The sequence below is a fragment of the Grampus griseus genome (genome assembly GCF_964374135.1).
Source record: "Grampus griseus genome assembly, chromosome: X".
Classification (NCBI taxonomy): Eukaryota; Metazoa; Chordata; class Mammalia; order Artiodactyla; family Delphinidae; genus Grampus; species Grampus griseus.
Genome location: NC_138999.1, coordinates 10,878,994 through 11,099,481, shown reverse-complemented (window position 1 = coordinate 11,099,481; position 220,488 = coordinate 10,878,994). Strand labels below are relative to the sequence as shown.

Genomic DNA, 220,488 nt, shown 5'->3' with positions numbered 1-220,488 from the left:
GGATAAATGAAGGTAAGACAAAACGTTTCTTTTTTTTTTTTTTTTCATTTCATAGTTGGGTTATTTTGATGCAGTTTCGTCGTTTAAGGTGGTATGGCTATGTTAAGTGGTTCATTTCCATCCTGAAGAAGACACTAACAGCCTCTATCTTATGTAATTTTGTCAAATTCAAACATGACTCTTTGGCCAGTTTTTTTTTAATATTTTTTTTACATATCTTGATAAGATTTTATTTTTCTGGAACTTTTTTTTTTTAATGTTCATGGATCATTTTTTAAGCCTTCAAGTAGTTTGGAAACATTTGCCCATTTGCTCATTCCTCTGGCTAGAACCTGTCAGAGCATTTATCCCACCTGTACTGAAAATCTCTGTTCTCCCAGCTGGGGGTAGGACAGCTTGATGGAGGTGATCAGGGAGAAATGAGGAGTGAGCAAGCTTTATAAACTGCTTCTAATTCTCTTATTCAGTAGGCTCTGATCCACCCCCAGCTTCTACAAAATCAGACCTGAAAATACTTGGCCAAAAAGCAGGATTCTAACTAATACCAAAATAAATTTTAAATAAAATAGAATCTCTGTAGGAAAGAAAATTAGATTATGCTTCCCATTCCCACTCTTGCTTTAAGATATCTATATATTTAAGTCCAAGGGGGACTTAGAAAGCTGTTCTGCCCCAAGTAAAAATTCGGAATGTCTGAGTACATTTATTTTGCAAAGTTACAGGGAAGTTTCTTTGGGAAATGCTGCAGCACGTCCCCCCAAAATGGTTGGTGATTAGCGATACAGTTGGTGTGCAAACAAGCGACTTGTAAGACATGTAGGTCAAAGAGGATGAGGCCTAATCATGGGCTAAAAAACAATTCTGAAATGTGATCATTTGACAACTTGAGCTGATTATAAAGCATCATCATTTAACAGCATGTCTTGTTAAGCTATCCAGCTACCTCTTTTGCAAGTTGAATTCCAACATGGATCTTACTTAGAATTTTCTTTTTACTTTTTATTTTACTTAAAATTTCTAAAAATTTTTAATTGCGATGTAGTTGATATATAACATGGTATTCATTTTTGGCGTACAACATAATAATTTGATGTATGTAAAGATTGCAAAATGGTGACCACAGTAAGTAGTTAACATCCATCACCTCACCTAGTTACATTCTTTTTCCTTATGATGAAAACTTAAGATTTATTCTCTTAGCATATTTCAAATATACATATATTATTAATATTATTAATATTACAATTAGTAAATGGTTAACTACAGTCACCATGCTGTACATTACATCCCCAGGGCTTATGTATCTTATAACTGGAAGTTTGTCCCTTTTGACCCCCTTCACCCATTTTTCCCAACCCCCATTCCCTGCCTCTGGCAAACACCAATCATTTCTCTGTATCTGTTAGTTCATGGGTTTTTTAGATTCCCCATATAAGTGAGATCGTACGGTATTTGTCTTTGTCTGACTTATTTCACTTAGCATAATGCCCTCTAGGTCCATCTATGTTGTTGAAAATGGCAGGATTTCCTTTTCATGGCTGAATAATATTCCATTGTATATTTATACATTTTCTTATCCATTCATCTGTCATCACGTAGGTTGTTTCCATGTTATAGGTATCATGAATGATGCTGCAATGAACATTAGTGTGCAGATGTCTCTTCAAGATAATGATTTCATTTCCTTTGGATATATCCCCAAAAGTGGGATCCTTAGATTATATGGTAGTTCTGTCTTTAATTTGAGGGGGGAACCACCATACTGTTCTCCATAGTGGCTGCACCAATTTACATTCCCACCAGTAGTGCACAAAGTTCCTTTTCTCTGCATCCTTGCCAACAGTTGTTATTTCTTGTCTTTTTGATAGTAGCCATTCTAAAAGATGTGAGGTGATATCTCATTGTGGTTTTGATTTGCATTTCCCTGATGATTAGTGACATGGAGCAGCTTTTCATGTGCCTGTTGGCCATTTGTATGTCTTCTTTGGAAAAATGTCTATTCAGATCCTCTGCCCATTTTTAAGTCAGATTGTTTGTTTTCTGAGTTGTATGAGTTCTTTATATATTTTGGATATTAATCCCTTTTCAGGTATGTGATTTGCAAATATTTTCTCCTATTCAGTAGGTTGCTTTTTCATTTTGTTGATAGCTTCCTTTGCTATACAGAAGCTTTAGAGTTTGATGTAGTCCCACTTGTTGATTTTTACTTTTGTTGCCTTTTGGTGTCAAGTCCAACAAATTATTGCCAACACCTATGTCAGGAAGCTTACCCCCCCCATGTTATCTTCTACAAGGTTTGTAGTTTCAGGTCTTACATCCAAGTCTTTAATACATTTTCAGTTGATTTTTGTGTATGGTGTAAGATTATTTTACCTTTTACTTTTATTTTTTACTTTTACTTTTTATTTTTCTTATTCTTAATTGATCTAAGAGATAACAGTTCAAAATAAGAGCAACGATGTATTCAATTACATATGTCTGTGTGTGTATATATATATCGTGTGTGTGTGTGTGTATGCTTATGTATGCTCACATATGAGTGAAATGAATGACAGCAATGATACTAGGGATGAGAGGGAGGAATTAGGATTATTTTGTTATTACAAGGTATTCACACTACCTGTAAAGTGGTATAGTGTTATTTTAAAATGGATTTGGAGTAGTTGTAAAATATTGTGAACTCTAGGGCAAACACTGAAAAAAGTAAAAAACAAAAAAAAAGTGGTATAGCTGATAGGAGAAAGTAGAGAAATTGGAATCCTAGAAAATGCTTCATTAAAGTCACAAAGGTCAGAAAATAGGTAGAAGATAAAAATTGGAACAAAGAACTCTAAGAAAGAGAGGCACAAATTACTAATACCAGTAATGAAAGAAGGCGCATCACTCCAGATCCTATGGAAATTAAAAGGATAATAAAGGAATACTATGAACAGCTCTCTGCCCACAAATATGACAACCTAGATAAAATGGACCAATTCCCTGAAAGACACAATCTTCCAAAACGCTTAGAAGAAGAAACAGGTGATCTGAATAGGCCTATCTATTTAAAAATTGAATCAATAATTAATAACCTTCCAAAACAGAAAGGACCAGGCCCGGATGGGTTCACTGATGAACACTATCAAACATTTAAGGAAGAAATTTACCAAGTCTTTACCATCTCTTTCAGAGGATAGAAGCACAGGCCATACTCCCTAACTCATCCTGTGAGGCCAGCATTATCTTAAGGCCCAAACCAGACAAAGACACTACAAGAGAAAAGAACTACAGAGCATTATCTCATGAATGTAGATGCAAAAATCCTCAACAGAGAAGATACACAGATGGCAAATAAGCATATGAAAAGATGTTCTACATCATATGTCATCACATAAATATACACATCAGAAAAATGCAGATTAAAACAGTAATGAGATACCACTTCACATCTGTTAGAGAATGGCCACAGCCTAGGCCACTCACAACACCACCTGCTGATAAGGACGCAGAGCGAAAGGAACTCTCATTCATTGCTGTTGGGAACGCAAAATCGTACAGCTACTTTGAAACACAGTTTGGTGGTTTCTTACAAGACTAAATGTACTCTTACCATACAGTCAGTCCAGCAATATATTGGTATTTACCCAAAGGAGTTGAAAAGTTATGTCCACACAAAAACCTGCCCATGGATGTTTGTAGCAGCTTGATTCATAATTGCCCAAAGTTGGAAGCAGCCACCATGTCCTTCAGTAGGTGAATGGATAAACTGTGGTACATCCAGACAACACAGTATTATTCAGCACTAAAAAGAAACGATCCAGTGGTCCAGGAAAAGACATGGGGGAACCTTAAATGCACATTACTAAGTGAAAGAAGCCAATCCGAAAAGGCATGTACTGTGCGATTCCAACTATGTGACATTCTGGAAAAGGCAAAATTTTGGACACAGTTAAAAGATCAGTGTTTGCTGGTGGGAGTGGTGGGGGCAATGACTAGATACAGCACAGAGAAATTTTAGTGCAGTGAAAATACTCTGTGATATTACAGTGATGGATAGATGTCATCATACATTTGTCCAAACCCATAGAATGTCCAACACCAAGACTGAACCCTAAGGAAAGCTGTGGACTTTGGATGACAGTATGTGTCAGTGTAGGTTTATCCTTGGTAACAAAGGTACCACTCTAGTGAGAGAGGTTGTTAATGGGGAGGCTGTGCATATGTGGAGGCACGGGCTGTAAGGAGATCTGTACCTTCCTCTCAATTTTACTGTAAACCTAAAACTGCTCGGAAAAAAAAAAAGCTAAGTCTTTTGAAAACCTGCCAGAGAATGGATACCTCTAAGGACCTCTGGTTCTAGCAGAAGCTGGAAAAGGGACAGTTCCACCACTATGGCACCGCTCTGGCTATCGTGAGCTCAGGTATTGAGTGCCGTGACAACAAGGAAGGAGCAGCAGCCTGGAGGCTCAGTGAATGTCAGTCTTCACGCTTACAAAACTGTGAGAAAAAGAGCTTAGCCAAATGGGGGATGTCCATACCCATCGAACTGTAGAAATGGAAGAAAGGGATGCACGCAATTGGTTGGACATCTGAAGGGGTGTGTGCCTCATCAGTGCCGTGCACAGCTATTTCCAGTCCTCCTTCCACGCAGCGTAAGACTGGAGGGTAGCCAAGCCACGTGATTGCTTTGGCCAATGAAATGCAAGCAGAAGCTTTTCAGAGCCTGTGCACAATGATTCCTTTTTCCTTGGCCCCAGCAATGCTAGTGCTTGGATGACGTGAGGCCCTGGACGGTGAGCCCCGTCAGTCTGCGTGCGTGAGGCTGTGGAGTTCAGCCTGCAGCCGCCCACATGGTAGTGCAGTCCCACAAGGGCCATGGAGAGTGAGCAGGAAATAAACCTTTGCTGTTTAAAGCCATGACCTTTTAGAGTGACTCGCACAGCCCAACCTAACTTCTCCTGACTGGTGCAGAAAGGGACGGCTGAAGAGGGAGATGCAGCTTCCGAAAGGCTCAATAGGATGCGGCTTAGTAAACGGTCAGAGCAGTGCCATCTCCTCTACCTGGAAATCATAACTCAAATTTATAGGATGCACACTCTTGCTGAAGGGCTGCAAGTAGCCCACAGATACGCTTTGTTTGGCCAGGTTAGTATGATATTAGTTTAAAGATTTAGATCTGGGAGATGGGATGTAAGTGTGATTTATTTCCTTCTTAACTATATTACTTACAGCATCCTCGCTTGACTCAAGTACTTGCCTACGTAGCCCCTGAAGGCATTTGGGTTTGCAACCCCTGGCGGTCCATGCATCAAACCCGTTGAGAGAGACTAGGATAGGCGTGACCATGTTCACGTAATAGACATGAAAACAGAGGCTCTGAGAGGTCCAGAGGCTTCAACAGTGACCCAGCAAGTCAGTGGCAGAGCTCAAGCCTGAACCCGGGACTCCCGATGCCTCTGTGCAGGGCAGGCTGCAGATGCCCGACCCCGGAGACTGCTGCTGCTGCTGCTGCAGTCATCCCAGGAGGTTAATCCATTGATTGCATCCTCCACTGCCTCATCAGCCCACACACTGCCTGAGTTTATCACCAAGCAAATTCCCATTTGTTTTTAACGGGAAAATCACGCCATCCTGAAATGCCTTGAACGAAGCTCTGCAGTCTCAACAAACAGCTTGCCTTCTAAATCCATAAGCTAAACACAAATCTCTTTGCATTCTTTCAGCCAAGCCATTGCAGCTCTTTTTCTCTTTAAGTCCGAACTTTTTCGTGATGAAGACAGCCAAGCGGAGGAAATTAAGGAAATGACTACAAGGAAATATCTCCAGGATACACTGTACTATTAAGTGCAAAAAGCAAAGTGCAGAAGAGTATGTATGGAATGGTCCCATCTGTATAAATGAAAAAAAACCAAACATGTTTTTACATATATGTACTTCTATTTATAGATGCAGAAGTGTCCTTAAGGATATGCGTGAAATATTACAGTAGTATCTGGAGAGCACACTCGGGTCAGGAGTGGCAGAGGCAGGCAGTGTCCATGCCCCAAGCACTCAGGCCTTGGCAACCCTAACCACTGCCCTGCATGACCCGACCGGAAGGCTCCCTCTGGCTACAGAGCCTTCTGAGTCCACGCCCTGAGCAGGTGGAAGTGCCCAGGAATGAACACCCCTCAATCAATGCTCAGTCAATGACTGATGGGATTTGGTGGAGAAACACACTGACTCCTTTACCTCTCCGGCGGGGTGATTCTGAGATAATCGGTGTGTGCTCTACACTGGCTCCCAGAGTGCGGACATGCCTTCCTTTCCTGTCTCACCTTCCCACTCCCTTATCCTTCCAAATCCATGCCAAACCCTGTGTGAGGGCTGCTTTCTGAAGGAACAATGCCGTCTAATAGAACTGTCTTCGATGATGGAAGTGTTCAGTGTCGGCACTGTCCAGTCCAGCGGCCAGGAGCCAAGTGTGGCATCTAACTTTAAATTGCTTAAAATTGAAAATGCAGTTCCTCAGTCACATGGGCCACATTTCAGGTGCTCCACTGCAACGTGGACAGCACAGAGTGGAACACTTCCAGCATCACACGAGGTTCTATTGGACAGTACTGGTTGGCAGTCATCATTGGGGGAAATGAGTATAGATCTGTACCATATGCACCGAGAAGCAAACAGATGTTTTTAAAGGGGGAAAAGGTATGATCTCACCTCTGTGAGGCCCTCTGACATCTATGTGTGGGGTCTTTTGGTGAAGCCTGATTCTGACCCAAGCATTCTCCTGTCTACTGCCTAAACCTAAACCCTTTCCATTCTCAGCTAAGGGAAGGGCTGCTGCCAGCCCATATGGCAGCTTTATGCACAGAAGACCAAAGCGCCCCTCCCTCCCGGTGGATGCGGGCCCATGCCAGTGCACGCCGGACCTCAGCAGTGCCACCAAACAGGGCAATGAAGAGGTTCTTCATCGTTCTTCTTTCTGCATTTCAAGCCTTCCCTTGGTAATGAGAACAGGCAGAATGGCAGGGCTTGCGTGTACAAATTGGCAGGAGGAAATACCAAGAACAACAATTTTTAAAAAGCAACACTAAGGGCTTCCCTGGTGGCGCAGTGGTTGAGAGTCCGCCTGCCGATGCAGGGGACACGGGTTCGTGCCCCGGTCCGGGAAGATCCCACATGCCACGGAGCGGCTGGGCCCGTGAGCCATGGCCGCTGAGCCTGTGCGTCCGGAGCCTGTGCTCCACAACGGGAGAGGCCACAACAGTGAGAGGCCCGCGTACCACAAAAAAAAAAAAAGAAAGAAAAAGCAACACTAATAATACTACAAGTAAAAAATATGATCTTGGGACTTCCCTGGCGGTCCAGTGGTTAGGAGCCTGTGCTTCCACTGCCACGTGCCTGGGTTCGATCCCTGGTCGGGGAACTAAGATCCCACAAGATATGTGGCACGGCCAAAAAAAATTTTTTTAATAAAATTTAAAAAATATATATGATCTTATCATACTACTATTAATTTTCAAATAGCTCAGATATTCTACTAAAGGAATTAATGCTTGTCTCAACTTTTTTCATATATGCCTTGACAATGGCCTGGTTATGTGATTGTGCCCATTTAGTGACAAATGTGGCTCTCTCTAGTCTGTGTAACTGTAGCAATAGTACTTATGAGGATGATGAAATTCATGGCCACTTACAGTATCTGACTATTATGTAATCCATCCATATGCAATGTCCAGAATAGGCAGATCCCATACAGACAGAAAGTAGATTGGCGTTTGCCAGGGGCTAAGGAGATTGAGGGGGAAAGGGAATGGTAATGAGTGTGGGGTTTCTTTGGAGGGGGGTGATGAAAATGTTCAAAAATTGATCGTGGCGATGGTTGCACAGCTCTGAATATACTAAAAGCCATTAAATGGTACATTTTAGATCGCTGAGTCATATGGTATGTGAGTTATATCTCTATAAAGCTGTTATAAAAATGCTAAAAATATATATAAAGAAGGTCTTATCTACAGTGAGAAGGAAATTTTGCACTAAATCTCTATAACTCCAGTCTTTGAACATCTCAACATTTTGCTAAGTTTCTACCGAATATAGTCAATAGCTTCCCTATCCTCTGTGTTACGAGCTTTGTTCTTAGTAAATAAGCTTTACCTCTCAAGCTGCTCTTAACTCGGAGTGTAACAGTTGGCACAAATTCAAGGGATTCTGTAACCCAGTTCTACCACCTTTCTGTAGGGCGTCATAGCACTGGAGATGGTCCCTCCCATCTTGAACACTTTTCAACTCTAACACTTTCTTTCCATGCCCTTCATGTGTGAAACAGGCATGACTTATTACTCCTGTAGTGACTCAGATCATATTCTAGTTATCTTGGCTTAAGCTGGTACACCTCATCTCTCTGATCTAGATATTCCCTTTCAGGAAAATCAGAAAGTTCGGGGGACCTAAAATGTCATCTCACTTGACTTGTGAATGCACAGGTTAGTGTTCAAATCTGTTGACTTATTTGACAGCTCCCTTTCCTGCCCCTGAGAGGTCTGTATTGCTTGAGTTTTCACTGACAGTCACATGCTAGGGGTACAAAACCAAGCTTCTGCCCTCAAGGAGCTGCAGGCTATCCTGGGGACACAGATGAGTATGACGAAAAAATATTCTCCCCTGTCACCCTACCCTACCCAGTCATTCATTAACTCAGGGAAGGGATGAGGACCTGAAATAGAGAAGCTGAGTCATCTATGGGTTTTTGAGTTCCAAAAGCCTCACACTCAGAAGGGATAAATGGAACTCGTGTGTGCAAATACCATTGATGGTGGAGAATATGAGATAAATTAAAGCAGTGCTTTGTCACCCTCTCTCAGCCACTCTGCCCCACTAGATAATTCCCAGGAGGGAGGGAATTGGCTGAGGGGCAGTTATGCGTGCAGAGATACATTTTGGGTTTTACACCCCCTCCCTCAGAAGAGCCTGGAGCAGACAGAGGACAGACAGAAGCTGTGGCAGACACCATTGGTTGATGCTGTAACAAGGTGCTGAGCCCCAGGGAATGAATCACGCTTGTTCTAAACCAGCCAAGGTAATCCTGCTCTTTGCCAGTCGGCGGTTTTGGGGGTGCCCTGTGTCCCAGTTCTGCCCAGTGAGTTGTTAAGGAGCAGGGTTCCAGAAAGGTTTTTCCTCCTCGAGAGAAAGCAGAGGACCACTGCTTCCTGCTTTGGATGCAGTCACGGAAGAATGTGATACTTAGCGCCGCAGCAAGTATTTTAGGACGAAGAGAGGGAAGCCAAGAGAATGGCAGAGAATTAGCCTGTCTACTTCCAACCTTCTTGTCATGTGAGATGATTCAGTCCATACTTCCTGCCTCTCGACATGCCGCCAAAAGCCTTCTAACTAATACCAATCCCACACAGGATTCCTAGAGGAGGCGGGAACAAGACCCCAGAAAAATATGGCCTCATGGTCTCTGGCAGAGGGGTCTCGGGCAGCCAGTCATAGGCACCACCGGCTGTTCCCCATGTGTCTGAGGGTGGCAGAAGGGGACGGTGTCTCAGGGAGCTCCACAGAAGTTCCCATGGACAGTCGCTTTTTAAAAAGACTATTAAAAAATCACCACATTGCACAAACTTGCTTACATTTCAGCAGAGCCCAGTGAACACTTCGCTGTGGGTTGGCACTGGTTCTAAGGACCAGCATTTGGGAACAACACATGGAGGACACATCCCACTGATCAATTTCTGTCTCACTGTGGCAGAGACTGCCAGTTGTACCACAATATGCAACCTTTTTTTTTTTTTTTAATTTTATTTATTTATTTTTGCGGTACGTGGGCCTCTCACTGTTGTGGCCTCTCCCGTTGCGGAGCACAGGCTCCAGATGAGCAGGCTCATCGGCCATGGCTCACGGGCCCAGCCACTCCGCGGTGGGTGGGATCTTCCCGGTACCGGGGCACGAACCCGTGTTCCCTGCATCGGCAGGTGGACTCTCAACCACTGCGCCACCAGGGAAGCCCCTGCAACCTTCTTTCTTCCATAGTAATAGAAACCCTGATTTTTAGCTGGATGCATGGAAAGACTACATTTCCCAGCATACCTTGCGATTGGGTGTGGCCATGTGACTGTGTCCTGGCTAATGAGGTCCCATGGTTGCTGCCAGATACCTCCTTTAAAATACAGCTGGCACATGCCATTGTGCAGCTTCCTTCTTCATCCCTTCACTCTCCTACTGCCCAGAGTTCCAGTGTGGTGGCTGGTGTCCTGACCTTCATGTTAGACCGTAGGTGGAAGGTCACAACACCCTGGGGGTTGGGGAGCAGTGAGATGAAAGGAGTCTGGATCAGCTCTGGACCACCCTGTCTTGACTTTTACGTGACAGAAGTAAATTTCTATCTCCTTGACCTCTTCTGATTTAGGGTCTTTGCTACCTACAGCTACACCTAATCCTTTCTGATACATGCACCCTTCAGCCATACTGTGAGAAAGCCCTATGTCAGGACAGTCAGGATCTGGGCTGTTCAAGATGGAGAGCAGCCATGGTAACTTCCTCCCATCATCAGCGCACATCCTCTGCTCCCCTTAATCACGTTTATAGTAACTTACTTTGTCTGACTTTTCTATTTCCCTACACATAGTTACTTTCTGTTTTCTGTTAGAACCATTTCGTGAGATGATTCAAGCTGTTTTTTTTTTTAAGTACAGTAGAAATGGAAGTAGTTACCAAATAGAAGCAACACAAGTAGCAGAGAATCTCGTTGTAACCATGCATGCAGTGAAAAGCAAAGGCGTATAAAAATCAAGTTTCTAAAAAGAAACCATAAAAGGCATTACTGTTCTCTCATCTGTGATTCCTTCTGCTTTCCCTGGGGTAAATGGCACTCCCTGTGCAAGTCTCTCTTGATGGTGGACATGCACATCTGTTATTTCTGTTTTAGAATATGATATGTCTCTTTGGCTCACAAAAGGCGATTGTTGCCCAAGTGATGAAAAGAAGAATATTAATCCATCATGAGCATTTTCCAGCACATAGAACTTTTCTGTCATGTTTCCAGCAAAACAGTTTTGTGTACTAATTAGAAAAACAGATTTTTGATACAACATTCTATATTCTGTACTTAGTCTTGTTTCATATAAGGAAATAAATGTACTGAATAACTATAGCCGCAAGACACCCGTTCCACAAATTGGGCATTGTTTCAGTCTTTCACAGTAATTTGTTAGGTTGTGTTAAGAACCTAAGGAAGTAAGTTAGTGCATAGAAATAATAATTATCTGTCGTGTTTAAGAGCCTGATCAATTGCCACCCTCTTTCCACCCAAGTTCAGAACCAAGTGAGAAATAAATTTAGGAGTCCAACCGATGGAGATGGAAATATCAACTTTGTTACTGAAGAGATGATTGAAGAATGTGGCCTTAAATCCAGGGGCAAGTGGACTTCCCAATACATTCCCACTGATTTGAACTCTGGGCTCCACTCTTTCTGGGGCAACGCTCACCCCATAAGCAGCTCCTCTCGTAGTGGAGAGCAGACCTACTCTATGGACCCTCTATGTGGGCAAGCAAATCTGAAAGAGAAATAACTCAAGAAACCCTGAGCCAAGCATGTTCATCTTCTTCTTCCAAATTCACCAAACGGATGTGCCACTCCTTCTCTGGGGAGAGATGATTAGTCAGGTGGGGGCGTGGAGAGAAGCTGGACTTGTCCACATGTCCTTTTCCCTCCTGTAGCAGACCCTGTTCCTGCCCTGCCTCTATCCATCAGGATTTACCACTCAAGGCTGACTTCCAACTGCCTGTATTGCTATCTTTTTGCTCAAGGGATTTCTCCAAAGTGAGGGAAGCAGCAGCCCACAACCAGTAACTGATGGGAGTTGAATACCCTTGCTCCCTTGCCCATCACATAGATAACTCTGTGGTACATGTTCTCTGATGCTTCACAGAGCTTTCTGGTGGGATTAAATCCCAGTCACCCGCAATGATAGTCGGTCGACTCAATAACATACTCTTCTTTTTTTAATTGAACTATAGTGGGTTAACAATATTGTGTTAGTTTCAGGTGTACAGCAAAGTGATTCTCACACACACATATTTATAAAACATAGTTCCCTGTGCTATACGGTAAATCCTTGTTATCTGTTTTATATATAGTGGTGTGTATCTGTTAGTCCCATACTCCTAACTGATCCCTCCCCTCCCTCTCCCCTTTGGTAACCATCAGTTTGCTTTCTATGTCTATGAGCCTGTTTCTGTTTTCTAAATAAGTTCATTTGTATTATTTTTTAGATTCCACATATAAATGATATCATATAATATTTGTCTTTCTTGGTCTGAATTACTTCACTTAGTCTGATAATCTCTAGTTCCATCCTTGTTGCTGCAAATGGCAATATTTCATTCTTTTTTATGGCTGAGTAATATTCCATTGTATATATACGCCACATCTTCTTTATCCATTCATCTGTCGATGGACACTTAGTTTGCATCCATGTCTTGGCTATTGTAAATAGTGCTGCTATAAACACTGGGGTGCATGTATCTTTTCAAATTAGAGTTTTCATCTTTTCTGGGTATATGCCCAGGAGTGGGATTGCTGGATCCTATGGTAACATTTTTTTTAGTTTTTTAAGGAACCTCCATACTATTTTCCATAGTGACTGCACCAATTTGCATTCCCACCAACAGTGTACAAGGGTTCCCGTTTATCCACACCCTCTTCAGCATTTATTATTTGTAGGTTTTTTGATGATAGCCATTTTGACTGGTGTGAGGTGATACCTCTTTGTGGTTTTGATTTGCATTTCTCTAATAGTTTGCGATGTGGAGCATCTTTTCATGTGTCTATTGGCCATCTGTATGTCTTCTTTGGAGAAAAGTCTGTTTAGGTCTTCTGACCGTTTTTTGATTGGGTGTTTTGTTTTTTTGATATTGAGTTGTATGAGATGTGTGTATATTTTAAAAATTAAGCCCTTGTTGGTCGCATCATTTGCAAATATTTTCTCCCGGTCCATGGGTTGTCTTTTCATTTTCTTTATGGCTTCCTTTGCTGTGCAAAAGCTTATACGTTTGATTAGGTCCCATTTGTATGTTTTTGCTTTCATTTCTTTTGCCTTGGGAGACTGACCTAAGAAAACATTGCTACGATTTATGTCAGAGAATGTTTTGCCTGTGTTCTCTTTTAGGAGTTTTATGGGGTCATGTCTTATATTTAAGTCTTTAAGCCATTTTGAGTTTATTTTTGTGTATGGTGTAAGGGAGTGTTCTAAATTCATTGATTTACATGCAGCTGTCCAGCTTTCCCATTACCACTTGCTGAAGAGACTGTCTTTTCCCAATTGTATATTCCTGCCTCTTTTGTTAAAGATTAATCGACTGTAGTTGTGTGCATTTATTTCTAGATTCTCTATTCTGTTCCATTGATACATATGTCTGTCTTTGGTGCCAGTACCACACTATTTTGATTACTGTAGCTTTGTACTATTGTCTGAAGTCTGGGAGGGTTATGCCTTCAGCTTTATTCTTTTTTCTCAGGATTGCTTTGGCAATTCTGGGTCTTTTGTGGTGACATGTAAATTTTAAGGTTATTTGTTCTAGTTCTGTGAAAAATGTCATGGGTAATTTGATAGGGATCGCATTAAGTCTGTAAATTGCTTTGGGTAATATGGCCATTTTAACAATATTTATTCTTCCAATTAAGAGCATGGGATATCTTTTCATTTCTTTGAATCACCTTCAGTTTCCTTTATCAATGTTTCATAGTCCTCAATCTTTCACCTCCTTGGTTAGGTTTATTCCTAGGTTGGTTTTGTTTTGTTTTGTTTTTGAAATAATTTTAAATGGGATTTTTGAAAATATTCTCTTTCTGATATTTCATTGTTAGTATAAAGAAATGCAACAGATTTCTATATATTGATCTTGTATCCTGCTACCTTGCTGAATTCATTTAATTAGTTCTAAAAGTTTTTGTGTGGAGTCTTTAGGGTTTTCTATATAGAGTTTCATGTCATTTGCATATAATGACAATTTTACCTCTTCCCTTCCAACTTGGATACGTTTTATTTCTTTTTCTTGTCTGATTGCTGTGACTAGGATTTCCAATACTATGTTGAATAGACGTGGTGAGAGTGGGCATCCTTGTCTTATTCCAGAATTTAGCAGGAAGGCTTTCAGTTTTTCACCATTGAGTATTTTATTGGCTGTGGGTTTGTCATAAATGACTTTTATTATTGTTGAGCTGTGTTACCTTTATACCCACTTTGGTGAGAGTTTTTATCATGAATGGATGTTGAATTTTATAAAATGCTTTTTCTACATCGATTGAGATGATCATGTGGTTTTTGTCTTTTCTTTTGTTGATGTACCCACTTTGGTGAGAGTTTTTATCATGAATGGATGTTGAATTTTATAAAATGCTTTTTCTACATCTATTGAGATGATCATGTGGTTTTTGTCTTTTCTTTTGTTGATGTGGTGTATCACACTGATAGGTTTGCATATGTTGAACCCTCCTTGTGACCCAGGAATAAATCCAACTTGATCATGGTGTATGATGCTTTTTATGTGTTGTTGGATTCAGTTTGATAATATTTTGTTGAGTATCTTTGCATCTATATTCATCAAAGATATTGGCCTGTAATTTTCTTTTTTGGTAGTGTCTTTTTCTGGTTTTGGTATCAGCGTGATGGTGGCTTCATAGAATGACCTTGGGAGTGTTCCTTCCTCTTCAGTCTTTTGGAAGAGTTTGAGAAGGAGCGGTATAAGTTCTTCTTTGTATGTCTGGTAGAATTCTCCAGTGAAGCCATCCAGTCCTGGACTTTTGTTTTCAGCGAGTTTTTTAAATTACAAATTCTATTTCACTTCTAGTGATTAGTCTGTTAAATTGTCTGTTTCTTCTTGATTCAGTTTTGGCAGGCTGTATGTTTCTAGAAACTTGTCCTTTTCTTCTAGGTTGTCCATTTTGTTGGCATAAAACTGTTCATAGTATTTTCTTATGATTTTTTTTATTTCTGCAGTATCAATTGTTATTTCTCCTCTTTCATTTTTTATTTTGTTTATTTGCGTCCTCTCTGTTTTCTTCTTGGTGAGCCTGGCTAGAGGTTTGTCGATTTTGTTTATCCTTTAAAAAAGACAGCTCTTGGTTTTACTGATTTTTTTTCTGTCATTTTTATCTCTGTTTTATTTATTTCCTGTTTGATCTTTAGTATTTCCTTCCTTCTGCTGACTTTAGGCTTTGTTTGTTCTTCTTTTTCTAATTCCTTTAAGTTGTAGGTTAGGTTGTTTATTTGTGATTTTTCTTGTTTTTTGAGGAAGGCCTTTATTACTGTGAACTTCCCTCTTAGGACTGCTTTGGTACATCCCATAGATTTTGTAGGGTTGTGTTTTTGTTGTCATTTATCTCAAGGTATTTTTTTATTTCCTCTTTGATTTCATCGTTGACCCATTGGTTTCTTAGTAGCATGTTGTTTAGTCTCCATGTAATCATTTTTTTCTCATTTTTCTTTCTGTGGTTGATTTCTAGTTTCATGCCATTGTGGTCAGAAAAGATGCTTGAAATAACTTCTATCCTCTTAAATTTGTTGAGGTGTGTTTTGTGTCCTAGTATGTGGTCTATCCTAGAGAATGTTCCATGTGTACCTGAAAAGAATGTGTATTCTGGTTTTTTTGAATGTAGTGTCCTGTAGATATCAATTAAGTCTAACTGTTCTATTGTGTCATTTAGGATCTCTGTTGCCTTATTGATGTTCCTTCTGGAAGATCTGTCCATTGATGCCAATGGGTTGTTAAAGTCTCCTATTATTGTATTTCCATCAGTTTCTCACTTTATGTGTCTTAGTGTTTGTTTTATTTATTTAGATGCTCCTATATTGGGTGCATATATGTTAATGAGTATTGATTGTTTTATCATTGTATAGTGTCCTGCTTTGTCTTTTTTTGTAGCCCTTGTTTTAAAGTCTATTTTGTCTGATATGAGTATTGCTACCCCTGCTTTTTGTCATGACCATTTGCATGAAATATCTTTTACAATCCTCTTACTTTCAACCTATGTGTGTCTTTCTCCCTAAAGTGGGTCTCTTGTAGGCAGCATATTGTAGGCTCTTGTTTTATTATACAGTCTTCCACTCTTTGTCTTTTGATTGGAGCATTTAGTCCATTGGCTTTTAAAGTCATTATTGATATGTATGTATTGATTGCCATTTTAAACCTTGTTTTCTAGTTGATTTTGTATTTCTTCTTTGTTCTTTTCATTTTTCCTTTTGTGGTTTGATGGTTTTCTTTTGTATTATGCTTGAATTCCTTTCTTTTTGGTTTTTGTGAATCTATTGTATGTTTTCAATTTGTGGTTGCCCTGTTTTTCAAGTATGTTAACGCATAACTATATATACTTGCTTTAAACTGATAGTCATATAAGTTCAAACACATTCTAAAAAATCTACATTCTCTTACTCCCCTCCCCACATTTGGTGATTTTGATGTTCTCTTTTACATCTTCATGTTTATCCTTTGCTGTTCATTGTGTTTATAATCACCTTTACAAAATTTCTTGATTGTTTTTTAATTTATGTACTGGCTTGCTTAAGTGATCTTCAGTCTTTTTCTATATTTGCCTTTCCTACTGTGATTTTCCCTTTCCTATAGATTCTTACTTCTTTTCTATTTAGAGAAGACCTTTCAATATTTCTTTTAGGATAGGTTTAGTACTGCTGTATTCTTTTAGTTTTTGCTTGTCTGAGATTCTTTGTCTCTCCTATTCTAAATGATAATCTTGCTGAGTAGAGTATTCTAGGTTGCAGGCTTTTCCCGTTCAGGATTTTGAATATATTTTGCCACTCTCTTCTGTCTTGCAAAGTTTTCGTGGAGAAATCAGCTGAAAGCCTTATGGGGATTCCCTTGTAACTGACTCTTTGAAAAATACACTCTTTATTGGCTGTCTTCCTTACCCATCTCACTCCCCACTCTCTAGTGTTTCTAGCTATTGCCACCCAAGTAAGCTACTTGTTCTCAAGTATTTATCCAAGGTCTTCTTCTAGAGTAGGGGTCAGCAAACTTTTTCTATAAAGAACCAGATAGTTAACATATTAGGCATTGCAACTACTCAACTCTAGTGCAAAAGCAGACATAGATACATAGACCATATGTAAACAAATGGGCATGGCTATGTGCCAATGAAACTTTTTATTTACAAAATCAGGTGGTGGCCAAAGTTCCCTAGCCCCACCAGGGAGAGGAGGAAGCCAAGGACAAATAACGTTCTAAAGGGGTTTGGAAGCCACATTCTCATTTTGTGGAAGTAATTTAGTGAAGAGCTGATTATTTGACTAAACACTTATTAAATTTCCAGAAGTTATCATAGATGCCTTAGAGATTTTCTTTGGAAGATCACTGCCTGTGCAGTTACTTTTTTGTGTGGCATAAATAATATGTTAACCTGTTACAACTGACAACATTGGTTTTCTGTAGCTAGGGAGTCTTGAGTTGGCAGCCTGCTCAGCTTAATGACTTAATGTCCTTTTTTGGCAGATGTGTTGCTGTTACCATGACATACCTGTATGCTATACCCAGGGGGAGGGTTGGGCCGAAACTGCAGGCACACATTTAGGTTGATCACCTTGGCTTCCAAGCCGTTCCGGGTGGTGCTCAGTGTGGGGCGAGAGCATCATATAGGACCATGGCGCTTAGCAGCATTGTTTCTTTGGAGTCCGTGTAATGGAATATATTTTTCAAATATTGATATTTGCATTTTCTGTAACAATTCCTTATAAATAAAATGAGGTAAAATTGTACATTTAAAGTGGAAACCTTAATAACACATTTGTAGTTCCTTTTAATGCAAAAAGTACCAGTAAGCATTAAAAACAAACAAACAAAACATCAGGTGGTGGGCTGGATTTGGCATATGGGTGAGGCCATAGTTGGCTGACCCCTGATCCTGAGGAATCAAGCTATATCATCCCCTGTATTAGTTCTCTAGAGCTATGTAACAAATTACCGCAAACTAAGCAGTTTAATACAACAAAAATTTATTATGGGCCAGGACTCTGGGCACAGTGTTACTGGGTTCTCTGCTCAGGGTCTCACAGGGTTGAAATCAAAGTTTTCGCTGGCCTGCATCCTCATCACAGGCTTGGAATGCTCTTCCCTGCTCACTAGTTGTTGGTAGAATTCAGTTCCTTGCAGTTACAGAACTGAAGTCTTAGTTTTCTTGCTGTCTGTCATCCAGGAACCATTTTCTCCTCCTAGAGGCTGTCCACAACTCCCTGCCATGTGACCCTCTCCACAATAGTGCAGTTTTCTTTAAGTCCAGAAAGAGAATTCTTATTTTAAAGAGCTCCATTAATTAGGTCGGCCTTCCCAGGATAATCTCTGTTTTTATTTACTCAAAGTCAACTGATCAGGGACCTTAATTACATCTGCAAAATTCCTTTACCTTTGCCATATAATGCAACCTAATCACAGAAGAGATATTCTGTCATATTCATAAGGTCTGCCTGAACTTGAGGGGAGGGGATTATACAACATGTGTTCACTAGGAGGCAGACATATTGGAATTCTGCCTACTACACTTTTTGAAAATGGAATGGAAATTCTCTCCCCTTATGGAAATATGCGGAGGGCAGAACAAGTGCCCCCCACTCCATAAAACAAACACCTGTTGAGTACCCACTATGCGTCAGGTGCTGCACTAAGCAGTTTGCCTGCATCAACGCTTTTCAGCCTCACAGCAACTTTATGCAGCACGTCCTATTTTTATCCCATTTATAGGTGGGTAAGTTCTGCAGAGTGACAGAGCTAGAATGGAGTGATCAAAGAGTAAAACCCAGAATCCTGACTCCACAGCTTATGTTCTTACCCACTTTTTCATACTGCCTTGCCTCTGAGAATTTACATATAATTCTCCACACCCCCAACATAACCCATCTAATGCAGACAGTGTCATACTGCATCAATTTCAAAAATAAAATTCAAAAAACTTTTTGGGACTTCCCTGGTGGTCCAGTGGTTAAGACCTGTGCTTCCACTGCAAGGGGTGCTGGTTCAATCCCTGACTGGGGAACTAAGATTCCGTGTGCCATGTGGTGTGGCCAAAAATTTTTTTTAAATAAAAATTTTGAAAACAAATTCGAACAATATTCACACAAAGAGTGTTGCAGACAAACCTTTTCTTTAACTAGAATTAATCACTTGTGCTGAATATAAATGAAAACTCAAGACTCAGGTTGGAAAAATGATATAACCAATATTGCATTCTTCTTGCTTACTTTCTCAGATGAAACAATGACAGTGAAAGTCAATAAGGAAAGGGGAAAGGAAGGAATCAAGTGTCAATAAAGCACCTACTATGTGCAACGCATTACAGCCTTTATTTCTTTTAAGCCTGACCTCAGCCCTGAAACACTTGTTATTAGTCTTCTTTTGCAAATGAAACTGTACTTAGAGAGTTTGAAAAGCCTGCAAATTATCACCTAATATCTGTTCTCCCCTTTTTCCTGAATAACAGAACACTGGATTCCTTCAGGGTAAAACTATGATCAACTAAAAGACCACATTTCCCAGTCTTCCTTGCAGCTAGGTGTGGTCATGTGACCATGTTTTGGCCAGTAAGAGCTAAGCAGAAGTGTTATGTGGGACTTCTTGTGAGGCTGCTTAAAGAAAGCTAAATCAATCAAGAGTTACACTTTTTGACCTTTCTTTCTTACACCTTCCTGCTATTTGGAATTCTAGCATGATGGCAGGAGCTCCAGGTGCCACCGTAAATCACGAGGTAACCTTGAGATGGAAGCCACTTGCTAGGAGGATGGAGCAGGAAGGTGCAAGGGCTTAGGTCCCTGATGATCATGGAGCCGCCATGCCAGCCCTGCAGTGCACAACTCTGGAATTATTTTTTTTTTTTGGAATTACCTTTTGTGAGAGGGAAAAATACTCTCTTTTAAACCACTGTTATTTAGGGTTTGCCTCATATATAGCTTAATAACTATAAGCTATATATAGCTTATAGATGGAGAGGGATTAAGTAACTTTCCTAGGTCACCCTGTAGTAATAGATTGAGAATGCAAACCTGGCTGTCACAGTCTACAGTATGCTTGGGGCTAATCATTTATGTCTTTTTTTTTTTTTTTTAATTTTTGGCTGCATTGGGTCTTCGTTGCTGCGTGCGGGCTTTCTCTAGTTGCAGCGAGCAGGGGCCACTCTTCGTTGCAGTGCACGGGCTTCTCATTGTGGTGGCTTCTCTTGTTGCGGAGCAAGGGCTGTAGGTGCGCTGGCTTAGTAGTTGTGGCTCACAGGCTCTAGAGCGCAGGCCAGTAGTTGTGGCGCACGGACTTAGCTGCTCCGCAGCATGTGGGATCTTCCCAGACCAGGGCTCCAACCCGTGTCCCCCGCATTGGCAGGCAGATTCTTAACCACTGCACCACCAGGGAAGTCCCTCTATGTGTTTTGATTGGAAAGTGGGGATGTTACTTTAGTTGGGAGATGAAGATATCCTCATATGACCTCGTGGACTTTGATCTTTATTTCATGGATTCTCTTTTGATTCCAGCTTCCAGCCTCTGCAAAGCTCTTTTTGTTATTACTAACAAAGATAATATGAGTGAGGAGTAAACTGTCTTCCATAGTTGAACTTCAGTCCTCTACAATTAGGACAATTTTTAGAGTGTAATTTAACTGCTTTTTTTTTATTGTTATAATACATGTAACACATGCACATTGTAAGAAATGAGGACCAGAAAGGGGCTATAAAATGAGAGGCAAAGTTTTCTCTCCCCCAAGATAGACCCAACTCCCACTACCCAGAAGTAACATTATGGATCTTTCCAGAAAGTTTTTTATACATGTACAATAATATATACGGATATATATTCTATTACAAATGGAAATACACTACACATGTTGTTTGCATTTACTATATCTTACATCACATAATTGCATATAAGATCCCAGGTCATTTATTGAATGGCTATAGAGTATTCCATTGTATGGATGCAGAATAGTTTATTTAATCAGTGTTTCCTTATTGGACAATTAGATTTTTATTTTTTTAATGCAAACAGTGCTACAGTGTATATCCTTGAATATACATCTTTTTTCACTTGTCTCTATAGTACAGATTCCTAGATGTGGAAGTGCTGGATCAAAGAGCATGTCTAGCTTTAATTTTCACAGAAGTTGCCAAAGTGCTCTGCAAAGAGGTCGCTTGAAATTACCCTCCCCCAACAGTGGGTGAGAGCACGGACTTCTCTTCCTTGCCTGTAGCAACTATTAGCAAATTGCTGGATCTTTGCCCATCTGATATTGAAAAAATGTATTTTCTTGATATTTGAATTTGCATTTTTAAAGTCGTAAATGAAAGTAAGCATTTTGTCACTATTTATTGGCCATTGAGATTTCTTGTTCTGAGAACTGCTGCTTCATGTCCTGTCTCATTTTTCTGTTAGTGTCTTTACCTTTTTCTTATTGATTTATAAGAGCTTTTTGTAACTTTAGGAAATTAGTCGTAAGTCATATAGCTTGCAAAATTTTCAATAGTATGTGTTGTCTTTTTACTCTGTTTTTGGCAATTTTTCCTGCAGGGGTTTTGTTATTTTTAGTGAAATATATTAATCCTTTCTTACATATCTTAATTTCGTGTCTTGCATAGAAAGGCTGTCCCCATGATTACAAATTAATTCCCCCCAATTTTAGTGTTGGATTTTTTGTGATTTATTTTTTACGTGTATATCTTTGGTCCATCTGATGTAAGAGACATAGAGATTTCATCTTATTTTGTCCAAGTGACTAGACAGGTATTACTATTCTTGAGTAATCGATCTTTTTTTCTTATTTTGATTTCATATGTGACTTTCATTATATTTTAAATTTTCATATGGATTTAGATCTGTTTCTGAACTCTGTTCTGTTCTTCTGCTCAATCTGTTCTTCATCCAGAGACCAAACTGTTTTCATTATTGTTGCTTTATAGCGTTTTACTATTTAGTAAGCTAATAACACCTTTTACCCTTTAATCATTCCCCCCACCAGAGTTCTCCTAGCCATTCTCACATGTTTATTTAAACCAATAAATGTTGAATGAGCACTCACTATGGGTCAGGCTGTGATCTAAGCACTGGGGATGCAGCAGTGAACGAGAACAGGGAAAATCTCTGCCCACATTATGCTTCCATTCTAGCTGTGAGAGAGAGAGAGACCAATTAGTCAAATACAAACAGGGTCAAAGTGTGGTAAATGAGTTGGACAGAGACAAGATAAAGAAGGAAGATAGGAAGTGGGGAGAGTGCAAAACCAGGTGGTCAGGGCAGGGCTCATTGAGCACATGGCGGTTGAAGTGAAGGAACAAACCATGCAGATGCGTAGGAGCAACGTGTACAAAGGCCCTGAAGTCGGCAGCCAGTATGCCTGGAACAAAGTGAATGAGAGAATGAGAAGGAGATGAGGCCAGAGGAGTAACAGGGCATGATCAAGGAGGGCCTTGTGGGCAAATGAAAAGATTTGGGCTGTTTCTCTGGGCAAGGCAGGGAGCCACTGGGGCAGATGGAGCAAAGGGGCATCCTGAGCTGACTTGATGCTCTGAGTATTTTGGTTGGGCTCACTTTGAAATACTACATTAATTTATGGAGGATAATATCTTTATAACCCTGTGTCCTCATATCCAAAGATATGTGGCAATATTATCCATGCACAGGGTGACAAATTGGTGTGCTTCAGGGAACGTATTCTACAGATACAATCGCATGTACAAAATGACTCATGTACAAGCGTTGTTTATGATGGCAAAAGACTGGAAACAGTGCAGACATTCAGCCATCCACCAATATGGGACTGGCTAAGTATACTTTGATGCATGTACACAGTGGAATAATATGCCACTTTGAAAAGAATAGGAGACTCTTTATGTACTAATTCAGAATGATCGCCTAGATATACTAAGAATAAAAGCAAGGTATGGAGTGGTGTGTGTAGTATGCTACCATTTGGGTTAAAAAGGAAAGTGTATATTATGTATGAATCTGCTTTGCTAAGGATAAAATATCTCTAAAAGAATACATAAGAAACTGCTAACAGTAGTTGTCTCTAGGGAAGGGCACTAAATAATTGGAAGATAGGGATATAAATGAAGTTTTTCACTGTATCCCCCTTTCTATCTTTGGACTATTGAGCCCTGTGAATATACTATCCATTCAAAAAACAACTAACTATAAATTTTAATGAAATAAAGTATATCTTTCTATTAGGGCCATGTTGGTAATGTATTCGACAATGACAAACAGAATTAGTAGAGACCTAAGTCATATACGGTGACCTGTATGATGGATCTTTTCATGTCCAGTTGTAATAAATACACAAATAGACAAATGTTAGGCCAGATACACAATGTGCTCATCTCTCTGCTCCCCGCCCCAGATTTGCACATTGTCGCAGTATTAGTGTGCTAGAGAGTTCAATCTCCTGACCTGCCAATTACAGGTTAAGGCCCATGATGAATAAGTGGAGCGTGTAGTGTGTTAACAGATGATATGTCCTGTTAAAAGCAAAAATGGTATCTAGTAGGAGGGATCAGGAATGCGGGGTGGATGTCTGAGATGAGAATGTCTGAGAGAAGAGCCTTCCAAGCAGGGGAAAAGCCAGTGCAAAGGCCCTGAGGCAAGGACAGGGCGGAGGCCTGAGTGGCTGGAGAGAGGGAGCGTGGGTAGTAAGGAGGCAGCAGATGCCACGGGGCTTTGTCAGCTCTGCTAAAGACCCCACCTTAATGAGGTGGGAAACCACTGGAGAACATTGAGTTGAAGAGTGAAATTTGCTCTCTGATTTTAAGAGCATCCCTCTGGCTGCGGTGTGGAGAACAGGCTGTAGGGAATCAAGGGTCGAAGCAAGGAGGCCAGTGCCAGAACGATTCCATTACTCCTCGCTTCACTCCCGGAAACATATCCTTAGAGCTGATATTCACAGTAGATATTTGTGAACTTATATTCAGCACAGAAACAGAGTCTTGAAACGCCCATTTCTTTCTGATTTATAAGAATCACACATACTCATTGCAGAAGAGTTGAGAAAAGCAGAAAAATATACATGGGAGAAAAAATTTACCTATATGCTACTTCCCAGATACAGCTCCTCTTGACATTTTGGCGTGTCTCCATCGCATCTACGTGGTTTTACGTAGCTAGGTTCGTAATACGCACATGCATTCGTGTTCCACTTGATCTCTTAACCTAATATAATAAGTATTTTACCACTAAAAGAATTATTTATTCTAATGGAAGCATAATATTCTATTTTATAGCTGTCTAAAATTGAACTCAACCAGTCCACTAAATAATGTATCAGTGAAAATTTTTATGCAGAAAATTTGATCTGCGTTTTAGATTTGCTTTCCCTAAGACAGATTCCAGAGGAAAAACTAGCAAGTCAAACAGAGAATGTATTTTAGGTTTTCGATACCCATTGTCAAACTGTTCCTCGAAAGGGTTGTACCTGTATAAATTCCCATAGGTTTACTAAAGCCATAAACAACCTTTAAGGAAAAAAATATCCTTTGTTAGCATCATCCTCTTAAAGAAAAAAGAAGTCTTTAAGGAGAAAGTGTCAGAATTTCACACATCATATGCATAGCAGAGAGGGTGAAAAATCAGATTCTGAGTATGAAAGAATCATTAGCGTTTTTAGACCAAAGCTGCAGTTAAATTATGATCCAGCTCGAGGAGTACATATGAAACCAAGTGCGTGTGGGGTGTGCTTTATAGGCAGAGAAGTAGTCATCACTAAATATATGTGGTTGCTAAGAGACTAAATTGGGGACTAGGAATTAAATTTAACACACGCTCCTCAAATTGAGTTATTCCAGGACTAGCCTCCTCTTCTTTCTAGATGGTATGACATGGAGACATTTGTGACAAATTGGTATTCAGCCAGAAGGAAAGAAACATGTAGAGATGAGATAATGAGTAGGAAGGTGTGAGTTCTAGAACAATTCATTACTTCCTTACTCCAGGTCCATCACTTGGCCCTTTGGGTCAAGTGGGAATAATATTGCCTGTCTTGTCTCGTCTACCTCACAAAGCTTTTATGAAGATCAAATACGCTAATAACCGTAAATTGTAAATAGTCAACACATAACTGTATCGTATGCAAATCTGTGACTGTTGGCAGTGTCATCTCAGAAGAACAAATAAAGTTTACTTACTATATTAAAAAAATGCTAATAAATGGCAAAGTGATATACAACCATAGGGTGTTATTACCATGTTGAAGTCTCAGGCACTCTGTTTTGGAAACTTATATATAATGAGGTGCTTTAATTCCTCTCGCTGGGTTTGTCTTGTATTCAATTATAGCAGATTCAACAATCTGCTTTTGGGGAAATCCATTCAAAAAGGAAAGCATGGTGATCCAGGTCATCGTTCTGAGCCCCCGATGAGGCTGAAATTTCCTAAAGAGTAAGGATTGTGTCTCACTCACCCATGTGATGTGTCCAGACCTCCTGTGTGAGGAGGAAACAGGATTATACACCCCTGTTTTATCTTGTTTCTTAATGGTATATTAGAGATGAGGGCAAGATGGAGGCCCAGGGAGTGATTTCTTTCTTTCCTGCCTCTGAGCCTACCCTACCCCCATCTTGCTATTCCATCTCCACCCTGAGCTGCCAGACAAGCTACTCCTCAGCCCTCAAGTCTCAGGAAAGTCATCTCTTCTAGCACTTCCCTGTTGCCGTCGTCTAGTCCCAAACCTCCATTTGCACCCAGGACACCTCGTTACACCATCTCATTGGATGCGACTATGCCCTAGTCCCCCACAGCCTGGCTGGGCTCCACGGGCTTACCATGTTTTCTTATCTTCTGTGGACCTACTTCAGCACCCAGGACAGTCTTAACACATGTTCCCTGAATAAAGGAAAGGATGAGTTTTCAAGGGCCCATGTCACAAAAGGAGGCAAATGCCTCTGTGATAGAGATGAAGCCATTATGTACTTTGGTTCTAGAAACATAGTGATAAACCAATCTCTTTGCACAGATACATGACTATATACTATATACTTAAATGTGTTCATGCATACGTAGAACCAGTAATTCTCTTGGTAATGCAAAATGTTGAGAAGAGCAAGAAGTTGAGGTCGGGACTTCCCTGGTGGCACAGTGGTTGAGACTCCGCGCTCCCAACGCGGGAGGCCCGGGTTCAATCCCTGGTCAGGGAACTAGATCCCACATGCATGCTGCAACTAACAGTTCGCATGCCACAATTAAGGAGCCCGCATGCCGCAACTAAGGAGCCCGCCTGCTGCAGCTAAGACCTGGTGCAACCAAATAATAAATAAATAAATAAATAAAATCAAAAAAAAAAAAAGAAGTTGAGGTCACTGAGCCTGATACTGCTCATGCCAAGGTTTTATAGCTCAATAGAATTGGAGTCTACTCAGAAGAGCGGGGCTTTTTCAACCTGGTCCTCCAAAATCCTCTACCAGAAATCGAATTCAGTGGTTCTCAGTTGTCTGCTGATTCTGTAGCAATGGGAAATCTAATAAATACTGATGTCTGTGAACCAGCCCCAGAGATTCAGATTTCATTAGTCTGTGGTAGGCCTTGGGCATCTGTACTTTTTTAAAAGCTCCCCGGGGGGTTCTAATGTGCAGCCAGGCTGAGAACCGCTGCTCTGACGTGTCTGGGGTTGAGGTGACGGATCTGACTAATTAAACCTCAAGGCTGAACACACGGGGCTTCCTGGACATCTGCATAGAGTGTCTTGCTCTCTCCCACGTTCTCACTCTCTTGTTCCCTTGCTCTCTCCCTCTTTCTTATATTTATCCAATAAATTGGTTTGGAGTGACTCTGCTGCTTTTCAGCCAGCTGGGTAAGAATTCAGATCCTGACGGTTCACATTGAAGCATCCTGAGATCTTTAAAACCCAGGCCATCGTGGGGTGAATCACGGACTGTGAAAGGAGGGGACAAGCCATTGGGTTCCCTTTCCTACTTCAGCTTGTGTTATGCCGGTGGCCTCGTTAATGGGAGGGGACAGAAGAAACCTGGAGAAAACACTCCCATACCGGGATTTGCCAAACCTTCGTAAAGTTTCACTCTCGGAATCGGGTATGGACCCAGTGCAATACCATCTGACTCCCATGTGATTGATGCCACAGAGCCAATAACCATCCTAAGGTGCTCTGAACCAGGCAGTTCCTGCTTTTTTATTACGAGTCCCAGGATCCTAAAGAGCTGTGACTCTTGGACTGAGGTGTCTCGGTGTCAGTGACACGAAAGCGCTCTTTACATAAGATCATCCTTGCATGAGGTGAGTCAGTCGAGGTACTTTTTCAAAAGCCAACCTCTGATTGTAAGTTCCCGGATGGCTGGGTTCCTGTTTCCTGACGCTCACTGCCTTTCACAGCGAGATGGCCATCTGGCTGAAGATCAGTGAGTATAGAAGAGATGCCCTCCAGCTCCTCAGTATTTCAATAAGCCACTGAAGCCCCCTGATTGGCTTCTTTGCAGCATCAGAAATTGTTAATCTAGAGACAGACAAGCCCTGAGGTTTCTTCCACTGGCCTTCTTAGAGCTGTAAGGTATGACACACAAGAACACAAGAGTCAAGACTGAAATAACATGGGTGCCTCCCTGGCCAGGAGTCACAGCATCCCCACACCGATCATCTCCCTGACAACCAGCACGTCGGCCTGATTCTGATGCAGATTACTTTGAAAGCTCTGAGCTCCACAGTTCTCCTAGAGCTGCGTTATCCCGGGAGCTGATTCAACTGTTACTCCACTCGACTTTGATTGCTACAATCAGGGCCTCAACCATCATGAGGATGAAAAGAAGTAAAAAGCCGGTCAGATCATGATACTTTTCAGAAAACATCAAATAGAAAAATTGTGCCATGCCTTTTATCTCAGCGTCTTGGGTCCATTTTTTCCCCCCTGTTGTTTCTTTTATCATTGTTACATCGTCTAACCAAGACTTTTATGCTAAAAAAAAAAAAAAGTTCTAAGAGAATGCTGTTTCCACTCTATGAAAATGGAAGAAGCTAATTGTAAGGCTTCTGCTGGAAGGAAGCCCTATTTCTATTTTCATTGGAAGGTTCTCAAAGCAAGATAATGAGGATTTCTCAGGGCCATGATGTTCCTTTCCCCCACTTGCCCTCTGTAAAATCAGCAGATTCTCACACTGATACATTTCATACATTTCATGAAATAGATACATTTCATGGAAACTTTTGCTACAGCATCATTTCTTTTTTTTTTTTAAGCTTTTTTTTAAATTAATTAATTTATTTTTTGTCTGTGTTGGATCTTCGTTTCTGTGTGAGGGCTTTCTCTAGTTGCGGCAAGCGGGGGCCACTCTTCATCGCGGTGCGCGGGCCTCTCACTGTTGCAGCCTCTCTTGTTGCGGAGCACAGGCTCCAGATGCACAGGCTCAGTAGTTGTGGCTCACGGGCCTAGTTGCTCCGTGGCATGTGGGATCTTCCCAGACCAGGGCTCGAACCCGTGTCCCCTGCATCGGCAGGCAGATTCTCAACCACTGCGCCACCAGGGAAGCCCTACAGCATCATTTCTTGCTAATTCTGAAACATGCCATTTCCCCCAAGAGATAACATAGATAACACGGCTGTTGATAACACCGGATGGCCGGACTCAAAGCCCCGTGAGCCAGGGCTAAACCACAAGAGTGCCAGTGGAGACTCCTTGATATCCACACTCATTTCTGGATTTGATATCACACCAGCCTTATGGCTCCCAATTTCTGTTTTTGAGTTGGATTTTGGTTTTCATCGTCTGCCAGAAATGAAGCCAGCATTTTTGCAGGGTAGGAGTCTGTAGCGTTTTAGGAAACTCTGCCCTGATGAGTGTTAGGAAAACTGTCAGACAGAGCAACGCATTGGTTTCCTTCTGTCTGATAGTGAATTTAATTCTGAGATTTTAGACTATTGAATCAGCCTAAGTTAAACAGAGCCCTATATAGATTTGCAGACATTGCTAATTGTGATAATAATAATAACATTTCTCAAACATCCCTTCATTATGAACTAGGCATTCATATGTGCAAAAATCTACCATCTACAGTTCTAAGTAGATACAAATTTTCCAAACCTCACTTGGCCAAATTTTACAAAACGAAAAGAAGAAAAGACAAAAGAAAGAAAAGATGAAAAGGAACCAAACCAATAATTCGGGCCTTTCTCCCTTTTGCTATTCTTTGAGTTCTGTGACTGTCATTTTTCTTCTTATCATTAAGTGGGAAGGATAGCGAATTAAAAAAAAATAAAAAAAGACACAAATGGAAAGCAGAGGCACAGGAAGGGAAGAGGCAGATAGGAAGAGCCAAGTAGTGAGGCGACAGAAGCAGCGGCCCCCGGGCCTGCTGTTCCCCTCCTCTGCCAGCAGCCCTGCCAGCCGTGGCCACACGCAACCATATGAGATGCTTTGAGCTGACCCAGCGGCATTGCCTCCTCTTCCGGACCATAATGTAACTCAGTTTAACAAACACTTACAGATGTCCTCCTTTGTGTATAAGGAACGACAGCTTCAGGCCTTAGGAACTTGCAGGGAGATGGGGAGACAAGTGTTAACAGAGAGAACAGTCTGAGGAAGCAGAGAGTTAAGTCCAGAGTTGTGTGGGAGGCCAGGATGCTGTGGAGGCGGTTAGGGTTAGGGTTAGAGCAAGGCCATGTATGTAGGCTGATGAGGGTCTGGGGAGGATGCAGGAGAGAGGTGAGACTTGACCGTACTTGAGGGTTGGGTGGCAGGGATGTGTGCAGACAGGGAAGAAGGGGAAGGGCCTTCTAGATCCATCTCTCTCCTGACACTGCTCTGTTATATGGCAAGGGCCTTTGGGGGACAGCATCTGCACTTTTCTTCAGATGCTCAGCTATCATTTTAAATCAACCTTCATACATGTGTCATTAGTAAAAAAAAAACATCGGCACTTTTATTCAGAAAGGACCATTTGTCCAACACATGGAACATTCCTATTTCCTGTCAATGTGGGACTAATTTCCTGACACATTTTATTATTTTTTTTCCATTAAGAACTTATTCTGCAGTAGATTTCACCAGGCTCAGTTGATGGACTCATCCTCCCATTTGGGGTATTACGTTGTTGTTTGCAAGATCATCCTGCTAAAATGTGGAGGATTTATTACTTCTTTTTGCCATTCCTCCATTTCTGGAGAGCTGTGTTTAGGTAGGAAGGCTAAGGGGGCACAGGAGGGAGAAAATAAATTCTCATTTGTGGTGTTGCTTCCGTTTCACTCACTGTAAGAATCAGACCGTCCTAATCAGACAAACAGGTCAGACAGGTCTTCTTCTGCTCTGGGACTCCATTTTAAAATGCTGCTTAATGTCTGGATTTAACACACACACGCACACACATGTGTGCGTGCACACCAGAAATTTATGGTTGAAAGAAAACCAAAAGCAAATTTCTAAATGCTATAGCTTCTTTTATGTGTAGACTAAAAAACGTGTACCAGTGAAGACAACCCACAGAATAGGAGGGAAATAATAATAGAGGATGTGACATCATAGGATGTGAAGAGACATTTCTTCAAAGAAGGTAGACAAATGGCTAATAAATAATGAAAGAGGTTCAACACCATTAACCGTGAGGGAAGTGCAAACCAAAATCACAGTCAAGTACTACTTCGCACCTACTAGGATGGCTGTAATATAAAAGACAGACAGTAACAAGTGTTGGTGAAGATGGGGGGGAAATGGAACCCTCATACACTGCCGGTGGGAAAATAGTGCAGCTGCTTTGGAAAACAGTCTGGCAGTTCCTCAAAAAGTTAAACAAAGAGTTACCATACCACCCAGCAATTGTACTCCTGGATATCTACCCAAGAGAAATGCAGACATACGTCTGCACAGAAACTTACACATGGATGTTCATAGCAGCATTGCTCATAATAGCCCAAAACTGGAAACAACCCAAATGTCCACCCACGGATGAATGGATAAACAAAGCCGGTCTCTCTATACACTGAAATATTATTCAGCCATAAAAAGAATGAAATCTGACACATGCTAACACATGGATGAACCTTAAAAACATTATGCTAAGTGAAAGAAACCAGTCACAAAAGGTCACATATTGTATGATTCAATTTTTAAGAAATATCCAGAATAGGTTACTCTCTAGAGACAAAAAGTCCATTAGTGATTGTCTGGGGGATGAAGATGGGGGAGGCTTGAGGGACAATTGGAAGTGACTGCTGTTTGGTCCAGGGAATTTTTAGAGGTGATGCAAATGTTATAAAATTGATTGTGGTGATGGTTGTTATTTAAAACTATTGAAACTGTACACTTTAAAAAAGGGGGCACCAGGGCTTCCCTGGTGGTGCAGTGGTTGAGAGTCCACCTGCCGATGCAGGGGACACGGATTCGTGCCCCGGTCCGGGAAGATCCCACATGCCGCGGAGCAGCTGGGCCCGTGAGCCATGGCCGCTGAGCCTGCGCGTCCGGAGCCTGTGCTCTGCAACGGGAGAGGCCACAACAGTGAGAGGCCCGCATACTGCAAAAAACAAAAATAAAAAAGGGGGCACCAGAAAAAACCCAAATCTTTGTCCCACTTTTGCTTTCTGACAGGTGTGAAAAATGAAGGGACATATATAAAATAGATAACCAACAAGGACCTACTGTATAGCACAGGGAAGTATACTCAGTGTTTTGTAATAACCTATAAGGGAAAAGAATCTGAAAAAGATATATATGCATAACTGAATCACTGTGCTGTACACCGGAAACTAACACAACATTGTAAATCAACTATACGTCAATTTAAAAAAAATGAAGGGACAAAAATCAAATGATGATGACTTAACCACTGCTACTTTCTAGTATGATCCATCAAAACAGTTAAAAATGGTACCCATCTATTTCCATGGACCAGTCCTGTTGGCGTAAACGATCAATGGGGCAAGCACACCTTATAACCCACTTTGTTGTGGAATAACGCTGACAGCCGAGGACGCTGTCTTAGAAAACAAGAATCCCAGGTTGGGAGCGAGTGGTTCCTCACAGCAGTGTCACCAGGCATCGCCTAGAGCCAGAATCATTTTCACAGGCTGAACCCAGGCCAAGTTGTTCAAGAGACAGAGGTGAGATATTATCACTCTGTTGCAGAGTCTAGATGAAAAAGATTACATTTCTGTGCTCCCCAAACAAGTTCCTGGTTTACACACGCACACACGCACACACACACACACTCAAACACTCAAACAATGTACTGCTGATTTCTTAAAGTGTGCTTTTTTTGAAGTGTTTATTACCAAGGACCCATTAATTCCACTTTTGGAAATCCACTCTAAAGAAATAATCTTCAATTTAGACAAAAGCTATATATGTGCACAAAGACGTTTATCACAATATTCCTTAGATTAGTGAAAAATTGCCCCAAATTGGGGAATGGTGAAATAAATCATTCCACTCTCATAAAGCCATTGAAGTAATGGTGGTAAAATTGTGGTTTTCAGACTGTGATCAGTGAAAAAAACCTTTCAAAAGAATGAAGAGTGTCGGGGGCTTCCCTGGTGGCACAGTGGTTAAGAATCCGCCTGCCAATGCAGGGGATACGGGTTCGAACCCTGGTCCCGGAAGATCCCACATGCCGCGGAGCAATTAAGCCCGTGTGCCACAACTACTGAGCCCACGCGCCTAGAACCCGAGCTCCGCAACGAGAGAAGACACCACGATGAGATGCCTGTGCACTGCAACGAAGTGTAGCCACCGCTCGACGCAACTAGAGAAAGCCCGTGCACAGCAACGAAGACCCAATGCAGCCAAAAATAAATAAGTAAGTAAATAAAATTTTTTAAAAAAAGAATGAAGAGTGTGATGTGGAGATACAATGTATGTGTGTGGAAATGTACACAGATAAAAATAGCAGTGACATTAGGATGTTGGGAGAGCAGGTGGTTTTTTCTTTTTCCCCATTTTTCCGAAATGAGCTTTTAATACTTTTAAGATAAAATAATTAAAAGTTTTTTAATCATTACAAGAATTAAAATGGTGCTTTTTGCTTATAGAAAAGAATTATGACTATGGTCTACTGCCTGTATCTTCTGTTGCGTGCAGATCACACGAGATCTTGTCCAAATGTGGGATCTCAGTCAACAGGTCTGGGCTGGGTCTGAGGCTCTGCATTTCTAACAAGCTTGCACGTGATGCTGATGCTGGTGGTCTGTGCACCACACTTTGAGTGGCAAAGGGTCTAAGAGTTTCTTGAGAGAGACTGGCTAAAAGTCAAAACCAAAAGCAGACAAAAACACGGATTGAAGATTGTTAAAGTCAGGAAGAGGTTCCTATAAATTGGTACCACGGAGGGCCACGTAGCCAAACTTCCCCTGGGGTTTTCTTTTCTCCCAAAGATGCTGTTATTCAAGTACATAAGCTTGAGGATATGTCAGTTTTCTATATCATTACATACTTCACCACATTTAAATTTAAAAAAATTTTGGCGAGAATACTTAGAGTGAATAGAATGGCCTCTTTATTGTCCCTGTTAAGTGACTTGAGTTCAGCTCACGTATCCCTGGAACCAGTCAGTGATTCCTTCCCTTTCTACACATTGCCACTTAGCTATTGGTTTTCACAGAATAAAGCAATCAAGAGTCAGGAGCCCTTTTCTGTGAAATATACCGTACTTCCTCCCTCTCTCCCAAGGGCTTTCATCAGGCAATAACTCACCTGAACTTTCTGAAGTCTGTCTCCGACACTAAAATGTGGAGAGGCTTTTCTTCTCAGCATCCCTCAGGTTGCTCATGGCCTTTGTATGCTGCTTGTGGAATTGCCACGCTGTTCGCAGAGCGGTTGTACTAGTTTCCTGTCACTACCGTAACAAAGTACCATGAATGCAGTGGCTTAAAACTACACGAGTTTATTCTCTTACAGTCTGGAGGTCAGAAGTCTAAAGTCAAGGTGCTGCGTTCCTTCTAAAGGCTTCAGGGGCGCATCCTTCCTGCCTTGTCTAAGAGCATCACTCCCACCTCTGCTTCTGTCCGCACGTCTCCTTTGTCTGACTCTGACCCTGCTGTCAACATAGTCACAGGCTCTGGGGATGAGACTGTGGACATCTTTGGGGCTGGCCATTATTCATGTTATCACAGTGGTCTATTCACAGCCCACAGCTACTTGCACCTTGTTGAGTTTTTTCCTTTCTATTAGTAGCTTTATTGACATGCAGAGTTAGCTATAGTCAAAGTTATCAACCAGAGAGTGGTGTTTTGTTGGTTCCTGTGAGTATTCCGTGTCAGTTTTCTATTGCTACATAACTAATGACCATAAACTTAGTGGCTTAAAACAATGCAATTGTGTTATCTCATAGTTTCTGTACATCAGGAGTCCAGGATCCTCTGGCCAGGATCTGACTGGCTGAAATCAAAACATTGGCAGGGCCTTCCCTGGTGGCGCAGTGGATAAGAATCCGCCTGCCGATGCAGGGGACACGGGTTCGGCCCTGGTCCGGGAAGATCCCACGTGCCGCGGAGCAACTAAGCCCGTGCGCCACAACTACCGAGCCTACACTCTAGAGCCCGCGAGCCACAACTACTGAGCCCACGTGCCGCAACTACTGAAGCCTGCGCGCCTAGAGCCCGTGCTCTGCAACAAGAGAAGCCACTGCAATGAGAAGCCCGCACACCACAACGAAGAGTAGCCCCCACTCGCCGCAGCTAGAGAAAGCCCGCGTAGCTACAAAGACGCAGCATAGCCAAAAATAAATTAATTAAAAAAAAAAAAAACATTGGCAGGCCTACATTCCTTTTTGGAGGCTCTGGGGAAGAACATGCTTTGAAGTTCATTCATTGGTTGTTGGCTGAATTCAGTTCTTGTGGATTTAGGACGGAGGTTCCCATTCCTCGTTGGGTGTCAGCCGGGAGCCTCTGTCTCAGCGTTGTAAGGCGGCCCACGTTCATTCTCACCTGGCCCCCACCATCTTCCAGCCAGCAATGGCAAGGTGAGTTCTTCTCAGGCCTCCAGTCTCTCCACCTTCCTCTTCTCTCACCAGCCGGAGAGAGCTCTGCTTTTTTTTCTCTTAATTTTTCTTTTATATTGGAGTATAGTTGATTAACAATGTTGTGTTAGTTTCATGTGTACAGCATCTTGATTCAGTTATACATATACATGTATCTATTCTTGTTTGGATTCTTTTCCCGTGTATATTATTACAGAGTATTTAGGAGAGTTCCCTGCACTACACAGTAGGTCCTTATTGATTATCTATTATATATATAGTAGTGTGTACATGTCAATCCCAATCTCCCAATTTATTCCTCCCCCACCTTCCCCCTTTGGTAACCATGTTTGTTTTTGAAGTCTGTGAGTCCATTTCTGTTTTGTAAATAAGTTCATTTGTATAGATTCCACATATAAGTGATATCATATGATATTTGTCTTTCTCTGTCTGACTTATTTCACTTAGTATGATCATCTCTAGGTCCATCCATGTTGCTGCAAATGGCATTATTTCGCTCTTTTTCATGTCTGAGTAATATTCCATATTATATACATGCCGTATCTTCTTTCTCCATTCGTCTGTTGATGGACACTTAGGATGCTTCCATGTCTTGGCTATTGTAAACAGCATTTACAGCTTATGAGAATACAGATTCATGGACCCCACCCCAGACCGGCTGAATCAGAAGCCTATGGTTTCACTAGGCCTCCAGGTGATTCTGATGTACACTACAATGTGAGAAGCACTGTTCCGATTGGAATAAAAAGGCTCCATCCATGGACCACAGCAAAGTCATCCCCTACGTGGCTTTAGTGAGAATGGCTGCCTCACACGGCCCTCATCTTGTGTCAGCTCTGTGAGTGTGGGCGAGTCATTTATGTGCCCAGTGCCCTGGTATCCTCAACCGATTTCCTCAAGTGACCGTGTAATAGGAATGATCTAACAACCCTTCCGGCTCACGGGATTGCCTGAGGAATCAACAGGACAACCCATGTGAAGTGCCCAGACAGTGAAGCACTTATTCAGCGGGACCCTCAGGGAGGCCCTCACTCGCCTCTGGAACTGCAGGGGTTAATAGGATGCGTAAGCGTAATAGGACCATAAACACTGGTGCACTGGTTGTCAGGTAACAATTACACATTGACAAGGACTTCGTTAGATACTGCCTGTGGAAGGCTGAATAATGCCCCTCCCCAATATGTCCACGACCTAATCCTTGGGAAGCTATGAATGTTACCTTATATGGCAAAAGGGACTTTGCAGACGTGATTAAATTAATGGTCTTGAGCTGGGGGATTATCCTGGATTATCCTGGTGGGCTCAATGTAATCACAAGGGTTCTTATAAAAGGGAGGCAGGAAGATGGGAGAGAAGTGACGTGATATCAGAAGCAGAGGCTGGAGTGATAGACTGACGAAGGAGGAAGGGGCCACAAGCCAAGAAATGGACAGGCAGCCATGAGAAGCCGAAACAGGCAAGGAAGTGGATTCTCTCCTGGAGCCTCTAGAATGAACGCAGCCTTGCCAGCTCCTTGACTTTATCTCAGTGAAACTGATTTCAGACTTCTAAGCTCCAGAACTGTAAGACAATAGATTTGTGTCATTTTAAGCCACTAAGCTTGTGATGATTTGTGACAGCAGCAAGAGGAAACTAGCACACGACCTTACCCAGCCTATCATTCGCAGGCATCAGATCACCGAGAGCCCCAGGCTCTGCCTCCGAAGTGTCTGATCCGTGAGGTCCAGGATGAAGCTGTGAATTTGCGTTTCTAACAAGCTCCCTGATGAGGCCGATGTTGCTAAATTCCAGGTCCGCTGTCTGAGTAGCAGGGGCTCAAGAAACTTGTTAAGATCCATATTCCCTGGCAGATACCTTCTGATTCAGGAGGTCAGGAGCCTACCCTTCCACAAGAATCCCCAGATGATTGTACCGAGTGGCTGCCAGTCTCACTCAGGCACAGACTTACCCTAAGTGGCCCCGAGAGTGGGAACTCCTTCCTGTCTAGCAGGTCAGGGGCAGAGAAAGACTTTGCGGCCCCCTTGTACGTACTAATTCATCAATTCATGGCATCACTCACTGTCCTGAGTCGGTTAACCCGAATGACCATCAGATTGGTCGCTGGGGCCACCAGGGCTTTGCCCACTGGCTACGCAGAGGAGATGTTCACGCAGAGCATGGACTGCCTCTCCTCAGGACCACTGGACACACACCATCACTTAGACTCATCCCCCAGAAAAGCAGAAAGGGCTTGGAAGAGTCCACCCGTGGCAACGCTACCGCAGGCTCCATCCCACCGACGAGCCTGAGAGGGCCGCCCAGCTCTCTCTGCAGTATTGGCCTGGTTGGCATGGAGGGAGCGTGGCAGGAGACGGGGAAACTTGCCAAGCGAAGCATGTCATCAGCCTGGGACTGGTGGGAATCAGGGGAGCAAATGGAAGTAAAAAAAAAAAAAAAAAATTGAGGAGGTAGAGGAATAAGAAAAGGAAAATCAGAAAAAGACAGATTGAGAACAGTCAGTGATAATGAGTAAGATGTGGGAGCAGCAATGCAGACAACTGCCATGTGGTCCGAGCCAAGGACAGGGTGGGCGTGGGAGAGCTGGTCTGTGCAGCCAGTGGCTTCTGTCAAAGCCACCAGGCTGCATCAGGGCACTCATCCCCCATCTCAAATGCCCCTTTCTACATGCAAGGACATGCCTGCTCCCTTCCCCCACTGTGGGCAGCCGTAAGCTGCTGGATGGTTTGACCTAGAAGAGAGACAAAGCTCTCCAAAAGAAAATTGAAATTAATGCTGGCTTTAGAACTTCGCTCTAGAAATAAATCGCTGCTACTTGTGATAAATGCTTAACGAAATGAGACAACCAAGAGAAACACCATTGGATGCTAACAAAAGGGAAGAGTTGTCGATATACGTGGAAGTGCGTACACTTGTACCCATCCCTACATAATCTCCATGTACACGGGGCAGAAGTGGGAGGGCGCTGTCCCGCAGGAAGGTGTCCTTGTTCCACACAAACACACCCCCACACACAAACTAAAGTGCACCAATAAACAAAGCCTTCTGAAGATGCCAGGCATAAGGAGTGAAGATGAGGCAGGATTCACCTGCGCTGGGTCCGCCCAGGGCCACTCCGGCTGCTGTGGAGATGTAGTCAGTGTTTATGGAGCACTTACTGAAAGCGAGGCTGTGCACTACGCTCTCTAAGTGCGTTAACTCACTGCATCTTCACAACAAATCTTCCAGGAGAGGCATGATTCCCCTCCCATTCTGCGGGGGAGGAAGGCCACTCAAAGTGGGTTGTCACTCATCTGAAGTCCCCGCAGCTTTAATGAACTGGATTTGTACCCAAGTCTACTTGACTTCAAACCCATGCTGTCGGCTGAATCACCAGGTCTCATCTCTCAGCTGTGCATGTTTTCACCAGCACCCCGTCACCACTTGCCCTTCTTACTAAGGTGTGACATTTAACTTCTCCAAGGAGGGAGCCGGGCTCCACTGGACCAGCAGAGAGGTGAGACAATGCAACAGGCACCAGGAAGAGGTGGGGAGATGCATCTACAAGGACCTGGCCCCAAAGACAGACCCAGGGGAGGCAAAGAAACCGTGTGCACAGCTGCTGTGGAGGGGAAAAGGAGGCTGGCTTTTTAAAACGGCCAATCTGCTCCCACAGCAGACTCCTTAACAAAGTGGAAACCAAATGCAGAGAGAGGATTAATCGTACCTCAACAGCCCACGCCTACATATTTTTTTCCTGGCCCTTTGCTGTGGCACAGAGACATACACACTGAAAGGTCGATTAGCAAATTGGCTCCTCGATGGCATTTTGCTTGATAGGTTTAAATCACAAAACCACTGTTTTCAAATGCCAGCAGGGCAGGCAAACACAGGGAACTATGAGGGCTAATGGGCGTGCTATTCAGTTGTAAAAAAGAATGCATTGCTGTATAATTGCTTCAGAATCAGTCATTTGACTATACAAAGAAAAAAATTAACTGAGATGAAGTTCCCTTTCGGGGAGGTAATTATGATTATTCTAAAGCCATCATTATTCATTTTACATATTGGGAAATTGCTCCCCAAATGTGACCTGTTTGGAGATAAAGAGAGACTTCAATGTAATTCTGCTAAAGGATTTTGATTCTTTATCTCAAATTCAGTGGCATTTTAAGAAATCAAAGGAAATGTAACAGTTTTTAGAATTCGAATTAAGGTTTTTGATTGCCTTGTTAAAAAAAAAAGGACATTATGTAGGTGGACTGATATGCTAATATTTTAGCCTTGTGTGCGCTCTGCTTTTATTTGTGACCCACAAAGCACAAAGGGTATTTTTCAACTCCTGACTAGACAAAGAAGGGACAGACTGGAGAGAAGTCCGGTTTGGGGCAGATCTGATGGCAGAGAGAAGGCAGAATATCTACCTCCTAGTTTGTTTCTGCCTTTGACAAGGAGCAAAAATTGAAAAGAAAGAACAAAATGTAAAGCAGATACCATTGTGAAAAGGGAAACTGAGGGTAAATTGAATGTAAAAAAGAGAAGGATACCAAGCAGCTGATTGAAATTCTCCTCCCAACCCTGCAAGGAGTGGATCGTCTTCCATTTGCAGATTGGGAAACTGAGGCTCAGCTAATAAAGGCCCAGGGTGAGGTTTGATCCCAGGTGTGTCTGCTCTTTATATTTCTTCATTCACTCATTACTTCATTCAACAAACATCAGTGAAGTATCGAGGACACAGAGAAGAGCCGGAAGAGTCCAGCTGGTCTTTAGAGCATCTGCAGGTGAGCTGGGAATGAACACCTCCTGTTCCTTTATCATGAGTCCTGATTTCGAGCCTGTCAGTTTACATCCCTGGTCTCTTCAGGGCTTTGTAGATATAATCACAGACCCTTTGGGTCACGTGAAGATGCACCAGAAGATGAAACTGGATTGAAGCAGGAGTCTCCATCTTGAATAAAGAGAGAGAGAGAGAGAGAGATTGACTTGACCAATCATGACAAAAACAAGAAAAATATAAGCCTGGAGGCAGTGCTTTATCTTAAACCATGTGTTTTCAAATACTTTCTGATGAGCCTCCTCAGAATTCCACAAGTTTGGGACTTCTGTTAGACCTGCGCGGTCTCCTAGGAGTTTCGACTCGCCCAGGAAACAACAAGAGTCGGAAGTCGATGCAAAACGCAAGAGGTTTATTGAAGGCCGGTGCACCGGGGTTCCTTGGTCCTCACGCAGGAGGTCGAAGAAGGAACCCCTTTTGGGCGCGAATATGTCAGTTTTATAGGTTCCCACTTCCCCGTATGTAAATTATAGATTTGGTTGTGTTTTCCTGCTGATTGGTCCCAGCTTAGGCTCGGACCAGAGAGGGAACTTGTCCCCAGCTTCCTGATTGGTCTTTGACAGATACCTTTTTTACATTTTGTTTATCTCCCTCCTTCTCGGAAGGGGGCCGGACATCCTGGAAATTCACCCATTGTCTAAGAAGCCCCTATTGTCTGGAGAGTTCTTAATCATTAGCTGGAACAATGTCCCTCGAGTCCCACACTTCCCTGATGGTCCAGTGGTTCAGACTCCACGCCCCCAATGCAGGGGGCCCGGGTTCGATCCCTGGTCAGGGAACTAGATCCCACATGCGTGCCACACCTAAGAGCCCACATTCCGCAAGGAAGATCCTGCACTTGGCAACGAAGATCCCGCGTGCTGCAACTAAGACCCAGCGCAGCCAAATAAATAAATAAATATTTAAAAAAAAAAGAGTTCCACACAAGGTAGCATGGGCCAGTAGTATTCCTATCTGCCTCTCAAGCATGAGGAAACAGTTTCAAAGGAGTTAGGTCACTTGTTCCAAAGAAAACAGCAGGTCGCCTAGTTACAGTGTCACACTTCTACCCGGAAGCTGATAGTGGTAGGTGGAAGAGGAAATTGCCAAGGAGTCATCATGTGCTCCAGTCAACAAGTTCTGCTTCTAATCATCCACAAGTCTTATATGCCTGGCTGAGGTGCTCCAGCAGTCCCATTCTCAATGATCTCTTCTGCAGAAATTTGATAATGCTTACCCTGCCTACCTCTATTTCATGAATCCATTGGGGGAATATTTGGCAACATGGACAGTGCATCTACAAATGTAGAGTTACACTTAGTATGATGATCTCTAGGCCCATCCATGTTGTGCAAATGGCATTATTCTTTTTTACGCCCGAGTAGTATTCCATTGTATATATATACCACATCTTCTTTATCCATTCATCTGTGGATGGACATTTAGGTTGCTTTCATTTCTTGTAAATACAGTGCTGCAATGAATGTTGGGGTGCATTATCCTTTTGAATTATGGTTTTCTCTGGAAATATGCCCAACAGTGGGATTCCTGGGTCACATGGTAGCTCTATGTTTCGTTTTTTAAGGAACTTCCATACTGTTCTCCATAGTGGCTGTATCAATTTACATTACCACCAAGAGTGCAAGAAGGTTCCCTTTTCTCCACACCCTCTCCAGCATTTATTGTTTGTAGACTTTTTGATGATGGCCATTCTGACCAGTGGGAGCTGATACCTCATTGCAGTTTTGATTTGCATTTCTCTAATAATTAGCAATGTTGACCATCTTTTCATATGCCTGTTGGTCATCTGTATATCTTCTTTGGAGAAATGTCTATTTAGCTCTTCTGCCCATTTTTTGATTGGGTTGTTTGCTTTTTGATATTGAGCTCCGTGAGCTGCTTGAATATTTTGGAGATTAATCTCTTGTCAGTTGCATCGTTTGCAAATATTTTCTCCAGTTTCTATAATTAGGATCTCTGATCATTTTTAAAAGAAATGGTCATAGGGCTTCCCTGGTGGCGCAGTGGTTGAGAGTCCGCCTGCCGAGGCAGGGGACACGGGTTCGTGCCCCGGTCCGGGAGGATCCCACATGCCGCGGAGTGGCTGGGCCCGTGAGCCATGGCCGCTGAGCCTGCGCGTCCGGAGCCTGTGCTCCGCAACGAGAGAGACCACAGCAGTGAGAGGCCCGCGTACCGCAAAAAAAAAAAAAAAAAAAAAAAGAAATGGTCATAGAGAACCAGCATGTATTACGGCATGGTAGTTACTGCCCCCCCGCCCCCCGCTTTCCCCGCCACTTCCAACTTCATTGCTTTCCTGGATAAAGCTTCTAGATGGGCGAATAGGGACATGTTCCACACCGTCTTTGGATTTCAGGAAAAGCTGAAGCAGAGGGCTAGCCATTCCCAGGAGAGGAGAGAAGGAGAGCCCTGAAAACATACTGTTTGGGCTCATGAGAGGAGCAGAAACAGTTGCACTGTGGGTACCCGTGACCTTGATGTCAGTATGGCACGAGAACTGGTTCCTTCCCCCTGAGGCAGTTTGTGGTCATTGAAATATGCAGGGTCTGCATAATTGCTACTTCTCCTTCTGGGATTTTTTAAAAATAAATTTATTTATTTATTTTTTTGGCTGCGTTGAGTCTTTGTTGCTGCACGCGGGCTTTCTCTAGTTGCGGCGAGAGGGCCTACTCTTGGTTGCAGTGCACGGGCTTCCCATTGCGGTGGCTTCACTTGTTGCAGAGCACGGGCTCTAGGTGCGTGGGCTCAGTAGTTGTGGCACGTGAGCTCAGTAGTTGTGGCTCGTGGGCTCTAGAGCACAGGCTCAGTAGTTGTGGCACACGGGCTTAGTTGCTCCACGGCATGTGGGATCTTCCCAGACCAGGGCTCGAACCCGTGTCCACTGCATTGGCAGGTGGATTCTTAACCACTGTGCCACCAGGGAAGTCCTCTTTCTGGGATTTAAATGGGCCTTGTTCACATTGCATTTTGGAAATCACCTTATTAACAGATGTCTGCCCCAACTGACTCAACCTAGAACTTTGTGTGTGCAAAACTCATAATGGCCTTTTTCCACAACAGAACTTGTTATTTCCTTGTGGACAACATAGAGAAACGTGTGCTGGGTGTCAACACAATCAAGGATTACCCTGCTGGCTGAAAACAGTCATGCTCAGAGAATACTGATCAATGAGTCGAGGTCAACCTGAAGGAAGAAAGAGTGCCAGAATCAGTATTTTTATCCCCAAGATGGAGGAAATTGAGAGAGGGTTGGGGTAGCTAATATATTAGGTAGAAGAATCGAAACTCAGAACGATACATACAAGATGTCAGAATATTTTTTATACAAAGAAGAAGTTTAAAGATCCTCAGGATCAAAATTATATAAGTTCAAATGGAGAAGATATTCATTCATTTAATAAAAACTTGAGCATCTGATACGTTCTATGCATGGAGGTTAAGCGGTGGTCAAGATAAACACGGTTCCTGGCCACCTGGAGTATCCAATCTACAGGGTAAAACTGAAAATAAGAAATAAACATAATCATGACAAGATAATTTTCAGTACTAACAAAGGAGACTGAGAAGTTGCATGCAGTGAAGGAGAAAGAAAACCGGAAACGTGTGGCTTCATGGAAGCTGAGATAACATGTTTCCAGGAGAATGGAGGCATCCACTGGAAGAGTGGCAATGATGTGTGTCCTTGACAAGAACAGTTTCAGCAGGATGATGGGGACACAAGGCTTATCAGAGCAGGCTTCAGACAGTGAGAAGTGAGGAAGTACAGGCAAGTATGGACGGCTCTCCCAAGAGGTCTTGCTAAGAAGGGGAGCAAAAAAATAAGGCAGTGGCTAGAACATGTGTGTGAACCAGCGGGAATGATCTGGGTCAAAGGGAGATATTGATGATGCAGGAGAGACATTGTTGGAATAGTGTCCTGGGAAGGAGGAGATGGGACATGAGTTTTAACACTTTATGTTCAAAAGACTTTCAGACTTTAGTTAGCCGTAAGTTCAAAGTCTCCCAAGGTTCCTCAAAAAGTTTTTCATTCATTAATCAGCACATTTAATTTACTCCCGCTGTAGTCATGGCCCAACAGAGGAGAAAAATATATTCATATAATCCAGAGTAAATTGCAACTGTAGTAGGTCCTAGGAAGGGGAGGTGGATGGTGCCTTGAGACTGTCATTTGGGGCATTTGACCGAATGGGGAGATCAGAGAGGGCTTCCTTGAGGAGGTGATGCTCAGCTTTTGAGCCAAATGGTGAGTGGCTGTAGCCAGGCAAAGAGGCTGCGGAAACAGCATGTGCAAAGGCCCTGCATTGGGAGGGAGGGCCTGTGAGAGCAGTGAGGCTGGAGAGGGAGAATGGGGGCATGCAGTGGGAGATTAGGGTGGGCCTAGACAGGGCCTCAGAGGCCATGTCAAGGAAGTCTTATAAACTAGATTTCTTAGAATACCACTTCATTCCCAGTAGGACAGTTATAATTTTTTAAAAATTCAATTAAATTTTAAAAAGTTTTAATGGAAAATAAGTATTGGCAAGGATGCAGAGAAATTGGAACCCTCAAACACTGGTGTCGGGAATGTCAAATGGTACGGCTGCTATGGGAGACACTATGGTGGTTCCTCAGAAAGTTAAACATGGAATTCCCACATGACCCAGCAATTCTACTTGGTATATACACCCAAAAGAATTTAAAGCAAGGACTAGAGCAGATACTTGTACACCAGTGTTTATAGCAAGATTATTCACAATAGCCAAAAGGTGGAAGCAACTCACATGACGGATGGATGAATGGATAAACAAATTGTGGTCTATCCAGACAAGGGATATTTTTGGATATTCTATCTCTACAGTGGATATTCTATTCATACAATAGAACATTAATCAGCTATTTAAAAAAGGAATGAAATACTGGAACGTGCTACAACCTCATGCTAAGAGAAAGAAGCCAAGGTACAAAGGCCACCTACTGTATGATTCCATTTATAATGAAATGTTCAGAATAGACAAATCCCGAGAGACAGAAAGTAGATGAGTGGTTACCTAGGGGGATGGGGAGTGACTGCATAATGAGCGCAGAGTTTCCCTTTGGGCTGGAGAAAATGTTTTGGAGCTAGATAGTGATATTTGCACCACGTTGGTAATGTACTAAATACCAGTGAACTCTCCACTTTAAAATGGTTAATTTGATGTTGTGTGTATTTTACCTCAACAAACAAAATGCCTGTTACTTAGAATGTTTTCAACTCGAGAAGAAACAGTTCCAACCTAAGCAGCTGGAGATGTACATCTTACTCAGAGCCCACTACTTGAAGAGGAACTTTGCAAAACTAGAGAATGTCACCCATAGGACAACCAGGATGGCGAGAGATTTTTCAAACTTTTCTGATGCAGAACAGTGAAAGGAGCGGGACCCAACTTGGAATGAAAGGAGCCTCTCTCACGGATAGGCGATGGAGGTTGAGAGGCACACAGTAACTTGGAGTGGAAAACATTTTAACAGTCACATTTGTTGAGAAATAATAGTAGTGAGCTTCCTGTCCTGAGAAGTATTGAAATATACCTGAAGGGCTGACAGCCACAGACAGGGCACAAGGGATTCCTGAATGTGGATGACTAGACTGACGGACTTATAAAATTCCCTTTAACTTAGAGATTCTATGACACATTTACAAGAATCAGTCAGGAGGAGAGAGAGGAAAATTCTAGCCCAAAGCAACATTATGTTTTCCAAGAGGCTACCCAAAATGTTGTTACCAGGCAAGTGGGAAGTGTGGGATGGTTCAGAGAAATCATTGTCAGCTAATGAAAATGACAGGCTAGTTAAACAATTTTGAGCTGGGTACATTGTTGCATTTTAAATTTCGTCTGCAAAAGCAAGGACATGCTATCAGATTAGCTATATTCTTTGGTGTTCGCTGATGCCACCCTGTGAACTCTGATCTTGATTCATATGTGTGGGGAGCTCAGCCACAGTCCGAAAGCAGAGTGTCCTGTGAAAGACAGAGGTGGACATAACCCAGGTTTATGGATCGAACTGCTCAGTACAAGCCAAAGGAAAACCACCTGCCTTTCGCTCTGCCTCATAAAAGGACAGAAGGGAGTGAACTGTGTATTAAAGGCAGGATCTGTTTTCAGCCAGCTTGGAAATCCAGGGCCCCCTGGGATGCTGCTGTTTTTCTGTTCTACCTGCATCTTCATCACGTTCAGCTGCGACTCCATAAGACACACGGCAGGGTGTAGCCGTTTCCCCCATTCTCTAAGCCACAGCTGAATTGGAGACTGATTCTGAAAGAAGGCCCCAGAAGGGAGCCCTGCTGAGGTCTTGCACTTGTTCCTCGTAGCCCAGACCAGCAATCTGACAATCCAGGAACATTTTCTATGGATGGTAACGACGTGGAGGGGACGGATTTTCCGTGTACTCAGTGTGCGACCTGGGACACATGACCTAATATCTCTAAGACCCCGTTTCTTTCTTTTTTTCTTTTTTCTTTTTTTTCCGTTTCTTCATCAAAGGAAAACTGAGGAAAGGTCAGGACACCATAGATAACCAGGAAAGTGTGAGAGGGAATCTCGGGGCCTTGCCCTGGGTGCTGAGGAAGAGGACCTCGGGAGAGGACCAGGGGCACAGAGAGCTGGGACCCCTCCGTCTGTCACCTGCAGGTGACCAGAAGACCCACTGGAAGAGTCACACAGGCTCTGTTTTCTCCCACCCTGGGGGTGATTAGCCCCTTAAAAATCAGGCAGGCACGGCTCCCCTGGTGGCGCAGTGGTTGAGAGTCCGCCTGCTGATGCAGGGGACGCGGGTTCGTGCCCCGGTCCGGGAAGATCCCACATGCCGCGGAGCGGCTGGGCCCGTGAGCCATGGCCGCTGAGCCTGCGTGTCCGGAGCCTGTGCTCCGCAACGGGAGAGGCCACAGCAGTGAGAGGCCCGCGTACCGGAAAAAAAAAAAAAAAAATCAGGCAGGCAAAAATCACATCTTCTCTTCCATCCCAAAGTTGAGTGTGGTAAAATGTAGGCGGGGAAGGCAAAGTTGAACATCCTGGGAGTGCTTTTATCTTTATCTCAGCTTTGTCTCCAAGATCTGGGCAGCTTTTCCTTGTGGGTCTTCCTCGCGGGCTGCAAAAGGCCCCCCAGCCCCGCCCCTGCTGCCCCCAGGCTGGGTGCTGAGGGTCCCTGCCTTTAGAGTGCTATGCTTTTCACTGTACTTCTTGTCTGCCCTTCTTCCATTCAACCTGCCTGCTCTCAGGATGGCTGATCACACGTAGGGCAGTCAGAAAACCATCTAGAGTCACACTCAAGGTTCTGAGTGATCTTTAGTCTTTGGGGGCATTTGGAGTCTTAAAAGATGTGCATTTAAGCTCATTTTTTCCCTCATGAAATGATGAACTGTCCAACTACATAGGAAAGTTAATTTTTGTTAATTTCCTGTTGCTTCTTGCTACATTGGGCTACATTTGCTTACTACTCAAGGCCACCTGACCCCCATCCCTCACCAATTAGTAAATAAACATCCAAATAAAACACAGCGTAATAGAAGAATGGAAATCAGTAACGTCCCTCCACCCTCTAGCACAGATGTGGAGCCAACTGAGGGTTCCCCTGCCTGCCTAAGAGAAAATAAGGAAAAAATTTGGACCAATACTTCCAATGCCTTTTGGCACTGCAGGATCTCGGAATGCCCTCGCCTTAAAGCTGCTTTCTGGCTACCTCAGGGACCCATCAGCCTCCCCAGGGTAAAAGGCAGAGATAACAATGCTAACTTCACCAGCAACAACGTCTGCATCAATACCTACCACTTATTGAGCCTCCTTTAATCCCTACAACAACTATATGAGGTAGGGACCATGAATATACCCATTTTACACATGGGTATGTCTGGAAATAAGGTCTCAGGAGCCCAGAAATCATAGAACTAAACATCCAATGGATATAGGTGCTTTACTTAATTATATATCTATATTTATATCTATCTATAAATAATACGTAACATACCTGTGATAACAATTAAACAGAATGGTAGGGCTTGATGAAAAACAGCCTCACGGCCCTTCTCTCCAAACTGATGGCCTCGCTCCAAGAAGCAATCTCTCTTAACTCTTTCTTGTTTGAGTTCCTCTGGAGGTGCTTCTGCAATCTAGATGCAGGGAGGTGAGACAGTTTGGATACTGGTGTGGGCATTTGGGGTTGTCACTGTGATGGGGAGGGGGCGCTACTGGTATTTACTGGGTTCAGGATGGGCTGACGGGCGTGCAAGGCACAGGAGAGCCTTGTACAATGAGGACATGTCCCCATTTCTTCATCAATTTTTTAGTGTCCTCTGGACATTGATATAGCTGAAAAATCTGCTTCTAGTTGTCAGCACCTAAGAAATAAGTCCATCTGACGTATAAACACAAGATACTTTGGGGTGGTTTTAAGAAATGTAGATTTTTTTTTTCAGGACTGCAATTGCCGTGTCAATTGAGGGAAGACTGCACTTTGTTTCGCTTGAAACCTTACCAAGTTGTTCGCCATTTTGGAATGTCACGACACTGATGGCAAGACCACCCTTGGTATGTGGATGACCAATACTATACATCTCTGTAGGGCTGGCGTCTTAGCTGTCCCACTCATGGGGATTCTACAACTCAGTTGCTCATCGGATGACTTCATTCCGTCTTCCGGTTGAGTGTTTACACATCGAGAAAACACTATTCATTTTAAATTACTTTCAGTTCTTCTTTATATTATAATCGAGGTGTTGTATTGATCTTTTCTTTCATTTGGATTTCATTTGTGGAGTGCCAAAGGGGCATTATAAATGTTCGTTTATAAATGACATCAGATCTGATGGGGTTGGGAACCAATGGCTCTGATCTTGATAATGTGCTGAATTCTCTCTTTCTTGACTTATCAACTTTAGACAATACCTACTGACTCCTTGACGTGAATGACGAGGATCTACGTCAGTTACATCATCCCTCCTCACAAATCTCTATTTCTTTCTCCATCGAAGTTTGACTGTATCCTCTGATCCCCGCTTGAGCAGCTGAGGATATCAATAGTGCTGCTTTTTCATTCATATTCTCCCATGCCCCCCTTTGTGTCATCTATGCTTTCATTGGCATAGTCAAACATTGTCAAGGTTTGCTAACATTTTCATTTAGTTCTGCAAACAGAACTCAGTCTTTTTTTTTTTTTTGCTTTGTCATAAGGTGACTATAAAAGTTGAAAACCAATTCATGGACTTCCTATTAGTTTGAGAAAGCAGCTGTTTTTCTGAGTGACAGGAGAAAAGGCTAGAAAGGCTAGAAATTATGCCTGATGTGCTGAGAAAGTAACTAGAGAAGCAAGAAGCTGAGAGGAGATTTTAAGAATCAAACGTCAAGGAAGATTCTGCCCATTAAGGAGACTTTTGCTGGAGAGACAAGCCTCATGAGTAATTATGAAACAGGAAGCAGTGATGTGCACACATGTGATTAAATGCCCCCCAGAAGATTAGGGCACACAAAATGTGTCCTTACAGTTTGTAATTAGTTGTACTCCTAGACGAGGCATTGAGGGTCAGTAAGAGCTCAAATTGAATAAAATCAGTTGGAAATACGATTTCATTGATAGTCTAAAATTAATAGGAGACTGTCTCTACTGTGGAGTAAGATACAGCTATATACTTTTCCCCCCGATTATAAAAGTAATATTGCTCTTTGTAGAAGTCTGGGAAAACACAAAAGGGTATTAAAATATAACTAAAAACTCCATTAATCCCAGAGATAAACCCTGTCAGTATTTTGGTATATGTTAATATATTAATATATTAGTAAGGGTAGGGCCACTGCTATAACAAATAGGCCCCTGAATACATAATGGTTCAAACATCACAGCAGTTTATTTCTGGTTCACATAAGTGTCCAGGTCAGTTCTGGGCTGTCAGTGTATATTGGGGAGGAGTGAGCCTCTGCTGCACAGAGTCATTCAGTCACCCAGGCTGGCAGAGGCAATTCCATCTTCGCCTGTGGTTTTCGAAGGCACCCTGGGTGTCAATGTCACGTTTCAGCTGAGAGGAGGGGAAGGCATGTAGAAGCACATGCTCTGGAGATTCTGTGGCTAAGGCCTGGAAGTGGTGGACATCACTTCTGACTTCACTGGCTAGAACTCAATCACTTAGCACCTAACTGCTAAGAAGTCTGGGAAATGTAGTCCAGCTGTGTGGCCAGATAGATGATAGATGTTTGGTGAATAAGTAGTAATCTCTACCCTAGTGTATTTTCTTTCAGTCTTTTCCAGTACATATATATATATATGTACATATGAATATGACTAGGATTATATTGCACATTCAGCTTTTTACTCTGCTTTAAAAATAATAAAACAATCTCGAGCACTTTCCCACATAATTCTTTGCAAACATGGCTGCATGATATCTGATCATATAGAAACAGCAGGGTTTCTCAACCTCAGCACTATTTTTTTTTTAATTTTTTTATTGGAGTAGAGCTGATTTACAATGTTGTGTTAGCTTCTGCTGTACAGCAAAGTGAATCAGTTATACATATATCCACTCTAGTTTATTTTATTATTTATTTATTTGGCTGCACCAGGTCTTAGTTCTTTAGTTGCGGCATGCGGGATCTAGTTCCCTGACCAGGGATGGAAACTGGGCCCCCTGCATTTGGGAGCATGGTGTCTTAACCACTGGAGCACCAGGGAAGCCCCTATCCACTCTTTTTTAGATTCTTTTCCCATATAGGACATTACAGAGTATTGAGTAGAGTTCCCTGTGCTATGCAGTAGGTCCTTATTAGTTATTTATTTTATATACAGTAGTGGGTATATGTCACTGTTTTCTGACATTTGGGGCTGGATCGTTCTTTGTTGTGGCGAGGGCTGTCCTGAGCATGGTAGGGTGTTTAGCGGCATCCGTGACCAACACCGACCACATGCCAGTAGCACCCCCTCCCCAGGTGTAACAACTAAAACCGTCTCCAGACATTGCTAAGTATCTCCAGGGGGGCAAAGTCATCCACAGCTGAGAACCAGGGAGCTAGATCAATGATAATTTATGCAACGGCGTACCTTCTATCGAACAGTTGTTGCTTCCTTTCTTGTTTTTATTGTTTGATCTGCTATTACATCTTGCTCTGTGCTAAACATCTTTTTACGTTAATTTTGACTGAAACAGTCATTATTTACTCAGGAGAGAGTCCCAGAAGCAGATTATTAGGCCAGAGGCTATGAATATTTTTAAGTCTGTTGATACATCCTGCCAAATATCTTTTCAGAAAGGCTCTACCAATTTACTCATCCACTTGCAACGTAGTCTTGCTTTAATTTTTAAAGGTTTTAGTTATATGAGAAAAATTGGTTATTATTTTAAAATAGCACTTCTTAGACTGATAGTCAAATATGTACATTAGCTCTCTTCTGCACCAGGTCAGTAGTAGCCTTGCTAATTTCCCAACTGCTGTTTTGTTTTTCTTAAGGGTTTTAGGGACAACTGCTTGTTGAAACCGGTCCATGACATTTCCAAAGTGAGTAAAAGTTTCTATTAAAATGTGGCTTTCCTTTGACAGTGTGTACACAATGGCTATAACTTGGTTTTCAATCACAGTATCCCATTGTGACTGGCTCCAGTATTTGGACAGCTGTTATTTCTTTTCTTTGGTTAAAAAAAAAAATTCAAGACTTCTAGGGAATGACGGAAAGTGGACCAAAGGGTTTACTTTCATCTCAGTGCACACAATCTTAGAGTTCTTGCTTCCAGAGTGGCTGAGGGAGGTCATATCTTGCCAAAAGACTATTTCAGATTGTGCGCCCAAGTCCCGTTCTGTTGTTTTCACTGTCTCCTAGGAGCCTCCCAAGATGTAGGAACGAACCAAACCGAACGCTGTTCCCTAAACCAGGACTTAAATGAACTCTTCGTGGCCGTCACCCTCTTGCAGGTGATCCCAGTTATTGTCAACTGCAGTTGGATTCCTGCATGCAGGTGCTTTCAGGTCTCTTTCAAATGGATTACTTTTCTGTAACAGGAGGACAAAAAGTTAAACCTGTGAGCTCCCTGCTGTTTTATTACTGCATGAAGATTGGTTAGGAATGAGTGTTCCCCGTGGGATTGTGAAAATGAGCCAGTGATCTGCCTAGCACAAATCTCTGTCCTTTACTGCAAAATATTATTAGGATTTCTAGAGCTTTGCCTTGATAAAATCTTTCCTAATCCAATAAATTTCATTAGATGAAATGTTTGCCTGCTGCACCCTTTCTCAGTCCTAAAGCCTCCTTCTTCTGGCTTAAATGTCCCTTAAGTGTACTATCTACTGTTACTGTTTATGTAACCCTCTGTTCAAGTAACACTATGTATTTTCAGAACAATGAAAAAGCACAACATAAACTATGGGGGGGGGAGGTTGGGCTCAGAAATGTCTCAGAAAAGCATTAACCAGAGTAAAACTGCAGGGATCTCACAGCTTTGCTAATACCTTTGGAGACAGGAAAATTCTTGTCTAAGGAGACAGAAGGAATTTAAGACCTGGACACTGTTAAACCATTAATTCACTTACAGGCTCAAGCAGGAGGCCTCAGCCGCAGGAGAAGGGGTGCTTTGGCCGGGTCTGCAGAGTCTCCCGGAGCCTGCCAGGGGTGGGCTTCCAGGGATCAAGCAGGCGGATTATGGACACCACCAAATCTGTCACCACCCCAGATGGGAGAGTGCCGTCTGTGCCCTTCTAAGCCATTTGTTACCCACAAGTCAGTGTTGACGACCTTGGCCGCACATTGGAATCACCTGGGCACCTTCTGGGGCACGAATGCCTCGATCCCGCCCGCTGAGGCCCAGATGAAATCGGGTTTCAAAAGCTCCCCAGCTGATTCTAATGTACAACCAGGGTGGAGACCCACCGAATTAAGTAGCCCCCGCGTGAACAAAAGGTTCCGGGACTGTGGGTTGGGTCAAGGCTGCTCAAACACAGGGAGTCCTTGGAGCAGTGCCTCCGGCCTCGGTTTCTTTATCTGCACAATGGGTGATGACTAGGACGGCAAAGGCCCCTCCAGCTGTAATAGTTCTCTTCTGGGACGCGGATCGGCGCCTCCGAGATCCTGGCAGCCCGCTCCCCTCTCTCCCCATCCCCCCGCTGGCTTTTCCGGTTTCCGCGCCCCTTGGCCCTCGCTCGGGGGTCCCAGAGGAAGCCGCAAGCTTCGCCGCCGCCTCGGCGCGCGCGCTGCCCGGTTGGGGCCCCGGCTGCGGGCGCACAAAGCCCCCGGCGCTGACGTCAGGGCCCCTCTCGGCGCGGCCGGCCCCCAGTGCAGGCGGAGCCGCGCCGCGCTCCCACCCCGGCCCGGAGCGAGGACCAGCAGCCAGCCCGGCAGCCCAGCGCAGCCCGCCCGCCCGCGCACGTGCCCGCCGGACCTGCAAACTTGTGCCACCGGCTCTGCCCGTCCCCGGGGAGCCCGAGCGCCCGCAGCCCGCGCCTCCCGCCCGTCTCCAGCCATGGGTAAGCCAACGCGCTGGCCCCGCGCCACCGCCACTAACACGGCCACGGCCTCGCGCCCCCGCCCCGCCCCCGCTCAGGTGGGGCCTCCTGCGGGCACCTCCGCGACCCGGCCCGGGTGGGAGGGTGGGGTGCGGAGGTGGGAGGGGCGCGGCGCAGGTGTCCCGAACGCCCAGGTGCGCGTCCCCGCCCTATCTCGGGGGCGTCCCCACCCCGGCGGCGCTCGGCTGCGCCCGAGGGCGTGCGGCTCGCGGGAGAGGAAGAGAGGGAACCCCGGGAGGGGGAGCCCAGGGCGCGGACGGAGCGTCCCGGGCTGCGGCTCCGGTTTTATTTTCAGGGGGTGGGAGAGAGTAGCTTCTTGCCCTTTTCCCGGGACGCCCTCCTGTCGTCCGAGCTCCGAGTCCGATCCGGTCCCACCGTGCCGGGGTCCTGTTCGCCTTAAACCCACCTGAAGCCAACGCCCAGTTCCCCAACCCTGGGGTCTTCCGAGAGCTCGTTTGGGCACCATGACCCTTGAGACCAGGAAGGTGGGAGGGAGAGGGACAGGATGGGACTGAGGGTGAGCCTCTTTGTCTCCCGTTTCAACTATCAAAATAATGACCTGGGAGCAGGTGGAGACGATGTGCCCCGCGGGTTTCGATGCAGTTGGGGGATCGACTACTCAGGGTGAAAAAGCCGAGCTCTGGGGGTTGAAAACCTCCCACCTGGCCCGGGGCAGATAACAGGCGGCTGTAGGATTCTGTCTGTCACCTCCTGATACCCCCGAAATCCTGCTGTCAGCAACATGTCGTTAAATGGGGACGCTGTATCGCTCGGAAAACTCGTAAAGAGTGCGTTGGAAATCAAGCTTTTTCCGCTGCACCCCTGGAAATGTGCCTGGGAAAGGGTTTTCTTTCCCTGCTCTGTTATCCTTCTCTAGTGGCAGACAGACTCCAGCCACAAGCGCCACAAAAGCTACAAGACTCAGGAGCCCCTCGGAAGTATTCCTAATGAGGGAGTCAGTGCGTTTAACCATTGCGGCCCCTGGGGAGGGCTCGGGAATTCCTTGCGGAGCCCCCGGCCCCCTACCCGCCTCCTACATTCCCTGTGCTATTGATTGTGTAGGTGGTAATTTTGTATCGATTAACATTTCGGTGAGGGTTAGTAAGGAGGGCACATTATTTCGCATTTAAAAGAAAGCTCAAAGAATTTTAGAGTTAAACCTTTTTTTTTTTTGGTTTGTTTTTAAAAATTTACTAGGTGATCAAAATCAGAAAGGAAATAAGGCCCCCCAAATCCAACAGGACAATTTCTTACCAAAAAGTTAGGTATGAGATAGGTTAAGATCCTTCTAGAAAGGGCAGAATTGCATGACCTGTATCTCTGGTTCCTATTTAATGCCCGCACTGAGTGGTCACAGCCTGTAACTGTTTGGGCAGTGCTTGGCACAGACATGTTGAAGTTACACAGAAGTGCAGGCTTGAGGAAAGCATTAACTAATTTTCCTGAAATAAGTTAACTCTGGGGTTTTTTTTGTTGCTGTTTTTTGTTTATTAAAGCTAGGCATTCGGATTCGTTCGGGTTAGAAATTGAGCGTCGAATTACCACTTGGGGACCTTCTTGGGAACGGCTTTCTCAATACCCTGGTCTTCATTGGGGCGGGCTTTATTTTTAAGTAGGTGTGGAAGTTCCATGCGGTACTCATGAAGCAAATGCCCAAACCAGAGGCCTGTTCTCAAGGAAGTACCTTGTGTCTGAGACAATTATCGCTTCTACACTTCAATTACCAATTTATGTTAATTTGTGCATACCTCACTGGTTCTGGCAGTCTCCTTGGCTTTAGTTCTTAGTTTTTACATTAAAAAAAACACAAAAGGTCCCCTCACGTCAGAAGAGAAACATACTGATTTCCTTTGGTAGGTTCTTAGTAAATACACCACAGGGCCGTGAACTGGTTTTATTTTTCCAGATGTATTTAATTACCGAACATACCCTGATGAATCGAACATACCCTGATGAATGTTGTAATTGAAATGATTTAACGCTGGGAAAACTCTGACCATTTGTCCACTGGCGGGGACTTTGGTTCTTACACAAGTCACTTCCTTAATGTGGTATCAGTTAATTTACTGGTAAAATGGGTGAGGTTTGTGGAAATAACTGATAAAAGTCCCTTTGGACTCAAATTTTAAGGTATTCAAAACCTTTAAGTTGACAAAGAAAATAATGAGCAGTGGTGGTGCATGCAGATTTATCTTTCAATGCATCTTAAAAGAAAACATGTTTTTCAAAAATTGTTGAGCCAGTTGACTTTTTTTTATGGCTTTGTTGAGATAGAATTCACATACCATGTAATTCACACATTTAAGTGCGCAAAGTCAGTGATTTTTTAGTATATTCGAGTTGTGCAACCACTGCCACTAGCTATCATTGTCATCACCCCAAAAAGAAACCCTGTACCCATTAGAAGTCCCTCCCCGTTCTCCCCACCCCCCAACCCCTAGCAACCACAAATCTACTTTCCGTCTCTATGCACTTGTCTATTCTGGACATTTCATGTAAATGCAATGAGCCAATTGATGTTTGAAGTGTGTTTGACTATTCAGTGCCGTTGGTTGTTTTGCACAATGGGAAGATGTCGATGTACTTTTTGTATGCTGTACAACACCTAAATGAATCAGTTGAAGCTAATGATTTCACTGGCTGAAGAGTTCCACATTTGCCCATTGTGCACGTGTGTGCTCCCACTTGCCCCGAGCTCGCACTCGAGCGCGCTTGCTCGCTCTCTCTGTCTCTCTCTGTCTCTCTCTCTCTCTGTCTCTGTCTGTCTGTCTCTCTCTCTCTCTGTCTCTGTCTCTGTCTCTCTGTCTCTCTGTCTCTGTCACTGTTACTCTGATGGGAACTCAGGTTGCCTAATAGAATTTTGAGTCTGTTACTTCTTCATCGGCCTGGAGACATACCAACTAATTGGATTCCCTGCAGTAACCTCTTAAGAGGCATTTGTAGACTATCCACCCAGCTTTGATATGGATCGTGTATCCAGAGAGAAGTGCCGAGTTTGTTTCCTTAGTTGCCTGTAATTTTAAATGAAAATTATATGTGAAATGATCAGATACAGCAAAACAGCTAAATAGTTGTTTTGATCCGTGGTTGTGATAGGGAAGTTTTTATGAGGATTATGAATTTAAACACAGTCAATCATTTCACTAAATAGCATTAAAAAAAACTGGTTGAGAGCAGTTCTTTAACTGTAACGTGCATACAAGTCATCTGGTGATCTTCTGCAGAAAGCAGTGTCTGGTACTCTGGGCCTGGGTGGGGTCTAGCAATTGCTTGGGTGGCGCTGGTGCTGGCGGTCCCCAGGGCCAGGAAATAGAGGGAAAGCAGACCAAGTCCGAGGCCCGGGTGCCTGGCCCAGCAATTCCACGAACTTACCATGTGATTTTGGGTAAATCATTTTGTCTTCTTAAGCTCGGTTTACTGCACAATAAAAGGGTTTGATGAAATCATTTCTTTGGGCCCTTACAGATCTAAAAGGATGTAACTTAGAAAAAAGAAATGAGAGGGTCATGTTAGGCTTGAAAAACATGAGAAAACAGCTCCCTAATTATTTAAACACTTTGTTTTCATGAAGCCAGCATCACAGGCATCACTGGTAGTTGCGTTGAATGCTGGCATCTTGACGTGCCCGCCAATAGGACAGCTGGCCCTCCTCCAAGGAGACTGGTGGAGGAAGTGTTCACCCTCTTTAGGGCCTCCAGCTTTGACTTTTCCTGCCCTCTTTTTAGAGCTGACCGCTCCAGAGAGCCGTTCTTTTTTTTAATTTTTTATATATATTTTTAACATCTTTATTGGAGTACAGTTGCTTTACAATGGTTAGTTTCTGCTTTATAACGAAGTGAATCAGCTATACATATTCATATATCCGCATATCTCCTCCCTCTTGCGTCTCCCTCCCAGCGTCCCTATCCCACCCCTCCAGGCGGTCACAGAGCACCGAGCTGATCTCCCCGTGCTATGCGGCTGCTTCCCACTAGCTGTCTATTTTGGTAGTATGTGTAAGTCCATGCCACTGGAGAGCCTTTCTTGATTCTGCACACAGGGCCCAGGCCATCTTCAGAGGCCAGAGTCAGAAGGAAGCACGTACACTGAGGACCCACACATACAACATTTGCTTCTGGAAGTTTGCTCAGGAATTCAGATGCAGCTGGAGACGAAGGAATGGTACCTTAAGGAATAGCTGGGCAGGAAGTAGTCCCAGAATGGGCTAGCCTCCCTCCCTCGGAGTGTTAAGACCTAGTAACAGCCCACCTTCGGGTCCAGGAGAGAGCGCCCTTCAAGTCTTGGGATGTGGACTGAAATTTTGAATAAACCTCTAGTCCAATAGCACAGAGTACTGTTTGTGACAAACAGGAAGTAATTAATTACTTGGAAATTATTTTTTTGCTCCAGCAAAACACTTGCCCAAACCACTTGACCTCTCTAAGGGGTTCTTAGAGGACATCCTTATCTGCTGCATCCGAGGTCAACCAGTTAGATGGTTTATTGAAAATGCCAAAGTGGTGAATCATTAAAAGTACCATATATGTGTCTTACACATTTCATTTAATTTTAAACATTAATTCACCGGAATTTTGTTGGAAAGTCAAGGTCTTTGAGTGTGAGCCCTCAAAGTCTTCGTTGTGTATAAATCACAGCCAGAATTCAATGGCTTTTGATTTCCAGTTCGATGCTTTTAGAGTGAGAGCCAATCTCTGCAGCATCCTTTTAGGTCACCAACCCCACTCCCCTTAAACCTTTAAAATTGCCCATACTTATTCTAGCGACTGTTTTTCCAAGTGAGTCATCTTTTAAGGCATTTCAAAGCCATTCAACTTGGTTTTCAGAGAAGTAAAAACTCTTTCTTTTGGCACTCATTTTATTAGTTTGTGTAACACCTAATTAAATTTCATAATTCTAGTAACAAGTACAACTGGCGTAAACAGATTTGAGAGTAAATAGACTCTTCTGAGGTACACAGTTCAGCTGGTGGATGAAGTAGTACATAGATGTCTTGGAGAATAGCCTAGAAACCAAGTTCTGTGGGCGATGGTCATTATGGTTTACAAAAAGAATAGAGAGTATGGGGTAATTGGGTGGGTCCATTAGGTGAACATTGGTAAGAGAGCTCTTACTGTATCTTCAGCCAATGTCATCCATTTAATAACTTTAACATGGTTTTTCTGGTTACTATTAGCTGGCTTGTTAGTGTTTATAATATGGCTTTTCTGTTCAAATGTCAAATTTGTCAAGAACAAAGATTGCTTTACCCGTTGTTTTATCCCAGTGTTCATTCAAATAATTGACGTATTGTAGCTACTCCACAAATATTTGTTGAAGGGATAAGGGTTTTATCATATAAAATGCATTTTATTAAGGTTTGTCTACATTATAAGTGTACAGATTTCAAAGTATATAAAATTATGTATGGCAAACTGTGATAAACTAGACAATTAAATAGGGCAAATCACATTAATTATTCTTTAATAACATTAATACGTTGAGCACAGATTTGCACAGAGTAACAGAATTTCAGAGCTTGAAGTCACTTTAGAAGTAAATTGGGGACTTCCCTGGTGGTGCAGTGGTTAAGAATCTGCCTGCCAATGCAGGGGACACGGGTTCAATCCCTGGTCTGGGAAGATCCCACATGCCGCGGAGCAGCTAAGCCCGTGCGCCACAACTGCTGAAGCCTGTGTGCCTAGAGCGTGCGTTCCGCAACGAGAAGCCACTGCAATGAGAAGCCCGCGCACCACAATGAAGAGTAGACCCCGCTCGCTGCAACTAGAGAAAAGCCCGTGTGCAGCAACAAGACCCAGTGCAGTCAAAAATAAGTAATTTTATTTTTAAAAAAAGCAAATTGATTGCTGTAGGCATATACAGACACAGAAACAATTTAAAGAACAGTGTGAATGTTATTTCATTACTGAATTTTGCCTTTAGCTTTTTTCTTTTAATGTTATAAAATATTTTTCTCTGGTGACAAGTACTTCCTTGTCAAGATTTTTGAAGTGCAAAAAAGCTTGGAGTGAAACATTTTGGTTCAGTGAAATTCATTATTGCCCTGAGGATTGAAAGGCAACAACGGTCTTGAGTTTTCATTCTCAGCTTGTGTAATTGGGTTAAATGAATACCTACCACAGTGCCACGCAACAAGCATGTACCAGTCTCTGAGTGTTTGAGTTCCTGTCACATGGCCATCACCGTGAAGGCTTTTGGGAATATAAGACATCTGCTCACTCAACAAGTGTTCAGAGCCCTACTCAGATGAGCGAGGTACTGTGCTAAGTCTTGAAGCAAAAATAAAAAAACAAAACCCAGTCCTGTCCTCAGATCACCGCAGTTATTTTGCAGATGCAGATAAACAGTTATAATAGAAGTACAAGGTCCTGTCGAATAATTTCCTCTGTCTGAGGGAGAAAAAAAGGGTGGGGTGGTATTTCTGAGAGGGATTTTCTGGGGAGGGTGGTTATCCTTGATCTGAGTCTTGAAGGATGAATGGGATGACAAGAGTCAGTGTCCGGGAGAGGACATCCCAGGCCCTGGCTACAGATGTGCAAGAGCAGGAGGTGTGGCAGAGACCCCTGCATGGGTAAGTTGAGGTGGTGGGCATGGCCTGAACGTGGGCGAGTGGGGAGAGCTGAGGCTAGAGGAGAGGCCAGGCCAGATAGTGAAAAGCTAGGAAAGAATTTGATCGTTACCCTGTTGGTCACAGAGAATCACAAAGGGATTTTAAGCAGGGAAGTGACAGCTGGAGAGAAGTGACAATCTACCCGAGGAGATAAAAGAAACCCAGACTCGGGTAGCTTGTAGGAAGCTTCTGGGGGAGACTTGTATTTGAGTTGTGTTGAGAAGGGTGGAAAGGATTAGGGTACGCGTGGAAGAGAGGTAGGAGTGAGCAAGGTTTACTGGTGGGATCCTGAAGAGACTGGCCTGGCCGTAGCAGAGACTGGGTGTGGGGAAAAGTAGGAAAGGAAAAAAAAAAAGATGGGGGGAGGGGCACTGGAAGACTGGATGAAGAGTAATGCTTTAATTGATTACACATGGGCACACATAGGTGCATCTTGGAGGAATATTTATAATGTATTGCCTCCTACCTTTCAAAAGATAAAGTGGAGAAGGAAGGAAGTGTGAGCCTTTTGGGGATGGAAAGAGTCTCTTTGGTGCGACTCCAGAGGGGTTAGGCATTGAAAGGAAACCCAGTTCTTGCCTGTTTATACATTTGATTATTTTGAAAGTGTCATTATTTCTTCCTTAAATATTTGAAAGAATTCACCAGTGAAGCTATCTAGGTCTGGAGTTTTCTTTGTGGAAATGTTTTAAACGATGAATTATATTTCTTTAACAGAGAGAGTACTGTTCAGATTTCCTGTTTCTCTTTGTTTCAGTTTTGATAAGTTGTGTTTTTCAAGGACTTCTTCATTTTATCTAAGTTATTAGCTCTATTGATATAAAGTTGTTCATAATATTTTTGTATTATCTACCTAATCCTGTTGTCTGTAGGATCTGTAGTGATGTTCCCCTGTTCATTCCTAGTGATGTAGGTAATTTGTATTCTGTTTGTTTTTCTTGATCAGTCTTGGTCATTTATTTTAAAATTTATTTTAGTAGGTTGCTATTACATCTGATACCTACATCTGATAGATGAGCTGATCACTTAATTAAAAAGGAGTACTTTTCTTGTAATGAAAAAATAGGATTTTACTGTCTAGAAGTAAACATTGCTTGGTTAAAAACAGAATCTGCTGAAGGACAAAGCATCTAAACCTGATCTTTTGAACTTTTAATGGCTCTATAACTCGTGTATTTGAACTTGGTTTGACAAGATCTGTTGTAAATGATCTTGCATGAGAGTTATTGCTTAGTATCTGCTTGTGCGTTTGTTTTGTGTAGGACTGTTAAATTCTGTTTTCCTCTTCGGAGCAACTGGAGACAGATACTGAGACAAAAGAAGTCTTCTTTCCTTCCCTTTCAAGTGTACTTTTAGCTCAGCGTTTCTCAGCCTCAGCACTTTTGACATTTCGAGCTGGACGATTCTTTGTTGTGAGGGACTGTCCTGTGCAGTGTAGGACATTTAGCAGCATTCCTGGCCTCTACCCACTACATGCCAGTAACGCTCCCCAAGTTGTGACAACCAAAACTGTCTCCAGGCGTTGCCAAATAACAACTCCTGGGGGGCAAAATCACCCCATAGTGAGAGCCACTGCTTTCAAGTAAGAGGAATTGAAAACCTTTTGTGTTTCACAATATTATAAAATCTGAGTAATGGCATCGTTGAAAACACACCTACAGAATAGAAAAATCTCTGGTTCAAAAGATGTTATCCTTCCGAAAGGGATACTTGATTTTTCAAGTTAAAGGAAGTTGTTTTTTTTTTTTTTTAAACCTTTTTTCAACATCATCAGAGAATCTGGAGATACAGTGGGGAGCCTTGCAGACCACCTAATTCACTCTTTGGAGTAAAATGGTACCTAAACCATCTCGACAGTGAGAGCAAACACAGAGTGTCTGGCTTTCCTTGGTAAATTGTTCTGATGTTCAGGATGCTTTATCTCTGAAAGAACTGAATCTATGTGAAGTTCGTTTTGCTTGCTAAAGTTGGTTTCATTATCCTTTGTTCTCTTCATTAAGTAGAAAGATCTCAAGGATCTAGTCACCTTTCTTAACATCCTTAATTACCTTGATGGCCTTTCCAAATTTAGAATTCATCTCCTTAGCTATAATCAAATCTGCCCAGATTAAACCTTTAAGGCAACCTCCTGAACACTCTGTTTCATCCTTAGGGTCTGTAGTAATGACTTCTTTACATTTTTCCGTGTGTTTGAGAAACGCAGGAGTTAAAGGGACTGATTTCCCCCTTCTTGCTCACAGAGATCCTTTTTGAACAGCCATTGATCTCCCTGCCCTCAGATGGAGACGTTAAATTGGTGTTTTCTGAGGGATCTGAGCACCCTTGCAAAATAGTTCTAGTGTACAAAGAGCAGGAACCTTGGAAGTGAAAGTCAGAAGCAGGCTACAAAATCTGCTATTTTGTGTGTGTATCAGGTCACCCTTTTAGGTTTCGGACTGTGGTGTTTCACGACTCCCTGAAAAGAATGTTTAAATGGAGGCTTTTAAAATGGCAGCTTAAATTCAGGCGTCTGTTCCTTCACACAATGAGCGAAGAATGGAGATGTAATTAGCAAAGAAACTCACACCCTTAGGATGACCTTATTTGATGCAGCTGTCTATGTTACATTTTCTTCTTAGTTTTCTCCTGTGGAATAGTCTGACAGTATCCACAGTTAAGTAAAGCAGAATTCAGAACATTAAAGAGATGAGTTTTCACTCCACGAATTACTGTCATTTTGCAAAGCCACTGCCCTGGATTACCAAAAACTGTTTTGAGCTCTATTATATAATGATATTTTGTCACAGATAATTTTAGATGTTTTGCAAGAGGCACAAATATTATAAAAATCACTTTCGGTATTGAAGTATAATATACGCATAAAAAGTGGGCAGATCGTAAGCATACAGCTTGATAAATGTTTGCAAACTTAACCAGTATATAAATGAAGAAGCAGAATATTACCAGCCCCTCAGAAATCCCCTGCAAGCTGCACTTCAGGTAGCCGCAAGCAAGGGTAATCATTCCTAATTTCTGCCAGCATACTTTGGCCAGTTTGTGCTCTTTATATAAATGGAATCATACAGGATGAACTCTTAGGTCTGGCAGCTTTTGATCAACATGAATAACATTATTTAAAAACTCAGTGATGTTTTCTGTCTGGAAAATAGACCTGTTTCTAAATCATTATGGTTAAAAGCATTTATTAAATGCCTTCATGTGTAGAGCTGTGCTAGGGAATACATCAACCACTGGTTCCTACCCTCTGTTTTAAGTAGAAAACATTGACACAGGGGGCTTCCCTGGTGGCGCATTGGTTGAGAGTCCGCCTGCCGATGCAGGGGACGCGGGTTCGTGCCCCGGTCCGGGAAGATCCCACATGCCGCGGAGCGGCTGGGCCCGTGAGCCATGGCCAATGAGCCTGCACGTCCGGAGCCTGTGCTCCGCAACGGGAGGGGCCACAGCGGTGAGAGGCCCGCGTACCGCAAAAACAAAACAAAACAAAACATTGACACAGCAGGTGTGAGGACTTTGAAAATAATTGATGGGAGATGAGATGGGTACATGAAAAAGCTTACAGATGACGGGATTATAAAGATAAGGTACCCTCACTAGCCACCTCGGAAATGGAAAAATACATCATGAGGGTTTGTGAATAAAGAGGAAGTTATTGATGTGTATTTGTTCAGGATACGATCATTACGAATAATTTCTGGCTTCAGGGTGTAAGGATGTAACATGTTAAGACCTCCTCCCAGTTTCTTGAAGAAGATAGAGTTTTAGGAATTGTCTGAATTAACAGTAGTTAGTGAACTGTTAGTTAAGTGGGTGTTCCAGGTGTAGTGCAGGTTTGGAAAAAGGGTTGAAGGCCTAGGATGATTTCTGGTTATCCTCCTGAAAACTCTTAGAAATAGATACAAAACTGTTTTTGCTAAATTACCTTTTCTTCTTGCATTGTTGGGACTTAGTAATAATCTGCCTTCATTCCTTCAATGAGGATTTTTGTTATCTTACTGACTGAAGTCATGATATAGTTGTTACCGAAGCAAACTTGGGTCCTCTCGCCTGCGCACGATAAAGCCAATCTACTGGCCCTGGGTTGTGGTGAAGGAAAGTGCAGCATTTATTGCAGAGCAGCAGGCAAGGAGTCTGGGACAGCTAGAGCTCAAAAGACCCGAACTCTCCAGTGGGTTTCAGTGAAGCATTTTTAAAAGGCAAGGTGAGGGAGGGGAGTCCCAGGGTATGTGATCAGCTCTTGCACAGTTCTCTGACTGATGATGAGGGAACAGGGCGGTGTCACAGGGGTTAATATTACCGGTCCTTAGGCTACAGGAGGCCTGGGGGCTATGTGCTCATGGGCATCAAGCAGTTAACGTCTTTCTTTTAGTGGGAGGTTTACACATCTGTAAAATAACTCAGGAAATGTATATCAGGTACTGTTATCTAGGTTACTTCCGAGAGGAGCCAAAGCAGAGGACTTGGGGGGAGGGGTCTGTCCCAGGAAGGCCCCATAGGGTCCTGCTCGGTTACATAGCAGAATGAATGCTTTGTCATCACGTGGAGCTGGCTTTAAATTGTGTAGTGTCACCACTGCTTCCCAAGTTGTGGTGACAACTTACACTCCCCCCAGGAGTGTCTGAGCATTCTAGTTTCTCCAAATCTTCTCCAGCATCTGGTGTTCTCACCGTTTTTAATTTTTTCAAGAACCTGATAGGTATGAAGTGGTATTTCATTGTTTTTTATATGAATTTCCCTGGAGAGGTTGAAACTTTTTGGTAGGTTATTGGCCATTTGGGTTTTCTCTTTCATTTATATCCTTATTTATTTTTTTCTATTGATTTGTAGCAATTCTTTATACATTCTAGATAATAACCCTTAGTTAAATGTGTTGTCAGTATCATCTTTCTCTCTGTGGTTTATCTTTTAATTTTGTTGAGCACATCTTTTGTTGTGCTGAATATTTTTTATTATAATAAAGCTCTAATTATCAGTCTTTTCCTTTATTCGTGTATGATTTGTGCCTTTTATTGTAGCCTTGTTTTAAAATTGTTCCTATCTCCAAGGTCATGAAGATGTTCTTCTATATATTCTCTTTTAAAGCATGCTTTTCAGAGACCTACTGTATAGCACAGGGAACTATACTCAAAATTTTGTAGTAACCTATAAGGGAAAAGAATCTGAAAAAGAATATATATACACACACACACACACACATACAGATACATATATATATATAACTGAATCACTGTGCTGTACACCTGAAACTAACACAACACTGTAAATCAGCTATACTTCAATTTTAAAAAAGTGTTGCATAAAAAAAAGAAGAAAACCTATGCTTTTCAGTTTTCAGTCTTTATTCCATTGGGATTTTAGTTTTTTGGTATAGTATGACGTAGAAACCTATTTATGTTTTACATTTCCTATACAGAAACCACCACATACTTAATATTTCCTCCTTTCCCCACTGATTTTTATATATGATCTCTTGTGTATTACATTTCTCTACTGTACCTATGCACACATCTCTGGACTCCATTCTGTTCTCTTTCTCTATTTTGCCATCCATCTGCTAAGATTGTGCTGTCGTAATTAGTATAGATTTAAAATAAGCTGGGATATCTCCTGGAAGTTTTCTCCTCTTGTTCTTCTTTCAAAGTGTCAGAGATATTCTTCGTTTTGTGATTTTGGAATCAGCCTTTGATGTTCCACAAACGTCCCTGTTAGGATGTTGAGTGGGATTACAGTGAATTTATAGAATAATTTTCATGGTAGTGTGTTCACTGTATTGAACCGTCCATTTGCATACATGGTGCATCTTTTCACACAATCAGATCTTCTTTTTCATCCCCCAGTAATGTTTTTGCACACCTTAAAAAAAAAAAAATCTAGTGAAGGTCCCTCATAGTTTTCTATGGCTTTTCTAAAGAGAAAAAGTAAATCAGTCCGGGTCAGAACTAATTCCATGGAATGTCATGTTTTCCTTCCACAGACCTGTGGCAAATTGCATCTGAATGTACAAAATGGTTCACATTAATAGAGGCTGTAGGGAAAGCTGATTCTGAATTATCATCTACCAGCCTGGTCATAAGAAGTGAAGTGAGGTACTCTTACTTAAACCAACCCTTGATATATTATAATAAGTTAAGAAAATATAACCCTCAATATGTTAAAATGCAGATTTCTCCTAAAAGAAAAATATGGCCCTATTTGCTCCACTGCAAAGACCAAGTTTACATTCAAGATGCAAACTCTCAGTTCAAAGAGAAAGAAAGCAAGCCAGGCTTCTACTCATATCTTACGGCGATGCAGCTAAGGTTACCCTAGAGTGATTTAACCACGCCTCTTCTGTAGGAGTGTCACTTCCACGTTTGGCAGTGTCACTCATGAAAATGAACTTTGCTTGGTCGATTCAAGATTACCTGGTTTCCCAAAGTGCTTTAATGGAAAACTTTTCCTGGAATGTTTTTACGTAGCTGCTCACCCTGCTGAGAGGAGACCAACATCAGGCTGGGGTGCAAGCTTGATTTATTCCGGAAAGCGATTTATTCAGCTGTCAAATGAGATTACATGTGTGGCTGTTACCCATCACTTGACAGAAATATTCTTAGTCCTCCACAAGGCCTCAAACTTTTATTTATTTATTTGGAGGCAACAGAAATCACAAATGTAAATTCTCCTAGAACACATCTTTGGAAATGCAGTTTTTAATAGAGTGCAGTTACCCCCTTACTATTAATGATGATGATGGCCAGAACGAGACTGGACAATTTCCACACATGCCTGCTGTCCCAGGACACCATCCCCTGCCAACCCTCTCCCCTGCCCCCGCGATGCACACACAGACTTCCATACGTTTAGATTTGAGTAATCCTGAAACGCCCCAGTCATAAGAATCCGTTCTTAAAATTCACTTCTTTTTGTTACATGTTTTTGTCTTTGAGTGGTCTCTCATTGTAGAAACTCTGGAATTTAAAATTGAAGTCTAATAGAAAACAAACTTATGGTTACCAAAGGGGAAAGGGGATGGGGGAGGGATAAATTAGGAGTTTCGGGTTAGCAGATACTAATTACTGTGTATAAAACAGATACACCACAAGGTCCTACTGTATAGCACAGAGAACCATTCAGTATCCTGTAAGAAACCATAATGGACAAGAATATTAAAAAAAGAATATATATGTGTAACTGAATCACTTTGCTGTACAGCAGAAACTAACACAACATTGTAAATCAACTATACTTCAATAAAAAATATTTTAAAAATTTTTAAAAATTGAAGTCTATATTTAGACATGAAAGTTAAGTTCTTGTTACTTTTTTTTTCCGGTATGCGGGCCTCTCACTGTCGTGGCCTCTCCCGTTGCAGAGCACAGGCTCCAGACGCGCAGGCTCAGCGGCCATGGCTCACGGGCCCAGCCGCTCCGCGGCATGTGGGGTCTTCCCGGACCGGGGCACGAACCCGCGTCCCCTGTATCAGCAGGCGGACTCTCAACCATTGCGCTACCAGGGAAGCCCAAGGCCTTCTTTATGATAAGAAGGAAACAAACAATGATAGTGTGTATGATCTAAAACCAAATCATAATCAGCTTCAGAAAATTCTTTTTGCCTGAACGGTTTTGTTTATTATTTCAGCCTCTGTCTAGCAAACTTGCAAATATTCCTGTAACAAAAGAAGACAGCATGGAACATTGCAGTGAACAATTAGTTTTTCATTCACCATTCAGTTTCAAGCAGTAGATTTAACCATTTTATTTTCTTCTAAGAGCTGCTAATGAATAGTACAGTGGCCGGGTTAAGTAGCGTATTTCCCCAACCTTGGTGAAGATACTAAGTTGAGACACTTGAAATGGAAAATATTTGGCCATTTGGGGGCATACAGTATGGCATTTTCATATGGTTCAGTCTAATATAGCCCAGGAAGCTAAAAAGAAGGTAGTGGCCTAAATATTTCCTCCCAAGGGACTTTTTCTAGCCTGGAATTGCAGTGAGAAAAAAAGTGCCCGTTTATTTTTTCTCTGAAACTTTGCAGATGCCACTAAAACCTCATTCTGATGAGTCTTCCGTGGACTGTGGCTTTAAGTGTCTCAGCCCCAAACCTGGGGTTTCCCTCACAGACACCTAAAAACCAAATACTGCCGTCCTTCAGCAGCTCATTCGGCAAAGCAAAGAATCGTCCCCCAGTTTATCTACCCTGTAAATGTGGATTTGTGTGCTGCGTTCCCTTTAGGTGTGTGATACACCTGTCTGGGTAATTGTTAAGCAGGAGATGTATGAAGCTCTTGAGTTATGTTTGGTCCGTTATTTCACTTAAATTTAATGAATGCTTCTCGGTGGTTTAATATTGGCGCAGCAAATTCACAATAGCTGATATTTGTAGGAACGTTTGTCCTCCATATTTTTAGCTGAAACTGCTAAAAATGTGGTCATTTCCAGGTAAGGGTCAGGTTTTTATGTCCATACAGTTGAGTTATTCCTAGACATATTTATATCTCTTACTGTGCGTTTGCAACCCGTGCACCTTTGATATGTTCATGAGAAAAGTCCAGTATAATTCCTCATACTGAGGCTTCTCCACAGGTTGTTGGAAAGTCTTATTCTTTTGTAATTTTTCCCTGCTCAGCATTCCCGAACATTACTTGAAATATAAAATTGCTCTTTGAGGATGAAGTGAACAATGGGGAAATCTCTATCTTAGTTTCCTAGCATTGAGAATTTATCCTAATATGAAACAGCAAGCCATCCGAACCCTGTTTATTATAGTCCTTATCCTTGTATTTGGAAGCAGGTGTTTCATCATGAAAATATTATCGAACAGAAACCCTAGAGCCACATGTCGGCCAATGAAGAAACTCTCTCCTTCCTGCCTTCCGCCCCCGCCTCCAGTCCATTGGCCTGATCCCCGTTTGTGCTGTCCGCCATACTGGTGTACTATTATTTGAAATCTCTGTGATAAAAGGTTTGGCCTCTCTTGGCCCTTCCCCGAAATTGAAGCGTTGAGACGGCTTCTCCAAGTAAGTAAATCAAGGGAGGAAAGAAAGATTTGCCCCACTGTAGCTCATCTGCCCAGGTAACTGGGAGTTGTGTGTGCTTCCATTCTCATGAGGAAACGTCTCTATAATGTTACAGAGAAGGGCTACCGTTCGGTCATTGTCACAGTCAGATGCCATGCTGCCTGGGAAGGAAGGAGATTGGTCCAGCTGAGCCCAAGCTCTGAACGTCCACGGTAGTTCTTTGCTGTGATGCGACTGCTTTTGTTGGCCTCGTCAGAGGCATCATGTGAGACATAGCTTCTTTGACCAGCCAGCTTCCCAAATTTCATTGCACACTTTCATTGCCCAAGGGCAGCTCTAACTGCAAGAACTATGGTGGTGAATAAGAGAGTCCTTGGCCTTTGAGGAGGAGTCTGCAGTCTGGTGGGAGAGATGGACCTGTGAGCAGAGAAATTATGATAAGATGAAAAGAGAACAACAGAAATGTATTCAGAAAAGGATTTTCTTCTGATGATAGGGACGGTGCCAATTCTGCTCTGCGTGCCTACCACATATATTACCATATAGGGGACATTTCTCTCTTCTTTCACAAAGTAACTGGCTATTGTAATGACAGTATGAACAGATTTCAGATTTTGTTACATCTGAATGTTGCTGCTTTTGCAAGTGGACATCCGGCTGAAACATATTCAGCTCGGCACACTCAGACCTTCGCCGAAGGGCATTTTCTGAATGTAGCAAATCATCACTGATAGTTTAATGCAATTAGGAGAGAAATAGAGATGGTTGGTCATAAAGCCGATCGAAACCACAAGTTGCGTTACCAGATAAACCATCAGTGATGTCAGTAACTGTAATGACATAATGAAACATCACTGTTACATGATGCTTCTTTCTTTAGAAGCCTGGTGACACCATCACAGGAACCTGAACATTAATTAAGGTGTTGCTTGAATGGCTGACGAATTCTAATCTCTTATATAGTTTAGTCTTAAATGGAATGCTTCATTTAATTATTTCTATAATTTTGTTACCTGTGACAACTTATTTTGAGGGTAGAGGAGATAGGGTCTATGTTATCGTTGCCATGGTGACTTTGTACTTAAAATGGCAGGCTGTGCTTACTTGGTTTAAAAATATCTACAGTGTGATTGCCGTAAAAATCTCTGCAAGTAACTTGCTCACGTCCAGTGAGTCACTCCTCGTTTGACTGGCATTTCAGCGAATGACTTGATCACAGGAGTTGTTGGGAGAAATGCCAGAGGTTATTACTATAAAGCACTAAAGATACTTTCAATTTCCACCACTAAAAATTTGAATATTGCAGAATGGCTTACATACGTCCTTGCCACGTTTACCTGAGTGAAACAATCTTAACATCATGTCGAGAGACTTGAGGGACTCAGGGCTGAATTGTACTTGGGCAGTATACGGGGTGTCTTCAGTCGGCTGCCTGTTGTTGAGGCCGCGTGCCCACTTTTCGCTTGAGTCTCTACGACACTGGATTGGAATATTTCAGTCGATTGCTCTCTCCCTTCTGCTGTCACAGAGGTCCCATGATAGCCAGTCGGCTACCTGATTTTATTTATTTTTTGAAGATGGAACCTCCTTAAAACACACACACGAATTAATAAACAAATATGTGTTCTTTGTAAACTAACTTTAGCAGCACAGAAAGCTGCATTATTTTGCAGGCGACAGCCTGGAGTGGGTGCCTGGGAGCTTTTGGTTCCTTTGTGGAGTGGGCTTTGTGGCAGCTGTTGACCGCTCAGAGTCTCTCCAGTTGACTGTTTTGCCAATGACGAGGCTTCGGAACATTTCAAGTCCTGGGGAAGTGGGGAGTAACAATTGATGCAGATGCATCGGTGCATTCTGTATCCACGTGGGCGATATAAACATGTCGCTGCCCATGCGGCCCTCCCCCTTTCGTAAATATCCATTCCAGTGCCTTGGGGGCAATGTGGGAAAGAGTACTGCTTCACTTGTGAGCATCCCTTTCGTCCATTCCTGCCTGCGCGGAAATCTTTCTTCGGCAGAGTGTGTTTGTCTTTCTGTATTAGCATCTTTTTTTTTTCTCTCTGATGGCTCAAATCAGCGCCCTTGGTCACTGAGAAAATAAAAATATAGTCAAAGCCTCGTGAGGCAGGTCTAGAGACGGCTGCCTTGGACGCCTTGTCTGCTCTGTACCCACAGCTGCCTCCCGCCCCTGAGGTTGGTCCACAGCAGCTGAAAACCCTGCTGGGCCTTTCCGAGCCCATTAGGGGACATGTAAGAGGCAGATGCACTTAATTATTAGGTATATTACAAATGCAGGAGGTTAAGCTTTGACAAGGTTTTGGACTTGGAACAGAAGGGCACTTTGTTTTTATGAATCTGCTTGGTTTTCAAAAAAAATCACAACGTAGATGTATATCAGTCAAGAAATGGAGATATACAGATACATATATACATACATAAACTCATAAAATGAATATATGTTAAATGTAACATACGCATCTGTAGACAGACATGCGTGTATATACACGTGTATAACATACATATCTATTACATGCAAATATATGTATATGCACATATATGTACCCATGTATATGAGACATATATGAAACCTTCACTGAGTCCTTACTATGTGTGGGCAGTGATCTAAGTGCTTTACCTGCATCAACCAGTGTAATGCTCACCATTTCACAGATATGACCACTGAGGTCCCAGAGCCAGGAAGTGGCAAGGCCAGTATTTGAACGCACGCACTCTGGCTCCATCTCTGTTCCTTACCTCTTCCTGTTGGAGGTGGTGCAGTCAATATCATTTAATGGTATGGTTGGTTTGTTGGGTGTTGGTGCTTAAAACCACAGGGAACGTTGAACTGGTGGTGGGCATGGAGGGATGTGGAGAATGCCATTTCTCCCACCTATTTTCTTCTGCCAGCACAGGAAAGGGATAGGGAAACCTGGAGCTCATTTGTTTTAATGGTCTCAACGGTGGCACACTTTTGATGGTGGGTTAGATTTTGGGGAAGTGGTCACAGTTGATTGGGGCAGATCCAATGAGTAAGGGGAGTGACCAACTTGAGGACTGCCATTTGGAGACCCAGTAAAATAATGTAAATTGTTTATCTTCTCTGGAGATAATTCAGCAGCATCATTGGATGCCAGGTGGCTTGGAAGAACAGTTCTTTATATGTACACTTTAGTAATTATTATTTTGTTGAAGTATAGTTGATGTACAATATTATATAAGTTACAGGTGTACAATAGTGATTCACAGTTTTTAAAGGTTGTACTCCATTTACAGTTATTATAAAATATTGGCTGTATTCCCTGTGTTGTATAATATATCCTTGTAGCTTATTTTAAACATAAAAATAGTTTGTACCTCTTATTCCCCTACCTTTATATTGTCCTTCCCCCCCTTCCCTCTCCCCAGTGGTAACTCTAGTTTGTTCTCTCTGTCTGTGAATCTTTTTCCTTTTTGTTATACTTACTAGTTTGTTTTATTCTTTAGATTCCATATATAAGTGATATACAGTATTTGTCTTTCTCTGTCTGACTTATTTCATTTAGCACAATACCCTCCAAATCCATCCATGTTGTTGCAAATGGCAATATTTCACCCTTTTTTATGGCTGAGTAGTATTACATTATACACGGACACACACACACACACCCCACATCTTTTTAATCCATTCATCTGTCGATAGATACTTAGGTTGCTTCCATATCTTAGCAATTGTATATGATGCTGCTATGAACATTGGGGTGCGTGTATCTTTTTGAATTAGCATTTTTGGTTGTTTTGGATATATACCCAGGAGTGGAATTGCCAGATCATATGGTAGCTCTATTTTTAGTTTTTTGAGAAACCTCCATACTGTTCTCCACAGTGGCTGCACCGATTTACATTCCCACCAACAGTGTAGGAGGCTTCCCTTTCCTCCACACCCTCGATAACATTTGTTATTTGTGTTCTTTTTGATGGTAGTCATTCTGACAAGTGTGAGGTGATACCCCATTGTGATTTTGATTTGCATTTCCCTGATACTTACCGAGGCTGAGCATCTTTTCACGTGCCTGTTGGCCATCTGCATGTCCTCTTTGGAGAAATGTCTATTCAGGTCTTCTGCCCTTTTTTTTTTTTTTTTTTTTTTTTTGGGTACACGGGCCTTTCACTGTTGTGGCCTCTCCCGTTGCGGAGCACAGGCTCCGGACGCGCAGGCTTAGTGGCCATGGCTCACGGGCTCGGCCGCTCCGCGGCATGTGGGATCTTCCCGGACTGGGGCACGAACCCGCGTCCCCTTCATCGGCAGGCGGACTCTCAGCCACTGCGCCACCAGGGAAGCCCTGCCCATTTTTTAATCAGTTTTTTTTTTTTTTAATGTTGAGTTGTATGAGCTGTTTATATATTTTGGATGTTAACCCCTTATCGGTCATATCATTTGCAAATATTTTCTCCCATTCGGTAGGTTGTCCTTTCGTTTTGTCAGTGGTTTCCTTTTCTGTGCAAAAGCTTTTGAGTTTAATTAGGTCCCATTTGTTTATTTTTGCTTTTATTTCCTTTGTTTCAGGAGACAGAGCCAAAAAAATATTGTTATGATTTATGCGAAAGAGTGTTCTGCCTATGTTTCCCTCTAGGAGTTTTATGGTTTCCCATCTTACATGTAGGTCTTTAACCCATTTTGAGTTTATTTTTGTGTATGATGTTAGAGAATGTTCTAATTTCATTTTTACATGTAGCTGTCCAGTTTTCCCAACACCACTTATTGAAGAGACTGTCTTTTCTCCATTGTGTATTCTTGCCTCCTTCATCATAGACTAATTGACCATAAGTATGTGGGTTTATTTCTGGCTCTGTATTAATTATTCTTTAATAGAACAAAACAGATAATTTCATTACTTTGTCATCATACAAATTAGCTGGGATATAGGTTTACTATAATGAACCCTCCCCAAAATGTTAATAATAAGTTCAGCATGCCAGAAGTTTCCACCCCTCTGATGTAAAAATGCCAGATGGTATGGTGGCTGTCCTCCAAAAAAAAAGTCAGAGACTTGGACTCAGTCTCTTATTCTGTCCTACTCATGACTTGGCTTCCATTTCATGGTTCAAGACAGCTGCTGCAGCTCCTGCCATCACCTTCACATTCCTGCTAGAAGGAAAAAGAAAAGGTTAGGCAAATCCTTCTTTTAAAGGCCATTCTTTGGAAGTTGCACATGTCACTCCTCACATCCCGATGGCCAGAACTTGGTGCTATGATCACACCTAACTGCAAGTGATTCTGGGAAATGTAATCTTTAGCTGGGCAGCTAGCTAAAAATATTATTACTGTAGAAGAAGCGGGCATAGATATTAGAAAAAAAAGGAAGTGGTGTCTGCTACACTTACATTTTAAAAAGAGAAGTAAAGTTGGTGAAAATATACAATGTAAACCTTCAGATTTAAAAAAATCTCAAATGTTGGAATAATTTGATTTTTCTTTCACAATAATGAAATGCTTGCAATCCATGTTCCATGTTAACGTTACAAATGTAAAACTTAAAAAAAAAAATCCATGTAGCTTATAACTCTTACTAAATCCATGACGGAGAAAAGGAAAAGTTTTTGAAGTAGCTGATAGTGTTAACACATTTTGAATATAAATTCCCTTGCTTTGTGAAATGTCCCCAAATGAAGACTGTAAGCAAGATAGAACAAGAAGACACTGAAGTGTTTATTAACATTTGAACAATATATTCCCAGGCTGGCTCACTCCTTCTTTTGATTCACATTTTGGCTGGTGTAAATTGAGGAATTTACATACTTTTTATATGTAAAGTTACGCTAATTGGAAGTTACATTCAGTACGGAGGCAGAACCCTACCTCTAGATGAGGTGTAATAGTCTAAAAAAACCTGAAAGGTCTGGGATGTAGCTGAATTGTCTTTCAGCCTTGCAAACTTTTTATTGTAAATATTTAGTACTTTTCACCTGAATAAAACGGAACTAAGATATATACAGCCGTCCCTTGTATCCACGGGGGACTGGTTCCAGAACACCCCACGGATACAAAAAAATCTGTAGCTGCCCAAGTCCCTTATAAAGGGGCTAGTATTTGCATGTAACCCAAGCACATCTTCCCATATACTTTCAAATCATCTCTAGATTACTTACAATAACTAATACAATGGAAATGCTATGTAAATAATGGCCTACGGGCAGCAGATTCAAGTTTTGCTTTTTGAAACTTTCCGGACTCTTTTTTTTCCTGAATATTTTCAGTCGAGTGTGGTTGAATCCTCCGATATGGAACCCATGGATGCGGAGGGCCGACTATACTATATTTTCCTCCCGCTGGTATTATAAAATGGATTCAGTGATTTTTTTTTTCCCCCCTTCCCACATGGAGTTTTCTTCAGGCCGAGATGTGGAAACAAATAGGTTAGAAATTTGAAGTTTTCCTCTTAAAGTAACCATACGGGGAGTCATTTTGAAATAGCCCAAACTGGGTCAGCTATAGGGTATGATGATTATCTTAGTGGCATGTATAACATGAAGTGACCATTTCGGGAATTCTGGCTAAATTCCCTAAGGTAAACACCCCAACTATTACTTTCATTGGGTCACTTCAGTTTTCCCTTTTGCCTTTACATTATCCCCCCCATTTCATTTAGATCATTCTAATTTTTTTCCAAATTTGCAATAATACCGACCTTCTTCCTTTTATGTCTGTCAAAAAGATTGCAACAAAAACATCTTGGTCCCTAGTCTCTTACTTAATTGTTCTATGTACAGGCTTCAGACAATCCTCCAAGTAGGTTTCTGCAACTGGATTTTAGATGCTAATAAAGCATTGTGTGTAGACTGCTTTAAACAGTGACAACCGTTAAATAAATCTTTTATTGGTATAGCACTACTTTGCTCTCTGAACTAGAGAGATTTTTCAGCAGTGGAGCATACAGCAACAGAGAAACTACAGAAAAACTGTCCTGTTTTCTTTAATGGAAAGCAGTGCTTTCCAGAATTCAGCTTGAGAAGTAGGAAGCCAACATTTTGGATTTGATTCTTGGATTTACTCTCAATTAAGCCTGTGATTGTTTGGTGAGATTGTTCACCTTTGTCTTGGCCTCGCTTTTCTCAGCTGTGGAAAGAAAACGGTGAGAGGATAGAGGAAATAATGAACACCCTATGTGGTTGGTGTCTGGGGAAGGGCTTGGGGTGATAATGTCTTAAATGCCACAGTTTGTGGCATTAATTTCAGGTAGGCCAGGCGATTGGCTCCCAGTCAGTGGAGTTCCAGCTCTTGGGAAACAAACTACATCCTCAGCATGCAAAGAAATGTGCGATGGCGTTTCTTCAGGAAATATTTTCCTTAACTTTACTCCATTTTGTGAATCACGTATTGCAATTTATAGCCGAGCTTGCTGTGGTGGTTTGTCCGGGCACATACCCAGTGAGATAATGGAGATCGAGTTTGTTTAAATCCCTTGGTGGTCTTTTATTTCAATCGAGCTTGAGATGCACTGATGAGCTGTTAAATGAACGTGGAAACAGAGCCTGGAAGTGCATTTGGTTTGAAAAGTAATTGTAAAAGGCGACGATGACAGACCTTTCATGGCCCGTCTAGCTGTGTTTCCAATATGATAGTCACTAGCTATTTCGGTTTCAATTAGTTGAAATTAAATTCAGTCCTTTAGACACACCAGCCACATTTTAAATGCTCCGCAGTCACATGTGGCTAGAGGCCACCATATTGGACAACACAGACCCAGTGTATTTCCATAATCATAGAATATTCTCTCGGGCACCGCTGATCTATGGATCGGCACCTAGGAAAGAACTCTTTATGGTAAAGCAAGGAGGAGGCTGGGAATGGAAGTCAAGAGGTGATTCTGTTCTAATGTGAGCCCTTAAGAGCTCTGTGATCTTACCTCTGAAGCATTCTAGGCCTCAGTGGACGTGTCAATACCTCAACCACTACTTCTGTATACTTTTGTATGTTATAATGCTAACTTGAGGATCAGATGTAACAGTGTCATTTTATGGTCTAGAGAGTGGCCTTTGGAGTCAGACTGCTGAGTTGAAATACCAGTTACCTGCAAGTAGACTTCTCTGGGCCTTGATTTTCTACTGAAAAACAGGGACAGTGAAGTATGTATTTGGTATGATTGATAAATGGTTTCATCTACATATACGAAACATATACCCGGCCCGTGGAAAATACTCGGTGTTTAAGCTGTTATTATTACTATTATCACTTATTTCATCTATTGAAAGGTATAAGGTGCTATCAAAAGGTCTTGTTGCAAATGATATTTTCAGTTTGCTGGTGTTTTCTATTTTTTAAACCTCTTTGCACCGTGTTGTGCATCAGTATAAATGTGCCACGTTGTAGCTTCTTAATGCCTATGTTGTCCTGCATAAATTAAGCCCCTTTGGGGAATAAATTACTTACAACTTAGAATGGCAGGCTCAAGGTTTGTTCTTTGATATTTCAGCTGTATAATTGGTTCTTTGCAAAAGAAATTAATGAGCTTGATGTCAATGCTGAGAAGTGCTAGAGCAGACAGTCTTTCAGTGCTATTTACGTGCATCTCTCTCCAATTCCTTAGATTGTGGAGTGAAGTAAATCCCTCGGACCAGTATTCTATTTGGAAAGGTGTCGCCACGCCCCACAGGGTGCCACAGCCTTAATCAGTAGGCGGTTTGACCGAAAGAGGAGGTTAATGCTGAGATCCGGAAGTCGGAGTCCAAACTGTGTTTGACGCAGTAACCACCCCCCGCTCCGCCGTCTCCTTGCGGATAAAAGGGAGATGGGCAGTAACCCAGCGGTTCTCATCCCAGCTGCACTCCAGTCACCGGGAGGAGCTTTCAAAATGCTCATGCCTGGCTCCACCCCTAGAGATTCTGATGTGATTGGTCTGAGGTGCTGCCTGGGCGTAGGGACTTTTTAAAGTCCCCAGGTGATTCTAATGTGCCACCAGGGTTGCGACCCACCGGGCCAGCCTCTACCTGGTGAGATGGAGGGGACACCTTTTGAAATGTGGCCCAGACATGGCTGTTTAATGGAGCCACACCGCCCTGGATGGAGGTAGCTGGTGGATTTCCACAGAGTCCTGTCCAGGTCTTCATTGTTCTCAGTGGTAGGAGTCAGGACAAAGCACGCCGATCAGCCCTACGGACGTGCAGTTAAGCTGGAAGGAGAGAGAGGACCTGTTAGGTGACAGGTGCCAAAGGCATCATCGACAGGTCGGGGCAGGATGGGTGAATCCAGGGAGAAATCCGAGAGGAGGAAATAGAAGGCCTTTCAGTTACTTTAAATAAAACCACGTGGCAACGTATAGGCTCCGGGAAGCTTAGGTACACGGCTGCCGCGAGGGTTGGGCTGACTGACAGCCTCAGTGGTCAGGAGTGCGCACTTGGAAACCAGTCCTGTGTTTTTGTCCCGGCTCCCCCATCTCCTGGGCGATCTCCAGCACGTCCCTGCGCTTTGCTGGGCTTCAATCTCCTCCTCCATTTAGTGGGACTAACAAAAGGCACCTGCCAAATTCTGTGGTTGTGAGAATTCAAGGTGATGATTTACGGAGCCTGTGAGTACAGGCTGCTAGGTAAACACGCGATGACCTGCAAGTTTTCTCATCCACGTGGTGAGCCTTGCCCCCGGAGCCTGCAGGGTCAGCTGCTGCGTGAATAGAAGTATCCAGGGGGCTTGTTATTAATTGTGACGGATGCCCCATACTAATGTGGGATATCAAGAACAGGGGGGACTGAGTGCGGGGTATATGGGAGCTCTCTCTACTACCTTTACAATAATTCTGTAAATCTGAAACTGTCCTAAAATAAAAAGCTTATTTTAAAAAGTTATGGTTTTAACACATTGTAAATCACCTATACTTGAATAAAATCAATTAAAAAAAGAAAGTTATTGCTAAGGTAGTAAGTACTGCCTTGTTAAGTGGGCATGAAGTATTTATTCATTTTTCAGTATACATTTGTGTGCCAACTCTGTTCTGTCAGCGGGAAGTTGGCCCCGTTCATAAAGAACCAAAATGTTTTCGTTGTAAATATTTCTGGGGCGGAGATTTCTAAGATAGTTATTTCCATATGTGTGGGGAACAAAATTGAATCGATTTAAACTTTTTGTTTATTTTGCAATCATTTTAGATATAGTTGTAAGAACAGTACATAGTTTCTGTATATCCTTCACCAAGCCTCCCCCAACGTTAATGACGTATGATTCTCAAAACCAGGAAGTGACCATTGGTGCAGTACTGTTACGGAAATTACAACCTTTATTTGGATTTCACCAGTTTCTCCTCTAATGTAATTTTTCTGTTTTACGATGCAGTTGAGGATCCCACGTAGCGTTTAGTTGTCACATCTCCTTCGTGATCTCCAATCTGTGACAGTTGTCGGTCTTTCCTTCTCGGTCTGGACCTCTGCTCTGTTGAAGAGTACTGGTCAGGGATTTTGTCATGTGTCCCTCAATTGAGATCTGTCTGATATCTCATGATGAGATTGAGGTTATGCGTTTGGGGCAAGAATGCCACAGAATGTCTGACGTGCCCACGGCAGGATATCGTATCAGGGGATACATGATGTCCATAGGTCTCATTCCTAGTGATATTAACCCTGATCATCTGGTTAAGGGGGCATCTGTGGCTTTTGATCTATTGTAAGTATCTTTGGTAATGGATGCTACTCCTGTGCCATGTTTCAGTGTAAGAATGAGATGGGAGGAGTTACGGTCAAGCATTAAGTGGTTTCAAACTGGTGTACTTTGGATGTTTTACGTGTTAAGTCTCATCATTTCTCCTTTTAATCTCATTTGTACTCTCAGCGCTGGCTTCTCACCATTTGCAGAGTTCTGCCCCAAGTCGATTGACTTGGTCAAGCTGTTACAAGTATGTGTAAAGTAAAAACGAATAGGCTGTAAATCGAGACTCGGGAGAGTCCTCTGGAAATGAAGTACATGAACTTTAATAGGTGTTCTTTGAAGCAATTTTTTTCTGCTGTCTTTAAAAATCAAGTGCAATATTTGATAGTCCATTCGAAAGTTAGACAAACCTGGATTTGAATCTAACTTTAAATTTAAGCTGTTGAGTCGTTGTTAAAGGCAGACAAATGTGGATCTGAATCCTGGTATTGCCCTTCGCTAGAAAGTTATTTAGCTTCTACGAGCCAGTCTCCACTCCCATCAAACCTTCTCTGGCTTGTCGTGAAGAGGAAATGAGAAGATGTAAGACCTGTGCCAGGCACTGCGTCTGGACACGATAAGTGCCCAGTAAACGTTAGCTGCTATCTGTGATTTTATCCCACACAGGGTTCGTGTGGCCTCTTAAGAGCTGACAGCGCACAAAAGGGTAAACAATTAGCTTTATGTCCTAACTAATCTGCAGTTGGGCTGTAGAACTAATAGGAGACGTAGAAGCAGAAAGAGCATACAGCCTCTTTTGTGCATGTATCCCCGTAAATTTAAGTGCAGTCGGATCGTTCTCAAGTTAGTGATCTTTTTATGACCATCTTTCCAGAATCTTTCTGGGGATGGCTGTAAAACACAGAAGAGCACTTTTTCCCATAATTACCACATCACTCGCTAACAAAAGAATGATATCCTGAGATTAGCTTATTGTTCTTTGGAATCAGTTTGGAAAGTAATCTGATCATTGACAGGAGTTTATGAACCGGAGTGGTGAATTTCTTTCTCAGCAGCTACTCTGTTTTCTGAAGTACTAGATATTTCTAGTGGATTTAATCCTAAAATGTGAAGGTCATTAGGCTGGACATTTCTTTAAAAAAAAAATGCTAGATTTGCTCTGTTTGTAAGAAGGTAAGGTCTAGTTAGGTGTAGTGTGGAAAGTATCAGAATTCTGTGTACAGCCACTGAGTTTAAAATTTCATCTAATCGTAAATTGTTTCAAACTAAAAATCTCTTCATTGCTTAGCTCTGTGAGAAATGGTTTATTTTTAATATGTATCAAATCTTCCAAACATGGTGGCCAGTAGAATCAATCTCTTACCCGCCCCTTTCCCCACGATAGGGACATGGTGTCCCAGAACCAGCCAGGCCTATACTAGGGCCCATTTTAGTCCTGAGACTCCAAAATGGGTCTTTAGAATTAAATTTGGCTATTAGCCCAGATTTACTCAAATTTTTAACAAGCGCCGCTTTGTATTTCAGCATCCTCCCCCCAGACCCCAACTTTGTCACTGGTTAGGGGTGGGGAAGTGGGAGGGGGCACATGAACAAGAAACAAAAGCAGCTGCTGGAGAGAAACCCCAGTGAAAGGGGGTGAAGAAAAACAGTTCTGCCACGGCAGCTGCTCCAGTTATCAAAAGAGGAAGTCCTCACTTAACATTTGATAGCCCTCAAGTTTGGAAGGTTTATCCTTCTTCTTTATTTGGGGAGCAATGAAATGAAGTCCGTGGAGGAAGCTGGTAGATTGGTGCGGAAATGAAATTGACATGAGACCAGGGACTCTTCAATCAGCCTGGCCCTTCATTTTAAAGTTCTGAACCATCGCTTAATATTCAGCCTCGAGATGAATTTGGAAGTTTGTTTTGTTTTGTCATATCCCCACTGTTTCACAAATGAAAGACGTGGCTGTCTCAGGCTAAATCTTCTCATATCCGAGATCACATAGAGGTTTTGAAGCTTGTAACAGGAGAATAACAAGTATTATAACAGGAGAATAACACGTGGTATAAAGCTGGGCAAACTGGGAAGGCAGGCAGTGGGGTGGCACTTTGATCCATTTTGTGGGGTGCTCTTGTTATCACAAAATGCATATATGGCTGCTCTGAAAAATCGACCCGGGGAGACATCAAAGAGGCAGAGTGGCTCGCTGGACTAGAAAAGGCTTTCGTGGAGACGCTCATTTCCATGTTGTCCAGATGGCTTATGCATATGCAATACGTTTATCATTGCATTTCTTAGTCCCATGGGCGAGTTCTTGCATTTTACAAGGGGGCCCACTCCGAAAGGCGATTTTATCGTAGTATTAGGAAGTATTCCACGTCAGCTACCTAGTCTAAGAAACTGTAAAGAGCTAAAAGTCTGAACAGAGCCGCGTTTGAGTACAGGACGATGTGGTCTATGAAGGCCATAGCACGTCCTTGGAGCGCGTCACAGAATTTGATTTTTCATGAAGGCAGAAGCGGGCCCCGACAGCACGAAGCCTGCCCTGGCCTCAGTGTCTCTCAGGCCCAGGGGCAAACATCTTGTCTCGAGGTTCAGAGACTTCAGGAGGCCCAGAGGATGGATGTGGCCGGGCCTTGAGGGCCTGCTTGGGATCTGCCACCCCCAGAGTGTCAGGGCTGAGCCCCAGATGGTCCCAGAGGTTTAGAGAATCCCCAGCTCTCTGAGTCTGTCTAACACAGGGGTCAGGAAGCTCTTTCTGTAAAGAGCCAGGTAGTCAGTATCTGTCACAACTACCCATGTGTGCTGTTGCAGGGCAGGGGCAGCACCAGAGGGCCCCTAAATGTGGGTGTGGCCATGTGCCGGTAAAACTCAAAACTGTCTCAGAACAGGCAGCAGGCCGGATTTGGCCTTTGTGCTATAGCTTGCTGACCCCTGGTCTAGAGCAAGGGCTTCTCAAGGGCTCCTGGGGAGAGAACTCAGGAGGAACTGGGTTAGGAAAAAGATACACCCCTCTATTCACTAACGTCCAACAGAAACTGAGCATTTGCTCTCGTATGAATGTGGGCAACACTTTTGCAGACCTGTGACTTTGCCATGAATGGGAATCACGGATACATGGGCACACCGTGTTTTACTGCACTTCACTTAGTTGCGCTTCACAGGTATTGTGGTTCTTACAAATTGAAGGTTTGTGGCAGCCCTGTGTCGAGCAAGTGCACTGGTAGCATTTTTTATAATTAAGGTGTGTACTTTTTTTTAGGCATAACGCTATCACTGCACACTTAATAGACTGGTATTGTATAAACAGAACTTTTATATGCACTGGAAAGCCAAAAACTGTGTGATGTTTTATGGCAGTGTTTGCTTTAACGCGGTGGTCTGGAACGGAACCCGCCATATCTGCGGGGTCTGCCTGTATCCATATCTCATTACAGTTGTTGCAAGAATCTCCAAATATCGTTATACTTGTCACGACTTTGAAATTGTGTACTATACCTTTGGCAGCATTAATAGAGTACACATATAAGTATATATAATTACGTATTTTATGATTACATATAAAGCTTTGACCCTGACATCGTGTCTGGTTGTGGTCATTTCTAGGACCCACTGCCCAGCCCCGGAGAACCCTGGGATGGTTTCACGATCACCTGGCGGAGTCATTATCAACATACCCTTTAATAGCCAATGGAATGCCCTTACTTGAGTCCTCTTCCATCTTGATGGAGCCTGAACTTCAGTACCTTCTCTGTGGGATTGGCTCAAGTGGGCCCCCTGCAGTTCACCCCTTGGTACTGCAGCTCTAGTGTTTGGAGGGCACCAGTCACTGTCATTGGGACAGAAGCCTGACCTCCTCCTTCTGGTTTCCTTAGTGATTTTCTGCTGGCCTTTCGGCAGCTCCTTCAGTGGGGCTTGTTGTGCCCGAGTAGAAGGTGTGCCTGACAAGGGCCAGAGGCCTGGGTGTTAGCACTGTGACTTCCACTGTGTCTCGTGATCTTAGGCAAGCCGCTTAGCCTCTGTGCTTAAGTGACCTTGTTGAAGTTGGCTAATACCCTCCGCGAGGAGTAGATGAGGCAGTTCTGAGAAATCACTTTACGGGCAAGCCATTTTCATTAGGACTTGGGGGGAAGCATGCTGTCTCTAGCTCAGAGTGGCTGAAATGATCGAGATAATCAGCATAAATGTGCAATAAATTCAATCCACCTTTATGGAATCCCTTTAATAACAAATTAAGTGAGAGGGTACATTCCTGAATTTAAGCCTGGAGTATTTCCCACTTGTGTTTGAAGGCACTCATTGTCAGGTAGGAATAAAGACCTTAGTAAATAGGGTCCTATTTGTATTTCTACTGCCAAGGATATGCATTAAAGGAGATTCTGCTTCACTGACGGTGGACTGAATATGGAAACCACCCACTTGGACTCCTGTTATACAATCTCCTAATTTTTCCATCCACTAATAGCCCAAAGATTGTATAGGAATTCTGAACTCAGACCAACAAATGATGCGTCTTGATACCAGAAGTTTACATTTCTAGTGTAACCTTGTATTGTCACCTTTGCTTCCATGTGGTGCTAAACAGTTCTCTTTTAAAAGTAAAACTTAAGATCGGAGGTCATTTAATTAATGTGTAATGAGAGAAAACCAGCAGGCCGACTTTGGCCTTCAAAGCGTCTCTTTCTTGGTTGGGAAAACTCCCTGGGGTCTAAGTTTCAGGACCGGGTCAAGCAGAGAGTAACAGGAAGGAAAATTCACCGAGTTCACAGCCCCGTTCTTGCGGTCTGGGTCTGTCTTCAGGTTCACGTGCATGTTCTCTGTAGAAGCGGATTTGAACGCAGAGTCCCCAAAACAAGCAGAAATCTTGGGATTTGGCAGCATGACCTTGGCTGGCTGGCTGGACTTCAGGAACAAGAGCTCTTGCTTCCTGGCAGGTCTAGGGGAAGAGGGAAACCACATCATATGACTCGGGAGTTCCTTCAAAAATGCTACCGACAGGAGGAATGGATTGAGCAAGAATAATTTGTGTAGACTCAGGAGACTGGAGCTTCTTTTTTAGATGAGGAAGTGGGACATTCCAGACTGTAAGGCAAGAATCCGAGGAGACCAAAGCTAATGAAACCCTGAGGGAGGAAATGCAATTCTCTCTGGGCTGGTAGAGGTCCACGCCTTCCTGTGCCTGTAAACTGCCTTAGTGTTTCACATGTTTATTTTCTATTCTCTCTGCATTTTTATAGCTACCTCAATGACCATTTTATGCCAAGGCAGTGAAATAAAGGATGTTTCGGATACGGTGCTCCTTACTTTGTAGAAGGATAAGGTTGTGCTTTCTTCACGATGATCGGTCGGTCTGTGTCCAGATTTACATTCAACTGATACTTTTCAAGCACTGGCCCAGGTAATTTCAAGATACGTTATCTCATCTCATCCTCGAAGCAACCTGAGTTCAGAGATTTGATAACGGGGCTCAGAGAGGTGAAGGGATGTTGCAGGTCATACAGACAGGGCTTTGCATATAGACCCCTCTCTGTAATCTAGAATCCTCTTCACAGCTGCCTCTCAGGTTCAGCATGTTGTGTCACTTTTGTGAATTCTTGAACTCTGTGGCGACTCAGGAATGGTGTGAAATGCTGTTCCTTTGAAGCACTGGCGTACAGGAAAATGGCTAGATGTGTCTGGAGGTTTAAGACTCTAGCTGATGGATCTGATTCTGAATGAAAACATTCTTCAGGAAAAGGAGCCTTTCTTTTTGTAGAACATCCAAGGGGAAGAAATTAAGCAGTCTGGGGAACACAGTCAGTTCCATTGTAGCTCTGTTTCGAAACCATAAATGTGTTCCAGTGGGATTGATATAGTAGGGAACCGCGTACGCATAATGGGAATTTCACATTTGCTTATGTGCCATTTGCTCCTCGTGAAACATTGGGTGAAAGCAGAGACCCAACTGAGCTGAGCAGAGTCGGAACACACAGAGCACACCAGCACTCACACTTCGTGCGTCTCCAAGCTGGCCCAGCTCACCCGGTACGTTAGGAGCCGCATCCCCCCAAACCTGGGTGGCAACACCCGCTGCCCCCCAATTTCAGGTCGCCCTCTTCACAGTAACTCATAAGCTGCAGCCCCTCTGCCGCCCACCCTGCAGGCACACTTCAGGTCTTTATTCAAGGTGAAGTAAAATATTGATAGTTATATACTTCTTAATCATTTCACATGTATAAAATGATGTTACCATTTTTAGTAGGTTTCTATCTTTTTTATATATGTGGCACTGATGAAGTTTTTGAGTGTCATGTCTTGAACCTCATTTTCTCCCATAAGACCTGTTTTTTTTTTGTTGTGCATTTTTGCAAAGAAGGATGATTTTTAGGACCACCTGTGTGGCATTATAGCCCTAAACCTTCCATCTGACTTCGGCCTGTTGACTACATTATCTGGGCGGTGAAAATACTCTATTATAGGATATACTAAAGTTCTATTTATGATTTATTCAGAATCCAAACAAGGATTACATTCATTTACCAAAAAACCCGAAATTAATGACATTTTAAAAACCCTTACATAGAATAAACAGCAGGGTTTTACTGTATAGCACAAGGAATTATATTCAGTATCTCGTAATAACCTATGATGGAAAATAATCGAAAAAAGAATATATATACAGATATATATGATATAGATTCCAACCTACGGTATTAGAGAGTAGGGCTCTTAACTGAATCACTTTGTTGTACATCTGAAACTAACGCAGTATTGTAAGTACTATACTACTAGTATGGTAGTTGTAACTACTATATACTAGTAGTTGTAACTACTAACAACTATATTTTAAAAAAAATCGGGCTTCCCTGGTGGCGCAGTGGTTGAGAGTCCGCCTGCCGATGCAGGGGACACGGGTTCGTGCCCCGGTCCGGGAAGATGCCACATGCCGCGGAGCGGCTGGGCCCGTGAGCCATGGTTGCTGAGCCTGTGCGTCCGGAGTCAGTGCTCCGCAGGGAGAGGCCACAACAGTAAGAGGCCCGCGTACCGCAGGAAAAAAAAAATCTTACAGCTGGAGAGGATGTTTAAGAGGAAAAGAGGGGGACTTCTCTGGCAGTCCAGTTGTTAAGACTCAGCACTTACACTGCAGGGGGCGTGGATTCGATCCCTGGTCAGGGAACTAAGATCCTGCATGCTGCGCAGCACGGCCAAGAAAGAAAAAAAAAAAGAAAGTTAACATTCCACTAAAAGTTACCTTAGGCCAGATCGTGTTGGGCGCCTTCAATAATCACTGCATCTCATCCTCATGACAACGTACGCGGGTAGTCGGGAGTTGAGGCTTGGAGGGAGAGGGGCAATTCCTACAGCATGAAGGTGACCGGGCTGGGACTCAGGGCTGAGGCGCAGCCCCTCTCTCTGTAGCATCGTGGACCCCAGACGGTTCCCACTCTCTGTTCATCATCTTTCCCATTCCAACTTGCGTGTTTCTGTCTACTGACACGACACAGTACTAGTGAGTTTTACCCAAGACTACGTCGGGGTCTTAGAAGACTTTGTCTTTTGAAGAGATCATTTTTTTAAATCAGTGTTTCTCAACCTCTTTATTACTACTTTTTGGAGATTTTTTTTCCCCCGCAAAAAGACTTTGTAGACATTTTTTTCCTGATTGCCTCCCTGTGAAATCTTAATACCACAGATATACTGTATATATGTTTATGTACTGTGTGCTTTTATGGTTATTTGTGCTTTATATGTAAAAAGAGTAGTTTTATTTTGCCCCTCAAGAACTCATTTTCATCTTATTGGGGGTGATACTGCCCCTGTTGAAAATGCACATCCCAGATCTTCAATTATCTTAAATAGATCTGCTTTGAAAATTAATATCATACTACATGAGAATGGTATCCTTAAGTTGGTGGCGGTTGAGGACTTTTGTTGGGACTGTGTTGCCTGGCTTCATGTGAATGAGCCTGGAAGGAAGTACAGCTGGATGACTAACAAAGGCTGGTCCCTATGAGAAAGTGGGGTGTAAGAGTGAGCGCCTGATTCCCACCCCTCTCGGTGTCTCTGTATTAAAAAAAAAAGAGCACCTATCTAGTCAGAAACAAATGGGAAGAAATCAGCTGTTGAATAATAAATGATTCTGGCTTGTCAGCCTATATTTAGCACCTTTAGTTAATGAATCATCTTCTTTATAACATACTAAATGATAGATTCCAACCCAACATATTGAAGAGTTGGTCTTTTTCAGACTTCAGTGTGCAGGAGAATCCCCGGTGGGTCTTGTTAAAGTGCAGATTCTGATTCAGCAGGAAGGGGGTGGGGCCTGAGAGTCTGCATTTCCAACAAGCTCCCAGATGCTGCAGATGCCACTGATCCAGGGCGAAATCCTAAGAGAACATGAAGACGGTTACAAGGGGTCCTCAGACTATTCTCAGAATTGCAGAAAGTCTAAAGCGGTGCTTCTGAACCAGGGGCGATTTGCTCTCGAGGGGCCATTTGTCAATGTCTACAGACATTTTTGGCTGCCTATCTAGGGGGCACTACTGGCACCTAGTGGGTAGAGGCCAGGGATGCTGCCCAACATCCTACAGTGCACAGGATAGCTCCCTTCGCAAAGAATGATCCGGCCCCACATGTCATTAGTGCTGAAATGGAAACCCTTGCCTAAAGGAAATCGCACGCTTGCCCCCAGTAAGGTGACACAGACTAATACAGGTAGCCCCCTCTCCTCCTTCACAAGAGTAATATTAACCCACTTTGGTAGCACCAACTCCTCTGTGGTGGCCAAGCTCTGCAATTGACAGTAATAGGTGTCGCTAATCAATTTCAATGGGAAAGTAAATTAATGGTAATATAAAGAAACACAGTTAAGTAGATTAAAAGGAAAACACTTTTGTAATCATGAGGTCTGCAGGGAGATCTACATGTGCATGTAGCAGGGGCCCCGGCTGGAGGAAGGATGAGCATGCCTGCACCTCGTGGAGTGTGAATGGAGTGGGTTGATCAGGCTGCGCACGCCTGGCCGGCAGGGTTTACTGGAGTGGTATGCGAGTGAGCCCATCTGGACATTTTTGGAACAAACTTGGAACATTCCTTTGGATTCTTGAATACGACTTGCAGCTGGGTAGGAAAGTGGTGCAGTGTTATGACCCACAGATTGAAGATGCTTTTTTAACAATAGAAATAATTCACTGTGGAAGATTTTCCCTTCAAGAGAGTGACAAATACAGATTGATGCATAGGTCTAGGTATGCTGATTCACAAACCAGTGTTGTTTCGTGGGATGTATGTGTGGGAACATCTGGATTTTTCAGTGTAGTTATATAATCCATTTATATTTGAATCATTTGAAACAACAACAGCAAGAGATAAAAGTAGCTTCTCTGAGGATGGCTTGTTTGAAAATTCTCTTCTGTCGAGTGTAATTTTCCATTTGGGTTGAAAGAACCTTAATATTAGGCAGTTTGCTCCTGAGAGAGATCTGTAAGTTTATTCTAACTGCAGTCTTTCTTGGAAGATAACATGATAGTCACCTAATGTCAACTGAGTCATGCCGATCCATTCACAGAAGGGAGAAAAGATTTGTTGGGTTACTTTAAGATGATTTTAAAACTTGTTAACCCTGAAGGAGAGAAGCATCTAAAATGCACAATTCTAAAAAATCCCAAGACCAGTGAAATTTTGTAGACTGAGCTCAGCTGTTGGTCAAGGATCATTGAGCCTGTGTGTTACATATACTTTAGACAAAATCCAGACTTTTCCTACAATAAAACCATGTCTGGGGCTGCCCTGGTGGTACAGTGGTTGAGAGTCGACTGTCTGCTGATGCAGGGGAGATGGGTTCGTGCCCCGGTCCGGGAAGATCCCACATGCCGTGGAGCGGCTGGGCCCGTGAGCCATAGGCCGCTGGGTCTGCGCGTCCGGAGCCTGTGCTCCGCAACGGGAGAGGCCACAGCAGTGAGAGGCCCGTGTACCGCAAAACAAACAAACAAACAAACAAACAAAAAACCCATGTCTGCTGAGCAGTTGACTCTGTCATCTGGAATAGATGTTCCTTATTTTTTGTTCCCACTGGTAAAATCAGATTAATTATCTGAATCATCACAATTTCTGTTGTTTAATTTTTAAAACACTAGTCAACCCTCTCTTCACCTTTCTCAGTGTAATAAAGCACATGAAACTGCCGACATGGGGCCATTTCCTGCCTACAGAACTGGTAATCTCATGTGGTTCAGTCTAATATTATTTAGTAATGTATTTTAATTCTGATATTTAAAAATAAAACTTTGAGAAGCACGAGGGGTAATATCTAGGTATAATTTGTATTTTCCGATTAGCTGGCTCTGTCCGCTGTGTTTTTCCTCTGTGTACAGGATACGGTTTCACACTAGTAACACCTTTCATACGGGGGTGGCACCTGAAACTTCACAGTGCGTGAGTCACGGTGGTTGGTTCTGTTATTTTCCAGCCATACAAGGTCTCATTTCTCTCACTTAGTTTTTAAAATGATGAACTACCTATCTTCTAGCTGTATATATTTTTAATTGTTGTTCATAAGCACCATATTTAAGATTCAAAAAAACCCTTATTGTATCCCAACATTACTATCCTATCAACCAGACACCAGTATCTCAAGATACTGATAGAAATTCCTTGGGGGAAAATGGGGATTTTGAGGTCCTAGAAATGTCTGGAACACTGAGCTTTTTTTTTTTTTTTTTTTTTTTGCGGTACATGGGCCTCTCACTGCTGTGGCCTCTCCCGTCGTGGAGCACAGGCTCCGGACGCGCAGGCTCAGTGGCCATGGCTCACGGGCCCTGCTGCTCCGCAGTATGTGGGATCTTCCCGGACTGGGGCACGAACCCGTGTCCCCTGCATCGGCAGGCGGACTCTCAACCACTGCGCCACCAGGGAAGTCCACACTGAGCTTTTTAAAATGGTTGCTTTGCTGCTAATATTCTAAAGTGTGTTACTAATTTCCATGATGGAGATACAAATTATCATTTTTCAAAGCTATTTAGCTATGGAATACTTAGTAACATCCCAGGGTACTAGCAGTCCTCATTGTACAGTCCAGGAAATCCTGTTCCATGCTAGTCACTTTCCAGAAAGGTTTGTCCCTGATGGATTTTCCCCTCCAGATGATAGCTGTTCTTTTTTTCCAGCTTTTGGCCCATTCCAAAATACACATGAGCTTGACCTAAGAATTTTGCCAAAGAAATATTATTCCCCTCTAGGGAAATGAAAGCAGCGTGTTTCAACACAAGTTGAGAAATCTTAAAACAACTCTAAGTGAAAAAAAAAAAAGGACCAGATTTTTATTATGTTCAGTGGAAATTAGATTTTCAGGTTAATTGTGGCCATTGTTGGTGCCTTACTGTGGGGCAGGATCATAGCAGGAAGGTGTTAAGGAGCTTATTGACCCCCGCACCCCAGGCTGTTGCGATTATGTGGGTATATTTAGAAGCTGTAATGAAAGCAAAACGTCAGCCGAGATGCCCCAGCAGACACTCTCAAATTAAGATCGCTCCCATTATGAGAAAAACCCCCCAAAGAAAATATTTGCATGGCAAGTAAGGAAGAGCCCATTTCTCACCAAAATGATGTTGTAACATTTCAGGGAAAACAGTAACTGCAACTCATTATTGTCATCTGTATCTCCCGGGGGCTGAGCTGTTGTCAGAGAGGATAAGAGCCGGGGAGCATATGGGAGGCCTGCTCTGGCTCTCTGTTGATACAAAGCTCCACGTTTTAGCGAATTTATATGTTATTTCCTTCCAGTAGATTGAAAGCAGCAGACCTTTTTGTCGCAGACGCAAGATATAAACTGGAAAGTGATTCCATAGCCAGTTCCCATCGAGGAAAGAACCCAATATTGCGTTTCTAACCAACTGTTTGATCTGCTGTATTATTTCTTACGTGGTTTTGTGAATTTTTGTTCAGCATGAATAATCACTGGCAAATGAATGTATGAAGCTATGATTTAGTTGGTAACAAAAAGTTACCAAAAACCCCTCAGCATGTGGTTCAACTATCTTAGGATGAGTATGCTGAATAGGAATATTCATCTCTGACCATAAGTCAAATGAAATACACTCTAAGATCCACGGGTGAAAAGAACTGCCTTATACAAACTCACACAGGGATCGAGTTTGGGTGGCAATTGTGTGATAAGCTTCTGCTGTCTAGCTCGTCCGATTAGCCAGATTTCACAGCATTTTGTTTAGATTTACGACAGTGACACAGCATAGGTTTTTCCAACTCTTTTGATGTAAGAGTTGAGGTTTTAGTTTGGAGAGGAAGAGTTCTGTGTCATTCGTACGGGGGCTGTGATGCACGTTCATTTAATCTGTGGGCTTGCTTAAAGGCTAGGGGGGCGAGATGTTTGGGGTCACCTGGAGGGGATCAGAGTGGCCAGGCTTTGCTTTCTTTCTCCCCTATGCCCTGTGGAAACAGGGAGTGTTCCCTGAGATGTCCTGGAGAGGGAACCCTTCCCCCAGTGACAGTGACTCACCGTTGCTCTTGGAACCAGCTTCGCTTAGCCCTGGGGAGGATCCAGGCCTAGCACCAGCAGGTTCTTCCCTACAAGGTCTCTGAGGGCGTGGAGAGATGGGCCGCCCTGCAGAGTTGCAGCCTATTACTCCAAATCTCCAGGCCTGTTGAAGACCCTCTGGGAGAAGAGGAGACAGATGTCTGTCAGCGGTACAAACTCCCCGCAGAGAAGGCCACCTCTCCTCCCTTGCACAGCATCCTAATGACAAAGGTGGACGTGGACGGTGCTTAGTTACTGCCGTGGAGGAAATAAGCCAGCTCTCTGGAAGGCTTCTCTTCACTGACGTGGGGACCTTCAGTGCATGGGTAAAGACACCAGCTAGTAGGTGACCTCTGGGGTATGAGCCCTTACTTGTGGAATATTAAAAACCTTTGGCCCTCTGGGGACCAGTAACCCAGGACAGAGCACTTTGTGATTCCTGATTTGCTTCTTTCTCTGCTGGCCTCTTTGGCCATTCAGTCACACGTGACCATTGCTTTTCATTAGTACTGGTCGTCAGATACAGAGCAGGGAAAAGGAGTGACGTTTAGGCTAGGACATTATATAAATTGTCATCAACTCCAGTAATGTGTTGGTCAGAAGCCAGTATTTGAAAGAAGGAATGCTGTCTCACTCTAGCTGGTAGCTCAATTTCAGCTAGAAGGAAGAGCTGGTCCTTTGAGAAACTCAGATGGAATTATTAGACATGAGATCTTGAGTATCCTCAAGACCATGTATAAGAAATGATTCATTTGTAGTAAAAATCTTTAACTCGATAGAATTCATAATAAACACAACTGCCAATACGTAATTTGGGGATGAAACCTGGTTATAAAATGGGTGCCTAGATCAGAGGTTGGCAAATGATGACCTGTGGACCAAATCTGGACTGCCACCGGTTTTTGAGTGGCTCACAGGTTAAGAAGGATTTTTATATTTCGAAAATGGTGGAAAGAAAAATCAAAAGAATAATCTTTCATGATAGGTGCAAATTACATGAAATCAAATTTGTGTCCATAAATAAATGTTTATTGCAACATGGCCACACCCCTTCCTTTTCGTATTATCCCTGGCTGTTTTTGTGCGACAGTGACAAAGTTGAGTCATGGCGACCGACTGCGTGTGGCCCACAGAGCTTAAAATATTTACTCTCTGGCTCTTTACCAAAAGCGTTTGCTGATTCCTGATTAAAATGATCCAGAATATGCTTGTTTGAAGTTTAGTTCGATGACCTTCCAAGTGAAGTCACAATAGTTAAAATTGCTTGTGGAGATCTGGTCGATGCTTGAGAATAAATTGGCTAAATGCTGACTCAGAACAGGGCTACAGGAAGGCATCATTGTCGTGTCCAGCCTTGAGCTGTTCAAAGCTTCTGCCCTACGAGCAAAACCCTGCAGTTACGCCAGATGGCTCACCATGCATCAGCTGCACTTAACCTCCCCTGCAAAAATCTTCCCCAGATCTCCTAACAAAGAGTGACTTCTAAAATGGTGCCTCTACTTAGGAAACATCGCAGGCAAGCCCGCTCTGCCCCCCAGTGTCCGTCAGGAGTTTAGCCACGGGAGGTAACAGGGTAGGGGGCCTCCGGCAAAAAACCACCCCCGAGTTTAAATTCTGGCTACTAAAGGGAGAAGCGATCTCTACAGCATTCCCACCACCTCACTCGGAGCCCACAGGAACTTTCGGTTTCCTCTTACAGGGTTTACGGTGTTCAACCTTAAACTCGAGTGATTTGGGGGATTATTTCATTCCCCTGGCCACCCTGGGAATTTTGTTAAAAGTCTCAGAAATGGGGCTTCCCTGGTGGCGCAGTGGTTGAGAGTCCACCTGCCGATGCAGGGGACACGGGTTCGTGCCCCGGTCCGGGAAGATCCCACATGCCGCGGAGCGGCTGGGCCCGTGAGCCACGGCCGCTGCGCCTGCGTGTCTGGAGCCTGTGCTCTGCAACGGGAGAGGCCACAACAGTGAGAGGCCCAAGTACCGCAAAAAAAAAAAAAAAAAAAAGTCTCAGAAATGGATTTGATCATTGATACAAAGGATAGAGATACAGTTTTTACAAGTCTTTGTTGGCTTATATCTATATTTCTGGTCACACTTCCTAACGTATTCCCATGTATACTGTTTACTGCCATCATGGCAACTCGTTCATGCCCCCCTAAAGTCGCCATAATCTTTCATAATGCTCCACCTTTGCATATTCTTCCTCACCTTGTCTGCCTAACCCCTACTCTTGCTTCAGTGTTCCTCCCAGAACCCTTTTCTTTCCCTCTCTATAGGCAGTTTCATTATTCTCTCCTTTGTGGTGTTGTTCTGCATAGGCTATGCCTCTCTTACCCATGGGATCACATGGTATTACCATTATTTGTGTACATGTCAGTTTCCCTCATGAGCCTGTAAGCACTTTGAGGGCAGTGATTGTGACTTATTAAATTTGGCACCAAGGCTGATACATGATAAGGTGCTTAATAAACCCTGGTCTAATGGACGCGTGGTTACGTGCACATTCCCTGGTTGTTTCATTCTGTACTTAGGCTGGAAGACTAAGCATGTTTCCTATTGTAGAAGACCATTCTTGGAACTCCCTTCTCCATAATTGGAAAAGTTGGTGCATCTTTTTGAGCTCATAGAAGTTCTATCCTTAAGCCTATCTTTGGCTTGCTGCCTTAGCTGTGAGACCAAACGGAGTGATGAGTGTCACCCTCTTACCCTGTTGTTGTTATTTATTTTTTATTGCGGTATAGTCAATTTACAAAGTTGATTTACAAAGTCAGTTTCAGGTGTACAGCAAAGTGATTCAGTTATACATATATTCTTTTTCATATTCTTTTCCATTATAGGTTATTGCAGTTCCCTGAATATAGTTCCCTGTGCTATACAGTAGGTCCTTGTTGTTTCTCTTTTATTTTTTTATATGTAGTAGTATATATCTGCTAATCCTAAAGTCCCAGTTTAACCCTTCTCACCCACTTTCTCCTTTGGTAACCGTAAGTTTGTTTTCTGTGTCTGTGAGTATTTGTTTTGTAAATAAGTTCATTTGTATCATTTTTTAGATTCCACGTATAAGTGATGTCATATGATATTTGTCTTTCTCTGTCTCACTTCACTTAGTATGATAATCTCTAGGTCCATCCATGTTGCTGCAGATGGCATTATTTCATTCTTTTTTATGGCTGTGTAATATTCCATTTTGTATATATATACAGTGGAACATTGATATGGTAGGGAAGATATAGTATATAGATACATATATCTATATACCACATCTTCTTTATCCATTCATCTGTCGATGGACACTTACATTGCTTCCATGTGTTGGCTATTGTGAATAGTGCTGCTATGAACACTGTCTTTTTGAATTAACGTTTTCTCCGGGTATATGCTTACCCTCTTGTTAATAATGAGTTACCCCACAGTACAGCAAGTGCTGCAAGGAAAATGGAACAGGAATTCCATACCAGAACATTCTATAAAGGAAAGGAAACTCTCAGAAATGCATTTAAGGTTAACACTAAAATGTCGGGCTTCCCTGGTGGCACAGTGGTTAAGAATCCACCTGCCAGTGCAGGGGACACGGGTTCGAGCCCTGGTCCGGGAAGATCCCACATGCCGCGGAGCATCTAAGCCCGTGCGCCACAACTACTGAGCCTGTGGTCTGGAGCCCACGAGCCACAACTACTGAAGCCCACAAGCCACAACTACTGAAGCCCGCGAGCCTAGAGCCCATGATCCACAACAAGAGAAGCCACCGCATTGAGAAGCCTGCACACCGCAATGAAGAGTAGCCCCCGCTCGCTGCAGCTAGAGAAAGCCCACGTGCAGCAACAAAGACCCAATGCAGCCAAAAATAAATAAATAAATAAATAAATAAAAAACACAACTAAATTGTCACGACACCAATCAGAGAACAGCAGATTCATATTTTGTCTTTCTCTCATTGCCTTAAATTATCTTTACCTAGTGGGACACTCTTGAGTAGAAAGTGGGGGAACAGAGCCATGTTCGCCACAGCAGGATGTACGAGGCACTTCACAGGGCACAGGAAGAGAATACTGACACCTCTATGTTTATTTAAAAACAACGAAATTAAACTTATATTTACCATACATCTAGTACTTTTACCTAAATTTACATGTATTAGGAATATATGAGCTTTTATTTCGAAGTAATAGAGGTATATCAATAAAAATTGGAGGGGGGACTGTTGGGAAAAAAGAGTCAATGTGATTACTTCCTAAAGCTTGTGTGCTACATACGAGGCCATTTATTTTGGATCGAGTCCTCGGGAAAGAGGCCTCAGTTTCTTTGTGGAACCAGTCGGTACCCCATGGAACCTGCTGGCACCTCAAGTGTGTTTGAGAACCGCGTGGGGAGGGAGGGTGGGAGGTTACCGTAGATGGCTGTTGGCTTCATGAAAATTGAATGGACCAAAGCTCCGTACTTGAACTGCGAAGGAAAAAGGTATTGGAAGGCATATAAATGATGCCTTTGCGTGTTTCACGAACAGTTTGCTCACCACAGTTGTAGCATCCCAGGTATCATTTGAGCTGTTCTTCTCTCTAGAAGTCACATGGTATAGGCCCCATCCTAAAATCCAGCATTCAGCTCAGGAGGCTGAGCTCTCAAGCGGAGGCAAATGAACACGCTGTCTTTGACTCAGGCATGTTTGAATGTTTGATTGAAGAAGGGAAGATTTTGTTGTTTGGAAGGAGCTTTACAGAGAGGGAACCAGACTGAAAATTTTTCCTGTGTGTACCAGGTAGACATTAGTAAAGACCCCAGTTTTTGTCTGAGTAAGTCAGCATTCCTGGACTTCTCAAAATGCTAGTTTAGGGGGGCTTCCCTGGTGGTGCAGTGGTTGAGAGTCCGCCTGCCGATGCAGGTGACACGGGTTCATGCCCCGGTCTGGGAGGATCCCACGTGCCGTGGAGCGGCTGGGCCCGTGAGCTATGGCCGCTGAGCCTGCGCGTCCAGAGCCTGTGCTCCGCAACGGGACAGGCCGCAGCGGTGAGGGGCCCGCGTACTGCAAAAAAAAAAAAAAAAAAAAAAGTGCTAGTTTAGGGACAACTTGGGCAGGCCACCTGGTAACAGAAATGGATGATTTCAGTAGTTGTGGCTCGTGGGCTCCAGAGCACAGGCTCAGTAGTTGTGGCGCACAGGCGTGCCTTGTATTATCATGCTCTTTTTTAGTACTTGCCAGAACTTTTTCATGGAGGATACTGACATGACTTGTCAAGTTAGTTGACAAATAATGACTGAAGGCTCAAAGGCAGACTGATGACGGCCAGGCTGTGCCCAGGAGGCGGTTTAGTTGGCAAGCAGATTCTCGAAACTCTTTTCAGCTCACCAGACAGCCACTGCCGTTTTGAGCCCTCGCTTCTACTTCAGAAAATGGTTTCCAGAAAAAGAAATCCTGTCATACGCAAGGACTCTGCAGGACAGGCAGTTCAAATGTTCATTTTCCTGGCCCTGGAATGAAATGTTTCCTAGGTATACAATTCGCTGCCCAGATCAAGAGCACAGCCCAGAAAGAAAAATGCCCCGTGCGTGGTAGGCAAAATTTTCTGCCCGTGGACATTGACAAGGCTGCATTGTGGAAACAGAGGCCGCTCGGATTGTTCATTGTTCTGGGGCTCCTACTTCGGCAGCCAGAGCGAATTCATTAGGCGGTGATTGGCATACTTTTCTTCTGTTTATTTCATGCCCTGAGTACAGTAATGCATTCTGTGCTCTCGGCAGCCTCTTGCTTGGCCTCTTACTGTTGCAGTCACTCCCTCGCCTCCGTGCCTGCAGCCCCACTGCTTTCCAAAACCCAGAGTCAAGCCGACTTGGGACTGCTCGCCCTAAATCGCAAGAAATGGTTACGTCGGTCCATTTACCCCAACTCGGGGACACACTTTGTTCTCACATCTGGGCTGGTCAGCCAGCCAACACATGTTTATTAAGCACCCACGGAACGCATAGCAGTGTGTCCAGCCCCCTCTGGGCGACTCTAAGCTCAAACAATGGCAAACATGCCCCACTTCTCCCTTGGCGTTTCCACCCCCGAAAGTGTGGCCTCTTGGGCTTGGAGGAGGGAAATTGAGAAGCAGCTCTTTCAAAATTACCACTTGCAAGGTTGGGTTTTTTTTCCCCTTTTTATTTATTTTTTTAGGGGATTTAATCTGAATTGCTCTGTGCAGCTGGGAAAGAAGGAGTAGCATGACTGCTCACAAGGCAGGGTACTGTGCTTCATGAAGTCCAGAGCAGCGTTTCTCAAAGTTGAATGTGAAGTCACGGGATGGGGGATCTAGTGGTGATGCGGGTTCCCATTCAGCAGGGCTGTGGTGAGGCCGGAAGCTCTGCATGTCTCAGGACCTCCCAGGTGATACCGGTGGTCCTCCGCACTGCCTCGCTTGAGCAGCAAGTGCTAGGACATCTACTGATGTCAATAAAGTAAATTAAAAAAACAACAACAAGGTCCTACTGTAGAGCACGGGGAACTATATTCAATATCCTGTGATAAATCATAATGGAAAAGAATCTGAAAAAGATATATATATGTATAGCTGAGTCACTTTACTGTACAGCAGAAATTAACACAACATTGTAAATCAGCTATACTTCAACAAAATAAATTTTTAAAAAACCTACTTATGCCCAAAGCCTGCCCCCAGAGATTCTGGCTTAACTGGTCTGGGGTATGCAGCCTGGGATTAAAAAAAAAAACTCCCAGGTGTTTTTCATATGTACTGTGGTGGGGAGATGCGGCTTTGCACATGGTGGAAGTGGGTTTGTCCTCTTGGAAGGGAGAATACGTCTTCTTTTTGGGTCCCGAGTGAGACTGAACCCCGTTCTTCAGCCCTTGAAAAGGTAGTACTTGAAGACAGCATCCTTCTAGCTCACTGGTTCTCCACCAGGCACTGGTGCCCCCCAGGAGACACCTGGCAGTGTCTGTGTTTGTTTGCCACAGCTGGAGAGGATGCTACCGGCGTCAAGCAGGTAGAGGCCAGGGATGCTTCTACACATCCTACAGTGCACAAGGACGGTGCCCACACAAGAATGATTCAGCCCAAATAGCGATGGTGTCGGGTAGAGAAAGCTGGTATAATTTTCCTGCCCTCAACGGGCTGGCAAGTTCAGCCCATCTCTGTCCAGCGACTACTAAGAGCATGTAGCTAAGAGCTTTTCTATTTTTTGTTTTGTTTTGTTTTGCGGAACGCGGGCCTCTCACTGTTGTGGCCTCTCCCGTGGCGGAGCACAGGCTCCGGACGCGCAGGTTCAGCGGCCATGGCTCACGGGCCCAGCCGCTCCGCGGCATGTGGGATCTTCCCGGACCAGGGCACGAACCCGTGTCCCCTGCATCGGCAGGCGGACTCCCAACCATTGCGCCACCAGGGAAGCCCCTAAGAGCTTTTCTATTTTACCACATTTTACTGTGGCCAATATTCTGAACTGCAAAGTCAGTTTTCCTCCTGTAGAAAATCAGGCTGTGGAAGTACAAGCTTCCAAAGTCCCTTTCAGTTAAAAAAAAAAAAAAATTCTACGATTGGGAGAGTGAAATGGGGAATTATTGTTTAATAGTTACAGAGTTTCTGTTTCTGGTGCTGCACAAGTGCTGGAAATGGATGCTAGTGATGGTTGCTTAACACCGTGGATGTATTTAATCCCACTGAATTGTGAAGTTTGTGTTATGCATATATTACCACAGTTTTTTTTTTTTTTTTTTTTTTTTTTTTTACAATTCCGTGCTTCTGTGATCACTGATTCGACAATAAACCGTATGTTTGCCCGGTTCTCACGTGAAACTAGCACTCCGCTCCACGTTCTTGTTACACTCAGTACTTTCTTCCTAGCGCTTATGGTGGCTTAAAATCACAGGGATTGGGGTGATTATTTGAATAATGCCCTTGCCCAGTAAACTGTCCGCCTGGCGAGGGTAAGGACCACGTCTGTTGTGCTCTGCACGGTACCCCAAATGCCCAGCAGGGTTTTCCTGGGATTTAGTAGGCATTCCACAAATTCTCGTTAGATGGATGGATTTACTATGGTATATATGTTCACCTCCCTGGGAACGGGAACTGGCTGTTATCCGTACATTCAGACTTAGCACCTTCTGTCTTCTAGCCTCTGCTACTGGAGGAGTTGTAAGATGGAGAGTTTGCGACTGAGCACTGTTTTTCTGATGTTCTTCTCTAGGAATTGGCTTAGATTAGAATCACCTGGAGTGGTTTAATTATTCATGCCAAGGCCCCGCCCCATGGGCTCAGGTTCCATTGATCTATGTCAGGGTGGGGGCATCAGCGCGCCCCGAGGTCGAGAACCACCAAATAGGTCCTTGCTTTTCAAAATGTGGTCCTGAGACCAGCGGCATCAACAGCACCTCGGGAACCTTGTTGGAATTCCAGAACTTCAGGCCCCGCCCCAGACCTGCAAAAAGAAGCTGCCTTTTTCTGTGTTTGTCGAAGCCTCAGAGGGTTTGTAAGTTCCTTTCTTGTTCATGTCCCATTATTCTAGTTGGCCTGGAGGGCTGTTGACTGCAGGGTGAAGGAAGGTGCTGTGTGTTTTTGGAGGCCAGAGCGAGGTCTAAACTGCAGAAATATCTTACAGAGAAAGAGGTGTCCTTACCACCTCCATCAGTTGTGATTTTAGATAATTGGCTCGGGAAACGAAAGGCCAAAACCACAGTGTTTCTACTTCATTTTTAGTCTTGGTTTTTAAAACCACCACCAACCAAAACGGGGGAAAAAAGGTCGGTGCTGGGGACGGAGGGGGGCAGTTGAAAAACCAAATGAGTGCACTTTTCAAATCATCTTGCCCCGTGTTGAAGAAAAAGAAAAGGGAGAAAGTTCCATCTTTCTCTTCCAGAGAAAAGAATGTGTTTCCTGTTTGCCCTCGCTGAGGGCCAGAGCATAATGCTTCAGTGTGTGCAGGGCTGCCGAACAAAGGATATAGAACAGAGTGTTGGCTCCGCTAGAAACCATGTGACCAGTGCAACTCCTGATTTCACGTACCAGGGCGAAAGAGGCAGAAATGTGTGCGTTTGTGTCTTCTGAGGCTTCGGGTGAAAGACGATTGAAGATAATTAATTTTACTTTCCGGAGTTTTGTATGTGCTTTGGAAGATCGGTTAATAATTGAAAGGGTTTTTTTTGGGTCAGGACCAAGCTTGTAACCAGATGGCCTTCTGCATGAAAGCGGACTTCCCAGTAACCCGCGGCCACGTGGAGAAATGTTGCAAAGCTCTGCCGCCTTCCATATAGGATGTGAGATGCTACTAGAATCACAGACAGTGAGACCTCGGCTGCTGACGGGGGGCTTAGGGATGATCGAATTCAGCAGTTCTCCGTCTGTATTTCTGTCCCCAACCCACCTGTAGAATCTAAACCTCTGCCACTAGGAGCGTTGGCTTCGTAGTGCATGAATTTTAAGGGTGGAGATGTGTTTGTTGGGGAAGCAAAAAATCCTGACTTCTAATACGCCCCACGTACCGCTGGTTCTCAAACTTTGCCGTGCGTTGGAATCAGCTGGGGAGCTTTACAAGCTACTGCTCTCTGGCGTCCGTCTGCAGGGATTCAGATATAATTGTTCGAGGGTTCAGCCTGGCGGGGGTGGGGGCGGGAGGGAGGGGACTGTGACGATTTCCCCAGGTGATTCTCACGTGCAGCCAAGCTGGAGATCGCCGCCTCAGCCCACCGTCCTCCTCTCCCCACACTGCAAATCACTGTTTTTCCACCCAGGGCTTCGAGAAGAAGGGCAGGAAGGCTGGGCGATCGTGTGGATGGCGGGTCTGTGATGGAAACCGACGCGTGGGCCTCTGAGCCTTTCCTGTAGAGAGAGGTAGCCCTCCCGCCGCTGGTGATTCCGGTGTACTCAGACTGGGATGAGGAAGTTCACACTTCACTCCAGCATCCTTACCTGTGTCTCCCTCCAAGGTGGCCCCAACGCCGTCCTGAAGGAGCAACTCAAAGTGATGAACTTGATTAACTCTTTCCACTTGGGTGGTCATCCTCTGAGCTTGATCTCCTTGTTTGTTACTTGCAGTGGAAACATAAAGCATGTGTCAGTGGTCACAATTGCATGGACAGGACTGCAGTTCATGTAGTTGGAAGATGAGGGCCACTGAGAGGGAGCATGTGTGGCTCAGTACCCGAGTTCACGCATCAGCCATTAAGGATAAGGTTTCTGTATTTTGCTATCATCTCTGATTCAGCAGTGGCTTAGGATAGAGAGAGGTGGGACCCAGAAGGCGGCATTCTCTCTGGTCTGATGTTGCTGGTCACGCTGAGAGCTGGAGAAGTGACGTCAGCAGAAGGGTGGCTGCTTAGGGTGTCATGGCCTCTCTCCATGTGGGCTAAGAGAGGAAACGTCTCGAGATTTGAGTACAGAGGCCTGGATTATCTACGGACTCTATCCCTCCCATGCCCTGTGATGCCAACAGGGCTGGGAACTTACAAATAACTGTGTATGTGCGGAGGCATTTTTCACGTGCTCAAGTGAAGCGGCCATATCCTGATCCATGCAGTACTATACACACAAAGGTGAAGGAATGCGGTATTTAGGGGGGAATGTGTGACGATTTCACTGGAGAAAAATGTGGTGTAGCCTACGAAGGTATCACTTGAGTTCCTAAAGGCATTGGGTTAAATTAATCATTGATTAAACATGAAACTTAAGGACGAGATTTTGCTTCCTAATTCATTAGCTTAAAATTTGGATAAATTTGCATCAGCGCAGAAGTAGAATGCTAATTTGGTGAAATCTTTTTGCAGCGCATAACCAGAAAAACAGTGGGTTTTATGCTTGTTCGTTGTAGACTCGACAGAAAACGGGTAGATAGCAAGGTCAAAGTGGCATTTCTGTTGCTAATTGAACAAATTACAAGTGCATCGCCAAAGCATACAGCCTAAGTTTTTGTGCTCTTCGGATATTTGGGGGTTTTTTGTTGTGCATGTTTTCGCTTTTAAAAAGAGAGGCCGGCTTTTCACTTGGGTCCATGATGATGACAGTTGGAAGCCATGAGGGGGTGAGAAAGAAAAACTTCTCAAAATTCAAACGCAAAACATGCCACGGCTTTTCCGTATAAGGCAAGCCGGGGTCCTCTGCCAGGCATACTGTCCTCCCCTGCTCGCTCATCGCTGTTAGATTTACCTCACTGCACGTCCACCGCTCCATCCATTGCTCTGGTCTCCAGCGACTGACCCTGGCACTGGGGTTTGTTTACACAGATGTAGGGTTATAAGCACTTTGGGGGGGGAGGGGATGACGCCCGCCCCCATTCATGCATCCCTCGACCTTCCTCTGGAGATCTTGCTGAGGAGGGGTTAGAAATAGCAAAGGACTCCTGGATGGGGGTAGGGGGCAGGTCCACTTCTAGAGTCCTTGCCTGCTAACTTCCCAACCAAAGCTTCACGGCGCCCCCCTCCACTACTGTAAAACTGTAGGGGATACTTCTGGAGGTAGCCTCTGTTTGCTGGGGTGAAACTTATTGGGGGCAAATACTGGGGGTATTTAGCTGACACTTACTGGACATCTACTTGAACAGCTAAGAATTCCTCTTAGGGGGGCACAAGATAACTATTTAGTGCTTGCTAATATGTTCTGGTTGAAATAAAGGCACAGAGAAATTTTGTTTTCCATATGATGTCTGTATGTCTTATATTAAACCAGTCCTCCGTGTATCTGTACTTAATAGTTTACTTATGCACAGTTTATAGAATTTGCTAGAAAAGGGGTGCAGAATGGTTTTTTAAAAAATGCCCTGGCCTTTAGTTTCTTCAGTTGGGTGTTCGAACAAACTGACCCAGTGAAGTTCACTAGTGAGAAGGAACCACAGGGGTCGTTCACACTACACTGTTCACTGTGGGTAATTGCGTTTGAAAAGATACCTAAGGAAGCTACCGCCCACCTATGCAAATATTAAAGGTGGCGGCAGAACTGGCCAAGGACCCAGTCAGTGAAGGAGCAAATATTCCTGTCACAGTCTTAGATGATTCTTTTTGTCATAGACATTTAATATTTATCGGAGTCCGATGCGTGGATAGGACTAACTTCTCTCGTTGGCCTTAATGACAGTTCTGTGGAAGGCAGTTCTTTTGGTGTGTATGTTTATTTACCTGTCTAGCTAATTGTTTTTCTTAGCGTGTGTGAGATTTGTTTCATGGGTTAGTGTGGATTAAAATGGGTTTTTATTTAAAATACTAAAAACAAAAATGCCCTGGCTGGGAATGCAGAGTTTAGGAACAAGACTCAGGTACTAACAGGTTACTGGATTTCTCCTGAAGCAAAATGCATGTGGATACACAACAAATGTTGTTTTCCTAGCCCTTCCCTTCCCTTGGGTTCCTGTTTCCCCTCATATAAATCTTGGGGCGGGCCAAATGCTCTGGTGTGGCCTCCTCTGGGTCCATCTACTACATGGATCCTCCTGTCCTATTTGAAATACTTGTGCAGGCTGGAGGTCGTATATTTCCATCTGTCACATTTATTTACACGCCTCTGTCTCTGATTTGGATCCTTGGACAGGAACCCAGGCTCAGTTATCTAACATCTGTGGGAACACTCGGACCACTAAATGTCCTGCTGCATCATTTTGTAGCTCTCAAGGGAAAATGTGTTAAGAAAATGGAGAATGCTTGTTATTTCTTCTTACACCGTGTTTCCAGAATCTTCTAACGCGAGTAAAGAAAGACGAGGTGAGATCTACGGAATCTTGAGGGAGTTTTGCATTATTGGTTGATAGGACCTTATAAACATTTCCATCTATTTCAGAACAAGGCAGAATTGCTATATGGTCACTAAATGCACTGCTCTTGAAATAGGAGAATAAAGTGTAGAACGTCAGATTTGTTAGTTTTGTGCATTCGGCTAAGTTGAAGGAGGCCTGGTGAATCCTTGTGACATTTAGAATCTAGAGGACTCTGATATTTGTTTCTAGAAAAAAACCTGATTAAGAAAATATGCATTTCCAACATGGATGGAAAACTATTCTAAAAAAAGACATACATAATCATACAGACAAACGCAAATAGATACAGTATCTTTCTTTCCAAAATTGTAGCCATGAGTCAGGAAAACTGAGTAATGTAAAATCAACTGTTTATATATAAAAAAAAGAAAATGTGCATTTCCAACATGGAAAACTACTCTAATGTGAACCACTATGTCATTTTTGACAGGCTATTACAAATTATTTGAAAGGATAAACAGGTGAAAAAATAATAACATTTTTTATTTAACCCAATATATCCAAAATGTTATTTCAACGTGTAACCAATATAAAAAGTTGAGATAGTTTACATTATTTTTCACACTAGGTCTTTTTGAAGTCTCGTGTGAATTTTACAGTTTCCAACCTTCTCAATGGTGACATGTGGCCAGTGGCTACTGTATTGGATAACACAGCTCTCCATCTTCATTCCTAAGTCCAGATAGTGAGAGATGGATAACTAACCAAGATTCTGGCCCTGATTTAGAAAGGTGACTTGCACACTGAAAAAAGGAACTCTTGGAGAAGAAATGTGATAGAAAACTTAAACAGTTGGCCTTAGGAGCTAAACCACTCTGCCCATAAATCTTTGTTTTCATCTGAAGACCATGGTGGGAGACAACTAATGTCTGAAATGTTTCTGGGGACTTACCTGGTGGTCCAGTGGTTAAGACTCCAGGCTTCCACTGCAGGGGCTGTGGGTTCGATCCCTGGTCGGGGCACTAAGATCCTGCATGCCGAGCGGCGCGACAAAAAAAAAAAAAAAAAAATGAAATGTTTCTGTGAGAACTGGAAAGGCATCTTCTCTCAGTTTGCACTTGTGAAAATGACAGGTTCCGGTGACATTGGAAGGCAGATGGATTGCACTTCAGTGTTCAGAGCATGATCTCTGTAGCTACAGTGCCTGGGTTCGAATCTCACTTGATGGCTTTCTGATCTTGGGCAAATTCCTTTTCAGGCCTAGGTTTCGTCACCTGAAGGCTCAGGCTAGTTAGTAGTAGTAACCAGCTCCTAGGTTTGTGAGGATTAAATAAGCTAATAGACCTAAAGGACTTTGTCCTAAGCGGTGAGCTATTGTATCATAGCATTAGCTCTTTTTTTAAAAATTATTTTATTGAAGTATAGTTGATTTACAATGTTGTGTTAATTTCTGCTGTACAGCAAAGTGATTCAGTTATATATATTCTTTTTCATATTCTTTTCCATTATGGTTCATCACAGGATATGGGATATAGTTCCCTGTGTTATACAGTAGGACGTTGTTTATCCATCCTGTATATACTAGTTTGCATCTGCTAATCCCAAACTCCCACTCCATCCCTCTCCCACCTGCCCTCCCTCTTGGGAACCACAAGTCTGCTGTCTATGTCCGTGAGTCTGTTTCTGTTTCATAGATTCATTTCAGTCATATTTTAGATTCCACACATAAGCAGTATCATATGGTATTTGTCTTTCTCCGTCTGACTGACTTCACTCAGTATGATCATCTCTAGGTCCATCCATGTTGCTGCAGGTGGCATGATTTCATTCTTTTTGATGGCTGAGTAGTATTCCATTGTATATATGTACCACACCTTTTTTATCCATTCTTCTGGCGATGGACATTTAGGTTGCTTCCATGTCTTGGCTATTGTGAATAGTGCTGTCATAGCATCAGCTCTTACGTGATCATCATCCTCATTGAAAAGTTGTTCTGTTACCCCATGTCTCACTTTGGACCGGCTTATCTGTTCATTCGATAACTATTTACTGAGTGTTTTCTGCATTCCAGTTAGAGCTTGTGTTGTTGGGAACATCGTGGTGATGGAGGCGAACAAGAGGCCTGCTCTCGGCATCTGGCAGTTCTGTGAAGGGCAACAGGCAGTAGCAGACGAGCAGGGAAGTGGACAAGAGCATTTCAGAGATCAGGCCCAACTCTCCATCCCTGACTGAGCACAGCCGGCTCCCCTGCAGCTACCTCATCTGCCAGCCCTGGGTTCCGAAAAGTATCATTTTCTGCCTGTAAAAGGTGTGTGGTGAGGCCTTTACCCTTCAGAATAGGGCGTGACCAGGTACATGCTGGCATATTCCTAGGAGAATCAGTGGGTGTGTCAGCAGAGGTCTTTTGTGTGCTTTGCAAGGGAGGGAAAAGAAACCCTTGCCACTAGCCATTCAAATGGCCGGACTCTGTTCTGGGTAAACAAGAGGCTGGTTTTGATTCCCCCTAAAGTGAAACTCGTTTTTTGGTAGGGATGATGGATTTATACTAGTGGTTTTCAAAGTGTGGTTCCCAGACCGGCATCATCATCACCATAACCATCACCGGGGAACTTGCTGGAAATGCAAATTCCCGGACCCCCGTCCCAGCAGATCTGTTGAATCAGACACTCTGGAAGGGCCCAGCAGTGTTTTACCAAGCTCTCCAGTCAAAATCGAGGGAACCACTGCTTCTTGCTGATAGAGCTGGTTGCCCGGAATGAATATTGTCAAGTGCCTGAGGAGCAGAGCCCCATTCCTTTCAGGGTAATCTTTTAAAGTCCATCTTGAGCATTTGGGTAGCTTTTGGATCCAAGGGTTTGAATCCAGCTCTTCGTGTTTTAGGCTATTCGTGTTTTATTTAGGTCTTTCTCGTTGTATGCTACTGCATGGGGGTAATATGGACAAGGTTTCTGAGCGGGCTGCTTATCAGAATTTTCAGAGTTGTAGAACTGATGTAATTACGTCCTCCCTGAGCTGAATTTTACGGTGTAAATTGGTAGAAGCCTCTGGCGGTCCTGATAAAAAGTTCCTACTGGGAGCAACCAGCAGCACTGTGTTTGACTTTAAAAACCGGATTCTCAATTGCCTACGGGTGGACTGTCTACACTACAGCTTCCCTCTATGAGTTTTTAATCCCTGGGTGCACCCTGCCAGCAGCCAACCTGTTTGTACATGAATCTTATACTTGGTTATAAATTATCTGCTTCTCTTAGTCCGTTGGGGCTGCTATAACACAATACCATAGACTGGCTTATACTGATGCCACTTTCTTCTGTCTCACTGCTTTGTGGAGCAGGAATTCATGTAGCACTTGACTTGCTTCCTCTGCTGCCTGTGGTGTGGACTGGGTCATTCAGTGGTATTCAGTTAGCGATAGATAGCAGAAATTAATTTCTCACAGTTCTGGAGGCTGGAAATTCCAAGATCAAGGTGCCAGCAGGTTTGGTGTCTAGTGAGGGCCCACTTCCTGGTTCCTAGAGGGCTGTCTTCTTGCTGTGTCCTCGCATGGTGAAAGGGGGAGGGATCTCTTCGGAGCCTCTTCATAAGGGTACTAATCCCATTCATGAGGACTCCACCCTCATGACTTAAGCACCTTCCAAAGGCCCCATCTCCTAATACCATCACCTCGGGGGTTAGGATTTCAGCATATGAATTTGTGCGGGACAAACATTCAGACCAAAGCACTGCTTAAGGAAAGCAGCTGACTGTTTTAGCTTAAGTACACTATAAAAAGTCCATCTACCTCTTTGTCAGAAGTCCAGCGGGGATCTCAGTGGGCTACAGCCAGGGGATCACCAGGGCCATGTTCCTTTCTAGAGGCTCTAGGGGGAAACCCATTTCTTTGACCTTTCCGTTTTCTAGAAGCTGCCCCCATTCCTTGTCTTGTGGCCATCTTCCATTCTCAAAGCCAGCAATGGCTTTAATGGGGTCTGGGAGTGACCTCTCTTGCCTCCCTCCTCCACATTTAAGGAGCCTGTGATTACACTGAGCCCACCTGATCATCCAAACTACTCCCCCTATTTTCAGGTCGCTGATTAACAACCTTAATTAGGATGGGGACATCTTTGGGTGGTGGTAGTGGTGGGGAGCCATGGTTCCGCCTATACAGCAGGCCACTGAACTTCCTTACAGCCTCAATTTCTTGATCTGTATAATGAGGGTAGTAAGAAATTCCTGAGGGATCTCCTTGAGAATTAAATGAGATATTTGTGAAAATATCTGACACAGAGCTGCTCTTCAGTAAATGCTGGTGACCTTTTGTGAGTGTCTGAAATCTCCCAGCACTTTTTTTTGTGTGTGTATTCCCAAAGTCTCTACATTGGTTCTTTTAAAAATTACTTAAATGCTTCCTTCTCATCCCTGACACCCCCATTGGCGGCTGGTTCCGTGCCCCGCCCACCCCGGCCCCCTGCTGTTAGGGTGATTGAGGGATAATCCGAGCATTTGTAAATGGAAGGGGGGAGGGAACAACCTTTCCTGCCCCGAATAATCTGTGCCTATTTTCCCCTCTGCTTTAAACCCTGGCTAGAAAAAAAATCCACAAAAGCGTGTGTGCTTCATTTGAGTTTTTTTAAAAAATCAGCTTTAGTAAGGTATAATTTTGATTTTTTTTTTTTTCTCTCTCTCTCTCTGCTTTCTAGATTTGCTTCTGTCTCATATCCAGGCTCTTGTCAAATCCTGGTCGGGTCAAACCAACTGTGAATGACATTTGGGAGGGGACAGTTAGCAAAATTTGAATGTGTACAGGTCTCACACGATATTAAGCAGCTGTTGTTAAACTTGTGTAGGGGTGATAATAGTATTGTGGTTATGTAGGAAAATGTGCATTGGGGGCATGTACATACTGAAATATTCAGTTGTGAAATGTCTTTAGAAAAAAGAGATGAAGCAAATATGGTGAAATGATTTTTAAAATATTATATACAATCAAGTGAATCAAAGGACCCAGGTGGCCAGAAATATAGTTTCTGAAACAATTATCTGTTTCTTAGTACCGCACGGGAGAAATAACTTGGATGCTTGGAGCTTTAACGATAACAGCCCTCACGCTCCCGAACTCTTCTCTGTTTATATAACTCATGCTTCATCAGGCGCCCTAAGGAAGTGCTCTACCTCAACATCCCTGTCAAGTTCACATGCTCTGGTTGCTCTTTGGTGGGACATCATTTACCTTTTAAAGAATGTTGATCTTGTTACGTTTGTTCTGTTCCATATCACAACCCGCTCTTCAACTTCTAAAGGACACACCCCCCTTCTAGATGGAAAGCATTACTTACTTGGGCAGAAAGCCTATATGATCATGTACAGTCCTAGCCGGTATGCATTTGCCAGTGGATCTTCAGCTGTGTGGGTGCAGCACGGGGCTGCTTGGTGGGAGGATATGGCCGGGGAAGTGTCCTCTGCTGCCCTATGACCCAGGCCTTGCAGTGGCCCTGAGACACAGCTGGAAATTGGGTGACCCAGAAAATGGTCTTGCCCGTGTACTCATAGGAAACCCGGACTCGCCCCCCAGCTCGGGAGTTGAGATGGTGATCGCACATTACCCCAGTGGCTTGCCCATTATTCCAGGCACTGGAGAGGGGGTGACACAGCATCACGGTATGTGCATGATGTCATCTCGGACGTTGCTGGACAACACGCCCACTCAAGTCGGCCATGCGGCACTCTGTAACGGAGGCTGGGTTCCCCTGAGAAACAGCCATTCTCTTGTCCGCTGTCCCCAGCGTTGATAGATGGATGTGCTATGAGGAACTTGCACAGGCTTGCAGAAGGTTCCTTATGCCTCCAGAGTCAGCAGCAGGCCATCGTCACAAGCGGTAGATTGTTCCAGACCACCCTTGACCATCTGGCTGGATCCATCCCACCATCTGCCCTGCACGCTGCTGGTATCTCGTTCCCTAATGTTTCTGAGAAACAGCTTCAAGTTCCCTGTGACAGGATCTACTTAGGGTTTTGGGTACCACTCCTGGGTGACCAGTTATGCTGGGAACACAGGACCTGTGGGCATTCCTCAGAGAACATTTGCAGGTAGAAATTTTGAACAAGTGAGACTTAAAATTTTGAAGACGAAGATGTAGACACCTTGTCTGTTCACCCGTGTGCGTCCCCTGATGACTAACCAGCCAATAACAATTTATCAGTGACCTACAGATGTATTAATACCCTTATGAGTGATCCAGAAGTAGTGGAGGACCCAGCCTGTAGGTTCAAACTGTGTAGAGCTTCGAGGATGTTGCATATGGCTTTTCTTCTGATCTTGGATATTGAAAAATTGCCTTAGGTGTTGTACCAAGTTCATCCCATCTCGGTGACAAATGAATTACCATTGGTTCTCTTATTTCCACACAACACATCACCCTGTCACACTCAGCATGGCTCTTCGTTGTTGTTCTTGTGGAATCTTTCCTTCTTTTTCTTCCTTTCATTTAATTTATTTTTATTTTATGGTTAAAAATATATGTAACGTAAAAGTTTCCATCTAGCCATTTTAAAGTATGCAATTCAGTGGCGAGTAATACATTCATAATGTTGTGCAAACATCACCACTGTCTAGTTCTAGAACATTTCCATCACCCCCCAAAAAACTCTCTCCCCGCTCTCCGTCTCCGTCTCCCCTCAGCTCCTGGCAACCATGAATTTGCTTTCTGTCTCTGAATTTGCCTATTTGGAATACTTCATTTAAATGGACTCATACAACATGTGGCCTTTTGTATCTGCCTTCTTTCACTTGGCGTGTTTTCAGTGTTCATGCACGCTGTCGCGTGTATCAGTACTTTGTTCCTTTTTATGGGTGGATGCTGTTCCGTTGTATATTTGGTTTATCCATTGATCGGTTGATGGACATTTAGGTTATTTCCACCTTTTGGCTCTCGGGAAGAGTGCTGCCATGAACATGTGTGTGTAAGTTTTTGTTTGAACACCTGTTTTTATTTTGGGGGGCTGTATATGTAGGAGTGGAGTTGCTGGGTCATACGGTAATTTGATGTTTCGCGTACTGAGGAACTGCCCATGGCCTTCTGTGCACGCCAGTCCTCCTCCGCCATATATGTCCATTCTCTTTCAAACCCATGTTAGGACTCGCCTCCACTGCGATTTCTTTTCCTGGTGGTTCCCTGCAGCTTCTGCTGACTCGTGTGTCCCACAAAGGCCTCTCATTCAGCTCTGCCTCAAGAAACTTTACTTTTGTCTTTTCGTATCTTCGTTTGCCTCTGCCCTATTTCTTTCGGCTTCGAGGATGTGTGTCCCTCTACCAGCACCCAACTGCAGCGTCTCAAGGGCGGAGATGGACACATGTTCTCTGCGCTCAAAGGCACTTGTTACTATTTTTGCCTTTCTATTGTTGGGCTATTCTAGTAACAACTGGAGATGGCAAAAATAGATTTGATTCTGTTGTTCGTGAAGCTCAGGTTTTCATTGAAATAGAGGCATCGTAGATTCTACCATGTTTGAAATACTAAAATGTCCGAGAATTAAAAAGTAGGCCAGAGAGGGAAAGGGGGTTGTTATACATGTAGGGTAAAAATTTTCAATTCCAGAATAACGATAAAAGCATTCATACTGCCTTCACGACTTTGATCTCATTTACTCTTCCTGACAACCATGTGAGGCGGATCCTATTATTATCCCCACTTGAAAACAGGGAAACTGAGGCACGGAGAGATCTAGCCCCTGGCTCAAGGCCATGCAACTCTTGTGTGGCAAGGTCAAAATGTCTGACTATAGAGTCTGTGCCTGAAGAAGGTATGCGCAGCATGAGCACTTAAATTCGTTTCCTAGGGCCGCCGTAACAAAGTACAACGAACAGGGTGGCTTAAACAACAGAACTTCATTCTCTCACAGTTCCATGGTCTAGAAGTCTAAAACCAAGGTATCAGCAGTGTTGGTTCCTACTGAAGGCCCTGAGGGAGAATCTGTTTCATGCCTCTGTCCTACTTTCTGGTGTTGCCCACAATCCCTGGCACTCCTTGGCTCGTGGAAGCATCATTGCAGTTTCCGCCTCTCCCTTCACATTTTCCCTGTATCTCTCCTCTGTGTCCAAATGTCCCACTATTTAGAAGAATACCAGTCATCAGGTTAGGGCCCACCCTAATCAAGTATGACCTCATGTTGACTTGATTTCATTTGCAAAGACCCTTATTTCTGAGTGAGGTCACATTCACAGGTACTGGAGGTTAGGACCTGAGCATATATTTTTGTTGGGACACAATTCAGCCTACAACAGTGTATAAGTTAATTTTTCAACAGCGCATAAGCTCTTGCCCTGTGCCATACATTGTCATTTCTGAGGCTGGACCACTGTCACCACCTCCTACCCCAGCCTTGCAGGAATTACCCATGAGCCTCCAGCATTCAAAGTTGCCCACCAGTTCTTGTGTCCCCCAGCACCTTCCAGAATGTGTTGTGTATACTCGATGCTTGATGAATATCTGTTAAATCTAATGGCCAAGGGACAGGCCATTGATTGTATTAATTTCCCCTAACATCCATTCTCTTCTTTTGGTAATTTTTTTTCCCTTGAGCCCCAGAGAAATGTCGGCTTTTGTTTATGAAATTTTCTGATTTATTCTTAGATGGGAGCTTCAATCTTTATTTGCATCTGTTTACAAACTGTTGAAACAAGGCTTTTGACTGCCTCATAATGTCTTTCTTAATCCCATTCTTTTTGGATAAAAATAGTATTAATATATCCATTGTAAATCACTGGCAGCTCGATTTGAAATGTGTCTTTTGCACAATATATACTATTAAGTATTCTCTGGTGGTGCTGCTCAGGGTAAAAAAAGATGACACAGTGCTTTTTCTTATTTAAAGGAGGCCAGTCTTTTTTTTTTTTTTATGCTGTATTTAATTTTTTTTTTTTTTTGTGGTACGCGAGCCTCTCACTGTTGTGGCCTCTCCCGTTGCGGAGCACAGGCTCCGGACGCGCAGGCCCAGCGGCCATGGCTCACAGGTTCAGCCGCTCCGCGGCATGTGGGATCTTCCCGGACCGGGGCACGAACCCGCGTCCCCTGCATCGGCAGACGGACTCCCAACCACTGCGCCACCAGGGAAGCCCATATGCTGTATTTAATTTTTAAAAGACGAAATACAGCGTAATGAAGTGGCAACTTGCTATTTCGATGATGGAAAATGTGGAGGACTGGATACTTGGATACATTTCTAAGAGGAAATGCATTTTTAACTCTAAATGTTTGGGTTTTTATCACTCATTAGGGAAAAACAGACACTTGAGTGGTCTAGATCCCTGAAGCGCGTTTTCATGGCACTTAGATGGAATGAAGCAGCTGGACGATGATATCATCGTGATCAGTCTCATTGGAGGGCTTACTGTGTGGCAGACTGTGTTGTCATTGCTTAATGTGGCTTGCCTGACCCATTTCACCCCAGGACCACCCTATGAAGTCAGTAGTCAGCCCTTTTTTAAAAAAGTGAGATGAAATTCACATAACATTAACCATTCAATCCAATGGCATTTAGTATATTCACAGTGTTGAACGACCACCAGCTCTATGTAGTTCCAAAACGTTTTCATCACCCCAAAGGGAAACCCTGTTATCCATTTTTTAAGCATCAGGAAACAGAGACATGGAGACGATACACCCATGTCCTAAGTTTACCCAACTGGTAAGTGATGGAGCCCATTCTGAGCCTGAGCGCTGGGACTCAGGCCACTTGGTACCACTGTTGGAAGCTCCATGCTTGAGTCTGAGCGACACCTCACTCCTGGGGGGCAAAGCATTTCGCTTCTTTAACGTCATGATTTTCAAATGGAAAGCAGGGAACGTGCCTGCTAGTCGCTGAGCCCTCAGGGCTACTCCAAATTTACTCCAAATTCCCTGCCCTGTTCCCCTTAGGAATAGGAATCAGGCCATAGGTTTTCTTCCTCTGCCAAACCTCCAAACCCTAATTCCGCCGAGCAGAGCGCACACCCTGTTTCTTGCTTCCCTACCTCCACATTTCTCTGCGTCAGCACTCTTCCACGCATTTCAGAAGAGTCCCACCCCCTTCACCAGTGCTGGGACTCTAGGGTGCAGCAGGAGAGGTGCCCAGGGTGCAAAATGTTTAGGGGGTCGTGTACGCTCTGGGTTGGGGCTCTCTTGGCCCACCTAGTCCCAGCCTTGCTGTGTACCTCCTCCAAGATCATGTTCAGTTGTTACTGCCTCTCCTTCCTTGCCTCCCCTTTGAACTTCCTCCCTCTGTTGACTTCTGGGATCCTCCCCGCTCCTGACTCTTAGTCCTGTCTCCGGTCGCTGATTTCAGCCCTCTCTGAGGGTCCTCCTGCTTTGCCCGCCCCCTTAATGCGGGCGGTCTCTGCTTGTTTGTCTCCTTCCCTTGTTCTGCGGACGCAGCTGGGTCATCCCATCCGCACCGTGTTCTTCCATCTGTATGTTGGTAACTCTCACGCTTACAGTTCCAGCCCTGTCCTCTCTCGCACCGTCACCCTCAGTGGCCATATATCCTGGTTGGCCTACAGAGTCCCAATTCATGCCTGTTGTCTTGGAGTCAGTATTGGCAATGTCTCCCGTCACTCTCAAAAGTGGTATATGGTCATGTACTCAACCCTCCTCCCCAGGGCCTCTCTTCTAGTAGAATGTCCCACAGGCATATGGAATTCCACAGATCAAAATTAGATTCCTCATTGTCTTGCCCAGAGGCTGCACCACCTTGGCTTTCTCCATCTTGATTAATTATATCTAGAAGGAAACCTGTTTTCCAAGGATGAGGGGGGACTGCCACACCTGGAGGAACAGCTGGACCCAGCAGCCTCCACCTCCGTTCCTTGACATGGACCCTCCCTAGGATGCCAAGGGCTACTGCTGATTCAACACTCTAGCCCAGTGTTGTCCAACAGAACTTTCTGCCATGATGGAAATGTTCTAGGTCTGTGCTGCCTAATATGGTAGCCATGAATCATTTGTGGCTGAGCACTTGCAATGGGGCTCATGCAACTGAGGAACTGACTTAATTTTTATTTCATAGTAATTAATTTCAACAGCCATGTGGATCTCTGTGGTACAGAGCAGCTCTCAATACCTCTCAAACTTTACCGTGCAGACAGACCACCTGGGACTCTGCTTCAGTGGGTCCGTGACAAGACGTGAGTTTCTGCATTTCTCACAGGCCCCCGGGTGAAACCGACGCTGCCAGTCCGAGGACCACATTTTGAGAAGCCAGGCTCGAGTCTATCCCAGTGATTCTCAGCCCCGGCTCACATTAGCCACCCCTGGGAAGGGTTAAAAATCTTCCAGATGCCCAGGCCCCGCCCCAAACCAGTTCCGTCAGGAGCTCAGGGAGTAAGCTAGCCACTCAAACAAGACTTCGTAAAAGGTTGAGCGTTAAGAAAATCGAAGGAGGACTTCCCTGGTGGTGCAGTGGTTAAGAATCCGCCTGCCAAGGCAGGGGATGGGTTCAAGCTCTGGTCTGGGAAGATACCACATGCTGCGGAGCAACTAAGCCCGTGCGCCACAACTACTGAGCCTGCGCTGTAGAGCCTGCGAGCCACAACTACTGAGTCCACGTGCCACAACTACTGAACCTATGCTCTAGAGCCCATGAGCCACAACTACTGAGCCTGCGTGCCACAACTACTGAGCCTGCGCTCTAGAGCCCGTGAGCCACCAACTACTGAAGCCCGCGTGCCACAACTACTGAAGCCCGTGTGCCTGGAGCTCGTGCTCCGCAACAAGAGAAGCCGCTGCAACGAGAAGCCCGCGCACCGCAACAAGGAGTCGCCCCCGCTCGCCGCAACTAGAGAAAACCCGCGCACAGCAACGAAGACCCAACGCAACCAAAAATAAATAAATAAATTAATTAATTAAAAAAAGAAAAAATCGAAGGAACCAGTGAGGGTGCGTTAGGTGGCCTCTGGCAGTTCCCTGATAAGGACTCCCTGCCCACGTTCTCCCCCAAAGCTCCTGATCCCACCAGAGGTTGGAGCAGCTCTAACTTCTTTAAAGCGATTTGGAAGGTGCCAAGCAGACTTGGCCTCACTGTTGTCAAGGAGTTCCCTTTCTGCAAAGGAGTGTTCTAGACAGCATGGCTTTTCTGAAAAACACACAGGCCTGGGAAATTTTCTTTGCACACATAGGTTCATCGTACAGTTTTAAAAGAAGTAAGTACAGAGATCAGTGCTGTTTAATAGTCAGGTCCAGGGAATCAGACCCTCCCAGAAGCAGTGCTGGGACTCCGTTTTCTGTGCTCCCACGGCCCTCAGGACCTCGTTAGAATGGCTGTCATCACTTGATGACTTGTCTGTGTCCTCTTCTTCCTCGTAGACTGAGAGCTCCTCCAAAGTAGGGCCACCATCCTATTTCTGTCTTCCTCTTCATCCAGGCCACTGCCAGGATCTCCTGGGAAGCCTCTCTCAGACCTACGGGCTCCGAATCTCGAGGGGCTGGGCCCAGGAATGTGTGTGCGCGCATCTAAAAGGCTTCACAGACCATCTGGCTTTGCAGACAGGAGTGCGCATCGCTGCCCTAGAGCCTCACGTTCTCTCTGGCACTTGGCAGACGGTGGAGGGATGCGTTACACTGATTTCTCTGGTTTCCTTCCCAGTAATGCATAACCTCAGACAAATCAAACCGAGGGACATTCTACAAAACGCATGACCACTACTCTTCAAAAGAGTTAAGGTCATGGAGAACAGAGAAAGACTGAGGAACTGTCACAGATGGAGGACGACCGAGGAGACGTGACAACTAAATGCAGTGTGAGATCCTGGAACCGAAAAAGAGTATTAGTGGGAAAACTGACAGAATCGCCCAAAGTTCTGTACTTTAGTTAATCACACTGTATCGAGGTTAGTTTTTTTTAGTTTTGATAAATGTTCTGTAGTTATATAAGTCGTTAACATAAGGAGACGCTGGGTGAAGGCTACGTGGAACCTCTCTGCAGTATTTTGGCTTAAAGTTATCCCAGTGCCCTGCCAAAAAGTGTGGTTAAAAATAAATTATAAATGAAAGGCTAGAAAGTAATTGCAATGTCACTGAACAGGGTGTGCTGGAAGGGAGAGTAAAGAAGCCCAAGGGGAGATAGTTAATTCAACGTAGAGACCCGACTGGATAACCGCAGATGACACAGTGATGGCTTCTCATTTTCATCACTGCTCCCGAATGTTTTTTTTTTTTAATAGCTTTAATGATATATACTTCACATACCGTACAGTTCACCTATTTAAAGTGTACAATTCACAGTGTTTTAGAATATTCAGAGTTGTGCAGCCATCCCCACAATCTAATTTTAGAACATTTTTGTCCCTCTAAAAAAAAAAGTATACCCATTAGCTGTCACTTGACTTCATCCCCAACTCACTCCCCTGGCCCTAAGCAACCGAGCTAATCTGCTTTCTGTCTCTATAGGTTATTTTCTGTTCGTGTCCTATTCTGGACATTTATCAGTATTTTAAACGGCACCATATGTGATCTTTTGGGTCTTGCTTCTTTCATTTAGCATAATGTTTTCGAGGTTCACCCATGTCGTAGCATGTATCAGTACTTCATTCCTTTTTATGGCCCAGTAATACTCCGCTGTGTGGATGTGTATCCCATTCAGTGTACCCATTCATCAGTGGAGGGACACCTAGTATCTTTTGGAGATTACCCTGATGGCTTTCGGTCAAAGCCTACAGTAGAATTTCCCCTGACCCTCCCACCTTCTATGCATCTGTTGCTCCAGGAGATAACTCTTGGGATAAAGTGTTTACATCTTCTGCAAAGCATCCCATGCAGTATTGTTTACTTACATTAACCACTTGGAAACGTCTTTTGAATCGAGGCAAGCAATGACCCCAGGATCCCAGAAAGGAAAAAAGTGTGGTTCATGTTATGTCCAAATCAGTAGCCACCACTTCAGGGAGCTTCACAATGAATCACTTTATTGAATAAGTGTGAGAAAAGAGAGATATTAGTTGTCCAACAATGCTCTTGCCAAATTTTGTGGAAACAGAATCTTTTCTGTGGAAACAGCATACATTTTGTTCTGTGCCATGGAATTTCCCCTCATTTGACCCAAGGGGTAAAGAAAAACTCTTATGCAACCATCACATTTTAAAAGTTATTCTTTTATATGTAGGCTGGTTAATAACCAACAATAGACAGTTTTATCTAAGAAGAGGTGACTAAGACCCTGTATTTCACTTTTAGTGAGAGCTGATTTACATATCTAATTCACGTTCCATTCGCCAAAGTTAGGGGAAATAAGGAAATGCAAGAAAAGCCCAAGACTGGTTTTGGATCTGATTTCAATTCACTTGTGGAGATTACCTTCCAAACTCAGAAACTGAGTAAACTGTCAACTTTTTGCTGAGGTGTTGACTTTTTATTTTTGAAATCCAGCAGTTGTCAGGGACTGTTCTCTAAAAGTTATTTTTAATACAAAGCATTTCCTCCCATCATTTAAATAACTCTTTTTCTAGGAGGACCTACACACACACGCACACACTCACACACCCTCACTCTATTTCAGTGTCTATGGAGAACTTTTCACTTTCTGGAAAATTCGGTGCCCAACTTGAATCTTCCTCAGTAATCTGATTTCATACCTAGATTCGAAATGGAGACATTTCACAGAATCTAAGAGTTCAGAATGGGGCGCTGTGCTTGATACTTGGGAGCATAATTTCTAATCTTGCCACCAGCCCTTCCACCCACTTACTGGACTCCTTATAGCTACCCAGAACTGCACCCCAAACAACAGATCCCATCTTGCTTTCACTTTTTTGGTCATTCAGCGTATAAGCTCTCATTGGCCTTTTTGGGTGAACGTATTATTGGGCTCAAGTTGATGTTTATCTCACCTAACCCCTTCAGTCCCTTTTTATGTGTCGCTGATGCACGAGCTTGGCCCACAGCCACCTCCTCTCACCCCCCTCTTGCAATCATGGATTTGGTTCCTAAGACCTAAATTTAGGATGTGACATTTGTCTCCCATGACACTTAACCTTTTCAGATTCTCGTTTTGTCAAGTTCCTTTTGGCATCCGATGATTTTTGTCATCGTGACAAAAGGGAGTGGGTTGGCCTCACTTCCTAGTTTCCTATCACCTACAGACTTAACCGAGTGGGTGTCAGTGACTTTGGTGAGCCGCGGATGAGAGTGCTCATAGCAGAAGGGCCAGCCCCACACCACTCCGGTCACTGGACGCTTCCTGGCAGCTCAGTGCTTCATCCCCACGGCTGGACACAGCCTGCGGTGTGTGGGAAATCAACGTCACTAAAGGTCGATTCTTCCACATTTTCTCGTGAACAACGGCAGTCTGAAAGACCTTTACCAAGTGCCTTGCTATATCCACATAGTTTGCGTCTGGAAGATTCCCTCAGCCTAATAATTTAATTACCTTCGAAAAAAACAGGAAGAGAGGCTAATCTTCTTACATCTGATCATCACTGCATCCTCTCCTAAGTGTGCACAAGACATTCTTTAATAACCTCTTCTAGACTCTTCAGTAGGATGTATATCAAATTCAGCAACCCATGGTTTTAAAGCCATATGTCTTCTTTTTCTCTTTGGAAAATTACCAGTGCCTTTCCTCGACTCCGTTGGTATTACAGAGGAGGGTTTAGCTATTTTTTTCTCCAGGTCTCCAAGTACCTGGCATGTAATTTGTCTTCACTGTAATGCTTAAATTCCTTTAGAATATCTTCTACTAATTGATTTGGGTCTTCCTAGTTCTCTCTTCCTAGGAGTTTTGCTTACTCTGTCCTGGCTGAAGGTCATTGTTCTTGGCCAAGACGTCAGCAGCAAAATGCAGTTGAGGAGACAATCAGGTTTTTCTTGTACCTGTTGGAACGGAAACATCAGCCCACGGATTTAGCCCATGACCTCTTTGCTCTTTTTCATCATGATGTCATGACCCGCTTCGTCGTTTACAAAGTGCCCTCGTGTGCGTTTGATCTTTACAACCCCCTGGTAAGCCGGTGACTTTACTAGCTGCCTTTTAGGAATTCTGAAGAATTGCTTAGAATTCACTTGAGGAAACAGAATTGAACTTAGATCTGGTGACATGTAGGGTTGAGTGGCGTTTCCTTTTTCTGCTCTTCGTAGCAAAGCAGCCACCTCCTGGCCTTTTCACCACGCGACCTTTGCTGTATTTCGTCACCTGCACTTAGATGCTCTGGAGCTCACCTTTCTGACTTTCTCCTCCAAAGTTCTTGTTCATCCTTTAATACAGGCCCTTCTCTCTGTCTTTCATAGACACTGCGTGGGGAGGGGGATTCCCATAAACCCTTCCAACTCCCCTGTTCCTCTTTCACTTCTTTTGGGGCTAGTTGACGAGTATATTACCAGAATATCAGTTCTGAGATTGTCCCAGTCCTCTAAAACCGTCTTCCTTTGGAAACTTTTGACCCTGGAATCAAATTGGCCATTTTCTGCACCTTTGGAAAACCTGAAGGCCGGAACCCTTCCCTTCACTGTGCCCCGTGTGCCGCCCCTCAATGTGCGACGACATAGCCACTTTCTCCCAAGATTCCCTTTGCTTCACCCACTTAGCTCCCAAGGGGGTTGGCATTCGGTCTAGTATAGCAGCCCCCTCCCCGCCTCCTCCCCCTGTCTGCCTTCTACAGGAGGGAGTTGGCAGCATTGCCAGGGAAGGTGATTCAGAATTTATCAGCTCCTCTGCTTTTTTGCTGAATAAGATGCTCCGCAGATCGGCTTCAGTGATCTACTTACGTTACCGGGCATGTCCTTGGAGAGTTGGGCAGAAGGTTAAGGGTCAACATCGATTTCTTTCAGAGTTGTGAAGCCTCTTGCTGACTTGCCACTGTTCCTTTTACTATGAGAGTGGAGAGTCGAGCACCAGGTGGCCTTTTAAACGTAACTTTATTGATACAATGTTGGCAACTTTTTCTCTGGCCTCCACTGACCTCTCACTGCTTTCCAGAAATAAATGGGCCACATGCTGCTGTTACTCGTTATCAATTCTGAATATAATGAAACGAGGTACCAGAAAGAATTGCTTTGGGAAAAATATTGATTTGGTTATCACATATGATCCAAAAGATGATACGGCAACGTTGAGTCTTTCTTTCTGGTTTCTCTCACCATTTCACAGCAAACTTAAGAAAAGGAACAAGGATGGACCAGAGGGAAATTATTTCTGTGTTGTTTTGCCAAAGGCTCTCTCTTTCCTTTTCAAAACCCCACACATCCTGGCGTTTTGAAAACCACTATAATTATACAAGGCAGCTCTTTCTCTGGGAAGAAAGTGAGTGAGTTTCCCATTAGGCGATGATGGTTAAAATAATCCATCGGCGCTGGGACCAGATGTAACTAGAAAAGTCCGTTCAAAAGCTGCATTCATTTGGGAGCGAGAGAGAACAACCTTTCTCATAATGAGCCCTGGGTAGCGGCCAGCGTGGAAAGAGGTCGCACAATTGACCATTTGGCGCCTGAATAACTACTACGAGCTTAGTTTTGCTTGTGGTGTTACAGCTTTTGTGGTTTTCTCTGGGGCTGAATCCCTGGTGTCTTCAAACAAAGTTTCCACTGAGTCTGACTGTCTATTTTTGAAGCCTCTGTGCATTGTGGGACTGTAATCTACCACTTTCGTAGGAGGTGGAGAGAGTTACTGTGGCATGAGCGAGCAGAATGGGGTGCATTAAACTTGAATTTCAAGTGGATGTAGCATGTGGCTAGGCCATTTGTTCTTTTCCAGGAATGAGACGTTCTGAGACGGTGTAAAATTTTCTAAATCTTTTGCTGTTTATTTTTCAAAGATTGCCCCTGGAGGATGGTTTGGTGAAACTCTATGTAATGTGTCAAAATGTGCAAGATCCCTTGTCATCCCAGCAGAACTGAGAAGGATACTGTTCCTGAAGGTTCTGCTTTGCTGCCTATCCGAGATGCAAAGTATTGGTGGGCTTGAGGGTGTGGGAGAGGGGAGATGACTTCAAGGCTATATGGCTTTCTATGGTTATACCAACTTTTAAACTTATTTTCACAATTGAAGTCAGAAGCAAAAGAGACAGCTCTTTGGGGAGAACAGTCATAATACTTGGCTCATTGGGTATTTTCCAAAAGCTCTAAAATGTACTTTTATTTATTATTATTGCTTCATATTATTTCTTTTTTTAATCAATTTTTATTTATTTTTGGCTGCGTTGGGTCTTCGTTGCTGTGCACGAGCTTTCTCTAGTTGCGGCAAGTGGGGGCTTCTCTTTGTTGCAGTGCGCGGGCTTCTCATTGCGGTGGCTTCTCTTGTGGAGCACGGGCTCTAGGTGCACGGGCTTCAGTAGTTGTGGCACGTGGGCTCAGTAGTTGTGGCGCACGGGCTTAGTTGCTCCGCGGCCTGTGGCATCTTCCCAGACCAGGGCTCAAACCCGTGTCCCCTGCATTGGCAGGTGGATTCTTAACCACTGCGCCACCAGGGAAGCCCCACTTCATATTATTTCTGTTGTACCTGCCTGCTGTGTTGCAGTCAGCATTTAATGTTAGGAACATGGTGTTGGGGATTTAAAGCAGAAACCGGGGGAGGATTTCTAAGAAGTCGCAGAAGCCAAGATTGCTGAGGCCTCTGCTGTCTTCATGAGAAGAAACAGTCACTGACTGCAGCGGGTCCTGTGAGAAGTACAGTGACCTCTCCCGTGATGGCATGTGACCTCAGCAGAGGAGGGAGAAGTGCCAGGGTTTTCCCTCGTTGTCTCCCCCCTCATTCCACCTGGATCTTGACTACCCCGCCCCCAGGAAAGGGAGGCCACAGCCGAAGGCAAACAAAAGTTTCCTTTTGGCTTTTGCACTTCCAAGGACCAAGACCCACTTGGTAGACTTTATGGTTTTAACTTGGTGGCATTTTTGCCTTATCTGCTGGCTTGAGAACTGAGTCCGTGACTCTGCCCCTCTCCCCACTACACACACCTCTTTTACCCTAAGATTCAAGCCCACCGAGCTGTCCTAAGCCAGATGAACCAGTCTATTGGTTCTTACCATTCCTGGGTCCTAGACCACCTAAGAATCTGTTGAAAACTTACAAATTCCCTCCCCCTAGAAAGTGTCTCTACAAATGTATGTAGAGTTTGCCTATAGTTTTGCAGGGATTCATAGCTTCCATGAAACCCATGTTGAGGGATTTACTATATACCCTTATTTGTTTTGAGTTTTGTTACCATCTGCATATATTTTTAAAAAAATTTTTTTTAATTATCTATTTATTTATTTTGGCTGTGTTGGGTCTTCGTTGCTATGCGCGGGCTTTCTCTAGTTGCAGTGAGCAGGGGCTACTCTTCATTGCAGTGCGTGGGCTTCTCATTGCGGTGGCTTCTCTTGTTGCAGAGCATGGGCTCTAGGCGCACAGGTTTTAGTAGTTGCGGCATGTGGGCTCAGTAGTTAAGGCGCTTGGGCTCTAGGGTGTGCCGGCTTCAGTAGTTGTGGCGCATGGGCTTAGTTGCTCTGCAGCATGTGGAATCTTCCCGGACCAGGGATTGAACCCGTGTCCCCTGCATTGGCAGGCAGATTCTTAACCACTGCGCCACCAGGGAAGTCCTGCATATATTACTTTTGTTAATTGGATCTGTCTCGGTCACTTTTGCAATTAACAAATTAGTTGAATAGAAGACCAAGAGCCCAAAACAGGTTTTTCTTATTTAAATACAATATTGAGTCCTGAGAGTCAATTTGAAAGCCCACTGTTCATTATTGACTGTTTCAATACCAGAACATATCAGTGTGACTGCCAAAGTGTTGAGAGCCAAAATAGTATTAGAAAAAATGATCAACAGTTGAATTTTTGTCTGAATTATTTTTAACAAAGAGTATGAAAAAAATACCTCCTTATTTAAAAGCAGACATAAATATGTTCAGGGTTTGACTGTGTTAATGGTCTCCTATTCACAAGGGAATAATTTTACAGTTGCCGAAATGGCTCCTTGACAGCATGGAAAGGATGAGAGAGGATAATTACCACATCAGGAGCAAAGATACTGGGAAACCTCCCTACAGGGTTTTCAGCAGAGCTTATCTTATGTGACTGTCTTTTTTATTTAAAAAGCTTCTTCTGAACTTGTAACAAGTGCTTTGCCTTGGTTGGACTCCACCCAGGAGCCATGTTTTATAGTAAATCTTTCACTGTACCAGAGTGTTGTAAGATTCCTGTATATTTCAAATGACAGTTATATTTTGCTTTTCCCACCAAAGTTTATGAGACATTTTTGTGCTCTGTTCTTAAAATCCATAAAACTGAAATAACTAAGGGGAGGAAAAAGAAGGAGGTCGATGATGAAAGAGAAAAACTCTAGTGAGGATTCTCTAGTCTTCTAAAATTCCTTCCTATATAAAAATCAGCCGGGCAACTCAGAGCTTTTCTTTCAACTCGCTGTGAACTATTTGTCTTAGCGCGTGTTAGCACTGAATGATGTTTAAGTTGTTGCTATGATGTAATATCATTTGCTGAGGTGATGAAACATGGACTTCTTTTTAAATCTGGGACTGGAATGGAGGATGGGGAAGGAAAGGAGTGAGGCAATGACAGGGATGATGCAGCTGACAGGCATACATTTATTTCAGTAGCTGTACAGATTTAGTTTGAAACACTATTGAATACTCTGTGGGTAGTAGAATCATATGTGGCCAAGAGTGTAGTTATAATAGCTAACATTTATTGAATGCTTACTTTTCTAAGAACTTTATATGTATTAACTCATCTGTGCACTATGACCTCATTCAAATTCTGGCTCCTCCACTTCCTAGCTGTGTGAATGTGTGCAACTTACTTCATTGTTTTTTAAAGATAAACTATAAGTACCCATCCCTTGGGGTTGATGTTACCATTAAATGAGATGGTAGGCATAATACATCTATAATTATGCCTGCTATATAAAAAACTCAAAGAGGTAAATAAATTAGCTGTGAAAAGAAGCTGCTTACACAAAGACTTACACATGAATGTTCATAGCGGCATTATTCACAATAGTCCCAAACTGGAAACAACGCAAATGTTGTTTCAGCTGGTAAATGGATTAAACAAACAAACAAACAAACAGTGGTATATCCATACTACGGGACACTACTTAGCAACCAAAAGGACAGACCTGTGGATACACACAGCAATAGGGAAGAGTCTCAAACAAAGTGAAAAGAGACAAATGCAAACATACTGTATGATTTCATTTATGGGATAGTCTGGAAAAGCCAAACTGTAGCAACAAAAAGTAGATCCGTGGTTGCCAGTGGTCGGAGAAGATCAGCTGCAGAAAGGTAGCAGGAAGCTCTGCAAAGTGGAGGAACCGTCTGTGTCTTGATTGTGGTCATTACACAACTGCATACAATTAGTAAATTTCATCAAACTGCACACATAAAAAATAGGTGAAGTTTAACACATGTAAGTTATATCTTAAAGCTAAAAAGCACACTTGCCGCAAATTGTAAGGCTACATGATACTAAATTTTCTTGTATTTTAAAACTGGGGTGAATGGGTTTGAACACAGATCCAGTTTGGGGAACTGTTTAGATTATTTCCAAGGAGAAATAAAGCAGATGCTGTTGAGTGCTTACCATATGCCTGTCTGTCGTGAAAGAGACAAGGAATGATGCCACAGGGACAGATGCGAGTCTTTATTCTTACCCAAATTGTAGGGAGGTTCCAGACAGTTCACGCACACGAAACCATCAAGAAATCCCATGAGCAAATAGAATTCAAGGTGTGAGGTGCAGATAAGTATTGGGGCGGATCGGAAAGAGGGGAGAGAGTTGAGTGGAGATTGCAGTAGCCAAGGAGGGTCCCTGCCAGAGATAAGACTTGAAAGGGTTGGATAGACTATGCTGGAAATAATTGGAAGAGAGGCGTGCAGGTCACCATATATACTTCAAACTGGTCGGACTGGAGCGTGCCGGGAAGACCCAGATTGACTCTGAGGTCTGTCAGCTTCACAGATCTGGTTGCGGGGATCAGGGGTGGGGTTCCCGATCGCCCGGTGGCCTGGCTGGCTGGTTCTTGCCACAGTGACGAGTGTCTCCTCCCAGCTGCAAGTTCAGCCACATCACATTGGTAGCTTAAGGTTGGCCGTGGCGGGACTATTTACACTGGGGACAAGGACAAATGGTATACAGATCCAGGTGCCCCCTACCCCCTGGTGTTACCCGTGTACCAGCATACCACTGATGGTAATCTTAAATAATCATGAACTTGAGAGACGGGAGCACGCAGAAGGATGAGAGGTGGATGGGAAGGTGTTGAAAGAACAAAAAAGAAAGAAAATTATTCTTAAGGGGGATGAAGAGGCACAAATATTTAATGCTGAAAGAGGAAGCGGAGGATGATTTTTGTGTAGTTTCCTAGAGAGCTGAAGCAGTGGCATGCCTTTTCACAAGCACAGGTGTAATCACTTCTTCCGCACAATGGGGTGTTTTCACACCTTCAAGAAAGGGGGCTCCCCCTTGCTTCAACAACTTCTTTGAGGTACACACAGCACTGGAATTGTCAATGCATGCGGTGCCGGTCGAGTCCTTCGCTCTCTGTGCCTCCTGGTACTTTTTAGGTTTCTGGCACATGGAAGGCAGTCAGTGTGGTGGATGAACGAAACCATGAATGTATCCTTATCACAGTATTGCTCATACTGTGTGCTTACAACATCACACCTTGCTTACTTGTTTGTCTCCCCAGTAGTGTGAACTCCAGGAAGAGCCAGGAATTTTGTGTCTTTGTGTATCCTAGCGCCTACTGCTGTGCTGATTGAACTAATGAATTTAGTCGGTTTCAGTTTTTAGATAACATGCAGTTAGCAAGAGATCAGTTAGATTCTGGTCGGTAAAACAAACCACAGCCTTTCTTAAAATATTATAAAAAGGTAGCTTTGGGTTGTGTAAAACGTGGGTCAGATTCTCGTCTCTGCTGTTGGAGGGCACTAGTCTGCCAATACCTCAGTTTTCTTCGTAGTATACGGAAGCGTTCCACTATCAAGGTCTCTTCCGAGTCTAAGATGCCGTGATTCTACGAGCAAGTAAAGTGCAGACTTTATGGACTTAAAACCATGGGTCCTTTATTGCTGCATATTAAGACGCAAAGTTATATACTGCATGGAAATTTTCTATATTTTTGTTTGACTTCTTTGCCTCAGATTCTTTTACCCATATAAATGATCATTGATAAGCGATGCTGGCTAATAATTACTGCCTTACGCTATCCCATTCCTCTTTCTCCTCATCAGCGGTAGGCTGAATAATGCCCGCTGCCTCCAACCTCCCACGCCAAGGTCATACTCCCCGGAACCTTATATGGCAAAAGAGACTTTGCAGACATAATTAAGGATGTTGAGATGGGGAGATTATTCAGGTGGCCCAATGTGATCACAGTGGTCCTGGTCATTTAATTGTCTTTAAAACTAGTGAACTTCACATTAAAACTATGGTCAACATAACAGCGGGGAGGCTTGTACTGCAGCACAGTGGGAAGCTCAATGCGTCTGCCCACACTGTGCCTGGTTCAACCACTGCTAGAAGTCTCCGAATTTCATTAGTACTCAACAGTTCACCCAATTCCCCAGAAAAGGAGAAAAACCCAAGCACCAAAGCCCCTCACTAATTATGGTAAATGCTCCCAGGTTACAGTTTTGCGGGGGGGACGATAATGGCAGAATCATGTTAAACTAGAACAAAAGCTGAAGAAAACCAGGAAGTTGTCCCCTTAGAGCCTTCAAAAGGAAGCAGCCCTTCCAACACCGTGACTCAAGCCCATAAAACTGATTTGGGACTTCTGGCCTCTAGAGCCGTAAGAGAAGAATTTGTATTGTTTTAAGCCCTGAAGTTGGTTGGTCATGTGTTATAGAAGCGGTAGAAACCAGTAAATCATCTCTTCTCAAGGTTTACTTTTTTTTAACCGTGTTAAAAACCATTCAATTTCGTTAACATATGTTACATTCATAAATATTCTAAGTAAAGCCTTTCACAATGCACTGTATGATCCTAAATCAAAATACAGATTACAAGAGTTCAGAAGCATTCTTGTTCTTCTGATCCACTGATCTGAGAATTGTGATTTCTATGGTTTACAAAATAGAGGCTAATTATTTAGTAAACACGGATGTACCTTAATTTTCTGACCTTTTGGGGAAGGGTTACCTACACTTTTCTTGAATATCTGTGCAGATGTCTTTATTTGCACCGTGTCAACTAACATTCATGACTTCTATTGTTTTTATGAAGATAGATCGTGATTTTAATGGACTGCCATCTTTTTATGCTAAAAAGGCAGTCGGAACAACCATTTAAAATTTAGAGTGATCCTCGGTCTAACTTGAATACAAAGCATGATTCTCTGAACACTTAACCAGTAAATCATCACTTCTCCAGATTTACTTTTATTTTTTTAAAATTTTTTTCCAAGGGATGACTATATTTATTAAGTTAATTTTATTGGAGTATGGCTGCTTTACAGTCAACGTTGTGTTAGCCTCCACTGCACAACAAAATGTATCAGCCATACACATACAGATATCCCCTCCCTTTTGGACTTCCCTCCCATTTAAATTACCACAGTGCACTAGGTGAGTTCGGATTTACTTTTTTTTTTTTTTTTTTTTGCGGTACGCGGGCCTCTCACTGTTGTGGCCTCTCCCGTTGCGGAGCGCAGGCTCCGGACGCGCAGGCTCAGCGGCCATGGCTCACGGGCCCAGCCGCTCCGCGGCATGTGGGATCTTCCCGGACCGGGGCACGAACCCGTGTCCCCTGCATCGGCAGGCGGACTCTCAACCACTGTGCCACCAGAGAAGCCCCCCTGATTTACTTTTAACTAGAGCATCCTTTGCTTTCCAAACTTCACTGTACATAGGATCACCTGGATATTCCGTGAAAATGCAGATTCTGATTCAGGGGTGTCTGGGGACGAGCTTGAACCTTTGCAGTCCCAGCTCACACTGAAGAGGAAGGCTCTGGAGGCCGTATTCATGGTCCAGGCTTCCGTCTCCTCCATCAGTTTGGTCAGCCTTCCTAAAATATCATATCCTGTTGGGGCTCTTTAGTTTCTGGAGGCATGTGGAGAATTAGAAAACGTTCCAAAGCGAGCCACAAAGACTTACACAGCGACGGAGATGAATCCCAGAAGCAAGACGTAAAATGAAAGAAGGCAAACAGTAGAGAACATTCCATGTATTTCCATTTATGTAAAACTCAAAACTGAGCAAACGTATCGGTGGTGTTAAAAGTCAGGGTAGTGGCTAGCTTTGAGAGGGGTGGTAGGGGCACAGGAAGGATGGGGTCTCGGGTGCTAGTAGATATAGTTTTAAAAATCTGGCATCTGGTTGCACGGGTATATCCATTTTGTAAAAATGGAGTGAGGTGTATGTGTCTCATTTCTGCATTTTATTTGTGTAGATTACATTTCAGTTAAAGATTAACATTAAAGTGGGACTGTTAGAAGGTTTAGCGGGGAACCTCTTACAAGCCTTTCTACTGTTAAGCTCTGAAGAGTTTAGTTTTAGGATTTATTTTAAAGGTATGCAGGTAGACTGCATTAGAGAATGTGTGCTTTCATAGAATCATTAGAAAATACACGCTACAGAGAGCGATCTCCTGTTAAGGAATCTGTATATTTCAATCTCAGCAGTTGTAAACCAAAGGAAATTCATTCCGTAGTCGCTTGCTTCCTGAGCTAGTACAGTGTTCCTTTCATGAAAATCTATGAAGCCAGCACCAGCCCTCAGTTCCTTTTTGGCTCTTTGTATTTCTATAGAATGAAAGAATGGGGTCATTTTTTTCAGAGAAGCAGCTTGCCATAAAGAGTAAGTTTGTTAGGAGACAGTTTTGTCATGCCGGGCACATTTTCCAGCAGCAGCGACTGGAGTGCTGCATCGGGGTTCAAATGATGGGAAGTGGCTCAGGGCAAGCAGCCGAACAATCAGAACTCGTCCCTCTGAGCCAGAGTACGCCAGTAGCCACATCCACTTCCGGCCATTGGCCGGAGAGTTTCAAGCTAGCTGTTAGCTTACCTGAGAGTGTCGCAGCCTGTGAGATGGTGCAGAAAGGAGTTAACATAGTGGGCCTGATACTGCTCTCCTTAACGAGGCCTGCTTGCGAGCTTGGCCCTTGGCTGGTGTCTGGGAGCTGGGCTGGTGAACAGTTCCCTACGTGGATGCGAAACTTGGCCCTAAGTGATGAGGCTGGATCAGGGCGCCTAGACTGTCCAAACAGATGGCTTCTGCTTAACACCCACTTGCCTTCCCGGAGCCTGGGGTTTCACTCTGCCCAGGCCCAAGGTGCCTTTGTGGCCAGCCGGAGTCTTTCTAATAGCTGCCCTGGCAGAAGCATCTCATACCTGTCGTATTTTTGTCACCGAGGGCAGAGAACGCCCCGTGTGACCCTTCATGGGATAGAGAGAGAGTAAGGACGCCTGCGTGTGGATTTCTCCAGATGCCATGTGTGTCTCGTTCCCTTACGGTCTGTGTGGCTGTAATAAATTGTAACCGTGAGTACAGCTGGCTGCTGAGGCCTGAGTCCTTCTAGTGAACCTCTGAACATAGGTGTGGTCTTGGGGGCACAGAAACCTCAGTGACTATTTAAAGCAGTTTTTCTGCTTTTTTCTAATGAAAATTAGGGTAGAAGGCGCTCCCATGTGCTTCTGGTGGGAGTGCAAACGTGGACCAACCCTTTTTGAGGACATGATATCAGTCTATCAAAATCAGAAATTCATTGACCCCTTGACCCAGAATCTCACTTCTGGAAATGTAGGCTGTAGCTCTACACCTACCTGGACAAAACCACGGACGGACCAGTTTTTCCTTCTCTTCTTCCCTCAGGACTGACTTGTAATAGCCAAAGGTCAACAACCATCTTCTGCCTGCAGAGGGCCGGCTAAATCTCCAGGGGGCTCACACTAGGAAATACTATGCAGCTAGAAAAAAGGATGAGGAAGTTGTACGTGGATATGTAGAAAGATTTCTTGTGTGTATTAAATGAAAAACAAGATATGGGACAGTAAATTACTAAAAAAATTACTAAAAAAAGTACTAACGTTTTCAAATTAATTGGAAACTGGAAAGGGCCGACAGGAGGCAGCATAGATGAGGTAGGTCAAAGTCGTGCTATTAGAAGTGAAAAGAAGGAACATTTTACATTCTTCAAATTTGCTTTTCCCTTTGCTTACTTCGATTATGGCCCACAAGTTAGCCCCAGTTTCTGTAAATTAAAAAAATAATTTGGCCCCAAGCCGCGCCCATTCTTTTCCCTGTTGTTTACGGCTGTTTTTGTGCTACGAGGGCAGAGTGGAGTAGGTGGAACAGAGACCACATGGCTGACAAAGCCTCAAATATTTACTGTACTAGTGTGGTGATGACTTTAGGAATTCCTATGTGAAGGTAATTTCTAGTTGTATTGTCTGGTGTTTTTTTTTTTTGGCCGTGCCATCTGGCTTGCGGGATCTTAGTTCCCCGACCAGGGATCGAACCCGTGTCCCCTGCAGCAAAAGCAGCGAGTCCTAACCACTGGACCGCCAGGGAATTCCCTTTAGTTTTATTTTCTTAATGTAATGATGATTGTTAATGTAATCCAGAAAAATCAGTGATGTTCAGCCTGAGGCTGATTATGTTCAATTGTTGCGCTGGTCATTTTTTGGTGAGTACTTATGGTGTGCCCATGTACACATCTGGCCTCCAGGCAGTGACGGTATTCACGAAACAGTCACCTGATGCTGTAAAGCAGTGTGTGATTGTGTCAAAATGAATGGGACCAAGTGTGGATGCTGTATGAGTTCACAGAATGCCAGAGTGGGTGAGGACAGGCATCGTGGAAGTCCTGATCTGTCTTCTCAGCTTCTTTTGATGAGTCTACCTTCTTCTTAATTTCATTCCTACCTGGTCCAGGCCATGATCATCTCTGACCTGAATAGCTGTACCTGCTTCCTGACTATTTCTCCCACATCTATTTTTTAAACAACTGGATTGTATAATTTGCACACCATCAAGTTCACCAGTTTTTCTTGTGTGTGTGTGGTACGCGGGGCTCTCACTGTTGTGGCCTCTCCCGTTGCGGAGCACAGGCTCCGGACGCACAGGCCCAGCGGCCATGGCTCACGGGCCCAGCCGCTCCACGGCATGTGGGATCTCCCCGGACCGGGGCTCGAACCCGTGTCCCCTGCATCGGCAGGCGGACTCTCAACCGCTGCGCCACCAGGGAAGCCCTGCACACCATCAAATTCACCAGTTTTAAAGACAATTAAATGACTCTTAGTAAATTTGCCAAGTTGTATGGCCACCACTACCATCGAATTTTAGAACATTTCCATCACCCCAGAAGATCCCTTGACCTTATTTACAATTAATCCCTGTTCCCATCCCCAGTCCCAGCTTCCCTGGGGAACCACTAATCAACTTTCTGTTGCCCTTTCCTGAACATTTTATATAAATGGAGTGAATAATATGTATTCTTTTATGTCTGGCTTTTTTCAGTGAACATAATGTTCTTGAGGTTCATACAGGTTGAAGCATGTATCATTACTTTGTTTTTATTGCCAAATAGTATTCCACTGTATAGATGGGCCACGTTTTCTTTATCTATTTACCAGTTGATGGACACTTGGGCTGTTTGTAATTTTTAGCGATTATAACTGATGCTGCTATGAACTTTCATGTATGAGTTTTTCTTGGGTGTATACTTTGCAGTAGAGTTGTCATATGGATAATGCTGTTTAACTTTTTGAGATACGTCCATATTGTTGCCCAGAGTGGCTGCACCATTTATATTCTTGGCAGCAGGCAGTGTATGAGGGTTCCGGTTTCTCCTTAGCCTCACCAACACTTGTTATTATCTTTCTGATTATGGCTATTCTAGTTGTGGGAAAGTGAAGTGATATTTCATTCTCACATTTAGTTTTGTCAGATAGGTCCCTTAATATCTTTGTAATGGCCGTAGAATATTCATGTGGTTTCAGACCTTAGAATGTAGAAAGAAAACGTAGGTGTTAATTCTGTACTTCACCTTCTGTGTCTTGAAACAAGTATGATTGAAGAGATAACAGAAATTTTAGAAGCCAATTAATATTTAAATCACAGTATTCGTAAAATTGCTTGAAAAAGAACCTTGGTATTAAGCAAGTGTTAAAGCTCTACTTTGAAGGGCCTTTTTGGCTTTATTATAAAGTCCAATATTGTAATGACTCACCTGATGTGATATATAGGAGCCATTTTCTAAGGCACCAGCATTAATCCACTTACAGCTGAGAGGCTAATGGATTAGCAAACACTTTCATTTTCTGTAAAGAAATGGATGTTGTGAGGGCCTGAGTGATGGCAAGAAGGGAGGCTGAATAGAATCGTAATTCATGTATTCAAAGTGCAAAAATAGAGGTGGGGCCAGTGTTGCGTTGGAGTTCAGGTGGGATGTTTACGCCTTGCATTTAGAAGTAATACGGTGAATCCATAAAGAACAAGAATCCTTATTTGTTTAAAGTAGACTTGGAGAGAGAAACTCATTGGTAAATGTTAAAATTTGGTCTCTGAATACTTAATTATATTAAAAATTGTTTGGATTTTTTAAAATTGCCTTACTGCTCTCTTAACTGATTTTCTGCCAGATTTCTCTGTTCAACACTCAAAAGTTGGGCAGCAAGTTGTGTGTAAGAATGTTTGCAGACACATAAGGTGGTATTTTCGCTCATCTCAGATCATTTCATAAGGTCTCATCTTTATATTATTACCGATTTGGGGATTTGGGATTTAGAGTACCATGTTTATATATTTAAAATACGGAAACATGACAAATCCTGGGCAGAAACGCTCAGTGCAAATAGACATATTGACAGAGCAGCCAGGCCATCTGCCACGTCTTTATCCATTAGTGGTCATCTCACTGGTGTCGTTCAGAGAAAACGCTCACCTTATTGTACGTGCGTGTGATGAGGCCAAGAAATGAGCGATTACTGTGTGTGGTGGCGACCCACCACAGTACTGACATTTGCCTTAAAAAGTGTGAGTCAGTACTAGGAAAGATGGTTAGTTAAAGATGAAAAAGTTAGTTTAAGAAAAAAAATGGGTGGCGGGATAAATCAGGAATTTGGGAGTAACATATACACAGTACTATATATAAAAGAGATAACCAACAAGGACCTACTGTATAGCACAGGGAACTATACTCGATATCTTGTAATTATATGGGAAAAGAATATATATATCTGAATCACTTTGCTGTATAGCTGAAACTAACGCAACATTGTAAATCAACTATACTCCAAAATAAAAAATTAAAGGAAAAAAAGGGTGGTGAGGAGAGGGAAGAAGTCCGGATTTTCTCTAGTTGGTCAGAGTCGGTTTCTTTACCTTTCATTATATGGAACAAGAAAACAGGAATGTGAGCCTCCAGTGAGTGTAAGACAGACTTTTTCTGAGCCGTGGATGTTGCAAGAGTGTTTTTTGGTTCAAGGGTCATGAGAGTAGTGCCCAGGAACACAGATCAGAATTAGACGAATGAGTCTAGAAATTCTGGGGGTGACTGGGAGATGCCATAGAGAGATGTGTGGAAATTCAGAATTCCATGGAGGAAATGCAGGTGTGGAAAAGCAACAGGGCTCAGGTGGCAAGACCAGAGGTTTTGATGTTACGGAGAGGCAGCCAACTGGCAGAGGAAGGGAAAGATGGAAACTGAGGAAGGGAGAAGGGAATGGACGGTGGAGGGCAGGGTTGTTGGTGTTCTTCTCTGGGGAATAACACCCCTGACCCGTTCTCTCCAAGGCAAAGAAGCTACCACTTTAGACATGGTGCCCATTTGAGGCATGGGAGGAATCTTCGGAAGGACACAACCTCCTACACAGAGAGGGGGACATCTCCGAGAAAACCCATGACGAGAGCCATTGATTTGGAGGTTGTCCCGGGTTCTGTGTGGATGTGTCCCCCTTACAAAACAGGGAACTGAAAATTCAACACCTGACAATGAAAGTTTCCTTGCAAGGTTGCTGGCTGTCCTTAGTCTTAAGAAGCTAAAGCATCCCAGAGGAACGGTGGAATGCTAAACAAAACCCTAAAACTTGATTTAGAAATACATAACTAGTGGTAAGCTGAAAGCTAACTTTTAGTCGAATATAAATACAAGAAATATATATTGGAGGAGAGAGGATTTTTACTCTTAGTTTCCTCTCACACGGAAAAATCAAATCTACTGTGTGTGTGTGTGAAGCCTTTTGTTCTTGGAATAGGTTGTTGGAATAGGTGGGATCGAAGGCCATTTCATACAGATGCACAGAAATTCTGTGAGATGGAAAATGGCAGTCTGTCCTAAATAAATACTGAAAGAGCTGGAAGCTTTTCAACTGCTTAAATTTGCACTGTAGGAACGAAAACATTCTGGCAAATTTTAGAAGATACCCCAGTAAGTAAGGCAAGATGTAGCCCAGCTTTCTTGGTCAGACTTTATAATAAAGACAATGAGTTGTCTCTTTTGTTTGCTGATTTTTGTTCAGAGGATAGTCAGTGGTAAAGAATGGTTAAGAGAGCTCTAAACCACAGAGAGCTCAGCCACTATGTTGAAATCTCTTGGTAGATTCTGGGTGTGGGGGAAGACCACCTGTAGCTGTAGACAAGTGGAAAACACCCTGGACCACACCATGAAATATTTTTTCTTACCTGAGTTTGAAGCTCCTTCCAGATCCCAGCATTGACCTGGAGAATGACATTCTTCAGTTCCTTGGGCTCTGAGTCTCTTTGTGCCCAAGGCTTGGTGGTCATCTTACTGTATCCAGCTGGAATCATAATGTTTATGCTGTTTGTTCAAATAATTCTGACTCTACTAAGTTGATGAAATTCTTAAATGGAGTGTTCGACTTTCATAGGATATATATGTAATCAGAGCACCTTTTAACTGTCAGAAGATTAAGGCACTAAAAGTTTTTGCCATCTAATGAACATCAGTCCAGTGTGAAATGAGGTTTTTCCCGTCACTTTTAATATAAATAACTTTTGTGTTAAAATAGGATTCTATACAAATGGAATATAGGGACTTCCCCGGTGGCTCAGTGGTTAAGAATCCACCTGCCAGTACAGGGGACAGGGCTTCGATCCCTGGTCCGGGAAGATCCCACATGCCACGGAGCAGCTAAGTCCGTGCGCCACAACTATTGAGCCTGCACTCTAGAGCCTGCGAGGCACAACTACTGAGCCCGCCTGCCACAACTACTGAAGCCTGCTCACCTAGAGCCCATGCTCCGCAACAAGAGAAGCCACCACAATGAGAAAGCCCTGCACCACAATGAAGAGAAGCCCCTGCTCAATGCAACTAGAGAAAGCCTGCACGCAGCAATGAAGACCCAACACAGCCATAAATAAATGAATGAATGAATTTGGGAATCCCCAAATAGCCAAAACTACAAAGCTAAATCAAGGCAGTGTGGTACTGGCATAAGAATAGACATAAAGATCAGAGAATTGAATTGAGAGTCCAGAAGTAATCCTTACACTTGTGGTCAATTGATTTTCAACAAGGGTACTGCTATAGACTGAATGTTTGTGCCGGCCCCTCCCCCTCATTCATATGTTGAAACCTAATCCCTAATGTGATGCTATTTGGAGGTGGGGCCTTTGGAAGGTGATTAGGTCATAAGGGTGGAGCCCTCATGAATGGGATTAGTGCCCTTATGAAAGAATCCCCAGAAAGTTCCCTCACCTCTTCCACTTTATGGGGACACAGGGAGGAGTTGGCCATCCATGAACCAGAAAATGGAACCTCACTAGCCATAGAATCTGCTGGCACCTTGAGGTTGGTCTTCCTAGCCTCCAGAACTGTGAGAAACAAATTTTTGTTGTTTAAACCAACCAGTTTATTATAGCAGCCTGGATGGACTAAGATAGGTACCAAGATAATTAAATGTGGAAAGAATAGTCTTTTCAACAAATGGTACTGAGACCACTGGATATCCACATGCAAAAGAATGAACTCAAAATGGATCATAGGCTAAATGTAAAAGTTAAAGTGAAAAAACTAGAAAATGTGCGAGTAAAACTTCATGACCTTGGTTTCTTAGGTGGAACACCAAAAGTATGAGCAATAAAAGAAAAACTGGATAAATTGTACTTTATCAAAATTTCAAACTTTTGTGCTATGGAGGATACCATCAAGAAAATGCCAAGATAACTGACAGAATGGGAGAAAATATTTGAAAATTCTATATCTAAGGAACTCATATCTAGAATATATTTTTTTAAAAGTCTTACAATTCAATAATAAAAAGGCAACCCCAAATAAAAATAGACAAAGGATTTAATAGTTGTTTCTCCAAAAAAGATAAATGGACAATAAACTCATGGTAAGATGTTGAACATCACTTGTCATTGGGGAAATGCAAATCGAAACCACAATGAGGTACCACTTCACACCCACTAGGATGGCTGAAGTAAAAAAGACAGTAGTGGGGCTTCCCTGGTGGCGCAGTGATTTGAGAGTCTGCCTGCCGATGCAGGGGACGCGGGTTCGTGCCCCGGTCCAGGAAGATCCCACATGCCGCGGAGCGGCTGGGCCCGTGAGCCATGGCCGCTGAGCCTGCGCGTCCGGAGCCTGTGCTCCGCAACGGGAGAGGCCACACCAGTGAGAGGCCCGCGTACCACAAAAAAAAAAAAAAAAAAAGACAGTAGCAAGTATTGGTGAGGACGTGGAAACGATGAAACCTTCGCATATTGCAGGTAGAGATGTAAAATGGTGCTGCTTCTTTGGAAAACAGTCTCGCAGTCCCTCAAATGGTTAAATGTGGAGTTACCATATGACCCAGCAGTTCCACTCTTAGGTATATAACCCAGAGAAATGAAAATTTACGTCCACACAAAAACTTGTACATGAAGTTCATAGCAGCGTTATGTATAATAGCCAAAAAGTAGAAACAACCCAAATGTCCATAAGTTGATGAACGGATCAACAAAATGTGCATATCATATCGTTGAATATTATTCATCAATTAAACAATGAAATACTGATACATACTACAACATGGATGACCCCCTGAAAACATGCTAAGTGAAAGAAGCCAGTTACCGTTTTCTCCGGATATATGCCCTATAATTCAAAACGATACATGCACCCCAATGTTCGCTGCAGCACTATTCACAGTACAGTAGCCAAGATATGAAAGCAACCTAACTGTCCATGGACAGATGAATGGATAAAGAAGATGTGGTGTATATGTGTGTGTGTGTGTGTGTGTGTATACACACACACACACACACAATGGAATATTACTCAGCCATAAAAAAGAATGAAATAATGTCATTTGCAGCAACATGGATGGACCTAGAGGTTATCATACTAAGTGAAGTAAGCCAGACAAAGATAAATATCATATGATATTGCTTATATGTGGAATCTTTAAAAAAAATGATACAAATGGACTTACTTACAAAACAGAAACAGACTCACAGACATAGAAAACAAACAGGGGGAGGGATAAATTAGGCATTTAGGATTAACATATACACACTACTATATATAAAATAGGTAACCAACAAGGACCTACTGTATAGCACAGGGAACTATACTCAATATTTTGTAATAACCTATAAGGGAAGAGAACCTGAAAAAGAATATATTTTACACACACACACACACACACACACACACACACACACACACACACACACTCTGAATTACTTGGCTGTATACCTGAAACTAACACAACATTCTAAATTAACTATACTTCCATAAAAAGAAAGGAAGAAGCCAATTACAAAGGACCATATATCTAAGTCCAGAACAGGCAAATTTATAGATAGGAAAAATAGATTAGAGATTGCTTAGAGCCAGAGTTGGCGGATGGGGTAGGGCTGAGAGGAAAGGGGACTGACTGCCAATGGGATCAGAGTTTCTTTTAGGGGTGACCAAAATTTTCAAAATTAGATCGTGATGACAGCGGCAGCCATAGAATTGAAACAAATGGAAAGAGAGGAATAAACTAAAAGCTATTGAATTGCATACTTTCATATGGGTGAATTATGTGGTATGGCAATATCTCCAATTAAGCTGTTTTTTTAAACATGGATTTTGGCCTAATCATACATTTTAACCAGTGAAAGAAGTATGTTGAGTAAATGTTAGTAATCCATCAATTTATGTTCTGCCCATTGATTCATATTTTAATTAGGGAAATATGCATCTCTAATTACTGTCATTGTGTGCCTCAGGCTGATGTGTTTGGATAGATCTCTTTGTCCATGGAAATAGTTGTTCTTTAATCAGGTCAATAAAACAATTACTGCTGGCAGATGGATGTGCGTGCTGTTCAACATCGAGGTCATTTTGAGCCCCTGGGCTGCACAAACTGTAGGTGGAAAATGAAAACCACTTGGTGTTTCTACAGATTGAGCCCTACCAATGTAATATATTCGATATGTAAATTTACACTTAATAATATACTTTGCCAAGTGTTCCCTCTCTGGTAGTGAAGGGCTGTTTACTTACCAATTTTTTTTTTTTTTTTTGCGGTACGAGGGCCTCTCACTGTTGTGGCCTCTCCCGTTGCGGAGCACAGGCTCCGGACGCGCAGGCTCAGCGGCCATGGCTCACAGGCCCAGCCGCTCCGCGGCATGTGAGATCTTCCCGGACCGGGGCACGAACCCGTGTCCCCTGCATCGGCAGGCGGACTCTCAACCGCTGCGCCACCACGAAAGCCCCTACTTACCAATTTTTAAAAGAGGTGGTCCATTTTTATTTCTTTGAGACAGAAAAATGATACTCTTGTTTTAAAAGCCACTGGACATAAGCATTGCCAATATCCTAGTAATTATTATTTGAAAAATTAGGTTCTCATAGAACGTGACCATGTTTTTCTCAACCTGGGCTAGGTGCTTTGGCGTGGCACCAGAGAAGTAATGTGTGTGGTCTCTGTCCCATCAGAGGTCAAAGCCTTTGTGGACGAAAGCAGACGGACACTTAGGAGAAAAAGAATGTCATAATGTGGTCAACGAGGGGGACATAGACGTGAGACATAGTGAGAACCGAATCATGGGGAGGGTTCCCCACAAGCTACAGCTCTTGAGTTACACCTTGCAAATGAATAGAATTAGAACAAGTGCATGAGGAGAGGGAAATGTGAGGAGGAAAGTGGCCCGAGAAGCAGAGGCAAGAAGGGACACGTGGGGGGAACCAAGAGGATCCCGGAGGCTGAGCACGGATGATTTGGTTTCCAGGAGGGTGATCCACGTGGGTCTGTGAGAGCCAATCTAATCTAGTAGGCAGGGGTTCTCTTGTAGATTGTGGGAACCACTTGATGGAAGTTGTTCATTTCGGACCAATAAACCTTGATCTGGGACTTGAGATGGGAGATTGTGGAGGTTGGTAACCAGCTGGACAGCCATGGTTACCATCCAAGCCAGAGGCCGGGAGAGATTGGATAACAGGGCAAGGACGGATTTGAACTACACACACACACACACACACACACACACACACACGCACACACGCACACACGCACACACGCACACACGCACACACACACGTATCTGGTAACTAACCCAGTGTGGAGAAGTCATAGCCAACTTATATGTATTTTAGAGAGAGAAGAGAGTATGTGTGTGTGTATTGCATGTAGAAGGATTTTATGGAATTTGAGTGACTGTCCCAAACAATACAGTGAAGTGGGAATATAGTATGACCATTTTATAGATGTGTAGACATGGATGTACAGAGAGGTAGAAGTTAAATACTTCCCAAAGTGACTTAGCTGGTAAATGGAGGAGCTGGAATTCTGAATGCCTAAAGATTTTAAGTTGTTGAAATGGGGTGATGCTTGCTGATGACAGGAAGGAGAGCATTGGGAAGAATGAGGGGGTGGCATCAGATGGGGGTGGACAAGATGAATTCAACTTAGCATATTTTGAGTTTAGAAGGATGTGAAATATTTAAGTGAAAATATGTGTATGTGTAAACATGTATTGTGTGTACATGGGACACATGTATGTGCGCACACACCACGTGTTTGCGGGTGTGTCCTGTGCATGCATGTATATACCTGCATTTGTGCACAATGTATGCTTATATGTGTATACATATATACATACGTACATGTGTATGCATGTCTATATGTGAGGTGTTTGTGAGTGCATGTGTGTATGTGTGTTCAAGCACACATAGATGAATATATTACGTGTGCACGTATACAGTACACACACACACATTATACATCTGCATGCTTTCACTTAAGTATGTTACAGCCTTCTAAATCTAAAATATTCTAAGTTGAATTCATCGTCCCCATCCCCACCAGAACTTCATCCTTCTCTTCATCTGTGTATATATGTACATACATGTGAATGTATATCCATATATACACGTACATGTGCTGTGTGTTGTAAATGAGCCCCTGGTGCTTAGAAAAGAAATGATGGCCTAAAATTTAGAATGGAAGGGTTTCAACCTACAGAAAGCATTTGAATCTATTAGAAAGGCTGACCCCATGAGAAAGAGACTGGGCACCCAACCGAGGCTCGGAAACGTTCATAGTCAGGTCATATATAGAATAGGAGAGTGCCCTCCGGGGGAGAAGGGATTCCTTCTTACGTGGGCAGGTGTCTCTGCAGTGTCTGACCAGAAGTAGGAGCCCAGCAATGTTGGGCTGAATGTTTGTCAGTGTTGTGGGTTTTTATTTTTTATTTTATCAAAAGAATTTTTTAAAATTACAGTTGATTTACAATGTTACATTAGTTTCAGCTGTACAGCACAGTGATTCAGTTATACAAATACATATATCTGTTCTCTTCTAGATTCTTTTCCATTATAGGTTATCACAAGATGTTGAGTAGAGTTCCCTGTGCTATACAGTAGGTCCTTGTTTATCTATTTTGTATACAGTAGTGTGTATCTGTTAATCCCAAACTCCTAATTTCCGCCCCCCCCACCTTTCCCCTTTGGTTTGTTCTCTATGTCTGTGTGAGTCTGTTTCTGTTTTGTCAATAAGTTCATTTGTATCATATTTCAGATTCCACCTATATGTTATATCATATGGTATTTGTCCTCTGTCTTACTTCACTTAGTATGATCATCTCTAGGTCCATCCATGTTGCTGCAAATGGCGTTATTTCATTCTTTTTTATGGCTGAGTAGTATTCCATTGCATACACGTACCACTTCTTCTGTATCCATTCATCTGTCAACGGACATTTAGGCTGCTTCCATGTCCTGGCTATTGTAAATAGTTCTGCAGTGAACATTGGGGTGCATATATCTTTTTTTAAATCTTTTTGAATTATGGTTTAATCAGGGTATGTGCCCAGGAGTGGGATTGCTGGATCATAGAAGCTCTATTTTTAGTTTTTTAAGGAACCTTCATACTGTTCTCCATAGTGGCCGTTGTTTGTCTGAATGTTTGTCAGTGTTGTGGGTTTTTTTAAAAAATATTTATTGTGTGCCTACTAGGTATCAGGCACCGAGTGAGGACCCGGGGGAGGGGGGGCCACCAGGAAGTTTCAGACATAGCACCAGCCCCCAGAGTCCTGGGCCAGGCAGGGAGATCACGCTTAAAGCACTAGCATAGCCCACAGTGGGAGAGGAAGTGCTAGGGCTTCAGAGAGCAGGGCAGCTCAGGTCACTGGGGGTCACAGAGGAGGGTACCAGGGCCGGGCCTGAGGGGTGGGTGGCATGATGCTCAGCCGCATAGTCCCCACGGCGGACAGGACTCCCACCCTGCGGTGGTGTCCTCCAGAAGGAGGTATTTCCCGTAAACGCATTAGCTCTGATGGAGCAAATGTCTGGAAAAACTTTTAAAGCAAGTCTGACCTGCTTTCTTAAGCTCTCATTTTGAAGTCTACCTTGGCACTTTTCTCATTCGTGGATTGTGCTTTCAGTGCTGTCTCCAAACACACATCACCAAACCCCAAATCATGCAGATTTTCTCCTATATTTTCCTCTACGAGTTTTATAGTTGTACATTTTGGCGTATGATCCATTTTGAGTTAATTTTTTTTTTTAAGGTGTGTGTGTAAGCTCACGTTTTGGCCTATGGACATCCGATTATTCCAGCACCATTTGTTGAAAAGAATAGCCTTTCTCAGTCAAGTTAACTTTGGCAGAAGTCAGTTGACTATATGTGTGCGGGTCTATTTCTGGGCTCTGTGTTCGGTTCCACTGACCCATGTGTTTGCTCTTTTGTCAAAAGCACATTGCATTGATTGACGTCGCTTTATAGTAAGTCTTGAAATTGGGTACTGCGAGTCCTCTGACTTTGGTCTTCTTTTTCAGAATGACTCTGGCTGTCCTCATTTCTTTGCCTTTCCATAAGAACTCTAGAATCTGCTCGTTGATAGCCACCAAAAGGCTTGCCAGGATTTTGACTTGACTGCATTGGGTCTATAGATTCCGATTACAGAGAATTAAGCTATTGTTTTGAACACTGGTTTTTAAGTCGGCCTTGAAGACCTGGTATTAGGAAAGGGCCAAACTGAGAAACCCTCCAGGCCAGAGAAGCATCAGTTAACAGAGAAAAAGGGGCTGGGGCCTGTGCTGTACATGAGAAAGCAAGGTGGAGCTGGGAGCTGAGGGTTTTGGGGGTCCAGTTAGAGAAAACAGAGAGACGGGCTGACTCAGGATCAGTGACTGGGGACTGGATCGCATGCTCACAGACGCACTTTGGTCCCAGTGTGAGGGACACAGACCTGAAGGCGGGAGCAACGTTTAGGCATCTGATAAAGGCCAGAGACTTACCATAGCTCTGTGGGGCATGGTTGGGAGGCAAAGCAGGTGGCCCCCGATGTCGTTTTTGGCAGGAGGGCCTCCCCATGAGCCAGGCTTAGCCCAAGCTGGCGCCTGGCTCCATCCTGACCCTGGGGAGAGCTCTAACGCTCCGAGGCTCCCCGGGGGACCTTGAAAACCACCCACCTGGCCCTAGGGAAGGAAGTGGAGTTTGCGGGAGGGAGTCATTTCAAGTTATCCCTGATGGTGCTGGGTTACTATTAAAGGGCTCAGAGCCATTGCAAAGTTCATTCTGAGCCAGAGAAATCTTCATTTCTCCCGCCTCGAGTTGAGACGAGACTCTGTCTTTTGGAGAATTACTGTTCAGTGGCACGGAACACTCAGCATTTCTTTTGCCAGCCGCTTAGAGATTTGCTAGATTGATGTTTTTATGACCTTTCAAACGTTCCAGTCTGGTTGGCCGTAGCGCCTGTTGCAGTTTTAAGAGTCTCCGTTAGCCAAGACAAAGGTGACAGGGACAGCCTCCGAGGTCGAGTGATGTGAAGTGATGGGCCTCGTCAAGTCTAGGGCAGTCGGAGCATCCACGATGCCTTTCAGTCTTTTTTCTTCTTTTTATTAGTGGTGATTGGAAACGTATAAATAAACACGGCAAGGGTGTTTCCTTGGAGGATTCCCCCTTAATAAGTATTTACAATAACCAGATCTCTTCATGTCGTCAGTTTCTCTGAGAGAAAGGGCGATGTCACGCTCCATAGCCAGCTTGGAGGAAGAATTTCGGGATAATTATTACGTTTTAATCAAAGAGTTTAATTGTAATTTAGTAAGAGGGCAGATGTGGATTACTCAGTGGCCCAGTAAATATTTTATATTAAGTTTTGAGGCCCTCGGAGAGGCTCACTTTAAGAACATGGAAAAGCACACCAGCCTCTTTGAGGGAGGTACATCATTACATTTAGATACTGTTGCTAGGAACAGCCTGGCTTTTCCCCTCCTCCCCTCTCTCAGCTGCTTTTTAAAAGCGGCAGCTTAAAAGCGTCTATTGTGTGGAGGGGAGAAATATGCTAATTTGAGGCACACTTCCCCTCCGAGTCTTTTTTGAGCCTGTCATAGGTGAGATATGACTGATGATAAAGAGAGGGGGAGGCAGCAGGGCTCTTATTGTGCCCAGAGAAAGGGGCCACTCCAGGCGCCCGTGACGCCCCTGGGGTGTGCGGGCCCCCGAACTGAGTGAGCTGAGTGGGTCCCACTGGGCACAGTAGCCCGCCCCCCCCCCGCCCCCAGGGAGGCGGTGTGCTGAAAATTATGAAATGCAAGGGACTGGAGGGAGGGGGGAACCTTCCACCTCCTAGACACACCTAGCCAAGAAAAAAAAAATCAGTGTTTTGAAATGGCAGCAAAAACTTTACTATGCCAAGGCTGTGATGGAAGCGTGATCTAGATGGGCCCCCATAGCCCGTCTGCACGGTGTAATACCATTTGGGTTGTGTTCATTTTTGTTGAGTCTTCATTTACTCACTGGGCTTTCCCCTTGGATCACTAGTTGTGTGGCTCAGGTTCGAGGCATTGAACTTTGATTTTTTTACGTGGCAGAGTGAGCCAGGATCTCTGTACAATGAGATGACAGTATCCGGATGTGCAATGGTTCCTTCCACAAAAGGAAAAACATATTTTCCTTTTACTCCGACTGGCTGATTTTTAGGCAGGGAAGTGCATTGGTTTAATTCCTTGTGGACACATTTTAGCGCAGCTAGTTTTTTAAACGTGTGAATTTTATAACTGAAGAATAACACAGGCGTTACCAAGCAGCCATTTGGTTGCAAAAGTGCTTCCAGATTGAAATTTCACATGACTCATTGGAGGCAGTTCATACACTTGTCATTTATACCTGTAGTGTATTCTATCCATATAGTTCTATGGTTTTAATACCGCCGTTCGAAGCCAGGAAACGAGTGTTAATTGAATTCTAGGTTTGCTTTGAGTACTTAGTAGATATGGATGGTTGTATGCTTTAGGTGGGAAACGAATATATAGGATGTCCTTATTGCAGTGGTCTCTAAATGTACTTTTTTTAAAAAAATTAAGCATTGCATCTTTGTTTCTCTTCCGGATAAAGTTTGAAAAGCCAGAACATGAGAAATCTTTGTGTTGTAAAAATGGGAAGTTACTCACAGCCACGGAGCTTCATTGGATAGAAACGAGAGTTGGAATTCATTCATTCACCCCTACAAAGAAGTAGCTCAGGTACCTGGATGCACACATGTATTAAATTAACGAGACTGTACATTTGCTTTCTCGTTAAATTAAGGGGGGGAGTCTTCCCTTTTGTGGGTTCTGTTCGCTGGTCTGGTGAGCACGCTTTAACGTTAAAATCACAGCCTATAAACAGCTTCCATTAATCTTTTTTTCTGATTAAAGTCATAGTAGGCTAAGGCTCTCATAGTGAAGAAGCAGATCAGCCACCTTTTTTAGTGGCTTTTACTGGTCACAAGTCCAAGACTGGTCTCATTCAAACGCGCACAGATCACAAAGCAATGGTTTAACATGTTTCCTTTGTACATTTTTTTAACTTCAACAGGTCGCATAAGATCAGTGTTTAAGAGCCACGTTATTCTGAGTAACATCTTGCATGCGCTTCCGAGTCAGCTTTGGCACGCCTGTGAGCTGCGGCGTGGTTCGCATCCCCAGGAGCTGAAGCTAGTATGTGTCTTGCTGAGCATTTTTCACAACTAGCAGTGATCGTGAGCTTAGCCAGTTCACTATAAGCATGTAAAGGTTGAATGAAACTGAGAGCTAAGCAAACCCTGGAAGCCAGATTTCTTGCCCCTGATTTGAAACTCAGTGATGCGCGGAACGCTTGTCGAGTTCTCCGTGGTTCTGGCGGACTGTACATCGTGGAGCTACGACACAGGTAAAGTGTCATATGATGACGGCTTTTAAAAAGGCACGTGTAGGAGTCCAGCGGTTAAGACTCCGCGCTTCCAGTGCAGGGGGCGCAGGTTCGATCCCTGGTGGGGGAACTAGATCCCACCTGCATGCCGCAACTAAGAGTCAGCATGCAGCAACTAAGAAGCCCACGCACTGCAACTAAAAAAGTTCCTGAGTGCAGCAACTAAGACCTGGCGCAGCCTAAATAAATAAATAGGCAGGCTCGTGTAAACAATTAGCTTCAATCTAAACTAACTATATTTAATGCTTAATATTGTAGCCAGGAACTGTTCTCACCACTTGGCTGCATTCTCTTTCGTCTTCCCAGTCCCTTTAAGGCGGGTATAGGATGGGGCTAGCTCTACAGGTGAGGATCTGAGACCCAGAGGAGTTGAGTAACTTGCTTCCCAGGTCGAGGTGGAGAAACTCTTAAACTCCTAGTTTTTACAGTGGGGTCTAGGACTCCCAAAGAAACTCTGTGAAATTCCTAAAGAGAGGAGACCTCTGGTCCTTACCCCTCAGGTACCCAATCAGATGCTGCTTCTTCTCTGAAGCCTTCCTTGCCACCCATTCCCCCAGCCCACCAAGATCAGCGTCCTTGCCCCGGGGCTCCCCTACAGCCTCCCGTGGCTTGTGGGCTGTGTGAGTTTGGGGTGGCCAAGGACCAGATACCTCTTGGTGGCCAGTCAGCAACGTTCATAACAGTTGCCCTGGACCAGATGCTGGGCCTGTGCTGGGGAATGAATCAGTCGTGGAGCCTACGCCCAGGTAGATGCCCTGTGATTCCAGCTGCCATGACAGCGCCCCCTCGAGAGTGTAGGGGGGGATAGGTAAAAATTTGCTGAATCCTAAGTGAATGTGTGTCCCTCTGCTCCCAAGAGCTTTCTTGCTCCTCGAATGAGAAGCCACAATGCCTGGCATAATCCCAGGCACGTGAGAAATGTGTGCTAAGTGAACAAATGAGTTACTGAGCGAAAAGTTTTAGCATTGGTTTTAGGTGTTGTTAACATTAAATTGCAGGTATTTAAACAGGAAAGAATGGGCCTTTGTCACCTTCTGTGTATTTCCCACCAGGAGCCTTAATACGTTTTTAATGGAGAAATAACGAGGTGTCTGGATTTTTGATGAATGAGGAAGAGGAGGGCGAAGAGAAGGGAATGGAATGTTCTGGCTGCAAAGTTCAGAAGTTACCACTTCAGGCAAAGGTTTACTGCTTTTTATTCACAGTGATAAAAAAAAACTAATCATTTTTAGCGGTAATAATTTAAGCTGTGAAATCATTTTTGTCTTTACCTGCACAGAATGTATGAAAACAAGCATGGGGTTAAAGAGTTTGAAATCCATATCTCATTTCCTTTGAATACTTCCACTGGGATTAGCAGTAATTAGTGAAAAATAATCAAATCACTTTTTATTTTATTTTAACGTCTTTATTGGAGTATAATTGCTTTACAATGTGTTAGTTTCTGCTGTATAACAAAGTGAATCTCAAATTACTTTTTTAAAAGGAGTAAATACATTGGATAATTAACATATTGACTGATCAACTGTTTGGCACGGAACGTGAAAAATTACCTGTCACGCTTACCTGTGAGACTGACAGAGCAGCGGAAAAAGTCACACAGCCAATCCCTCAAATAAGATTTTTGACATTTTAAGCAAGCTAATTATCAGGATGGCCAATTAGAACGAAAAATGTTTAAATTTTCTAAATACATTTCAGTTTCACAGTGCCATGTTCAATTTATCCTCTATATGCAAACCCCTAGGATCAGGCACTAAAAAAAACACAAAACTGCAAACTCATATTTCGTTTGGGGATTTGAAGAATTAGCCGAAATCAAGAATGTGCTTATTTTTCTGCTGTTGCAAACATTAGTGGGCATTTCTCCTTTGGCAGTTGAACAACAAGAGCTTGGATTCTTTTTAATGCTTTCTCATTTTAAGTGCTTTAGTGGCATTTCGTATTCCCTTGAAGCATCCATTCTCAGCTGGGGAACATGTCACACTCGTGTGCTCCAAGTATTGGTGAGAAGTTCCAATTTGTTATTAATGATCAAGCAGGGAGATGTCCACTGATTTCCTTTTTCTTTTTATAAATGTATCATCTATTCTGTCATATACCGCTGTCACTCCCTTGCACTTTGATCTGCTTTCCTGAGTGGGATCTCAGCTTGGGAGCTGGGAATTACCCAGAATCCTCCGAGAGCAGGTAGAGCAGGTGACCATTATCCATCCATTACGCTCTGGCCAGGGCTGCTTGACAAGCTCCATGTTGGAGCTTTACTGCCTTCGTGCAAAAGCATTTCAACCCCCACTCCAGTCTTACCTATTCATCATAACAGTTACTTTTTATTGAGTATTCCTAGCTCTTGTGCAAAGCCCACGGCATGCATTAGATACTTAATCCAATGGCATGGTGTATCAGTGGCTTTTCATTAAAAAGATAAATTGACATTAACAGCATTGATTTCCAAAGATTTATGTTGTCTCCTCTCTTATACTCTGTCTTGGCCCAATATGATTTACTCTTCAAAGGTATCTTGTAAGATACGTGAACATGTTTTTGCAAAGGTATAATGTATATTTTAGGAAGAATTATCTCCATCTAGTGTGTGCATTGCAGATCTGGCATTTGGGCCTCATCCTAACAGCATATTTACTTGGATAACTGAGCGTCACGTGAAAACAAGAGCATGTTTGGCTGTGAGTCAAGAGATCCGAGTGTTTAGTCCTGTCTTTCCTGATTGCACACTGGAAAAGGGAGAGAAGAGCTACACAGTTTTAAAATTTTCCTCCTGCTTTAGAATTCTGTGTGCACGTAACGTTTATCTTGAGCAGGGCCAGAAAATTAGACAAGAATTGAGCAAAATTGTCCACTATCCAATGAATTCTCCTTGTAGTTTCTGTAAAGAAATTCTCGGTTGTTTGACTCCTGTGCCGCCTTCTTGAGTGCCTTGGTGGTAAAATGAGGGTAAGTGGCCTGCTCTCTCAGGGCCCTTGGTGACATTGCCGTGTCCACGGCCCAGACCAAGGACAAAGCCCACTGGCACAGCCCTGGAAACCTTCCTCTCTGATTTGGCATCTATCATTCAGTAACCACTTTGAACGAAAGCACATTAGCCCATTCTGATTCCGCTTGAGTGTATGATTAAGTGACCTTAAATTTTGTTGATTGAAAGCGCAGAATGAGCGTAGTGTTTTTTTTTTTTTTTTTTTGTGGTACGCGGGCCTCTCACCGCTCTGGCCTCTCCCGCTGCGGAGCACAGGCTCTGGATGCGCACGCTCAGCGACCATGGCTCACGGGCCCATGAGGCATGTGGGATCTTCCCGGACCGGGGCACGAACCCGTGTCCCCTGCATTGGCAGGCGGACTCTCAACCACTGCGCCACCAGGGAAGCCCGAGCGTAGTGTTTTAAAGCGTACTGGCGTGTTGCCAGCCTTCCACTATCTTATCCCCCAAAATACAGGAAGGGTTTTATCAAATGGCTCATGAGGGCAGCGTAGAAGATGACGGTCACCTGCCCTACTCTTCCTAGCTTAAAGAAAATAGATTCCTTTTAGCAGTACAGAATGCCATTGATGTAAAAATAATGAAGCCACCATTCAGAAGAAACCCTTAACTGCCCGACCCGTCTGAAGTGGTGAATTCTGTCGGTGGGTACTTGTCGTCTGCTGGGCGCATCTCACCATCATCCACAGATTTTTCAGAAGAGCTGGGTGTCAGCTCGGAAGGAAGCAAAGGCAACGGGCTCTGGGAAGCTGACACATGACTCCAAATGGTGCTGTTGGGGCGACAAGGATGCTGATTGGTTGAATGAATAAAGTTGAAGATGCAGGAACAGAGTTTGACTAAAATTGATTCGTAAAATGTTCATGGGAGAAAGCAGGTTTTTTCCTAACTTACTGTTGTTTAAACATGTTAAATACACAAATTACGTATTTAAATTAAAAAAAAAGAAAGGTTCATTTGGTATTACTTGTTCCTCTAGGCCGGCTTCTAGAAAGCACAGTTTCCTGTTAAGAGTGTTCCTGAGTCATCTCTTGAAAAATCTCGAGATTTTTCGGTGATCAGAGAGAATTCTATTTTGTCTGCCTTCAAAATTTAGTACAGTTTTTGTCTCAATTCCCAGCGTCTCTGGTTTCACAGTGATTATCTCTAGCAGGCATGCAGCCACCCCCTTTCAGGATCCTGCTGTACATTGTTGGGGATTGGAGACAAACCTTTACGTTCCAGCAAAATCGTCAGCTTTCCCATTTAGTCACGGTGAACACAACTCAAGTCACAGGTCTGGCTGTGCCTACCTCCCCAGCAGGTGGTTGGCCTCATGGCCCCTGTCCTTTGCCTGGCGTCAGAGACCACATAGAGGTTGTTCCTCAGATTTTACCTTTTCCTCTGAGATGCTCTGAGTCTGTAGATTCCCCAGTAAGAAGTCATCGCATGTGATTTAGTGACGTCTAGTAGTATTGATAGATTTCAGTGAGATCGCTAAGATGTACTCTGTGTGGGCTGCTTTTTCTCTGCTCTAGGATCCTTTATGTCTGACCTGGCAGGGATGGTTATTTCAAGTTATCCCAATGGTTTCCAACTTGCGAAGCCCATGAATTATTTTAGTGCAGTAAAGGGCCTTAAATGACTTCATCTCACTTCTCCTCATTTCTGTCTCAGAATAGAAACAGAAGAGGCAATTGAATGAAATATTGCACTTGAATAAATGTGAATATAAAGTATGTGGTTTTTGGTCTCTTTTAGTGTAGGTTCTCATCAGCAGTAGACTAAATGACATAGCTCGCGTTCTCGTGCAATTCATATATTTTTTTTTCTTGCGGTACGCGGGCCTCTCACCGCTGTGGCCTCCCCCGATGCGGAGCACAGGCTCCGGACGCGCAGGCTCAGCGGCCATGGCTCACGGACCCAGCCGCTTTGCGGCACGTGGGATCCTCCCAGACCGGGGCACAAACCCGAGTCCCCCGCATCGGCAGGTGGACTCCCAACCACTGCGCCACCAGGGAAGCCCGCAATTCATATTTTATACCAACCCTGGACCACCCCGCCGCTGATCCACTAAGGCACTGATGTTTCTGTGGACTTTAATCTGAGGGCTCTTGAATTATGTATCTACGAATCCTGCGTGTTTCCCTGAACTAGTAAGAATAGGCATTGTAACATCAGAAAGTAAATTTCGCATACTCTGTCAAACTAGGTAGTGGCAAATCGGAAATATTGTCAAGCTAACATGTTGGATAATCATACTCTTCCGTAAATCAGTGGCTTTCAGACTTTGGTGTGTTTATCAGAACCGCTCGGTGTGAGACTGCCTGTCTGGGATTTCATTGTCCTTCATCTGAGTAGCTGGTTTCAGGAAGGTCACGTTGACGGTAGGAGCGGAAGGTGACAGCGATGTGCTCGACCGGATTACCTCAGCCCACACTGGCAGTTTGAGGGCTGACAAATACCATAGTCCTCCCATCCTAGCCTTTCAGTAGCCTAGTTTTTAATTGTATAAAGTAAGCAAATGTATGTTTCAGTTGTACTAAAAATTATAATCCCCGATTCATGAAGAGATCTTAACCAATCTTCAGTTAAAACTTTCTACCAGATTTCTGTTTGGAAAAACCCCAGACATGAGAACATGACCTTCAGTGTTTGTATATTCTACTGGAAAGCACTAAGTTTTATCCATTTTGCTTCCCAAATACATTTCCAAGTGGTTAACAGGGTCTAGATTTAATTATAAAAGATTTTTGTAATGGTTTTGCTGGTTTCCTTTTTCTTTGTGCTGCCAGCAGTATGAAGATAAGTTTCGTGTAACTGCTTTGAGAGGCTACAGGACACAGGTTAGTCAGAGCAAAGCTGAGAAAAACTGAATTGCACCACGTCCTTCCAAAGAAAGAGTCGTTGGCCTCTTGCTCCAAAGAATGCCGGGAGCCCAGTGGAATCCATCGCAGGGTGTTGACACGTCCGTTAGAGCAGGTGAAAAATGACTCGACCTGCACAGTAAGAGAACGACTTAGGTCAATAGGAAGAGTGATGGAGGTGAGAGTTGCAGGGCTCCTTACCTGATGTCTTTTGTTTCGTATAACCACGCTGCCAAACTGGTCACTTTAGGCTCAGTGGGCGTTCGGGCCAGGACAGGCTTCGCAAAGCATCTTATCCAGTCGTCTTATAGATGAGGAAACGGAGGCTCAGGCGTGCGTTGTCCAAGTCACCATGACCGGCAAGGGACAGAGCCAGTGCTCGCTCAGTGGTAGACAGAACATCCTCACCTTGTACTCAGGTCGACTCTTCCCGTGCCTCATGGGCCCGCGGGCGTTCTGTGCATGGGGCATTGCGAACGCTGTATGCAAATAGGGGCAAGGAGCGCATAGCCCCCCTGCTCACACGGATGCTCTCCTGTCTCATTGGCTCTCACTTGCAGAACAGAAGTTCAAAGTTCAAGTTATTAAGAACTTCAAGATACTGACGGCAGCACGTGAAACCAAGCTTGAGGCCCTTCTGAGGGCGGGGCTCTATGTGATTTTTTTTTTTTTTTTTTAAATAAGCATCAGAGGCAAATCTAGTTTGGTCTTGAGTACCCAGGTATTAGCAACATCGTGTAGATTCCAGAAACCAGTTTGGACAGTTTGCTAAAGAGCGCCCTTGGAGGTACATCTTTTTTTTTTTTTTTTTTTTTTTTTTTGGAGGTACATCTTTTTTAATGCCATTGCCTTGTTCGTCTCAGTGCCATTGATTTGTTCGCAGCTTATTCACAGGCATTGTATCCAAGCCATACCTGCGCAGGGGGTTTGGGGTGGATGTGGAGGTAAGGAGTGTCCTTAGAAGTCCATTCAGGCCAGACAGGGGCACAAAAGTGAACTCAGGGACAGGGAAGGATCTGGAAGGATGGAGGATCACCAGCTATTCCTTCCCCTCTCTTCCTCCCCCTTGGACCTGTATGATGGTGGTGTGAGCGTGGAGACCTTACAAGGCAGAAATACTAGCCCTTCATGAGTGCTACGTAGGACACAACTGTCCTGAGGCTCTGTGTGCAGGATTTCACCACCCTAACGATAGCCTGGTGAAGACAGTCCTCTACGAGCCCTTTCAACAGATGACAAAGCTGAGAAAGGTCACGTGGTATCACAAGGTTGGTCTCTGGTGGAGCTGGCCTAGCAGGGGTGGTGGGCAAGGACACAGACGTGAGAGCCTTCCTCAGCTGGGCATGTACGGAGCCCTGTGTTTTTGGCCATCCTGAGTGAGTCTTTGGCGGTGACCCAGATTCTCTGAGTTGACGCACCTGATCACCTAGACTCTGTCGTGGCTGCCTGACTCTTGAGTTCCCAGGTTTGGCATCCAGTGGGCTGAGTCAGTGCTCAGCTCGGCCTCTGACCAGCTTGGCCAAGTCCCTTTGGCTCCCTGTGGTCTTGGTTCCTTTGTGCAGGCAAGAGGGGTGGTTATTCTTCCTCTCAGTGCCCTCATGAATGGCAGAATGAAAGAGCATGGGTTAAAGTTCCTGCAGCAGTGTTGGTACACAGGAGACCCTCATTCCTTGAGTTGTGGCCTCTCTCTGCCCCGCCTGAGCTACTGTCACATCTCCAGTGGCGTGGGGAGGGGGGTGTGGTGGGGCCCCTGGACACGGCCCTGGGTCTGCTCCCTGCTTTCCATGTCTAGCCAGCTCTTTCGCTGTAGCTCTTATAGGGAACTGGCCAAGTATCCCTGGTAGCTGGCGCTTACAGTCTTTGTATGACGACTTGGTGATCATTGAAGAGGAACGTATACAAAGATTGGGAAAATATCACCCACCCCTGGGGCTGTTCATTCTTTCCATTGCCCGGACCAATATAAAGTGGGCACTGTTGGAGGTGGGCCAGGAGGGGTTTGGTCCCCCAAGATGGACGTGGGAGTCTATATGTCTGCCTGAAATGGCACCTTGTTTTTCCTTTGATTTTTATTTTATATTGGAGAATAGTTGATGTACCATGTTGTGTTAGTTTCAGGTGTACAGCAGAGTGATTCAGTTATACATATACATATCTATTCTTTTTCAGATTCTTTTTCCATATAGGTTATTATAGAATATTGAGTAGAGTTCCCTGTGCTATACAGTAGGTCCTTGTTGATTATCTATTTTATATACAGCAGTGTTTATCTGTCAATCCCAAGATCCTAATTTATCCCTCCTCCCCTCTTTCCCCTTTGGTAACCATAAGTGTGTTTTCTACGTCTGTGGGTCTGTTTCTGTTTTGTAAATAAGTTCATTATTGTAAATAAGTGTATTGTTTTTTAGACTCCACATATAAGTGATATCATATGGTATTTATCTTTCTCTGACTTACTTAGTATGATAATCTCTAGGTCCATCTGTGTTGCTGCAAGTGGCATTATTTCATTCTTTTTTATGGCTGAGTAATATTCCATTGTATATATGTGCCATATCTTCTTTATCCATTCCTCTGTCAGTGGACGTCTAGGTTGCTTCCATGTCTTGGCTATTGTAAATAGTGCTGCAGTGAACATTGGGGTGCGTGTGTATTTTCGAATTAAGGTTTTCTCCAGGTATATGCCCAGGAGTGGGATTGTGATCCAACACCTTTACCCAGCAGCCCAACAGATAGAAACCCATTCATCCCCACATGGACTCCCATCAGGGAGAGGTGACAGCGACTCCTGCATGTTGAGGGCCAGAAGCCAGCCCAAGTAGCCTCTGGACAAGAATAAGGTCTCCTTAATGCCCCTGGAGTTCTCAGGTTTAAAGGGCTCCCATCCTCTTTCTCCCTACCCTGACAGGCTCATCCCATAATTTGCCACCTTCTGTTGATAATTTTCAAAGCCCAGATGTCTTGTGATTTAACCTTGAATTTGAAAATATCTGGCTTCCTTCCCACGTGTGTGGGGAGGCAGGTAAAGGCAGGTTACGTGTCTTTCCAATGGAAACAGCTGCCATTCGAAGAGCTTGCCTTTATAACAGAGAGGGATGGTTCGAAGGGAAGAGTGGGAGGAAGAGGAAGTGGGTAGATTTAACCAAGGAGACGTCCTAAAGTAGGTGGGCTTTGGGCTCTGCCTTCCAGGAAAAGGAGAAGAGCTGGGGAGACGACGTGAGTTGGGGTTTTGGCCATGATGTAGAGAAAATCCCTCACGGAGCGCTCCCGATTCACCCAGCTTTGAGGCTGAGCCACGAGCTCCCTCTGGGTAAGAGAATACCCTAGCCCCTGGGGTCTCTAGCTAACAGAGAAGGCATTGCTCCAGAGACATGAGTGGCATCCCCGTAGCAACAGTTGAACAGCTAACAGAGGGGCTCGGAAGACCCGCCTTTGTTCGCGTTGGCTGGTCCGCGCTCGGTGAATGAGTTCATTGGGAGCCCTCCAGGGAGAGCCGCTGATGGTGCGCCACTCTTAACGAGCAGTCTCAGCTCCCCACGGCATGTGATAATTTTTCAGGAAGCACATTGTCAGTGGATCAGCTGCCTTGTCTCCCGATGTATGCCTTGCGCACACAGGAAGAAGGAGAAACTTGCCCCCCCCTTTTTTTTTTTCATCAAAACCAGTTGAAAACCCCGTCATCTGGTCCTCGTCTGTGTTTTGGCCTTCAATGTTGTTCAAGCTGTTGGGGTCCACTTCTCTCCGGTGTGATGGGAACCACAGTGAGGGTATTGTTTATCTCCCTCGCTCGACCTCTGATTTCTGATTTCCTGAAGACTCAGCCCTGCTCAGGACCCCAAGCGATCTGCACTCAGAGCAAGCTGTTTCTCTTGCTATGACCAAAACTGTCATAGCTTCCCATCATTATGGGTGACATCATGGAAGCATGGGCTGGTGTTCCCTCCCTCTAGGGCTGTGATGTGAACTGAATCAAGTAACAGTGGGCCCCTTCCATTGCCTTACAGGTCGCCCTTTAACCTCCCTGCCACCACCATCATCTCTTCGAAGATGACATTCCTTAAATCTTAGAGAAACTTTTCCTTTTCCCGCCATTTCCTCTTTCCTCACTCCTACGTCAGTGGGAGAAGTGTTCCACCCTCCTACCCACAGCTGGCCCTCCGCCTCTCCTGTGATCTCGATCTGTCATTTCTCCACCTTCACTTGCTTCTCCTTAAATCTCCTTCAACCCCTGCCTTCTTTTCAGCCTAAAGCCTCTGGGGATTCTCTTCCTCACTGTGTTTCTCCCCAGGGAGAAACCTCCCTGGTTTTCACCTACTTGGGGTTGGCGCCCCTAACCCGCATGCTGTTCAAGGGTCAACTGTGGTTTGAAGGAGTATGGAAACCTCCTTTCTTAGTGATTAACGACTCCCCACTGAGGAGTCATTCTGTGACCAGAAGAAACCTAAAATACAGTTCTGAAAGTAGAAAGAAGTACACATTTGGCCAACTTCATCGATAGCTATGTGAGTAGGATAAGGACATGTAGGTAGATCATTGGACAACTTGATGAATTCCCAGTTGATTGAAGAATCATAGTCATATAAGAGAATAGTGGCTCAGTTTCCGGTATGCCGTAGATGCTTAATGAATATTGGTTGAATGAATGAATGAATCAACCAACCAACCAACCAGTCAAGCTGTCCAGGATGATGTCCATAGCGGCAGTCACAGGATTCTCTCATCTCGGTCTTGTTGTGTTCAACCCTTCCATCAGTTGTTTGGATCACAGGACTGTGTAAGAAACACAAAGCAAATTTACTATACTTGGAGACTGATATTGTAATTTATAATAAGAAATACGTATTTGGTCTTTGTCCTATTTCTGGGACACAGCTCGTAAAACCACTGGAAATTTCCCGTGATGGAGACTGATAAAGGTGTCTTTTGTTAATGAGGTGACTTTTGGAACCTAAGGGGGGGGCTAGTTGTCAGTGGAGGCAGCCAGGTGACTAGAGTTGGAACTCTCAGTCTTGCCCCCCGACTCCCCTTCCTCCCTTGTCCCCCACCCCTGACCTCCAGGGAGGAGAGAGGGGCTGGAGGTTGAGTTCCGCTACCAGTGGCCAACCATTTAATCAATCATGCCTGCGTAATGAAGCCTCCATAAAAACCCTAAAGGACTGGGTTTGGAGAACTGCTGGGCTGGTGAACACATGAAGATATGGGGAAAGTGGCGCCTGGAGAGGGCATGGAAGCTCTGTGCCCTTTCCTCATACCTTACCCTCTGCATCTCTTCATCCAGCTGTTGATTTGTATCCTTTGATATCCTTTTTATAATGAACCAGTAATCTAGTAAGTAAAATGTTTGGGTGGGTTCTGGGAGATGCTCTAGCAAATGAATGAAATTCAAAGAGGGGGGTCATTGGAACTTCCATCTGTATAGCTGGTCTGAAGCACAGGGAGCAACCTGGCTTTGAGATTGGGGTCTGAAGTGGGCAGGGGATGGGGCAGCAGTGTTGTGGGACCCCCTTAATCTCTGGGGTCTGACGCTGTGTCCTGGTAGTGTCATACTTGAGTTGAATTGTAGCATACCCTGCTGGTGTCAGAGAACTCCCTGGTGGTGTGAGGAAATCCCCCCCCAACACCCCCCCCCACACACACACAGTAAACCTAGGAAGATCATTAATGGAATAGATCATAGAAGAGAAAATGATCTTGACAAGTTAGATACTGGACCAGGAGAAACAGGCATAGGCACAAAGCCCTATGTACGAGATTAAAATTTCAGTTGGCCCATGAGAGCCTCGTATCTTGAGAGTAATGGTTGTGATCAGACTTGGGAATCTTGCTCCTGTGCCCATCATTCAACTAAAACTCTTCTTGTGGAAGTTCTAGTGGCTGTTTGGGGGTAAAGGGCACTTTCTGCGTGCCCATCCTCATCTTTTCTGCTCCTCCTACAGTATTCAACACTATCTGACACTGTTAGCTTGATGCCCTTCATGGAACCTTTTTCTCATTCCATCATCGCACTTTGGCTTTATTCCCTGGCTCTTCTGATTTTTCCTTCTCGGTCTCTTTTACCTCCCTTTCGAGTGTTTCCTTTACCTTTATATTTAAAAGCCAGTGTTCCTTAAATTCAAATCTCAGTGTCTTTCTGGTCTATATCTCTCCCTAGTCGTTTGCTGGTTGTTTAAAGTATATTTGTTGAGGACCTACTACGTGCCGGGGACTGTTCTAGGAGCTGGTAGTACAGCAGAGGACAGAGAGACAAAAATTTCTGCCCTTAAGGAGCTTATATTCTAGGCGAAGGGAGACAAATGGGTGAGTGAATGGCTAGATCGGTGTTGGATTGTGGTTAAGGTCATAATGAACAGCCAACCCAGGTTAAGAGACTGAGCCTGTCAGGGCTACTGTTTTATGCAAGAGAGTCAGGGAGGGTCCCCTGGGAAGGTACGTTTGAGCAGAACTGGACGTCTTGTATTTCCCAGGGCTACCTCTGCCCCAAAGGCTCCCAGATCCTCGTCTCTGGTCAGCCCCTCTCCATTGGAGCTATGTTCCCGAATGCCTCCTAGACAGCTCCCGCAGGACGTCCTGGGACCCCTGAAACCGTACAGGCTCAGCTCTCGTACCAAACGTCTTCCTCCTGTTTGGTTTCCCCATTGGTTCACAGCCTGACCAGCCCTCACTCACCCAGGCTAGAGACTCCACACTGCCCTTCGCCCTTCTTTTCCACTCCATGCGCAGGTATCCAATCACACGTCATCCGGATCCTCCCTTCGTCCTCATGCCCTCGTTCAGACTCTTCCCTTCTCTTGCTTGTACTCTTTAAGGAGACTTCGAATGAGTTTGCCAGCCTCCAGGATTAGTGGGGTGTTCAACCTCCCTGGTTCCCAACCTACTGGCTCAGCCATCTCCCTTCACTTCCCTCCCCCATCCAACCCCACTCCTGCCACGTACACCGTATGCTCTGGCCCCTCTGTCAAGAAAGTCATCTCCCCAACACTTTGACAAGACCCTTTTTCCTTTTGTATGCTTTTCACTTTTTCCGGGAATAATCTTTCCCTTCCCTCCCCTCCCCTGCCCTTACTGTTTCGCTCGCCTACCCGGCAGGTTTCTAACCGTGCTGAGGTAGCCAACTCTGTTCTGGGAAGCTTCTCCCGAATCCTCTTCCCCTTCCCCTCCTCTCCTTTGTTGGGATACCATAGTGCTCGTACCAGATTCGATTCCCCTGGTTTAGAAGGGTTCTCTGTGTCCCATTAGCCCACGGGTTACCTGGTTGAACCATTGAAAACTACCGTTCTTCTAGTCAATATCAGCATTCTTGTATGGTTCAATCTAATATATCCAGTTTGTGTCAGTATTTGTTATTCCTGTTTTGGCTTTCAGAAGTATTCGTACCTTCAACCAGACTGCCTTAAAGCGTGGGCTCAATGAATAATTTTCAGCTCTGGAAGACATTGCCCATCCTATTTATTCTACATAGTCAGTTTTTCTGGTCAAAAATGGATGCACACCTTAGAAATCTTGTCAGTGTATACTCTGCTTTCTTTCTGGCTGTTAACAATTTTTCTGTCATGTTTTTTCTGATTCACATCATTTGTCATAAACACCAGTGAGGTTTTGAGGCTGCTTACTCATTGTCTAATGAAAAGAAAACGATAAAGTTGTGAATAAGGCAAAAGTGACGAAAAGTCTATTTATAGTTTTTCAAGGTGAAAAGGAGATCAGAGTGTCAACTGGAGAATTTGTGAATATTTTGTCCAGCGGTTGTGACTTCCATGACTCATATAGAACTAGAGTTGCCCTTAAATTTAGAATGTCTTTCATATTCTGCCTGCCCACTTCCACCAACATTGTAAAACGCTATTCTTAATTAATAGCGCCCCCAAATTATTCTATTCTGCCAGTTCTATAATTGAATGATTTTGCTTTTGATGGAATGATTACACTTTTTAAATAAAACCCGATAACGTAGCTAATCATAATTGTTCTCTTTTGTGTTGAACTGAATTTTGTTTTGGTATTAATTCTCACTTGAACTACTGAGGGAGAACAATCCTGTCACAAAACAACAATTGGCATCTTCCTGTCTGAATGCATCTAAGCCGTCTTTGCAAAAATGTTTGAAGACCATCCTGTTTGGACATATCATCAGGTTTTCCTTTGCAGGTTAGTTACGTCAGATCTGCATCTCTTTTTGCAAGTTTGAAATCGTAGGCTGCCCTGCTTCTCAATCCCCTCACGGTGAGACAATAAAGTTGGCTGGGGCCATATTTTAAGGGGATAGTTGATTGTGGGCGTGGTCGCCTAGGATGATGCTTAAAGTGGAAAATGAGATGTAAAATGAAAAGAAAATATTGGAAAAGGCTGAACTGGTTTTCAAAATCTTTTCAGGTTCAGCAGGGCCAGAGGTATTGAATGTAGAAGACTTTCGGGGATTATCTCAAACTAATGCATTAACAGATCAGGTTGTTAGAGGATTTTGATTCAGGATCTTATACATTTTTTTTTTTAAGTGTTGAGCAACAGACCCTCAAAACTTGGGAGAGGATTTTGTTTTGTTTTGTTTTGTTTTTTGCGGTACGCGGGCCTCTCACTGTTGTGGCCTCTCCCGTTGCGGAGCACAGGCTCCGGACGCGCAGGCTCAGCGGCCATGGCTCACGGGCCCAGCCGCTCCGCGGCATGTGGCATCTTCCCGGACCGGGGCACGAACTCGTGTCCCCTGCATCGGCAGGCGGACTCTCAACCACTGCGCCACCAGGGAAGCCCGGGAGAGGATTTTTTAAGAGTGGGTGGCGTCTGACCTGTTTTTATGTTTGCTTCTAAGATGGGTGTCCAACCCAAACAATTAGTGGACTGTTCTGAATCAGGAACCCTTCACCCTGTGCTTATCAGTGGTCATCCCTGTATTTGACTTGAGTTTCTAGAAATTTTTTTATTGAGGTATAATTGACATACAATATTATGTTAGTCTCAGGTGTACAACATAGTGATTCAGTGTTTGTGTACATTGCAAAATGGTCACCACAATAAGCCTAGTTAAGGTCTGTCACCTTACAAAGTTAATACAATATTATTGACTGTATTTCCCATGCTGTACATTACATCCCCGTGACTTACTTATTGTTAAGTTATAACTGAAGTTTGTACTTCTTAACGTCCTTCACCCATTTCGCCCCCCTCATCCCCCTCGCCTCTGGCAACCACCAATCTCTTCTCTGTATCTGTGAGTCTGGGTTTTGTTTATTTTGTTTGGTTTGTTTTTTAGATTCCACATATAAGTGAAATCAAGTGGTATTTGTCTTTCTCAGTCTGACCTATTTCACTTAGCCTCCATGGATGGACCTTGAGGGTATTATACTGAGTTTCTATAAATCTTTTAAGTAGGGACAGTGAAGCTAAGTGGGTCAAACAAATGCTTTAAAAATGGTGCAGAAATTAACGATGCTTGGAAACATGGCTTATATCCACGATAAAAGCTTATATGCTTAGATGGGCTGGGAACGTTGGTCCAGCAGTATCTGGGGATGCAAGAAGACTTGTGAAAGCAGCAGTCAGTATCGTTGTTACAACAGGCTTTCTGCTGAGCATTTAGAACGCTCTTGAGAGCAGCCTTTGGCCTCGGGGTTCTACGGAATAAAGTTTCGTATAGAAATAACCACATCCAATAAGAAAAAGCACTCTGTTTTGATTTTTCATTCTAAGGAGTCACCAAAGTATTATTAATATTTTAATAATATTGTTTTGGTAACTCATTATTATTTAAAAATAAGCATATTATGATTATTTTTAAATAGGGATGGGTACTTTTGTTTGAATTGCGCTTGAGCTGAAGTTTCTCTTACTATCGCATACGTTAGCTGTAGACCAGGAAACAGGTTCTGTTGCTGAATTGCTACATTGCTGTTGTTAAATCTATGTTTGGGTCCTCTTTCTCTTTATGTCCATTTTCTTCCCTCTTTAATAGTCAGCCTAGCTAGCTCGCTAGAGGTTGTGTGAAAGACACATTTTTAAAAATTGAAGTATAGTTGATTTACAGTGTTGTTAGTTTCAGGTGTACAGCACAGTGATTCAGTTATACATATATATGCATATCTATTCTTTTTCAGATTCTTTTCCATTATAGGTTATTACAAGATACTGAGTATAGTTCCATGTGCTATACACTAGGGCCTTATTGGTTATCTGTTTTGTATGTGGTAGTGTGTATATGTTAATCCCAAACTTCTAATTTATCCCTCCCCTCTCCCCTTTGATTAGCATTAGTTTGTTTTCTACCTCTGTGAGTCTCCTTCTGTTTTGTAAATCATTTATTTGTATCATTTTTTAGATTCCACATATAAGTCATACCGTATGATATTTGTCTTCTTACGGAAAGACACATGTTAAAGAAAGAAAAAGAAAATGGAGACCCTGGGCATGTCCTTTGACTAGATCCTGCCAGGGTCAGGGGTAAATGAAATAAAACAAACGGTGATGCCCCGCCAAGGGGTCCCAGGGGCAAGAAAGAGTTTGCTTGTGCGAAGACACGCTTTCTGCTAGAACGCATACCGGCCGATCGCTGAGTCACGTGGTGGGAGGGGGCTCTCTCCCCTCCGCTGCACAGCCCCTGCTGTGATGTCACAAGTCTATTCTTTCCTGGGAGAATTAATTAGCATTCATCGGGTGCAGCTGGCGAGGAGGAAGGAGGGAGCCGGAGCGCACGCGTAGGCCAGCCAGAGGCGCAGCCCTGTCGGTCGGGGCGCGGGCCCCCCGGGAGCCGCATCGGGACTCGGCACCGGCGGGGCAGGCGGTGGCGGTTTTATAACCGGATTCTCCGTGACGTACGGCTGCCTGGCAGTTATCTTTCTGGACCAGTAGGCAGAGAGGGGGATTGACGCCGACGAGACTTCTGCATCTTGGAAGGGACTGTAATCTTCTGTAGTGAAGAACAGAAGCTCTCAATCACGCGGGTGTAAATAAGAGCCGGAGGGGGGCCCAAAAGAAAAGGAAGAGGAGGGGAGAAGTGTGTATTGGGGGGAGCGGGCAAAGCATTTTTGGTGGATGGTACGAAGCCAGCCATGGAAACTGCAGCCGAGGAAAATACTGAACAAAGCCAAGAGAGAAAAGGTACCCAGGGTTCTGACAATAGCCTGTTTAAATCTTTTCACTGGGGGCTTCAAAAGGGGTAGCCCGGTTTGCGTCTCGTGTAAAATAGCCTCTGAAACCATCCGGATGGCCTGGTCTGCTTTCACGGTGGTTTTCCTCCTGGAGGCTGATGTTAAGTGAATAGAGCAGCCTCTCTTCAGTCCCCTCCTGGTCCAAACCCTTCTCCCGAAAGCGGTATTGCACAGAAGGAGGTCCGCAATCTGTCACCTTGGGTAGCTAGATTGGGGAAACTGTTTTAATTACCATAATGAGTCCTAACTGAGGTCCTAGGTTCTGCATGTTATATCCCAGGGACATGGGACGCATTGCTTTCTGCTAATGCCAAGGGGCAACTGGAGGGGCACACGTATTAAATACGCTTCGGTTCCGCTGATGCGGTAGTGATTTTGGACCTTCTCTAATTTTCGTATTTAATACGATTGCCATTTCCGTGTATCTGACTCTGATATGTAATAACCATTTACAGTTGGAGCTTGAGAGAGAGGGAACGTCAGCTCTGTCCGCTAGTGCTGATGGAAGGCGTTGGCGGGGAGGTGCGGGGTGGGGTGTCTGCTATCTATGACTTGGACATTTGTGGGAGGAAAATCCACACAGGTCCTGTTCCTCAAAGGGCATCTTAGAAAACATCCTGATCTTGACATACGGAATGGTTTTTGCGGGGAGAAATAAAGTGTTTTGCGGTAAGAAGGTGGCAGAAAATAGAAGCTAAAATTAATCTGTCTTTTCCTAGATAATGAGCGATTCAGGTTTGCCACCCGGTGGAATCAGCTCAGCCCGTGTGAGGTTAAGAGCATCTCACTGCATTGTAATTTATCTCCCTCACCCAAAGTTACAGACTGCTGTAAAGGCACAAGAACATATTCTGTGCCTGCAGTGGCTTTTATATCAAACGCTACCCGTGCTAGGGTTATTTCTCGTGACCCTGACATCCACTGACCGTCACTAAACAATAGTCCTTCTCCCTGATAGAGGTACAGGTATGTTTTATATAAGAATATGTAGGTCTGAAATTGCTGATAGTCAACCATTTTACACCTACAAAAACGGCAATTTCACGAATCTCACCGTACCAGCGTGCTTGGGTAGGGCGATCCCTGCATAACGTTCTCTCCTAAACAGAGCAGTTTCACTTTTTAAATGAATTGCTTTTTAAAGTATGATAAAATATACAGATCATAAAATGTGCCATTTTAGCCATTTTTAGGTGAATAATTCAGTGGCATTAAGTCCATAGCGCTTAGATTTCTAAAATTGGTAGTTGTTGAGCTTAATCCCTGCGTCAAACCTACCGCCCCCCAAACAGTAACAACAAAAACCAGCTCCCCCAAAACCCCCTGCCTTTTCTTGTATGTATATATTTTTTCATTTACGTGAATGACCAAATAGCAGTAAGAGAAACACTTGGGAATATTTATAAAGTTGAGGAACTGAGATAAAAGTTTAAAGGCTCGTTTCCGTGACGATTAGAGACAAAGCTTGGGGGATATAATCATGGGATAATAGCATTGTTGTGAGGAAGCCAATCACAGTTGTAGCGATTTTTCCCTAAAACAGATGCTTAGAACACACTTTTTATTAATATGGTGTTTGCCAGCGGCAGATAAAAACCACTTTGGTCTCCGCAAAAGACATACCTTTCACTTTTCTCTCCAAAAGCAAGAAAGGGACAGAAAATCAATGTAAAATCCTTACTACGCGATTGCGGTTCTCACCATCATTTATTCTTACGGAGTGCTATTATTTTATGTTAGTTAAGTATTTATTATTTAATACGGAAATCTACAGGCTGTCACTACATCCCTGGCAATCTCTATATGAAAACTCATTAGCTGTGGTTTCAGAAACAAAATTAGAAGCAGAAGATAATTCCTGGAGGAACTTTAAAAATTACGAAATGGATAAACACTAGCTGTTTGTTAAGTAATTCAAAAGTACCAAGTTACTGCACGATACCGTCACATGTATAATACATGCTTGAGTAAGAATACGGGCCAGGGGATGGATTTTGACCACAGCAGCAGGGGTTGTGATCGCCCCGTGACCCACCAGAAATGTTGATCTGGAGGGTAGCCTGTTTACTAAGCTTCGGCTAGACGAACAAGTTCATCTGCCAGCTACGCAGGGTCAGAGCTCACATGAGTATCACATTTGTAGTTTGCCCCGTTTGTTCGCCCGTTGTCATGCAAGGCACACACAGAGGCATAAAATGATAAACATGTTTGTAGCTGCTTGCCACTCCAGGATTCCTTTAGATTTAATTTTAAATTTATAAAATCAGTGTTTACTTCATTGACGTTAACATGTACAAATTTGACACAGAGAATGCATTATATAATTCTTGAGTGGGTGAATCTGTGGGGTTTTTTATTCCTTTTTTTCTTTTAAGCCTTTCAGCAAGGGATTTAATTTGCTAAATTGAATCCTCTACATTTTGTCACTTCCCACAGAGTTTTAACGCACATGTATTTTAGCCCCCCCCCCCATTCTTCCTTTCCCATTTGTTGTCATAGTCGGTGGTAGGGGCAGTACTTGTCTCTGAATTTGGACTGTTATTACCCAGTGGCTAATACCCAGTAGCTTGTAGATTAATGGCTTCAGGTAATTATTATAGTGTTTACTAAGAATACAAATTAAACTTAGCTTTATAAGCTGACCTCAACTTTTCCAGCTGGTGTCACTTCCCAGGAGTTGCAGCAGGACAAAGAGAGCTGTTTCTTCAAACAGCCTCATAGCTTTTGTCACCGAACCCTACTGGATGATCGAAATTCACAAGAAGTAATTTAGCAGTTATTCAGGAATTTTTACAGAAAGCAAGAAGGTTTTCTCAGACGGATGTAAGAAATGCCAAATTATTACAAAAGACAGTTTTTAAATTGGAAGCATTAAATTAAATCAAAGTGTCGAGAATTGAGTGAGCATATTAACTGAAATGAAATAAGTGGAGGAAATGAATAAGACAGAATGAAAGCAACTGGATCACGGGACTCAGTAATAAAGAGATGAGAGTGAGGTTTCTATTCCTGTCGAGTATTACTTGATGTCAATTCATTTGTGAAAACCAGTGCATCGAGAGTCGCTGGGAGGGTGTAATGTAGGGCCAGAAAAACAGTTGGATCACTTGCTCTATCGGATGGAAAAAACCCTAAGTATCTGTTAAGAAAATTATTTTTATTATATGTAGGAAATTGGAATCTACGGAAACAATTGTCAGGCTAGTTTAGCTCCTCTGAATCATTGCTCAAATAAATTTCAGAACTCCAGGTATCAAATTAAATTTCTAAGCACATAAAAAGAAAAATGTAGAAAATCAGAAATAATGTGTAGTTTAAAATAAGTTGCAGGACATAGTCAAAGTAAGAAATGAATTCAAATGGTTGACCTGATTAAAAAATGAACACATCCATTTAAATCTTTTTATGTCTTAGGTGTTTGGGGTTTTTTTGTTTTGTTTTTTTTAATGTAGCAAAAGATGTACACTTATGGCCCTCCTTTTTGTCATTGTTGTTTAGGAAGGAAAGCACTCCTCTAGAATATATGATCTATAGGCTAAAAACCCAGAGGGACACATTTAACATGTTACACTCTTCCTGCTGATTTATGAATTATTTGATGTTGAGATTTTTACTGACGTTTTCTGATTTGACTACATACATATGGTATGGAGAAGGTTGTAGATGCAGTGTTTTCCTATGAGAATCTGCCAGGGAGGACATTTGAAGAGAGGGTGTCTGGGGATAAGGCTGTAGAGAAAAGCGGGGCCGGCCAGATGGTGCTGGACATATGTGGTAGGTATGATACAGCTCGCTTTTTTTTTTTTTTTTTTTTTTTTAGAAAATTTAAATGTGGAGAAGATCTCAGCAAGCCAGTTGATACCTCTCCTCCTTTGGTATTATAGTTTCCATTAGCATCCTTTTAAACACTCGGCCTCACTCATTCATTAGACAAAGAATTCGGACTCATTTCCGGAAATGTAGCTTTGCCTTCCTTGAAATTGAGTGGAAATCTTGAATTCAGATTGTAACGTTAAAAATTGTGTTTCTCTCTTATTTGGAAGTACACGCCAACTTAATAATCTTCATAACGTGACTTACAGCCTTGCTGTATCTGAGAACATGTGACATAGCCAGTGTCCCCATGACGTAAGTTTCCCCTCACTGGGCCTGGTGAAAAATTGGACTGTTCTGAGATACTCCCTTGCTTTTTTCTCCTTGGGACCCAGTGTACCTCCATGTGAGACGGTTGGCCAGAAATAAGGATGGCTGTGGGACAGAGGAAGAAGGTGGCTGTTAAGAGAGGGAGGCTACAATCCCAGCTTCACAAATGTACCTGCTTGTGTATTCATTTGTTCATTTATTTATTCATTTAATAATGTTCCTCTCTGAAACATCATCCTTCCTCTGTCCTCTCAGCTCACGTCATAGGAGCAGAAGGGTGCTAACTCATCTTAGGGACCATTCTGTGGAGTATCATCTTGCTGATTGGTGGCAAGAGGAGAATTGATGATGCCCAAGAGGAGGATTTGGACCCTTAGCCCAGAGAATATGTGATAAGAGAAAGTAAAATACTTTCCTGTTTTGTAGGATTTGATTAATTGCATTACCTTTTTTGTATATTCAAGCCTTACGAGCTATCTTTGATATCATGGGTCAGCATACTTGATCTGTAAAGGGCCCAAGAGTAAATATTTAGGCTCTGTGGGCCACACAGTCTGTTGTAACTACTCAAAGGAACGAAACTGGGTCATTTGTAGCGACGTGGATGGATCTAGAGACTGTCATACAGAGTGAAGTAAGTCAGAAAGAGGAAAACAAATATCGTATATTAACGCATGTATGTGGAACCTAGAAAAATGGTACAGATGAACCGGTTTGCAAGGCAGAAATAGAGACACAGACGTAGAGAACAAACATGTGGACACCGAGGGGGGAAGGCGGGGCGGGTGGTGGTGGTGGTGTGATGTATTGGGAGATTGGGATTGACATGGGTACACTGATGTGTATTAAATGGATGACTAATAAGAATAATAATTAAAAAAAAGCTACCAGGGTAGCATGAAACAGCCACAGATAGAGGATAAACAAATGGGTGTGGCTGTATTGCAATCAAACTTTATTTACAAAACCAGGTGGCTGTCATCGGCCGACCTCTGCTATATCCTATAGTGGTGTTATAGCTTCCTTTAATATTTTAAGTACTAGCTAAAAATGGAGGAGGATTGACGTAGCTTTCAGAGACCGGGCCCAGTGAGTATAGTCTTTCTGGGAAGCTCAGTCTTCGTCATTTAGTTGCTTCCAGTGATCATTTCCTAGATGGCCGAAAGCATACCAGTCTGCAGTTTAGTTATTCAGCCTCGTCCCTAAATTACGTCATCTGAGTAAATGGAGGGAAAAGTGTACACAGCATTATTTTGATTTCTTTTCCTCAAGTCCCCGTTGTTTGTCATACCTACTTTGGCGATGACCACCCAGTTGTGTGTCTCGCCATCAGTCACCACCGTTCACCTCAGCCCCATCCATGAGTAGCATCTGAGATGTCACAGTCTTCTGTGCTTCTTCCCGAATACCAGTCAGTCTCCTGCCCACCTCTCCCTTCTCCTCTCTAAGGGGAACGTTTGCAGGCTTCCCTCTGAAGGGCATAAGCCAGGATCTTCCTAGGTCTGTACATTTTCCCATTTCTTGACAGTTGCTCAGGAGCTGAGGCTTCTCCTTGCACTCACGTGACTCCCTTTTAAGCGTTGGGACCCTGCCCTTTTAAATGAAACATATACTGTGCTCTTTGAAATTTTATAATTTGCTATTTAATGTCTTTATTTAAGTCTGGCTCAGAAATATAAAATAGACATGATTTTCCTTCCCTTCATATCTAAAGATTAATTGTTGTCCAAAGGCCTTCCCAGTAGAAGTGGAAAGCATCCACCCACTTGCGGATCCCATCTCCACGTCTCGGGCTTGGCTGTCCTGTTTTTCTCAGGAAACACATTAGCGTTGGGCATTCCATGATTTTTCATCGTCATTGCCAAGCAGCCTGTGCCTGATTGCCTACGTGAAGAGACACGGGCAGAGAATGGATGAATCCTGTGCAAAGATCCCCTGAATTGCATGGCCTGGCTGGGGTGCAGTCAGGGTGGTGGGGGACCTAGAGGCCCATTGCTTGATCCACAGGCTCCCAGGATGTTCCCCTGCATTCAACCAAATATTTATGCAGCAGACGTTGACTGGGCACCAACTGTGTGTTGGGCTTGGAGGGAGAACTTTTTTGCAAGGAGGATGAAAATTTTTCAGATAGAAATGATCGAGTTCCTTGGAATCCTCTTGCTTGAGGTCGACACGGAGGGCTTACAGCCACTCACCAAGAGGAAATCAGCTCATACCATGAGGCCACTTGACCTCCTTCTGGTTCTTTCCACCAGCCCCACTGGGTTTCTCCGCTTTCGGGGAATGTAGCGCAACCCATGTATGAGAGAGAGTCACCCAAAATCTGAATCCAGGAAAGGCTGAGAGTTCAGAACTTTTAAGAACCCTGAAGTAACCTCAGGAGCTTGCGACCTGACAAATGTCTTTACAAGGCAGAGAAGCACAGCTCACCTCCAAAGAGACCTCAGCGGAAGAGTAGAAAATTACAGCAAGTGCACAGGCCCCTGGCTGCATGATCGCGGGCAAGGGACTTACCTTTCCGTTGCCCGTCTTCGTTTGTAGGTATCGGCGTATCCCAGCTGTTCTAAGGTGTGATCGCTCACGAGGGAATCTGATGTGAACTTAATGCACGATTAGAGGGCGTCTGAAATTCAGAACCAGGCAGATCCATCTCCTCTGACCCTAAACAGGGTCCTAAAATAAATTGCTTCAGGGAATTGGATCCCCACGATTACCAGTGGGGAATTTTGAAGTGTGTCCAGTATTCCATGAGAGATCAGAGAAGCCCAACTAAAGAAATTGTGGACTGACTGACGTGACAACTGTAGATTGAGCAAAGATTCTTTTTGAAAGGGCTGTCGTGATCATGACTCAAACATTGGAGGTACTAAGGTGACTGGCGGTGGAAAGAATCAGAACAGGTGACAGTCCTTAAAAATGTATTGACTTAGATAATTTTGCCTATGTTACACATAGAAAAAAGAACAAAAACCTTTAGACTTCGTGTAAAAAAACAAGATCCTGAGGTAACGAGTGCAACGTGCTTTGCTTGGTGACCAGCACGCGGTGAGCACGCTGTAAATTAGAGGCGTCATCATGTTCATTAAAGACAAAACCAGCAGCAGTAAAAATACTTTTATTGTGCAGTTCTGCTCTTGTCCTCGCATCGTTTTTTCCCCTTTCAAATGTCATTAAAAGTCTTTAACTGTCTTTTCAATGTCTCTAAAAGACAGTTTTACTTTACCTTGAAGCCAAAAAGGTTTGCCCTGAAACGCCACCTAGAAACGTAGGTCTCCACTTCCCAAGTGGAAATACCTCGAGAGTTTTCAGAGATTGTGGAGAGCAGAGATGGGTTTTCGTAACAGCTGGTGAGGTTTTCAGTGGACCCAGTCAGGGCAGTAGCCTTTTTGCCTCACAACATGGCAGTTTGCTTAGTCCTTAGCCTCAGTGGTCTGAGGTGCCCAGGGCATTATAACCTGCTCTTCTGATGGAATAGTTACCCACATCAGTGTCAGCACCATTTTTTTAATCCTTAAATATTTGTGGCACCCAAGAGGACGTAACCCGTCATTAGGTTTGATGGGATTCTCACCTATAAACTGGCCAGAGTGACCTTATGGTCTCTTAGGGATTTCAAGGTTGTAATTCAACTAAGAGTTACCAGCATCTGATTCTGTGTCAGGCAAGTTGATAGATATTTTCCTCTCCAATCCCCTAAGAAGTAAGAAATATAGTCAGATTACCAGATAAGGGCCTGAGTCTCCAGGAGGCCCCTTGTCACCTCATGTGGGAGGAAGCAGTGTTTCAGGCCCAAGACCAGCAGCCGTTTCTCTATAAAGACACTGGGAGATCATTGGAACAGGATTTAATCTGGAACATTCTAGACTGAAGTCCTGAGCTTAGATAAGATGAAGGGACAGAATATTGCAGATGTCAGTGGAAGGACAGGAGTTTTCATCCAAGGTTCAGCAGACCATGGGGTCATTGGCCATACTTTGCAGGCTGGAACTAGGCGCCGTCAGAGCAAGCCTGGATTCACCCTCGCTTGTGTAGCTACAATAATGATGATGCTCTGTGGGTCTGAAAGTGAAAGAAACAGAAAGACACATACGATGGTGAGAAGCCAGATTTTCCTTGTAAATAGTGTCTGCCCAAAATGATCATTCTAAGGGGCGGGACTTGGGGGGAGATGGAGAAAATACAGAAAGAAAAGACAATATTGGTGATTTTTGTCAATTTAAATTGAAAAATGGAGGAGGAGACTAACGTTCTCCGTGTATTATGCTGAGTTGATAAGGTGATACTGAAAGGTTGCAATTCAGTGGCATATTTTGTGAGCTCCCCGTTTCCTTGAACTATATGGTAAAAGAATAAATTAAAATGCTGATGTAGAATCTTTGCTGGAGATAGAGACACTGACTCTTTGCCACCTGAAATTGGCAGTGAACAGCAGAGCTGAAATGGAAATTGGCAGGTACCACTGGATGTACCCAGGCTCAAAGAACCACCAGTACCGTCCCGTGCCAACCCTGGGGGACAGGGCTAGCCTCTTGAGCAGTCCAGGTAAATACAGCCTCGGGGTGAATTCGCACAGCAAGTCAACTGTTATCTTTAATATGATTTGTGATAGCTCTTTCGGTTTGGTGTTGTTTTCTGTTTTGCTTGATGCGTTAATTTGTTCACAGGGGTAGGGGTGGAATTAGCCCCTTGAGATTTTTTTTTCATCCTCTTTCTTTTTCTCCCTTCCTTTCCATTCCACCCCATCTTTCACCTCTCTCTTCTCCCTCCTCCCTGTTTCCTCCCCCTCACCTCTTCTCAAAAGGAGCAGTGTACAGTGAGGTATGCCTTGGGGCTAAGCACGAAATTTCTAATATCTGAACCAATAATGGGTTGGGGGGCGCGTCACACATGCCCATCATGGGACCAAGAACTGAGCCAGGACATTTGAGGCGCCTGGGCTCTGAGGGTGCTGTCAGTGTCCCCACATGTCTTTCTGGCCACACTGCTCTGCAACGCTCTGATCTCACATCAGTCCATTGCCTTTGAGAAGGAAAACTCAGAGCCCATGAAATGACGAGCAGATACCTGGGTACGCCATCCCGTCAGGTAGGTCCACAGGGTCCGCTTTCCAGTCTCCTTGCTCAGGAGGAGCGCCGGTCTCTCGGAACGTCTAAGTGTTGGGTCGGGGTGAACTGTGCATCAGCCCATCTGGGGACCCGGAAGGGGAGAAGGCTGAGCGATGTGCACAGCCACCCTCCACATCCTCGAAGTCCACACAAAGCATCCTCATACTCAGCTCAGTGAGCTAAAATTCGGTGGTTTCAAGTTACTTAAAATGTGAATATAAAGGGATGGTGGTGGGTCAGAGAAACACAACAGGCTTCAAGTTCCGCTGTAATTCTCTGTGAACCCATAGCGGCATTCCTCCCAAATGTTTGCTTACTGCTGCAGGAATAAATCAGAAATGACCACATAGACCCTGCAAGTCTAGAAAGAGCGGCCCTGAGGTACAACGTAAGACACATGTTGAGTTACAAAGTCAGACCGCCTGTAATTCATTTAAATCTTTTCTTTAAAACCTAAATTGTGGCTTCAGGTTAATTAACATGAAATCTGACTTTGGAATTAGTTCTACACCTTGAGTGACGGATTCCTTCCCTCAACATCTGGCTACTAGGCGCCAGCCCTGTGTGTGCCTGTGTAGTGCCAGTTAGAAGAGGTGAGCAAGAAATGCCATCAGACATTTGTTCTCTTGGATCCTTCGAAGGATGGAAGGTTCTGGAATCTTGAGTTTTAAAAATTACCATTAGGGGGCTTCCCTGGTGGCGCAGTTGTTGAGAGTCCGCCTGCCGATGCAGGGGACACGGGTTCGTGCCCCGGTCCGGGAAGATCCCACATGCCGCGGAGCGGCTGGGCCCGTGAGCCATGACCACTGAGCCTGCGCGTCCGGAGCCTGTGCTCCGCAACGGGAGAGGCCACAAGAGTGAGAGGCCCGCGTACTGCCAAAAAAAAAAAAAAAAAATTACCATTAGACATGTATCCATACAGTGGAATACTGTGCAGCAATGGAAGGGAATGAAGTACGCATGATACACACTGCGACATGGATGGATCTCAGAAACAGGATGCTGAGTAAAAGCTGACACACGAGACCAAATACCGTAGGGGTTCCATTAGAAATGTCCAGAATTGGCAAATCCAGAGAGACAGAAAATAGCTGAGTGTTTGCCAGAGGCTGGGGTAGAAGAGGTTTTAAAATTAGATCGTGGTGATGGTTGCACCACTCTGTAAATGGACTCAAAACCACTGGATTGCACGCTTAGAACAGGTGAATTTTCTATGTAAACTTAGCTCAACAAAGCAATTTTTAAAAATAATTCTACAGCATTTCTGTTGATTGATTGGCTGTGTTGGGTCTTCGTTTCTGTGCGAGGGCTTTCTCCAGTTGCGGTGAGCGGGGGCCACTCTTCATCGCGGTGCGCGGGCCTCTCACTATCGTGGTCTCTCTTGTTGCGGAGCACAAGCTCCAGACGCGCAGGCTCAGCAGTTGTGGCTCACGGGCCCAGTTGCTCCACGGCATGTGGGATCCTCCCAGACCAGGGCTCGAACCCGTGTCCCCTGCACCGGCAGGCAGACTCTCAACCACTGCGCCACCAGAGAAGCCCAACAAAGCAATTTTTAAAACGCTCCCCCCGCCAAAGCAAAATTAAACGGGCACAATTCAATGGCAGAGAGACAGAGAATGAACAGTACTTGCTAACATGACAAGAAGGTCCCCAAATTATCCGAAAGTACTGCCAGAAAGAGAAAGGTCTTCCTTTTAAGAATGTGTCGGAAGACACCAGCCCAGTTAGAAATCGAGAAAAAAACGAAGCATCTTTCCTGGATTTGGGTGGTAAAGCGTAAAGGTCAGTATGGGCACTCTAAGCAGCAGTGGCAGCTGAGAAGAATAAATACAAGCCTCCAATTTCCTCTCTGAAACCTTTGGGGCCAAATTTATTTAAGAATTCAGAAGAGTTGAGGTTTTTGAAAAGTGACGTGGCACACATTCCACGTGTGCGGCGCCACGTCCCCAGTCAGGTCTGGGTGCATCCCCCAAGTCCAACACGTGGATCTTTCTGGAGAGCTGGAGTTACGTTTGGGCGTCAAGGAAGTTCAGTGCAGAGCAGGTTTTGCTGCCAGATGAGCTCGACCCCCCTCCCCCTACCAAAAAAAAAAAACCCTTAATTTTCAGAGCTTTCGGAATTCTGGAATGGTATGATGAGTGATCGTAGGACTCTTAACAGTTCTCACGTTGCTGGTGATATTTCAGGTGAGAATTCCACGAACGAGCAGGTTCTCTTCGGAGGGGGGAGAAACAAAATCACTGAACTTGATCTCTAGCATCATCTTGCCAGATCCTGAAATGGTCTCCGTGCGCCTGTGGTGGTAACTGTGTGTGTGCGGGGGGGACATCACTGGGGGAGACGTGCCCGTGTGGCACACGCACTGCGGCCATGTGTGTCTGGAGCCGGGGCAGAGGCCTCGCGTGGGATGGTGTGAAGAGGCCATCGCGGGCCCCGGAGTGAGGGGAGCGAACGCAGCCACGGGGTCACTTTCCTAGTTGCCTGGAGATTTTGCCTGCCCCTCCATCAGTGCAGTTGCCATTCTGTGCTTAGATCCCAAACCAGATGGTGTGAGGGAAAAAATAGAGGATTCCATATGGCTCTTGTGTCTTGCTTTTTTTTTCCCCCCCCCCCTCAACCTACTTATTCCCCGTTGGAGAAGTCAAGGTGCTTCCAGTTTGCTTTGCCTTGATCGTTTCCCATTTTCCTTCTTGGGTGTAACTTCTCCCTAGAATTACATTTTTAGCACTTGGTTAGTTAATCCTTCACCATCTGTTTCTTCTTTCTTCTTTTTTCATTGTTTAATTTCTTTGACCAGGTAACATCCCCATCTTCTCTAGGCCTCCAGGCAATCAAAGGATGGGTGGCCACAAGGGCAACCCCATGTGACGCTGCCTTGGGGACCTAGGCCTGAGATGGTGGCCTGAGACAGTGGCACTCAGGAAAGAAGGAACTGTTATGGCTACAGCTGCCCTCGACGGAATATTATGCTTCACGTGTGCTTCAAGCTACTGTGGGTTGTGTTACACAGGCTTCACTCAAGAGTGTCACCTGAGAGAATTTCGATCCTCTGTTCCAAGTGTGGTCTGTGGACCAGCAGAATCAGCATCGTCTGGAAGCTTCAGCCAAATGCAGAGTCTCAGGCCCCGCCCCAGGCCTGCTGAATCCGAATCTGCATTTGGACAAGATTTCCAGATGTTTCCTGGGCACAGTTTGGGAGGCACTAATTTAGAGGCAGGTGCAAAAGCAAGAAGGGAGAAGACAGGAAGGAATCGAAGAAGTGAATTTAGAAATCTCTATATTTAGAAAAGACGGAGAATTGCTTAAGGTGTCCATTCTCCTTTCCCTCTCTATTTATGAGGAGGCAGGTATAAGAATTGCCAGTCGTCAAGGCACTGAGTCCTGGTTAGTTTGAAAGGCCAGTGACCTCTGATTGTCTTATCTACTTGCCTGAATATGTGCTTTCTCTGATTCCTTTGTTTAAAATCTTGGTGGAGGAGAGTGGGGAGGGGCAGCGAAAGCGGGGGACAGCTTGTTTTCTTGTGGAGAGAACGAGGAGAAAGTAGTTGACAGGAGCTGGGAGAAGTTCTTTTTTCTCTTTTTTAAAGATTTGTTTATTATTTATTTAATTTATTTTTGGCCGCGTCAGGTCTTAGTTGCGGCATGCAGGATATTTCGTTGCGGCACGCGGGCTCTTCATGTGTTGCGTGGGCTTCTCTCTAGTTGTGGCGGGTGGGTTTTCTCTTCTATAGTTGTGGCGCGCAGGCTCCGGGGCGCGTGGGCTCTGTAGTTTGCGGCACGTGGGCTCTAGTTGAGGCACGCGGGCTTACTTGCCCCGTGGCATGTGGGATCTTAGTTCCCCAACCAGGGATCGAACCCGTGTCCCCTGCATTGGAAGGCAGATTCTTTACCACTGGACCACCAGGGAAGTCCCCCTCGTCACCTTCTTGAATATAATCCAGTGACATGCAAGATGCTGTCACTTAATATGGCTATAAGCTAAGGGACCAAGAATGACTATTCAGACACTGGTAAATCTGTATGTAGTTCGGCATTCAATCTGCCAGGTAAGGAGTAGAAAAATCACCCCCTTCCACCAGCTCCCCTCCTGGCCATCTTCCAAATCCAAATGGCTCTGATGCTTGGGTTAAGATGACTGTAGATAATTCCAGAAGTCCAAAGAGACCACCCTGTCACATATGGGCTAGAATGGAGAGTGTGGGGGGAGCACGGGGAATGTTGGTGTTTAGCTGAGAGTTTAGCAGGAAGCCCACGTGTTGGGATTTCCATGGCCAAGCATGGATTCCCGAGCCGCCGTGAGGGGCAAGCAAGCATTTCCTGCCTGTCCACTGCTGTGAATCAAGTCACCCTGTTGGGCTCCATGTATCTGCCCAGGTGTGACCTGAGAAGGCGGGCCCCCAGAGATCCCCAGCCTTTCTCTCTCTGGCCCCTGAGCCTGGGACTTCTCTGTTGTGGATCCACTTTATAGAGTGACACCTGGGATATGTGAGTCCTGGGAAATGCTGTTGGATTTGTTATTCTTTCATGTCACTCTGCCCTAACCTAAGGTTGTAAGGCCACTACATTTGAGGCCTTTTCTGCAAATACTTGAAATGTATTTCATGGTGGGGAACGCTTAATCTCTTCATGTGCGTCTTTGGGCTCTGTTGCTGGTTGCATGAGGACTGTACCCAGTGGTCTGACGGTGTCGTGTGGGCTCTCGGGCGGCGTGGCTTTTCCCCAGAGTCTGGTTGGAGAAGCTCTCTTGGTTTGCACAGCTCTGGCGGGGGGAGGCACCCAGTCTGTCTGATGGCTTCCAGTGATTCAAGGTGTTTCAGGTTAAATGGAGGTGAACAATGGACACAGTGCAAGCATATTCTAGCTCAGGTTAATGCTATCGATATAATGTTTCTGAGTTTTTTAAGAGTTCTTTGCATTTTGTTTTCTGCTGTGGATTAATTATTTCATTTTCAAATTACCTGCAGTTTTCACCAAAAACATGTGCCCCTATAGAGCAGGTAACTGTTTTGTATCTTATTTACCAAAGGCTATTATGTCAGCCGTATACATATAATTTTTCATTTACAAATGTTCAACTTTTTCTCAGCTGTGCTGTTGGTATATGATTAGCACTCGATTATGTAGCAGTGGCTGCGACTGTGTCTGTGATATATAGAACTCCCTTTGCCTTTTGGTCTTGTGTCTGTTCCTCAGCTCAGAGTAGGCAGACAGAGAAAGCAGAGATGAAAAGCAGATGGATCAGTATTGAGTATAAGTCTGGAGCTTTCCCTCAGGTGCAGCGTCTGGTTTTAGGGACACTGACTTGGATTATTCAAAGCAGCGATTCGCAGTCTTTTAGAAATAGTGACATCTGATCCTTGTTTCCTTTATGATGCCCCTTGTGTTGTATGTTTTCATTTTGGGTTAATTAAAATTAATTTTGTCTTGAACACTTTCGCCACCCTTAGAGCTAACTGGAGACATTGGGAAGCAGCTGAAGTCTGCTGCTAGAGGCTAGAGTCTTCCCGCCTCCCCCAGGCTGTGTCCTTTCGGGGGTCCCTGTTCACTCACACCCATGTGTTTCCATATCTGTCAAAAGCTTACATAAAATGGCTTGTGTATTAGGAAACAGCTCTGGGTGTCTGAGTCATTTAAGTGGGACGAGGCTTCCTCTGAAGAGCATCACGCTTGCGTTTTATCTGGGAACTTCCGTGGACAGTGCTTTCACCCTGAGGAATAACTCTAGTGGTGAAATGTCAGGCCAGTAGGAGAGGCAATGGGATGAAGACGAGCCTTTCCGTGGTCTTAAGACAACCTGGTTTACGTTCATGTGCTCTTTCCCAGTGGTGACACGTGGAGATTACAGAGATTCCTGTGAGGACTTGGCTTAGACCAGGCTGGTGATGCCACCCACCGTGGTTTTGTGAATAAAGTTTTATTAGAACCAGCTACGCCCATTCATTTACAGATTGTCTGTGGCTGCTTTCGTGCGAGAACAGCAGAATTCAGTGGTTGCAGCCATATGCTCTGCAAAGCCAAAGATAGTTACTGTCTGGCCCTTTCCATTAAAAAAGAAAGCCAACCCCTGACTTAGAGTAATTGCATCCTTAGCACACGTTGCACATCCAGTCTACTTATGGTAGGCAAGACCTAAAAATTTTGCTAGTCACTCAGTTTCCTAAAATCTTCTCCCTCCGAGATCCCTCACCTTCTTCTCTTCAGGCTCCAGATCCTTGCTCCCTGGGGTACTTGTTGTTCACAGGCTTTAGACTAAAGCTCAGCCCTTCTTCAGAGGGTCTCTTGGCTCTTTCTGGAAGCTCAGCCCCTCCTTCAGGTCCCTCTTTGAGTGTTCCCTTAATATACCTGTTAAATGGATGCCGTGGAGCTGTTTTCATCTATTATACCATTCATTGTACTTTAGCAAGTTTTATTTTCTGTGATATGTAAAAGATCATTTATATCTTGTTAAGGGCAATATTGGGGGTCATTTCTTTTTTTTTTTTTTTTGCGGTACGTGGGCCTGTCACTGTTGTGGCCTCTCCCGTTGCGGAGCACAAGCTCCGGACGCACAGGCTCAGCGGCCATGGCTCATGGGCCCAGCCGCTCCGCGGCACGTGGGATCTTCCCAGACCGGGGCACGAACCCGTATCCCCTGCATCGGCAGGCGGACTCTCAACCGCTGCGCCACCAGGGAAGCCCAGAAGTCAGTCTTTTGAAACCTTATCGGGGAAGCTAGTCAGCAAGTTCAGCCCACACTCAGGGGGAGGGAATTACACAAGGGTATGAATATCAGGGGGTGAGGATCATCGGGGGTGTCTTAGAAGGCCGCCTGCTGCAAGCTGTATAAACATTTCAAAATGGAAATGCGTCATGTGCCTCCTTAGAGCACTGTCTTCTCTCCTTAATGACAGTAGCCCCCTCACTTTCCTGTCACCAAGTGGGGGGAGCCCACAGGTTCTGTAGCCACAGGATACGTCCCCCCAGCCCACCCCAGCCAGGTTGATGTGGCTCCTGCCTTTTGCTGCCAATTCTTAGTTTCCAAAGGGGACTCGTAACCTTTTAACATTACTAGCATCTTTTGTAAAAATCAAACTTAAGAAGCAGATCTTAAAAAGAAAAGGTGAAAAGAAAAAGAAGCAGGTCTTTTTTTTTAAAAAAAACTTTTTTGTTTGTTTGTTTGTTTGTTTTTTGCGGTACGCGGGCCTCTCACTGCTGTGGCCTCTCCCGCTGCAGAGCACAGGCTCCGGACATGCAGGCCCAGCGGCCATGGCTCACGGGCGCAGCCGCTCCGCAGCATGTGGGATCCTCCCGGACCGGGGCACGAACCCGCGTCCCCTGCATCGGCAGGCGGACTCCCAACCACTGCGCCACCAGGGAAGCCCTAAAAAAACTTTTTTGAGGTGTAATTGGTATGTGTAAGCTGCGTATACTTAAAGTGGCCTGTTTGATAAGTTTTGACATATGTATGTGCCCATGAAACCAGCACCACAAGCAGGATGATGACATGTCCGTCAATCCCAAAGCTTCCCTGGGTCCCTTTATAAGCCCTCCCTCTCCAAGCAACCACTGATTTGCCTTCTGGCTCTCTGGGTTAGTTGACATTTTCTGGAATGGCCCTTAGGAAGATTCGTTCACATATATTCTCTCATCTTTTCTTGCCAAGCCATTCCCATAAAATGTTGTGTGACACTGACTGCTTCACAGCTCCAAGCTTCGTCTGCTTTTCCCCCTTCCTGCCTCCACTGAAAACGCCCTGCCCCCCTTGAATACAACTCAGAAAGACCCATTCTGCTACCACCTACAGTGGAAGAGTTTAGTTTGCACCCACTCCAGTCCAGCCTACACACTAGTGCCAGATTAGTCTCTTAAAAGCACACCTCAGATCACGTCACTGGCTTGCTCACAAACCTTCCCTCTCTCCCCACTGCCTGCAAAATAAAGCCCATGAGGCTTCAGGTTGCCTCAGAGGCCTCCCCACAGGAGGGGCCCACCAGCCTCTCCAGCTTCTCTCCTGATGCTGTCCCGGTCCCCTTGATAAACTTGGCCACGCCCTCAGCTCTCCCCACGTGCCGCTCACCACATCGGTCCCGTTCTCCTTCGCTCATGCTTGTCAGTGTGTCCTAACCATGAGATCCTTCTGTTCTTTAAGGCCTGTCTACACCACTGCCACCCACACACCGTTTCCTAAGCTCCCCCACGCTAAGCCCAGGAGATCTGTCCCTACCTCACTCCCTGTGTCCCTAAGTCAACTCTCTCTTCATTCTACTGTAGTGATCTCTGATGTGTTTGTGTCCCTCACCCCACTCCAAAGTGTCAAGGCCGGGAGGGCAAACCAAACCCCTGCAGCCCCCAGCACAGTGCCTTGCACATAGCAGCAGTTCAATCGACACTCAACTGAATCCAGTGGAATCCAGCAGCGCATAGACACTGTCGCCCAGATGGTCAAGGAGGTTGAGTGCTGCGAAAGCTTAATACTGCAGAGAGGTCTCAGATTTCCTGAACACCCTACAGATCTTTGTGCTCTTAAAATCTCTGCCGTTCGGATTTAGAGCTAGCTTCCCCTACTCACTATCCGTTTCCCTGGTTCTTTGCTCCCCGCTCCCCACTTAACTAGTCTAATAGCACACACACGGTCTTTAGGAAAACTAAAGTCAGTTCCCACAAAAGGCGAAGGAAGAGACTAACAAGTGTCTTTTTCTTGTCTTTGTTTATTCTCACCATGTGAACATAACTTTCCTTTTATATAATTGCTTATTTTCTACTGCCCAAGCCATATTGCAAACGTGAGAGGCTCATCTATTTTAAGATTTTCACAACGTACCACAAAAGTGAAAATTTCTGATTTCATAGATTTTAGGACAAACTTTTGGAAGGATCTCCTGAAAAGCAATTCTCTTTATATCATTAAAAATAGTTTCAGCGTTCTTGGCATTATATAGTTAGACTTTTATGTCAGCGACTAGGAAGGTCAAGGGAGAACTGAGAAGCAACCTATCTATCATTTAAGTGATTCCTCAGTTAGGTCTTTAACAGGAAGCCCCCCTGTCCACTGACTTCATGATACCTTCTTTTTTTTTTTTTAAGTCTTTATTAAATTTGTTACAATATTACATCTGTTTTATGTTTTGGTTTTTTGGCCACGAGGCGCATGGGATCTTAGCTCCCCGACCAGGGATCGAATCCGCACCCCCTGCATTGGAAGGTGAAGTCTTAACCACTGGACCACCAGGGAAGTCCCCATGATACCTTCTTAATGGTGTACACCAGTGGTTTACAGACTTTGGGTTGTTAACTCCCTTTACCCTCTTAAAAATAATTGAAGACCCCAAAAAGCTTTTGCTCCTGTGGGTTATAGCTCTAAATATTTTTTGTATTAGAAATTAGAACTGAGAAATTTATTATTACTTAAGTAATAACGTTTTCATCATAGAAGTTTTAAAAGTTGTATAATTTATTTTTTATATCTTATCTATTATTTGATCTCAGAAATAGACTATATGTTATCCCTTAAAAAATAATGAACTTATTTGTTTAAAATGACAATAATAAACCCATTACATGTTAACATAAATAATGTTTGGGAAAGATAAGTCTTTTCGCAAACAAAGTAAAACTTGAGTGAGAAGAGTAGCACTCTTTTACATTTTTGCGAATCTCCTTAATATCTGGCTTAATATTAGACAGCTGGATCCTTACATGTGCCTCTACATTCATTCAGAGGCATGCCAGAGCACAAAGAAAAGTTCATATGCGGTTGAGTTACGAGCTGAACTAGCTCCTTGTTTTTTGGTGGACCGCCATTTTTTCTGTAAAGAACGACTAACAAGCTATAGTTACTAAGACTTCCCTGGTGGCACAGTGGTTAACGGCCTTTTCATATATTTGTGGAGCTCTTCCTTGATAATACACCCAAATCCAACAAATGATGGTTTCTTAGAGATTATTAGTAATGTGGAATCGGAAACTATATTAGTGAACAACTTCTACTCTGTTCCATTAAAATCTGTTGCTCTGCCTTGCACTTTGATTGGATCTGTATTTGAGAACGATTTTGTAACATCCCACATTGGTCCTTTGGAAAATACTGGTTCTCTGGGTGGTGCAGATCTTCCAAGTATTGACACATTGTTCATTATACCATATCCCAAAAGTCAAATTCATTAATAGCACCAGCGATTTCATCAAGAAGTCTTTTAAGTACTGGGAAGCTGGGACTTTTCAGTGTCACAGGTGCAAGTTTTCCGAAACTGATTGACAACGGATACTATCACTTGTTTTCTTTGAAGTAACAAGCTCATTTACATCATTTTTGAGAAAATTTCTGCCAGATACCCAAGTCTGTGTGTGTGTGTGTGCGCGCGTGCAGTGTTTCAGGTACAGCATTATAATTCAACATCTGTATACACTGCAGAGTGATCACCACCACAAATCTAGTTATGGTCCATTGCCAGACAGTTGACCCCCTTCACCCATTTCACCCAACCCCCAACCCCCTTCCTCTCTGGTAACTACTAATCTGTTCTCTGTGTTTATGAGTTGTTTTCTGTTTTTTTTAGATTCCACATGTGAGTGAAATCATATGGTATTTGTCTTTCTCTGCCTGACTTACCTCATTTACCCTAATGCCCTCAAGGTCCATCCATGTTGTTGCAAGTGGCAAGATTTCGTTCGTTCTTATGGCTGCATAGTATTCCATTTTGTGTGTGTGTGTGTGTGTGTGTGTATGTATGTATGTATATACACATAAGATATATATTATCTTTAAAAAATTTTTTATTGTAGTTGATTTACAATGCTGTATTAGTTTCAGGTGTGAAGCGAAGTGATTCAGTTATACAAGTGTTCATTCTTTTTCAGATTCTTTTCCCATATAGGTCATTACAGAATATTGAGTAGAGTTCCCTGTACTATACAGTAGGTCCTTATTAGTTATCTATTTTATTTTATTTTATTTATTTATTTTTGGCTGCATTGGGTCTTTGTTGCTGCGCGCAGGCTTTCTCTAGTTGCGGCGAGCGGGGGCTACTCTTTGTTGCGGTGCGCGGGCTTCTCATTGCGGTGACTTCTCTTGTTGCGGAGCATGGGCTCTAGGCACGCAGGCTTCAGTAGTTGTGGCACACGGACTCAGTAGTTGTGGCTCACGGGCTCTAGAGCAGAGGCTCAGTAGTTGTGGCGCATGGGCTTAGTTGCTCGGCCGCATGTGGGATTGTCCCGTACCAGGGCTCGAGCCCATGTCCCCTGCATTGGCAGGTGGATTCTTAACCACTGTGTTGCCAGGGAAGCCCTAGTTATCTATTTTATATATAGTAGTGTGTATATGTTAATCCTGAGCTCCTACTTATCCCTCCCCTCCACGTTTCCCCTTTGGTAACCATAATTTTGGTTTTGAAATCTGTGAGTCTGTTTCTGTTTTGTAAATAAGCTCATTTGTATCATTTTTTAAGATTCTACATAGAAGTGATGTCATATGATATTTGTCTTTCTCTGTCTGACTTATTTTACTTGGTATGATCATCTCTAGATCAGTCCATGTTGCTGCAAGTGGCATTATTTCATTCTTTTTTTTGCGGCTGAGTAATATTCCATTGTATATATGTACCACACCTCCTTTTTGTATTTGTCTGTTGATGGACATTTCGGTGGCTTCCATGTCTTGGGTGACGTAAATAGTGCTTCAGTGAACGTTGGGGTGCATGTATATTTTCAAATTACAGTTTTCTCCAGATATATGCCTAGGAGTGGGATTGCTGCATCATATGGTAGTTCTTGTATCATCTTTATCCATTCATCCATCAGTGGGCACTTAGGTTGTTTCCATGTCTTGGCTATTACAAATAATGCTGCAGTGAACACAGAGGTGCATATATCTTTTCAAATTAGTGTGGAGATTCTTGAAAAAATTAAGAGTAGAATTACCAGTATGACCAAAGCTATTTTACTCCTGGGTGTTTATACGGAGAACATGAAAACTGTTTTCCATAGTGGCTGCACCAGTTTACATTCCCACCAACGGTACACAAGGGTTCCCTTTTCTCCACATCTTTAATGCCAACACTTGTTATTTGTTGTCTTTTGGATAATAGCCATTCTGGCAGGTGCAAGGTGATAGCTCATTGTGGCTTTGATTTACATTTCCCTGATGATTAGTGATGTTGAGCATCTTTTCATATGCCTGTTGGCTGTGTGTCTGTCTTCTTCCCAAGTATTTTAAAAAATACTTTATTTATTTGTTTTATTTGGTTGCACCGGCTCTTAGTTGTGGCAGGCGGGCTCCTTAGTTATGACATGCAAACTCTTAGTTGCGGCATGCAGGTGGGATCTAGTTCCTTGATCAGGGATCGAACCTCAGCCCCCTGCATTGGGAGCTCGGAGTCTTAACCACTGCACCACCCGGGACTTCCCAAGTCTTAGTAACTACAGCTTGTTAGTCGTTCTTTAAAGAAGAAATGGCGGTCCACCGAAAAACAAGGTGCTAGTTCAGCTCGTAACTCAGTCGCACGTGAACTTTTTCATTGTGCTCTGGTATGCAGCAGTCCTGTATGTGTCCTTCTCTTCTCATTGCACAGAACCTTCAAAACGGGGGTTTAGATTTATTAAAGTTGATGATTTTTTACTGCATCAAGGACATTTCTAAGTGAAACTGTTCCTTTTGGTTTTTCTCCTATGAGTGTGTGGTGGTGAGCAATGCACTGCTGATTAATACTTTGGTGCCACTGCCTGATTCGCGCCAAGCCATCCGCAGTTTTACTGTGCAAACGTCAACACAGTGAAAAAAGTCAATATCTTCTAGTGCAATTATAAAGACAGTTTTGGCCTCCCACACCTCCTGAATGAGTCTCAGGGTCTCCCAGGGCTGCACAGACCCCTCTTGGAGGGCCCCTCTTTTCTGCCCTTGTGCTTCAGCGACCAGCCGATGGACCTCCAGAATAGGGTCCCCTGGGAGCAGGTGAGAAATGCAGAGACACAGTCTTCTGTATTTTAACGGGATCCCCAGGGAATTTATATGCACATGAAAGTTGGAGAACGAGTGCTCTTGAAGGGGGAGCTGCAGACTTTTCCTGTAAAAGGCCAAATGGTAAATATCTGGCAACTACTCAGCTGTGCCTTTGCAGGTTGAAAATAGCCACACACGGTACATAAAGGAATGAGTTCGGCTGTGTTCCAGTAAAACTTTATTTATGGACACAGAAATTTGAATTCCATATACTTGTGTCACGAAGTAGTATTATTCTTTGAGTTTTGGTTTTTTAAAAAATCATTTTGAAATATAAAAAAGCGCTCTGTGTTCGCAGGCCATATGGAGAGCTGAGTCTGGCCCATGGGCCACAGTTGGCTGACGCCTGCAGTAGAACACTTGTTCTCCAGCTTGAAATCACCTGGGGAGCTTTTTTTTTTTTTTTTTTTTTTTTTTTTAAGGAAAACCACTAGTTCTTGAGCCCTGCCCCGAGAAATTCTGATTCATTAGTCTGGAGTGAAGTGCGGACGTCAGGGCTTTCCAGTGCACTCCAGATAATGCTGTTGGGCAGCAAAAGTTTGAGAACTTCTGCTCTGTAATATTTTGTAAGCAAAGTAAGGTTTATTTTAAGCTCTTTTATTTTTTTTTAATTGTAGAATTTGGCAGTCACACTGGTGTCTCAGACCGAAATTGTACATGATAGCCTGAGAGCGAAGTTTCTCATCGTTCTTTGTTGTTTGTTGTGTTCGGGGCGGGGACCGTCCTGTACACTGCGGGATGTTTAGCAGCATCCCTGGCTTCTACCCACTACCTGCCAGTAGCGTCCGCCCCGTTGCGATGACTTGAAATGTCTCCACACGTCCCCTGGAGGGCAAAATCGTCCCCACTTGGAAACCAGTGATGTGAACATTGCAGAGCATGTGTGTTTGTGCTGTCTCAAGAATCCTCTGCCTCCGTGCTGTTGACATTGGGGTTGTATAGCTGTTGAGGGGCTGTCCTGTGCCCTGTAGGATGCTGAGCGGCACCCCTGGACTCCACCCACTAGAGCCGGTAGCGCCCCCTCCGCCAGTCGTGACGACCCAAAATATCTCCAGACGTTGCTCGATGTCCCCTGGGGGGGCACCGTCGCCCCCTATTGAGAACCGCTGCTTGAGCCAACTCTGAGTCAGGGGGGTCTGGGTCCCCTGACATCCGCTTTTATGTCTCTTAAGTAAGGATTCTCTCTGCCTCCGTTTTCCTGCTGGTTGTTTGAAAGTTGCAAACCTTGGTTACTTCTCCTTTTCTTTTTGAATTTGGTGGACCGTTAGGAATCAGTAAAGCAGCAAGGAAGGCCACGTGTAGAGGTCTGTGTGTGTTGTGTGTGTGTGTGTGTGTGTGTGTGTGTGTGTGAGTGAGTGAGAGAGAGAGAGAGAGAGAGAGAGAGATTCATTCCCTGGGTAAGAATCTGAGCCCTTGTTGCTGCCGGTCTTCCTCCTGAGCCAGCATTAAAGCTGCAGCCAGGATCACAGACAACTTGGGGCAAATCACTGGGCCGTTATGAACTCACAGCCATGGCAACAGCCATCCGCAAGCCCGAGGACAAAACATGTTTTATTCTGTTGTTCTGCACAGAAGGTTCTAGTGATGCCAGAGACAAAATGGCCATTGAGAGGAAGAGGCATTGAGGCCTATTTATTCTCCCTACTGTGTGGTTTATATTTAAACTATCTTAGGCTAACGCACACTGGAGTTTTAGTGCAAATCAAAACGGAAAATTCTCTTTAGCCTCAGAGACCGGCCAAATGAAGGCCGAAGACTTTATTAACCTAACAGAGTTGCTGGGGGGTGGGGGGCGGGGCGGGAGGCGGTGTTGGTGAGAGGTACTGAGAATATTAGTAAATACTATGTGCTAGAAGGCCTAGCAGTGTTTTTTTCCCCCCCACAAGTAGTTCGCACTCATCCAAAAAATGCTTTCCTTGCCTTTTCTGGTTTATGTTCACCAACGTTGTCATTGCTGGTTTGAAGCTCGGGAAAGCTCAGCCTGTGGATTTATAGGAATATCCAAGAAAAGCATCGATCTTCCGTAGCTGGCATCAACATTTCACAGCGTGGCGCTCTGCTGATACTCGGCACCATACCAGTCACCCTGGCCTGTGACTTCTCATGCTGGGGACAGCCCGAAGCAGAGATCCAGGACCTTTGTCTGCATGGGGGTGGGGTGTGATAGGTCTGTGTTCTCAGACCTTCTGCGGTAAGGCACTAAAGCATCTTTGATGTGAAAAATCGGAGGTTAACCGTGCCTGCTTGGCTCAGAAAAAACACTGTAGTTGCACTCTTTTCAAGATGGCTGAACAGCTTGTAACATTGTGTTTTTCTTCATTGCGGTCCCTGGAACTTGCCATTTGATTTGCAAGTGTCTGGAGTTACGGCCAAGCCCAGCAGGCCACCTCTTCGGGAGAAAACACCAAACACAGTTGACACAAAAGCAGGCACTTCAAAGGGACTCAGGATGCTGCACCTGGGACTGGTGGCTGGCCTGGGCTTCTCAAACTTTCAGGCACACAACTGAGGGCTTGTTCAGATGCACATTCTGATTTGGTTGGTCTGGGGTGGGGTCCAAGATTCCGCATTTCCCCCAAGCTCCCTGCTGAACCTCACGCAGCTCGTCCAAGGACCACACTTGGCAAAGCAAAGGCTTTCAAGTACTTTCAGCTGCTAAATGGTCCCCTCATGTCTTTCCTTGACCTCTGAAAGCGTTCACTGCGGTCCAGAAGCTGACAGCATCCTGCGTCAGCTCTTCTGAGCTACAGACCCACATATCCGATCGCCTACCAGAAGCGCCCCCCTTAAGATGGCATCCGGTCACCTCAAACTCAGCATGTCTAAAACTGAACTCAACATCTTTGTCCTCAAAGCCTAGCCGTCCTGGGTCAAGCCCAGCTCAGGGAACAGCACAACATCCATCGGGTTCCACGTGCAGAAGTGGAGGAGTGATCCTTGGTTCTCACCAGCCATCCCCAACCCCTTTGAGTCCACACCAAGTTGTGCCCACTTGACATCTCAAACCTCTCTCAGACCCATCCCTTTCTTCCACTTCCGCTGCTTTTGCCCTGGTCCAAGCGCCTGCCCTCTTTTGCCTGAAGCATTGCAGCAAGCTCCTCCCCTTATCCACGGCTGCTTTGTTCCCGTCACATCCGCCAGGAGGATCTTCTACAACCCCGGTCTGTTCCCTGGGGTTAAAAATGTTCAGTGGCTTCCCATGATGCTGCGGATAAAGTCCAGAATCCTTCAGGAGGCCTGGAAAGCCCTCAGTGCTTCTAGCTCCAATAAACCCTCTCCTGCCTTCCTTGCCCCACCCTCACCGTGTACTCTCTGTGTTCTGGCATCTTTTATGCCCGGGAAAGCGCCCTGCTCTTTTCCACCATAGAGCTTTTGTTCGCACTGTTCCTCTTTCCCAGCACACCCTCCGTAACCCAGCCCTCTCTCCTTTTACCTAATCAGCTCCAATCCATCCTTCAGATCTAAGCTGCAGAGGCTGTTCCTGGTCACTGTCCAGAAGCCTCGGTAAATCCTAATGGTTTCCTCTCCTAGCACTTCTGAGCCCAAAACCATGTGGATAGTGTCTGTTTCCCCCATAGGCTATAAACTCCATTAGCATGTAGACCACGCCTATGGTAGCTCGCCATCGAGTCCCCAGCGTCCAGCCCAGTACCCGGGACCTCAGAGACACCTCGGTGAGCATTGAATGTTCACTAATGGAATGAAATGGAATGAATGGGTGAATGGACAGCTGCTCCCTTCCTCCCAGCACTCTCATCCTCACCCGTATCTGTTACTCTGCTTAACTGACAGCTTCCATTCAAGCGGGCCTTTAAGAGACCCCAGTACCCAAGATAATGATAACAGCAAGATTTTGGGGCAGAGCTTCTCCTGTTCAAATGAGAGCTGGGCTGCACCTTCAGGGGACCCCGTGCCGACTGCTTCTTCGAAGTGCGTTACAGGTGACGTCATGTTGATTCGTCCGTTCTGTTGAGAATTTAATAATTGACTCATTAGCCACGGGTGCTTCTTCACACCCTGATGTCTAATACCTTGAAGACCATTGTTTCATAGGTTTTGTTCAGTTCGGTTGTGGTTTCAGGCAGGAGGATAAATTAGGTCCCTGATACTCCATCTTGGCCAGAAGCCAGGAATCGTTTCATGGCATTAGGTGTTTACTGTCGCACAGTTTGGCTGGTGAAGATATCAGGCGGGGCTGCCACAGTGTAGAGCTGGCATGATTCTTTAGGACAGTGGTTCTCAGATTGGAGCCTACGTGAGAATCACCGAAAGCACAGATGACCGGCTCTACCCCCACCCCCCCACCCCCTGATTTTCTGATTGAGTTGTTCTAGGGTGGGACCCGAGAATCTGCATTTTTACCACGTTCATAGGCGACTCTGATGCTCCTGGTCCTGGGACCACACTCTGAATGTCAGTGCTTCCAGATAGGGGTCTGCAAACTTCTTCTGTAAATAGTAAATGTTTCAGGCTTTGTAAGCCACGTGCCCTCTTGTCACAGCTGCCCAACTCTGCCATCGTAGAGGAGAAATAGCCACAGGCGATTTGTAAATGAAGGGGGTGTGAGCTGTGTTCCAATAAAACTTTATTTACAAAAATACAGGCTGTAGTTCGCCGACCCCTGGTTTAGGGGAACTTGGAGTGTTGACTCTGCTATTGGTAGTACAGCAGGTAATTTCTATTCCCTCTCAGAGTAAAGGGGAAATCAGTAATTCTAGCACATGCCAGTCCCTTGATATAGTATGATGGTTGCTGTACTCAGGATGATATGGTAGGCAAGGCAATGTCTGCCCTTCTGGGTTGTATTTCTGTCTAACACTGTGAAATGAAACAATACTACTGTGGCCATATAAAGTAGGAAGAACCCCTCCTGCCTCCTCCCACATAAGTACACCCAGGACTGGCTCCATAGTTCGTAGGCCCAGTGCAAAAATGAAAATGCGGATACCCTTGTTGAGAAATTATTAAGCATGTCCAGACGGCAGTATCTGAGTATTATACTAGGCACAAGGCCCCATGGGCCTGTGCAGGTGGTACTCCTGTGAGGCCAGCCTGAACACACCGTCAGCCTCCACCGCCACCTCTGCCGCACACATACCTGCACGTTTTTCGGGTCAGAAATGCTGTTAATGTGAGGATCCTAACAGTATTGATAGCATATTTTAGAAACACATTTAGGTTTTTCTTGCTAACTTTTTGCAGCACCTTTGGTTCCTCTGGGTTAAGTGTATGGCATACGACCAAATCGCCCCGTGTTCAGTTATGTTACATGCTGTGGGGAGAGATGGCTTCTAGATTGACATAGAAGGTACAGTGGGGAATGATCCATTTACAGATGCTTGAATATCCACCACACATGCAATTTTAGCCGTGTGGGTAACTGGTCAACCATGCTAGAATAAGCTCTGCCTCCAGCTGTATTATTTCCTATACATTTTTCCCAGGTTATTTCCTATAAATTTCACCCAGCTTCTGCTCACGGTGGCCAGCAGGGTCTGTAAGAGTTTTATCTGTGCATGTGGAACGACGATGACCAATATGGTGACTTCTGTTCTACAGGAGCCAGAGTTGTATGTTCACAAATAAAATCATCCGCTGAAAACTTAAGAGCATGGGCTTCTGCTAAGAGAGTATGATTCACTGAAGTGGTCCCCCAAATTCTCGAGTCCTTGGTTTCCCCTGCTGTTCTAAAACTAGACCCACAGCATGGGGTATACGGAGTCCACGAGAGAGATACACTGGAGGGAAACTTTAGCCTTGATCTAGTGGTGAATTTGGGACTGAACCGCATCATTCTTCTAACCCCACTTGTCTTTCTGAGCCAGGGAACAGCTGTGATATTTCCTTTGAAAGAAGCAGGATGCTCTAAGCCTTTGGATGAAAGACTGTTTTGAAGTGGCAGCTGGGGATTTGGAAGGATGAGTTCTATTGTTAAAGGGCAAGTGCGTTACGCTGCTGTAACACCTAGCCCTAACTCCAGATGGTGAGACAGGATGTGGGCTTATTAAAATAATATACAACAGAAACCTTCAGATTTCTTCAAATTTTATCAGATTATATACCAATGTCCCCATGTCAGCTGTTTACGTATTCTGCATCCTAGGTTTTTCTGTAGGAAGCCTTTCCGGACCCCTCTCCAATTTGAATTCTATTTCCTCCTGTCCTTCCGTCTCTCTCTTTTCACTCCCCGCCCCCCACCATCCACTGGCTCTCCAGCAGCCTCTATCTTGGCGCTCATCACGCTGTGCTATAGAAATTGTTACTCGTCTGCCTGCAGCATTAAACTGATCTCCTTGAAGGCAGAGGAGGCGTTTTATTTTATGTTTGTATTCCCAGTGCCAAGCACAGTGCTTAGCACCCTGTGGATCTTCACAAAGTCCTGAGTGAGTGAAATCCAAAGTAAAACTCAGAACCTAGCTCATGTCACAGAAAAGTGAATTTGTGGCAAGTCAAAATTGATCTTCCACAGCTGTGTTCTGTAGTGATGGAATGTCCTGTATCTGTTCGGTCCAACATGGTCGCCACCAGCCCAGGTGGCTGCTGAGCAGCAATGGAGGAACTGAAGTTTTGATTTTATTTTGAATAATTTAAATAGCCACATGTGCCTAGTGGCCACCATATTGGACAGCACACTCTCAAGGCCATACTTCTCTATCCAATAAGGACCAGATATAACTTTTTTTTTTTGCGGTACGTAGGCCTCTCACTATTGTGGCCTCTCCCGTTGCGGAGCACAGGCTCCAGACACACAGGCTCAGCGGCCACGGCTCATGGGCCCAGCCGCTCCGTGGCATGTGGGATCTTCCCGGACCGGGGCACGAACCCGTGTCCCCTGCATCGGCAGGCGGACTCTCAACCACTGCGCCACCAGGGAAGCCCCCCAGATATAACTTTGTTAGCTAGGGAAGCAGGCGTTCATCTTGTTCCTAACTTCATCGTGGAGGCTGAGAATGGGGGAGGTGGGGAATGATACAATACAAGAGAAAAGAGGTCTGTTTTCCCTCTTATATAATGGAATACATCGAGGCCAGCGATTTTAGTTCCTCTCGATTTGGGAGCCTGGAGAGCATTTGGACTTTTAGTTGCATTCCTCTCGCTTCACCTCAGCCCCTAGAAGGTCATAGGACAAAATAAGATTGACCTCCGTCATCCTCGTTCGCAAATCTCAAGTGTCCAAAGCTCTTTAAGGTACTGACTTGCTAGTGAACTTGAACTGTATTGTGTGCTGGGTCCCATCTTAGGCAGTTTCATCAGTCCATTTCAGGGAGGTTGGTCTTCATGAAAACAGCTGGTCATCTTTTGAAATGAAAGGCAGCACACTTTCTTGTGAGGGCCCGACCTTTTTATTTTCCAATGAACTGAAGAGAGATTGGGTAGTGAGTGTATAGTCACCGCTTGGGGTGGGTTTAAGCAAATGCTAGTTTTAGAATGGGATGCTCATCAAAATGGAAAAGCTTAGCTCCCGTGTTTCTCGCTGTGGTAGTCATTCCCTGTGTACTGTAAAGGCCGTTGGGGTGAAAGAAATTTAGCCACCTTAATGTGCTTGCCCTGAAGTCATGAACTGCTCTTGATTACTGTTTAACATCGTAATGCGTTCAGAGTTCCATTTCCCCAACAAGCCATTTACTTAAGGGTCTGGATAATGTAAACAGGGATGGGAGGTCACGAGAGGTACCGACATTATCCCGAGGCCAGCACTGCTCTACTGAAACGTAACTGTCTCCGAACTGAAAATGTCACCTGACTGCCCCCGGGGAGGTCTTTATGGACATCTCAAGTCAAAGTTGATTTTAAAAATGAATGAAACTCTTATTCCTCTCGAGAATGGAGCGTGAACTGTGGCTCTCTCCTTCATTTCACTTCATGGATGCTCATTTTGTCTCCCTGCCCCCCCCCCCCCGTGTTCCTTTTCCCTCTTCAGGTACTTAAATGTCGTCACCCACCAGTTCGCGGTTCTTTCTTACGCTGAACGTTTCTGTTGGAGGGCGGCAGGTGGAAGCCGAGGAGGGGTGGGGGAGGACTGTGATTAAACTGCTTGTGCTGCCTGGCCCGGGGCAACATTTTTATTTAAAAGTTGAGCTAATTTCTGATATTGACATGAAACTTGAGTGGACCCACTTGAGCGGATCTGGGTGACTTGGTGCTTTTAGGGACCAACATGCCCACCACCTTTCCAAAATGATTCCCTTGATATTTTTCTGACCACAGCAATAGTGTCATTACTGTATTTGACTCTTCTGGTTGCCCAGGAGGTCAAAGGCTCGGGGAAAGCCATTGGCTGCTGCAAAAGAGAGAAATAGGTACCCGAAACCCCAGAAGGCTGAGGTTGGGGGCAACTTGACGGTCGCTTTTCTTCATAGAACCGCAGCCTCACTGCAGTTCTTTTGACATTGCGAGTGGGATGACTGCTGCTCCTTGAGCAGGGGGGCCCCTAACCTGACCCCGGGTCAGACAAAAACTTGTAGAATTGTGCCTCACTCCATAACTATTCGTCAGTTGGCTGCTGTGCCACTCACCCCGAGCAAATTAAGCTACACATGTCCTCTTGGAGCCCCCGAGTCCTCACCCACAGAATGTGAGATGTCGGCAGCTCCCCCTCTGGTCCTTGGGACGTTGAGCTGTTGTCCATAAAGCATGCGCGGGAAGATGGATAAGTCGAGCCTTCTCTGTTAATGGGTGGTCTTCACGAAGTCAGGAGTTTTGCCCTTAACAGCGGCATTTTCTCTCCTGTGGGTCCAGGCTGCTTCGAATGCTGCATCAAGTGTCTGGGAGGAGTCCCCTACGCCTCCCTCGTGGCCACCATCCTCTGCTTCTCCGGGGTCGCCTTGTTCTGCGGCTGTGGGCACGTGGCTCTCGCGGGCACCGTGGCGATCCTTGAGCAACACTTCTCCACCAACACCAGTGACCATGCCCTGCTGAGCGAGGTGTAAGTACCTGCTTCCTTTGAAGACGTATTTAAAGTGCCACCACCCCAGGAGGGTTTCAGGAAGACTGCAGTGTGCTCACCTGGGAGAAAACGGATGCTTTTCATTCACGCTCCCTGGAGGCAGATGGGAAAAGGTCCGGGAGAGAAGGAAAAAGAAAGGGCCAAGAGTGCAGTGGGTGTTCGGGACCTGGGGTGGGATCTCACCAGGGTGCACACATAGGACACTCTGCACACAGTGGCCGAGGGCGACGATGGCAATGGTGCCAATCCTCCCACCAAGAGAGTTACCGTGGTTCCCAAGTAACAGTCGCCCTCCAGTGTTGTCACAGAAAACGGCCAGCCCTGGAATGACGGGAACCCTGGGGAGGACTTAGCCCAACTCTAAGTCTACAGGAACAGGACTTGGACATTCATTCAAGCAGAAGAAAACTCCCCGGGTATCCTCCAGTTCAGAAGAGGGGGCGTTGTTTGTAGGGATTCAGCCTCAGCCTTCCCTTTCTGGACTCATTCTCAGTGGAGTCACAACAACTCCCATGCATGGATTCTCTAACCGTGCATGCGTGACAGCAATGAATTTTTTCCTTCGTATATTTTCCCCTTGCCCTTCGGTGTTTTCTTTTTCCTTCCTTGACTACCAGGGTTTGACAGTCTTTAGATATCTTGTGACTGGAAGAAACTTTTCTACCAGACTTTTGAAAAAGGCACGAGTGAATTTTTATGGAACAATAACGGGATCCTCTGGGAAGAGTCCTTAGGGAACTTTATTCTTTTATCTGTTCAGGAAATGATTCCAAAGAAATGAGCAGCAGTGGGGGAGGCTATAAGGAGGATTGAGCAGGACAGTGGACTCGCTGAGTGCCAAATGTGTACAAAAAAGACCAAGAGATATTCACCGTGACTGAGCCTGGGAAAGGTGTGTTAGTTTAATTAGCTGGTGATCTCGATGAGTGGCTCTCAAACTTCCAGCAATCTTTAAAAAAAATCCCCATGTCCATGTTTCACCCCAGACTAATTAAGTCATGATCTCTGGGGAGAGGACGCAGGTACCTGTTGTCTCTAAAGCTCACCAGGTAGTTCCACTGGGCAGCCAAAGGTTGTCAGCTGCATCGCTGTTGGCTTTCATAGGACAAAATTAGATGTGAATTAACTTTTTGTATCTACTTGATATAGTATCACTTATGACATGAGAATGTCTGTGCAGAAAGCGTTTGCCCACGTTACTCCTTAAAGCAGCCCTCAGTGCTTACTTAGGGGGTTTATCAGAATAACGTTAAGCACTAGGCCTGGTTGGGAGGCATTTTGATATGGTGGAAGGAACACGTCGTCCACTGAACCAGCGTTGAAATCCTGGCTGTGTGTGTTTCCTTGGATGAGTGACTTTAACTCGTCAACGTCTGCATTTATAAGTAATCTCATAAGTATTGAAAGATTCCAACTGGGCCCCTGTGCAAAGGAAACTTCTCCCTTGTCTGGGAAGGTTGCTCACCTTGGAAGAAAGGCTCAGGTTGCGGTGGGCTGGGCAGGGATGCCCACCGAAGCCATCAGCGGGGCAAGTGATGTCACCCTCATGGCCCCCCTCCAGAGGCCAAAAACGTCTGTTAACCACTTGGACCTTCTTCTTTTCCTAGAATACAACTGATGCAGTATGTCATCTATGGAATTGCATCCTTTTTCTTCTTGTACGGGATCATTCTGTTGGCAGAAGGCTTCTACACCACGAGCGCAGTGAAAGAGCTGCACGGGGAGTTTAAAACAACCGCCTGTGGCCGGTGCATCAGTGGGATGGTGAGTACGAATCTCTGATGACTGATACCCAGCCAGAGCCACACCTCCACGTGTTTCTTTGTATTTGGTAAAAGCTAACAGAGTACGTGCAGAGTCCATGACAGGAGGAGTGTCCGTTCCAACTTAGAGTGAGGAATATGAAAAAACCCTCAACATATTATTGAGGAGAAATTAAAATCTATGGCTGGTAGGATGAAATCAAGCATTTCTCTTATCAACGTCCAGATAACAAGGGTATTGAAGATTTTTCAAAGATAAAGTCCCCACTATGAAAGGAGATAGTTTTCCTATCGTCTCACTGCTCTCCTTCATTTATCTTCGAATATGGATTGTGGCCACGAAGACTCACCCATACTACGATGAATGGTCCCAGTCCCTCTGGCAGTGCTGACCAAGCATGCTTCCTACTAAGCACCTCGCTGGGGACTGTCCTCCAGAAGTTTAGAGCCTAAAGAGGGGGGTTAAGCCGGCTCCAGAGCCGGTCCGCCACCTGTTTTTATCCACCTAGGAGCTGGGGAAAAAAACGAAGGAATAGTATCTTAGGACACACGAAATTCTATGCCATTCTAGGTTTGATGTCCATAATAGACTTTTTGGCACCCCGCCACACCCCTTCGTTGACACAGCGTCTGCGGCCGCAGTCATGCTGTAACGGCAGCGCTGAGGAGTGTCTGTGACCGCACGTGGCCTGCGGAGCCTGACCCGTCCCCTCTCGGGCCTTTTGCAGGCACTGTTTGTTTGCTGACCTCTGGTCTAGAGGAGGACAGAGCCTAAAAGGGGCTCGTTAAGAGGCAGGATTAGAAAGTGCCGTTTCACAGAAGGAAAGTCCGGGGTGGAGGGAGAGGTGGGAAAGGGGCATTCGTGGAGTTTGATTTGGGGCGCGTTGAAGTGCAGCTCGTAATAGCCTGGGCCGAGCAGCTGGCTGGCATTTGAGCAAGTGGTCGGATGTGACGAAAACACTTGGGGAGTTGAGAGAGACGTGCTCCCACAGAGGCAGAACGCCCAGGCTGGCTAAGGAAGGCAGGAAGGAAGGAAGATACGCACCCTCGCTGCGGGGCCGCGGCTCCCAGGGGGCACCGACTGAGCTCTCTGCTGTCACGAGGTAAGGACGCAGAGCCTGTCTTAAAAGACACGGAGTGCCCAGTGTTCCTAAAAATCCTCCTTAAGGGAGGCACAGAGAGTGTAGGTACTTCTTTGGGCCCAGACGGGAGCCCAGGTAGGAAGGGGCTGGGAGAGTGTGCGCTCGTTCCCGCGAGCAGCAGTAGAGCTGTGGGCCCAGGGCCGGGGGGTGGCCAGGGAGGGCGGCAGCGGCACCCGGCGTGGAGGGGGAGGACCCAGCCTGAGCAGAGCAGCCCGGAGCAGAGGCGCTGCGGCCTGGCTGGCAGGGGAGGCTGGAGCCCAGAGGAGGGAAGGGATGCTGCTGCGGAGAGCAGACCGCGGCCAGATCAGGAAAGGCGTGGGCTGCCGGGCTGGGAATGACATCGAAAGACAGGTAGGCTGTGACGGGACCATGCACAGAGGCAGCAACTGGAGGAAGGTGAGCAAGAGGGCATCGATCGTGAGACTCCGGGCTCGTGGGGAGTGAGAGCACAGAAGGGGGCACAGAGGCGAAGCGGGCTCTGGGTCTGCTGTACGGGAGTTGAGCGCGCGAGGAGGGGGCGAGCTGAGGACGCTGCCCGGCGTTGGGGTGCCCGGGTGGGTGCGCGTTCTGAAAATATCAGACGCACAGCGTTTTTGAAACAGCCTTTTCAAAGCTCTCTGAAAAGCAGTAGTCCAAGCAGGTCAGGAAGAAAGGAAAGCCGTACGATCCTGTGCCTGGTGAAATCGCCCGTGGCAGCATGTGGGCCAGCACGATGAAGCCTCTTCCCGCGGCCATCGCTGCTGTGGATCTTAAAGCTGAAAAACACAACAGAACAAAACTAGAGGGAAATGAGCATTTTATTAGGTCCACTGTGCACGAAGCTTGTGATCACGGCTATTGTAAACGTAGTGAAGGTGCAAGCATCTAGTGCTTTTTAGTAATTTCACAAGATCATGAAACTAGCCAAGTTCCTTTGGGGAAAGGGCTTCCTGTAGCAATGGCTGTTCTACGGCCCATCCATTATGTAAAAGAAAGGGAATTTAGGAAACTGGTACGGAGTTATAATTCAGTGGCCTGTGAAAGCCTCCAGCCAGTGGTGTTTAGGAGGAGTGCCTGGAGGAGGCCCTGTCACCAACTAGCTCTGTGACCTTGCACAAGGGAGATCCTCTCGTGGCCACTCACGTCCTTGCTAAAAGAGGGACCCGCAAAGTTCCAAGACTTCCCTTGTCACTGCCGTGGTCCAGGCGGTGCTCTGACCGCGTCCTACAGGTTCGGTATCGGCCAGGAAATGCGTCATCTCGCTCCTCCCGGGGGATGTGCTTTACCCTGGTCGGTGACGATTCTTTCTCCTCCTCCTTTTCGGCCTAGTTCGTCTTCCTCACCTATGTGCTGGGAGTGGCCTGGCTGGGTGTGTTTGGCTTCTCTGCAGTGCCCGTGTTTATGTTCTACAACATATGGTCAACCTGTGAAGTCATCAAGTCCCCCCAGACCAACGGGACAGCCGGGGTGGAGCAGATCTGTGTGGACATCCGGCAATACGGTACTTCCTTTTCGTCTCCTCAATTCGTTGGTATCCTCTTGTGCATGTGTCTGGGCCTTAGTTATTTACATGGGCGTCTAAGCATCCAGATGGGTTTCATCCCTTCTATTGGAAGAGGTTATTATACTCTTTCCCTCAATGTGCTCCACTCTTTCCCTCAATGTGCTCCACTCTTTCCCTCAATGTGCTCCATTTTCTGGATGGAAACATCAGTTAGGCTCTAAAGGGTCATTCAAAATTGTTATATTTGCTAGTTCAGGGTACAGTAAAAGAAACTTTTTATAATGCAGTTCAATCAAAAAAGACGTGTGGATATCCACTCTAAAAAGAGTATATATTTTTCCTTCAACTTCTTTTCGGTTTTGTACCATCCAATTTTCCATCCAGAACATTGCATGCATTGTATAATCCAGTTACTCTGCACCTTCACCTCTTTAAATCAGGTCTTTTTTAAATGACCATATTGCTTTAACATTGAAAAGCAAAACATAAAATCCAGGTGTATTTTGAAGTCATCAGAAGGTACTCTATCAAAGCCAGCTGTTGGAAAAAACCTGTTCACACATATTTTCTAATGAGTGGGATCCTTACCCTCGGCAGCTAAGCAGGCCACAGAAGGGGCCAGGGCGCCTCCTGTCCATCACTGTAGACCCGACTTCCCTGCTGAGGGAGAGAAGGCAGTTTCAGTAGTGCTTCTGGCCAGGATGGTAGGAAATCCTGTTCTTGGCAGAAACAACTAGGAGGAAAAGAAGAGCTTTTCATTAGAACTGAAGAGGAAATCATTGTTCTTTCAGAGCTTTTCTGCTTCTTATTTTTCCTATCTGGCTTCTCCTCAGCATCTTACCTTGAACCATAATACGAAACTCACCTAAAATTGCCCATCGGACTAATCTCTTCTCATAGAGCCAAAGGCTCACCCACACTGTTCTTTAGTCTCTGTTTTCAGTCCATCCTAAAGTTGATTGCTAAAGTATTTGTAAGTGAATATCTAGATGCATATATCATTTCCGTCTTCTTAAATATTCACTACAAATGTTTGGTCATCATTTTTTAAAAATGTTCTAGATTTGAAACCAGTGGTTTCGTTTCCCATTCCTCTGAAGCAGAAAGACTTACTGTTGCTCCATAGCAAAGACGGAAGGAATAAGTAGTGTTTTGTTAAAATCCTCCCTCCTTATTACCGCCTGGGCGAAGGAGAACTTGACCCATGTCATATTTAAGCACACACCTAGGCATTAACGGCAGAAAGGGCAGCAGCAGCCGCCGAGTGGACGAGGTGCCTGCAGAGGTGAGCTGGGTCCAGTGAGAGACACCACGGGCTGCGCTCTCTGTGCGGAAGGACAGTGGTTTTCCAAGTTTCCAATTGGAGCTTCAATCCAGAAGCATTTCCGAGATACTTGTAAAACACAACAAAAATGAATAGAAAAGCAAAGACACACATACAAAATGGAAACCCAAACTCTAGAACATAATTACTCTGTCGAATGGCCGTGAACCTTTCTGAGCACAGCCTCCCAGTTTCAGAACGGATCTTGGGGTGGACCACTGACATCAAGCTTGAGGGGTGAGGCCGCAGACCATGAAATTCAGGGGGAGATGTGTTGGTTTGGCTTCAGGAGGAGGAAATGCCTGTGAGGGGGGTTGTCCTGCGGCTGTTGAACTAGAGTTCAGGACTGTCAGCTCAACTAATCAAAGCAGAATTCGTAGGGAAAAAAATTGTCTGATTCTCCTATGGACTAGTTAGTTGACTTTGCTCTTGCCCTGTTGTCCAAATAGGACTTTTTATTCCCAAAAGCTTGTTCTACAGGGAGCAGGTACATCAGTTGTTGAAGAACTCAGCCGGTCATTGTGTTGTAACTGCCACTGAAAGTGGTGGGGCCCGCTGAGAGCAGGGGCGCTGGACTTTGCACTAATCACTAAGCTTCTCTTGGGATTCGCTTCTCAGGTATCATTCCTTGGAATGCTTTCCCAGGAAGAATATGTGGCTCGGCCCTGGAGAACATCTGCAACACCAATGAGGTAAACCCCGCCCCCTCAGCGGGCTCCTAGGTGACCACTGGGCAAGAGAGGCTGAGCGAAGGGGTTCTCCTAGGGACAAAGAGCGAGAGAGGGCTCTCTGCCTCCCGTTTTGACGTAGAAAATGGCCCTGGTCCATGGCCCAGCCCACTGACGGGGGAGCCTGCGCCATCAGAGAGCTTTCTCTTTTGGCAATAATTCGAGAGTGAGCCCAGTCCTGCAAATCTGAATACATATGTAGATTCTCCTCTTTCACCTTCAGATAGTGTTTCAAAGTAGGACTCTTGTCACAGAACCAAGGTAAATCTTCAGAGAAGACTGCCCTGAATTTGTTGTATACAAGCACATTTTTATACATTGGCACTTCGTCTCACGTTTCCAGACGGAGTTGCTCCTGTTTCTTGTTCATCCTTAATTGGCAATAAATCCTGACACACTATGGTTTAAAATCTCTCTGCCCTAGAATAGTCTTTAGGCAGTGGTTTATAACTGTTTATAAAAGCAGATTCTCAAATGCATTCGTGGAAGCTTGCATACTCAAGAGAATCCTGACATGCTTTTGGAAGCCGCGAGCGACTGAGACCGGCAGGGCCCGCCGACCTGGCTGCTCTGCGTGTATGTCCAGGATCAGACTGCAGGCACGCCGGCGCAGTATCATAGCCTGACGCCGGGGCGCAGCCCCCAGCTTCTCCGCTGTAACGGGTCTGGGGTCCAGCCTGGGCCGCAGGAAGTTTGGAAAGCCCCGCAGGTGATTCCAGCATGTGCCCAGCCTTCACAAAACAGCCCTAGAGGAGAAAGAGGGAGCTGCGCCCGGATCGGGGGAGGCCATTTCCTTCCACATAAAATGCTAACGTTGATGCCCTGTTTTCCTAGTTCTACATGTCCTATCACCTGTTCATCGTGGCCTGTGCGGGAGCTGGTGCCACCGTCATTGCCTTGGTGAGTACTGGCCCCAGGACGGGCCTAGTGCAGTCCCCTGCTTCCCTGCACTCACTCTTAATAACAGATTTCCCTTCCAGCCAACAAGCCTGGGACTCGACCTTGGTTCAGTTTCCCCTGTGTAGACTTACCCCATGTCTAGACTGCAGGAAGTACGAGGTGGTGGTCTAGGCATCCATGGTGGGTGATGCAATTTGGATTCTGTGGCAAGAATCAGTTTGCTTCTGTTTAAAGAAAGACATCTTACTGAGTATATATTGCCGACTCCTGAACAGCACTGTAACTCAAACCTGAACGAAGTTTAACACACGTGTTTTCTCCGTAAGGCCCCTCGCCGCCTTCCTGTGCTTAGGGACCCTAGCCAGCCCTGCAGCATGCCGGTGAGGGAATGTGTAAAGAGTGAAATCACAGAAATGCAAACTCCGTGGCACTAAATAGATGATGAAAAGGACGCTGGTTGTTTACAGCCCGAGAGTTGCCACAAGAAGGCAGAGTGGCGCCTTGCTTGCCTCAGCTTTTCCCCCACTCTGCATGTCCGAATGGCCGTGGCAGTGCCCTGAGTCCTGACCTGGGAGTTACAGAGAAATTTTAGCACCAAGGCAAATTCACACATAGGGAGGGTGCAACCACACAGGTGTATGTATGTTTGTGTGTTTGTGTGTGTGTATAACATTTGGGAGGGCTGGGTTTGTGGTGTCGAGAAATCTAAGACTCGTAGAGAAGAGGGGAAATCTCATGTGCTCGGAAATGAGTCCTTCCCAGTTTTTCCAACCTTGACGTCATCCCTTCCCCTTCCAGCCAGGGAAAGAACCACTGGCTACATCACTGGGGTGACCCGTTCTCTTCACTGAGCAACAGGCAGGCAGAGGACTAACAGCTGCTGAGTGGGCAGCGTGGGAAAGAACGAGGGCAAACAGGGCTCTTACCCTCATCTTTCTCATGCTGCTCACCCAGCTCTGTTATTTTTAAAATACATCCAGTCTTTTTCATAAGCGTACTGACGGGAGAGCAGAGCACTTACTTACACGTGAAATGCCAAATAGGAACGTGTGTGTGTGCCAGCTATGAAAAATCTCCTCTTACGATTATAACTGGGAAAAAAGCAGCACGCCGTAGGCTCTGAGCTGGCACTCATCCCCACCCGAGCTTAGAAGCGTCAGGGCGCCGGCCTTTATTGCCTGTATCTTACTGTCCTGTTCTGTTCTCTTCCACCAGCTGATCTACATGATGGCTACTACATATAACTATGCGGTTTTGAAGTTTAAGAGTCGGGAAGATTGCTGCACTAAGTTCTAAATTGCATAAGGCCAATAAGGAGCTTTAGAGAGCTATACGCAGTAGCATGAAGTATCACTGACCCCCAGACTAAAGCAGAGCCTAGGTTTCTGCAGTTTTGTTCTAGTAATTTGTAAATCGCTTTAGTCAACTCATTGTGCATGGTAGATTAATGAAATGACTTACCGTCCATGAACTACAAAATAATGAGATCTGGCTATTTCCACCTTTTGGAAAGGATTCAGTTATGTACTGACATTGGTGAGCAGCCACTGAAAAACTGAACCGAAACTACTTTGAGCAGTAGTATCTCTAAGTATTAAAACTTTGGAATACCTGCATTTTCCTTTATTTTTGCTTGTCTGATAACCAATTTCAGTGATGAAAACAAGTGCTGAAGATGCAGTGGAGGAGAACCGTTTTCATGGGGATTTGGTCTTGTCAGACTCTGTCTGGAAAATATTTTACAGTCTAAATTTGATTACAACATTATTCTAAATTTGAGTACAACATTTTCTTTATGATTACAGGGCTCACTACCCAATAAATGCCCCTCAAGTAAGCTGTTTTTCTTCAAGTTTTCGTCGGCTTATTTGTTATCTCTAAAAAGACGATTTATATGTAGTTTTATTTTTACACAACACCATCATTCCTTTCAGAGCCCCCAGAATTGATAACCTCAAAGTGTTGGCTTTGGGTGAGTAGTAACTGATGCCTCATAGCCACTTCTCAAACTGCACGTAAGAGCTTATAATGGGGAGAGTAATTTTGCTTGGATCGGAAAGTCTCAAATATGGCGAGAAGGAACTTGTATATAATATAAGGAACTTGAGATGTAGGTGTTGCAGGAAAGATGAGGAAAATAAGCGGGAAAGAAGTGTTTGCCACATCAACTGTAAAGAATGATAATAAAGATTTTGACGTTTTGTGAAATGAAATCATGGCAGTTATAAAGTGAAAACTGTAGTTGCACTACCAAAAATGTGTTAACACAGAGACTGCATGCTGGGCTTCTAGTTCTTAATTCTGGTATTGACATTCACTTCATTTTTACATGTTAAAGATGTAGTTTTATATTATTTACTCAAAATAAACATTGTTCACACTTTCAGGCCTTTGGGGGAATTATTTCTATCCACGGATAGATAGGAAAGCTAGATCTTTGCACAACACTGATTCTAAATAACCCCACAGCGTGTTTCTGAATTTCTACCTTAAAGTTACCCTCAAAATGGTAAAAAGCGCCCTGTCGTATTTCACTTTTGCCTTTTCTTAACAGTAACTTCTTTGGCCATTTTTTCCAAGTTCATTATGTGTGTGTGTGTACTAACTTTTCCTCAGCCTCTTACTATGAAGCGTCTTAGCAGAGCATGCGCTCAGTCTCCGATGCCTCTGATTGATAGCAGAAGGAGTATTAATACGGAATAACCACCTCTCCCTTTTTCCAGTACAGAGCGTCTAATCTACCTCGCAGCTCGCTTTGCCTTCTCACATGCTCACTAGCCATCATGCTCACCCTTCTTTTCCAGATCCACTTCCTCATGATACTGTCTTCTAACTGGGCTTACTTAAAGGATGCAAGCAAAATGCAGGCTTACCAGGATATCAAAGCAAAGGAAGAACAGGAACTGCAAGATATCCAGTCTCGGTCAAAAGAACAACTCAATTCTTACACATAAATGTTTGCCAGAGGGTCTCAGCCGACGAATTTACAGCTGACAAATCATCAGACAGCTGCTCTGCAGTACAGATGTGTACCCCACCAAACAAACTCACGTAGAAGTCCAAACAAACACTTCACTGTCTGTCTCAAGCTGCTGGGATGTATTTCTAGGAAAACCTTCCAGTAGGTAAATCTTTTTCTTTAGAACAGATATTGGAGGTTTCATGGGAGGCATTTTAAAAGGCAACACTTTGACAAAATGAGCGTTCATCATCCGTTTGAAAATCTGTGGCCTGTTCACGATCCTACCAAGACAGGCTGTGAGAATACATCATACCCCTATCTTGATAGGGACCATGCCATACCAGCGTCAGGGGGTGTGACCATCCGTTCTCAAATAGATAAATGTATCTAAAATAGGAGATAAAGTGGAATTGATGTGAAGTTCCATTTCTGACAGACAGCTGACATTTATGAAGCTGGGGCTCAAAGATAAAGTGATCCTTACAATTGACCTTTTTTAAAAAAATAGCTGACCTCCGCACCCGCAGGACGTATTAATTTCCTGATCCAATCAGAAATCCTTTTTTCCCCAAGAATGTTAAGATGAGCCCACTATAATAATTCTGCTACACCGAGTGTGGAAGAAGCCGGATTTCAACTGACAAACTTTCCAGAATCAACTTCCCAGAATCAATTTTATAATAGATTTCATTTTAATAAAGTGACCCAGTTGTCATCATTCTTGAGAAATGTCAGCTCTGCCTTAATGAGTATTTGCTTTAAATTTCTAAGAACAACAGGCAACCCCAAATCCTTCATAGAATTTTGTTCCACAAGTGTTTTTCTTCATGGAGAAGTGTTACCTTATTAAAATGACCACCACTCAAAACCGTTTTTACGTGGTCTGAATAGTGAGTTTACAGTTTCATACCAACTATATAGCTAAAACCGAATGACCAACAGACCGCACACCACCTACTTTTATACACTTGAATACTGAAGTAATTTCAATTAGGGTTGGTATTTATTTCACTTTTTCTTATCTAAATCTTAGTTTCCTGGAATAATAAAGTTCAGTGTTCAGCAAAAAAAAACCCCAAAAAACCCCCCACAAAAACAACAACAAAAAAACCCAACTGCTTGAGTTTTAAGCCATCTTCGAAAGAAACTTGCCTTCTAAATCATTGTGTTTCAGAACATTAAGTGACTATAGGTATCGAGTATTAGTGATGGTAAACTTTGTGTTGTTCTTTAGGAAATGATACATATAACTGTTGGGTGCATTAGTGCTTTTCAAAGGGGGCTGCATAATATAGGGTTAACTTTGTATATTCATGTTAAGAATTAACTTGTGGTTTGGCTGTTTCCTGGATTTTAAAACGTATCCATGTGCAGAAATGTGTTAAAATGAGAGGAAGCATACCTTTATCAGATGCTATTAAAATTGAACATCAAGTATAATAGTTCATTTGGATTCTTTTTGTTGGTGTTGTTAATGCCTAAAAAAATGCCTATTGGGATCTTGACTTTTTTTTTTTTTTTTTTAATTGGGAGACATTCTCTTCTGTGTAGAACAGTTGTTCCAGAATAGCTTGGTGTTTTGTTTTCCTGTTGCATGACAGACTTAAATATTTTTTCCAGCAGTGGAGGTGCTGTTTTGAGTCCAGTGTTCTAGAAGAGGCAGTGTCTAAAGCCTAATTTTACTTTTCTAATTCTGGTAGCCATTACCAGGAATTTTTGAAAGTTTTGTTTAAGTAGTCTAATATTTTTTATGTAAAGAGCATTAAATTTTGCTATGTATAAATTTTTGTAACCTAACAGTGAATCAATATTTTCTATCAGTGCCAAGGGCTTCCTGTAGTTCAAGTGTTACAATAAATATTTGTAGATAATAGTCAGTACTTGTGTATGCTTATTTTAAAGATCTATTTAGGTGGCAATAGCTGTGGATGTATTAAGAGAAATGAAATAAAAATTATAGCTTCACTCACTTGCCTTTCTACCATACATAAATAGTGTCCTTCTCTGTCCTCGGTATGGTGTCATTTTTAAACAGTGTGCGTAGTCAAGACTCCACATTTGTATGGAGATCAAGTTTCTAACTGCTGCATGTTTCATTTCTGACGGAAACCTCTTTTAAAGCAAGAGCAATTTGAGAAACCACCGTAACCCACGGGGCTGTATTTTACATCAAGTGCCACTCACGCTTTAGTATATAATTTTTCTGACTAGCTTCATACTTGGTTATGGGATTAACACAAAGCTTTAAGTTTGGGGAAAGTGGAAACAATGAGGAACCTTCATAAAGGTCCATGTCCCATTGGCTGTTTGTTTTACAAACCCAAGATCTAGACGTCTACTCCACAGCAGGGTCCTCCTGTGTACAGCACAGGGAACTATACTCACTGTTTCGTAATAAACTGTAAGGGCAAAGAGTCTGAGGAAGAGTAGATATACATAGATATGTACAACTAAATCAATTTGCTGTATACCTGAAACACAGCACTGTAGATCAACTGTACTTCAATTAAAAAACTACTGAGAGAACAACTATTTACAGCAAACAGCCATTCGCTAAAGCAACAGAGCTAAATTTGTTACTTAGTATTTCATTTTATCATCTCTTATCTGTCAGCATGATTATACATTTGGACTTTGTACAGCTGACCTTTCTTAGTAACGACCGGCTTTTGTCACTATTGACACACTGACGTTTCTAACTGAGGTGCTGCCTCCGGTCATCGCCCTTGATTCACGCTCAGCAGGAGAGCCAGCAGGAGCCCAAGCAGTACGCTGTTGGTCACACTGCTTAATACCTTCTGTTTATGGAGCATTGTGTGCGGTTATGAAGTTACAGAAGACCACATGCACTATCTTAATTACTGACAGCAATGCTGCCACAAAATATAGCAACTCCGGGAGGGTGAAGTAGAGACTTTTCCATTGCTCTAGTTAGACCTTGTGCAACTTGATGTTTAAGAAATGAAAATCAAGTCAGAATTATACAGGAGGGACCTACTCATGTAAACACCAACAAGCAAAATACTTTAAGTCCATTAAAGAGTGATGACCGAAGTTTCCACACTAGAAGTTTTGAAAAAAATCCTTTTAGGGCTTTCTAATACTATTATAGTCCTAATCCAAGCTAACCTCAGACACTCTGGGTTCAGTTCCAGACCACTGCAATACGGCGACTATCACAGAGTAACATGAATTTTTTGGTTTCCCAGTGCATATAAAAGTTATGTTTACACTATACTGTGTAGTCTAGTAGCATGTGCAGTAACATTAGGTCTAAAAAAACAATATACATACCTTAATTAAAAGAGACTTCATTGCCAAAAATGCTATCCATCATCTGAGACTTCAGCAAGTGGTAATCTTTTTGCTAGTGGACGGTTTGAAATATTGTTAGACTTAACAAAATGTGACACAAAGACACAATGTGAGCAGATGCCCACTGGAAAATAAGCACCGATAGACTTGCTCGACACAGGGTTGCCACAGACCATCAATTTGTAAAAATCATAGTATCTGTGACACGCGATAAAGCAAAGCGCAATAAAACGAGGCCTGCCCGTACTAGGATTTAAAAGAGGCGATCCGCTTTGTTATTACTTATCTTTTCCTAAATGGTGGCAGCTTTTGCCAGCTAGTGCAGGGCTAATTTGTTATTGGGAGTTTGTGAAAAATTACAGATTTAAGGTAACTTTTCAAAATGCGTATTAGGATGAGTAAAACTACAGAAAGTTTTAAGGAAAGAAAAATATAAATAGAGGTCAGTCAGGTTTGGCAAAGAACATTCTTTTTCTAAACTGCCCCTCAACCTTCCCGTTTTGATATTTAAACTTTATTGTACCTACCTGGGAAAGACTTAAACAGACTCCGTTCAGGGGGTCTTGCGGAGGCAGCAGCAGGCAGCCTGCAGGGGAGTGGCTCACATTTCAAAAGCTGTATTCACAGGCTTCCCGAGATGATACAGCCGTCTGAAATGCTACATAGAGATGACTTACTTTTCTTTAAACAGACTCTAACCTCATATGGAGTGTTAAGATGACTACTTAGGCTTATATGTGCAATCTAAAAAAAGGTACCAATGAACTTATTTACAAAACAGAAGTACACTCACAGACATTGGTAACTGTAAGTTTGTTTTCTAAGGGGAAAGGCTGGGGGGAGGGATAAATTAGGAGCTTGGGATTAACATATACACACTACTGTACAGAAAATAGGTAACTAATAAGGACCTACTGTACAGCACAGGGAACTCTACTCAATACTCTGTAATGGCCTATATGGGAAAAGAATCTAAAAGAAAAAGAAAAAGAAAAACCAGTGGATATATGTATATGTATAACTGATTCACTTCGCTGTATATCTGAAACAGCACTGTAAATCAACTATACTCCAATAAAAATTAAAAAACCAAACTACTACTTAGAATTTAAGTTGACTGACAGAAAAACAAAATGAAGCTACCAAACCCCAAGCTAGAAAACTGAAAGAATACATTATTTAGACGAGGCCTATGAAAATATAAGCTGGGGGGAAAAGTGAGTAATACTAGAAAGTGTTAAAAACTTATCTGAGAAGGGCTTCCCTGGTGGTGCAGTGGTTAAGAATCCGCCTGCCGATGCAGGGGACACACGTTCGAGCCCTGGTCTGGGAAGATCCCACATGGCGCGGAGCAACTAAGCCCGTGAGCCACAACTACTGAGCCTGCGTTCTAGAGCCCGTGAGCCACAACTACTGAAGCCCGTGCTCCTAGAGCCCATGCTCTGCAACAAGAGAAGCCACCACAATGAGAAGCCCGCGCACCACAATGAAGAGTAGCCCCCGCTGGCCGCAACTAGAGAAAGCCTGCTGGCAGTAACAAAGACCCAGTGCAGCCAAAAATAAATAACATTTAAAAAAGGGCTCCCCTGGTGGCGCAGTGGTTGAGAGTCCGCCTGCCAATGCAGTGAACACGGGTTCATGCCCCCGGTCCGGGAAGATCGCACGTGCCGCGGAGCGGCTGGGCCCGTGGGCCATGGCCGCTGAGCCTGCGCATCCGGAGCCTGTGCTCTGCAACGGGAGAGGCCACAACAGTGAGAGGCCCGCATACCGCAAAAATAAAAAAAAATAATAATAATAATGATTAAAAAAAAGTTATCTGAGGGTTTAGGTCTAAGACAATGACCTAGGAGGCTGCTGAACTCCCCCTCCTCCCATGGACACACCGAATATACCACCGCACACAGAGCAAGTTTTTCTGAAAGAAAGAAAAAAAACTAGCTGAGCTACTCTTACACATCTAGCAAACAAGAAAATACCCACATCGAAACGGACAGGAAAGGCTCAGACATACTCTCACCATAAACCCTAACTCTGGCACACGACCATACACTCAGGTGGGCACTCCCAACTCCAAAGTTCTCCCTGAAGAGCAAAGGGTTTGGACCCCATATCTAGCACCCCAGCAGCCCAACTTTTAAGACTTCCACCTAAGAAATGCACCCCCCCCGCGTGCCAAACACCTAGTTTTGGGACTTACGTCCAAGAAACCCACAAGACTATAACTGAGAGTTCTTAGTCAGCTCTAGAGGACTCACCAACTCCTACTCTTTCCCTAAAAGGGGTCTATTTGCAGGTATTAAAAGCTGTTGCCTGACAGCCAGGCTTCTAATTTAGCACACATCTAGGGGCTGACAGCCATGCTCCCCAGAGACCAAGAAATCCACTGGATACCTCCTCCACCTACTGCCTCTAGCCTGCTCCAAATCACCAGTATCTCCCAGGAAGGAGCTGATACACACATCTGTGCTCCAGCTTCAGCAGCTGCCGCCCAAGGGACAGATACCCAGTTTGTCTGGCTCTGATGCCCAATAGGGCTTGCATTCACAAGTCCTACAGGACTGTAGCAAACAAAGCAACAGTTCTTAACAGGCACAGGAGCACCCCCTACAGCTATACACCCAGGCCAAGTGCAGAGGGAGCAGGCAAAAACCCCTATATCTCCCAGTTTACGCCAGGAAAGGGCCTAACTACACACTTCCCCAGCTGCCATCTGACGGTTCAGCTTCCAATCAACCTGCATCTAGGTGCTGACTGTGATCCTCCCCATTGGGAAACTGACCAGTCTTAACACACCCTCAACTACCAAGAAGCACCAAGAACAAAGAAGGCAGCTTGGACTATTACAAAGGTTTGAGATGCAACCAAAAGCTTGGGCTGGGCTGATCAACAAAGTTCATCTCCTGCATGAGACCACTCTGTCAAGCCTGGGAGAGGTGGCTGTTTTATCTAATGCACAGAAGCCAGCACAGACAGTTGAGGAAAATGAAGAAACAATGGACTATGTTCCAAACAAAAGAACAAAATAAAACTCCAGAAATAGACCTTAATGAAATGGAAATAAGTGACTTACCTGAGAGTTCAAAGTAACAGTCATACAGATGCTCACCGAGGTCAGGAGAACAATGCATGAACAAAGTGAGAATTTCAACAAAGAAAATACCTAAAAGCACCAAACACATCACATAGCTGAAGAATACAATAACAAAAATTCAACAGAGGGCTTCAACAGCAGACTAGATTAAACCAAAGGGTAAGCAAACTTGGAGACAGGTCACTGGCATTTATCCAGTCAGAGGAGCAAATAGAAAAAAGAATGAAAAAGAATGAAGATAACTTAAGGGACTTACAGGACACCATCAAGTGAGTCAATTGTACACATTATAGAGGTCAATGACGGAGATGAGAGAGGGGCAGGACGTTTACTGAAAGAAATAATGGCTGAAAACTTCCCTAACATGGGGAAAGAAACATCCAGATCCGCAAAGTCCAGAGAGTTCAAAAAAAGATGAATCCAAAGAGACATACACAGAGACACATTAATTTTGAATTGTCAAAAGCTAAAGACAAGAAAAGAATCTGAAAAACAGCAAGAGAAAAACAACTTGTTACAGATAAGGGAATACCCATAAGATTATCAGCAGCAACTGTGCAGGCCAGAGAATGAAATGACATATTCAAACTGCTCAAAGAGAAAAATTTCCATTCAAGGATACTATACCCAGCAAAGCTGTGCTTCACAACTGAAGGAGAGAGAGTTTTCCAGACAAGCAAAGGCTGAAGGGAGTTCATCACCACCAGAGCAGTCTTACAAGAAATGTTAAAGGAAGTTCTTCAAGCTAAAATGGAAAGATGCTAATTAGTGATGGGAAAACATATCAAAGTATTGATATACAACTCACTGCTAAAGGTAAATATATTGTTAAATTCAAAATACTCTTACGTTGTTATAGTGGTGGGTAAATCACTTGTAACTCTAGCATTAAGCTTAAAAGCCAAAAGGACTGAAAATAACTATACAATAATTTGTTAATGGATACACGATGTAAGAAAGATAAATTGTGACATCAAAACCAAAATGGAGGGAGGGTATAAATGCAGAGCTTTTGTATATGTTCAAAATTAGGTTATCAGCTTAAAATAGACTGTTATAAATATAAGATGTTTTATGTAATTCCCAGGGTAACCACAAAGCAAAAACCTATAACAGATACACAAAAGATAAATAAATCTAAGCATAACGCTACAGAAAATCATCAAATCACAAAGGAAGAAAACAAGAGAGAAAAAACAAAGGAATTACAAAACAATCAGAAAACAATAAAATGGCAAAAGTCCATACCTATCCATAATTACTTTAAATGTAAACAGACTCAATTCTCAGATTAAAAAACACAGTGAAATGAATCACTTTTCTGTACACTAACTAACACAACATTGTAAATTAACTCTACTTCAATTAAAAAAAAAAAGACACAGTGGCTGAATAGATAAAAAAAAACCATGACCCATAAATATGCTGCCCAAAAGAGACTCACTTTAGCTTTAAGGACAAACCAGATTGAAAGTAAAGGGAAGAGACAACCAGCAGTTGAGTGAGCAGGACGCATTGGGATGGCAGGGCAGATACTCATGGCCAGACTGGATCCTCACGGTGCACATTTCTCCACTCAGGGCCGCAGACTGTGGACTAGCGCCCTAGAAATATATTTTTCCAATGTCCCTTGGCAGGGTCTGCCAGGGAGGGGACACATTCCTCCCTCCCCAACATGCGTCCTGGCCCATGCTTGGCTGGTTCTGGGGACTGGAATTCGTTTCCAAGTTTTACCGTAGGCCAGCCTCAGCCAGTGCAAGCACATTGAGAAATTTTTTGCCATCATCTTCAGTCAATAGCACACCCTTTGTGCATGCATGAAGAAAGTTTCCCTTTTCTCCCCTCGCTGCGGCCGCAACAAAGGAACATCCATAAACGAGACCAAAAAAAATGCAGTAATACTGAAAATTTTTATTTATTTTTTTGTGGTACGTGGGCCTCTCACTGTAGTGGCCTCTCCTGTTGCGAAGCACAGGCTCTGGACGCGCAGGCTCAGCGGCCATGGCTCACAGGCCTAGCCGCTGCGCGACATGTGGGATCTTCCCGGACCGGGACAAGAACCCGTGTCCCCTGCATCGGCAGGCAGACTCTCAACCACTGCGCCACCAGGGAAGCCCTGAAAAAAATTTTTTTAAAGTGAAGGGAGGGAGGGACTTCCGTCGTGGTCCAGTGGTTAAGACTCCACGCTCTCAAAGCAGGGGACCCAGGTTCGATCCCTGGTCAGGGAACTAGATCCCATATGCCGCAACTAAAGATCCCACGTGCCACAACGAAGATCCTGTGTGCTGCAACTAAGACCTGGCGCAGCCAAATAAATAAATACTAAAAGAAAAAAAAAAAGTGAAGGGAGGGAAAAAAAATATTCCATGCAAATAGAAGCCAAAGGAAAGCAGAAGTAGCTACACTTTTATTGGACAAAGTAGACAAAGCCAAAGACTGTAACAATAGACAAAGAAGGTCATTATGTAATGATATAGAGGTCAGTTCACCAAAAGAATATAACATTTGTAAATATTTATGTACCCAACATAAGAGCACCTAAATATATAAAGCAAATATCAACAGACTAGGGAATTCCCTGGTGGTCCACTGGTTAGGACGTGGTGCTTTCACTGCTGAAGGCCCAGGTTCCATCCCTGGTTGGGGTCCTAAGATCCCATAAGCCGCATGGTGCAGCCAAAAAACATGTATTATATATATATTAACTATATACATACATATATATATACACACACACATATATATACACACACACACAGACCTGAAGGGAGAATTAGATCGCAATACAATGACAATAGGGGGCTTCAATACCCCACTTTCAACAATGGATACATAATCCAGACAGAAAGTCAGTAAGGAAACACTGGACCAAATGGACTTAATAGACATTTAGAGAACATTCCATCCAACAGGGGCAAAATACACATTCTTCTCAAGCATATGTGGAACAGTCTCTAGAACAGATCATATGTTAGGCCACAACACAAGTCTTAACCAATTTACGAGGACTGAAATCATATACCAAGCATCTTTTCCGACTACGATGGTATGACACTAAAAATGGATTATGAAAAGAAAACTGGAAAATTCAAAAATATATGAAAATTAAACATGCTCCTGAACAACAAATGGGTTGAAAAATAAAGAGAAATCAAAAAGCTTCTTGAGACAAATGAAAATGGAAACACAATATACCAAAACTTATGGGATGCAGCAAAAGCAATTCTAGTAGGGCAGTTCAGAGCAATAAACGTCTACATTAAGAAACAAGAAAGATGTCAAATACCCAACCTAACTTAACACACCTCAAGGAACTAGAAAAAGAACTAAGCCCAAAGTTAGCAAAAGGAAGATAATAAAGATCAGAGTGCAAATAAATGAAATAGAGACTAAAAAGACAATAGAAAAGACCAATGAAACTAAGAACTGTTTTTTTTTTGAAATTGACTCCTTTACTTTTTTTTTTTTAATTTATTTATTTACTTTCAGCTGTGTTGGGTCTTCATTTCTGTGCGAGGGCTTTCTCTAGTTGTGGCAAGTGGGGGCCACTCTTCATCGCGGTGCACGGGCCTCTCACTATCGCGGCCTCTCTTGTTGCGGAGCACAGGCTCCAGACGCGCAGGCTCAGTAGTTGTGGCTCACAGGCCTAGTTGCTCCGCGGCATGTGGGATCTTCCCAGACCAGGGCTCGAACCCGTGTCTCCTGCATTAGCAGGCAGATTCTCAACCACTGCGCCACCAGGGAAGCCCCAAGAACTGGTTTTTTAAAAAGAGAACTGACAAGCCTTTAGCTAGATTAGCCAAAAAAAAAAAAAAAAAAAAAGAGAGAGAGGACTCAGAATTATAAATGAAAGAGGAGACATTTCAACTGATACCACACAAATACACAGGATCATAAGAGGTGGCAGTGAACAATTAAATGCCAACAGACTGGACAACCTAGCAGAAATGGATAAATTCCTAGAAAAATACAACCTTCCAAGACTGAATCATGAAGAAATAGAAAATTGGGAGATACCAGTTACTAGTAAGGAGACTGAATCAGTAATCAGAAATCTCCCAACAAAAAAAAGATCAGACGGATTCACTGGTGAATTCTACTAAACATTTCAAGAGTTAACTCCAATTCTTCTCAAATTCCTCTAAAAAACAGAAGAGAAGGGAACACTTCCAAACTCATTTTGTAAGTCTAGCATTAACCCAAGACACAAATCAGACGAAGATACTATAAGAAAATTACAGGTCAATACGCTTGATGAACAAAAAAACAAAAATCCTCAACAAAACATTAGCAAACAGAATTCAAGAGGACCTTAAAAAGATCACACACCATGATCAAATGAGATTTAGTCTAGGGATGCAAGGATGGTTCAACATGGGCAGGTCAATCAATGCAAAATACTTCCTTAACAAAATGAAGGATAAAAACAACATGACTATCACATTAGATGACACAATTCCACATCCTTTCATGATAAAAAAAACTCTCGACAAACTGAGTATAGAGGGAATGTGCCACAACATGATAAAAGCTACATATGAGAGACAAGCCCACAGGTGTACCTTCATTCTCAACAGTGAGAAGCTGAAAGCTGTTCCTCTAAGATCAGCAACAAGACAAGGATGTGTACTCTCGCCACTTTATTCAACATAGTACTTGAAGACCTAGCCAAAGCAATTAGGCAATGAATATTAACGATGAAATATCAGAAAGAGAAATTAAGCGAACATACCATTTACAATTCCATTAAAAAGAGTAAAACAAGCTCATGCAGCTCAGTATTAAAAAAACAAACAACCCAATCCAAAAATGGGCAGAAGACCTAAATAGACATTTCTCCAAAGAACACATACAGATGCCCAACATCACTAATTATTAGAGAAATGCAAATCAAAACTACAATGAGGTATCACCTCACACCGGTCAGAATGGCCATCATTAAAATATCTACAAACAATAAATGCTGGAGAGGGTGTGGAGAAAAGGGAACCCTCTTGCACTGTTGGTGGGAATGTAAATTGATACAGCCAGTATGGAGAACAGTATGGAGGTTCCTTAAAATACTAAAAACAGAATTCCCATATGACCCAGCAATCCCACTACTGGGCATATACCCAGAGAAAACCATAATTCAAAAAGACACATGCAACCCCAGTGTTCAGTGCAGCACTATTTACAATAGCCAGGTCATGGAACCAACCTAAATGCCCATGGAAAGACGAATGGATTAAGAGGATGTGGTATATATATATACAATGGAATATTACTCAGCCATAGAAAGGAACGAAATTGGGTCATTTGTAGAGACAGAGATGCACCTAGAGACCGTCATACAGAGTGAAGTAAGTCAGAAAAAGAAAAACAAATTCCGTATATTAACACATATATGTGGAATCTAGAGAAATGGTACAGATGAACCAGTTTGCAAGGCAGAAATAGAGACAAAGATGTAGAGAACAAATGTATGGACCCAAGGGGGGAAAGTGGGGGGGCGGGGGGGTTGTTGGTGGTGGGATGAATTGGGAGATTGGGATTCACATATATACACTAATATGTATAAAACAGATAACTAATAAGAACCTGCTGTATAGTAAATAAATTTAAAAAGAAGAGTAAAACACTTAGAAATAAATTTAACCAAGGAGATCAAAGATCTGTACACTGAAAACTGTAGGACGCTGATGAAAGAAACTGAAGACAATACAAATAAATGGAAAGATATTTCATGCTCATGCACTGGAAGAATATTGTTAAAGTGTCCATTCTCCCCAAAGCAATCTATGGATTTAATGCAATCCCTATGAAAAATCAAAAGGCATTTTTCACAGAAATAGAAAAAACAATGCTAGAGTTAGTAACTGTAAATTACACCACAAAATAAAATGAAACCCCATATAGGTAAAGCAATTTTAAGAAAAAACACAGTTGGAAGCATCATTCTTCCTGACCTCAAGCTATACAACAAAGCTATAGTAATCAAAACAGTGTGCTATTTGCATAAAAACAGACATATAGATCAATGGAACCGAATACAGAGCCCAGAAATAAACCCATGTATATATGGTCAATTGATTTCTAACAAAGGAGCCAAGACTATATAAGAGGGAAAAAATAGCCTCATCAATAAGTGGTGTTGGGAAAATTGTATAGGTGAGTGCAAAAGAATGAAACTTGACCCCATTACACCATACACAAAAATCAACTCCAAATGGATTAAAGACTTGAACGTAAGACCTGAAACCATAGGGGGTAAACATTGGTCTTGATGATGATTTTCTTTATTTTTGCTTTTTGTATCCAATCAAACAAGTGAGACTACATTAATTAAAAAGCTTCTGCACAGCAAAGGAAATAATCAACAAAATGAAAAGGTAATCTACAGAATGGGAGAAAATATTTGCAAACCATGTTTCTGATAAAGGAATAATATCCAAAATATATAAAGAACTCATACAACTCAATAGCAAAAAAAAAACCCAAGCCATTCAATTAAAAAATGGGCAGAGGAACTAAATGGACAATTTCTCCAGAGACAACATACGAGTGGCTAACAGGTACATGAAAAGGTGCTCAACTTAACTAATCATCAGGGCAATGCAAATCCAAACTACAATGAGATATCACCTTGTACATACTTAAATAGCTATCATCAAAAAGATAAGCGATAACAAGTGTTGATGATGTGGAAAAAAGAGGACCCTTGTGCACCGCTGGTAGGAATGTAAATTGGTACAGCCACTATGAAAACACTATGGAGTTTCCTCAAAAAATTAAAAATGGAACTACCATATGATCTAGCAATTCCACTTCTGGGTATTTAAAGGAAATGAAAACACAATCTTGAAGAGATATCTGCATTGCTATGCTCACTGCAGCATTATTCACAATAGCCAAGATAGGAAAGGACCCGAGCGTCCATCAAAGGATGAATGAATAAAGAAAATGTGGTATACATAACCACAGTGGAATATTATTCAACCATCAGAAAAAAGGAAATTCTGCCATTTGCACGAACGTGGCTGGAACTTAAGGGCATTATGTTAAGTGACACAAGGTAGACAAAGACAAGGTCTGTATGATCTCACTTATACGTGGAATCTAAAAAAGCTGAACTCGTAGAAACAGACAAAAATGGTGGTTGCCAAGGGCTGGGGGTGGGGAAGAGGAGATGTTGGTCTAAGAGCACAAACTTGCAGTTGGAAGATGAGTCAGTTCAGGGGATCTAATGTACAGCAGGATGATTATAGTTCATACTGTACTATCTACTTGAAAGTTGCTAAGAGTAGATCTTAAATGTTGTCACCAAGTGGTAATTATGTGGCATGATGCAGGTGTTAGTGCTCTGGTGTTTATCAGTTTGCAATACAAGTATATCAAATCAACATGTTCTATAGCTTAAACTCACACAATGTCATACATCCATTATATCTCAAAGCTGGAAGGGAAAAAGAAAGTTACCTGAGGTGCTGTTGAAAGAGAAGATGCCAAGTTCTTGGTGGCGATGAGGCTCTGTGTATGATGGGCAAAGTGTAATAATGAACGATGCCTGGACAACTAATTTCTTCACATTATTTTCAAAGGTATACTTAAATGAAAAATTCCTTAGAAGCCTAAGGAATAATAAATATCCGCAAATCTCCTTCCCGCTTTGTCATGGAACTTAAAGGCCAAACAAGTTTCACCGGCAACAACAATTGAGCCCAGTCTGTATACATAAAGGGAAAGGAATCCTCTAGGGTTTTACTGAGCAGACAGACCAGCCCAGCCCTGCCTGTGCTAGATGCTGGGTGACCACCTGTTAGCACTGAAAGTCTCACGTCCTGGAAAACCCCTAAGGCCAGGCACCCTCAGAGGAGTTCTGTGTGCACTTTTTGGTGACTATACCGGCAGTGTCATTAAAGAACTTTTCCGAGACACTCCCACGTGCAAGCCAGACGCTGGGCTGAGAGCTGCACGGGTACAAAGATGAAGGGGAGGGCGAGCAAATGAGTCCCCTCTTCCCTTTGTGGAAGTTATGCTGGTGCTGCATTTGATTGCAGTTTCCTAGATTTGGGCGATGTGTGGTTTCTAAAGGTCATTCTGGAGAGGGACATCTGATGGGTGACCCACTGCAAGTCCCAGGATGTCTTCCACCAGACCAGCTCCAGAACAGCCCAGGTCAGAGGCAGTACTGCTCTCGACACCTGGGTATACATCTGGGCTCTGTGACCTGATGGCCATGAGACCTTGGCCAAGTCACTAACCTCACTGTGCCTCGCGTTTCCTGATCTGTAAAATGTGGACACTCACAGTACCTACACTTTGTATGGCTGATACAAGCACTAAATGAGTTAATACCTATAAAGGTTTAAAACTATACCTGGCACACAGCAAGTGCTCGATAAATGTTACCTTCTCTTTTATCACCATTTCAGAAGGGTTTGTGTTGATTCTCAAGAAAAAGATGTCAAAAGTAAAAGACCAGAGGTGATATAATACTATTTCTAGAGCCTAGAATAGAAAAACCCGTGTCTCTATGTTCAGGGAC

At 44.0% G+C, this 220,488-nt stretch overlaps 1 protein-coding gene and 1 long non-coding RNA gene across 5 annotated transcripts; one reads left to right on the top strand and one right to left on the bottom strand.

Moving 5' to 3' along the window:
• The first annotated feature begins 53,051 nt into the window (after positions 1 to 53,051).
• GPM6B (glycoprotein M6B) lies at positions 53,052 to 207,516 on the top strand. Of its 4 annotated transcripts, none has more exons than XM_082680735.1 (8): positions 163,831 to 164,035; positions 172,651 to 172,770; positions 195,046 to 195,232; positions 196,861 to 197,017; positions 199,467 to 199,638; positions 201,584 to 201,657; positions 202,528 to 202,593; positions 205,398 to 207,516. In XM_082680735.1, exons 1-8 carry the CDS (start codon positions 163,987 to 163,989, stop codon positions 205,545 to 205,547), a joined length of 975 nt encoding a protein of 324 aa, XP_082536861.1. In that variant the 5' UTR covers positions 163,831 to 163,986; the 3' UTR covers positions 205,548 to 207,516. The 4 variants fall into 4 exon arrangements, with proteins under 4 accessions (XP_082536864.1, XP_082536861.1, XP_082536862.1 ...); XM_082680736.1 differs by lacking the exon at positions 205,398 to 207,516 and adding an exon at positions 203,809 to 203,948; XM_082680738.1 differs by lacking the exons at positions 163,831 to 164,035; positions 172,651 to 172,770 and adding an exon at positions 53,052 to 53,158.
• Positions 198,598 to 201,027, bottom strand: LOC309839143. The gene is made up of 3 exons (XR_014298473.1): positions 200,867 to 201,027; positions 200,230 to 200,374; positions 198,598 to 198,913 (listed from the first exon to the last, which is right to left on the bottom strand). It is a non-coding gene; the product is annotated as an uncharacterized lncRNA (long non-coding RNA).
• Positions 207,517 to 220,488: the final 12,972 nt, after the last annotated feature.

What these genes read in the sequence shown, in the direction of transcription:
- GPM6B (XM_082680735.1), top strand. Translation starts at nt 163,987, where the DNA reads ATGGAAACTGCAGCCGAGGAAAATACTGAACAAAGCCAAGAGAGAAAA. An exon ending in ACAAAGCCAAGAGAGAAAAG is followed by an intron (nt 164,036 to 172,650) that starts GTACCCAGGGTT and finishes TGAAATTGGCAG; the next exon opens with TGAACAGCAGAGCTGAAATG. An exon ending in CATGCCCTGCTGAGCGAGGT is followed by an intron (nt 195,233 to 196,860) that starts GTAAGTACCTGC and finishes TTCTTTTCCTAG; the next exon opens with AATACAACTGATGCAGTATG.